Source organism: Schistocerca americana, chromosome 2 (assembly GCF_021461395.2).
Source record: "Schistocerca americana isolate TAMUIC-IGC-003095 chromosome 2, iqSchAmer2.1, whole genome shotgun sequence".
Classification (NCBI taxonomy): Eukaryota; Metazoa; Arthropoda; class Insecta; order Orthoptera; family Acrididae; genus Schistocerca; species Schistocerca americana.
The window spans coordinates 131,862,228-132,107,946 of NC_060120.1; the positions used below are offsets into that span (position 1 = coordinate 131,862,228).

A 245,719-nucleotide genomic window follows, 5' to 3' on the forward strand; every position below is an offset into this window, starting at 1 on the left:
ATTTGAAATCAGTCACTTTAGTCCAGAAATGTGTTCCTTCTACACTGCATCAATACACCAGCCACCTGACAGAGTGTAGTTCTTGTTCCACTACCTGATCCCCACCTTCCCTGTTCCATTCACGACTGGAAAACCTCTATATTATCTCTAATTTCTAAAAAATGTGTTGTCATTTCATGAGACGCTTATGGGAGATAGTAATATACCGTCCAATTCTTCACGGAACACACCCTCTCAGAATTTTAATATTACATCACTGTGATGCGCATAGCATCTCTCTTATAGTGTCTGCCATGGAGTTTGTCGAGCATCTCTATAACGCTCACGTCGACCAAATGACCCTGTGACAGAAGTCATTGCTCTTTGTTGGATCTCTCTCTCTCTATTCTACTAGTCCTACAGGATAAAAGTGCCAAAATATTGAGCAGTACTCAAGCATCAGTCAAACAAATGGTTTGTAAGCCAGATCTTTTGGAGATGAGACACATTTGCTTAAGATTCCTCCTGTGAATCTCAATCTAGCATCTGGTTTTCCCACGTTTTCTTTTATGTGTTCATTCCACTTAAGGTTGCCCCAGATGGTAATGACCAGGTATTTTATTGTATATACTGTATCCAGCAATTTGCCATCAATAGTGTAGTTGTACAGTAATGTGAAATGTATTTTTCCCTATGTATGCACAATGTGTTACATTTATTTACATTCAGAGTCAACTGCCAGAGCCTGCAACATTCATCAATCCTATGCAGGTCTTTCTGCAAATTAACACTGTCTTCTGGCGTTGCTACTTTGTTACAGACAACTGTGCCATCTGTGAACAGAAGGGCTTCTGACATTTTCATTTATATACACTGTAAACAGTAATGGTCCTATCACACTTCCATGGGGTACTCCTGAAATTACTTTTACATCTGTTGATTTTGTCCTGTTTAGAGAAACAAGTTGAGCTCTCTGCAAGGAAATCATGAACCCAGTTGCAAATCTGATCTTATACTCAGTACTTTCATATTTATTTTTTCACTATATGGCAGTGTGGAATTATGTCAAATACCTTCCTGAATTCTAAGAACACGGCATAAAACTGATCGCTGTACATATCACGGAGGGATAAAGCGAGCAGAGTTTCACAAGATTTGTGAGGAATTCACTTTAATTTTTATGGAGGAGATTTTTGTTCACCAACCACCTCATAATACATGAGCATAAAACATGTTCCATAATTCTACAACAGACTGGCATCAACAATATAGGCCTATAATTACGTGCATCTGTCGTATAACCCTTCTCGAAAATGGGAAGGACTTGCACTTTTTTCTAGTGATTAGGTACCCATCAACTTACAATAAACTGCTACTAGTAGGGTAGCAAGTTCTGTCACATAACCTCTTTAGAATCAGGTATCTCATCTGGTCCTGAAACACTTGTACTGCTAAGCAACTGTAGACTTTTTCCTCTCCATCAGTTATCTCAATATCTTCCATTTCAATGGTCAGACAACGATTCAAAGGAGGGCCATATTACTATCTTCTGCAGTGAAACAATTTTGGAAGATCAAATTCAATATTTTAATCTTCTCTCTGTCATCTTCTGTTATTGGTCAGGAACACACATTTTCAATAACTTGCTGGCAGTCACAAAACGTTTAACGATTAATAAAGTTCAGTTTAAGAGGAGCCCAAAAAGATTTAATGGTAGCCAACTACTACTACTCCTCCACTAATAATTATCGTAGTAGAACCAACTGATGATTACGGATTACTACTAACATCAAATAATACACGTATTGTGAACAGTTTGAATTCTGTACAGATTCAGTGCAGTAATGTGATCATTAGAAATTAGTATTGTAAAATGACTTTTCTATTTGATTCTGCATATTACGTACTAAGCTGAGCACGGGCTGTTATCTCCTTAGGGTTCTCAAATGATGCATAAATGAACAGGCACTATTGTGTGCCTATTATGCATACTTCAATTCCCATCTCAAGTATGGACTCATATTCTGGGGAAATTCCCCAGCAGCTCAAGGGACTTTCAGAATACAAAAAAGAGCCACTAGGATTAGGACAGGGAGTGGTGCTCGACAGTCCTGCAAACTAATATTTAAAGCACTGAATATACTACCTCTACCGTCTATGTTTATTGTTGACACACTAATGTACGTAAAAAAAGTATATGATTGGAAATGATGATAATACTTTAAAAAACAAAGATATACATGATTATAATACTCGAATAAAATATAACTTGCATGCACCCCCAACCAGTACCAGTTTGTATCAGAAAGGTACATGCTATCTGGGTATTAAACTCTATAATAGACTATCAAATAGTATAAAATGCTTACAAAAATATTAGTGCTTTTGAAAGATCTGTCAGAGAATATCTTCAGTACCATTTTTTCTACTCAGTAAAGGAATACTTGGCCAGAATAACTGTTAAGAACTAAAGCTGTTGTAATTTGTAACATTGTATCATTGTAAGAACTACAACTATTGAAATTGGTAGCATGTTGAAAAATGATTATTTAAATATGTATCATTTTGAACTTATATCTAAAAAGAAAGATGATGAAACTTACCAAACAAAAGCGCTGGCAGGTCGATAGACACACAAACAAACACAAACATACACACAAAATTCTACTTTCGCAACCAATGGTTGCCTCGTCAGGAAAGAGGGAAGGAGAAGGAAAGACAAAAGGATATGGGTTTTAAGGGAGAGGGTAAGGAGTCATTCCAATCCCGGGAGCGGAAAGACTTACCTTAGGGGGAAAAAAGGGACAGGTATACACTCGCGCACACACACACATATCCATCCACACATACACAGACACAAGCAGACATTTACAAATGTCTGCTTGTGTCTGTGTATGTGTGGATGGATATGTGTGTGTGTGCGAGTGTATACCTGTCCCTTTTTTCCCCCTAAGGTAAGTCTTTCCGCTCCCGGGATTGGAATGACTCCTTACCCTCTCCCTTAAAACCCATATCCTTTTGTCTTTCCTTCTCCTTCCCTCTTTCCTGACGAGGCAACCATTGGTTGCGAAAGTAGAATTTTGTGTGTATGTTTGTGTTTGTTTGTGTGTCTATCGACCTGCCAGCGCTTTTGTTTGGTAAGTTTCATCATCTTTCTTTTTAGATATATTTTTCCCACGTGGAATGTTTCCCTCTATTATATTCATTTTGAACTTAGTAATAAGTTCAATATCATCCTGTACACTGTACTACATATGATCAAAGGACTTAATAAATAAAGTACTATAATATGCATCTTAGTGTACTAAACATTTACATGTTTTTTGACAAGTGTGCTATTACCTTGTAAGTGAAAATATGTTTAATATTTTTGATGTATTCCCGCTTTCATAGGGACCATTTCATTTGGCACCTGTGAAAGGTACATTAGCAAATTTGTTCTTCTTTGTAAATCTGTGTCGTGTTTTCTTGTTTTCTGACATGTTCTACATTCTGGAGGACCACCTCACTATGGATCTATTGGAACGTAGAGTACCACACATCTAATCTAATCCAACTTAACCTTGTTAGACTACGGACTAAGGAGAGGACATGCATCTCTACTATGTGTCCTAATGATGACATCCTCTTGGGTAAAATACCCTGGAGGTATAAAGGGGTAAGAGGTTATATTGGATGGAGTGAGGGAGAGCAGAAAGGAGAATAGGGAAGGCAACAGGGTTGAGAAAATCATGGATATTTTTAAAAACTGACCAAATGGGCAAAACAGAGTTTTTATGTTTTCTTTTTGTATTGACAATAAAAAGGTTCAGTTTAAATTTGTATGATCAATTTTTCAAAACACTAACCCATTCTCACAACTACTTTATTAGCATTTCTTTCCTTGCCCTGGTGCAGGCAAGCGGAGTTGCATGTAGAACACAAGACAGCACAGGAGTGGGTTGGGAGGAAGAGGCAGTGAGGAGACAGAACAAAGGAAGAGGACGACTACATACAAGAAAATGTGTGTTGATTGATAGTGTCAAGTAAGCACCATGAGGACAGCTGCAGAAGTAAGAGTGGCATGGGGGACAGCAGAGACTGAAGTGGGATCAAAGAATGTGTAATGGGGACAATTCCAATCTATGTAATGCAGTGAAGAAGTTGGTATTGGGGAGGGGGAGTTGTGAAGCAGCCATTGCAGTCAGTCAAATGGTGCTCATCAGGAAGTTCCAGCACTGGATGGCCATCTTTGGCCTTCAGATTCAGATTCTTTATTGCCATTGACCACATACAGTAGAATAGGCTTTTACAATGATAGTAAGATACAAATATTGATCACGTTACACGTAAAAATTAAATATCTTATATACAGCTATAATCTTAATTATTAATATCAATATTGTCAATATCATAGAACTCTTTATATGATAACATGGGTTTTTTGTTAGTCCGTCGTATAATTTTATTTTGAACTTTTTAAAAGGCAAGGATTGAGCGACAAGAGGAAATTTGTTAAAAATTTTGTGGGCTTTTGCTTTACGGGAGTTTCCTGTTATTGCTAACCTGTGCCTTGGAATGTCAATGTTTGCCTTATTTCTAGTATTGTGTTTGTGAATTGTTTTCCTGACGATAGAGTCTTTAAATTTATTCCTGACAAAAATTGCAGCCTCATAGATGTACAGATTCACCACTGTTAGTATCGTAAGCCTGGTAAAAAGAGGGCGACAGTGTTCTACAGTACCAGCATTACACATTATACAAACTTTTTTTTTTTTTTTTTTTTTTTTTTTTTTTTTTTTTTTTTTTTTTTTTTTTTTTTACTGATATGAGGAGAATCCCTATATGAGTAGGCAATATGATATATGTAATTGAAAGAGTCCAAAATATGCTATACGGAGATAATTATTATTGACCATATCTCTGTTTCCACATGAGGTCTCTTGAGGGTTTTTTTTTTTTTTTTTTTTTTTTTGGGGGGGGGGGGGGGGGCAGATCTGGCTTACATGCTCTTCCCAAGTTAGTTTGGCATCAATATGTATTCCTAAGAGCTTGACACTTTTATTTTCTCTAATCTTAGATAATCCTAACATAAGCTTTTGGGTTTTGTCTGGATTACACACAGATTTATTGCCTGCAAACCAGTTTAATGCAGAGTCAAGAGTTTCTTGTGTAATCTTATCAAGGGTTGGGACGTCATGATGTGAAGTAAGCAGAGTTGTATCTTCTGCATAGCAGATTACAGACTGTGATACAGAATGGGGCAGATCATTGATAGCCACAATGAAAAAGAAGGGGCCAAGGACAGATCCCTGTGGCACACCTGTACCAATTTCTACTAAGGGGTAATGGCTTATTTCTAATTGAGACAACCGTCTTCTGTTGGTCAAATAGGAAGAAATTATTGCTAATGTAGATTTTTATACACCATAATACTCCAGTTTTGTTAATAATATGTTCAAAGGAATGCAATAAAAAAAAAAAAAAAGCTTTACTTGGATCACATAATACAAGTGACACCATCTTCTTATTTTCAAAATCTGTTAAAGTCTGATCAACAATTTCCATAACAGCTGCAGAGGTATATTTACCTGGTCTAAACCCATATTGATTGTTGCAAAGCAGATGATGCTTTTCAAAATAATTCCTTAATTGAAATATGTACCATATGTGTCTATATTTTTTAAAGAAAGCTTCAAAATCATTTTCAACTCCTGTTTTTTCTGGATGACACTCGTAAACAGTGTCCCAGTTTGTATCCTTCAATTTGTTAATACATGACATAATGTGCTCCTCTCTCTGACCTCTTACCCATGCCACATTAAATTCATTGGAATAAGATGGTTTTTTAAGATTAAAGCATTAAAAGCAATGGATCGTGATCTGTAAAAACACCATCAACCAAGCTAACCACATATTCCTCTCTACGCAAATTAACAATAATATTGTCTAGGCATGCATAATTACAAGTAGGACACTTGTTCGTGCAGTGCAAGTTTAAAGATCTTAATATATTAAAAAATGTTCTGGAGTCTTGTTGCCTTGAATTTCCCATTTCAGTATTAAAATCACCACAAATAATCTTTGTTTTAAACTTAAGAAGTTTCATAACTACTAGTTCAAACTGTTCAAAGAAAACAAATGTCTCCATTTAGAGACCTATACAGGCTAACAATTATTATGTTTTCTTCAGTCAGTCTTATACAGCTGAACTCAGCATTTACTTCTGAACAATATGACATTATATCTAATTTTGAAAATTGTTGGCCATGCTTGATATAAATTCCAGCACCCCCATTTTTTCTGTTTTTCCTGCACATTATGTCAGCTAAAACATATCCTTGAGGAACAAAACTGTCAACTTGATCTTCTGTTAGCCAGTGTTCCGACACACATATCACATCTACATCCTTAATGTTACAAAAATGTTCTAGTTCTGACAGTTCATTTCTTAAACAACAAACATTGACTTGTAGTAACCTTAATATTTTGTCATTGTTTTCATTCTCAAATGAGTTGGCAAACGCGAGTTGCACATATTGTTTGTGACTAACTTGGAATTGCTGGAATATTTACTTCCACTAAAAAAGCATTTTCATCAATGCTCTTGGTATACGTCATTGTTTCATCACGTTGCATGTTAAATTCTAAAGATACATCACTTTTGTCTTTCAAATGTATAACATACTTTATACCTCACTGCATGTTCGATTTTGCATGAACTATATCCAAGATCTTGCGACTAACAAATGCTTTCCCCAGTCTGTTGATGTGCAAACTATGTGATGTATGAAATCGTTTCCCTAGTGTGCTTATATCAACATATGTTGTATTTTTGAATTCCCTTTCATACATCTTGCACAGATTTATTCATTTTTTTCTATTTCCTTGTTTACACAGGACCAATTATGTAGGTCATGATAATGTGGTACAGAAAAAAAATGATCACATTCATGTTCCGGAATTCATGCACCCTCCATTTAAGGGAGAGCATGAAATCTTTTGCTTCGTTTTTAGCTATGTCATTTGTCCCCGCAAGAAAGACAGAAAAATCGCTACTGTTCAGACCTGATATTTTCTAGTGACTGACTGCAGTTGCTACCTTGAAATTTATGCCTGGCTTCGCTATATTGTTGACCTTATGTCTGCATATACTTTGGAGTTCAGGCGCTATTCCTCGCCCCTGGCTATCAGTGTAAATGTCAATCTTACTTGTGGGCCTATTTGTTGCTGGAAGATCACTGTTATTTGGTCTATAATCACAAGTACCTGTTGCGACTTATTCACATTTTCCATGTCCTCTTTTTTTGTCAACGTGAGATGATGATAACACACAAGAATTACTACCGGTCGGTAAATGAATATTGTTCACATTCATGTTATGTAGGTTGTTTTTCCGTGGTGAAATACTTCCTTCTTTCATCTTGTTTACACCGTCTTTGATCCTGCCACATGGTTTCACATTGTTCACAGTTTTTTCACAGTCCATATTAGAAAGCAATTGATAATGATTGTCATTCACTAAATTTCCCTATACTACAGTGTCTTGCCCACAGTGTGGCAGTGACCATTCATTCGTGTGGGCACCTAATAGGTGGTCATTCACTTATAAAAAGACTGTGCAAAAGCAACAGCAAATCTGGCATTCTTTGAGTTTGAGTGTTGGTAGATTAGAGTACTTGAAGAAAGAAATGATTAAGTTGAAATTGGATATACTGTGAATTAGTGAAGTGCTGTGATGTTAAGAATAGGATTTCTGGTCTGGTGAGTATGGGGTTATCAACACAAAATGAAATTAGCGTAAAAGTAGGAGTAATAATGAACAAAAAAGAACAGGAATTTGGGTAATTATTATGAGCAATTTAGTGAACGGATTAACATAGACAAGATAGACACAAAGCCCCTCACTAGTTACTGCCCACAGTGGTTCAAGTATATACAGAATGATTCCATGATAATGTTTACAGACTTTCAGGGATGATGGAGAAGGGTAAATGTATCAATTTGAGGTGAGGGACCCTGGTCTGGAAACGACCAAGTTAAAAGTTGCAAATGAAAATCATTCTGATACCTTTGACATTTGAATACATGTACCAGTACTACAACTGTAGGGTATGCAACTTTCCGAGGTGGTAGTATGAACAAAAGAGTAGTAAACATGGGTTGTAAAATGCATACTTTAAGAACTATGAGCACTTTTCATATTTGATAATGTGAAACATATCTCTTCTACTGAAGAATTGCTCGTAGCTTTAAGCTACGAATTTTGGATTCAATATTTACTGGAAATCTTTTTCTTGTTCTGGTCTGTATTATCTCCTCCAAAAATATGGAAACCAAAGAGCTTAAAGCAAAGGGATGTGTTTCACAGTAGTGAAGGTGAGCAAGAGCTCATAACTACTAAGGTATGCATTTTAGAGCCCACATTTACAGGTCTTTTTTTCCATACTACCACATCTGAAAGTTGTCTACCCTAAAATCTCAGCAACGACAGTACTGGTACATTCTTTTCACTGGAAGAGGCATCATAACAATTTTCACTTATAACTTCTGACTCCGTCATTTCCGAATCAGGGTCCCTTAACTAAGCTTGATACATGTACCCTTCTCCATTATCCCTGAACATTTGTAACATCATCACAGAATCACCCTGTATGACTACTGCCGGCCGGAGTGGCCGAGCGGTTAAAGGCGCTACAGTCTGGAACCGCACGACCGCTACGGTCGCAGGTTCGAATCCTGCCTTGGGCATGGATGTGTGTGATGTCCTTAGGTTAGTTAGGTTTAAGTAGTTCTAAGTTCTAGGGGACTTATGATCACAGCAGTTGAGTCCCATAGTGCTCAGAGCCATTTTTGACTACTAGCTCTGAGATGATGGACGGAGTGTTGTCATGACAACACACTACAATGTAAATACTTCAAGAGTAAGGATGTCAAAAAAAGCGGAAGCATTGAGTTGTTGAGAGGCATACACAGTAAAGAAAGAAAACTTGATAGCTTTTGGAGTAATCCTAGCCTGATGCCTCTACATGGCACCAACTGGACACACAATGCCAGTGCTGAATTTTGACAGGTAGACTATGTTGGGGCTGGGTTTTTTGTCAGGTGGGTTGGGAGGCAGGGAAATGGGTTAGGGTGGGTTGCTAGTGGCTCAGAAGGTGGCAACCAGTTTGATGGCTAGGAATGCAGGAGAGAAGGTTGCTAATTGCATGGGCTAGGCAACTGATGCACAGTTGCCAGAGCTGGTGTAATCCAAAGCTGTCCATTTGCCTTCCATACTACAGTCATTACGTGCTTGTTCCATTTCATATTGCTTCACAATTTTATGCATAAATATTTAATCGACGTGACTGTCAGGCAACAACTACTAATGCTGTATTCAAACATTAAGGGGTGGTTTTTACTACTCATCTGCATTAACTTACATATTTCTACATTTACAGCAAGGTGCCATTCATCAAACCAACTAGAAATTTTGTCTTAAACCATCTTATATCCTGCTACCATCACTCAGTGACAACAGCTTCCTGTGTACCCCAGCATTATCAGTAAATAGCCACAAATTGCTGCTCATCAGGTCCATCATATCATTTATGTGTATAAAGGATGACAACTGTCTTGTCACACTTTCCTGGGGCACTGCTGAAGATACCCCTGTCTCTGATGAACTCCTACTGACAAGAACAATACACTGGGGTCTATTTTTTAAGAAGTCTTTGAGCCACTAGCATATCTGGGAACCTAAACCGTATGCTTGTACATTTGTTGAACAGCCTGCAATGCGACACTGTGTTGAATGCTTTCCAGAAACCTGGGAAGAAGCATCTGTCTGTTGCTTATCATCCATGGTTCACAGGATATTATTTGAGAACACAGCAGGTTGAGTTTCCCCCAAGTGATGCTTTTTAAAACTGTGCTGATTTGTGGAGAGAAAAGCTTTTCTGTCTCAAGGAAATTTATTATAATTCAGATTCATAATATTTTTAAGAATTCTGCAGCACACCAATGTTAAGGATATTGGTCTGTAATTTTTTGTCTGTTCTTTTACTCTTTTTATATGCAAGAGTCAACTGCACTTTTTTCATCACTTGGCACTGGGCATGAGATATGCAATAAACGCAAGTTAAGTAAGGAGCACTGCTGTAGAGTACTTTCTGTAAAACCGAATTCGGATTCTATCCTGACCTGGCAAATTATTTGTTTTCAACTATTTCAGTTGCTTCTCTATGTCAGGTATGCCTGTTAGTATATGCTCCATAAGGTAATGTGTGTGTCAGTCAAACGACGGTATGTTTGTACGAAGTTCCTGCATGAACAAGAAATTTAAAACTTATTCTTTACTTTTGCTGTCTTCTGTTGCCACAACAGACTGGTGTGAATGAGCAACTGGATAGAAGCCTTTGATCTGCTTAGTGACTTTATGCAGGACCATAATCTTTTCTGGTTCTTGACAAGATCTTTTGCTAAGATATGATGGTGGTAGAACTTCTATATTTTGCGATCTGATATTTTACACATGCACAAATCTCTAATAACTTTTGCCTGTCATCACATGCACATTCTATTTTGAACTAAGAGTGTAAGACACACTGCTTCCTCAGCATTTTCCAAATTGTGTAATTAAACCATGAAAGGTCATTGTCATTCAGCTGCACGTTGTGCCGCTGGGTGGTCAACATTACTATTGGTAGTGGTCATTCATCCTGGTGGACAGCTGGTTGGTAGTCATACAAACATAAAAAGCTGTGCAGTGTTGGACACAGAGTCGGTATATGACGTGGCTGTTTTCACACTTGGCTTGGTGTCTGTTGGTGTAGGGTAAACCTGTGACAGAACTGGAGTGATTGGTGCTGGGTGGGTGGACTGGGAAGGTCTTGCACCTTGGTTTTACACAGAGATATGATCCTTCTTGAGAGCTTTGATTATTTATCATCATGCCCTGAAATGAGTGGCATCCTACCCAAGATCCTTCCCAACCCTCCTAAAGTAGTGTTCCATTACTCATCCAACCTACATCATCTTATGAGGCCACTCCCAACCTCGACCCCATGCCACAGGGATCAAATTCTGTGGTAGACCAAGATGCAAGACCCGCCCAATCCATTCACCCACCACCACGTACTCCAGTCCTTTCACACACTTATCCCTCTTCATCAGGGGCTGGGATACATGTGAAAGTACCCATGTCATATACCAAATCTGCTGCAGTCATTGCACAGCTTTTTATATTGGTATGACTACCAACTAGCTAACCACCAGGATGAAAGGCCATCACCAAACTGTTGCCAAGAACAAAGTTGGCCACATGCTGGCACAATATACAACTAAACATAATATTCTTGAGTTCAATGGCTGTTTCACAACTTTGCCCATCTGGATCTTCCCACTCAACACAAGCTTTTCAGAACTGCACATCCTTTGCTCCTCCAACTGTCCTGGCTCAACATCTGGTAACTCACTGTCCCCACAGCCTCCATCCAACAGTTTCTCCTATACATGTCCCTACATCACCTGTGTGTGTGTGTGTGTGTGTGTGTGTGTGTGTGTGTGTGTGCGCACATATAACATGTGCGCGCATGAGCTCTAGCTCGAACAAGGATTATGTACTACATAAACTAGGAAGTTTTCTTACTTTTTTGTGTGCTTGTGTTGTTGACACACCAATTTTGCTTTTCAGTATGTGGTCTCCTTTACTCAAAGTATGTAATTTTTCTGGAGACAGCATTAATAACATTGTGCCTTAGCGAAAATTCACTAGAGAAAATTACAACAGAACTGCTGGGCATGACATACCTTCAGGAAACAGGTTGCGGTGGTGTTTTTTTTAAATATATATATATTTTTAAGTTGCTGGACATACAAAAGTGCACGCAAATGCCACAGCTTTCTCAATTACTGTTGACAGGGATAGGTTAAAAACAAATGGCAGGTCTCTCAGACCTCATGATGAGACACACCCACATTAATAATATGAAATAAAAGAAAAATCAACCATTTGATGATTTAAGTATTAAGGGCTATGTATTGCTTTCATCAAACTGAGCTTTCTTTGTTCTCACTCATTCCTAACTTTTATTTTAAATCTGAAGAAGCCAGCTACAATTAACATAAACAGGAAAATTCACACTCTTAAATGTAGGAACATAACACCGTTGTCAAGTGGCACATGTAAAGCTTGAACCCTTAGAATATCCCTGCAACCTTCCTTAAACATCGATTTGTGTCTGGGATCTGCATCAGTTTTGACTGGAAAAATGCTCAAAAAATTGAGAAGTTCTTGATGAATGTTATTAAAAATTGGAAGCCTATTAACAATTAATATTCAAAACAAACACCACCATCCTTCTCTTCTTGCAGGGGCTATAATGAATGAAACTGGAAATGGAGTAAGTTATATTAGTATGACAGACACACTTTCATTTATAAGTCCTATTCTCTTTAAAGCAAGGATGGTAATTTTTCAAAAATGCAGAAAAATGTCTTCCTTTCGCATATGATAAAATATGCCATGAAATTCAACAATGGACAATCAAGGATGGAATATAACAGTATTATGACAAGGATAGTTGCTACTAACCATATAGCGGAGATGGTGAGTTGCAGGTAGGCACAACAAAAAGAAGCCTCAACCTTCATTAGACTTTGTCCTTACCTTCTAGCCCCTTCCCTGTTCCAATTCCAGCACAACTGTCCTTCATTCCACAAACACACCCACAGTCTTTTTACCTAACTGCTTTTCAACTAACCCCCCACTCATCATCTAACCTCCCATCTGCACCTAGCTGCCCTACCCTCTCTCCAACTCGTCCCTGTATGCTCCCAGAAGCAGCACTTCACAATCCCCCACACCTGCCCTGCCGACCCTCCCTCCCCCCACCCCAGTCTCCTCCTTGCCAACCCACCACCCAGTTGTGCCCCCCATCATACACAGCTGCTTGCAGTGTGGCCCAAACAGCCAGAGACCACAGTCATGTATGCGTGACTTGTGTTTGTGTGAGTATGTTCTATCTCTGACGAAGACCTTGTTGTCCGAAAGCCGTTTTCCAACAGTCTTTTTGTTGTGCCTGCCTGTGACTCGTCATCTGCAGTATATAGCGAGTAGCAACCACCCTTTTCATAATAGCCATGAAATGTTGTTTTTACATTACAACAAGATATTTAATTAGATGATCTCTTAGTGCTTTAGGTACAGACAAATAGTGATTTTATTTGATTGGAGGCACCGATAATGAATTTGAACTTTGCCATCTCTCATTTACACCAGAAACACAGACAAAATTTTTGCTTGTAACTTAAATGAATTTTTGAGTAATGTCATTCCACACTGTCCAGGAACAGTAATGTGAACACATGCCGAAAGCTGAATAACAACCTTTGGACTGCTGTAAGACGTGCAGAAAATGAGATTCTGGAAGGTGCCAACAGGTATGTGGAGCCACACTGACTCCAGTGCCATCGCCAGCTGCACAAGGTTTCTCGGTTGAGAAACTGAGGCTAACACTCTGAGTTGGTCCAACAGATTCTAAATTGAGTTTAAATCCTGGGTGTTTGGTGGCCAGGGAGTACAGTAAACTCATACTGGTGATCTTCGAAAGGAAAGACGGATTCCTTCTCATCCTGAATGGTATTCTCCCCTGACCCGCAGTTCTGGGTGACTTTCCCACAATCTGCTCCTTTTTCCTATACCTCTCCAGTCCCTTTCCTTCACCCTTCTTCCTTCCCCTTCAACCCTTCTACCTGAAGAAGGAGCCACTGGCTTTGAAAGCTTACCATTCCCAACAGTCTTTTATGTGTGTGTTCTGTTATTGCTTGGTGAGCAGATTTTTTATCTATCCAATTAAATAAGTTCTCTGCAGTTTTGATTGTAATTATTTTATTTGGCCATTGCATTGTTTTGCAGAAAATGTTTATAAAAATTACAATATTTGAAGATTTGTCACTTGGCATTGTTAACTTCTTAGTTTCTATCACTTCTCTTACATGGGAAATAAAAAATACTTCTGCCTTCTTACTGTACTACTACTTTCACTAATTAATTAGATTCCCTACGCACTATTATGAAAAACTGCTGAAAGTGTATGGATTAAGTAAGCAACTATACATATGTACACAATATAAAACATTAATAATGTAGGAAAAGACAGATCGCAACTTGCTGTAAAGAAAACATGTCAAGTTGCACACAGGTGCAATTAAATTATTTTGTGCCTGTCTGCAACTTGAAGTGTTTCTTTACAGTAAGTAGCAATCTGTCTGTCTTCATTTGTTGATATTCTTACCTGGTGTTTCCATTTTTAAATATAAAGCATTATTTGTTTTGTACAGAAAATTACTGGAGTTCATAAATAAATGAAAATATTTTGTCTTCTTTATTTAGGTTGGTCCAAGAAGCTTAGGCTCCTCTTCCACAACACCCTCTGCTTGCGTGCGAGAAGCATAAACAGTGCAGAATTGCTCCTTCAGGAGCCACTCCCATTTTAAAACCCATACTGCCATAAAAAGACACCCACAAGTCTTCGGATAACACTTCAAAGTTTTGGAAGAGGGAAGGGAGCAAGATTAGAGTTTTGCATCCTTTGACAGTGTGATATTTTGGGAAAGAGCAGAGGCACAGATTACAAAAGGATGGGGAAGAAAATTGGCCATGCTCTTTACATAGGAATCATCCCGCCATTTGCCTGGAGCAATTTTCAGAAATCGCAGAAAACATAAATCTAGATGACTGGATGGAGATTTGAACTTCATCCTCCTGAATGCCAATGTTTTGGATTTCAAATCAACATGGCAGGATATATCAGGTCTCTAGGTACAATGGGTGGACAAATGTTATCACAAAAGCTTTCTGAAGCATTTCTTCAGTTTTTCCACTATGTATAACAAAGCCGTGAAAATGGTGTCATCATTACTAGGTGCGTTTATGAACTGCTAGTATCAGGGACACTTCATTAATTTCTCCAAACTCTGTTCCTGTCTGTAATATCCTGCTAGATCCTTAATTTTACACTGAAGTCTCAAGTGAGATACAGAAGAAATATAAGTTTCTGAATATCACTAAATACTATGTCTCCTATCTCATTTACAGTTAATCCCCCACGGACATTTGTAGTATTAGTTCCCACCTGCGGAGTTCTGAGGAACTGGTGTCTGGGGGAAGAATCCAGATGGCGCGTGCGGCGAAACAGGTCAGGAATATCAAAATGGTTCAAATGGCTCTGAGCACTATGGGACTTAACATCTATGGTCATCAGTCCCCTAGAACTTAGAACTACTTAAACCTAACTAACCTAAGGACAGCACACAACACCCAGCCATCACGAGGCAGAGAAAATCCCTGACCCCTCCGGGAATCGAACCCGGGCGTGGGAAGCAAGAACGCAGCCGCACGACCACGAGATGCGGGCTCAGGAATATCATGTTGTGGAGCATGCTCTGCAACAGGATATTGTGAGTTGCCAGTGTACACCCTCTGCCTATGCCCATTCATCGTAATTGATAATTTTGTGGTAGTCATGCCGATGTAAAAGGCCGAATAGTGTTTACAGAACAGCTGGTATAATTGTGTGGTCTTTCACAGATGGTTCTCCCTTTGATAGTATATGTTTTGCCAGTTACAGGTCTGCTATAGGTAGTGGTAGGAGGGTGCATAGGGCAAGTCCTACAGCGAGAATGGTCACAGGGGTAGGAGCTAAACGATAGGGAGGTGGGTACAGAAGGAGCATAGGGTCTGTCAACAATATTGTGGAGATTGGAAGGGCAACGAAAAGCTATTCTAGGTTTGGTGGGCAAAATTTCAGACAGAAGGGATCTCATTTCAGGGGGCCCTGTCGAAGTAGCTGATTAACACATTCCAGACCAGAATAATACTGTCACCAATGGTGTGCTCCAAAGCTGTTTTTTGGAGGGATCAGCAGTACCAGGATTGGATGTGACGGCTCGGAAGTGTGTAACAGACCTTCAGTGAGGACAAGATCAACATCAAGCAAACTTCCATCCACGTTAAGCATACGAACAAACAACAGCACTTACATTTTCACAGTTACCATCCTTTCTATGTCAACCGTTCCCTCCCATACAGCCTTGGCATCCGAGGCAAATGTATTTGTTTGGATGCAGATTCTTCACGGCAATACACCACCATTCATCTCAGCCTTCACTGCATGTAATTACCCCACCAGCCTAGTTAAAAAGCAGATTTCCTGGGCCTTCATATCCAATCCTGGTACTGCTGATCCCTTCAAAAAACCACTTTGGAGCACACCATTGGTGACTCAGTATTAAATCATACCCTGAAATGAGATCCCTTCTGTCGGAAATTTTGCCCACCACACCTAGAACAGCTTTCCGTTGCCCTCCCAATCTCCACAATATTCATGCCAGACCCTATGCTCCTTCTGTTCCCATCTCCCTACCCTATGTCTCCTATCCCTGTGACCATCCCCACTGTAAGACACGCTCTATTGCACCCTCCTACCACCACTTATAGCAGCTCTGTAACTGGTAAAACATATACTATCAAAGGAAGAGCCACCTGCAAAATGATGCGTCATATACCAATATTTATGTAAACAATGTACGACCTTCCACATCAGCATGACTACCACCAAATTATCAATTAGGATGAATGGGTGTATGCATAGGGTATATACTGGCAACTCATAATTTATCCTGTTGCAGAGCATGCTCTACAACATGACATTCGTGACCTTGGCACCTGCTTTACCTCACGCGCCATCTGGATTCTGAGAAACTGGACACCAGTTTCTCAGAACTCCACAGGGAACTGGCACTACAACATGTCCTTGGTTCTTGCCACCCACCTGGCTTTAAATTCTTCCATCTCAGCATTTCTTCACTGAAACTACTCTTTTCTTCATTCTATTTTAGTTTTCTACATCTTTCATTGTCTTTACTGTCTTATTTTTCACTGCCCCTCCCACCTCTGTTACACACAATGCACTTGGCTTTTCACTCATGCATGATGTTTAAGCAGTAATCTCTGTCTGTATATTACCCTGTTTTCCACCTTTAAGCTCTCAGGTTTTCATATCGGATGCAGTCAGCAACAATCTGTCTTTCCTTCTCACCCCGTACGGTAAGTCTCCCTGACCCGCAGTTTGGGATGACTTTCCCAAAATCTACCCCTTTTCCTTCACCCTTCAAACTTTCTGCCTGAAGGAGGACCCACTGGCACCAGAAGTCTGCCAGTTGCAACCATCTTTTGTGTGCGTGTTCTGCCGTTTGGTGAGTGGAATTGAAACTTTGATTGACTGGGTAGCATTTTATAACTCACATTGATAAAACAGAATGGAATAAAATTTTTGTTAAAGCTCATAGTGAGGGCAAGCTTTCATTGGTCCCTCATTCAATGGGATTTTCAGTGAAGGTACACTCATTGGTTTGTATATCAACTAGTCTTGGTGCTGAAGGGCTAATAGTAGAAAATGGCATTCTTAGAAATTGTATGAAACTGGTGTAAAATATACTTACGTTGTGCATCCAAGAGACATGCTGAACCATCTGAAGAAATTGGAAAATGATGAGGAAGAAAGATACTTTGCAATCCTACAAATGGTAATGGTGGTTTCAGAATGAGTATGAATGATAGTGTTCAGTTAAACAGTTATTATGTTTGCCTGCTTACTTATGAATATCAACATATCTTATAAAAGATAAAGCTTACCTCCAGGGAAAGAAGAGGATCATATCATATTGTGATCAGCAGAAGAAGATGATAGCTGATGAATATGAAATTGAGAACCTAATCTTTGATAGACAAATCTAAAGGTTTTATCATGTAAGTGAGTATTTAATAAAAAGTCATATTTCAGTGTGTATTCTTGCTAGTCTTGTCAACAGATAATGAAATTACATAATTCAAATTACCAGAAAAAAATTATTAAACCACCCACTACAACATTATTGCAGTTTTGGACAGCACATCTGAAGTTGGGAAGAAACTTAGTGACGTTTCTATTCAAATAGTGCCACAGTAATCTTCCAAGTTCACACTGCGGTGAGAAAAAAGAAAAAAAAAACTATATTTGGATAGTTTCAGAGAAAGATACTAAGCTAAACTTTTTCATTTTATTCATGGCTGTAATTTTCAACAACTGTAGTATCTATTTCAAAATAAGATTCAATCATATGATCTATGATCCTTGCTGCCAGCATAACATGTACATAGATGTGATTAAGTTACTTTAAATTGTCAATTGGTATTTACAATAATGAGATACAATATGTACTTTTTTGGACATATCACAACATTGTGCTTATATGAAGAAGATGCTGACATCTGCAAAACCGATACTTAGCTTCTGAAGATAACTACTTTGCTGAAACGTGTGAAGCTAAATAAAAATATATTTGCAAGTAATGACAATTTTATTCAGAAATCAACTTTTTCACTTAATGAAATCACGTCCCATATGGCAGTTTATTACTGTCCTCATTCTTGCTTTGATCACAGAATTAACAAACTTACATTGAACACCAGTAAATGGACAGCTAATATCTTACTGGAGTCACATTGGAAATCAGTTAAAATACAAAAACCTACATGCAACAATTCTTAGGTATATAAATGGAATGACTGCAGGCCCAGTCATATGTATGGCAGGTGGCAGATGTAGTTAACTGCGGTATGTCACGTAAATGACTGCTCAGGCACCAAAATCACTAAATTTGAGTTATTTGTGAAATTCTGCTGCAAAAGTCAAGGGCAACAATATGTACTCTGATAGAAGCACATCAAAACAGTGGCGAACACAAGATGAAACCCGTGTTAACATCAACGTTGCTGTTCAAATAATAGTGCCAATTCTCTGGTCTCTGTTAGTGTCTTGGTGCACGTAAGTAATCTTCAAGTATTACAATGTGTAATTTATTACTGAAACAAACTCTGTGTTGACAACAACAGCCACTCTGAGTCTGAGGTTATAGTTAACTACTTGCGTGGAATCATTTACTTCCCTGCTAATATCTAGGAATGTCGATTTAAAAATTAGTATATATACTGTTTCACTCTTTCAAGTTTCCTGTAAATGTCAGTTTAAATGCAGACAGCTTTCATATGTCAAGAAACTTTTGTTGTTTAACGATTTCTCCTCACTGAAAGATACAGTGAAAGCAAAATACCTATGTAATATCTCATATACATGTTTGCATAGTGAAGAGAAGGTCAAAAGTAAATAATGATAATAATGAAATTGCTCAGCCATCTATTGAGGAAGGTGCTGAATTACACGTAATAACACAGAGAAAAGAAGTAACTATGTGCTGTACATCACCAGATAATGGAGATGCAATAAGATTGTATAAAGTATCTTTTTTGAGGTTCTCTGTTTGACCAACAGAAGAGTTCAGACATGAACACAGTTGAAGCAGAGTGGTGAGACTGTCAATGAAGACAAGCAATGAGATACAACAAAACACTGGAAATATACAGAAGAAAACGAAAAGCTGGCTGTTGATCATATTAATAGCAAAAAAGCCATTATTTAACAGGAAAAATCAGCTGGCAAAGAATACTTAAGTGAAGACCTGATTGTTTTTAGTTTGTTCAAGGAATTTCAACAGCAACATGAAGACACTAAAATCACATACCACTTCTACGCTAAAGCCTTTAAAGACAAATTCCCCCTACTAAAATTTTACTCGTTGTCAAGTGGCACGTGTTCTACATGTGGTCTTCTTGAAGCCAAATTGAGGTATGATCCTAACAATAATAAAGAAAATAAACTGCAGCTAGAACTCCATCCCTGAAAAGCAAAGAGAGCTACGGATTCTATGAAAGCTGACAACAAAGAGTCAAGGGTCTAACTCTGAAGTGTATATTACAAAAAGTAATTTATCTTTATTAATTAAGATACAGTGAAATGTACTATTTACAGCAGTTTTGAAATGACAACTTTTGCAGTCAGGTTGGTGATAAACCAGTCACTTGTTTTTTCTGGCATAGTGCATAAGTGGTAGGGGTGGAAATGAAACTGCTTCCTGTGTGCAGAAAAGCTTTACATTAAAACTTTTGTAAAAAGAAACTGATAATGTGGAGTGACAACTGGTGCAGGCAAAATAAAACTAAGAAGATAATGTTTCTGTAGGTTTATCGAACAGCAAAGGGTTACCTTATGGAAATAGTACATATGTTTTTGGTGAAAGGATACACTTTAATGTCTTGCGATCGTTAATTTGCTCATATTGAGAAATGGAAGAGGCTAACTGAGTGCGATGTTCTGGAAGTTTTAGTTAGGCTCATTACTGAACCTATACAAGCAGCACAACTCACAGTGACTCTCATGCAAGAAAGATTTTTATTACTAAGCCAGCTGCTGAAAAATACATGAATTTCACCAACGTGCATACTTCAACAGCATAGTGGATCTGACTGAACAGTTCAAGAAACATTAGATGTTTAACAGGAACATTAAGCCTTCGGTACTTCTTATCTCCAACAGGTACAGCTGGAAACACTATTGTGAATCTAGGTTCCCTGTTGAAATGCAAAAGGATTTAGCTAAAATGATTACATTTGTCAAAAAGGTGAGTAGTAGTTTTACGAGAACCTTGTGAAATGAGTAAAAATGGACATGCTGGCACTTTTACCATCACTAATGTTTGAGCCATTGTATACAAAACACTTCATTTTCTTCAAATTTTCTTCTTAAGCTTAGCAATGTAGAATAAAGAAGAATCCAGTATGGAATGTAACAATATTATGAAAAGGATAGTTGCTACTCACCATATAGTGGAGATGCTCTAAGTTGCAGACAGGCACAACAAAAAGACTGTCAGACAATCAGCTTTCGGCCAACAAGGCCTTCTTAGAAGATAGGAGGGGGCGAGCATGCGCACACACGCACATACGAGTGCGCACGTGCAACTCACACACATGATCACAGTCTCACCATCTCTGCTATGTGCTGAGTAGCAACTATCCTTTTCATAATATTGTAACGCAGAATAAAACCACATGTCAAGAAACCTGTTTTTTGTGTTTGTGTAGAGATCCCCAGCTACTATACTGGTTTGATGCAAAAACTACAAGCATTTTGTTGATTATCTCCAAATCAGTTTTTCTGGCAATCGGCCCATTATTTACTTACATGTAACAACTGGTGTGGGACTGGAAAACTGCAGTCAATATACAAAGGAGCTTACTTTCACCTTGATGTCCCGTTTTAGAATACTGCTCAAATGTGTTTGGAGCAGTACCAAATAGAACTAAGAGGCTATGAAATGTACACAAGGAAATGCAGCATTAATGGTCACACGTTTATTTGGCTCATGAGAGAGTGTGACCTAAACAAGTGCTTATTATTCCACCAAAGTGCACTTACAAAGGACTGAAGGACCAGTATTAAGTTAAGAGTCTAGAGATGCTCTTTAGCGCCCTATGTATAGCTCCTGGAGAGAGGACGAAGACACAATTACCACTAATTATAGCACATACAGAGGCATTTAAACAGTCATTTCTCCCATACTTGATATGCGATTGGAACAGTATACCACACTACGTAGATGTAGACAAACTTTGTTTTATTGTTGAGCACAGATGGATGTTTATGGTATGTAGTAACACTCACTCACCTTTGTTGTTTTCTTCAGTCCTGCTAGTTTGATGCAGCTCTCCACACAACTCATCTGTATAAGCCTCTTCATCTCAACATAACTACTGCAAACTCCATGGATTTGAACCTACTTACTGTATTCAAGCCTTTGTCTCCCTCTACAAAATTTACCTCCCCCCTCCCTCTCTCTCTCTCTCTCTCATGTGCGCGCGCCCACACACACACACACACACACACACACACACACACACACACACACACACACAAACGAGTTCCTCCCCTTACAAATTGACGATTCCAAACCTGGGCTTACTTGATATGACCCTATTTTAAACTTGCCTTTAAATTTCCTAAACTCCCTTGAATATCCCACAGATAAGTCATATTCTGATATCCTTTACTACTTCATACAAGCTAAATGCTCAAGGGCTTCAAGTGGTAAAATGCTGAACTCTTCTTTCCTTTATTTGTTTTGAAGGTAGAACTAGTTTCTTTTCAAATGGGTCCATGGAGAAAAACATTTCATGAATCAGAAATTTTTTGAACAGCCCAAGCCAGTGGGAAAGGCAATATCCACATGCTACTGAAGATCGAGAAACATTTTGAAATTGTTAAGTCTTTTCAGCTATTCTCAAAAAGAGCAGTACTACTCATATTTAACAGCATTTCCCAATGAGCCACTGAACACTTTTGTGATACAGAAAAATTTATGAATAGTTTTGATGGCATCCAAGAACAAGATATTCCCTAGTGGGGCATGGGGAAGACAATGTTGTCTACTTTTTGTTTGATTTTCGAGGCTCCCTTTCCAACTGCTGTCAACCACCAATGTTAAAATGCTAAGATAACAGTTAACTGCACCAAGTCACACACTTCTGGTTTCTCGCCTGTCCAATACTATGTTATGCACTAAATACAAAGTTATGCACTAAACAGCAAATTTTTCAGAAAAGCCACAAGTTCGTTAGTGTAATGAAAACACTGTTTTACAAAAGTATACTGCTGGCCATAAAAATTGCAACACCAGGATGATAGCAAATAATTAAATTTTACTTAGTCTGTTCCTACAGCATAGTAGGTAATTTGTCATTCCATGTTGCTTCACCTCTATGCCAGGAGTTCATCAATCAGAGGCTGATACGTTAGTGTCTCCGAAACTCATGTTTTCAGTGGATTTGAGGTCTGGAACGTGCTGCCCAATGCAACAAATGCCTTCTATATTGAGGTGTATCACAACAGCATGGGAAACATGAGGTTTTACATTATTTTGTTGAAAGACAATGTCATGGAAACCTGAAGATAACCCATTACATGTCAGAAATATAAAGATTGCATTCTGTACCATCACACCAAATGCCGTGACTGTGTGATGACACTGTTGGCGAACACTGTCTGCTGCCACATCAAGGGAACCTACAACAATGGTCCCTAGGTTGACAGTTTGTTGTGCTCCAACTATTACTGCTGCAAACCAGCCTATTTTCTGACTTACAGTGTGTGACACGGCCGCCTGATCATGCACGGCAGAACGAACAATGTCTGTCCTCTTGAGCCTAAGTCACACAGGGCCACTGAGATTCTGTGTGGCGTCTCGTATGGCACTCCTGAACCCACCAATTCTGTATTTACTTGACAGTCAAGGGATCCCAAACTACAACAGCAGCAATACAGCGCAACAAAGCATAACACAATATTCTCACAAAACACCAACGTTCAAATGGGATTTTTGAATGAGAGTGTTAGTTTTCCTTCTATAAAGGATGTAGGTGACCCCAAATAGTAATAAATTGCTTACACAAGCATGTAATACACTTCATGTCAATTTGATGTTAGTTGTATGGTCCCTTCCAGGTACTGCAATTTCAATGGCCCATAGCATACATTACAAAACATTTATTTTCAAACTTTCAAAATTAGGTATAAAAGCTAAACAACAAGGAAATTTAGATAACTTGAGCTGCTGTTGTACTTCAAATTGAATTATCAATTGGTCAAGAGATATGAATATTTTGATAGTTTGCTTACTGAAATATTAAGAACTTTCTGCAAATGTTAAACCCAGCACCAAAGTACTTGGAACAGATAAATACTTCCTACATTCTACTATTGTTTTTGCATTTACCACCAAATATTCTTCAAAATATTCACATTTTAAATCTATAAAATTTGTATTTGTATTTGGCATACTGTACCTGGTCTACAAGTATGAAATGCTGATTGCGGCCAACAAATCTTGCACCAATGCTGACTGAACTCTAAAGATTTGACACTGTGCCATTTTGTTGTGTCACCAACAAGTGTCAGATGCACACGAGTGATAAGTGGAAAAGTGTATGTATAGTGTTGTTTTTTTACGTTCAGTATGTCGAAAATTATACCGAACAAACAGCATTCATGAACAACATTAATTTTTTGTTTCCATTTGAAGAAAATTGCTGCTGAATCATATGATTACTTTGGAAAGCTTATGGTGAACATGTTCCATCGCAAGATACGTGTGAACAGTAGTTTCGGCATTACAAAAATGGTGACTTCAATGTTGTGGCAAGGAACATGGAAAACTGCCAAAATAAAAAAAATAATAATAATTATGTGGAATTGGAAGCAATTTTGAACAAAGATGATTCAAAAACACAAACTCGTTATGAATGTAGATGAATACCACACACATTGAACAACAGGCAAATGGAAAAGGGCAAAAACGTGTGACAATTTGTTCGCTCGGTACAAAAGGAAGTCATTTAGCACCGTATAGTTACAAGGTACGAAAAGTGTATTCATTTTGAGAATCTCAAGTGCAAAAAAATCATGGGTAGACCAAGGCACACCATTCACATTGACTGCAAGACTGAATTTCTTTGGCAGAGAGACAATGCTCTGTGTTTGGAGGGACTGGCGGGGCGTGTTCTATTATGAACTTTTACAAATGACAACCGACTGATCTGCCCCGCTTGCTGTTTGGGAAGGGCGGAGGGGGGGGGGGGGGGGGGGGGGGGGGGGGACCCTCACACCACAATACCAAAACAAGCAACACAAAGTAATTTTTCTTCGTGACAACGCTCCTTCACATATGGCAAAACCAGTTCACGACACACTGGAAGCATTCAGCTGGGAAGTTGTACCCCATGCTGCTTACTCACCAGACTTGGCTCTGCTCCCAATTACCACTTGTTTGCATTGACGGGTCATGCATTTGCTGAGCAATACTCTGGTTTGAACGAAGATGCGGACAGATGTTTTGCAGCAAAAGCGGAAAATTTTTACTGGCTTGGTATTCACAAATTGCCCGAAATATGGGGAAAATGTATAACAAATGATGGAGCACACTTTGAGTAAAGCACTATTTATCATTCTTCTGAATTTAATGTGTTTCTTTGGGGTGGGGGTGTGGGGGGGGGGGGGGGGGGGTGTTTCGCATTTCATACATGTACACCTGGTAATTATGTTAACAATTTCCCAGATAGTTTTGAGAAGGTTAAATACTGAGCTGGGAGAGGCTGGGGCTTATTATCTTCCACTAAGTTATATACAATCACTCTATCCACATGAAGTAAAATAATTCATGTTTCAGACTTTATACATTATCGTGATGCCATCAAAATTTGTGCTGAAAATCATATAAAAAAAGGGAGTGGAAACACTGACTGTTGCACATGCTGTCTATTTATGTACTGATGCTTTAAGTGATAGTATAAGCAGCTAATCAAAAATTAAACTTTATTATGAAGTAGATCAGTAAACAGTGGATATATTATTTGTTCAGTAACTCTCATAAAAAGTTTTTACATTGCTTAACTGTTCTGACACATGCATTTGTTGAAGGTTTGCAGTAACAGAAGTAACCAAAATTTTTGATTCCATAATATGGTGTTACTTTCAATAACCAAATATATGAGACAGAACAAAAGAAAAAGAGAGAGAGAGAGAGAGAGAGAGAGAGAGAGAGAGAGAGAGAGAGAGAGAGAGAGAGAGATATATAGATAGATCGGGGGGACTACATCTGTCATTGGCCAAATATAATCATGGAGAATTTAACAACTGCAGTCATTAGTAACATAGTTATAGGCCTCTTATTTTTTGGACCATTTGCAGCTTGAGTGGAAAAGCAACAAATAAAGGTCAATTCTGTTTTTATTTTCCATGCTTTAAAAGGACGACATGGTATTACCACAAATTCTGCTTTTCATAAACAAGAGCAGTATCATTTCTTCTGGACCAATGCAATTCTTGGACCATCATGTATAAACCATACACAGATATGATCCAGCTAATGTCTATTATCAAGAGAATTTTATATTATCCACCACATTTTTATTAATACATGCAGCACTTGGGCATATTAAATTTTTGGTTTCTTAAATTTAGGTTTTTCGAAGTTGTCCATGTCATGCTGTCATAAAAACTTCTATTACTCCAAGTAGACTTTCATAATTGAATTAGAAATGGGGGTGTGACTACTTATCTCTTTTTCAGCACTGTCACTTTTCCATACAAGAGGCAAAACATAGCGCAGATTCATTTATTAAAGTCTTAAAATAAATATCCACAATGTCCTACAGTGATGCAATAATAAAGCAGTCTTGTGCCAAAGCTATATAACATTGGCAATACAGTTTCCAAATATTGGAATAATAAATCATCCACAATGATGCATGTGAATCATATTTTGTAAGCTTTAGTAGCAATGTAATGTTTCCTTTGGGCCAAAATTTTAAAACAAATTTTAAACAGCTTAACAGTTGAACAACAAATTTGTTTTCACAATTTTACACAAGCTACACAGGTTGAAAGTGTCAGTGTAGAAAAGCCCAAAGAAATGATATAGCATAAGTATACAGTTCAGACTTTTATAAATTCAAATCACTCCCTTAAATGGACTCCAAGCAAAATATGTGGGGGCATGGGAACAAACCTCAAGCCATACCACTAACTTAAGCGATTTTAGTCACGTGACTATCACAGATTGTAACATTATTCATGTATTTGTTTATGTATATGAATTTCAACGTATGTAATAATACATTATTCTTTTACACATTCTATAGCAAATCTGTCATCAGATTACAATTAATATTTACAGAATTCCCTAATAATTACCCCACAAATCATTAAGAAGTCACATTACAATGCTTCGAAAGCCAATTTTGTCAACATCCTCCAGAACGAATGAGCATTTACTATTTACATTAAATTTTTAATATGACTTCAAATGATGTGTGAAATGTAGGGACTATTTATTAATTATATTGTAAAATTATTTTATATAAAATATGGTCACCAGTATTGTATCTGTTGGTTGCTTTGCAACAAAATACGTCAACTTTGAATAGCAACACCAATACACATTACAAGAGGTGAAATAAGCAAACTCATGCTACGAAATTCTCTTAAAATAAAATCTGAGCTCCAAAGAAAAAAGGCAGCATAAGGCAGGTTGAAAGACATCAGGGAATGGAAAACTCAAGCAGATGCACTAGAGCTTCAGCACGAAATACTAAATGTTGCCAACACACTTTCCAGGAAAAAAAAAAAAAATTAAATACAGTAATTTTAACACATTGTTTGGAAAACAGATATTTTCAATTATCACAGAGTGCAACAAAACATGAATTTTAAAATGTGAGAAGCAAACTAATTTAAATTTTCCTGTGTAATTCATTTCAAGATTCAGAAGTTTTATGTAAAATAAATGTGTTCATGTGCAACAGTGGTGGCACCTGGAGGCTGTCACTAGGCTCCACTGAGCACCTGGTGTAGTGCTTGCTGCTGCTCTGCAGTCAATTGACCAACACAAACCTGAAACATTTCACCTGTGCCCTGGAAATTGAAATAAATAACATCATTAGTCTGTAGTTAACTAATGGTGGTTTACTAAATACAATAAACCCAAAAAATTCATGACAGACAAATAGAGAGATACAGAGAACAGGGTGGGTGGGGGCACTTAATTTGAGTTACGATCTCCTAAACACTAAATGTAGAACATTTTCTCAATTTTTATCTGAACCATCATGTGAGAATACATGATTTATGAGGAATTAACTCCATTCCAGTAATAATCTTCATCAACCAATAGTTTCAACTCTAATAAAACTGACATGATGTACAGCTCGAAACTGTTCATCCCCTGTATGTGTACTTTTGGCAACTATTTTCCCTCATTTCTGTAACAGCTTACTGGGATGTTACTGATCAAGTTGGTTATTTGATTACAGAATAGTGGTCTTCCTCAAACGTCAGTCATTGGAACTAGAACTTTTTTCATATTTAGTATCCCAATATAGATACTGATCTGTGACTGTCTAAGAGTTCCGCTTGTCCTGGTTTAAAGAACGGCCAACACACTACTGCCTGTGATGGGACAGTGGATTCTCACTGCCTGGAGGAGAATCTCAAATGAGCCCATGATAAGCTTCAGAAAGTGCTCCACATTCAATACTATGGATGGCTTAGAAGTTAACAAAATGTGAGGATTCCATGAAGAAAGAATTGGCACTAGACTTACAAATGAAAGTAATGATGGTAAAAAAAGAGAGGTACACTGGGCTAATGGCTTAGACAGAAAAAAAGGTTATGAAGATTAAAATACATGCAAATCATTTCTTTATTTGATTGCTTTTTTTATTACCAACATGTGGACAATAAATGCCATAGGTTTGCAGTAGGTAGTGTTCACTTTCATGACAGGTATTCAAGATATTTCATTCCATAAAACAGTTTGCAGTTTTGATTAACTCAAAACCTATTAAAAAAAAAAAAAAAATTCTCCACAAGCGACTCCAGAATGGTTTGGTACGTGGGGGCAAGTTGAGTCATGTACTTAATTCTATAAAAATGCAACATGTTTAAGTCAGATGTGTTAACAAAAGACGTGTGAGCATCTGTTTTGAGTGAGAAATAAAATCACAAATTTTTATCCTAAAATAAGAAAACAAATAGAATTCAATTAAACATTAAAGAAAAAGTGATGCTCAGGAGAGGGCTCGGGCACACATTCCGAGTCCATACTGGACTTCATTCAGGTCATGAATTCAATGTTTCCTCACCATTTGGTTAAACTAACCCAAAAATTAGTGAAAGAGCAAGGCATTCCTCCAGTTTTAGGAAATAAGAAAGGAGTAGGTATACGTGAAGAAACAAAAAGATCCAGCAGTGTTTTGAAGATAATGAAAGCAGTAGAATGTGCCCAGGTTGCAAAGATAGCAAAAGATTTGTTATAAATGGAGTTAAAGTAACAAAGCAGAAACGACTAGTGTTGTCAAATTTAAATCAACTGTATGTAGCTTTCCAAAATTCTCATCCTGAATGCAAAACTGGAAGGTCAAAATTTTGGTACCTCTGCCCTAAGTGGTGTATTTTGGCTGGATCCTCAGAGCCACACTCCTTACGTGTTTGTTTATATCATCAAAATGTCAAACAGATGACTGTGGGTGCAAAACTCAGTGATCTTAACTACAAAGAGTTACTAGATTTAATGGTGTCTGACACTAACATTTATGACTGCATGATGAGTTTGTGTAATAAATGCCCTGGTAAGGAAATCGTTATTGAATTGTATCACGAATATGATGAGGAAATGTCAGACAGTGTTACCTTCAAACAGTGAATCACAACTGATAGGGCAGAAATAGTAACAGTGGTTAAATCTCAGGATAACTTGGAATCTTTAACTGCTAACTTACAAAAACTCAAGTCCCCACTATGTTTCTAAAATCCAAAGTAAGTTAAGTAAGTTTTTGAAGGGCAAAAAAAGCAAGACTTCATGAAACTGAATGCATAGTGCTAGTTGATTTTGCAGAAAATTTTACATTTGTGATTCAAGATGCAATACAAGGGTACCACTGGGTCAACGACCAGGCAACAGTGCATCCATTTATTCTCTATTTTAAGAATAAGAAGACGAAGTTTGCAGTTCTTCAATTTGCATTCTAAGTGACTACTTGGAGCACAACACTTTGGCTGTATTTTCCAAGGTTGAGAAGCTGATATACTTTTCAGATGGAAGTGGTAGTCAGTATAAGAAGAAAAAGAATTTTTCAAATCTTTGCAACTACGAAGTAGACTTTGGGTTGGAGGCTGAATGGCACTTTCTTGCATCTTGCCATGGTAAAAATGCATGTGATGGAGTAGGAGGTACAACAAAACATGAAGTAAGTAAAGCCAGCCTACAAAGACCAACCATAGACCAAATTCTCACAGTACGGGACATGTATGTCTTTTGCAAGGATAATATTGAAGGCATTACTTATTTTCTGATCAAGAAAGAAATGGTTATGCATATGAAAACAATATTTCAAACCAGATTTGAAAACTATAGCAATAAAAGGAACAAGACATTCCTGCTAATTCCTTGGCATTGCAGAAAACTTAGTTCGATGGTATGCAACATCAGAAACCGAAATTTATGAGGATCATTTTGTCAGTAAAATTACATCTATGTCTTTAACGTTGAATGCCATAGTGGCATGTGTGTATGAAGGACAGTGGTGGCTTGAAGAGGTTGAAAGAATAAGTTTGGAAAACAATGATGCTTTTGTGCATTTTTACCATCCTGCTGGCCCGAAAACTTCATTCAACAAATCTAGTGACAAAGTTTGGATGGCATTGAAAAATGTTTTAAGGAAACTTCCAGTGCTTGAGGTCTTACGCAGTGCTAGGAGGACTTATTCTATATCACAATAGCTGTCTGAAGAAATAAGTGTTCTTAACATTCACCGCCAGGTTTAGGAACAGTCGCACCCCGAAGGATGTTAATTGAATATTAATTTCAGTGATGTTTCTACTTTTTGTATATAATTCAGTACCTTACTTCAATAATTGATTATATCCTGCCAATATAACACATGAATAGGCAACAGCCATAAGATCAGTTGTAGAGTAATGTGAATTATCTTCTCATTTTCAAAAATTCATATCTTTGTTCACAGTCAGATATCAATGTTGAAATTTTTACAGTATGTTGCTATCATATAGATGTACAAACTATGCAAAAATCATATTTTTATATTCAGTCCCACCCGAGATAACTAACCACAAACTTTACAAAAAATGAAAATTTTCAAATTTCAAAAATTCGTAAAAATTTAAGGAAATATTTGTAAGTGTTCTTGCTCTATATGAGGCCAGTAGTGTATGATACCGAATTATAGGAAAAAAGATAATAGAATCTCATAAATCACTCCTTGTCGGATATTTTTGGGCCTAAAAAGTGGATTTTTGAAAATTTGTGTAGCAAACTTTAGGAGTCATTTTGACTGGTTATTTTTGAATGTAGGGTATTTTGTGTAATGGACAATGTTGTAACTTAACCCAGTGCAGAGATATTCATATTTTCGCTAACGTCTCTAAAACTGAAACATTGTCGCACTTACAAACAAAAATGGCCACCATTCAGTAAATGTGAAAGGTAAAAATCTTTTTAAAAACTGTTTTGAACTTTTCAATTATAGGGTAATCACATATAAAAAATTAAAATATTTAAAAATGGTCAAGCAACCAACTTCAATTTTATTGGACCACTTCATTTGGATTGACCTATACAGAGAGGAATTAATGATCGCTGTACTGTAGCGACAATGGTTATTAAAGCTAATTAATATATCAAGAAGGCTAGGAAAGTATTTTTTGAAGAAAGAGAAAATAAGTAGATGTCTGCATCCCAATAGATATTGGATGGCCAACATTTAGTTCCAGTATGATGAACTTCGACTGGTTATGGGCAAAGTCTAAACAGATTGTGAATGACGCCCTGGAGAAGTATGTGCCAAGTAAGTGGACTAAAGATAACAATGACCCACTGTGGATTAATAACAAAATTCAGAAAATGCTGTGGAACCAGAAACATCACAACTCTGTTCAAAAAAGAAAGCAAAAATGACAGACAAAGTTGTTTAGAAATTCAAGCACCAGGAAAAAGATTAATGCATTAAGCGTACAACTATAGCCGAGGTAGAGTAAGAAGACTCCAGCAGCTAATAGTGCTGTTGCCAGCTTTCATCTGGGAAGTGGTAACGGCACCTGGTGAAAACTGTAACTGTCTACAGAGCTATGACAACACTAAGGAGTTGCCATACACACATTTACAAAATCACATTATGTTGTTGGTTGAGGTAGACCTGTAAAGCTGCCGCACCCAGCCCACTGCAACTGTCGAGGATACACATAAGCAGACTCAATTACATGGCTGTCGTACCTTAGTAAAAGACCTTGCCTATTACCCAAGATAATTCTGGTACTACATAAAATCACTAAGCAGATCGAAGCCTTATGTCCGGTCTCACATTGAACAGTCTGGTGTAGCAATGGAAGATAGCAAAAGGAAAGTTGAAGTTTTTTAAAATCATCCACACGGAAGGATCGTAGAAACATACTGTCGCTTGACTGTTACACAGACTCTCATATGGAGGATGTGATAACAGGTATCCCTGGCATATAGAAGCAATTGGAAGAGCTGAAAACAAATAAGTCACCAGATCTGAATGCAACCCCAATTCAGGTTTATAGGGAGTACACTACGGCATCGGCCCTGTACTTCTCTAGCATTTATCGCCTGTATCTCACCCAGCAAAAAGTCTCAAGTGATTGAGAAAAAGTTCACGTGACTCCTGTACGTAAGAAGAGTAAATGAACAGATCCACAAAGTTACAAACCAGTACCCTTAACACGGGTTAGCTTCAGAATTCTTACACATATCCTCAGTTCAAATATAATGCATTTCCTTGAGACAAGAAAGCTCTTCTGTCCACAAATCAGCATGGTTGCAGAAAGTGTCACTCATGTGGAACTTAGCTTGCCCATTTCTCACACGATATCCTGTGACATGGATAAAAGGCAACAGGCGGATTGCATATTCCTAGACTTGCAGAAAGCAATCGACACGGTGCCCTCTGCAGACTGTTAATGAATGTATGAGCATACAGAATACGTTCCCAGATACACAAATGGTTAAAGGACCTCATAAGCAATGGAATACCAGTGCGCTGTCCTTGTCAGCGAGCATTCAGAGACAGGGGTATCATCAAGAATGCCCCACGGGAGTGTAATAGGACTGCTCTTATTCTCTACATGCATAAATGATTTGACGAACTGGGTGAGCAACAACTTACTGCTGTTTGCAGATGATGCTGTTGGGTACAGGCAGATATCATCTGTTGAGTGACTGTAGGAGGATACAAGAAAAGACAAAATTTCTGGATGACAGGACAAACGGCAGCTAGCTCTAACTGTAGAAAATGGTAAGTTAATTCATATGAGTAGGAAAAACAATTCTGTAATGTTCAGATATTAGGATTAGCAGTTTGCTGCTTGACACAGTCATGTCCATTAAATACCTAAGGGCAACACTGTGAAGTGACATACAATAGAATGAGCATGTATGGACTGTAGTGGGGAAGAAGAGTGGTTGGCTGGTTTATTGGAAAAAATTTAGAAAATGGCGATTCCTCCATAAAGGAGACCATATACAGAACACTAGTGTGGCCCATTCTGTTTTGGATCCTTACCAGGTCAGGTTAAAGGAAGACATCGAAACAATTCAGAAGTGGGCTGCTAGGTTTGTTATCGGTAGGTTCGATCAATACAAGGTTGTTTGTGAACTCAAATGGGAATACCTGGAGGTAAGACAATGTATTTTTCACAGGACACAGTTAAGAAAATTTAGAGAACCAGCATAAGCTGACTGCAGAATGGTTCTACTGCCACCATTGTATATTTAATGTGGTGACCATGAAGATAAAGAGAAATTAGGGCTCATGCCAAGGCATACACACAGTCATTCTTCCCTTGCTCCATTTGTGAATGGAACAGGAACGGAAATGACTAGTATTGGTGCATGGTATCCTCCACCATGCACTGGCTTGTGGAGGAAGTATGCAGATCTAGACGTGTTTGTCAACACACTTCCCTTCAATGCTTGCTGTATGTACCGATAAATAATTTGTGTGACAAATACAAGTTCATGAGACTGAAAAGCCCCTCATGTGTTGGTGATGTCGAGTGTACCAATATTATGTAATAACCGTATATGGTACACTCTAGATACTACAATGTACGATATTAACTCACCAAATCGACTATTTACGTTCCACCAACAACTTTTCCATTATCCTGCATGTTTTTAGATACTCAAGCAGTGCTTGTCTTCCACTACTCCCCAATTAGTCTATCATCATAAACTTCCGGCAGGTAAAAAGTTTTAGAGTCTAGGCCATTTTCTCCCTACCCATTAATTCCATGAGAATAACAAAAACAGAACACCAGAAGCAACTACGGCACTAGTCTCCGGCACTCAGCACTGATACTATATTGGTAGTTTGTAAAACAGAATGCCAGTTTATTAGAGAAGTATGGGCAAAGATGAAACAGGCATGAAGAGACTGACCCCAGACCATGACAAAATTCAGAAATTACCTTATCTGCCTAGGATGACAGCAATATTCACAGTAACTTGTCTGTTGCATGCTAAAGTATCTGTATTACTATTTGGATTATTTGCTGTAGTTGTTCTATGCAAGCAAGCCTACATTCAGTCACTTCTGAAGACAGATGATTTGAGAATGGATACAAGTCCAAAAATAGTCACCATCAATAAATAAAGTCTTCTTAATGGAACATCCACTACATGATCAAAAGTACCCGGACACCCCCAAAAACATACATTTTTCATATAAGGTGCATTATCATTTAGCTATAATATAGCAGGTCAGCAACTGGAAGCAATTAATTCCATAAATTATCTGGGAGTAGGCATTAGGAGTGATTTAAAATGGAATGACCATATAAAATTAATCGTCGGTAAAGCAGACGCCAGACTGAGATTCACTGGAAGAATCCTAAGAAATTGCAATACGAAAACAAAGTAAGCAAGCTACAGTACACTTGTTTGCCCGATGCTTGAATATTGCTCACCAGTGTAGGATCCGTACCAGATAGAGCTGATAGAAGAGATAGAAAAGATCCAACGGAGAGCAGTGCGCTTCATTAGAGGATCATTTAGTAATCGCGAAAGCGTTACGGAGATTATACATAAACTCCACTGGGAGACTCTGCAAGAGAGACGCTCAGTAGCTCGGTACCGACTTTTGCTGAAGTTTGGAGAACATACCCTCACAGAGCACAGAGGAGTCAAGCAATATATTGCTCCCTCCTACGCATATATCGCGAAGAGACCATGAGGATAAAATCTGAAAGATTAGAGCCCACACAGAGGCTTACCGACAATCTTTCTTTCCACGAACAATACGAGACTCGAATAGAAGAGAGAGCTGATACAGGTACTCAAAGTACCTTCTGCTACACGCCATCAGGTGGCTTGCAGAGTATGGATGTAGATGTAGATTATGCTGCCACCTACTGCCAGGTACTCCATATCAGCGACCTCAGTAGTCATTGGACATCGTGAAAGAGCAGAATGGGGTGCTCCGCGAAAGTCATGGACTTCTAACATGGCCAGGTGTTTGGGTGTCACTTGTGTCATATGCCTGTACGCAGGATTTCCACAATCCTGAACATCCCTAGGTCCACTGTTTCTGATGTGATAATGAAGTGGAAACATGAAGGGACATGTACAGCACAAAAGCGTACAGGCCACCCTAGTCTGTTGACTGACAGAGACCGCCGACAGTTGAAGAGGGTCGTAATGTGTAATAGGCAGACATCTATCCACACCATCACACAGGAATTCCAAACTGCATCAGGATCCACTGCAAGTACTATAACAGTCAGGCGGGAGGTGAGAAAACTTGGATTTCATGGTTGGGCAGCTGCTTGTAAGCTGCACATCACGCCGGTAAATATCAAACAACACCTTGTTTGGTGTAAGGCGTGTAAACATTGGATGACTGAACAGTGGAAAAACATTTTGTGGAGTCATGAATCAAGGTACACAATGTGGCGATCCAATGGCAGGGCGTGGGTATGGCGAATGCCTGGTGAACGTCATCTGCCAGTGCGTATAGTGCCAACAGTAAAATTCGGAGGCAGTGGTGGTGTTGTGTAGTTGTATTTTTCATGGAGGGGCTAGCACCCCTTGTTGTTTTGTGTGGCACTATCACAGGACAGGCCTACATTGATGTTTTAAGCACCTTCTTGCTTCCTACTGATCAAGAGCAATTTGGTGATGTTGACTGCTTCTTTCAACACAATCAAGCACCTGTTCATAATGCACAGCCTGTGGCGAAGTGGTTACAAGACAATACCATCCCTGTAATGGACTGACCTGCACAGAGTCCCGACCTGAATCCTATAGAACACCTTTGGGATGTTTTGGAATGCCGACTTCATGCCAGGCTTCACCGACCAACATCGATACCTCTCCTCTACTCCATGAAGAATTGGCTGCCATTCCCCAAGAAACCTTCCGCACCTGACTGAACGTATGCCTGTGAGAGTGGAAGCTATCATCAAGGCTAAGGGCAGGCCAACACCATATTGAATTCCCGCATTACCGATGGAGAGCGCCACGAACTTTTAAGTCATTTCCAGCCAGGTGTCCGGATACTTTGGATCACATTGTGTACGACAGTGATTTAAGAGAAAGTATAAGTTTTTTTTATATTAGACAATAATGATGAATAATGATGATACTGGCAAAGATATTTATGGAGCTTTTATTACACATTAAAAGTGAACTGATCACTAATACCTTCCACAGACCAGTGAAGTTAATGTTTAGATTGAGTTCTGCAATACAGCAATAAGCAACAACTGAAATAGTTGAGAAAGCATGAGAAAGTGTTTACTTTTTAAACTGATTTTGAAGAAATATTTTGTGTATGTAGTCTGTGATCTCACTGGTTCAACTGACTAGGCTGATCCACTGGCCATGGAAATGGATATATAAGCTTACTCTGTTCTAAATTTTTATAGTGTGTCCAGAAACTCTCAAAAATTTCCCCAAGTTTTCCTGGTGATTTTTTTTTTCCAGTGTCATATTGTTCTTAGTCACTTGCCAATTTTAATTGCTTTTAGAACAAAATCTACAAATTTTGTCAATGTATAGGAACATTAGCTTAGTGCCCACTGCTTTGCTTGTATAGACTTTATGGCCTGCTGGAATTTTTTATTGTTTTTATTTAATTAAATTTTTATGTTGTTCACAAATTGCAATGTCATCTTAACTTTCACACTAATTAAGGCCATATAAGCATGTTTTTTTCCAAATGGACTTCTGACCAAAAAGCGATTCTTGTAGCTGGAGTCCAAAGTATTTGTTAATCCTCCCTTTTGCGTTCTTGTGGAGATATTTCCACAACTTTCATCCCCTAACAAATTTTTCTTTATATCTAACTGAAGTGAAATAGCAATTTTCATAAATTTAGCTTAATTTTTTTTTACTGTAATGAAATATTTTCTTAAATATTCATCCCCTATTGCTCTCCCTTAGAGGTTGAATTTCCAGAACACTGAAACACATACTATTTCTAATCAAGAAGTCAAATACCAACTGTCATAGATATAGTCTTAAAAATCCTTTAGTAGTTCTGTAGTAATTTATTTATTTTCAAAAATAACTTTCACCCACTATTTTAACTCCTGTGGTTGAACTTCCAAAAATGCTGAAACATTTTTGTATCTTCTGACTGAGAAACCAAATACCAATTCTTGTAGTTTTTAGGTAAAATGCAAAAACCAGAGTTCTTAAAAAAAAAAAAAAAAAAAAAAAAAAAAAAAAAAAAAAAAAAAAAAAAAAAAAAAAAAAAATCTCTGAGTTTTCCATTATCCAGGACATTGGAAACCTCGTGACTATCTTACGATTCAAAATGCCTAATGCAAATCACATACCTCATGCCATTACTATACTGCATGGAACTAGGTTTGTTAGTAAAGATGTAACTACCGTCTAAGTTCACATACTTTAAACTAGCGGTTGTCTTCTCTTTATATTTTCTATCCTTGTTTTACTGACAAGATCTTTCTGAGATGTCTCTCATGCTATTAAGCACTAGAAGCCCAGCCTGTTCATGCTAATTCCTGAAATATTGTCAGCTGCTGGTTCTATGCAGCCAAGAGGAGTGGGCAGACAACTTGTTTGGAAGCAAGGGACAAAGAAAGACTGTCATACTCTCACATCAATATAAATGTGATATCACCTACACAAAGACAGTGGAGTTCTCAGGCCCCGCCATAACCAGAACCTCGGAAAGCACCACAATATGTGGAAGAAACAGTCAAATATTTATGACAAGATCATAAATTTCACTACTGTTCTTATACAGAAATACATTGGCGTTTTCCTTGCTTTCGTTGGTTAGGTGGAATGATCATCGAAGATACGAATGCTACTGACGATTATTAAAAAGGATGATACCACAGATAACTGACAGATTGCATGCAGAAATGTAGATAATCTATAAATGACGTAAGTTTATTCTAAGGAAAATTCTCGAGGACCCTCTTGAAAAGGGAGAGCAGGGGAGGGGGATGGAGATGGTATCATCTCTTACTCTTGTGAAGACGGTATATTTTACATACGTGTGAAGCAATGTCGTTGCTTAGTTCAGTAACCAAACAGCTTGCAGAAGCTTCAAGAGAAGCAATTCTTACATTGTATGCCAATACATTTACTCCCCCAACTGTGTTTGTTGTTACTCATGAAAAGTGAATGTCAGAAGCACAATACAGGAAGCAAAATAATTACTATTTTGGCAATGGGTCTGTCTACGATTCAGATTGGAATTTTATACTCTGCTACACAGGTCTCTAATGGGTTGCTGGCAGACATGTAGAAATAAAATACTTGTCCATAACCACATACAGTGTCGATCTCAAAGCTACAGAAATAATAATTGCTTACATTAGTTATGAGACTATCATTCTACTAAATATTCCCACATAAAATTTTGAATAAAATCAGTTTATTTATCTCTGATTGCAGTCATAACACTTGGACATAAAGCCCGCAAACTGATCTGCAACCTTTAAAGGAATATTGTGCAATAGTCACAATATTACACACACACCACTCAAGTTAGACGACACACTGCTAATGTGGCAATAAAATATTGGAAAAAATGATCAGCCCCAGGCTCTTGTGGACCAGTATAATCCTTGTTGAGCTCTGTCACTCATTCACATGTGCCCTCCTCAACTTTTTTCGTCAATCACATATACTATCTCTTTTGAACGGGATGTGTCATTGTTATTTAAATAACAACTTTTTGTTTCACAACTGGCTTCGGATTTTTCAACCATTACCCAGTATTTCGCTGTATAAAAAAGCACACTATATTACCACTATAAAACAGGAATTAAATGGAATGAACATCAATTAATAAGAAAAGGTGGCATATCTTAAAAATATGTTTTGGTTTACAAATTTAACTTTTTCTTGGAATTTTGATGGTTGGTATACGTAAGGCACGAAATGTGCGAAGATATGATGTTGACTAAAGCCACAACAAACAAAACCACATAATGTGAACATGCTGCAATTTGTATATGTACTTCACCTTTTTCTGCTAGGTAACTATCTTCTTGTTAATTTACATTTGCGCCACTGTGTTCCCATTTCATAGTGGCAATGCGTGCGCTTTTTTAATGAACAGTTCAATTGGCCAGGGGACCTTTCCAGAGCTTTTAAAAATCACTGAGGTACAACCAGTGTGTAAAAAGGGGGCTATCGCAGACATTAATAACTACCGGCCAATCTCTCCAACTTCAACACTTGGCAAGCTGCTTGAAAGAACAATTCTAGATCAAATGGAATCCTTCTTCTGTAAATACAAACTATTCATTAAAACACAACATGGGTTTCGAAAAGGATGATCTACAATAACAGCATTAGCAACTTTTTCCCATGAACTACTGAACAGGCTGGATGAAGGAAACAAAGTTACAGGGCCTTTCCTAGATCTCTCTAAAGCATTCGATTCTGTGAATCATGCAGTACTGTTAGAAAATTACGGGATAAGAGGAGAGGCTCTAAAATTACTAAGTTCTTATCTCCCTGATAGAAGACAGTGCACAAAACTGAATTATAAGAATGAAAGTAAGATCCAAACAGTAAAGTCAGCATACAGAACTCTCAATTGTGGAGTTCCCAAGGAAGTATAATGGACCATTTTTGTTTATAGTATATATTAATGATATAACACAGCCACAAAACTCCAAACTAGTGAACTATGCTAATGATACATCTTTTATTAGCTGGGGCTGTACAGAGCAAGCAGCATTCCAAAGCAACAAAGAGAACTTTGAAATGATCACAGAATATTTAACAGTTAATAAGCTTACACTGAATAAGGACAAGACTGTAGTAATAAAGTTCTTGCTACATTTTAATAATACTCATACTCAATCACTTTCTACAGTTCAAACATCTGACAAACATAAGTTTTTAGGCATATTGATTGATGAACATCTCACTTGGAAAGCTCCACCTGTAAAAAGGTTTCTAGTAATATTTACTTACTAAAACGTCTTGCAAATATAGTAGCTCCACTTGTCCTTAAACAAGTGTATTATGGGTTAATACACTAACATCTGCAACATGGGATCGAGATCTGGGGTGCACCCACTGTCTATATGGATCACATTTTCAGGCTTCAAAAGAGAGCAGTTAGGATAATTGCTAATATAAGCAAACACCAGGCCTGTAGGGACTATTTCAAAAATTATAAATTACTGACTGTTTATTCATTGTGTGTATTTAAGGCCATAATGTTTGTAAAAGAGAATGAGGAAAATAGTGTAGAGAACAATGACACCCATAATTACAATACTCGAGCCAAAAGTGACTATCATAGGATACGGACTAACAAGAAAGCTACAGACCACAGTCCATATGTAGGAGACAATTCTATAATACCTTGCCAAAAAATATAAAGCAACTCCATGGCAATCTTTTCAAGGGCAAGTTGAAAAATATGTTAACAGAAAGACGTTTATACTCATTAAAAGAATTCTGAGCTACAGTACTGTTAGTTTATTCTTTTACATACTGCAGTATATTACTGGTGGTATTGTTATAATTGGCTAATTGATGTATATAATCATTATACATATGGAGTGATATATAATGTGCTGATGTGTTTGCAACATTATTGCATGGAATGATATACAATGTGCTACTTGATGTATATATTCATTCTTGGAATGACATGATATTGATATAATTGTACAAAAAATGACGATGTCCAAGACTGTAAAGTTAACATGGACAAATTATTATTATTATTATTATTATTATTATTAACCTAAACAAGGGATAACAGGCTTAAAAAGCCAAAACTAAGTGTTACATAACCAACTTATTGTTCCTAAAGTTGGTTATTAAATTGTTTCTTGGTTATTTGGTCAGCCCCTTCCTATATATTCCTGTTCTGGCAGCCTGCAAGTAAGTACTGCTGTCACAATAATTACAACTTTAATTTGTAACTTAATTTTTGTGAAACAACATACAAAACTCAATAAATGCTGAGGAAGCAATCCTTTCAATCCTTCTAACTCCTAATGTATCAGAATGTATATAAGTCATTTAAAACCATTTTCAAACAATAAAACTGGATCTATATTTACGAAAAAGTGAGATATAACTTGCGCACACAAAGAGTGTATGCCACTGACATGTACATACATGCATACTGTTAATTAAAAGTGACATACAACTAGCTAGCTTGTTACATGGAATGCATTAAAATGATTCCTTTTACAATGAGGGGGAAAATCTTTTTTCTCTATGAAATAGGAGAACAGAACAGAATTTGGAAAAAATTTATTACACTTGAAAGAACTGGTTTGCAGATAGTATTAACAGCCAGTTAGTAAAACAATTTATTGGGTGCAGTTTTACTGTATCCAAATACACAATGCATTATAGTATTTCCACTCAACTTACCTGAATGTGTCTAATTATTGCAACCATTCGTTTTGCCACATCATGTTCCGTATTGATGGCATCTTTCGCAAATGCCTCAGCAATAATAGCTATCAGTTTTGGTAAATTACTATTATTTGGACCAAGAACAAGTGGATGATTTGCTTCTATCAGGTCACATAAATAACCATACACATGCGGTGATTCATCATCATCTTCCCATACAGGTAGCCATGACAACCTGAAGAAAATAAAACGAAGTAAATCAGGCAAAGTACTTATACTGACAACCAAATTATTACATCAGTATCTTTCCATAATCTGGCCTGTCCAGATAATATATTTTCATTGTTTATTTTGTATATCCTGTTAATAAACTAAGAATTTTTTGTGTATTTTCAGTATTCCACACTGTCAACTCATTGTGGCATTCCATTTGGTTGGATATTTTATGAAGTATAATTTTGCATGCTTTTTTACTATCACGTAACTTGGAAAGTGTCATAAATAAGCACATATTGTGATAGGTTTACTCCGTTTCTTTCCCCCATTTGTCATTTATTTTGTATGAAACTGACATTTGTGCAATGCTCGGACGCAATGCTTTTATAAAAATTCCCTCTAGAAATTTGAAACAGTTTTTGCATTAAGGTAAGAAATAATTTCCCGCACTTGTGTAACCTCCATCAATTGGCATCCCAGTTTGGTGTAGCATGGTGCACCACTGAGTAAGTAGTAGTGCAACATGACAATGAAGTAAGGCGGCATAACCGGACAGAAGGAAATCTGTCAAAAAGGTCATCCCTGTAATGTCATGAGTCGAACGTATGATTTCAAGCTGTACATACAAGTGATGTTCGTAATGTTGCTAAATGTTGAATACAAAAATTGGTTATAATTTTAGAAGCAACATAAGCATTTGTTAAAAGAAGTATTTGTACTTCTTTACAGTAAGTTGAAATTACCTGAAGATTCACTGTAGTGGTGAAGTCAATCATGCTGTTCTATCATGGTTCACAAAGTAGAGTTATTCTGAAGGTTCAACACGTCAGAGTCAACACACAAAAATGTTTAAAGGGGAACACTCTAATTGTGTCCTTTCGAAATCAGCATGGCTGTATACAAGATAAATGTTCCATGTTGACTGCTCAGATAATCCAAAATTATTTCTTGTAGCACTTGCCAAGCAGAAATATTTTCCTATCTTCCTGTGCATTTTAATTTAGACTTGCAGTCAGTGACACCTTGTAACACTCTTGTGATAACAGATTCCCCACCCAATGTTAACTCACTCAAAAAGTTGGGCTTGTTTGTGACCAGGACACCTGCCCTCAAAAAGGAGTCTGATTAACTGCTGATGGCGATTTCTGAATAAGGCATTTAGAACAATTTAACATGCTTCTCTATACCTACTACCAACCCCAATCACTTCTGAAACCCAGTTTATAACTGTCAAGTTGGAGTGTCTCACTAATACTGCAACATCCACGAAATTTATCCACAACCTTCTCATCTTCCATGAAATGTTGGGCCACTACTATTACTGAAGCACAAAGGCTATAAAAGCATCCAATTACCATGTATGCCTAAATTAGTTCTCATTCCAATTCTGTACTAGCACCATTTGATATCACATAGTCAATGGCTATAAACAAACTGCCTCCACTGGGTTGCTGATCTTTGCGACACACACTCCAACTGGGGTCACTGACATTAGATATCTAGCTTCAACAATTTTCTGTCCTTAGTACCAGCGTGCAATGTTACTGTTTGTAAGCGAACCTAAATCCTGGACCTTTCCCAGTAGGTTAATGTTAAATTAATATTCTCTTTCTTCAAGCTGCCAAGATGATTGGTACTTTCTCTAATTAATGGGGCTGGTGGTTTACCCTCTATGAAATCTGAACATTATCAAATCAGTGGAGGCAGTCTCTACTCTAAACAACTTGCATGTGCATTGCCACACATATTTTGCTACCCTAGTAGCCACTTCTTGTGTTTAGTATACACTTTACTTATTAAAGAGAGAAATCCTCAAGAGCATAGGTTCAGAAATCTTCATCCAAGATTGCCTATGGTTTAAGCCTTTTAGTTGGTTCAATTATTGGTTCTGGGAATGATGATGCAAAATGGCTTCCACATTGCATGTTATGTTAGCTGTTTTCACAACACCCTCGACTGCATAAAATTGTGACATTACCTTTACGTTATTTGTAATTAACACAATAAGGGGAAATCGTGCATCACATGATCACTGAGCAGAAATTAACATCAAATTTTTAACATTAATAATGAACTGCTCATCTACGTCTATACAGCTACTCTGCAATTTCACACTTAAGCCTTTGCCAGAAGATTCATAGAACCACTTTCAGGCTGTTTCTCAACCATTACACACTCTAATAGGGCATGGGAAAAACGCACATATAAATCTTTTCGCGCAAGCTCTGATTTCCCCAATTTCATTACGATGGTCATTTATCGCTTGGTAGGTGAATGCCTACAAAATATTTTCATATTTGCAGATCACTGGTGACTAATTTCATTTCCTGGAATGATCTCCCCATGACAAACACCACCTTTGCTTTAACGATCAGTCACCAACTCGCCTATATCAGTGACACACACTTTCTTGTGATTATATCCATGACACTCCCTTGCCCTTAATACAAAAATGAGTGCCCTTTTTAATGTCCTCTGTCAATCCTATCTGGTACAGATCCCTTACCACACCACGAAACTCCAGGAGAGGACAAACACACTTAGTGTAGATAGTTTCTTTAGTAGATGTGTTACATCTGCTAAGTATTCTGCAAAATTAAACTGTCTTTTCTATGTGATGTTTCCAATTCAAGTTGGTTGTAACTGTAACCCCTAGACATTTAGTAGAATCATCAATCTTTAAATTTGTGTGATTCACTGTGTAATTAAAATTCGACAGATTCTTTGTAGTATTCATGTGAGATCTCTCACAATCTCTAAATCATTTTGTAATTTATTTTGAGGGTTTCATGACTTCACTGGACTGCACCATCTGCAAACAACTTAAGGCAGCAGTAGCCGACCGAGAGAGATGCAGCAACAGGGAAGTAACCGCTTTTGTGACATTTAAGAGTTCCTAACCAGGAGCGACTTTTATTGTATTACCTGTGTGCTTTAATAATTTAGTTTCTTGAGTTTCTACATGTAAAGGGTAAAGGAAAAGAATGGAGAGGTGTAGGAAATGGGGAGAGCTCAGGAAAGTTGCCCAGAATGATGGGTCAGGGGAGACTAACCAGGTGGGATAAGAAGGAAAGACTGATTGTTGGGGACTCCATCAGATGTGATTGGAAAACCTGGCTAAGGTGTAAGATACAGTAATACAAAAGACAGATAATACATGTGCCACCTGGATTCTTCCTCCAGACACCAGTTTCTCAGAACTCCGCAGGACGGAGAAATGGCATTACAACATAACTATTCTTTTCTTCACTCCCTCTTAGTTTTCTAACGTTTTATTTTCTGAACTGTCTGTTTTTTCCCTGCCCACCCCCCCCCCCTCCCTCCACCCCCATATCTACCACATACAATGCACTTAGCTTTCTATGCTGCTCATCCAGTGTAGTCCCCGTGCTTCTCATCCAGTGTAGCCCACAACAATCAGTCTTTCGTTGCCATCACATCAGGTAAGTCTCCCCTGACCTAGTGTTCTGGGCAACTTTTTCTAAACCTCACCAGTCCTTTCCATTCACATATCTTCCTTCCCCTTCAACCCTTTTACCAAAAGAAGGAGCCTCTGGCTCCCAAAGCTTGCAAATTTCGATACCTTTATATGTGTGTTCTCCTGTCAAAACTTGATGAGTAGTCTTTTCATCTGTATACTTACATTATAATTTGATATTTTGTTTTCTCAATTGCAATCCAAAACTGATTAACAGAAATACCAATTAGCATTGATTTACATTTCTTTTTCACTTTCTTATTTTTCATCAGGTTCTCAGTATTGGTTTGTGTTAACATTACATTATTACGACATTTTCTACCACGAGACAATCAGAAATTGAGCTACAGCTAACAACTTCAGATTTGTCACTAGCATATGCAGATTATAAACTTATTTGTTGTCATAAAATATACACTGAACTGCTTCATACCAGTGTGGGAGAAGTTCTTGAACATTTACTTGCGAGCTGTTGTACTTCAAAATTTTTGTCACGGCAGAGATAGCATTCTCAGTTGGATTAATATTCTCGACAGCTCTCGAGTCAGCAGCAGTGATCAGTTCAATAAGCCTTGGAATTGCTTCAGCACAAGCACCTATGAAAAAGAGAAAGTAAATAAATCATTAAAACCTTTCACACTGAGAAAATGTGGCAGAAATAATATTCTTGTAATGAGCTCACAAAAAGATAAAAATTGTTTGGTTTTTGTTGGTGTCTGGTACACGAAACTATGCAGCATACTCTTATTAATCTGCAAACCACAACAACTAAACGTTCTAAAATGTTCATTACTAACGTCCTGTGGTAGGGCGGGGTGGCAGCGGAGGGGTGGACATACAAATTGTCGTTCAGATAGTAATTACTCGAATGCAGTTCTCTGGTTGACAAATGGGTTGATGACATTCACATACAGGCGGGAGATTAATTTGGAAAGGAGGAGGTAAGAATCTTGAGCACAGTCTGCAGCTTGGAGCTTTGCATTACTCACAGATGAGCAGTGTCTCTAAATGGGACAACTGACTGTAGTAAATACCAAATTTCCTTCCTGGTAACGTAAAAAGGCCTGACTATTTTGCAGATCTGCAGCGCACCAGAGGTGAAGTAAGACTTCAACTTTCTCTTTAATGAAAGAAATGGTTGGCGTACCAATGTAAGTTGCATTAGGAGGTCTCCTTTATTTACTGATGGCGACTGGTTTTTACACGGGTCCATTCTCAAATAATCCATCTTCGCAATTGATTAAATACAGCTATGTATGCAAGCACTGAACAACCACAGCAAATAATCCAAATGGTAATACCAATACTTTAGCATAAATTGGACAGGTTACAACAAGTACTGCTCATTGTTAACATGTCTACTTCAATGCCAAGGCTAGTCACAATTAATAAAGAAAGGACACTTCCTACTGCATCTTACAGCTGTGCTTTAACCATTACTTGCACTGACCATTTTGTTATAATAAATTCAAGAAATACATTTATTACTAAAATGTAACTTGCTAAATAGAAGCTTAATTTTACTTACATGGGGGAGACCAGTTATGAGAAATTAATAGCTGAATTTGACAATTTGAAAATATCATAGTATGAACTACTTCATGGTACCTGTTTAATTGCATGCAGCCCTAGTTCATGGTGGCCTTGTCTCTAGGCATACATATTTGTATCTAGGGCCACATCCTTGTACCTAGTGCCACTATGCAATTTATACCTTCTTCTATATTGTAAAACTTGGTGAACCATGGACCTTGCCGTTGGTGGAGAGGCTTGCGCGCCTCAGCGATACTGATAGCCATACCATAGGTGCAGCCAAAGAGGGCTGTCTATTGTGAGGCCAGACGAACCTGTGGTTCCTGAAGAGGGGCAGCAGCCTTTTCGGTAGTTGATGATTGACTGATTGGGTCTTGCAACATTAACCAAAATGGCCTTTATGTGCTGGTACTGCGAAAGGCTGAAAGCAAGGGAAACTACAGTCGTAATTTTTCCCAAGGGCATGAAGATTTACTGTGTGGTTAAATGATGGCGGCGTCCTCTTGGCTAAAATGTTCCAGAGGTAAAATAGTCCCCCCCATTCAGATCTTTGGGCTGGGACTACTCAGGACGATGACTTTATCAGGAGAAAGAAAACAGGCTTTCTATGGATCGGAGCACGGAATGTCAGATCCCTTCATCGGCAGGTAGGTTAGAAAATTTAAAAAGGGAAATGGATAGGATAGTGTTTGGTATAGTGGGAATTTGTGAAGTTCGGTGGCAGGAGGGACAAGACATCTGATCAGGTGAATACAGGGTTATAAATACAAAACCAAATAGGGTAATGCCAGATAAGGTTTCAAATGAATAGAAAAATAGGAGTGCGGATAAGCTACTATGAACAGCATAATGAATGCATTATTGTTGCCAAGACAGACATGAAGCACACGCCTACCTTAGTTGTACAAGTTTATATGCCAACTAGGTCCGCAGATGGTGAAGGGATTGAGGAAATGTATGGCGAGATAAAAGAAATTATTCAGATAGTGAAGGGAGACGAAAATTTAATAGTCATGGGTGACTGGAATTCGGTAGTATAAAAAGGAAGAGAAGGAACGAAAGAGGAAGCCACCTGGTAGAATTTTCCACTGAGAATAACTTAATCATAGCTATCACTTAGTTTAAGAATCATGAAAGAAGGTTGTAGTTTCAGACAGATTATATAATAGTAAGACGAGATTTACGAACCAGGTTTTAAATTATGAGACAGTTTCAGTGGTAGTGGTGGTGGTGGTGGTGGTGGTGGTTAGCGTTTAACGTCCCGTTGACAACGAGGTCATTAGAGACGGAGCGCAAGCTCGGGTTAGGGAAGGATTGGGAAGGAAATCGGCCGTGCCCTTTCAAAGGAACCATCCCGGCATTTGCCTGAAACGATTTAGGGAAATCACGGAAAACCTAAATCAGGATGGCTGGAGACGGGATTGAACCGTCGTCCTCCCGAATGCGAGTCCAGTGTGCTAACCACTGCGCCACCTCGCTCGGTTTCCACTGCGCCACCTCGCTCGGTTTCAGGGGCAGATGTGGACTGGCCCCAATCTATTGGTTATGAACTGTAGATTAAAACTGAAGGAACTGCAAAAAGGTGGAATTTTAAGGAGATGGGACCTGGATAAACTGACTAAACCAGAGCCTGTAGAGCGTTTCTGAGAGAGCGTTAGGGAATGTTTGACAAGAACAGAGAGAAGAAATACATTACAAGAAGAATGGGTAGCTTTGAGAGATGAAATAGTGAAAGCAGCAGAGGATCAAGTAGGTAAAAAGACGAGGCCTAGTAGAAATCCATGGGTAACAGAAGAGCTATTGAATTTCACTGATGAAAGGAGACAATATAAAAATGCAGTACTTGTTAAGGAAGGGGTGGGGAAAAAAAAAAGATCGAGAGGAAGTGCAAAATGGCTAGAGGAAAAATGTAAGGATTTGGGAGCATAGATATCACATGCAAGAAAATTAAAGAGACCTTTGCAGAAAAGAGAACCACCTTTATGAATATCGAGAGCTCAGATGGAAAACAAGAACTAAGCAAAGAACGGAAAGCAGAAAAGTGGAAGGAATATATAGTGTGTCTACACAAGGGCGATGCATGTGAGAGCAGTATTGTGGAAACTAAGAGGACACAGATGAAGATGAAATGGGAGATATGATAATGCATGAAGAATATGACAGAGAACTGAAAGACCTAAGTCGAAACAAGGCCCCGGGAGTGGACAACATTCCATTAGAACTACTGATAGCCTCAGGAGAACCAACCCTGACGAAACTCTTCCATCTGGTGAGCAAGATGTATGAGACAGGCGAAATTCCCTCACACTTCAAAAAGAATATAATAATTCCAATTCCAAAGAAAGCAGGTGTTGACAGGTGTGAAAATTATGAAACTATCAGTTTAATAAGTCGTCGTGTTGTTGTGGTCCTCAGTCCTGAGACTGGTTTGATGCAGCTCTCCATGCTACTCTATCCTGTGCAATCTTCTTCATCTCCCAGTATCTACTGCAACCTACATCCTTCTGAATCTGCTTAATGTATTCATCTCTTGGTCTCCCTCTACGATTTTTACCCTCCACACTGCCCTTCAATACTAAATTGGGGATCCCTTGATGCTCAGAACATGTCCTACCAACTGATCCCTTCCTCTAGTCAAGTTGTGCCACAAACTCCTCTTCTCCCCAATTCTATTCGATACCTCCTCATTAGTTATGTGATCTACCCACCTAATCTTCAGCATTCTTCTGTAGCACCACATTTCAAAAGCTTCTATTCTCTTCTTGTCCAAACTATTTACCGTCCATGTTTCACTTCCATACATGGCTACACTCCATACAAATACTTTCAGAAATGACTTCCTGACACTTAAATCTATACTCGATGTTAACAAATTTCTCTTCTTCAGAAACGCTTTCCCTGCCATTGCCATTCTACATTTTATATCCTCTCTACTTCGACCATCATCAGTTATTTAGCTCCCCAAATAGCAAAACTCCTTTACTACTTTAAGTGTCTCATTTCCTAATCTAATTCCCTCAGCATCACCCGATTTAATTCGACTACATTCCATTATCCTCATTTTGCTTTTGTTGATGTTCATCTTATACCCTCCTTTCAAGACACTGTCCATTCCGTTCAACTGCTCTTCCAAGTCCTTTGCTGTCTCTGACAGAATTACAATGTCATCGGCGAATCTCAAAGGTTTTATTTCTTTCTCACTCCCTTCCCAACCACTACTTCTCTTGGCTGGAAAATACTAACACAAATTCTTTACAGACGAACGGAAAAACTGGTAGAAACCAACCTTGGGTATGATCAGTTTTGATTATGTAGAAATGTTGGAACATGTGAGGCAACACTGACCCTGCAAATTATCTTAGAAGATACATTAAGGAAAGGCAAACCTACGTTTCTAGCATTTGTGCACTTAGAGAAAGCTTTTGACAATGATGGCTGGAGTATTCTCTTCCAAATTCTGAAGGTGGCAGGAGTCAAATACAGGGAGCGAAGGCTATTTACAATTTGACAATACGTGAGAAGGAAAGTTGCTACTCACCATATAGCGGAGGTGCTGAGTCGCGGTAGGCACAATAAAAAGATTCACACAATCATAGCTTTCGGCCATTAAGGCCTTTGTCAGCAATACACACACACATACACCTATGCACGTGCGCGCACACACACACACACGCAAACACGCACAACTTACACACATGTCTGCAGTCTCAGAGAGCAAGATGTGATGGCAGTTTGAGCTCTCAGACTGTAGACGTGTGTGCAAGTTGCACTTGTGTGTGTGTGTGTGTTTGTGTGTGTGTGTGTGTGTGTGTGTGTGTGTGTGTGCGTACGTACCACTGACAAAGGCCTTAATGGCTGAAAGCTATGATTGTGTAAATCTTTTTTATTGTGCCTATCGCTACTCAGCATCTCCATTCTATGGTGAGTAGCAACTTTCCTTCTCTCGCATTGTTACATTGCATCCTGTATTTTCCATTGTTTGCTATTTACAATTTGTACAGAAACCAGATGCAGTTATAATAGTCAAGGGACATGAAAGGGAAGCATTGATTGGGAAGGGACAGGGTTGTAGCCTATCCCCGATGTTATTCAATCTGTATATTGAGCAAGCAGTAAAGGAAAGGAAAGGAAAGGAAAATTTGGTGCAGGAATTAAAATCCATGAAGAAATAAAAACTTTGAGGTTTGCCGATGACATTGTAATTCTGTCAGCGACAGCTAAGAACCCGGAAGAACAGTTGAACGGAATGGACATGTCTTGAAAGGAGGCTGCATCAACAAAACCAAAACAATGATAATGGAATGTAGTCAAATCAAATCAGGTGATGCTGAGGATTAGGAAATGAGACAAAACTAGTAAATGAGTTGCTATTTGGTGAACAAAATAACTGATGAAGGTTGGAGTAGAGAGGATGTGAAATATAGACTGGCTATGACATGGAAAGCATTCCTGAAGAAGAGAAATTTGTTAACATCGAGTATAGATTTAAGACCAGGAAGTCTTTTCTGACAGTATTTGTATGGAACGTAGCCATGTAGGGAAGTGAAACATGGACGATAATTAGTGTAGACAAGAAGAGAACAGAAGCTTTTGAAATGTGGTGCTACAGAATAATGCCGCAGGTTAGGTGGGTCTTCGTGGCACAACTTGACTAGAAGAAGGGATTGGTTGGTAGGACATGTTCTGAGGCATCAAGTGATCACCAATTTAGTATTGGAACGCACTGTGAAGGGTAAAAATTGTAGAGAGCGACCAAGAGATGAATATACTAAGCTGATTCAGAAGGATGACGGTTGCAGTAGGTACTGGGAGATGAAGCTTGCACAGGATAGAATAGCATGAAGAGCTGCATCCAACCAGTCACTGGACTGAAGACTAGAACAACAACGGCGATAACAAAAACAAAAATTGATAGAGCTTACTGGTGGGGGGAGGGGGGGGGGGTACCAGAAAGTTTTACTTAGCAGGGTAAAAACACAGAAGTCTTCTACCTATCTTACTGTTCAGCAATAGCGGATTTGCTTGGCTGCAAAAGGCGGGTGTAACATTGATGTTCAGTGCAGCTTTCTTTCATGGCGCGTGTGGTTTGACCTATGTAAGCCATACCACATGGCACGGTATCTTGTAAATTACGGCCTAGCGTAGTAACAGATTGTCCTTAACTGATTACTGAACATTGTATTTCTACTGGGCATTCAATGGAGTACGAGAAAACAATGATTTTATCCACAACAACGTCTTTCTGGGACTCCATTATTAAAGAATCCGTAGAAATACGACTGGCGGAAAATCTGTTAAACCGTGACAGTGGCTACCAGCTGGACAGTACACGGAATCCAATCATCTCCACAATGTGCTCAAATCGAAGACGACAGAGTGGGCCGACGGCCGTGGCAAACAGCAACACAGAGGCCGACTGAGTTCCGCTATTCCACCAGTGAGGGCACTGCCGGCGGGCAGTGTGGTTGAGCTATCAAGTTTTCGGCGCATGCACAGAATAGTTACAGTACGCTATATATTGCTGAACAGAGGACGTTTTCGCCAGTCTGCGACGGCTTACCTGAAGATGACTGGCAGGTGCCCAGTGGAAATATCGTGCGAAGTATTGAACGACAACTGACTGCAAGCCTGAAATTTGTTTGAACATTATTGAGTTGCTCAACAAACTTCAATGGTAGATACTAAAAGGAAGTTGCTCTACCCACCATTCATAAACGAAACAGAGATGGGACAAAATGTATGTGGTACAAGAAGTACCCTACACCACACACTGTTGGGTGGCTTGCTGTGTATAGATGCAGAATATTCTTCAGCACATTTGCACTCTTAGTTCGTTCTCCTCGCAGACAGAATGTCATAAAAGCTAAGGTTTGTATTACCATTAAGAAGTTAACAATTACTTGTGCTGGGCAACTGTGGATTATAGAATTTATTCTTAAGTGACACAAATAAGTCCTTGGTGTGTGTGTGTGTGTGTGTGTGTGTGTGTGTGTGTGTGTAGGCGCGCGCGCGCGTGTGTTTTCTAAGTATCAAAACAGTGCTGCTGAATATGATCTACACATTTATGACTCACTTTACAAAATGTAAAGCAGCTGCTGGTTCTTTTCATGGAGTGGATATAATAAACTCTAAAAGTGATTAAGTAATCTATTCTTTTTATAATGTTGTTGATATTCCAAACTACACTTTCAACTGTTTGTCTATTACTAAACTAACTACTTTTCCTATTGAAGTACCTTGCGGCAGAATAATATCCACCCTGGTCGCAGTCTGTTACCTTATGCTTTTCAAGTTACCCGCAGGTCTTTATTTTACGATTTCTTTATTAATAGCAAAACTGATTTCACTTCCAAACTATTCTTTTAATTTTTTTTTTTTTTTAACTTTTATAGACACAGTACGGAAAAAAAGGATGTAGGGCTAATTACAAATAGCTTTATTCCTTTTAGATATAATCAAAAAATACAAAATTAAAGACCAGCTTGAATATTACACCTTACATAGTACAGCTGTGTACTATGAAGTAATTTGCAAGTATGTTGGACTGTAGACACTTGCGCATTCTGCTTGAAGATGCACTGCATAAAGGAAGTGTTCTACTCTGCAAATGCCTAATGCAGTGAAACAGTGTTCAAACCGAAATAGTACTGTGCCACTGACAATGAATTATGTACATTTTTACTATTTTCTTTCAACAAAAAACTAAATCTGATATCACAAAATGGTTACATTTCTCAAATTAAGAGACATCTGCTCTCTGCAGTCACGTCACCATAGGTTGTTGCTTTGCCACGTTAGCACTCTTTTTCGAGCACTGCTATTGTGAAAAAATCTCATTCAGACGTTGAATTTGGAGACACCTGTGTCCAAGTCCACCCCTGTGTCAAAAATCAGTCATTTTTTGGCAAAGCAGTTTCACATTTTTTACAGCCACTGTAAATTTTTTCAACTCTTGGAATGGCCCAGGAATCTGGAAAGCCTTTTGCATTATTGGACTGTCCTACAGCATCATCAAGTGAATTTATTACAGTGTATATAGCACTGATAACATAGAAGATACATCTACATCTACATCCATACTCCGCAAGCCACCTGACGGTGTGTGGCGGAGGGTACCTTGAGTACCTCTATCGGTTCTCCCTTCTATTCCAGTCTCGTATTGTTCGTGGAAAGAAGGATTGTCGGTATGCCTCTGTGTGGGCTCTAATCTCTCTGATTTTATCCTCATGGTCTCTTCGTGATATATACGTAGGAGGGAGCAATATACTGCTTGACTCTTCGGTGAAGATATGTTCTCGAAACTTTGACAAAAGCCCGTACCGAGCTACTGAGCGTCTCTCCTGCAGTGTCTTCCACTGGAGTTTATCTATCATCTCCGTAACGCTTTCACGATTACTAAATGATCCTGTGACAAAGCGTGCTGCTCTCCGTTGGATCTTCTCTATATCTTCTATCAAACCTATCTGGTACGGATCCCACACTGCTGAGCAGTATTCAAGCAGTGGGCGAACAAGCGTACTGTAACCTACTTCCTTTGTTTTCGGATTGCATTTCCTTAGGATTCTTCCAATGAATCGCAGTCTGGCATCTGCTTTACGACGGTCAACATTATATGATCATTCCATTTTAAATCACTCCTAATGCCTACTCCCAGATAATTTATGGTATTAACTGCTTCCAATTGCTGACCTGCTATTTTGTATCTAAATGATAAAGGATCTATCTTTCTGTGTATTCGCAGCACATTACACTTGTCTACATTGAGATCCAATTGCCATTCCCTGCACCATGCGTCAATTCGCTGCAGATCCTCCTGCATTTCAGTACAATTTTCCATTGTTACAACCTCTCGATATACCACAGCATCATCAACAAAAAGCCTCAGTGAACTTCCGATGTCATCCACAAGGTCATTTATGTATATTGTGAATAGCAACGGTCCTATGACACTCCCCTGCGGCACACCTGAAATCACTCTTACTTCGGAAGAATTCTCTCCATTGAGAATGACATGCTGCTTTCTGTTATCTAGGAACTCCTCAATCCAATCACACAATTGGTCTGATAGTCCATATGCTGTTACTTTGTTCATTAAACGACTGTGGGGAACTGTATCAAATGCCTTGCGGAAGTCAAGAAACACGGCATCTACCTGTAAACCCGTGTCTATGGCCCTCTGAGTCTCGTGGACGAATAGTGCGAGCTGGGTTCCACATGACCATCTTTTTCGAAACCCATGCTGATTCCTACAGAGTAGATTTCTAGTCTCCAGAAGAGTCATTATACTCTAACACAATACGTGTTCCAAAATTCTACAACTGATCGATGTTAGAGATATATGTCTATAGTTCTGCACATCTGTTCGACGTCCCTTCTTGAAAACGGGGATGACCTGTGCCCTTTTCCAATCCTTTGGAACGCTACGCTCTTCTAGAGACCTACGGTACACCGCTGCAAGAAGGGGGGCAAGTTCCTTCATGTACTCTGTGTAAAATCGAACTGGTATCCCATCAGGTCCAGAGGCCTTTCCTCTTTTGAGCGATTTTAATTGTTTCTCTATCCCTCTGTCGTCTATTTCGATATCTACCATTTTGTCATCTGTGCGACAATCTAGAGAAGGAACTACAGTGCAGTCTTCCTCTGTGAAACAACTTTGGAAAAAGACATTTAGTATTTCGGCCTTTAGTCTGTCATCCTCTGTTTCAGTAACATTTTGGTCACAGAGTGTCTGGACATTTTGTTTTGACCCACCTACTGCTTTGACATAAGACCAAAATTTCTTAGGATTTTCTGCCAAGTCAGTACATAGAACTTTACTTTCGAATTCATTGAACGCCTCTCGCATAGCCCTCATCACACTACATTTCGCTTCGCGTAATTTTTGTTTGTCTGCAAGGCTTTGGCTATGTTTATGTTTGCTGTGAAGTTCCCTTTGCTTCCGCAGCAGTTTTCTAACTCGGTTGTTGTACCACGGTGGCTCCTTTCCATCTCTTACGATCTTGCTTGGCACATACTCATTTAACACATAATGTACGATGGTTTTGAACTTTGTCCACTGATCCTCAACACTATCTGTACTTGAGACAAAACTTTTGTGTTGAGCCAACAGGTACTCTGAAATCTGCTTTTTGTCACTTTTGCTAAACAGAAAAATCTTCCTACCCTTTTTAATATTTCTATTTACGGCTGAAATCATCGATGCCGTAACCGCTTTATGATCGCTGATTCCCTGTTCTGCGTTAACTTTTTCAAATAGTTCGGGTCTGTTTCTCACCAGAAGGTCTAATATGTTATCGCCATGAGTCGGTTCTCTGTTTAACTGCTAAAGGTAGTTTTCAGATAAAGCACTTAAAAAAATTTCACTGGATTCTTTGTTCCTGCCACCTGTTATGAACGTTTGAGTCTCCCAGTCTACATCCGGCAAATTAAAATCTCCACCCAGAACTATAACATGGTGGGGAAATCTACTCGAAATATTTTCCAAATTATACTTTTATACTTTGCGGATCTTTCAGAGCTCAAAAGACTATGCTGGCGTGGACAACAATGGATTTGACAATGAAAATCACTTTGTAGTTTCTGTCCCCTGCACGGCATAGACGACATTTGCTGACCACTGGGCTTCTTAAAACTACTTCTGCAATACTTAATGTATGGTTCTCGAGCGTACAAGCAGCCATGGACAGAATAGAAATAATTTTACTTCTGGGCTATCAACACTGACCTGCAAAGCCATCTCCTCCAAACTGTCCAAGAACTCCCCAGCCATAAACAGCTGCTTGTCGAACTTCTGCTGTTTTGTCTGTGATATAGTTCAGCATTGGCTGCAAGAAAAATTGCTGGTACTTGCTGCAAGCTGGGCCACCAAATTCAATTGCATCATCAAATACACACAGTGCCCACTGACGGTCCGACCAAGGCATCTCTGGAGCCTATGTAACACAGAATGTTATGCACATTAAATTTTTAGACCCCTAAGACAGTTTTAAAACTGTAATTTTCATGCCTTGATATGTAAAGTATACAGTGTACAGAAATGATACATCTCATTAACTGAGAATAAACTGAAACATAGAATAATTTGATTAAAGAGGAAAAAACAAAGTGACTAGCAGAACCTTTGGCAGAATCTGGAATGTAATAAACAGACCTATCAAATTCCAATAGATTATGCGACACCACTAAAGTTTATTATTTTGACCCATATGATTTTTTGTGCTAGTTCAAGCACCAAATTATCTATGGGCATTTCTAGTCAGCATTCCAGATGAACAACACAAAACTGTTAGACCTATGAATGAATGCAACATAAGAGAGTTTAGAACTAGATTAAGGTCAGTTAACTGGAATGACATCTTATACAAAGATATGTGAGTGAATAACAAATCAAATTATTTATAGAGGAAATTGCAAGACTGCATAAAAATTAAAAGAGGACTATATCAATTAGTTAAACATGAATATTTAGTTTGTGTCTGATGCCAAAACAGCCAACGATTTTGTCCGATGAGTGATATTAAACCTGACCAAACCAATCGGAAGTTGGTTGACAAGTAACTATATCATCAACATATTATGAAAAGAAAAGCTACTACTCACCATATAGCGTAAATGCTGTGTCGCAGATAGGCACAACAAAAAAAAACTGTCACAATATAAGCTTTCGGCCAAAAAGGCCTTTGTCGAAAACAGATCACTCACACACACACACACACACACACACACACACACACACACACACACACGACAGCAGCTTCTGGCGACTAAAGCCACACTGTTCAAGTCCATTGCTAAACATCAACATAAAATCTCTGAATATTTGGCAGAATCTGGAATGTAATAAACAGACCTATCAAATTCCAATAGATTATGTGACACCACTAAAGTTTATTATTTTGTCTCATATGATTTTTTGTGCTAGTTCAAGCACCAAATTATCTATGGGCATTTCTAGTCAGCATTCCAGATGAACAACACAAAACTGTTAGACCTATGAATGAATGCAACATACGGGAGTTTAGAACTAGATTAAGGTCAGTTAACTGGAATGACATCTTATACAAAGATATGTGAGTGAATAACGCAATCAAATTATTTATAGAGGAAATTGCAAGAATATTTAATGAGTGTTGTCCCAGATTAGTAAAAAGACAGAATAATAACCAAGCTCATAAACCACAAAGACTAAATAATTGGTTTACACCATATCTCAACAGCATCAGGATTATGCTTCCTATGTTTAAGGACAGATCTCATAACAGTAACGAGTACAAAGAGATGTACATTAGAATAAGAAAAATTTATAGATCTGAAATAAGTTTGGCAAAACGAAAGGCGAATGATAACTATTCTTAAATCCAGAAACAGCTGTAAAGCTGCCTGGGAAGTAATTAAAAGTGAAATAAATAGACCAACAACTCAACTAGCTATACCCGTAGCCCCAGATATCAAACTCACACTCTGTTAACTTCAGTTTACAACAAGATTTGTCTCCCCTCAACGCCATGCTTGATGCTAAAACTCTTTTAGGTTGAATTAAGTATGTATTCCATAAATTCTGCTGGGCAACAGTAACTGAAAATGATGTTAGCAAAGCAATAGGCAAACTAAGTAGTTCCAGAGCAGAGGACTTCTATGGTCTGTCAAACTTTGTCATAAAGAAGATATCAAGTGATCTTCTGCCCCCTCTAACCACTCTCATTAACCGTATATTATAGCAAGGGATTTGGGTAAAAAAGATAGCAACCACAACCGTGCAGCAGAGTGGTGGTCAGAGGAACTAGAGGTCTTCATTAGAGAAAAACGAAATGCGTTCCTTCAGTGGTTGAATGATAAATCAGAAGAAACAAGGTCAATATACAAGGAAAAGAAGAATGAAGTGACGAAAAAAATAAGGATGGCAAAAAATGAAGCATGGGAAAGAACATGTGCCAAGGTGAATAGCAAATTAGGATTTGGGAGAGCGAAAGAAGCATGGTCAGTATTGAAAGGGCTTCGACAGGATACAAAAAGCAAAACTAATCTCCAACTGGTAACACAAAAGGAATGGGAAGAGTATTTCCAAAAATTATTAAATGAGGACAGAGAAGAATATCTAGAAGAAGGAACAGGGGAAGATAAGGGACATGAAGATGATGAGATCCATATTTTAGAAAGTGAAGTACTTCAGGCGTTGAGAACAGGAAAGAATGGTAAATCACTGGGACCAGGCAATATCAATCTGGAGTGTCTGAAATATGGTGGTGACAAAATTGTGAAACTGATAACACAGCTCTTCAACAAAATGATACATGGAGATTCAATACCCAACGAAATGAAGCTAGGTTACATTAATACAATATTTAAGAAAGGGGATCGCAAAATTTATTCAAGCTATCGAGGAATTTGTGTTACAAACACATCAATGAGAATTTTTGCGAAAGTAATTAAAAACAAACTGGAAAAAAATTTTAGAAGCCAAGAAGAACAATGTGGATTCACGGCTGGGAGATCATGTGTAGACCATATTTTCACATTACGACAGATTTTGGAGAAACATAGGGAAAAATCAAAAAGTATAGGATTAATTTTCATAGATCTAGAAAAAGCGTATGATACTGTTCCAAGAAAATTACTTTGGAGAGCACTACATATGGCAAACATAAACCCTTCCTTGATTAAAATAATACAACAGATGTATAAAGATAACATTTGCCAAGTGAAAGTTGGTAATAAACTTTCACAGAAAATTAGAACAAGCAAAGGCCTTTTACAGGGCTGTCCCATGTCACCATCATTATTTAAAATCTATATAGATATTAGCCTTAGAACATGGTCTCGTAAATGTAATAGTATGGGATTAGAAATAAGAGGTGGAGTTTACCTACATCATTTATTATTTGCTGATGATCAAGTAGTCGTAGCACAAGATGGGGAGGATGCTAACTATATGTGCAATCAACTAGCAGTAGCATACAAAACTTAGGGTTTGAAGATTAATTACCAAAAAACAGAATACTTGACTAATGATTCAGATGAGCTATACATTGAAGGAAAGAAAATCAAAAAGATAAACACTTTCTGTTATTTGGGATCCATTTTAGAAATCGAGGGAAAATCAGAGTCAGAAATCAATAAAAGAATTAGTAGCGGACGGAGGGTCATTGGGATGCTTAACTCAGTCTTATGGAGCAGGAATGTAATGAGCAGAACTAAAAAATTAATATACAAATTCATATTAGAGAGTGTGGTTCTGTATGGAACGGAGACCTGGACAATTAACATGAAGCACATTAAAAAATTACAAGCTCTAGAGATGGACTTTTGGAGAAGATCGGCAAGAATCTCCAGGAAAGAAAAGATAAGGAACACCGAAGTAATAAGGAGAATGGAAATAAAAGAAAGAATATATGACGTAATGGATAGGAAGAAATTACAGTGGTACGGGCATGTACGACGAATGGAAGAAGCCAGAATACCAAAATTGATACTGGAGTGGGAACCGGAGGGGAGAAGAAGAAGAAGAAGAGGACGACCTGTGACCACCTGGCTCCAAAATGTACAGCACACATTGAGGAGAATGGGCGCAGACGAAGAGGACATGCAAGATTGAAACACCTGGAGAAATATTTTGAGAGTATAGTTTAAGAACGTTTATTGTTTGTATTGTCATTTCCAGGTAAATTATTATGTTGGAGATAAGCCTCTGTAATGAGGAAAAGCTCAAAATAATAATAAATAATAGTTATAAATACGTAGGCCTCAAACTGTTTAATATGCTCCCTAAAATTGTACAAACAGTATCTAAAAGTAAATTTAAGACAACATTGGGTCAACGGCTCAAAGGTGAAGCATTTTACTCGGTTGATGAATTTAAAGATTGTATTATGGCAGATTTGCTGTTTTAACATAGAGAAAGGTACCTCTGCCTGTAGTAGGACCTAAATTTGTATCACTAGCTTAGGATAATGACAGTGTTATCAACATGTATATGATAATGACAGTCATCAACACGAATACTCCCTGCTTAATATAAATCTGTATAATGTTTTCCTTTTTATTGTAAAATTAATAATACATAAAATTCCAAATGTGTGCTATTGTACTACACTAAATTTCATGATTTATATATACATTGTTATGAGAATATAACCATCTTTATACTGTAATTGAACTTATTGACGAAGCCCATTGTATAAGAAAATACTGAACGGCTAATAAAGATTCTTATTCTTACTCTTATTCTTTAGACAAAAATACATATATATTAAAGATCTTTGGTACATATATATTAAAGATCTTTGGTGATTGCATTTATAATACCCCGAGAAACCACAAAATTAAGTATTACTTTAATTCACAACAAAAACTGGCAAGGGACAATGGGAAAATACTATAAATCCAGAGTATTTAGTGTGGTCCTTGCATATTACCCAGTTCAACATAATCTACCTCTTACAGTTGCAATTATACATGCAATGTTCACAATGACATTGAATTCACTATATAACCAATATGCACCCACAACATGAAGGCCAGTACCATGATCAGGCTACCCATCTCTGAGACAGTGTACCTAGTAAACAAGTACACAATTTCAGGAAGTTTGCGATCAGGCACTCAATTTACTGTATTTACCCATGCATAAGACACCCCTGAATATAAGACGACCCCCTTTTCTGAGAGGCTTCTTGAGTAAAATTTATTTTTAACGTATTCTTACTGAAAAAATTACAAACTGTTTATTGACAGGGTATATGCCTAAAGAGTTACTATTACACATATTCTAAACTGAAGTCATTTACTGGTTTTCCACATTTTGATAAAATAAGGAGACATAAAATAAGCAAAAGGAAATCGTTTAAATTAATTTTTATCTTCAGTCCTCTTCTCTTTAGCCTGTCATCTGTGACATCGATATTTTTAATCACCATCATCGTAACAGGGCAGCTGTGAAACTTTTATCTTCATTGTCCCAAATATTGGGCTTTTTCTCCTGAACATGTTGCAGATTATTTTTTGAACACACAGTGGATTTTCCTTCTATACTTGTATGAGAGTCTCCCGTAAGTCCAACCCCTCGTCCAAGTCGTTGGAGATGGGCAACGGCACAAAGTAGGGGACTGCCTATAGGGGCGATGTACAGCGGGGACTTCGTGTGCCCCAGGACCGCTACGGTAGCTGGGAAGGCCCTATGGGAACCCTGAAACGTGACGGCTAACGGGGCTCTGGTGAAGCTGCGATAGGCCTAGCAAGCCAGTAGTGGATAAATCAACTGCTTTCAAAAAGGGAACATGCCTCGGATCACGGAACGGATTTACAGGAAACCGACCAAGCAATGGAAAAGGATTACGAGATGGTTTACGACTGGGCACCTTAAACGTAAGGACTCTAACTGGGAAGTTAGAAGAAATTGTAGAAATGATGGAAAGGAGGAAATTGGACATCTTGGGACTTGCTGAGACTAGGTGGAGAGGAGTTGGTGAAAAACCACTAAGTAAAGGATGTAAACTGTACTGGATAGGGAATGAGAGGGGAAGAAATGGAGTGGCAATAGTGGTCAGAGAGGGTCTGCAGGAGGAGGTGGAAGGTATCAATGATCGAATGATAAAAGCCAGAGTACGAGTGAAAGGAAAAAGCATTGAAATCATCCAAGCATATGCCCCACAGGTGGGGTGTACAAAACAGGAGAAGGAGGAATTTGAAGATGACATGCAAAAGCAGCTAAATGGAGGTAATCAGATTATAATAGGGGACTTCAATGCACATGTTGGCACAGACAGGAAAGGATTCGAGGAGATAATGGGACCAGAGGGCTGGGGGAACCGAAATAGAGAAGGAAAATTGTTGCTGGAATTCTGCAAGAGGAATGGGCTGGCGATCGCAAATTCCTGGTACAAGAAGAGAAGTAGCCACAAAATAACTTTGTACAGTGGAGACTGGTCCCAAACTTCAGTAGTAGACTATGTACTAGTGGATAGGCAGATGATGAGCAGCCTCACAGATGTTAAGGTCATTCCATCTGAGGCCTTAGACAGTGACCATCGGCTGTTGGTAGCCACCCTGAGAGAGAAAAAAGATAGGAGGGCAACAGACATACAGGAGAAAAGGTTGAAGACATGGATGCTGAAAAAGGATGAACGGAGGACCCAGTACCAGACACTGATCAGGAAGAAGCTGCCAAAGGAAGATCAGAGAACAGTGGAAGAAGAATGGGGAGATTTTAAGAGGGCTCTACTTGAGGCAGCTGAGACTGTGTGCGGAAGAACTAGCACAAAGAGGAGAAGTAAGGAAACCCCATGGTGGAACAACATATGTAAAGAGGCAGTACTTCGAAAGAACAAAGCCTTCAGAGAATGGTTCCAGACCCGAACAGTGGAAGCTAGGGTAAAATATAAGGGAAGCAAGAAAGCGGCACAGACCATAGTAAGGGCGGAGAAGAAGTAGTGGATGGAAAAATGGACAAGAATGTTAGAAGAGGACAGTGAAGGGAACAAAAAAGTACTTTACACCATGGTAAGAAATAAGAGGAACGACAGAAGCGAGTGCCTGAGGATCATGGATAATAATGGAAGAGTTGTGGAGGAAATGCATGAGCTCAAAAAGATTTGGAAGGAGTACTTTGAAGATCTGTTGAATGCTGTCAAGCGGGTAACTAACAGTGATGGAGAACCTAAGGCAGCAGACGATTATAATAGTGGGGAAATTGATGATCTAACTCGGAATGAAGTGGAAGAAGCCATAAAGAGGATGAAAGGGGGCAAGGCACCAGGTTGGGACGAAGTAACAGTGGATATGATACGAGCAGCAGGAGAAGTAGGAACCCAGTGGCTATACAGAGTGCTGAGGGTGGTGTGGAAGGAGAACAGAATTCCTGAGGATTGGAAGAAAGGAATTATAGTCCCGATCTTCAAGAAAGGGGATAAAAGGAGATGTGAGAACTACAGAGGAATCACCCTGCTATGCCACTGTGGAAAAATCTATGAAAAGATCCTGGAAAAGTGAATAAGAAGCAGTATCGAAAGTAGACTGCAAGAGGAGCAGTATGGTTTCAGACCGGGAAGATCAACAACGGACCTCATATTTGCGGTAAGGCAACTGCAGGAAAGGCACTATGAGTACGGGAAGGACTTAATCATGGCCTTTTTAGATATTGAGAAGGCGTATGACAGTATCTATAGGGACAAGCTCTGGGATGTGCTGAACGCAAAAGGGATAGATTAAGAGATAACACGAAAAGTCAGAAAAATGTATGAGGGAAGTGAGAGTTGTGTGAAAGTGGGGAGGGAACGTACTGCATGGTTCAAGCTGGAAAATGGGCTGCGGCAGGGAAGTGCACTTTCGCCTTTATTGTTTATTATTGTTATGGATGAAATCCTACAGCAAGTATCAGATGCAATTGGAGATCATAAAATGAAAGCAGTGCTTTTTGCCGATGACCTGATGTTATAGGGAAATTGCGAGAAGGAGGTGCAAGAGCAGTTAGATGTATGGGAGGCAACGGCAGCACAATATGATATGCATTTCTCTGCAAAGAAAAGTGAAATAATTGTCACAACAAGGAAGAAGAATAGGCCAAATGTGGATATAACTTGTGGAGGGGAAAAACTACAAGTGGTAGATAACTTCAAGTACCTGGGAAGCATGATTGAAAGTAAGAGGGGAAACGCAATGGAAATAAATGACAGGTGCAGAAAAGCAGGGCAGTTCTTCAAATGCATTAGGGGGCTTATTTGGAGCAAGGAGGTGCCACAGAAATCCAAGGGAATTATATACCGAACCTACTTTGTCCCCATGTTGGCATACGGAAGTGAGACATGGGTAATGCACAAAAGCGACAAAAGTAGAATACAAGCTAGTGAAATGAAGTTCCAGAGGAGCAGGTTGAGTGTAACAAGACGAGACAGATTGCGAAATGTGTATGTGAGGGAAAGACTAAAGGAGGAACCAGTACAGGACAGGATAGAAAAATCAAGACTGCAGTGGTATGGACACATGAAGAGAATGGATGAGGGAAGAATTCCAAAGAGGATGTTTGATCTGCAACCGGAGGGGAAGAGGCCCAGGGGAAGACCAAGAGATAGATGGGTGAAGGGAGTGAAGGAATGTGTGACGAGAAGAGGAGAGAACTGGACGAAGGTGGAAGAGTGGGAATGGTGGAAAGACAGAACACGATGGAGAGGCCTGTGTTCCCGACAGACCCAGCCAGTGGCTGGAAACTGTCCAAGATGATGACGACTTGTATGAGAATGTTACAATGTCTTTTGCTACAAAAACATATATCATCTGCCCGCCACTCTCTCATTGGCTGTGTAACCTGCATCTGACACCCCATCCCCCACACCCACCCCTACCGTTTCCTCATACCTCACGGAGAATGTCGACACAATTGCTGCACGAAACACGTAAGTACGCCACTGGCCCCAGTCTGGACTTTTAGCATCTCCTGCAGAAATGTATGCAATTATTGAGTATTTTGCCAGTTTTAAAGGCAGTGTGATTCAGAAGACAAAAAGATTCACACAAACTGCACTTTACAAACGGTATATGTTCATAAAAAGCCAAAGTTTACAGTATAGATTCCCACGATTGGCAGCACGACAAAATTTACTGGCACACATCTCTTCCCTCCCCACACTCACTCATAGTTCTCAGCTAAGCTCGTGTCACTTTCTTCCCTCCAAGGCTTCCATAGAGCTGTGCTTAAGCAACAGTGAAAAAACAGACGGTTGCATATTGTAGGGTGCAGGTCATATGTAACAATAACAAAAACTAATATATAACTGAAAGATCACAATCACAATTCAGTCCAATTCTCAAACTTTTTTGCTCGTCCTGGAAATTACTGGAGTCTGATGGTATGATCTCCACAACGGGTCTTTCCTCTACAATTTATTCTTGCGGTAACAACTGCCATTAGTTTAATGTGGTTTTTTTTCCATTTGTTAGACATTTACTTCTGGGTTTATTTTCTTTCTCATTTCATCTGAATGTCGCCACCTTGTTCTAAAGCTGATTAAAAGCTGGTAATAACATTTTCCCTGGTATTCTAATACATGAACAGCTAATGAATTTTTATTTGTGAAGCACCGCGTAAATCATTAGTTTCTCATACCCAAATAAAATAACGACTAGGGTTCAGAATCGTGTAACAGTTTTTTTAAGAACAAGATCTTCACCTTTGAATGTTATCTTCACTCAAAAAGCAGAGTAAATCTATGTATACGGTATCCATACATTTAAGAGAACTTATACAGCAAACCAATTCCAATGCAGCAAAAGTCTGAGTAGATAAAGTTAAATGTTGTTTCCTACTGTGTTTCACAAAGCTGTCGATTTTTTAAGCAGAGCATTAGACTGCTGTAATGCCTAGTACATAGTTTCTCACATATCCATCCACTGCACTAGTGCCGCAAGTTAAATACCACGTACGTAGTACAAAGTTTCCCACATATCCATCCACTGCACTAGTGCCGCGAGTTAAATGCCATGTGAATGATCAATCAGGATCGATACTGTATCAAGCACTTCTGCGTATCAGGGAATCTCGAGCCTATTCGAATGAAGGTACTGGCTGCTAAGCTATACGCATTGTAATTCTCCAAAATAAGTTACACAAAACCTCAATAGCCAAAGCTTCACCCATAAATGTAAGGCGACCTCTATATTGATCAATTAAAAATTGATATCTCAGCAGCAATAGTTTAATCTGCAATTATAAGACAACCCCTTATTTTTGAATGACGAATTTCGGACAAAACCTCATCTTATAATCGGGTAAATACAGTAATATTATCTTAAAGTTAATCTAACTAATCACACTCAAAAATTGCACAGAAAATGCATGATTCACAACATAACGTACAAAAGGAGTGGGTGGTGTATCAAAAGTCATAGAGAGCACTAGAGCTTAAAACACTGCAACAACTATAGGTTCAACACTATACCGGGGCTAGTGAAACATGTCAGCTCGCATGCAGTTGGCTATACTGCGAGTGCGAAGTTGCAATAGCTGCCACCGCACACGCCCACAACTCCGAAGTATGTTTTGTAAATGTAAGCTACAATCAACGTTTATACGTAAGTGCAACAAAGTACGTTTTTCTAACAATGGAGAACGACGACGGAGGCTAAGTGTTTGATAGTATATGAAGCCGAGAAATAAAAACACCCATAGTTAATGACAATATCTATGAAAATTCGTTCCAAATTGTTACCATAATAGCTGAACTTAAAATGTCATGTAATAATGTAAATCTAAGCATACCAAAGAACACGCTATCCACACTCATGGAAAGAAATAAAGCAAAACATGCATGCCCACCTGATTGCAGATAGAAAGAATTAATTCTGTATACACTTACACTTACCAATTTACGATGTCAATGGCACAATTCCATTCAGTTCACCTTCACTATCATTGGAATCTGTGCTGAAACCATTTTCATCATCATCAAGAGAAATCATTAATTGCTCATTTTCATTTATAATGCCGTCTATAGTCTGTGCTTCACTTAGCTGTTTAGCAACAGGGTCTACTTTTTCCCCCCATGAGGTAGCATCTACAGTAGCAAGACCTTCATGTAGCCGTCTTTCCACTTCTGTTATAGTAGCAGTCTTGTTGTTATTTCTAATGCACACCTTGACTTCACTCCAAACCAATTCAGTTGGATTGAAATGGCAGTGACACGGCGGTAGCCTAATTACCAAGTGACCGTGTCCAATTGAAATTTCATCCTCCAACGTATTTAGGCATCAAAAGTTTATTTTGTTTTACGGGCGAGTATAACAGCAGCTTTGTCATGCTCATGTCTGCAGCAATGTGTATCATCTGCAACCAGTGCATCGTAGTTTCTTTACGGTCACTATCGGTGGGAGTTTTGTCTAAAATCATGTCATAGAACGGTGCATTGTCCATCGCAAACACTGTCTGAACACTAAACTGGGGCAACAAATTTTCAAACCACTGTAGAAACTGGGTGGTCCTATCTTCACGATAGTCACCACTTTTTTCGATTGAATAACTGAAAATCCTTCAGGCAAAAAGCAGTTTGAAGGTACTGCTTGGGCCACAATAAGTCAGGATCCTCTTCCTGTTCACTAATGGTTCAAATGGCTCTGAGCACTATGGGACTCAACTGCTGTGGTCATAAGTCCCCTAGAACTTAGAACTACTTAAACCTAACTAACCTAAGGACATCACACACATCCATGCCCGAGGCAGGATTCGAACCTGCGACCGTAGCGGTCGTGCGGTTCCAGACTGTAGCGCCTTAAACTGCTCGGCCACTCCGGCCGGCCTGTTCACTAATGACCACTGCTATTCGGAGTACCATCTGTCCAGCATTTCTCAACTGATTCTCCAGCGTTGACCCAGGTTTCACCTAACCATATGATTGAGTATATGTCCTTTCCTACAATTCTGTGTAAGAAAATGGTACGAGCTGCAATAACACGAGCTTTTTCAAGGAACAGTTCTTGTCCATCTAATTTTTTAAAACAGAAGCCCATACTTTTTAATATCATCTTAAGTGACTTTTTCCCCTGAGAAAAGCTCACTTTCTTTTAAAGAAATTAGCAACTTTGCTATTGTGGGATATTCTTTCCTTTTGTAGTATCCGTATATGTGCCGACGAATTGCATCAGATTGGAAAGAATCAATATAACACACTGTTTCTCCCACAGGGGCTTTCTTCCACACTGTTTACTTCACTGTCTTAAGTCTCGAAGTAGCACCCCTTTCTTACAATTGTTCTTTCACTGAGGCCTAGAGTGTTCGAGGTACACTCAAACTTTAGCAGCAGGAATCGACACATGCCCATGAACAGAAACAAATTGTTTTTCTTGCTCATAACACTCTAGAGTCATCCTTAGAAATTCCAAGGCCTGACTATTTAATGACACTGCATGGCACAACGGACTGTTGCTTGGTGAACGACATAATTTTGGTGACATTGTTTAACAAGCAGCAACACAAGGCGTTCCCACACTAACATACAATGTTTACACAGAAGCTGGCAACCTGGTAGCGTCGACGCAGGAACCGGCTTTTGTTCATTGCTATTACTTGTTCAGAAGACACAGTGCCTCGCGTTCCTCACTTGTTTGATAGTTATATTACCAACTCTATGACGCTTGGGGAGTTACCTTGAAATGCCATGTTTCAGTGGCCCAGGTATAACAATACTTCAAACTGGGTTGATGCCAGAACAACAAGTGCACTACTACTGCTCACAGCCAATTATGAAGAAAATAATATCATCTTATTGAAATACTATGTGCTCAAAGGAAATTTTCAAGTAAATCGCAAACCTGAAAAGACACACAGCAAAAATTTAATTTAATAACATTGGAATATTAAGAAAATGAGTACACGTGAAATATCTCACCAAGCATTTTACGAAGTGTCCAACAACTTGATCAAAGAATGGGAAGAAGTCTGCTTTGTAAGTCAAAAAAAGGGAATGTACAATATCGGCAACTTTGCTCAATATATAAACATCTTCATTATTTTCATCAACAAGCTGCTCTTCTACCACCTGCAAACCAAGCATTTCAGTGTTATGATGGCACAATAATAGCACTCATCATTTCATTCAAGTTATGGAGAGTAATATTGCCATAAGCTCACCTCATCATAATCTTCATCTTTCCTCTTTTCTTGTCGTGCTGCTGCATTTTCAAAGTGATCCTTCATAATTTTATCAACAATACGGATTAGTTCACCCACAGTTTCTGCTGTCAAGTAGAAACTACCAAGAGTTTCTATGCACTGTTGAAACGAACACAGATTCAGTACACATAGCATGGGACATTAAAATATAGGAGGAAAATATGCAGTAAGAAATATAACTTACGCTACCAAAATAAGCACTGCGAAGTGTAAGAAACAGGGGCAATATTGGAAGCAGAAAGGAAATACTTTGCGGGAGGGGGGAGAGGAGGGGGGGCACAAAGATAATGCTGAAAACACCTGCCACAAAACAAAAACTAGTTGGTAGTAAGAAGTGAGGCAATAGTCCCGTAACAAATTACTTTTCCAACCTAACATCTCTATAAAGTAAGTAAATCTATCCTCTTCATAATATTGTCTTTATTCCATCCTCTGCAGCTAGACTCACAACTTGTGTTCAGTGCAGTCACATGTAACCCAAACATCAACGTAATATGTAACAACTTGGAAAGTTACTTAACCATTATGCAAACAATATTATGAAAAGGATAGACTACTACTCACCATGACAATTTCAAGTTGCAGGCAGGCACGAAAAGACTGTTGCGCCTGTCTGCAGCTCAACGTCATCTTTAAGGTGAGTAGCATTCTACCCTTTTCATAATACTATACTGTTCGTACTGCAACCTGGTCTTTTCATTATTTAATCATTGTCTAAAATTTAAGAAACATTTGGTGACAACAAAAATATTTATATACGATTTCAGTGAAGACAGAAATATGTCTACAAACCTTTGCCATTGAATGCATGTGTTCTGCCAGTACCTCGTTTTCGGGTTCAGTATCAATTGCTCTTAGTAGTTCAGGGTAGATGAATGACCACATATCTCTCAAGTACTCTGGGCCTATTCAAAAGAACAAACATGCAGACAAGCATCAGAACACCAATTTCGTGAACCAACCTCAAATTTCGCTAACAAATAACAGAGCATAATTTACCTAATAATTTCCATTTACTTTTTTTCATCTATGTAATACAATTTTTACTCATATGATCAAAAATGTGTGTTCTTCACAATACTTAGGTAATACTAATACATAACCATTGTGAAATCTCTATTTTATTGTGCCTGTTATCAAATCACACTAATAATATTAAATTCTAATGGTGAATCATGCAATACTAAAAATCACCAGACAACAGCTGAAACAATTGTTACGAAAGAGGCCAGCATACATAGCTATGTGGATACACACTGAAATCCACACTTGCTTAAAATCTCAACTTTTTGAAAACTATGGATGATCAACCCCAACCCACTGGCATGAAGTGCTGTTCTCTGAAGGAAGAAAATCAATTTGGCAATTGATTAGGGGATGGAGTATCGCAGATGCAAAAAGCAAAAATTTCTTTACCTGCTTGAAAATATTGTTCGCCAGGTCCCTGAGGTAATAACACATTTTGTATCCTGCAGCTATGAATTATACACTCCCTCAAGCTGCACTATACCTGCCTCCACCTCACTATACTATCCTCCCCCTCTAACCGTGCTGCTCCCATCATGCGCAGTTGCCACTCACAAGGGAACTGTCAAACCTGACATTTCAATACCTGGCCTGAAATTTTTTTATATGGGAAGAATACACCAAAAGAAACAAAATATCAAAATTTTAGCAGCAAATATTTTTATAAATTATTGAAAATTGTCAAATTCCCAGTTTGCCAGGTGGCTGGAAAAATGTATACCCTACCATAGCTGTAGCAGATGGCACATGTGCAACATGACAGGAAAATATCTTTGATTCACAGCACATAGGTGAACGGATAACATGGCACAAAGCAAACTTAATTTGTAAAGCGAATTTCAGTTTCCACTGATAGCTTCACTGATACAGTTGTTCACAGTTACTATTCACTTGAATTTGCAACTCATTTAACATGGATAATAATTAGCAGTTGCCTCTGCAGTATCACTAAGTGTTAACAATGGGGTGAAACTGAATTAGTTTCCTTTTTGTTCTCCTCATATATGTTTGCAAATAGTATCTGTTTTTGGAGAGGTTACGTAGTTTCACAGTAATCTGGTATCCAATTAATTTTTCAACTTCACAAAGATGAAATAACAGGAACGTCGTATGTAATTGCAGTTGTCTATTTCTTATGAAGATCTACATGTGTGTTAATTATTTATTAATTTCTTGGACATTTATTTGAATGATTTTGACATTTCATTATAAATTGTGGAAACATTAGAAGACACAGGATGTAATTCATTTGATTCTGTGAATTGGGGTTTGAACAATGAATGTTGTGCTAATTAAAGTTCAGAGCACAAATACAGTATGTTCATGGCCCAAAGAAAACACAGAGGAATACCTTTCAGTAACAAAGATAATACTGTAAAATTTTTAGTTAAAAAAAGAGGGAGAAAATGCTTAACTTTCAGCATTGCCGGTATGGTTTCGTAAAATTGAACTGAAGTATATGAATGGTACAAAGATTTACGCACAGTACAAAATATGCATCAAAATGAAACTACAAAAATTATTCAAATGAAAAACTATTCAAAAGATTTATAACCACTTGTGAAGGTCAATATACTGTTAGTGAGGGAGGTCTATGAGACTAGGCCATCTGAATTGAAAGTGAGATGAACATCATTGATTTCCAGGATTCTTTGAACTAGTTAAATAGTTTCAGAAAATTATACAGAAAAGGGAGTTACAAAATTACAAAGTTTACTTCCAGTACATGTGTAGAGGGGATGTCATTGATATGTATTACTATAGACAAATTATAGCTTCTTGGTATTCTCCAAAATGCTGTACATAATAAGCCAGTCGGTCAAGTTTCGTACAAGAACTGCAACCTGCACTTTTATCATTTTGAGCAGAAAAAAAGAGTTGCTTGTGCAGTCTATGAACTGCTTACAACAATATCAGTGATAACGATCAGTGGATTACTGTTTCTGCAGCTTCATGTCATCAAGAATCTCAAGGCAAATTACGGCCAAAATTTAAAAACACTGTTTAGGTGCAACAATATTGTAACTGACATAGCAAAATCTGGAAAAACTGGAGAGTTGCAGAAAATAATTAATATTTGGACAGCATAAAGCATTTTGCAGGTAACTGTCAGACAAGACAATTTCCAATAGGTCTTTGTCGTTTCATGTTTATCAACATAACAGTACTGTTAAACTTAAGTCATTTTTTGTACTGTCAGTTTCCTTCATCACATTTTACGAATTTCATCAAGTATGCCTAGTAAACTGCACAATACGCAAAACAGTGGCCACAACCATCTCTTATCCCATACTAATTCTGTCTAAATAACACTAGAAATCACTGTGAAGTGCCTGAATGCATTAATTTTTCTTTTATCGTGTGTGCCTTGTGTAAGGTAAATAAAGGGTGTTTCAAAATGAACATTCTGGTTTTAAGGTGGTGTAGCATTTATTACGTTCTACTTACAACTGTAAAAAATACACCAAATGAAAGAGCAACTCAAGCAGTTCAATGGGAAGAGTATGGAATGACTAAGAGTAACTGAAGAATGTGTTGAACGAGTGAGAGTCTTTCACACATAGTCACAAGAAATCATTTCAGAAGTCTAATCGTGAATTAGCAGCTCCAGTGGAGTTTGTGTGGAAACTTTCAGGGAGACACTTACAACTACATCCTTATCATGTACAGCGTTACAAGTTCTAATACCTACAGACTATGGTTTACATGCGAATTTAGCAAACAAAACATTGCTGCATGACAATGAAGATTTTGTGGATTGTGTCGTCTTCAGTAATATATCGACATTTCAAGTCAATGGAAATGTCAACACACACAATGCGCGCATCTGGGGATCAGCAAATCCCCAGGAGATGATACAGCTGCAACGAGACTCCCCTAAATTGAATGTGCCATAACCCCACACAAAGTTTTGGGTCTTCTTTTTCAGTGAAGCAACTGTAACTGGTGTTTCTTATCTTAATGTGCTAGAACTATGGCCCGTGCCTCAACTGGAAGAAGCAGAACAACAGAACTTTATTAGGCAGCAAGATAGTGTGTCGCCTCACTGGCATAATGCATCAGGTGACTGGTCAAACGACGACGTTCCCAATCGCTGGATTGGCCGCAGGGACCGGATGACAGACCATGTTGTGCGTGACCTCCACATCCGTACACAATCTGACGCCATGTGATTTTTATCTTTGAGGGTTCATAAAGGATCATGTGTATGTGCCTCTGCTGCCAGCTGATCTGTCCAATTTTAGAAACAGTATTATTGTACGTTACCCCCGACACATTGAGCTAGGTTTTGGAACAACTCTCATATCGACTGTGTGTGATCGGTGTTCCCAATGATTAACTGTTAGAAAAACTGTTTGTGTTACTCTTTCACATGATGTATAATTTATAATTGTGAGGTGAATGTAAAACGTGCTACGAAGCCTTAAAATCAGTATATTCATTTTGAAACACCGTGTATTTGTTTTCGTTACGCAATACATACTTCGCATTTTTGTGGTGACTACATGGGATTAACAAGGAACTGTTTCACTGACAGTAAAATATACACTATTCAAAAATCATAAGAACTGTGCTATAGGAATTTTTAAAAAGCATCTCAAGTCAACAGATTAAGAGTCCTGATTGACGGAACTCATCTGTAATATAACGTAATACACTGCCTTCATTTTCTTCTGCCTGTCATTCATGTAACAATTACATGTGCAACAGTTTAGGAGTCAATATGTGCTGCAAGTTATTCAAAAAGATTAATGATTTAAGACATTTCTGGTACGATGGGAGTGTTCGAACTTCACGTGTGTTCACTTTGGACTTCACGCTACGCAGCACTATTTTCTCATCATGGCTGTGTCTGCTTATTCACCGAACCACGCGCCAGGCAAAAATGGGTGTAGAAACCGCTGTCTTAAGTGGTTTTTCGTGTGGAAAAACTGAATAACCTAATATAAAAATAAAAAAAAAAAAATAAATAAAAATACTTGCAGCCTGTCTTTGTAGGTAAAATTTGGACACAGCATTTCATTTTCTGTATTCTTCCTGTCTGAAAGATTTCTGGATGGTTTCTGACGCGTCGAATTGGATCACTACCTTGTCAGTCCAGCTGCAGCAGCCAGACAGTGTTCATGTGCATGTGAGTTGTGTTTGTGTGACTGCGTGTGTGTGTGTTTACTTCACAAAGCTAAAATGTATAAGAGTCTCTGTTGTGTTTGTCTGCGACTATGTTTCCCTTCTATGATGAGTAGCAATATTGTCGCAGAAGAAGCTGAGTAGCACCACCACTGTGGTGTAGTGGTTATGGTACTAGATTGTTGCATGGAGGGTCACGAATTCAAAACTCACCTGAACTGTAAAATTTTAATTTCTATCTTCGGTTTGAGGACATTCTAGTAGTATCCACAGGTGCCAAGAATCATTGTACTGGAATGTTCTGTAGCTGTTTATATACCGTATCCACTAGGATCCACTATTTTACACAGCTCCAAGACTTTTGAATGTAGGATGCTGTTGTTTATATACCGGAGGCAGTTTGCTTCGCATTCTTCTATGTGCAAGTGCTGAATAAACCATCGTTAAGTGAAGTTAGTGTTCATCATTCATCTACTTACACCTTCCTCTAGGTGACATTATTCTGGTGGAGGCGCTGGGTATTGGAACTTGAGATACCGCATATCATCGACGACACAGTGGCTCCCATCAGGCCACGACAGAGCCGCCGTTTACATGGCGAGAAAGCTGAGTCAGAGACATATTCAACAGATCGCAATCTATTGGAGACAGAAGAAGAAGAAGAAGAAGAGAACTTCACGATGACAGCAACTGTGTGCCACCACATAAGACATCCTTCTGGGTTCTCTGGTGACTGGCCAAGATTGAAACAAGTGGCTGAAGGTATATGAGCGTATAACAAAATTTAACAAATGGAATGACACCGTGTGTTTGGCTAACGTATTTTTCTACTTGAAGGGCACTGCCAAGCAATGGTATTAGAACAACGAGGAAAAGTTCAAAAGCCGGAAGTATTCCAGGTGGAACTGCGCAAGTATTTCGGCGACACATGACGACAGAAGTGCAAGGCTGAGGATAATTAAAGTGTAGGGCACAGCGTCCAGGAGAAACGACAGCATCCTACATTCAAGACATCTTGGAGCTGTGTAAAATAGTGGATCCTAGAATGAAGGAGGAAGATAAGGTTGCACATCTCATGAAGGGTGTTGCTGAGGACATGTATCAAGCTCTACTCCTGAAGGAGGTTTCAACAGCTGACGACTTCATAAAATGGTGCCAGTATATCGAAACAATTCATCAAAAAAGAACTACACGAAAGAAGTTTGAACGGCTACCAAACATCGTATTGATGTCTGTGATGGAGAAAGAAACTGATTTCACAAGTGTTCTTCGTCAGATAGTGAGAGAGGGAGTTCAGAAGACACTTGGATTGCACGGGAATGAAAAACAGAGACGCTTCAAGAGGTCATAAGGGAGGAAGTGGAACAGAGATTGAACCCAATCTCTCGTCCTTCATCTCCCTTTAAAACGGTAAAAAAGTAGAGACCCAGGCGAAGTTACGTTCCTACAATGCCGCATGAGGAACCTGTTTGGGCACCAAGGATAACCGATGCCTCGAGGGACCAGGATAACCAACCAGTATGTTTCCACTGCAGACAACCAGGACATGTAGTGCGCTATTGTCAAGAAAGACCGCGGATATTTGACGATGCCCGCGCCAGAAGACAGCAGACCGATCTTATGCGACGCCAACTCCGGGACGGCAAAGATGAACAAGATAATGTGGGTGCAGGACGACGTAGGTCACGATCACTGCAAGCCGCTGGAAAGGATGCTCCCCCAACATGCTGATCAAGGTCTCCATCGCTGTTTAGAAGCTCCAGCCGATCACTTAGCCACTGCAACCTGGGAAACTAAAGGATGCGACCTTCCTTGGAGACGAGGCCGCCAAAGAGAAAAATCCTCCGCCGTTGATCACTACATAAATGATAGGAAACTATGTCGATATCCTCATGGATGGCCAACCCCAAGCTCTTGTGGACTCTGGAGCATCAATTTTCAGTCATTTCGGAGAAATACCGTCGCCAGTTGCAGAAAATTGTATTCATCGACAACAAAACATCTCTGCTGAAGGTGGCTAATGGGAAATATGTAAAACCTACAGGAAGATGTGGCATTCGTGTGGGTATAAGTGGCCATATGCAGCCCTTAGAATTCATCGCCTTACAAGAGACTTCATTCTCAGATGGGACTTCTTGATAGCTTCTCATGCAATTATAGATTGTGGTCACTCGAAGATAATGCTAGACGAGATAAGATACTCTGGACAGGAAGATGCACATCCGAGTGTGTGGAGACTGTGTGCTGGATGAAGTGATCATTCCTGCAGTCAGCACGAGAAAGGTAGCAGTCATGTATCATGCCATGCATCAACCCATGGATCTTGTAGTGGAATGTAAGAGAAGCATACCACTGAAGAATAACTTGGTCATCCCAGCCTATGTTGTCTCATGTAAGAACGGATTCGGTGAATTGTGGATAGTTAACGGTCGCCGAGAACCGCAGATCCTCCCAAGACGCATGTGCGTAGCAAATGCTGAGCCGTTAATTGCAGAACAGGTGAGCGCCGTAGAAACCTACGATTCTGAGTCTGTGGGTGAAATTAGCACTGCCACTATGACACAAGATCTTCTAGCTCTACTATCACCAGATCTCACTAAGGAACAACAGAGAAAGCTACTTGCCATTCAAGAGTTCTCTGAATGCTTCAATCCACAGGTGAAGAGCAAGTTAGACAAATCAACGGTGAAGCACCGGATTGGCACTGGAGACCATCAATTAATAAGCCAGAGAGCATACCATGGGTCAGCAACAGAAAGTCGAATAATTCGCAGCCAGGTAGAGGCATTGATGAAGAATGACATCATTCAGCCTTTGCAGAGCTACTATTTTTAAAGTGTCTCACTTCCTAGTCTAATTTCCTCAGCGTCAACTGATAATCTGACTATGTTGCAGTATCCCTGTTTTGCTTTCGTTGATTTTCATCTTATATCCTCCTTTCAACACACTGTCCATTCTGTTTAACTGCTCTTCCAAGTCCTTTGTTATCCGACAGAATTACAGTATCAATAGCAAATATCAGAAATTTTTATTTCTTCTCCCTGAACTTTAATTCCTACTCCAGTATTTTTCTGTTTACTTTACTACTTGCTCAATGTACAGAGTGATTATCATCAGGGATAAAATACAACTCTGTCTTACTTCCTTCTCAATCACTGCCTCCCCCCCCCCCCCCCCCCCCTCAAACTCTTAACTGCCATCTGGTTCTGTACAAGTTGTAAATAGCCTTTTGCTCCCTGCATTTCATCTCCGCTACCTTCAGAATTTTAAAGAGAATAGTCCAGTCTACACTGTCAAAAGCTTTCTGTAAGTCTACAAATGCTATAAACAAAGGTTTGCCTTTACTTAACCAAACCTACAAAGTGGGTCTTAACGTCAGTATTGCCTTGCATGTTCTCCCATCTTCCTCTAGGATGGGTTGTAACAATTTTTCATTTTTTGTTTAGGAATTTGTGTCAGTATTTTGCAACTCTGACATATTAAACTGATAGTTTGGTAATATTCCCACCTGTCAGCACCTGCTTTATTTAAAATTGGAATTATTACGTTCCTCTTGAAGTCTGAAGGTATTTCGCCTGTCTCATACATCTTGCACACCAGACGGAATAATTTTATCATGGCTGGCTCTCCCAAGGCTCTCAGTAGTTACAACAAAATGTCATCCACTCTCATGGCCTTGTTTCAACTAATGAAGACACTCAGAGCTCTGTCAAATTCTTCTCACAGTATCATATCTCCCATCTCACCTTCATCTACACCCTCTCCCATTTGTATAATATTTCAGTTAAGGTCACCTCCCTTGTATAGACCCTCTACATACTCTCTCCGCCTTTCCCTTCTTTGCTCAGGACTGTTTTCCCACCTAAGCACTTGATATTCATACATCTGGTTCTTTTCTCTCTAAAAGCCTATTTAATATTCCTGTAGGTAATATCTACATTTCCCCTACTGAACTATGGTTCTAAATCCTTACATTTGTGCTCTAGCCATTCCTGCTTAGCCATTTTGCACTCCCTGTCAATCTCAATTTTAGACTTTTTATTCCCTTTTACCTGCTTCATTTGCTGTGTTTTTAAATTTTCTCCTTTTCTCAATTTAATTCAATAGCGCCTGTGTAATCCAAGGATTTCTACTGGGCCTGGTCTTTTTACCTATTTGGTTCACTGCTTCCTTCACTATTATATCTCTTAAAGCTACCCAATCATCATATACTGTGTTCCTTTCCCCTGTTCTAGTCATCCGTTGCCTAACGCTCCCTCTGAAACTTCCAACAACCTATGGTTCTTTGAACTTATTCAGGTCCCATCGCCTCAATTTCCTACCCTTTTGCTTTAATTTACAGTTCATGACCAATACATTGAGTACAGAGTCCACATGTGCCCTAAAAATGTCTCACAATTTAAAATTTGGTTCCAAAACCTCTGTCATACCATTCTATAATCAATTAGAAACCTTCCATGCCTCCAGATATCTCTTCCACATATATAACCTCCTTTCACGATTCTTATACCAAGTGTTTATGATGAATAAATTATGTTCTGCACAAATTTCTTCCAAGCGTGGCTTCCTTTCGTTTCTTTCTGCCAGTCCAGATTCACCCACTATTTTTCCTTCTCTTTCTTTCCCTGCTACTGAATTCCACTCTCCCATCACAATTAAACTTTTGTCTTCCGTTAACTATCTGAATAATTTCTTTTCTCTCGCCATACAGTTCTTCAATCTCTTCTTCATCTGGAGAGCTAGTTGGCATATAAAATAGGCATGGGTTTTGATAATGCGTTCACTAAGCTGTTTATAGTATTAAACACACTCCTGCTTTACCCCTATTTCATTTTGTATTTATGACCCTGTATTCACCTGACCATAACTTGTTCCTCCTATCAATGACGACATCCTCCCGAGTAGCCCCTACCAGGAGATCCGAGTGGAGGACTATTTTACCCAAGATGATGCCAGCCACCATCATCATTTAACCATACCATAGAGAGCATAATCTCAGGAAAAACTATGGGTGTGGTTCCCCCCTACATTTTAGCTGTTTGCAGCACCAGCACAGCAAGGCCATTTTGGTTGATGTTACAATGCCAGATTGGGCCATCATCCAGATTACTGCCCCTGCAACTACTGAAATGGCTACAGCCCTCTTCAGGAACCAGATGCCTTTCAAAATCATATGAGTAAATGATAGACCAAGGTGTGCTGGATGCCAGGCACTTTGTGAAACAAGGGTTTTTCCCCCTCAAGAATATGAATCCCCCCCCATAGATCCGGGCTGATGCGCATGCGTGAATCTGGCAGGTTGGCGCAGGAGTAAAATTTTTCCCAGTTGCTGCTTGTTGCGACTGCTTACACAGCCAACGACCACATTTCTGTAGCGAGAAGCGGGAGAAGGTACTACTCATCTGCGACAACTGCGCATGCGCCTGCTCGTAACAGCCAAAAAGAATCTAAATGTCAACAGTTGTGACATCACGCTCATTGAGGCAATTTGTTGTTATGAAGCATTGCATAGTCTCCCTAAAGCCTTTGATACATTTTGCTACTGGCAGTTGCTTGTATGAGCAGTGCATTTTGTTGTTGTATATGGCACATTTCCTCTGCAATTTAAGATCTATTTTCGTTTTCTTCCCTCTAGTTCATGTTTTATTGCTACAGTATTATTCTGTTCTTACCAGTCAAAATTATAAAAAATTAACTGAAAACTAAAACAATGAAACATTCCCGGAATTCTAAAAAAATTCCCGGATTTTTCAAGGTTTTCTCCCGGATGAAAAGATTTCCAGGTTTTTCTCGGATCTCCCGGTTGTTCTGGGTCGTATACACCCTGAATTTGACATGTTGATTAATTGCACGTACACAAACTGAATGTGATCCAGAAACACCAGCTGTACTACACCATTTCCGCCTAAGCTCACAAAATTTTGAGAAGCTTAGTTCATTTCCATATCGCTTACAATGAGCAATGAACATTTCTTTAAGGTTACAAAGGAGCAGGTGTCTCTCCTTGTGAATCTTTCCTCATTTATTCTTCCTGCAACACAATCCTTTTTGCCTGTGCACGAACGAGAAAACATCATCTTCAATGAAAGTGAGGACATTTTGTTTTATTTCCATCAATGAGCTTTTTCCCCTTTTTGGTTTGCAGGTGTTGACAAAATCTCATATTCCATCTTCAGTTTCCTAGCCTTCTTCACCATGTTAGTTGAAACAGCGAACTCTTTACCCATTTTTTTAGTAGCGCAGCTATTTGTGCGAGGGTCAAAATTTGAACTTTACTGCTATTGCTTGAAGTCTGAAGTTTAACCCACGAGCGGGCGTGCCTGTGTATAAAGTGCGCCAACAAAAAATAAAACTATTTTGCACGGTTCCATTTATGTTTCACAACTACACACCTGTACCTATTCGTTCATTATTGCTTCAGGTGACAATGATAATTTGTGTTGTCATACGTCCAAGAGAGCAGCAGTGATATAAAATACAAAGCGAGCTAGGCAGAAAAAATGACCCAGATTATGGGCTAGCAGCCTAATGCCACATTGAGACATGTGTCTATGAGATAATTAGTGAGCAAATAAGGAGCTGGATGGGATGTGATGCCACTGCACTGCTTGATGCTTCTAGTTGGTCATTACTGTCTCTGTAACACCTGTCCTTGGCAACAGGGTGTTGTACTGAAAATTTATTTCATTACTGTTTAATAAAACAGTGGTGTAGCTCATATTATGTAAGTTAATTTTCTTGCTGTTTAAATAAACTACGATTAAACTGTGATTTTGATCATACATAACTCACTTTAGCAACATCAGTGATTCTCCAAGTGATGATAATGAAGTGTTAGCAAGCATCAACAACACCTACGTCTTCAGTGGATAGCGATTCTTGCTAATCCTGGTGGGATGATTCTTTTGGGGCATTTCATGTCTACATTTGGTACATATTTTCTGACCAAGTTTGAAAACTTTGTTAGTCAGTAACTTCAACGTATCAGACACTGCAGTGTTTACTGGTGTTCAAGCCTTCGGTTATGTTTATCTTTACCGAATGGTTTGCACAAATTGTGCAGGAATTGAAATTTTGCCGTCAACAAGGCATTCTGGTATGAACAAATTTGGGCATCTTCAGAAAAACCAAGCCCAGGCCTAAAGTGAAGAGGCTCCTTATCAATTGGTGACATTTCCTTAACTGAATGTAGTTCCCTCTGGCCACGATAGAATGGCAATGACTTCAGACAAGATTCAGTATTGATTTTATATAAAATATACAAATTAGGCTATCAAAACATATTTTTTTAGTGCTTACCTACAGCTAAAACAATGATTACTGAGTATTCAAAAACTCGATACTCAACCCTAAGATTGTTCAGCACAAAAGACTGGCAATGCGAAAATTGCCAATAATGAAAGCAGCAACTGAAACTAGTGATTCAGCATGTATATCACTGCTGTGAGGATAGAGCCTTAAGAAACTATTGCTGCTTTAAAATACCAATGGAAACTGAGTGACAATGCATTGTAGGGTAAAAAGCTTCTAAAGCAACATAGCATTCTTCCAGATTTTACAATCCTCACAGCACTTTCTGAGGTTTTATTATATTCAACGCTGTAAAAAATAATGTAAAAACACTTCTTATTAGCGTAGTTACTTTCCCTAAACCACAGGAAAATCTTATAATATTAAAAGACACTACAATTATACATTTTTTGATTTACAAACTTCAAAATTGTGTTAATTTTTGTATTTATCAGTAAACCATTTTCCCTACTTTGATAGGTATTCTTACTCATCAATATGCAAGATCCAGAAATTAAACAATATAGCTTTGAAAGCTTGAAGGATGCTCTATCCAGCTGTGGCAAGGAAAAAAAGGATTGAAGAAGACAGCTGAGATATTGTCACCCAAAAGTAGAAAATTTTGGCCAAATTTGCAGATACATATCTTTTCATCTGAGCATCCTGTACTAACTAAATTTGACTGATATATAGACATCACAGGTAGTAATAGCCATCTGAAGTTTTGGCGTGATTGGCTCATATGAAAAGTAGCTGCGGTTGGTCAAACCATGGCTCTTAGAATAGTGCTACAAATATTTTAGCCACTTTAGAGGCTTGAATATATAGTTAGATATGGCTAAATCCCTAACTTTTGCCATTGTGTGATTCAACATCAAAATTTTTCTATGTATATTAAAGCAAATGACGAAATGTTTGCTAGAAGTTTTAAAAAAAGCCTAGCAAAGTTGGCACATCTGCACCTTCGTACACGATGCGGAGGTGAGCACCTCTCTTTAAAATCTCCTAAAAATTCAACCACTGAAGATACTGGGCTAAATTAGGTATATAATCATCAAAGACCATGTAGAACCTTCACACCAAATTTCATTAGGTTTGGAGATGGTGAAGTGTGGACACTTTTTACTATTGGTCCCTCTGACGTGGAATGAGCCAACTGAAGTCCCCCCCCCCCCCCCCCCCTCCTCACTCTCTCACACACATTCATGTTTTATTGCTGCAGTATTATTCTGTAATCAGAGTCATTAAGGTAGTTTGTAAGCTGTTATCCCAAGCAAAAAGTGAAGGTAAATGGGGGCACTCACTGAGGATCCACCACCCTTAGCATGAAGTCTGGAATAATGGAAGGTAGATTCATCTTGACAACTTTCTATATCCTGAAAAAGCCCATCAAGGTGAACAGCTTTGGATTATTTCTCTATTTAGTACGTTCTTTAATCCCCATTACCATGCTTTCCCATTGTCAGTATTTTTTGAGAACAGACTATGAGGTGTCACTGAAGTTCAGCATCCCCTTTTTGTTTTAAAAAGTCATCCGTAAAACTACAGTATAACTGCACTTTTACGTTCCCGGAACTAACGTTTTCCCACTGGTTACGACATTTTTTTCACTCCCTTCAGATTTCCTATGTTCAGAATGTCAATTCACACCTATTTTTACTTTAACAGATCAGTAATTTTTCCACGATTTGCATTTTATGAATCAATGTTCGTGGAGGGGAAAAAACTGGCATATTGACATAAAATGATGCATGCACTGTGTATGCCTTCAAGTAGTGTTTATGTAAGTTACACAGTTAACGGTGCTCCACACTGCAAATCTCAAGTCAGAACAAATTGTGATTTGTATCCTGCCACTGCCAACCCCAACTTGGTGTGGTCGCTGATGGGAGTAACTGTTTCGATAGAAGCCAAAATAACGTGCAACTTCTGAGGAACATTCATTTGTTTCGAGTCTATACCAACTTTATCATTCAGTACTGTGCGCTACAAGAAGTAGTACCCTTACTTTATTGTACCCGCATCGTTTCAGCGTTAATTTCACCCTGTGATGAAGATCACATACAGAGGATATCCTTTCACAGTATTTGTAACTTGCTAATATATGGTAGATTCCTTTATGGTTCGTATAAGCATTGTACAGTATTGTTTGCTATCTAAGGTTAACAACGTTGGCAACGCTCACAAGCCTGTTCCTACAACCAAAGTGAGTCGATTTAAATCGATACAGCTACTTTAAACAACTGCCGTGAGAAGAGTTGTGTTTGTGACTTTCTTTGTGTGTACTGTTTAGCACGTTCATAGCCTTGTGTGAAGTGATCAAAGTCCGTGGTTGTTTCTTTCAAATAATTTTCTGTCACAGATTAAGATGGAAAACGCCGTTACTATCAAAAGAGACAGGGAAACCCTTTCTATGGAAGAAATGGAAAAATTCTGGAAAGAGTTGAAGCTCGCAGTGGAACACACGTTGCATTAGCACAGAGTTTAGGAATACCCATTTCTACGTTGAACACTATCATGAAAAACAGACTATTTTGGAAAGTGTAACCAAGAGTGGGCCAAATTCCAAAAAAAGAAATATGCCAGCTATTCGAAATATGCAGAACTGGAAGAAATTACTGTTTCAGGCAGCACGTGCACTGCATATTCCAATAAACAGTGTGATGTTGCGCGAAAAGGTGCTTAAAGTTGCCAATGTACTTGGGAGTGAGGACTTTACAGCATCTAATGGGTGGATTGATAGATTCAAGAAGCAGTACTATGTAGTGTATAAAACTGTATGTGGTGAAGAAAACAGTGGGGCATAAAATCTGTTATGGAATCACAGAGTGGTAGGTTACAAGAATTTTTGAAACAATATAAACAGAAGGATATCTTCGACATTGACGAAACAGATCTCCTTTTCAGCGTATTGGCACATAAAACACTTGCCTTTAAAGGCGAAAACTGCCATGGAGGTAAACACGATAAAGTTCGCCTGACAGTAATGTTAGGTAAGAATGTGGATGGTTCCGAAAAAATTAAACTGTTTGCGATTGGCAAATCCAAAAAACCTCTGTGTTTTAAAAACATAAAACACTGCCACAAACTACAGTGCCAACAAAAAAGTGTAGATGACGTCGGAATTATTCAAGAAGCAATTACATTGCCTTTATGCAAGAATGGGTATTCATAACAGAAAAATTCTCCTGTTAGTGGATTGTTGCCCTGTGCATCCCAGAAATGAGCCTATGTAATGTGCAATTAGAGTTTCTACCACCAAACTGCACAAGCAAATTACACCCTTTTGGATTTGGGTATTATCCATGCCTTGAAAACGCACTATAGGAAGGCGACTGTGCAAATGGCATTAACTTTGATGGAAGTTGGGAAATACCCAGCCTCCTTTAAAGTGCTAATTTTTATGCTTTGCATTATATTGCAAAGGCATGGACAGAAGTTATGCTTCCGAATAGCGGGATTCATTGAAGCCAACAACTGAAATGGATCTGATGCACCAGATGCGAGTGTTAGTGGCAACGGTGAAAAACTGCTTGCTTCATCATGGGAAAAGCTGCAGGTCCAGCATCCGGTTCACGATTTCTTACACACTGACGACGATGTTGTCATTGTGGAAAGTGTTTCTGTTCATGATGTGATCGACTTTCACGCACAAGAAAACACAAAGTGGCAGAGACAGTGATGAGGACAATGAGGTTCCCTCACTTGCAGTTGTTAATGCAGCAGTGGAAACAATTAAAAAATATATATTTCAGCTGCAGAAAAGTTTTCATTGTGTTTATGAACTCGAAAATCACAATGAAAAAATTCACCAGAAAAAATTATAACTATCTACAATTTTGGATTTTTTAGCTAAAAAGTAGTAACTACTGTACCCACTTGTTCACGTCACATTTATAGACCAACCAAACTAAAGGTCAGTATAATAAATATAAACGGCATATTAAGTTTTGTAGATGTGTGCTTGAAATGCTTAAGTGTAGTATGGTTTCCTTCCCTGTAATCTTGGTTGTGGTACAGGCCGATCTCTATTGTAACCCCGATGTCTACATCGATTTGAAAGTGTCAATTTGTCTGGGAGCTGACTAAGCGAGTGAGTTTGAAATAAAGGCTGCAGTGACAGACTAATCTGTAGTGTATTGCCATATTTAACGCACTCTGAAAATTTCACACACCTATATACGCAGAATCAAAAACAGCATGATAGGTGGCCAGTACTGTATACATCAGCTGACGTCACTTTCGCAGGAAAGTTACACTGAAAATGGAGTTGAGAGAGATCTTTAATGGCGTATACTCTTGACCCGCACTTTTCATATGCATGAAGTATAAATACTAAAACTGCCATTTGCATCACTTCAGCTTTGCAAGCACATAAATCAACGTGATGGCTGCATGGTATGCATTATTTTTAATGCGATTTGTTGTGCTAAAGTGTTGATGAATGTTATGTCACCTGCTAAACATAGCACTAAATTCAGGTTACCCTTTATTAAATTATAAACATTCCTTGACGAGTATTTTGTTGCCTATTATCTACATATATCACACAAAACTATGAAAATGGAAAGGTGGTCCCATACATAACCAATAAAACTTAAAAAAGCATTTCCAACATTTTACATTTTCCCGCACTTTACGCCTTTTTTTTTTTTTTTTTTCAAGACCCTTGAAAAGTGTAAAAGTAGGGTTTTACTGTACTTCAGAAGCATACATCACTTCTGCATACAAGTAGGTTATAAGGGACAGTCAAATGAAAATGAGACAGGTGAAGAAAAATAAGTAAACTATTTGTAATTTCAAAAGTAATTGTTGTAACTGTTTATACATTTATCCCACTGTGATACAATTGGTCAATGCCTTCATGGAAGAAGGTTTGCAGTTGCCCATGGATACGTGATTGTATGTACCTAGGCATGCACCTCTTCGTTTGAAGCAAATCAGGGCCACGAATGTCTTCCTTCAGGACTCCAAAAATATGGAAATATCATGGTGACAGATCAGAATTGTATGAAGAAGGTTTAAAGGACTTCTCAGCGAAATTTCTACAGTGTAGGCTAAACAACCTTGGCAATGTAAGCAGGCATTATCCTGCAACAGAATGATTCAGTCCATCGACATTCCTGGGCATTCGAACTCTATGGCACACTTCAATTTTTACGAAGTGTCTACATCCTACTGAGAGTTAATTGTGGTGCTGTGTTAGAGAAAGTCAATGAGCAGTGAGCCCCTGCCAACAACGAAAAATGTCATCATGACTTTCCCAGAGTTAGAGTCCCGAATGTTCCCCATCACCATGCAAGTGCCATATTTTTGGAGCCCTGCAGGAAGACATTTGTGGCTGGCAATTTGCTTCAAACAAAGAGATACGCACCTGGGTACAATCACAGTTCTATAGGCAAGTGCAAATATTCTTCCATGAAGGCACTGACCACGTTGTCTTTCAGTGGGATAAATGTGTGTGTGATGGTGATTACTTTTGAAATAATAAACAGTTTACTTACTTTTTTCCATCTGTTTCGTTTACATTTGCCTGCCCCTCTTACATATCCGATATGTTTGCACCTGGACATAAGATATGGTAAGATATATCCACTAGCATCTAAGCACAAAACGAAGTGTTCCAATAGCAAAGCTGAATAATGTGTGCATGATAAAACATAGTAATTACAACATCTGTACAACAAAATTACCAATGTACAAAATAATTACCTTTTATCTTGGCACACTCTAGAAGATATGGGAGGCTTTCAGCAGCAGCTGTTCTCACTCCATCATGAAAATAAAATTTCAGCATTGGTACCATGAGCCTCACTACTTCCTCCGCATAGTCCGCAAAACCTTCTTTTAGTTCACGGGCATAGCACACTAACATTTCACAAGCAGTGGCCTTATCTTCCAGACCTGAAACATAAAATATAATGATGTACCAACAATTCGCTTTGAACAAAACTGAATCATTCCCACAGTAACTTCTAACTGGATTTTTGTTTTCTTTCATAACCCTAACAAAGACTGTCACCAGGAAAGATAGGAATTACAATTTTATAAACTATGCAGAACCAATAGGTGCATACATAAAAACAAATCATATTCAAAATAAAAAAAGTTTGACTAAATCTGCATTTTCTTTCTTTGGATTTTGCAATTTGTTAGGTATCAAACCTACTCAGGCAACAAATTTAATTGTTTAAAGTCATTGTTATCACCATTGTTATCACCCCCCCCCCCCCCCCCCCAAAAAAAAACTGATACAAAAAATTAGCCTACTAATACTGGTACATTTTTACATAATGAGAACCTTAACTCTAGTGCTCATTCCTTCACCGAAGACATACGATCATTGCACCTGCAGGCATGATTTCACACTTGCAGGTCCTTGAATATCACCCTGCGAAGGCACTATTTCATTTAGCTTTTAGAAAAGAAGGAGATAATGCAGTACTCCACCTGTCAACAAAGCCATCACGAGCTTTATGTGAGTGAAGTCTCTCCTCTTTGACTGCAATATAAACAGTTCTTATCATCAAAGGGTTCTGACAGTACTAGATATCCATTGCCCTAGCAGGTAGTAAGGATAATGTATTCTGATAGGAGGATGATGAAAATAGTGACATTGATGAATGAAATACCAATAGTAAAGTTAACAGTTGTAGCGATGCAAGGGGGTACCAAATTTGTTATAAAAGTCAGTAAATTACTCAACTGACAGTATTTTTCAGTAAAGGTATTTCGTTCATTCCAAACAAGTATCAATTCCTGAAGTCAACATCTAGACACAAGTTGACTGCAATTTGAAGACGTTTTAGCAAACTAATAGTTTCTTTCAGGCGATAAGATTTTACTGACTACGAAATATAAGTTCTTGAAAAGTTTATTCAGAATAGGAAATGTTAATTAGTAATTGCAGGCCATAATTTATCTGTTTAATATAAAGGTGTTTTGAATTTTGTGCACATGAAAAAGTGTGAATTTATGTGCGGCTTTTACTCTGAGACTAGTTATCACAGAGTGCAAAAAGTGCGCATGAACAGTTCGCTGACCTACACGGTGAATTTTATGTTTTGTGATTTTGACCCAAATGGAGACAAATCCAGTTTCATTTAGGTTTTACGCGAGATCGACACATCACGTTATTACAATAGAGTTGTTAAGCAAATTTGGGAAAACTGAAACCTGCGCACTTGATTTGAAATACATTACACACTAGTACCTGATCGAGATGTCCAGTGAATCGTGAACAATAGTTGCAAAACTTCTGAACGAAGTTGGAAATTAATTTTGAGACAAGTGCTGATTTTGACAAAAATGAACCGAAAGTTTATTCAAAATATTGAGGTTCTGTTTTAATTAAGATACACATCACCTTGTTGAGCACGTTGCATAGCAACACTGTAATGCAGATTAATTCATTAAAACAATTTGCGACATAGTAAGTCTCATTACACATACAAACTGTTAAACGAAATTTGCTGACCGCATGAGAGTGATTTTATTTCCAGAAATGCCAATAAACCAACGATTTGAAAAGTTAAATTACTAACTGTTGTGTAACTTCATTGCTTGTCCCATGCCACTGCTGAACGTGTTGTATCGTGTCTCTTCACAAGAGATCTCAAGAAGCCAGGATAAACAAGGAACAGGAAGAAGATTAAAGAAGAGGCATCAGTATACAGTGACATCATAAAGACTGATTACAAGGCTGGCAGGACTGTGCAATTTACAACACGAAAATGTTGTTAATGAGAGTGACTATTAGGACACGTTTATGTAAATGGGCAAGATGATAACTATTTTGCAGCGAGTCTTTCCCCCTTTCCTATAAAAATAAAGGGTGTAGCTTATCTATGGACTATATGGTTGTATTATAGCGAATGTGTGTGATTTGGAGTTAAATTCTCCATATTACATAATATGAGAGATGTATTTACAGAATGTAGTCATGAATTAACTTTGGAACATTTATGCAATTTCCATCTATAAGGAACTACGGTGCACAGCCAATTGTGTATGTAAAAGTGCAGTATTTACATCAGACTATCTAATTTTAAAAGACTTTTATGACTTACCAGATGTACGGATACCAAAGTTCTGCTGTTCACCAAGGTAAACAAACTGCCAATCAATATCACTCTCAATGCCCTGCATATCTTCATTATCCAACAACGCTACCTCTGGTTTCATGCCAGCAGTCTTCATAACAGGACCCATTACAAGTGGCAAGTACTGTTCAAACTGTTTTCCTGCAAAATAATCAAGAGTGTTTTGTTGAACACAATATTTAAAAGCTGTCAAATGCAGGAGTAACTCGTAAATTACCATATTCCCAAGATGAGTTACCACAGTTACGATTCAACATCAATTTTAATTTGTCCTCTGAACTTCGACACTATTCACATTTGTGAATATCAAAAAGGTTTTATGATAATGGAAATTTCAGGATGGAAACAACACCCAAAACACGGGATGTGCAACCACTCATTTATCGTATTGCTGTGGCACATAGGTATACTCAATAAATCATAAATGACCCCTGGTTTTTCACTATTTGTTCTTCCCATGTTTTATAGTGGATTTTGTGTGTGTGTGTGTGTGTGTGTGTGTGTGTGTGTGTGTGTGTGTGAGAGAGAGAGAGAGAGAGAGAGAGAGAGAGAGAGAGAATATTGGTCACTGGGGAATCGTGTATATCAGCACCCAGTCAGCTCCACAGTTGAACCTCACTACATTGCCAATACTGAGAATGGTTGCCTTCAACTACATGAAAGGTGTAAAGAAATTAGTAAATACAGCCACACAGCCTGTTTTCTCAACAAAAATGTAGAACCCATTCTCACAGCTCCCCCCCCCCCCCCCCAAAAAAAAGAAGAAACTGCAGTCAAGTAATTGTTTCAAGATAGCAAAAATAATCTCCCCCAAGAACCATGGACCTTGCCGTTGGTGGGGAGGCTTGCATGCCTCAGCGATACAGATAGCCGTACCGTAGGTGTAACCACAATGGAGGGGTATCTGTTGAGAGGCCAAACGTGTGGTTCCTGAAGAGAGGCAGCAGCCTTTTCAGTAGTTGCAGGGGCAATAGTCTCGATTGACTGATCTGGCCTTGTAACAATAACCAAAACGGCCTTGCTGTGCTGGTTCTGCGAACAGCTGAAAGCAAGGGGAAACTACAGCCGTAATTTTTCCTGGGGGCATGCAGCTTTACTGTATGGTTAAATGATGATGGTGTCCTCTTGGGTAAAATATTCCCCCATTCGGATCTCCGGGCGGGGACCGTTATCAGGAGAAAGAAAACTTGGGTTCTACGGATCGGAGCATGGAATGTCAGATCCCTTAAACGAGCAGTTAGGTTAGAAAATTTAAAAAGGGAAATGGATAGGTTAAAGTTAGATATAGTAGGAATTAGTGAAGTTCGCTGGCAGGAGGAACAAGACTTTTGGTCAGGCGAATACAGGGTTATAAATACAAAATCAAACAGGGGTAATGCAGGAGTCGGTTTAATAATGAATAAAAAAAATAGGAGTGCGGGTAAGCTATTACAAACAGCATAGGGAATGCATTACTGTGGCCAAGATAGACACGAAGCCCACGCCTACTACAGTAGGACAAGTTTATATGCCAACTAGCTCTGCAGATGACGAAGAAATTGAAGAAATGTATGATGAAATAAAAGAAATTTTTCAGAGAGCGAAGGGAGATGAAAATTTAATAATCATGGGCGACTGGAATTCGGTAGTAGGAAAAGGGAGAGAAGGAATCTTAGTAGGTGAATATGGATTGGGGCTAAGAAATGAAAGAGGAAGCCGCCTGATAGAATTTTGCACAGAGCACAACTTAATCACAGCTAACACTTGGTTCAAGAATCATAAAAGAAGGTTGTATACATGGAAGAAGCCTGGAGATACTGACAGGTTTCAGATAGATTATATAATGGTAAGACGGAGATTTACGAACCATGTTTTAAATTGTAAGGCATTTCCAGGGACAGATGTTGACTCTGACCACCATCTATTGGTTATGAAGAAACTACAAAAAGGTGGGAATTTAAGGAGATGGGACCTGGATAAACTGACTAAACCAGAGATTGTACAGAGTTTCAGGGAGAGCATAAGGGAACAATTGACAGGAATGGGGGAAAGAAGTACAGTAGAAGAAGAATGGGTAGCTTTGAGGGATGAAGTAGTGAAGGCAGCAGAGGATCTAGTAGGTAAAAAGACGAGGGCTAGTAGAAAGCCTTGGGTAACAGAAGAAATATTGAATTTAATTGATGAAAGGAGAAAATATAAAAATGCAGTAGATGAAACAGGCAAAAAAGAATAGAAATGTCTCAAAAATGAGATCGACAGGTAGTGTAAAATGTCTAAGCAGGGATGGCTAGAGGACAAATTTAAGGATGTAGAGCAGGGCTTAAGAACTGGCCGGTTTTGAGCGCGAGTACTCGCGTCTGCTCAGGCACGTGCTCACGAGCAGCTGCAAGGTCGCGGAGTAGGGAGGGAGGGGAAATGCGCGCGCACGTTTGAATAGGGCCGCAGCGTGCCTATTGAATTTGCGCCGACTGTGTAACGTTTGAAGTACTACGATCAGCTCTTAACAGTCACTTCGCTGGTTAAGAATCATGTGAAGTGTAACCCCAACCATGCTTTCGCAATTCAACCCCCATTGGGAGGAATTTTATCTGTTTACTGAAAAAGATGGTGTTGCAAAATGTTTAGTATGTCACAAAATGCTGAATACTTTTACGAAATTTAATTTGCAGCGACATTATATGTCGTACCACGCGAAAGACTATGGACGTGGAAAATGTGATTGACCAGATCATGCACAGGAAGTTATTAAACTTAAAAGGAAGCTATCCGAAAAAGATCTGGACGACGAAGAAAAATCAACTGAGGCAGCTGTCATAGTGGGTTACAAAATTGCTTTGCTTTTAGCAAAATCCCTGCACCCCTTAACTGATGGCGATTTAATAAAAGAGTGTTTGGTAGTTGCAGCGGAACATTTGTGTCCATCTCAAGTTGAACAGTTTCGGATTGTGCCATTATCTAACATGACCATTATGCGTCGCATACAGGACATGGCAGACGACGTCCAGAGCCAGCTTGCAAATATCTGTAAAGATTTTATGGCGTATTCTCTAGCTGTGGACGAAAGTGTTGATATCACTGGAACAGCGCAACTTGCCATATTTATTAGAGGTTTTAATAGAGATCTTCAGGTGAGGGAGGAGCTCCTCGATGTAGTAGCCATGAAGAACACTACAACCGGAGGTGATATTTTAAGTAGTGTTGAAGAAAGTGTTGAAAATATAGGATTCTTTAGTTTCAGTGTCTACAGATGGTAGAGGCATACACTAAGCTAATAAAATTATGTGGCACGTGTACATTCTCCTTTATTTGTTTCATTTGTCGCACTAATAATTCGTGAGTGAGATCCCTGCAGGTGGCCGCGGATTTACATCGACTGGCGGCAGCTGTTGTGTACCCCACGTGACTCTCCCCACTCTCCGGTCTGGTCCGATAGTGGGGGTAGCGTGCTCGCGCTGCTCCGTGCTCGCGCCTTGCTGCTCACAGCTTGCTCCGCGAGCACGTATGTTGTGAAGCCCTGATGTAGAGGCTTATCTCACTAGGGGTAAAATAGATACTGCCTAAAGGAAAATTAGAGAGACCTTTGGAGAAAAGAGAACCATTTGCATGAATATCAAGAGCTCAGATGGAAACCCAGTTCTAAGCAAAGAAGGGAAAGTAGAAAGGTGGAAGGAGTATATAGAGGGTCTATACAAGGGTGATGTCCTTGAGGACAATATTATGGAAATGGAAGAGGATGTAGATGAAGATGAAATGGGAGATACGATACTGCGTAAAGAGTTTGACAGAGCACTGAAAGACCCGAGTCGAAACAAGGCCCCGGGGGTAGACAACATTCCATTAGAACTACTGATGGCCTTGGGAGAGCCAGTCCTGACAAAACTCTACCATCTGGTGAGCAAGATGAATGAGACAGGTGAAATACCCTCAGACTTCAAGAAGAATATAATAATTCCTGTTCCAAAGAAAGCAGGTGCTGACAGATGTGAAAATTACTGAACAATCAGTTTAATAAGTCACGGATGCAAAAAAACTAACACGAATTCTTTACAGACGAATGGAAAAACAGGTAGAAGCCGACCTCGGGGAAGATCAGTTTGGATTCCGTAGAAACATTGAAACACCTGAGGCAATACTGACCCTACGACTTATCTTAGAAGCTAGATTAAGGAAAGGCAAAGCTACGTTTCTAGCATTTGTAGACTTAGAGAAAGCTTTTGACAATGTTGACTGGAATACTCTCTTTCAAATTCTGAAGGTAGCAGGGGTAAAATACAGGGAGCGAAAGGCTATTTACGATTTGTACAGAAACCAGATGGCAGTTATAGGAGTTGAAGGGCATGAAAGGGAAGCAGTGGTTGGGAAGGGAGTGAGACAGGGTTGTAGCCTATCCCCGATGTTATTCAATCTGCATATTGAGCAAACAGTGAAGGAAACAAAAGAAAAAATCCGGAGTAGGTATTAAAATCCATGGAGAAGAAATAAAAATTTTGAGGTTCACCAATGACATTGTAATTCTGTCAGAGACAGCAAAGGACTTGGAAGAGCAGTTGATTGGAATGGATAGTGTCTTGAAAGGAGGATATAAGATGAACATCAGCAAAAGCAAAACGAGGATAATGTAATGTAGTTGAATTAAGTCAGGTGATGCTGAGGGAATTAGATTAGGAAATGAGACACTTAAAGTAGTAAAGGAGTTTTGCTATTTGGGGAGCAAAATAACTGATGATGGTCGAAGTAGAGAGGATATAAAATGTAGACTGGCAATGGCAAGGAAAGCATTTCTGAGGAAGAGAAATTTGTTAACATCGAGTATGGATTTAAGTGTCAGGAAGTCGTTTCTGAAAGTATTTGTATGGAGCGTAGCAATGTATGGAAGTGAAACATGGACGATAACTAGTTTGGACAAGAGGGGAATATAAGCTTTCAAACTGTGGTGCTACAGAAGAATCCTGAAGATTAGATGGGTAGATCATATAACTAATGAGGAGGTATTGAATAGGATTGGGGAGAAGAGAAGTTTGTGGCGCAACTTGACTAGAAGAAGGGATCGGTTGGTAGGACACGTTCTGAGGCATCAAGGGATCACCAATTTAGTATTGGAGGGCTGAGTGGAGGGTAAAAATCGTAGAGGGAGACCAAGAGATGAATACACTAAACAGATTCAGAAGTATGTAGGTTGCAGTAGGTACTGGGAGATGATGAAGCTTGCATAGGATAGCGTAGCATGGAGCGCTGCATCAAACCAGTCTCAGGACTGAAGACCACAACAACAACAACAGCAAAAATAAGGGTAAGCCATCAATTAGCTGACAAATAATGAGCATATTTCTCTTGTTTTACTGTACTGCTCTTTAATACAATACAGTTCCGCACTGTCGCCTGATAAACAAATTAAGAGCCTACTGAATATCAGACCAGCTGTGTGGCTGGATTGATGAGTTTTTAGCAAACAGAACACAGCATGTTGTTCTCAATGGAGAGACGTCTACAGACATTAAAGTAACCTCTGGCGTGCCACAGGGGAGTGTTATGGGACCATTGCTTTTCACAATATATATATAAATGACCTAGTAGATAGTGTCAGAAGTTCCACGCGGCTTTTTGCGGATGATGCTGTAGTATACAGAGAAGTTGCAGCATTAGAAAATTGCATCGAAATGCAGGAAGATCTGCAGCGGATAGGCACTTGGTGCATGGAGTGGCAACTGACCCTTAACATAGACAAATGTAATGTATTGCGAATACATAGAAAGAAGGATCCTTTATTGTAAGATTATATGATAGCGGAACAAACACTAGTAGTAGTTACTTCTGTAAAATATCTGGGAGTATGCGTGCGGAACGATTTGAAGTGGAATGATCATATAAAATTAATTGTTGGTACGGTGGGTGCCAGGTTGAGATTTATTGGCAGAGTCCTTAGAAAATGTAGTCCATCAACAAAGGAGGTGGCTTATGAAACACTCGTTCGACCTATACTTGAGTATTGCTCATCAGTGTGGGATCCGTATCAGGTCGGGTTGATGGAGGGGATGGAAAAGATCCAAAGAAGAGCGGCGTGTTTCGTCACAGGGTTATTTGTTAAGCGTGATAGCGTTACGGAGATGTTTACCTAACTCCAGTGGCAGACTCTGCAAGAGGCGCTCTGCATCGCAGTGTAGCTTGTTATCCGGGTTTTGAGAGGGTTCGTTTCTGGATGAGGTATTGAATATATTGCTTCCCCCTACTTATACCTCCCGAGGAGATCACGAATGTAATATTAGAGAGATTCGAGCGCGCACGGAGGCTTTCCGGCAGTCGTTCTTCCCGCGAACCATGCGCGACTGGAACAGGAAAGGGAGGTAATGACAGTGGCACGTAAAGTGCCCTCCGCCACACACCATTGGGTGGCTTGCGGAGTATAAATGTAGATGTCGAATCTACATGATAAGCGAACGCTATGACACTACCTTGTGACTTCTACAACGAGTTACTATTAAGTGTAATTATAAATACAATGAGTTACGTTGCAAGTGCATGAACATTTTATTCTTCTCAATTATCCACTGAAGTGTGAAGTAATTATCTTTCTCTATCGACAACTGCATCACCTATCCTGCATTAGTAAGTAAGCAAAATAAGCTGCCATCTACTTTTCATCCATCAAGTTGTCAGTGTTTCATCATTTCACTGATCTGTGTACTTGTACAGACAACTCTGATAACCAAATGGCCTTCATACCAATATCATGAATCATTCTGGAATTAATGTAAAATGTTTTGAGGGCACTGCAGAAGACATAATCAAATGGACTCATTCAAAATTTGGTATCATGTTTACCAAACATGTGTTCTGTATTTTAACATCTTGCTCAACAATCGATCATATAAATAGAATGCAGAAGGTTCTTTATTCTCTAATTTTCTGAGAACATTCTCAGGTCCGCTTGAATAAAATGAGTCTGAGAATATACTTCACCTGAGAATGTTCTCAATTTGAGTAACAGCATGGAGGAAGTTGATCAATGTGAAACACATTCACTGGTTTTGTATGAATAAAACTAGAGAAGTTTCTCGTAAGTGGAGAGGACTACCTGTATTTGAAGCGAGCTCTGTAGCATACTTCACGCTGTTTTAAGTTCTGTTGAGGTTTTACCCAGAGCTGTTTTAAGTCCTGTTGAGGTTTTACCCAAATTTTTAAGTAAAAAATTTATGTTGCTCTGAAGGTAAAAAAGGTATACATAGAAGACAGGTATATGCCAGACAACTGTATCAGTGATATCTTCAGGGATTCCTCATCATGTTACCAGAAAAATACCTTTGTGGATTTGACTTCCTAGAAGTGTAGGAGAACTAGAAATAGTAAAAGCCATGTGGCAATCAACGAGTCAGTTTACAAGTGAAGTGGGGAACCTCAACTGCCCACACATATCAATGATGAAATCTTCTGTAGATGGAGACGAACATATGAACTGAAAGAGTTTTTCCAGTATCAATGTGCAGGCAACATTTGATTTTAATAAAATGTCTGCTAGAGTTGATGTGTCATGGTGTGGGTGTGTACATGATGTTACGATATGAAGAAACTGTGATGTATGCCAGATACAAAGAGAGAACCAATGTAATGTTTTACTTTTAGGAAGTGAAGAGTATGACACTGCACCATGGTAACTAACACCATTTCAGAATCTACAAACACCTGATGAGGGCCTACAACAGACTTCAATAAAACAAAAGGTAGCTGTTCTGGAAAATTTTGTGTGTGTGTGTGTGTGTGGGGGGGGGGGGGGGGGGGGGGGATGATTATTTTATTAAATAACTACAGTGACAGCAAGATTCAACTAACTTTCTATATGGATGAGAGTGATGTCAGTGGAGGTTTTCCACTGACACCACAGAAACAAAGCATTCAGCTGCATGTTTAAAGTGTGTAGTTTACAACTGTAAACAGCTGCTTTATGACATTATACTGTCTTAAGTTTTGAAATTTTGAAAGGAACCCTTATCAGTAACTAGCTCCAAATGAAGTACATCTCAGGAATCCATACACTATCTCCCAACATTGCTGAAATACTGAGATACTCTTTCTATATTGCTTTGGTTCTTTCATCCTACACCAGTCCTATTTAAGACGTTAGAAATAAGGAGGCGAATCAGAAAAAGTAATAACTGGTTAATTACAAACCTAGTGGTCTACTTCTCTTAACGAAACCACACAGGCGACTACATAATACTTTACGCACCAAGATGACCATAATATGTCATACTTGCTTAAAATTATCTTAAGTTAGAAATCTCTGACAGAGTTATGGTTTTGAGTAGACATATTTTTAAGGTTTTGTTTGCATAACATTTTCATCTAACTTCAATAACAAAAAAGTATTCCAGGTTTCGAAAATTCAGTAATATCACGAAATCCATTTTCATAAGCTTCCTATATATTGCAGTCAATTTGTTGCCACACATGAAACTAAAATCTGAACCTAGTGCACCTCTTCCAGAACACATTGATGCCCATTCCATATTTATACAATGAATAGTTTGTCTGTTTAAGCAATCTGAACAAAATATGAGATTACGCGTATATTCCGTGCTGGACATGGCATGCAACATACACCGAGAACTTTGTCAAGAAAGAGTGAGAAAGAACAGGTGTGTACTGGGTGATGAAGTAGGCGCTCCTTTGTAGCTGGTTCTCAAGGATGGTGGCAGGTTTGGGCATGTATGGGCATATAGCACAGGAAAGCTGTTGGTGGACTAGGTATGGTGGGGTAGTGCTTGTCTGAAGGTCTACACCGTACTGGGCAAGGAGTTTTTGTCATTGCAGATACGCTCTCCCAAGGTGGTCAGGTTGATGGCAGCAATTTTTTGGTGTGGAGTGGATGGCAGCTGTCAAAACGCAGGTGTGGTTGGTGGGTTTGATATGTACATAGGAGTGCATGGAGGCATCAGAGAGCGGATGGTCAGCAGCAGGTAAAGCAGATAGAGAGAAAACGCTGAGCTTGTGAAGGAATAAGAAAATGGTGTCTTGGCCCTGCCACAGGGACCAGCCAAATCCACCCACCCCACTGTGCACTTCCTATTCCAGTCCTTTCACAAGCTTATCTAACACCACCGGAGGCTGGGCCTCCTGTGAAAGCAGCCATGTCATGTACCAGCTCTGCTGCAATAATGGCACAGGTTTTTACATTGGAATGGGTATCAACCACATGTCCACCAGAATGAACAGTCTGCCAAACTGTAGCCAAGGTTGAAGAGGACCACCCTGTGCCAAAAATGTAAGTGACATAAAATGTCTGACTGCTATGTGTGTCTCACAACTAGGCCACCCGAATCCTCTCCTCCACCACTAGCTTTTCTTAACTGCACAGATGGGAGTTATTCCTACAACATATCCTCCACTTCCAAAAGCATCCTGACCTCAACCCTACACTCAACTATTTCTGCCCCTTCTGTCCTACCACCACCTCCCCTCACCCATTGCCACTGCCACTCGCCCCCACCAGTCTTTTCCCCTCTCTGGTCCTCTCCTTTTCAGCTCCATTTTCCCTTCTTTCCTCCCCTACAGCCTCCCAACACTGTGCCAGGCAGCCTTGTTCTGCCGCCTTCTAGTCTCAGCCAGGCAACCCCCCCCCCCCCCCCAAAATCTCAATCTGTATCCCTCTCCCTTCCCTGCCCCAATCCCGATGCTGCTTTAGTTCAACACAAATTTTGCAGTTTGTCTTGAGCAGCCGGAGATTTGCACGAGATGTTCCTACTTGTGTGGATGTATGTGCATTTTCCTTTCTTTCTGAATATGGCTTTGGCTACGTGTAACAGTTTTTTCATTGTGCCCGTCTGCAACTCAATTTGTCTACGAATTTTTGTTCACTTAAAACTGAGCACTTTCTCAGGGAATGTCCTTTTGCTCTGAGAATGTTCTCCAGAGTATGTTCTTTTTTCCTTCGTGCTACACAATGTGTACATTCATTTTCTAACACAAGGATCTACTAGATTGTGAAGAACACAAAATGGTAAGGTACATGACAAGGTTACAGCAGCTTGCAACAGAATAAATGAGTTTTCCAAGTGGATTAACTATCACAGTAAAATATTGACAGACACTAACCTAATATTTTGCATATTCTTGCCCAAGCAGATATCAGGTACGATGTCTGTGGATCATCATCTGCCAATTCACCAGTTGTCTGAGTTTTTAAAAGTAGGTCCATTACTTCACTGGCGTCTCGCATAAACTGCAAAACAAAAGTTTCTACAGCAAGGATGTATTAAGTAAATATTGTAGGGAACTGAAAACTTACTTGGCCAACAATGAATGAGGAAAAGCGAAATCAAATTGACAAAAAACACAAAAAGGCATAGATTAAATCTTTTAACAACAGAGAAGGAGAAAAAAACAATCTTTATAACGTGGATAATAAAGTCTAGGGCAGGAGAGGTAATCAGTACAAATAAAATTGTACATTAGTAAGAAGATATGCACAATAATTGAGACTTGAGCTTAGCTCTGCAGAAATTAAGAGTGTTCAGATGAAAGGCAAAGGAAAGTCTCCCCCCCTCCCACCCACCCCCCAAAAAATTGAAGAGGTATGGAGTAGAGACAATGAAGTATAATTATCTCAAATGGTTGGTTAGTGGAATCCAATCAGAGACACCATATTTCAGAAGTGCAGGTATTTGAAGTAGTTATTAACCCTTTGATGCCTACAAATATGCTTGCTGCATTCCGTGAAAAGTGTGCTTTGTAATCACCTTCTGCACTGAATATTCCTGGAGCACTGGGTGTGACGATTTTGTCTGCCGCTCTGGATTTCACCGCCCCCCACAGAAAATAAACACAGTTACTCAAACAGCTTCAGTTTTTCACTTTGAATCTCCGCCAGAAATGAAACACTGCATAAATACACAAATACTGTCTGACGCCTAAGAATCACACCTTTACTAGAGTTTTTAGTAGGACGTTAGAAACCTGGTGTCCTTCCATGATTACTCTTATGAACCTGCTGTCCTGCATATATTAGGAACTGTAATAACTCAAGGAAACAATGATATCAGTGACAGCTCTCTAATACATCAGCAGTCATTGGGAACCACAGAATTAACTTCTTCACTCGATTCTGTTTACGAATTGTCAGCAATGTTGTCGAGTGGACATGTGGGCCACTAGTGAAATACCTATCGGCTTTTAAGAAAACTATTTGGCAAGATTTGATTCTTTCACATCTTACTGTATGATATCTTTGCTCGATAAACGACTGAATTCCTTTTAGTTATTCATCTTAGTTACTGTGCAGCATACAATGAAGTGAAGCATTCCACAATATTTAGAAATCATTGCGCAGACTTTGTTATGGGTTGTTTCAGTTAACTGATTGCTGTGTATGAAATGTAGCCAACATAGTGAAATTCTACTTTAAGCTGAGAACAGAGCAATGATTATATTAGACATGCACATGTGCACCTGTGTGTGGTCAAGCATGCACGCCATTTTATATGCTGTCTAAAGAGGCTATAGTGCACCACACACACACAAATTTGTACCGTATTCACTGTGAGATATTCAGCTTTAATCAAAACCTGTTTGTTGTTTGTCACAGGATGTAATCACTAAGTAAGTAAATGTTTTAGCACCCTGGGACAATAGCAGCAATGCACGTTAACACATCCAGAGCAGTCAAAGGGTTAAAATTATTTATGCCAAGAATCGATATTTGATTGCAAGAGTGGGACCACACACAACACAATCTTTGGTCATATTTCATGGTATGTCCAGGAACTGACTGCATGGTCTCAGAGTACACAGTTTGCAGTTATTCATTCAGCCTGAGCTAAATTTATCATAGTAAATCCCATTTTTAAAACCTCTCTATGGGCTTATGTTTTTTCCTACATGACATGTTCCTTTATTGGGGGTTCACTCAATTACGCTGAAGGAGTGACCAAGAATCAGAAATGAAACATTCTGCTGTCATAAGTACATTATAATCAGTAGCTGAAAACCGTAAATAGCTTAGCATGAACTCAATGATTTAGACTTTTTAAGTCACATGCAAAATCTGGTGCCTTGATTTTGATTCATTTAAAAGAAATTAATCTGAAAAGAAAACACTGACTTTGCTCAAATACCGTTTCATCCTGTTCCAGAAAACACTGACTTTGCTCAAATACCGTTTCATCCTGTTCACAGAGCTTCACACAGCTCACTTACATCCACATGGTTATTGGAAGTCGGGGTTTTCATCATACTAATAACCCTGAAGTGACTCACTTGCAGAAACATATGACTTTCCACACTTAAAAACGTAAACAACTGTTTTCTACTGCAATGACTGCTGTGCCACAGAGAGCATTTAGAAAACATTTCAACATGTCACAGGATTCGTGGCAGCAACAGACACGTGCATAGCTGTATAATGTTAATTTTCATTACTGCCTTTCTCTTCAGTCACGAAACTGATGACCTATGCACACAGTTTCTTTGCATTTGCTTTCACAGACTGAATTTCATCTCCCTGCTCAGATGTGCAGGTGATCTGTGCAATTATGAGAAAAAAGCCAATATAATGTTCCCCAGATGTGAAGCTGTCTGTTTTTTACTATCCAGTTATTCTTCACCCGCTCCAATTTTGCCATCTAAATCATTCAGTAATACTGCAAAAATTTCTGCAGTCATCCACTATAAAAAGTGAAGTGTACAGTAGTGTTTTTATGTTTTTCACACATCTAAAGCAGAACTTTTCAGTATCAGGCAACAGTGATGTCCATTTTTCTTATATTATTTTGCATTCAGCATATATTCTTCACTAACATGAAGTATGTACATTGCAAAATACCTGATTTTCATTGAAATTGAAATTGCATACCACTATGTTAGCTGCAACAGAATTTTTTCTCCAATTTAAATGCATCATTCAATCTAGTCCAACATTTGATGTGATGAATCTTCAATCATGATCTTCAGCACAATTTCTACCTATTTGACAATACATTTCTGCCTATATGAAATATTCTAGTCATCATTCTATTAATTCATTTTTGGGGGATCATTTTATTAAATCATTTTTGGAGAATGAATGTAAATACTTTGGATGACAATGCACAATTTTTTGCCTTCATGTGTACTGCAGAACATTTAGTTTCAGAGTGCCAGCATGGAAAGCCCTCTTTATTCAACAAACAGCTGAAAGAAGATTGTGGCAAATATTTTCTTGCCAACTTGAAGAGTTTAATGCTGTAATTATTTTTAACATTGTAATTTATGCTGGCTTTTGTTGAAAAGGAAGTTTTCTTCTCTTTATGTACATAAATACAAGTACACAAATCTACATTTGAAAAAAACACAACGTGGAAGTTCATTTTTAATGGATAAGGCTTCCTTTTCTTCAATTTATCATGCAGACATATTGTACATGGGATTAATGCCCTTTTAAGTGGTTTCTTATTGAGTGATGACTTAAGAGTAACTGAAATGTAAAATTATTCTGGCAATTTCACTGTAATCCAAAGTGCGAAAATTAAATCACTACTGACATTTCTTATGTTGCAGATCTTAAGAAATCTTATTTTTCAGTATCTCTAGAAGAAATTCCATATGCAAATTTTCACTTGTTACTTTATATGCTCAACTTCCATAACAATACAAGCATTAATGCAGTGATTTAACAAGTACTATTTACCTAGTTATAATGTAATAATGCACAATTCAATGGTAATGACAGATGAGTATGAGTATACATACAAATTTCTGTGTTGGGAACATTTTATAGCTGAAGGATGTTCACATTCTGAGCTGTGCAGGTTTCTATTTTCGACAGTAATGAATTATGTGAGCATGGTCCTACTTATTGATATGATGATGATGATGATGATGTGTGAAGGACATCCCAAAATTACAGCCACAGATTAAAACACAAAGTGAACAACACGGTATTGGACAATGGAAATTAAAGGCCAGGGGTATGACAGAAGTGAGGGTATTTGTTGAATGCTGACCACAAGTTGGGTGGGGGGGAAAATGTTTGGAATTTCTGAAGTACCTTCGCATTTCTCCTCTATCCATTCCTGACTCATCATTTTATACTTCATCAACCTCTTTTTGAGATTTTTATTCCTTTATGCCTGCTTCATTTGCATTTAGTTGCCTTTTGTCAAAGTTCATTCTATCAAGTGCTAGCCAAAGATTTCTACTAGCCTTCAACTTCTTGTCCATTTGATCCTTCACTATTTCATCTATCAAATTTAGCTATTGTCTTCTTTTGCATTCCTTTCTCTTGTTTCAGTCAAATGTTTCCTAGAATTCCAGTGATCCCTTTGCATCTCTCAGCTACCACTGATTCTTTCAACTGACCCTGGTCCCAACGCCTCAATTTCTTGTCTTTCTGCTTTTTTTCCAGATTTAATATACAGTTCACAACAAACAGATTAAGGTCACAGTCGACATCTTCACTTAAAAAAATTTGCTTTAAAAATTTTTCTTATCATCACATGATGATCTTGAACGCTTCTGCTGTCTACAGGTCTTTTCCTTGTAAACAGCATCCTTTTGAGATTCTTAAACCTAGTGTTGGTAATCATTTAACTGTGAAAACATGAACTAACTGTACATAGTAGGCAAGTAGTATTATTGTATCAGTGGCTTACCTTTTCAGGTCCAACAGCTAACCCAATTAAGCTTACACATTCAATGGCTTTGCCTCTGAGTGTCTTCAGCTCCTCAGAATTAGCATTCTGTATTATATACTTCAGGCACGGCATTAAACGATCATAATAAGCAACAAACTGTTCCTCTGACGTATCTGCAACTGATGCTATAGTTGTCACTATTTGCTCAAGAACCAATTTGGTCCCTTTCTCCACAAGCTATAATCAAACAAGTCACTTTAATAAATACCAAATTTTCATTAAGTAAAATATTAAGATAAGCATATCATTTCATTAACACTGACAGGTCACAAATTAATGTTAACAAAAACACAGACCACTTGAAACATAATAACAAATGAAACTTGACTGAAGCTGCTACTGCTCTATAGCACTTGAATAGGTTAAGAAAGGCAAACATACGTTTCTAGCATTTGTAGACTTAGAGAAAGCTTTTGACATCGTTGACTGGAATACTCTCTTTCAAATTCTGAAGATGGTCAAACACAGGTAGGGAAAGGCTATTTACAATTTCTACAGAAACCAGGCGGTAGTTATAAGAGTCGAGGGGCATGAAAGGGAAGCAGTGGTTGAGAAGGGAGTGAGACAGGGTTGTAGCCGACCCCCTATGTTAGTCAATCTGTATATTGAGCAAGAAATAAAAACTTTTGAGGTTCGGCGATGACATTGTAATTCTGTCAGACACAGCAAAGGACCTGGAAGAGCTTTTGAACAGAATAGACAGAGGATAATGGAAGGTAGTCGAATTAAATCAGATGATGCTGAGAGGATTAGATTAGGAAATAAGACACTTAACCCTAGGACGCCCAAGCCTTTTTTTCTAACTTGGATGCCTAAGGGGGGGGGGTGTCAACGAGCCCGCAGGTATTAAATAAGTTTACCGACGAAAAATTACAACTTTCAAAATGGTTTATGTATTTTAACTAAGGCATCGGTTTATAAATGTCGTTAATTGTTATAAGTAATGGATTGAGTGAATAAAATATTGACATATTACAATACAAAATACAGATGTGTTCATATACAATAGACAACTCCTGAGTCCTCAACTTCAAGGCAAGACACACACTTCACAATTTTTTCTGAATGTGTGTTACACACATGTTTATGACACTGTCCACAATACTGTTTTGGTTTACTTAGATTGTTGTGCATCTGCTTCTTTGTTTTAGCTTCTCTTACACAAATATGGCACCGACCTTTCCCTGCAGAAGGCTAACGTGCTTCTATTGTCACTTCTTTGATTTTCTTTTGTAGAATAGTCAACATTGATTGAGCAATTTGGTTAGATAACCCTCTTGCATTGGCACTTCTTTCTTCTACCTGCAATTTCTCTAGTTCCATCCCAGCTTGCAGAAGATAAAAGTTTCCGTTTGTTGTGTTTCTTTTCATTCCATCTTGGATGTTGCTGGATAAATATGGTGGTTGCACTGATAGCACAAATGTCGATGAGAGAGTAAAATACAGATAGAGGCCATCTCCCTGTTCCCCTCTTGCAGGTGTACATACGCGCCATTTGATCAATGGTACCAATTCCACCTTTAGTGGAATTATAATATGCATTTATCTCGGTTTTATTCTTCTCTCCTCCAACAGTACCTTTATCTTGGTGCATTGTTGACATCATCACTAAGCTTTTACTTGCTTTCGCTTTTTCTGTGTAGGACACCAAAGTTACTGGAGGCCTACGTGTTGGGAACTGCACTAACTCTCTGCGAGTTTACAAGATAAATAACAGCTGACTGACATCAACAATCACTTCCTCTGAAAGTAAACCGATTGTTGTGAATATCAAGAATATCAACCAACAAGAAACTAACTTGCATTGATGTAGAGATGAGAAATACAAAATCCTACCAAGGGAAATTTTCTATAGCATGGAAGCCTAAGGGGGGGTTTGTTGGACCCATAATAAGTTTATTTTTTCTTTCAAAGCAGGAATTTTCTATAAAATATATTGACACTAACGTTTCATAAAATAGCCAACAAACAATAGCTCAAAGGAAATATATAGTATGAAATTTACTTGGGCAGAAGCAGGGGACATAAAAAAAATTGTGGGTTCAACGACCCCCCGCCCCCCCTTAGTCGACCTAGGGTTAAAGTAGTAAATGAGTTTTGCTATTTGGGGATCAAAATAACTCATGATGGTTGGAGTAGAGAGGATATAAAATACAGACTGGCAATGGCAAGGTAACCATTACAGAAGAAAAGAAATTTGTTAACATCAAGTATAGATATAAGACCAGGAAATCTTTTCTGAAAGTATTTGTATTGAGTGTAGCCATGTATGGAAGTGAAACACGGATGATAGTGTAGACAAGAAGAGAATAGAAGCTTTTGAAATGTGGTACTACAAAAGAATGCTGAAAATTAGATGGGTAGATCACATAACTAATGAGGTGGTTCTGAATAGAACTGGGGAGAAGAGCACATTGTGGCACAACTTGATTAGAAGAAGGGATCGGTTGGTAGGACACGTTCTCAGGCATCAACAGATCACCAATTTAGTACTGGTGGGACACAGGCTGGTACTTTCCAGGTAATTTACTGAAGTATTTAATTTATAAAGTGAGATGCTATCCATTGCATCGGGGGGGGGGGGGGCTTCAAGTATTCTGTCAATTCATCATAACAACTTGTGTTGGCCACCAGTCCGCAGTTTAGTGAAAGATTAATGACACAATAAACTATTTCATTATAATTTAATCATTGGTAGTTGGGCATCTATGTTCAACCTAGTACGTATAAAGTGTTCTGACTAGTTGCCAGTAACTATTTTACTCTTTTTATGAGGGTCGGAACTTAAATAGTGGCAACTATATAGTCACAACCAATACAAAAGAGTTACATGTTTGCACCTGTTACTATCCTTCATAGTAGTCACCAGCTTTGTGTAGAACCCGCTGATAGCGATGTGGAAGGCATCCTATACTGTTAGAAGAGCTTGTTCTGTTGATGGAGCAAATGGAGCGGTCTACTGCCTGCCGGATCTCTGGAACTGTTCTGAAGCAAATGCCATGAAGTGGTTCCTTCATGTTCGGAATCAAATCAAAGTCACAAGGACTCAAGTTCGGGGAGTATGGTGGATGGGACAGTACTTCCCAGTCCCAACAACCAAACAGATCAACCACAGCTTGCGCTGTATGCGCCCGTGCATTGTCTTGCAAAATGATGGGTGGGTTGCACAGAAAGTGTCGCCGCTTCTTTCCCAAAGCTGGTCACATGTGATGCTCCAAAAACAAACAGTAATATTGTGCATTGATGGTCTGCTGTGGAGGAACTTAATGCGTTAGGATAACACCATCACAGTTGTACACGAGAATCACCATAACTTAGACCGCTCCATTCGCGCCATGAACAGAATAGGCTCTGTTAATGATATACTATGCCTTCCACATTGCTAGCAATGCGTTCTACACAATGCTGGTGACTACTTTGAAGGTCAGTAACAGGTGCAAACACACAACTCTTTTGTATCGGTTGTGAATAAATAGGCCACCATTTAAGTTCCAACCCTCGTATATTAAAAGTAAAGCATCTGAACCTTAGGAAAGAAGTAGCCTACCTTTAGACTAACAGAGTGCCACAGATTTACAAGGTTAAGCAACTCAGTAGGTGCATCCACAGGAATTTTGCAATGGTATGTGCAAATAAATAAGTAAGTCACTAACATTCCTAAATTTAGAACAAATAGACCAGAAGATTAATAAACGTAATTTCAGAATTATTGAGGTTTTCGCCTATTTCAAAAATCAGCTCTTTAAACCAGATTGTGTTTGATGGTGGACACTTACTGTTTCTCTAGCACTATTCCCAAAGAGGAAATCCTGAACCAACTGTGATCGGAGTAGAAGAAAGAGAAAATAATACAATTATTTTCTTTCTTATTAAGAATATCCCAATATCTTTTAGCGGACATGAAAATGGAGTGTGTCCATCCTTCGCCTTTATGATGGCTCGAACTCCAGACTCTTTCAATGAGTTAGTGAGGTATCTGTAGAGGAAAGGCAGCACATTCTTCCTGATTAGCTGGAACCAGGGAAGTTCTGATGCTGAACACTGGAGTATGGAGTGTAGTAGACTTTCTAATTCTTTTTTTTTTTTTTTTTTTTTTTTTTTTTTTAATTTAGGTAGTGATTCTGGGCAGCCCAGTCCATTGTCCACAAACCACTGCCTTACAGAGGCTCTTTTATGACAGAGTGCACTGACATGATGATACAAAAAAATCACCATCTCCAAACTGTTTGTGTATTGTACTCAGTACACAATGCTGCAAAATATAAAACTGCCCTTCTGCATGTAAAATTTAAGTGCAATAAGGGGAATCACACCCTAACCACAAAAATTACCCCAACTCCTCAATACTCACTTGTTGGTCCTATACTTTACGGCACGAAACATTCTCCCGACATTTGCCAAAACCACAAACCCAAACCCTCCCATTGGATTAAATTACTGATTTTCAGTCATACACTGTCCAGCTGCTCCACTCTTTAAAAAACCTAAAGCACTGCTTAGCACTGACCACTGAAATATGTGGCTTACAAGGAGGTGCTTGACCACTGTGCCCCCATTCTTTTTCATTCTCCATGCACAGCACCATGCAAGCTGGGCTGCTGGTAGCATTTTGGAACTCATGAGCCATTCCTTCCACTGATTTCACGGAATTTTTAACAAACATCCTTCGCAATGCTCTACAGTTCCTGTCCATCAATACCTGACATCTACCTGGCCTTTGTTGTGCTATGGGTGTTCCTTCCCATATCCACTTTACAGTCACATCAGCAAAAGTCAACTTGGGTAGCTTTAGAAGGGTTGAATACTCAGGTCACATCCAATGACTAGTCCACATTCGAAGTCCTGACCTCTCCCAAGTAATTCATTCTGCTATTACTGCTTCTCTCTACTGAAAACACAATACTCCTAACCGCCTTTTATACCGGCAGGCCTCTCATGGCGTCTAGTGGTTAATTAGTTGTATCAATAGAAAAAAATATTGGTTTTGTCATGTTGGTACCAGAGTACTATAACATAAATTCCCACTTGGGCCGTAAAATAGTTTTGTTTTTGCGGCTTTTAAATATAGCCACTTTGTTTTTTGCTCAAATGGATCAACTGGAATAGCCACTCTGTACTGATCTTTGTTGGGAACATTTTACTGACAGAGAAAATTTGACGCAGACAAAATTTATTCAACAATGGAGGTAGTTTAAATGGAACTTTATACTGATTTTTAACGGTCAAAATCCTAACAATGTTTCATTTCGGGACATAATTGTATTAAATACAACTCATATGAATGGCGTACCAAAATCAGAACTACATATTAAAACACTAAGGATGTGCACAGTATAGTATTGGAAAGCAGACAATTTTAGGCCTGGACTTTCAGATGAGACAATGTGGTGTATTTCACATGCCTTGCGAACTGCTCGCCAGATGTTGGATGGAAGAAAAATACTTTCTGCTTGTTTTAAAAGGAATCCCACTGATTTAGTGCACCAGTTTTTTATGGTGCACACCATATTCGTTCATAACATTATGACAAGACTAAAACTGGAATTAAATCAATGGATGAAAAGTGTAGGTCTACGGCTCAAAACATGCAGTCGACATCACACGAAGGTTGGTGGCATACACAATCTTTAAAGTGCATTACAGGCAAAACAAACATTATAACCTCAAGTAACATGCGTTTTGCTATACTCAAGGGACTTAAGAAGTCACACAGCACCACAAGAAAAACATAACATTCATTCAAGAAATACTTGAACTACTGATTCCACAACAAGGACATCTGATCTTATGTGAACATTACCTTTTAAACTGGATTATATTTTTCTAGTTATTCCTTCAGCAAAGAAGATGATGAAAATATTCCACAACTCTTATCAAGAACTTAGGTTCCTTTCCGAGTATGCCGATCCAATAGCTCCATACTTCATCACACACAACCGCTCACAAGACGAAAGATCCATACCCAAAAACTGGAAATTTTCACAGGTTATATCAATACTGAAGAAAGGAAATAGGAGTAATCCACTAGATTGCAAGTCGCTGTCATTAACATCAATATGCAGCAGGATTTCGGAACATATACTGTGTTCGAACATAATGAATTACCTTAAAGAGAATGGTCTATTGACATAACAGTCAAACCAGATTTAGGAAACGACATTCTTACGAAAAAACGACCTCTTTACTCACAGATGTCACGGACTGTGCAGCCCCTCCCACCGGAGGTTTGAGTCCTCCCTCAGGAGGGTGTGTGTGTGTGTGTGTGTGTGTGTGTGTGTGTGTGTGGTTGGTCTTGGCATAAGTTAGTTTAAGTAGTGTGTAAGTCTAGGGACATCCCCCCCCCCACACACACACACACACACACACACACACACACACACACACACACACACACACACACAAACGATGAGTGCTATCGTGACTGGATTTCAAAGTGATTCTAGATTTCCACAAGAGTTTTGACACTGTAGCTCGTACGCTGCTTGTAATCAAATTGTGTGCTTAGGAACATCGTCTCAGTTAAGCAGCTGGCTTCATGATTTCCTGTCACATTGGTCACAGCTTGGAGTAACTGACGGAAAATAATCAAGTAAAACAGAAGTGATTGCTGGTGTTCCCCAAGGTAGTGTTATAGGCCCTCTGCTATTCCTTAGCCTATATAAATGATTTAAGAGACAACCTGATATGGAGATAATGATGTCATTCATCGTCTAGTAAAAATCATCAAAAGATCAAAACCAATCACACAACAACTGAGATACCTGTATGGTGTGAAAGTTGGCAATTGACTCTAAATTATGAAATGTGTGAGGTCATCCACATGACTGCTGAAAGGAATCTGTTTATCTTTGGTTACAAGACAAATCAATCAAATCTGAAGGCTGTACATTCAACTAAATACCTAGGAATTACAATTACAAACAAAAAAACTGGAAAGCACACAGAGAAAATGATGTGGGGAAGGCGAACCAACGACTGTGTATTAAGGCCAGAACACTTAGAAGATGCAATAGATCTGCTAAAGAGACTGCCTACACTACACTTTTCTGTCCTCTTGTGGAGTATTGCTGCGCAGTGTGGGATCCTTACTAGATGGGATTAACTAATTATACTGAGGAAGTTCAAAGAAGAGCAGCACATTTTGTATTAATGAGGAATAGGGGAGAGAGTGTCATGGACATGATACGGGATTTTGGGTGGAAATCATTAAAACACAAGTGTTTTTCATCGCGGCAGTATCTTCTCACGAAATTTCAATTACAAACTTTCTCCTCTGAATGCAAAAATATTCTGTTAACGCAGACCTACAAAGGGACAAGCTATCATCATAATAAAATAATGAAAATCGGAGCTCGCACAGAAAAATATAGCATTCTGTTTTTTCTGCATACTTTTGAAGAGTGGAATAATGGAGAATTAGTGTGAAGGTCATTCAATGAACCGTCTGCCAGGCACGTGAGTGTGATTTGCAGAGCAGCAATGTAGATGCAACAATTTTCTACATTCAAATTCAATATGGATTTGGGCAGTGAACATGACATCAACATTTTCAAGGCAGGAAATGGACTGACTCATCTATTAAATATTATTAAATCTACAAATAAAGGAACCCTTTGTAAATTTAAAGGCTATGTTACTGCCATAGAAAGATATATATCCAAAAACCAAACAAATGATACCAACCTCCTTGAATTTTGCACTAAGTACAGCTTCCAGTTTTTCCATAATTGCGTCAAGATATTGTGTTAAAATATTTTTGGGACAGTCTTCACTAAAATTGACAAGCGCAGCACCTGGAACACAAGATACAAAGATACTTTAATTGTGATTTGTAAGTACACATACAGTACATTAATTCTGAACAATGTGATACCTTATTACCCCCTTAATATACTGATTTTTAACTAATTATGTTCCAAAAATAGTATTTTTTTTATTAATGAAGAACTTTTGATACACGAAAAGCTAAGTTCAAAATGATGAGTTAAAAACTGTTGAAGATCAACGTTCATAAAATACTGAGTATACTCTTGCACTAGACTGACTGCTGTATCCTGAAACAATTGAGCATGCCAAACTACACACTATTAGATAGTCACACGAAGGGCAGTTTATGAGAACTGGTCCTCTGGAGAATGAGCATGAGACTGATTTGATGTGGACATTATTGTTACACTAGATCCATTCCTTTTATATTACCTGTGCTTACATTGATGCAATCATTTTTGTCACTAGAAAGACTCCCCGTTTGCATCTGCTCTACTTCATTCTCCTTATCACGGGCATGCATGAATGCATTTCCAATTTTTTTTTTCATATGATTTTTGTTTATTGTATTTCTTGTTAGACTATGTCAATGGCTGTGTCACAAAGTCACCTAGGTAAACCGCTGCTTGAACCACAAAACCAAACCAAGGAAGGAGTTTGGTGGTGGCAGTATAGGGTCAGTATTATTCACCTGGAATTATATGGGACTTGGGGTAGGTACCGAATACACCACAACGGCTGTAGACCTTGTTAACATTATAGCAGACCACCTAAATCCGCTCATGCTTGATGGCACCTTCCAGCAGGATAACCGTTAGTGGGACAAGGCCAGAATCACACTACAATTGTTTGATTAGCACGATAGTGAACTCAAGTTCATGTCTTGTCCACCAAATTTGTCTGCTCCAAACCCAATGGAACAAAATCAGGCAACAGCTCTGCACACACACCAGCAACATGTAATTTATGAGAGTTGTGTGATCTGCGCTTACGCATCTGGTTCAACATACCACCAGAAACCTACTAAAGACATGTTGAATTTACACCACACGGAACCGCTGCTGTATAGTGATCCAAATTTAGAAAAACATACTATTCAGCTATATAATTTACTGTCTATAAAACTTTAATCTCACCCAAAACAAATGACTAGTCGTACAGATGACCATACTTTTAACTTCCTATCACAAGATTCAGGGAACACACATACAAAAATAATATGGCCCTAGGTTGCCACCTGTTGAAAGAAAGGCATACCATGCTTCCGATTAACAGAGGAGTGCATACCCTCCACGTTGAACGTAAAGGGCATGATCTGGAAATTCTGGAAAGGAGACAGAACTATATGTACCAATCATTTGAAAAGCTTGCAATTCTGGATGAACACCTTGTGCTCCAATCACCAATGGTTTTTTGATATTTTTATCAGCTTATTGGCTATGTCACTTTTGATACGCCACAGTCCCTGTCTACCTACCTTGATTCTTTTCCTTATTTTATGTATTTTAAAATTGACCACTTCAGCATATATAAAATGTTACCACTGTCAGATTCTATGAGATACGGCTTTATTCTAGCTGTCTTAATATGTCAATTCTGTTAATCACTTCACAATACATACAAGAAGCATTTAATATGTAATGCAATGCATTTTTATAGGCCAATTACAGTTGAAAAAATGCAGAATATGTTTTGGAATTATCATAGAATATTCCCACTTCAACCTCTATAGTTTCACAGAGTTCCAATAGTTGACTGCACTATACATAGCCGTCAAAATGGTGTCTGTAACGGAGATGCTTTCCAAGCAGGTAGTTGTTCTTGAGTTTCTTTTGGTGGAAAACACACAGAGCATCACAGATATTCAAGCGTGTTTGCAGACCGTCTATGGAGATCTGTCAGGTGAAGCATCTGTCATTATCGCAACAAGGTCACGCAAACCTGTGCAAACTCCTGGATGCCAGTGGGCTGAACACAGCTGTGCCACACTCAGGAAATTAGGAGCTCAAAAAATTTCATTGACTGTTCTTCCTCATCCACCCTACAGCCTGGATTTTGCATCTTATAATGAAAAATTGGGTTTTTGTAGCCAAAAGAATGGTGAATAATGCAGCATTTTGGAATCCTGAACAAAACCAACACACTTTCTGAGGGGGTGGGGGTGGAGGTGGGGAGATATACAGTGTGTCCCATTTATCTTGACCACCCTAAATAACTGTTTGCCCATATGCAAATCACAAATTGTTTCAAGCCTTCAGGGGGACATCAATCAGCATGATTGCCTTCATTGTAGCTTTGTTTTTCTACAAAGATGAGAACAGTGATATGACTCTTAAATGGCACCCTGTATTTTTTATTCGATAATTCATTTCCTCTCCTAAAGACCTATTCAAAAATGCGTCACAGTGTACCATTCACAGAAACACAGCATTATTAATTACATAACACAACATTGATGTTGACGCTCCCAGCACTTGGTGGAGGTACTCCGGGTAATGGAATACATACATGTGCTGATGTTGACAGAGGACAGGTGTAAACATAAGTAGAATGCACACCTATCATTCCATCAATCATCGTCTGTTGAAGAGTTGTGTGAGAAGAACGTACACCAAGGAAGAGAAGGTAGAAATGCTACTCATCTATGGGGAATGTAAGTTAGCAGAACAGTAATTGCAATACTATTTTCTTATGTACGGGTACATTTAGAACAGTAGTTTAGTCTTTTTAAATACTGTTGTGTAGAGTAGGCATACAGTAAAGGCTGTCCTTCCTAAAAACTGCATCGACACAATGTTTCTTTTATTATTGTTGTTGCTGAAGGTTGGCGAAATGCTACGCAAGCAGCAGAACTGTACAGAGAGTGATATCCTGACAAGAACTCACCTGCCTGACGGATGTTTTCTCATTTTGTTGTGACGCTTCAGGAAACGGGAAAATTCAACCCATGATAACGCAATTGTCGTAGCACTTGCACAGACAAAGCTGCTGAAGTTACTGTTCTTGCTTCCGTTGCTATGAACCCACATGTGAGCACACGGCAGCTTGAACATGAGATTGGCATTCCTAAAACCAGTGTACATCACATTCTTACATGTCACCGGTTCCATCCTTAACATGTACACCGACATCAAGAATTGCATGGGAATGATTTCCACAATCTTATACAGTTCTGTCAGTGGGCACCCCAGCAAATCCTCGCCATTCCGAACTACTTCTCCAATGTTCTATTTACCAATGAATGTCCCTTCTCAAACAAAAGACAGGTAGATACAAAGAACAAGCATTATTGGTCCAGCAACAACCCACAACGGCTTAGACAGGTGGAACATATGAGTCAATAGAGAGTTCATGTCTGGTGTGGGATGCTTGGTACTACAATTATTGGCCCTTATTTCATCAATGGTAGTCTAAACGGCACAGCTTATGCCAACTTCCTCGGATGAATTCTTCCTCCTCTTTTGGATGAAGTGCCGCTAAGAACCAGAACACTTATGTGGTATTAACATGATGAATGTCCAGCACATAATGCCCTGTGTGCATGTCATGTTCTGAACTGAAGGTATCCTGCCAGATGGATTGGTTGAGGAGGAACAGTTACTTGGCCTGCTATGTCTCCTGATTCAAATCCTCTGGATTTTTTTCTTTGGCGATGCATTAAAGACGTCTATCGCGATATTCCAACAACTCCACAGGGCATGCAGGAACGTACTGTGCTTACTTGTAATTCTCTTCAGCAGGCAACACTGTAAGCAGTAAATAGTTCTTTAATTCAACGAGTGCACCAGTGTATCGGTGTCCAGGGTCACCACTATGAGCACCTTTGGATATTCTACTCCTGGGTAATCGTACAGGAGAGTCAAAGTCAATTTTGTGTAATGTTTTTACTTTGTGTTATGTTTTTACTTGTTTTCTGACAACTCCAAGTGGACAAGTTTGTCATCCCAGGCTCAAAGTCAATGTTGTGTTATGTAATCCATAATGTTGTGTTTCAGTGAATGGTACACTGTGATACATTTTTGAATAGGTCTTTAGCAAAGGGAATGAATTACCGAATAAAAAATACAGGGTGCCATAAAAAAAAAGGTCATACCACTGTTCATATCTTTGTAAAAAGCAAAGCTATAACAAAGGCAATCGTGCTGATTTATGTCCCCTTATGGCTACAGAACATTTGCTTGAGAAATTTTGTAATTTGCATTGGACAAACAGTTATTTACGGTGGTCAAGATAAACGAAAATCACTCGGTTGTTAGCTGATGACATTTTATTAAAAGACCTATTCAGTATTTGTGCAGCACTGTTCTTACACCAAATAAAATCAATAGTTTTTGGAAAAATCTTATGTTAGTTGTAAATAGTAACCAACAGTGAATAATAATGAAAATTTTTTAAATGGAAATGCTTATTAACCTGCATGTGCTTGCACGCGTGGGTTTTCATTGTCTTCCAGAACCATCAGAAGACCTGGTACAACTTTGTCATGGAATTTCTTCTCAAAAGTTGGAGCAAAATCAGTTGACATTTGCCCAATTGCATTACATGCAGCATAACGTACTCTTGGGTGCTGGAAAAAAGGAATGAAAAAATTAGTACTTGAAGAGTTATTACATACAGGTACCAAACAAATAAAAAACTTAAAATGAAAACTTCAATAAAATCTTAATAGAAAACCCACTTCCCCAATAAATGCATGATAGCAGACCAACAGCTAGGGGTCAAACATAATTTCCTGATAAATCTCCCCCTCAAATCACCTCACAGCAAGTCAACCACTGGTTAGGATGATAATATTTCACTTTTCTGTCCATCTGTTGCAATCTCACAGTTTAATAAGTAGTAATGTCTTTTTTCACTTTCATATTAAAGAACAGATGGATGGGACACTTCTCAAATCAGTGGGAGACAAGGCCATACCACTCTAAACAGGACTATTAAAAGAAATTTGTTCAGTGCAAACGACAATGAGGTTGGTGATGGCTTCACACTGTACTTAAATACTTAACACTCTGATAGGAAAAGGAAATGTATATTCCTGAGGAGAACCTTAGATGGAATCATTTACTGTGCAAATAATTTCATTTCCATTCACAATTTAAAAAAACGATCACCCTTCGAACATCAATCTTCCTGGTTTTGGGTTTTGGTTTATGGCCGTACAAAAGCATCTCTGGACATTAGTAAACTGTCAAAAAACACACACTTCATAGATCTTATATGCAGTATAACAGTCAATTTAACAAAGAATTTTTAGGAACAGGGAGTTGCTTGTTCTGGTTCAACATTCACACTTCCTCAACAGAATATCTAAAATAACACTCTCACTATGATGAGCACTTCAAAGCTTGCTCCTTTACAACCCCTGGACCCTTTTTCACGCATATTTCTCTGCTGAATAATACTATTCCATATTGTACTGACAGCCACCAATGGATATCAGCCTCTGTATCACCCTCTCATCATCAAAATTTATTTCACAGGGCTGTTGCTCTATCTTGCAGAAAGTAGTTCGATATTAGTTGTTCACTCTAAGAATTCACAGCACCGTGGCTGATGGGTGTATCTGTTTCAACAGAAGTTATAAAAAGGTTTAGGATTGGACCAATATTCACCTGTTCCTTTAGTTACTAACCTTAAGCTTTCAATATAGTGCCCAAAGAGTAGTTTCATCAAATATATCAACAAATTTAAACAATTTCAAATTCAATTACATAAAGTACTTCTGTGATCTCTAGCTGTGTGTGTTAAGTCTGTTTTTGTTTACAAGTACACTGACACTGTTGCCTGTTGACTGCAATAGCTGTGCTATAAAAGCTATTTGCACTGACTGAGGCCACTTCTACTGAGACAGTTATTTCATCAGCGTTGACTAAGATAGCGAACAATTTAATACGTCAAACCAGATCAGTTTTTAAAACTAGGAACAAAGTTAAAATATTTGATTGGAAACAAATATAGTATTTTTCATTGACAAACTGCTAATAACTATAGAATAATTGTGTAATAACAGCACATACGTATTACATTCTCTTTATACAATTTATAGTACATGTTGATGTACAGTGTACCTATATCACTGCAAGAGTGATTGTTTCTTTAACTGACAGCTGATATCCCGAACATCATGTCCCAACAAAATTGGAGCTCTGCCTCTTTGGAAAGAACTGCGGCATTGCCATCTTAACAAGGAACTTCTAAACCAGGGGTTTGGGCACTGTGCTCTGGATGATTTGGCTCTCTGCAGGTGGTCCCATAGGTCTGCTGATCTGACACTTCACGATTCTCTCTCTCTCTTTTTTTTTAGTTGAAAGCCAATGTTTTTGAGTACCAGCTTTGCCAACAACACTGATTGAAATACAGAATTGTATCACTGCTGCCCTGGCGAACATTGGCACGGAGATGCTCAAATGTGTAAGGGCCGAATCTGACTGCCCCACAGATGTTTGTCATGTAACACAAGGAGCCCACAGAGCATTTATAATTATTTGTAATACTTTGTGAAATACATTTACCCAAACCCTGATGAATCATTTGTAAACATCCTGAATATGGAACACTAAACCTCCCAAACGAATGATACAGGAACTGAAATTCAGGGTAGCGAAGGAAAAGCTGAAATGCTTAACTCCACTTTCAAATGTTCTTTTACAAAGAAAAACCCAGGAAAATTGCCCCAATTTAATGCGTACCACTGAAAAGGTGAATGAAATAAGTGCCAATGGTGCTAAGAAAATGCTGAAATTGTTAGAAGTGAGCACAGCTCCAGAGCCCGATGGATTTCCTGTCGAAATATACTGAATCTGCAGCCAAGTTTCTTGATTTCCAAAAATCATTTGACTCAGTGCCAAACCTGCGCTTATTGTCAAAAGTACAATCACATGAGATACAAGTGAAATATGCGACTGGACTGAAGTCTTTTTGGTAGGGAGGATGCAGCATGTTATCTTGGATGTAGTCGTCGTTAGATGTAGAAGGGTCAATCCAAGTGGAGTGATCCAATCAAAATTAAGTTGGTTGCTTGACCATTTCTAATTTTTTTAAAATATATGATTACCCTATAATTGAGAACTTCAAAGCAGTTTTTTAAAAAAAAAAAAAAATTACCTTTCACCATTACTGAATGGCGGCCATTTTCATTTTGAAACACACAGCAGTTTTCCACTTGGATACATTAGCGATAATTTGAATTTCCCTGCACAGAGTTAAGTTACAAAATTGCAATTGACAGAACTGTTTTTTAAAACGTCTCCTCTACAACACTGCTTATTACCTAAAATACCCTAAATTCAAAAATAACAAGTCAAAATGACCTTCAAAATGTGGTATTGAAAATTTAGACAATCCACTTTTTAGACCCAAAAATAACATCCAAGGAATGGCTTATCAGTGTGTATTTTTTTCTTCAGTTACGTATCATAAGCTGCTAGCCGTATATGCAGCATAAACACTGACAAATGTTTCCTTGATTTTTACAAATTTCTGAAATTTGAAAAATCTTTATTTTTGTAAAGTTTGGGGCTAATTATCTCTGGTGGGACGGAATATTAAATTTTGATTTTTGTACACCTATGTGATAGCCAAGTACTGTAAAAATTTCAACACTGATATCAGGTGCCCAATGCTCATCAGGAAAAGAAGTATATCCTGGCAAAGAAAAGTAGATTTTGTATTTTGATGCAAATCTCAGTCCCACCAGACATATACATTAGAAAATATGAGAACTGTATCAATGATGCAGTCCAGAAATCAGCTACAGAGAAGCCAGGAAGCATTGCTTCAAGATTTGAAAAATGATAACAGTGTGAGCAGACCTCGAGGCACCCTGTGACAAACAGAGTTATTCACAAACAATGGAACGTGACAATATTATGAAAAGGATAGTTGCTACTCCCCATATAACGGAGATGCTGAGTCGCAGATAGGCACAACAAAAGGACTGCCACACAATTAGCTTTCAGCCAACAAGGCCTTAGTCTCACACACACACACACACACACACACACACACACACACACACAAGTGCGCAGGGGATGGTAAGGTGCTGCTGTAGGAGTGTGCAAGGACGAGGTGAGGAAAGGATAAGGCAGCTAGGTGCAGTGAGGAAGTTAGACGGAGGGAGGGCGACGGGGGCAGAAGACATGAAAAGTAGAAAGCCTGAGTGCACTGGTGGAATAGAGGGCTGTGTCGTGCTGGAATGAGAATAGGGAAGGGCATACATGGGTAAGGACAATGACTAACGAAGGTTGAGGTCAGGAGGGTTACGGGAACGTCGGATATATTGCAGGGAGAGTACCCAACTGCGCAATTCAGAAAAGCTGTTGTTGGTGTGGAGGATCTAGATGACACAGGCTGTGAAGCAGTCACTGAAATGAAGAATGTGAAAGATGCACCCTGTTCAGAAACTTTTCACCAAAGACAACAGAATATAGCTTAAATGTTGCTCGTACACACCATTACCAATCCAAGGACGAAACTTTAAATATATTGCAGAAAACAGTGTGCAACTCTGAAGTAGTTCGAGAGCAGCATTGCCAAATAGAGAGTTAACACTGCTGGCTCTCTGAATGATCTCAATAATTCTGTGGGGAAGTAGGTTATTCAGGGGCCTTGTTTCAAACTAGTTCTTCCAGTATTCTGTTAAATTCTTCTCATTTCTATCAACTCAACTTAAACCACTCATTTACTCTCTCTTTCTAGAATACTGTTTTTAAGCTCATATATTTCATGGAACTTTTATACAGGGCGATTCCATGTTGTTACAAACTGTCAGGGATGATGGAGAAGAGTAAATGTATCAATCTGAGGTAAGGGACCCAGAGTCCGGGTTATACGGAAGAATCATTCTGATTTCTCTAGCAGTGGAACATGTGTACCAGTACTGTTGGTGCTAAGACTGTAGGGTAGACAAATTTAAGAGGTGATAATATAGAAGAGAGAGAGAGAGAGAGAGAGAGAGAGAGAGAGAGAGAGAGAGAGAGAGAGAGAGAGAAGGTGAAGCCCCCATAGCTCTTAAGGTATGCGTTTCAGAGCCAATGCTTTACTACTTTTTTTTACTATCACCCCTGAAAATTTTCTACCTTACAATCTTAAAAACAACAGTACCCTTATCTATCTTCCACTATCAGAGGTATTAATGATTTTTGCTTATAACTTCTGACTGTTGTTCCAGGCCATGGACCACTGCCTTAAATTGATAAGTTCACCGTTCTCCATCATCTTTGAAAGTTTGTAATATCACCAAATCACACTATATATTCCTTCCAATTTTCAGCTATCCCTTTTTTGCTTAGTACCAGCTTACCATCTGCGTTCTTTGTATTCATACAGTTCCTTTTCTTTTCTTCCAAGGTCTCATATCTTCTAACAGGCAGCATTTATCTATCTATTCTCTAACTATACATTCTTTTACAACCTTGCACTTGTCATCCAGTCATAGCTACTAAGCCATTTTTCAATTTCTGTCCATCTCTTTAGAAATCTGCATCTCTTTCGCCTGCTCTTTTTATTTTTTTCTGATTTGTCAATTGAACTAAAAATATTTCTTGGGTAATTTAAGGATTGTTACTAGGCCTTGTGTTTTTTTTCCATAACCATTTTGCCTCCACTATTCAATGTCTCACAGCTACCCATTAATGTTCTCTCTTATTTTGTTTCACCTAATTCTGTCAATCTCTGCCTATTGTCTGCTTGGAAACACTCAATAACCTCAGCTGACCGAGGTTCAATCTCTACAATTTCTTCCATTTTAATCTGCAGTTCATAACCAATAAATTTTGTTCAGAGCACATATTGTCCTGGTGTAACGACGAGTGTTGACACGAAGATCAAGAACAATACAGCAGAGAGAGCTGTGAGACGATGTCAGCCAATAACACACTGACTAGGATGTCAGCAGGATAGGAGCGGCCTCTACATGAAGAGAATAAAAGCAACACGCCGCCTAGCCTCAGCCATACTAGAAGAGAGGTGTAGAGCTGCACTAGAAGAGCCACAGTGATATTAACAATAGCAGTGGCTTATAAACTTGTGTGATTAGCTTACATGGAAATTGTACATATCAAAGGACATTGATTATTTGCATGTCGCCAATTGCTTCCGACCCATCATGTAGAAACGAAAGTTAAGTATTGTCAATTTAATTACTGTAATAAACTCCATTAATATGATTTGCTTGTATGTTGTCGAGCTATCCGAGAAAACAGCTTCCTAGGCACCCTATAAGAGACGAGTGGGCAGGATCCCACATATATCTAGTTTTAAAATTCTCTTTCCATTATGCAGGGTGTTTCACAATTCCTATTGCAGGCTTCTAGGGCTTGTAGTGGGGACCTAAAGTGCGCGTCATTTACGACAGCGGCCGAGTTTAGGTTCGTTCTGCGCATCTGACGTCACAAAACACAGTCAGCCAATGAACAGAGAACGACGTTGCCACAGCTCGACTGCAGTGCAGAGCACGGACGAGTGTCTTCAGTTTTAGAGACGTTCATTCATAAATAGAGTAATTGAACAAAAGCAATGTCTTGATAGCAGACTTTCTTTTATAGAAAGTTTGGAAAAATCATTCTTTATACCAATTGCTTCATATTCTATTAATTAATTAAACCAAATAAGCAATAAGCCTCTTAATTCAGGCGATAGCAAGGAAAGGTGTTTGTATCATTCTCACTAACCGCTTTTTCGCAATAAAGAACAGCGGTAATTTTTAATTTCCTATTGTACTGCGACGAAACATGAGTAATTCATAGTCATACCAACAGTGTTTGTCGGTATTTTGCGTGATATTTTAAAGTCCTCCGGGAGATCTATTGAATGACGAGCTGCGGTAGCGTAATGGTTAAAGTGTATGGCTGCTAAGCAAAAGGTTCAGAGTTCAAACCTTGTTCGGTGCTTAATATTTTCTGTATTTAAAAACAATATCAAAGCGTCTTACTTCATGAATTTACTCGTTTGAATGTAATTTTCTGAAATTTCTAGTGGCAACTAAAATCGACCATACGGAAAGTATACGCTATGGACTTTTACCCCTGCAAACTCTTCAAAATTTCGTGCAATGGTTTACAACATCTAATGCTGCACAGTAACTGGGTTGAACATCGAAAAAAAATTGAGTCATTTATGGTGGGAAGGTATTAGTCAAGAAGATGTGTAAAAATCAAATTTTTGGGCCCAATAGTTTTTGTGAAATCGAATGACAAGTGTGTCAGAGCACATGTGTCTGCACGGGTGAACAGTGCGGGGAGCACGTCTGTGTAGCAGCGAAAGGATTAATGCAGCCGTGGTGGCTTTATTTCATAAACTGCGCGCTCCCCCCAAACGTAAGTTTGAAACTATACTATGGTGCCGCTTCTCTTGGCGCGTGCAACTGGCAACGCAGCACCGCCAAGATAAAAGAATTGAACTATAGTAGAGACAGTCTGATAAGGAACTCATGTCTGAAAATGTACCATTTGGATAGGAAATAAGTTCAAAGATCTGATCACTGTCACGCACAAGGGAACCAAATGATGAACATTTGTTACATTGTCCATGCAGTGGGCTTCTGTTAGAGCACACAGGTGAGTGCCCATTGTCTCCGCTGTGTGTGTATTGTGAAGCAGAAGATTAACAGTGATCTGAAACTTCAAACTTATTTTACATGCAAATGTTACATTTACTGACATGGGTCCTTTACGAAAACTTTGTAAGTCTCCCTCTGCAACCATTAGATGGGTATTATGCTTACAACACATTCTCCACTCTGCAAATAATGCCAGCCTCAACCTACGGCTACCTACTGTCCACACATCCTCCAGCTAACAGTTTCCACCTGGTCTATCCCAACTACTCTCCCCCACCCACTGTATGCTGCCCTCTGCTAATGTAGCCAGCCATCTTTCCCCTGCCCTGCTGCTCTCGTCCCCCCTCCCCCCAAGCTGCACCTAGCAGTCTCCCCATGTCTTCGTTCAGTCAATGCACGCTCTCCCAGACAGCACTATACCTATACCACCACCACCACCACCACCACCACCACCACCACCACCACCCGTACCCTGCTATGTCTCCCTCTTCCCTGCCTCATTCCAGACCGCCGCTCAACGTGACAGCTGCATTCCGATCCAAGCTGCAGGAAATGGCAGTCGTGTGTGCTTTACGTGTGCTTGCTTGTGTGAATGTGTGTGTTTTATCTTCTGAAGTTGGCTTTAGCCAAAAGCTAAATGTGTAACTGACTTTTCATTGTTCCTGTCAAACTCTGTGTGGCTTTACAGTGACTAGCAACCTATTCCTTTCCTTATTTTACTACTGCTATATTTAACTTCAACCTAACAGTTACACCTTTTTACTTCTTTAATGTACCTACCCAATTAACCCTCCAGCTGTGTGCACGAGTGCACTCAGCTTTTCCATACAATTCAAGAGGGCATGGATACAATTTCTAGGCTATTTATACACAGAAATTCACTGTTTTCCTATCAAATATTTTCTGTTGCTCTTTGACATCAGGAGTCGAATTTTATACATTCTCAAGCATCATGGACAATGGAAATCAACAAATTATGACCTGTCTGATTGCTTTTTAAAATATGCGCGAGATACCATGAAGTTGTAAGCAACAAACTGTTGCTAACAATTAACATCAATATTATGTAACTTACATCTAAGGAGCAAGAAAAATATGTCATTTTTCACTAAACAACAATCATCAAATTGCATCATCAAATGTATTATACTGCTTCATTTGCTGTACAACTAATGTTACTATTTGCAAATACTGGATGTCACTTGAAAATGGACACTATCATCTGAAACCACGAATGACACAGTAATGCAGTTATGTTGAAATTATTTCCTCAAATATTACTCAGCTGTGAAACCTCAACAGCAGAAAAGATCGCAACATTCTTCGTTTGTGTAGTCATATTACGCATAGTTGCTTTACAATACCTGAAAGTATTTTACAAGAAAATGTGTGTTTTTCTCACCAGATGCATGTTGCTTTCTTGAAGTAAGCATCACCAGTGGTTTGTAATTAAAGATATTTATAATCTGATTTGTTTTCTAGATAAAAAAATAGTCCATTGATAAATTGTTGGTTTTTACCTACAGTAATCGGTGCTTGATTTTTCGCCTACGACAGGGGACACCACCTGCTAGCACATTTTTGGTTTCTTTCTTCATTACACACTGATACCTGGAACCTTACTGTTCACTGCTTTGCAGAACTACCCATTTATTTATGTAGCACACTTTTTTTATAGCAGTGATATATGAAAAAGAGCACTGTGTAAAACATAAAGAATGCATAGTTCTGCAAAGCACTGACAAATTAGACCACAAATATCAGTGCCTAATGAAGAAAGAAATCGAAGATGTGCTAGCAGAAAGCGTTTCCAGATGTAGACAAAAAACCAAGCAGAAATTACCATAAGTAAAAACCAACATATTGTAACTGATTGTTTTTCTATCTAAAAAACAAATCAGATTGTAAATACTTTTAATTACAGACCAATGATGGTACTTTATTTCTCAGTATGTCAATATATTCTGGTAAAATTTGCTGTGTGTGGAATGAAACTGATGTATGTAACTTCCCTTCTTTTTCACCAGCTTTCCCTTTTACTTCAAACCCAAGAATAAAAATAAAAAAGACATTACTTGAGTAGTCTGAAATATTTTTTGACAATCTGTTGATTCATATTATAACAACTAAAACCAGAAAGTATGCATACCAGGAAAACTCGCAGTTCAAACAATAAAAGACAAAGAAATGGAAGGATGTTGGAGAAAAAGGAGGGAAAGTTTTCATAGCCTTTTTTGTTATTACAAAGTGTAGTCTGTTTACCTAGACAAGAATGGCACTGAACCACGAACGAAACAATTTGTATTCAGAGTTTTTTCAAAGTCATGCCATGAGACAAGATTCAGATTGATTGTGAAATAATGGTACTTTTCAGATAACTTCTTTCAACTAGGACAATAGCCCATGTTACGAAAAGCGTAAAAAGTTATTGAATATTTACAAAACAAGTTCAGATCAGCTTTAGTTCCGGAAAGAAAGGCTAGTTTGGATGAAAGCTTTATGTTGTAGTGGTTGCTGAAAGGAAGGCTCAGCTGGTAACAATATTTACGAAGGAAAAGACCTCGCTCTGACATAAAATAATTTGTTCTATGTGACTCTCAATCAATTTACATAAAGAATTTTTTTTTTTCATTGGCAAAGACAGTTCACCATAGTTGTATGAGCATTAAGGAGTAATACATCTACCAAAACTGTTTTACATCTCAAGGATTCTCTATTACACAAAGGCTACTGTGTAACCATTTCTACACATCACCTGAAATTATCGATCATTCGGTTGGTTGGTCTAAGTGGGAGATGGGGAACACACAGCAAGATTATTTGCTACAACACAAAACAGGTATCAAGGGAACTCTTTGAGCAAGTAAAAGGGATCTAACAACCATGCTAGTAGCCACAAAACTTAACAAAAGGAAGATTGGGGCATTCCAAAGAGATAAAGTCATGGTACTCAAATGAAAAAAATTGCACTATCATGTATAACGCAAACAAAAAGGTGATGAAATAACGGGACCTCAGTTGATACATGGCTATAATGATAGAAAGAATGGCCTTGACAGTGCTAACCAAGAACTTTCTTATTATGAGACCATGCTGAAACAGCAGAAAATATGTTACAAGAAAGTATTTCAGTACCGGTAGAGGTAATCAGCCTCTATTCAATGCAATTATTTTATTCCAAAAAAATTCCAACATGAGGGAAACATTTTTAAAATTTGAAATGAAGAAAATGAAGTGATTCTTGATATTTAGTTTTTGGTTTCTTCTTACATTTCTTCAAGACACCCCTTGTAACTATCCTAATTATTGAATAAAATTGATCTATTTTATACAGAAAAATCACAACATTGCTTGCGGTTGGAGGATTATGGAATGTAACAATCCGCATTCTGACACACAGAACTCTTACTTTTTTTGGTGGCTGCATTTTCCTCAGTAATCCTCAATTGGAGATTCAAATGGGGAACTATTTTACCTCCAGAATATTTTACTCAAAAGGATGCCATCACACATTAAGCCATACAGTACAGCTGCATAACCTCGGGTAAAGTAACAGTTACAGTTACTCATTGCATTCAGCTATTTGCAGTGCCAGCATAGCAGGAGCATCCTGGGTAAATGTCAAAAGGCCACATCAATCATCCAGAATGTTGCCCTGTAAAAACTGAGGAGTCTGCTGCCCTCTTCATTAATCAGAGCTTTGTCTGACCTCTCTACAGATACCTCTCACTCTACAATAGAGCAATTTGTATTATTGAAGCGCTTAAGCCACCCACCTCAGCAAGGTACATTATTCACACTGGCCTTATAACATTACTCAACCAGACCAGGATAAAGCACACACTTTGTAAATCAACTACTGCATACACACCAAATCCATTTTTTTGGCAGTATTACAGAGCAACTACTGCATATGGTAGTTGGATAAAGAAATACTACCTATAGAGGAGACACTGAAGAGTGAAGAAAAAATATTTCAATCCCAAAATCAGGAAAACTAAACCACTCTGCAAAAGCAGCCCAAAAAGGAAGTTTGCGTGTTACCAACATTCCAAAAAGTTAAAGTTTAAAATTTGAAAAGAAATCCAAAGACTTGCACCCCAAAATTTAAGAGTGTGGAGACTTTAGCAGTAAAAAACCTATTTCAGGTTTTGACAGAATATGTGGCTTTATCACAATTGTAAAAGTAGACATGTGAATGCAAATAAAAACATAACATTAATGAAATGAAAGTACGGCATTGATGGCAGGGAGACCCCACCTGAAGGAGTTCTGCTGACAAGTGGCAAGTCTTTTCAGGTGAGGCCACACTGAACAACTTGTGTGTTGTTGAAATTATGAGGACAATAGAACACCCAGCTTCCTAATGGAGAAAATGTCCAAACCACAAAGGAATCGAACCTGTGCCCCTGCACGATAAACACGCTGGCCCCTCAGCTAGGGAGGTGTAAATAACATTAATGTAAACAAGGTAAAGGAATAGTAATCCCACACATTTTCCAAGATTTTGAAGGGAATAATCAGAAACTCAATTTCTACATACAAGTCTAAAATAATACAAGGTACAATCACAAACATATGAGAAAATCCAACAACTTAATTCATTAGCCTCAAAAATTACCCCAGTGGCTAACACTACATGGAAAGTATTGTGCGACACTGATAGATTTAAAGTTAAAATTCTCATAAAATGATCACAACTGCAAAATAGGGAAATTTGATCTCATATGGAGTTCTACCAAGAGTAATTCTTCCTATGTGCATATGCAAATTGAACAGGATGGGAGAAATGATTACGATACCTGCAATAACTGTCCACATCACAATGTAAACTGGCTTGCACGGTGTAGATTTAGGTGCAGAGACAGTAACATTAATATTATGCTGTTTAAAATTAAGTTTAAAGAGTTATTATTATGTATAATCTGTCCGACCCAGATTTTAATATGCAAGGGTAGCAGATTCATGGAAACCTTTTGTGACACTAGGACAAAGCTGTGACTGTTTCTAAATTTCATGTACAGAAAGGGTAACTGACGTCATACTTACAGGATCGCGAAGAAAGTTGAGCACACCTTCCATTATTTGTGGTAGAAGATTCTCCATCTGTTTATGGCAACCTTCACCCACAGCTGAAAGAGCCATAAGAGCAGCATGCCTGGAAAATTTTAGTTCAAGATGGGTGTAATCCTACAAATATCACGAATGTAAAACTGTGGAGTAGAAATATCAAATGTTCTAAGTGTGAAATTTAAACTTAGCACAGTGAACCAAAGGCAGTATGTCTTTTGTACATAACTTATTCATATCCAAAAATCTGAAGTCTTCTATCATACAATTATGCTGTGCATCTCACCACCATAAAAAATTATGAGAAACCAGAAAATAAATAATTCATTAGAACATCCTAGGTTCCCTACCAAGAAATGACTGGTTTCAGGTGCCAATAAAGTTTTTGTTTCTGCAATTAATACCAAAGCAATGCGATTTGTGATAATACAAGTATAGAATCACAGCAGTAATGTTTTAACAATAACTGCAACAAAACAAAAACTATTTCGCTATATTATTTTTTTAACAGGAGAAGGTAAAAATTACTGACTTCTGTTTCTTATACAACTCCATTTTCCAGATAACATGTTGCAAATTTTACTGTAGAACTCTCTGTGCCAGTGAGGAAGAAATAGCAACAATGTCTACAGGTGTGTGTTTTGCAAGTGACAGATGCAGCTGGTCTTTCAGATGAAACACGACTCAGCATACATCAGCAATAGTCTTTTCTCTTTTGAAAGAAAAGACATTTTTCCATTCTTCTCTTGTAGAGTAATAAGTTTTCATAGTTATTTGAGACAGATAAGTTTGATACACTTTGCTCATACCGTAGGTCTTACATGCTTGCATTGACATCTTTAAAATCAGAGAAGTCAGTTTACACATCAGGATGTGTTCATAGCTTTAACAGACTCAACACACTTGTGCAAATCTCTCTGAACAAAGGCCATGCATAACTATTTCCCTGTAACTGCAAAATCTGTCAACTCAAAAAGCTGCATCCAACCACCAAAAACTTGCATTCTCTCTTTTCAAACCTTAAAGATTTTGAATATAAATGAAGCAATCTAAACTATCTTGTGCAACAAGACTTTTACCACGCATACCACAAAAGCAGCTGACATGAACACTCAAAACTGTAGTGACTTAGCTGCCTGCTGTAATATATACTGGAATGTGTTAATGTTGGAACAGATAATGCTTGCTGTATATCAATAAATATGACAGTATTTACACAACTGGGGAGTTTTGACTTAGCTGAATCAATACACATTAAATCCATTGCATATTTGTAATTTTTATGATGAATCTCCTGTTCAACTACAGCTGCAGTTATGTGTCCTTCTCACCTCAGGTCCGAAAACTAAATATCATTTAATCTACACGAGTACATATGAGAACTGCGAAAGAACCCATGTTGCATCTCTCTTAAAAACTGACGCATAAATTTGTAAGAAACAGAAGTCAATGGAGACTTTGCCTTATATGAAATGTAAGTTCTTTATACAGTTTAATGTTCATGTGCTCTTCAGTCAACTTTGATTGATTAATGGCTTTCATGATGTCCTTTATGTGATCTTTAACTTGCTGTCTATCCATCACATTTAACAGCCGACCTTCTTATTAAGGATACCTTCTTATATAGACACTACTTTTTTCTAGCCTGAAGAGCTTGCAAAAGTGTGTGTCTGAGTCCAAATACTTTATTGGAAAGCTGTCTTGCAAACTTGCTTAGTGCCACCATCAGTATCAGGTACTGTGTAACACACTGTTAACTGAAGACAATTGCTTGCTACATTATATGTACCAGCACACACAGTTTGATTTCTTGTTCACTTTCACTCCTCCTCCTTGTGCCTTTGTACTGCAACAGTGCAGGGTCGACATGGTTGTAAATGGATCTGACCCTACCTGTCACTAATCCATTATACCCAGGGACAGAATAAGTTAAGCCCGACCACATATAGTGGTATTCATATGAAGGCGAGCAAAAGGTTTCTAAATGTTTCTGAATCAAGCAAATGAGGCAGGCCTTGGATGCCAACCCGATGTTAATATACAGGGACGTGGGAAACAGCCTAAAAACCACATCCAGGCTGCCTGGCACACCAGTCCTTGTTAATCCACCAAGAGGATTCTATCAGGGGTCTGTACACCTCCCCGTTTTAGAAGTGGTACTTTAACAAGCACGACTATCTGGGTAGATTCATTTTCACTCTCTATTCTGTAATATTCATTGAAAAATTTGTACTTCTAGTGAAATGATATATCATTGTATGAAGCCTAAAACAGTTCTATGAACTATACTCTACAAACTGATCCAGTCATTCATTCATAAAGATTCAAACATTAAATGTGAGATCACAAATACTACTTGCAGTTCATTAGGTGAGTTCAGTAAATGAAGAAAGTTTGTGTTATCAGATCATTAGTAATACCGTACTGACCTCATTGTTTTGTGCCCCTTTACCAACCCCCCCCCCCCCCCTATGTGACCCTTTGCCTGTTCACTTCTCTAGATTTTTGTTACTATGTTTGAGGCCAAAATTATCTCCCTCCATTACAAAGATGTCTTACTAATACATACAAAAGCTTACATGCACTCTGCTTCTCACACCAACTGTGCATCTACTAACTGGAGGGGACCTTGACACATGGCACTTTGAACGCCAAACAGCACTGCTTGGCAAAGAGACCACAAATTTGTGGAACACTTTCTCCAAGACAAACGTTGGAGAGTGCAGGATGGAGTAAGCTTGTAGAAGAGGTGCTGAGTCACACACAGGCACATTGAAAAAGACTGCTAAAATGTTAAAGCTTTCTGATAAAATCCTCCACCTGTAGCAGAAAAAAATACACATTCACACAAGCACAACTCAGGGGGATGGGACAATATTACTGATGCTGAAAGTTAGTACAGTAAAAACCCTATTTTACGTTTCTGTGCACCCCACACTCAAAAAATGCAAATTTGAGGAAAATGCAGAATTGGGTATGAGCAATATGGCATATATGATAAAAAAATCACATTCCTCACCAATAGTTTGTATAAAACCTGTCTAAGCAAGGAAATTAAATGTACAATACAATGTTTATACTATAATTCGTGGTAATGAATTTCATCAGTTCTTAAAAAATAACAGATGTGTAAAAGCAAGTAAAAACTCATCAAAAAATTGAAATTGGTGTATGGGTACCAGGTAATCGAGCTGTTTTCTGGCATGCTTCAACTACAAACTATATGTTCAAAACACGCATTTTTTTGAGAGATCATACTTTATGTTCACCCAGAAGAAAGCAAAAATTGATGAACATGTTGAATAAAACAAAAAACATCACAGCAGCTAATTGGTTAAACCATAAACATGAATGCAGAATCTGCTTCATGACATACTTTGTCACCACTGATGTTTTTGTTCAATGCTTTTATTGTAAGCAGCACTTTTTATCTGCTCACCATCAGGTGTAAAGTGTTATTTCAGACTTTATGAGAGAAACGGAGGTGAAAAAATAAGTTTACCTCCCCATTTGATGTTACAAGCTTATTAGAAGTCAGCTCAGTGAATTCCTGTACACTGTGTAAAATGTAAATTTGAAAGCAAGATCAGATGCTACAGTTTCGTTTCATGCGCTCTATCACTGCTGCCAATCTTTACGACCTACAGTATATGGTGCAAAGTACATACATGAATACTGTATGTAGTTGTTGCAATTTTATCATCTCACATTTGAACACAAAAGTCTTTCAAATGTGCTTTTGCAAAACCCATTCTATTTCCGTGCGACATCTCTGTCATAGCACATCATCTGCATATACAGTATATTTTCAGCACTTCGCAAATGCTTTCACCCTTACTTGCACTCCAGTGGCTGAAGGGCCACTCCACCTCTCCACACATCCAGTAGGTGGTTGCTGCACAGGCTATTGGGTGATTTAACAAGTCGCCAGCCAATAAATGTTCACAAGCCAGAAATGGATGATGCTCCCTCAATTATGAGCAAGCATATTCTTCAAGATTCTGTGTTTGAATTTAAAAGGTCGACAACTGATATTGCTGCTGAATACAGTACATGAAAGAAAGATAAGACCAAGTTCTATGACCCGAAAAAAGATATTGGCTCAGTCCGGAACACTTCACCTCGGCTGTCTTGTTATTACATAACCGCTGCAACCCAGCAGTAGTTGTATCGTAACTACGCAGTGAAGCTAAATGTTGCAAGTTGTGCTGGCAACACTGAATGTGGATTACATTAGCATTTCCTCTCTCACACCTCCCCTCTCCACATGGGCGTAAAATATTCCCTCAATTCTACCATCACCTGTGGTGCGAACCATCTGTCTTTTGAACCACTTTTAACTTGTTCAGTCACATTAAATGTCAATAAGAAGAAAACAGGACAAAGTCAAGCGAGACATCAAGTAAGAACTTTGAATAGAGATAAAACTTACTAGGAAGAAATGTAAAATCAGGGATTTTTTAGCATTAATCTTTTGGTTTTTCACAGAGGTTATAAATTTATGGTTTAGAATCGTGAAAAGTGTAAAATCAGAGAATGTAAAATCGAAGTTCCACTGTAAATGTTTACACTTAACCCTATGTATATCATTTATTGCCTTCATCACTGAGAAAGAAAGGAAAGAAGGGAGAAGCTTCTTTTTTTTTTTACTAACATTCCAACTTGCAGCACTAAGGAAGAGTATGTGTTGCTGACAGCTGCTTATTGTTTATAATGCCCCCTCCCCCCCCCCCCCCCCCCTCTCTCTCTCTCTCTCTCTCTCTCTCTCTCTCTCTCTCTCTCTCTCTCTCTCTCTCACACGCACACACACACACACACACACACACACACACACACACACCTACCCTGAACAGCTGCATAGTGATAGTCTGTACTTTAAATGCTTTGTCAGATATAGCAATTTGAGTCAGAATATAGTTTTATATTTTGCTGTTTTCTTATCTATTTCCATATGACTGCACTGCTGTGAAAATAAAATTGACCTAATTTAATGTGTAAAAAGTTATGTTTACAGTCCAATTTATTTCCCCTACTAGCTCTCCCCTAACTCTCAAGCAGCTTTTTCAGCTTGGTTACCCAGCCACTAAACAAGCAGTGTTGCAAATCACTTTTTCAATACAAAATATCAGTTTAAACATTTTCATAAGTACCCATTATCAATTAATCTGTAAAATGCATAAATTCCTGGGCATTTATGAATTTTGGTCATTTATCCTGGGCATTTGCCCCAACTTATAAATGCCCAGATATTTTACATCACTACGACTGGGAGCGAAAAGAGAGAGAAGTAGGGAAGGTAAAGGACTTGCATGTGTTTTGGCAGGGTAGATGACATGGTTAGCACTGGAGTAGGGATGGGAACGAGTCAGTGGGAACAGGGACTAGTGAATGTATGGGTCACAGGCATTGCAGGAGTGAAGGATATGTTGTAGGCAGAGGTCACACCTGCCACTATCCACAACATCTGCAAGAGTCTCCATCAAACCTCTCCTTATAGTTGCCAAACCCTGCCTTGCAGACCCACAATATTTACTACACACTTAGAAACTCTGTCCCACCACCATTCAAAATCCAGAAACAAAACAGACCCACAACAGTGTCATGAAATGTCCTCCAAAAGCCTCAGCCTTGTAGGAGCATCTGTCCTTTACAAAGGCACTATCTTTGGCACCACTCACTAGTTCAATCATTATGAACTTGTTAAAGACTCTCTTCTCTTCCCAATACCTGTAGGGGAAACACTTTCGCCACCAATCGGAGTCAAACCAAATCCAACAATGAACCCTGCCTGACCTCAAATACTCCTCCATCAACCACCATCTACCCCAACTGCTCCTAAATCACTGTTACCATCTGGAGTCTGCCTACAAACACCAATTTTTATGAATGGCACAGATGGGAACTCTCCCTACAACATGTCTTTGTTTCCATAACCCTCTAACCCTCCCTGGCCTAAACCTTCATTAGTCTGTCTCCCACCTACCTATCCCCTTCCTACTTCCACTCCAGTACTATACACATCGTCTATTCCACCAATGCACCAAGAAGTTCTTTCCGCTTCTCTACCTCCCTCCCCCCCCAAGCAGGAAAGCAGCACAGCCTCACGACTCATGATGTTTCACTTAACAGCCATATACTGTCCCCACCTTGATCCTGCACACTCCACCATGCAGCACTAGCAATGCAGCACTAGCTCTTCCCCATAGGTACTCTGCTATTCCTCCCCCTCCCCACCTCATGGCACCTCTTACCCCCATCACCCACCATTGGTTGCTGCTCTGTCAATCACAGTTGCTGTAGGACTGTAATGGCCCGAGACAGTGGACATGGTGTGCGAGCTGTGTTAGTGTGAAAGTGTGCATTTCCAACAGGAAAAGAAAGACTGTCTGGAAGCTTTAATAAATTAACAGTCTTTTCCACTGTGCCTGTCTGCGACTCAGTGCCTCCTCTACATGACAAGTAGCAATCTATTCTTGCATTTTATTACTTCTCCATGACAAGGCATATGTCCAGGGATATATGACTCAGTAACGAGAACACATTAGCACTAAAGATCCATTTTGTGAAAAAACTGCACTTAGAACTTATTACATTTCCATCCCTTAATTATAGTCAGCAGAAATGGCACTAAACAATACACAGACTATACAAGGACCCTTGACATACTACTACGGATAGCGGAGAAAAATTAGAGGATGATGAGGTAGAAGATATACTGAGAGAAAAATACGAAAGCACACTGAAAGATCAAGTGGAAACGAGGAACTTGGATTAGATGACATTCTGTCAGAATACTTTGGAAAACAATGACAAAACCACACCACTTGGCACCCAAGATATACAGATGGGTAAAATGTCCTCAGACTTCAAAGACTATGTAATAATTTCAAACCCAAAATAGGCAGGTGCTGATGCAAACATTACTGAACCGAGAATTCATGATATTTACACCAATTATTTACAGAAAAATGAAAAGACTTAAAGATAACATTGGAGATCAATTTGGCTGCCTCAGAAATGTAAGGACATGTGAAGCAAAACTGACCTTACAGCTTACCTTAGCAGATAGTTTAAATAAAGGCAAACCTACATTAAGCTAATTTGTAGATTTAGAGAAAGCTTCTGACAATTTTGACTAGAATACACACACCAAAATTTTGAAGCCACCAGAGGTAACATACAGGGAGCACAGAACAGAAACCAAATTGCATCCATCAGTGTCTAAGGTAATGAAAAGGACACGGCAGATGACAAGGGAGTGAGACGGGGTCCTATCCCAATTGATGTTCTATTCGCACAACAAGCAACATTTGAAGGAAACTATGGAGAAATTTGGCAGGGGAAATTAAATATCAGGGAGAAGAAATAAAAAAACTTTGAGGTTTGTCAATGACATTTTAATTCTGACAGAGATAGTGAGAGACTTGGAAAATCAGTTCATTGGATACTGTTTATAGAGAAGACAAGATTAATGTATGTGTGTGTGTGTGTGTGTGTGTGTGTGTGTGTGTTGTTGTTGTTGTTGTCTTCGGTCCTGAGACTGGTTTGATGCAGCTCTCCATACTAATCTATCCTGTGCAAGCTCCTTCATCTCCCAGTACCTACTACAACCGACATCATCCTGAATCTGCTTAGTGTATTCATCTCTTTGTCTCCCTCTACGATTTTTACCCTCCACGCTGCCCTCCAACGCTAAATTTAGATCACGTAACTAATGAGGAGGTATTGAATAGGATTGGGGAGAAGAGAAGTTTGTGGCACAACTTGACTTGAAGAAGGGATCGGTTGGTAGGACATGTCTTGAGGCATCAAGATTAATATGAACAAAAGTAAACCTAAGGTAATGGAGTGTAGTCAATTTAAATCAGGCAATCCTCTGGGTCTAAGTGAGACACAGCAAGAAACTGTCAGTCAGGTAATGGAGGGAAGTGAGGGGAATGGGATATTATAAATTATAGAGAGATAAAAGACTTGACTACAATAATCAGGTTTAAAAAGCACCTTTGGCTTTCTCAAATCTGCACACAGCCACGAGTGAGATGGATCTGCAATTTAAATCGTGACATACTGTGGTATAAGGGTTCCCTGGAATTAACTCAAAACCATTAGGTGTCAACACATATTGAAGGAAGCGACTAGGTAAAAGAAAACGCGACAACCACTGCGAGAGAAACAATAAGGCGAACTGAACAACAGAGAAATATCGAAACATATAAATTAAAATGTGAGCAACAATAAATAGATGCACAATTGTTGGAACCAAAGTTCATTTTCAGTCTGAAAAAAAATGATGCACGCCTACAAGATTTAAGAATAATAAAAATAAATCAACATTAAACAATGATTCATTCACATGGTGTACAGTATTTTAAAGAATAATAGTTGACATTGTGCCACCTCCTAGATATTATATTTTGTTTTGGGAAGGAAAAATTAAAGATGACAAAATGAGTTACTACTTCATCAACAAACTCATAATATACTTAACTATCATTTGCCCACAAAACTTTGTGTGTGTGATGAGCTTAGAAATCTTTGTATGGAGGCTTCAACACAAATTAACTAGCACTTAGGAAGTCACATGAATTATTGTTTTGTTTATAGCTGCAGCAGCATAAAAGGTTCCTTAACAGGGTGTATACATGGATGAGGAAAAACAATTCCCAGATTTTTCCCGGTTAAAAGTACATTTCCTCCCGGGTGAAAATACACCTTTTCCGTGTTAAGTGAGAGTATACTTTTCCTCAGAACTGTAAAACTTATTAGTCTTTTGAATGGTTATGATTTTATACACCAGTATAGTATTTACCGGCACTTTAGAAAACAAAACTCAGGGAACAAAACATGTTTTGGGAAGATTTCTGATGTGCATATTTTCGTATTACGAAAGTATGAATTCAAATTCCACCAAACACCGCACGTTACCTTCCGAAGCACTGAAATCTTGATTGCGATGCACTTTTGTAAGCCAGTCATAGCTCACGTCACAATCTCACCAGCCGATGACAGCGGATATTCAGAACATAGGACACGTGATGTAGTCAGCCAATAGCAACATCACTGTTACGTAACACGAACACACAAATAGGGAACGTTAATGGTTTAAATTAATATACGTAGTGTTGCTACAAGAAAAGAAAAGCTTTCACATATAATGTTGCCCCTTTTAGCGCATGTTACACTTTAAGATACATCACACAAATGTGCCAGTAAAATGTTTAAGAACGACATAAATGTCAGATCTTCTGGGCTCCAAATTATTCTAAATCATCATACTCAAAGAGTTGATTTTTAAATGAGAGTCAAACACTTTGTGATTTAAGAAATTCATCGTACATTCACACACACAGTTCATCTTGCGTAAAAGTAAATTTACTTTGAAAGTAACACTTTTCAAAGCACCATTCGCAATATTTTCCCGCGACCTGTTAGAAATAGGTTTGCTTCAGCAGTTGCCAGAGAGCGCCAGATAACAAGTGTCTTACATAATGTCATAAAAGAAACAACACATTAGAGGACACTCTAAGAGCGCGGGAATTTCGTGAACCATACTAAAATGCATAATTCGGCTTAAAGTGCACATTCGTATGTAAATATTCTTAGAGTACCCGTACTGTATTATCTCATGTTTGGTTCTTTATTATGGCATAATGCCATACGTTCTAGAAGATGAAAACATGCACCTGAAATGCAGCGAACAGTTGAAACTAGCCAATAGTGTGGAATTAAACACTCCCTTTCAAATAAATTGGCAATAAATTGGCTGGTTCAGTGGAAAAGATTAATAAAAGCCAATTTTCTTTAGAAAATCGACAAAATAACTTCATTGTTCTGCAATGTGATTAATGCTTGACTGTCAGAAAGGGGAAATAAAATAAAATCTGAAACTAATAACATATTTTAGCCTTTTGTAATTATGTAATTCACTTGATAGCTCCTGGTCACAGAAATCAGTTTTGTTTTCATTTGATGTAAGAGCAATAAATGAAAAGGAAACAGCAAAATCACTAAATGTAAACACGGGTCACGTGAGACCCTCCCCATTACAACTTAAGACTGCTCTGTAGATCTGCCCCAGATCTACAATATTTCCGAACCGGGGCAATACTAGATAGACATCATGAACTTTGCATTGGTCAAGTGCTTCATCACAAAATGAAGTAACCCCAAGAAGTAGTGTTTTTAATGACCAAAAAATGTAAGAGTGATACTAACTAGTTCAAGAAGTCTCCAGTGAAAAAAATCAATAATTAAACCCTTCTCCTGGGCCCTTCTATCACTATAAAAGAATGCTATTTACAACATGTTTCATGGTGTATTGACACACTGTTTGACCACTTTTATAAAAATTGAAGCACAGTCTTAGCTTCTTATGAAACTCTGCCAATGATGTTTTTGACAATGTAGTGTGAGCCTGGTATGTTCCTCTCACTGTTGTCTTTTACATACCTGTGTCTCCAATCAGTACTTGAAAGCATGGTTGGAATTGTGGATTCAATATGTGGCATTAGAGCATTACCACCCAAACCACATGCCAAACGATCCAGTGCCGATTCAGCTACCACGTTATTACTGAAAACACATTAAGAAAGAATTTGTTACGTAGTAATGTCTACAAACAATCCATAAAAAAAAAGAAAAAACGGAATTCCTCAAATGCTACAAGATGCATCTTTTAATGCTGCTGTGCTTCATGAATCCTAATTCCTATCCCTTGCATATCAATAGTGCTTATTTTTTAGAGTATGTATGCTAAAGTATTACACCAAGTACAAAATATATTTATGGAGGAAGATTCAATGCCTGTCTATTTCAATCCCGTGCTAATGAGAGAACATGTAACACTCCTGTTTTGAGTACTCTTTTCTGATGAAAACATCTAAACATGAAAATTTTCAAAACTAATGTACTGAAAGATGAAATCCTACACAAGAGTGGTTGGCTAAATACTTTCTAGGAGGAGGACTCAGTTGACAGTCTCCAGAACTCTACTCATTTACACCACACCTGTATGTGTAAATTCCACAAATTATCTGACAGTTAACCTTATCTCAAAGTTGAAAACACTCACATCAAATCAGATAGACAATCTTCCACATTGTAAATAGCTGCGTTACGTTTCCTTGCTAACCTAGTATGCATATATCAAATGCAAGTGTGCTACGTAGAATTGAACACTACATCTTGCGTTAATTGCGTAAGGCAAGTACACCAGAGAGAGGTTGCTTGTTTCAACCAGCTACAAATTTGTCCATTCAAGCAGATATGTATGCTTCACCAGCAACGGAATTACAGAACCAAGCAGCCCACTGCACAATAATTCTCCTCCCAATCTTCTTGGTTATACATGTGTTGATCAACAGAATCACCCGCCACGCATGAACGTATAAAGAAACTAATCATACTGGATTAATGTATGATCTTTGGCCAAGTGTACTTACATAACTGTTGTGAACTATTGGGAATACAATGTGAAATCACAACTTACTTCAATTCTCAGTTTTTGTTTTCTTATTGAAAAGTAGTGCCACATGTAAAATGATAGGTCCTACTTGTTTCACATTCAAAAGTGTATTCCAAAAAAGTACCAGTGTCACTACTGCCAGTTAGAACTATTCAAGAAGACTTGGAACCTTACCACAAGTGTGCACCTGTGTGCTCACAGGCATCCTGCACACTTAATATATTCGTAAATTTAACAGTTTCATTTAACAACATAGAGCAGCCAATATTTCATATACAACCAAGCTTTCAAAGTAGCTTAAATAAGATCAAACAGTGCAACATTTTATAAGTTGGACACAGAGCTAAAGGCCTTTATAATGAAAGATACCTGTCATTATCTTCATCCACAACCTCATCTGTAACACTCCAATCTTCCTCCTCTTCTAGGTCAGTCATCATTTTCAGTATTTCTGGTATCAGTTGTGTGAGATACTTGCCACCAATTTTTCGTAACATTGCTGGAGCAGTTTCTGCTAATGTTACTACAGTTTCCAATGCCAAATGACGCCATGAATCAGGCATATTTCCATCAGAAATGACCTGTGAAAACATCAAACTGCTGTATTGTAATAAAAAACGTGATTCTGTGGATTCTTACTTAACAACTCTCGACAGATCACCTGTCTAATGCATCACTTTTCAGTTCTAGAACAATTATTTGATTAGTAATTTGAAATTATTGTTTTACACGAAATAATATGTGGTTCAGTAGCTAATTAGTAAACTACGAATCCGAAGTGCTTTTAATTAAATTGGTTCTAGATTTCTTTTTATCTCTTATTGCTTCTTTCACCTCTAACAAAGATTCATAAATGAGAAAAATGCCACACTGCACTGGGCTTAAGGAGTTCAAGCTGACCTGTAACTCCTTGCAACCAGTTGGTTACATCAGTTGAGGCTAGAGGAAGGAATATGAGAACTACTTCCAACATCCAACAACTTATGCCAAATAAATATGGACTTCAAACATTCACATTTATTATAAAAGAAAATTCTGTCTCAAAATCTGAAAACGTAAAATTTACTTCAAAGCAAACTGTGACTAGATGAGCTGTTTTATAAGTGTGTGCCAAATAGCTTAAATATAACAAATTTTCCTCTTAATGTTATTGGACATCATTTAGCAAAAGCCAATTTGGAAAGATAATATAATAGTAAATGCATGAATTCAACAACGTGTCAATGCACTCGTTGCTCTGGTGCCACATCACTTGCAGTTGATCAAAATGCTTGTAAAATTCACTGCTGCCTATCCACGGGTTTGTCAACCAAGTGCGCAAAGATACCAGGAAAGCTAAGTTCACATTTGAAGCAGCTGTCATGAAATATTTTGACACCAGTAGGAATAGCTACCAGTGTAAAGCATTTCTCTCTCTGCACTCCCACTTTCATGTTATGCACAGAATACTGATTTTCCTTGCAACACCTTCCTGCATAATATATGGCTGGGAAATACACAACACCTTTATCATCCTGGTAATTGCATGCACTATTTTGTTTATACCCATACACAGTGCCTCCGCAACTGGAGAACTCACAATGCAATAAGAAAATCTCAGTCACTAAACAATTTGACTGTCAGTCAAAATTTCTCTCAAATATGTCAAATAGTATCTATATGACAAGCATGTCAAATGAAGCTACACACAGGTAAATAATTTGATAAACACTAAGAACAGAAAATATGATGAAATTGGTGATGTTTGACAAATTACTTGAACATTTTCAGGGGCCTGTTTTAAAATACACACCACGTAATGCAACACAGCACTTTGACATAATGTAACATCATCGTCAAACGAAGAAATGCATAGATTTGTTTGCTACCTAATGTTCAGAAGTTGAAGTAATGTGGCAGCTTTCAGTGGCAGACATTTTGAACTGTGTTTGCATGAAATCCTAGGAGAGGCTGGGCCTGAACTACCTCATTTATGGTGCTGCGAACCTCAGCAGCCGATTGTGTGGTAGCCATTACCAAATGCTTTGTCATTTGCATTGCTCATTGTTCTCTGTTTGTATTTCAAAAGGAGTGAAGAGACTAATCCAGGCCACAACCAAGTTTGATTATGACCCTCAACACCAAAAGATATCAGTGATTCCTGTTCCCATGTGTCAGCTCTGCTTTCACAGAAATACACAATACACAATGTGCTGATTGCCCTGCAGGAGATAGGCAGGGCTTGTTTCACCACAACGCTTCTGTGCCGTCTTGCAGTCATAATTCTAGTTTCTTTACGCTCACGGCTGACAGTCAATTTATAATGTCCCCACTCTGCACTGTAGCAACCAGAAAACAAAACCAGCTAAGGTATCCTGACTATGAAGTCTTTCTCTAATGTGCAAATAATGAGTCATTTTCTGTTCTCTTTCTACACTGAGTACCTTGTTGGTTCTGTCTGTGGTCTTATACACGAGTTGCTCAGCTTGAATGCCCACAAAAGTTCAAAATCAATATTCTGTAAGATTTTTGGTTATCAGCTTGTGTGAGAAAAGAAAAATAATGTTGAGAAACACCTTAAATACTGACCTTACGACTTATCTTAGAAGATTAAGGAAAGGCAAACCTACGTTTCTAGCATTTGTAGACTTAGAGAAAGCTTTTGACAACGTTGACTGGGATACTCTCTTTCAAATTCTAAAGGTGGCAGGGGTAAAATACAGGGAGCAAAAGGCTATTTACAATTTGTACAGAAACCAGATGGCAGTTATAAGAGTTGAAGGGCATCAAAGGGAAGCAGTGGTTGGGAAGGGAGTGAGACAGGGTTGTAACCTCTCCCCGATGTTATTCAATCTGTATATTGAGCAAGCAGTAAAGGAAACAAAAGAAAAATTCGGAGTAGGTATTAAAATCCATGGAGAAGAAATAAAAACTTTGAGGTTCATCGATGACATTGTAATTCTGTCAGAGACAGCAAAGGACTTGGAAGAGCAGTTGAATGGAATGGACTGTGTCTTGAAAGGAGGATATAAGATGATCAACAACAAAAGCAAAACGAGGATAATGGAATGTAGTCTAATTAAGTCGGGTGATGCTGAGGGAATTAGATTAGGAAATGAGACAAAAAGTAGTAAAGGAGTTTTGGTATTTGGGGAGCAAAATAACTGATGATGGTCGAAGTAGAGAGGATATAAAATGTAGACTGGCAATGGCAGGGAAAGCGTTTCTGAAGAAGAGAAATTTGTTAACATCGAGTATAGATTTAAGTGTCAGGAAGTCATTTCTGAAAGTATTTGTATGGAGTGTAGCCATGTATGGAAGTGAAACATGGACGATAACTAGTTTGGACAAGAAGAGAATAGAAGCTTTCGAAATGTGGTGCTGCAGAAGAATGCTGAAGATTAGATGGGTAGATCACATAACTAATGAGGAAGTATTGAATAGGAATGGGGAGAAGAGACGTTTGTGGCACAACTTGACCAGAAGAAGGGATCGATTGGTAGGACATGTTCTGAGGCATCAAGGGATCACCAATTTAGTATTGGAGGGCAGCGTGGAGGGTAAAAATCGTAGAGGGAGACCAACAGATGAATACACTAAGCAGATTCAGAAGGATGTAGGTTGCAGTAGGTACTGGGAGATGAAGGAGCTTGCAGAGGGTAGGGTACCATGGAGGGCTGCATCAAACCAGTCTCAGGACTGAAGACCACAACAACAACAAAAACAACCACCACCACCACCTTCAATCATAGAAGCACTCTAAACAGGCAGGAAAATGCTTCTGTTTCTCAAGAGAGACTATCATTTGTTGAAAGATGATCATTAGAAGTAAACAAAAGACCGTTTTGGGAGGGGGGAAAGGGGGGGGGGGAGACTGTTGGAGTTTCTGCAAAAGCAACCGATGAAGTATAAAGGCTTCCCAAAGACCACTTTTTAATCAGTTAACTACAATCAGTAAGGCTTTGTCTTCAGGCATGTAATATGACAACCTTTTAAATTTGTTCATCTCAAAATTTTGATGCAAAGTTACTAAAAATTGGCACTGAATTTTCAGGTCCCTAATTACGAATTACAATGGTGTTAAAACTAACCAGAGTTGACAACAGCTTTTACCTTAAAAATAGTTAATAAAACTCCGTACAGCAGAGTACTGATTACCTAAAACAATTTGGGTGAGGAGGGTTGTTATGATAAATGATTTTTCAGATACACGATTTTTATAAAAACATATTGGATATGAAATTAATACCAAATTAAATACAAAACTGTACATTCAGTATAGCCCCTCTTTCACACTTCCCCATTGTTTACAACATCTGTTAATGTCTTGTCAAATTTTCTATGTTCACAATGTTAATTTGTATTCACTTGAGCATTAACATACCTATAAATTTCCCCTAAATTTACACTTAATGAAACAACATTCATGGAAAACAGGATTTCTTTCAAATAAATAGATATTGTTATTGGGTTGGCTATCAAGTAATGTTTATAAACATTATGCCTTTGTTTTACTACTCCCTAGATCTGCTTCAGTATTAGTCATGAAAACTTGGAACAAATTGTGGCACACATGCTTTGTTGCCTTTCACTGCCAGACAAAATATCTAATAATCTTGCACACCAAGACATCTCTTGTTGTGGTGGCTACTTGGATTAACTGTTCCAACAGATGTCGGAAAATGATGTATCACTTCAAACGGCCATGCACTTGTGGTCACTACCAACCTCAGCTATCAATACTGTCTGCTAGTATGCTAACATTATGGTAGCCATATTATTTCCGTGTTAACTTGGCCTTGGAATTATGATTATATACCAATGACACCCACTTCCCAATATTTGTAACTAATAATATAGCATAGTTGCAGGCAGGCACAATGAAAAGGCACTTACACATTAGCTTTTGGCCAAAGCCTTCATCTCATACACACCATTCAGTCACTTAAGCAAGCTCACCTTTTGCACATTTCTCAACAGCTCAGACCAGAATGCGACTGTCACGGAGAATGGAAGCAGCAACCTGGGTGCGTGCGTGCACGCATGTGTGGTGGGCAGAGAGAGGAATGTGGTAAGGGTAAAATGGGTAACTGCATTGGCAGAGGGTGGCACACGCAGAGGATGGAAGACAAGAATAGGGAGGAGGTGACAGGATAGATGGGATAGAAACTGGTGGAGGGTGTGGGGACAGTAGGTTGCTGTAGGATGAGGCCAAGATAGTTATGGGAGCGGAGTATGTGTTGTAAGGACAACTCTCATCTGTCAATTCTCCCTCTTGTTCTCTCTCACTGTTACTACTCATTCATTCATTCATTCCCGCTGATGCTGTCTCTTCTCACTGTTCCAGGAGAAACTGTGTAATATTCCTACTCTGACCCTGTGCTGTAGGAAAGGAAAACTAAGACGATCCTTGTGTTGGCTAACAAATTGTCTTTAACCGAAAGCTATCCAAATTGCTCAACTCTACATTTCTATGACCAACAGAACCCGGGGTACAAGCCCTGGAAAAATCTGTTTCTGTGTGCAGCGTTGTGGTACTATTGGGTAGTGCATGCCGCCAAATGCATACCAACTGAAAATCCTCGAGAAAACATTCACCAAGCTAAAACAGACTACAATTCTAAAATTTTTGGCAAAAAAGTAGACTTTTCAGTCAAAAAGCTGCAGACGTATTCATATGTCAAATTTATGTAAGATAACTGGTTCCCACTTAAAGGTCATTAAAATTAATACAACACCCTGTTGTTCTTTTATAATGTACTTGCTTCAATAGTAATCTCCATTTTTAACTCCTTTGAAAAGTGTAGAAGTGTTTTTCATTGTATATATTTCATATTACAAGTCTTACAAATAAGACAAAAGGACTGACTACATACTGTAGCCTGGAAAGTCCAAAATGGTCATTAATGTAGGCCCAAATATTATATGCAGCAACACCTTTCTGTAACAATGTCTGAAGTTTTCAATGATGCCCCAGTTCATCAATTGGAAGACTAGAAAAAACTAACTTGCAGTCTTCTCTTTCAAGTAAAAAGTTTGGAGAATGACTTCAAGCATTATCAATCAACAACATACCATATCCGAAGTCCCAGTTCCAAGCTGCTGCTGTTTTCTTTTACTTAAGAGGTACATACAGTGTCATACCTTTCTATAAACGTCTGTCTGTGAATTCTTTTTGTTTCTGCAGATGACCAATAATTTTATTCCCTTAAATCACTTTGACAGCTACAGACCCATCAGTTTCACAAAAGTCGCGTGTGAATTACTTGAGAGAGGAAAGAAATCACTTTTAATCAGTAAACGTGAAATTGCAAAATAATATTTATTTTGAGCATGTCCAACAAAAAAAATGCTGCTGCATTTTTCAAACGGCTTATGCTATACTGTTAATAGAATGGGATCACAAACAGGGAGCACTCAGCATAGCAATCATCATTGGAATCACCTTTGTTTCTAATTTCTTCATTTTTTCATTCTTGTTTACTTTTACTTCCAGTTAATAAATGTCAGTGTATGAGACTGACAAGGAGCACACTGCTCTGTAAACTGTTGGCTCTTTGACGACTTCATACTTCTTGCCACAGATGTCTTCTCTCGCACAGACGACGACAAAAACCTGGTCAGATGGTTTTCTACTTTTTTTCTGCTTATTGCTGCTTTACATTGACTGTTTATCTTTTGATGAAGTTGGTAAATCTTTATTTTGGGCCTCTACTTTTCTTCATATTCTTCCGGTACAGTACAAACAGCGATATTCAAGGCATGCAGTTCTCTGGCCATTGGCCGTTCGGAATTCTATTTTTGATTATTTTTCCGTTGATCTGGTATGGCAGTTACAGTTTTGGATGGTTGAGCCAGTAGTATGCATTATGGTCTATGCACTACAGAGATCTTGGCAGTGACCTGTTTTGTTGCTGTGGCGAATGATTTGATGAAAGTAGGGGACTGTACTGACTGAAATACCTTCTTCGCTGCACATACAGTACACATCTAGATCTTCCACAATCCCCTACCAATAAATACTGAGCATTTTCAGCTCCTCGAAATGTTGCTGTTTGAAAAATTAACCTTTTCAGGTGTAGCTGTACAATGGGTACCTGTTTCATGTGCACAGACTGCATCTGCCACACATACGGCTGACTGCACTACCACAAGCAACAGAGGGTCTCATGACCGCTGTTAAAACTTAATCATAATTAAGTCGTCTCAGAACTAATGTTAAACAACAGTTAACAAAATACGTTCAGCTGATCAGGAATTTAATTGCAGTTAACTCCTTGTGTTACAAAGGAAAGTGCCGATGATATATGCAAAAATGATACTCGCTGTCTGTTGTGCTTATGCATGCTTTTCAGTTTATCATCATAACATACCAGAGCTGCACTATACAGAGCAAGAAAAGGAAGCCTAATGTCTCAAAATTTGAAACTGATATCATTTTAGAGCTGGTCAGCTGTAACGCAAAAACTTTACAATGCAAAAAAAAAAGGGTAGGTGTAGTGTTAAGAAGATTCTGGACTCTTCAACAGCTTGAACGGTGGATAATGCTGTACTACGATCTGACCTACACACAAGTAGAAATTATTGTTAACATACTTCATCATATACATTCCTGGAAATGGAAAAAAGAACACATTGACACCGGTGTGTCAGACCCACCATACTTGCTCCGGACACTGCGAGAGGGCTGTACAAGCAATGATCACACGCACGGCACAGCCGACACACCAGGAACCGCAGTGTTGGCCGTCGAATGGCGCTAGCTGCGCAGCATTTGTGCACCGCCGCCGTCAGTGTCAGCCAGTTTGCCGTGGCATAAGGAGCTCCATCGCAGTCTTTAACACTGGTAGCATGCCGCGACAGCGTGGACGTGAACCGTATGTGCAGTTGACGGACTTTGAGCGAGGGCGTATAGTGGGCATGCGGGAGGCCGGGTGGACGTACCGCCGAATTGCTCAACACGTGGGGCGTGAGGTCTCCACAGTACATCGATGTTGTCGCCAGTGGTCGGCGGAAGGTGCACGTGCCCGTCGACCTGGGACCGGACCGCAGCGACGCACGGATGCACGCCAAGACCGTAGGATCCTACGCAGTGCCGTAGGGGACCGCACTGCCACTTCCCAGCAAATTAGGGACACTGTTGCTCCTGGGGTATCGGCGAGGACCATTCGCAACCGTCTCCATGAAGCTGGGCTACGGTCCCGCACACCGTTAGGCCGTCTTCCGCTCACGCCCCAACATCGTGCAGCCCGCCTCCAGTGGTGTCGCGACAGGCGTGAATGGAGGGACGAATGGAGACGTGTCGTCTTCAGCGATGAGAGTCGCTTCTGCCTTGGTGCCAATGATGGTCGTATGCGTGTTTGGCGCCGTGCAGGTGAGCGCCACAATCAGGACTGCATACGACCGAGGCACACAGGGCCAACACCCGGCATCATGGTGTGGGGAGCGATCTCCTACACTGGCCGTACACCACTGGTGATCATCGAGGGGACACTGAATAGTGCACGGTACATCCAAACCGTCATCGAACCCATCATTCTACCATTCCTAGACCGGCAAGGGAACTTGCTGTTCCAACAGGACAATGCACGTCCGCATGTATCCCGTGCCACCCAACGTGCTCTAGAAGGTGTAAGTCAACTACCCTGAAAAGCAAGATCTCCGATCTGTCCCCCATTGAGCATGTTTGGGACTGGATGAAGCGTCGTCTCACGCGGTCTGCACGTCCAGCACGAACGCTGGTCCAACTGAGGCGCCAGGTGGAAATGGCATGGCAAGCCGTTCCACAGGACTACATCCAGCATCTCTACGATCGTCTCCATGGGAGAATAGCAGCCTGCATTGCTGCGAAAGGTGGATATACACTGTACTAGTGCAGACATTGTGCATGCTCTGTTGCCTGTGTTTATGTGCCTGTGGTTCTGTCAGTGTGATCATGTGATGTATCTGACCCCAGGAATGTGTCAATAAAGTTTCTCCTTCCTGGGACAATGAATTCACGGTGTTCTTATTTCAGTTTCCAGGAGTGTAGATTTCAAGATCGAGATTGATTTTGTACTTTCATTTGAATGGAAGAGGTTTGTCAATCTTGCTCATTATCAATGAAAAAGATATTTACTGACAAGATATCACGAGGCAGTCAATAAAACCAGAAAACACACACACACACACACACACACACACACACACACACACACACAAAGTTTCGTAGTACAAAAAGTTCCAGTGTGTAACTTGGGTTTACTTTCTGACATACACTGACAATTATGTTAAGATTTCTGACCACTGGATAACATTTCAAAATGTGTCCTTTACAATAAGAGCAGCAAATAGATTATTTACAATAAATAACATCGGCTACTGCATGTAATACTTCTATTAAATCAAATGTGTGTGTGGTTTGTTGTGTCTTTATATACATTACTTTTTAGGTAGGTGGACACAAGCTGGCTTCCTTTACCTTCGCAGCTCACAACACACTCAATTATGCTACGGCTTAAACGGAGCAGCCACCTCTCCATGTCAGTATATTGTGTAAAGACTATATTTACAAATGTCATTATTTGATGTTTAACTATGACAAATTGTATGAAAATGACATGCTTTTGATAGACCATCACTGAGCCATAGTAGCGAAGTCCACTGTACCTGCAACTCCAGGAAATACATCAAGTATGCTGAAGCCATTTACCACGGAATGCAATTCTATTCCGGAAGGAAACTTTATTTATTGTGGAGACATTTCTGCTATGATCCCCGAAGCATCACTATAATTCTTTGTGCTGTTGTACTACGTACATTAGCGCTGTCACCACCAACTATATAAAACGCACTAATTGCATATGTCCTGAAGTCATTCTATCTGTTCACCTGCGAGACGGGGTTACTCTCATACGTAAAAAATTCCAACCTCTCACTGATTTGACCTAATAACCACTACATTGTTTCTTCTGAACAACAAAATCTAACTTCAAATGTCCTCTGTAATCTTCAAAAGGATTTGCCCTTTTCACATGTATACCAATAAGGCTGTAGTGACTGTATGTTGTCAAGATAACATTGTCCATTTTCTAGGCCTCCTGAAACATCAAAATGCACCACCGTCTTGATACAGTACGTGTTTACTTTATTCTAATCACTACGAGTTCAAGATACACAAGCCTCCAACCTCCATCAACTTTACCTGTTATCAACTAACTTACTTAACTTTAACCAAGGTTCATGTACTCTAATTTTGCAATGACTACAGTTAATAGCCAATTTAACACAATGAATGCTGCTGCCTTATCCAGTTGAACATTAACCTTTTTCATGATATAAACTTCTACTACACCACCACCTTTCCATTCCTGAAGCAGCTCATGTGTCTTCAAGTACATCATGTCCCTGCAGCTGACAACTTCACTGCTGTACTTTGTTACTTTGTAGGAGTGGCTGTCAAACGCCTACTTGCTAAGCATATTAGCATTTAGCAGCTCATGTACTTCAGCAGCTTTTGCTGTGTCAATCCAGAGCATGCCAATTTTAAATTACTTGCCCATGCTGATCCTTATTTCTATGGAGTGGGGATAATAAATTTAAAAGTTTTCTTCCTTTTCCCCATGTAATGGATCTGGGAGATGTGTTATTTTCTACCGGATTTGTCGATACCAAATTGTAAATGTTTTTATATATTTTTGTCACAATATTTTTTATTGTAATTTGCCTTATTATACGTTAATTTACTTATATTTTTGAGAGTGAAAGCATATTGATTACTATTAGTCAATGTGACGAAGAATATCAAAGAGACTGATTACAAGTGGAAGCTTGTGTGTTGTGTAAAATGTCTTTGACGCTGGAGTCGTCTTTGACTGTACTCAGTCGGCAGTGAACTCGTGGTGTGTGTTGAAGGTAGAACAGTGTGCAGGTCGCCGTCATAATAATTTGGAACTGAACAGAAAAAAATGAATTATGTTACTACTTTTTCTATATAAACTTTAAGAAGAAACCACATTCGAAGAAATGGTATTTGAAGCACCAAAAATGACGCAAACGCATTGAACCAGGTCATTTCTGCAGCCGATGAAACTGCATTGTGGAATCATACTTCCACTAGACAACTGAAGCCAAGACAAATATCGCCTCGTAAACATTTCACGGAAACGGTACTCTAACGAAATATGCCAAATTTAAGTAAATAAAAAATAGTGGGCATATTCCACCCAGTAACGTGCCTTGTAACTAGAATGGCCTTGAGTAGTTTTATCAGATTCCTCAAATGAACTGGCACAACAGCACACCATGAGATAGGACTTCTTTTCCAGTGCTCACAAAAGCACTCTCAAGTGTACAGTGTAAATAAATTAGCTGTGCTCACAGAACCCCGGCCCAGAAAACCCAGATTCACATAAAACTTATCCACCTATTACCAGCCAGACATCCAAGGGGAGTATACAAGACAGTCAAAGACCAGACTGCAGCAGAAACAGTGCCGCAAAGATCTCAGAGCCTTGTGCTCGCTGAAAAATAAATGTGCTAACTCATGAATTGTCAACCCTTGAGAGGGAAATAGTCAGATGGAATACAGGGAGACTGTGGCATGGGAAACGAAGACATGTTACAATGGCTCATGACCTTGTGAACAGTGTCATGGACTCACAAGAGAGACAAGCGACCTATGGGAACACGTGAAAAGATTAAGGTAAGAGGAACTGCACTGCTGGGTGTTAATACTGAAGAAAATAAAAAGTTATTAACATGAATCATTGGAGAAAATCTAACTACTGTGGACGAGTTAACTCTTCATGCTCTGTCACTCCCCAGTTGCTGAGTGCATGTTTAAACATGGTCCTGGGCTTCCCTGAAGTGCCATTGATGCGTTTGTGTGTCCTGTTCTGCCAACTTCACTACTGCCAGCAAGTTACTTCCATATCTCCGTGAATAAAACCTCATTTCAATATCTTAAACTGTTTATGAAGTATCATGATTGTTATGCTCATGACTCCCGATGGCAGGGACACAAATGGGCATGGTGCGCATGACTGCCCATCAGATATAAAAACCAGTAACTCGAGAACGAAATAAGGTATCGCCCCACTCTCAGAGTTAAATAAAATGTCGATATCTTATCTACATTTTGTCTACAACAATGTACAGGCTAAAACCAACCGCACACAAAGTTTATGTTGTGTTTTTTTACCTCTGCAAACACACTAACGTTCTACTTAATTTTATGCAGTGTAGTAACTAGCTTTAGTTTTTAGTTTAGTTTTAGTTATGTCGTGTTCCGTAGATCATTTTCCCGATTATTTTATTGATAAGATGTGGCACTAGATCAGTGACGGCCACGGCATGCCAAACTGCACGCATGTACAGATGTGCTGCACGCGTGCCGTCCAGGGCTTGGTCCGCCTCGCCACTACTCGGCTTTCCTCAGTCTTTCGCGGCACTGCTCGACACGGCGCGACATTAGACTAGCTGTGCGATGCGACATCTTTTCATCCGGCATAGGGTGAGTTAGTTGATTCGTCTTGGCAGCCATGTTTCTTCCTCGCTATTTCTTAGTGATTCGTAGGAAGTTTATAAGTACTGTACAGTGGTTGTTGCAATGGAACACACATTCACGAAGTGGCGGGCGGGGTAGTGACACAACGCCACGAGCCTTCAGAGCTGAATGGGAATTGCAATATTTTTTCGAAGAGAAGATGAAAATTCTCAATGTCTATTACGCAGTCGCATACTCACCGGGCACCACAAATTTGCAATAGAACAGCATTATAACACCGCACACAAAGAACTTAATGATTTAGTTGGGGCTGATAGATCAAACGAGTTGGCGGAATTAAGAAGACATAGTGTTATGCAGCGAGACGGACCGAACATGAGTACCCCTTACAAATCTTTGTGTTTCTCATGTTTGTATTCCTACATATTTGTCGTTAGAATTCGAATTTAGAGTTCACTCAATTTTTGTTTGGAACTCTTGACGCCACTGGAAGTAAAGTAGTTTAGTGAAATTAGTCTTTCCAGACAGACAATAGCGGATGTCTACAGGCAGTTAATTGATAGTGCCTGCAAGTTTATTGCATTCTCGATTGCTTTGGACGAGTCGACAGACATTTTGGATACAGCACAACTACCTATTTATGTTCGTGGAGTCGACACAAATTTGCACGTGACAGAAGAACTGTTAAGATTTAGTACCAATGAAAGACACAACGAGGGTTACCGACTCACTATAAGCAGTTGAAGAGGCAGCTGAAGCCGTTGACCTGAAGTGGAAAATGTTATGTTTCAGTCACCACAGATGGAGCGCCAGCAATTCGAGGGCTCAAAATAGGCTTGTAGCATTGTTGCATAAAAAACTAGGACGATCGACGTAAGATATGTACGGAATCATTGTTTTGTACACCAAGAAACTCTTTGTGCTAAATATGCAAATTTGGAGCACGTGATGAAGTTGGTAGTCACCAAAGTAAATTTTTTGAACGCATGGCTAAGTACACCGTCAGTTTAAACAGTTTCTCATGAAACTGAACGAAGAGTACGGAGATGATATTTACCACTGGGAAATACATTGGTTAAGTTGAGGGTCATGCCTCAGGAGATTTTTCAATTTAAGACTCGCTATTGTTGAGCTCCTGAAGAAAAAAGGAAAGGCAGAAACAAAATTAGAAGATCCAAAATGGATTGCAGACTTCGCCTTTTCAGTTGATCTGACTGCACACTTGAACGCTCTCAATAAGACTTTGCAAGGTAAGAAGCAGCTTATTTCTGATCTGATGAAAAAAGTGGATGCATTTAATAAGAAACTCACATTGGGGAAGGAACAACTCATGACAAAGAATACAGCCCATTTGAGAAAACGCAACTTCTGACGAATACGTTTCTGTGTTGGAGGAACTACAGGCACAATTTTGTAAACGTTTTCAGGACATTGCCAGTCTGACATCTGTCCTTAAACTATTTTCTAGACCCTTTGCCGTTTCAGTTGAAAGTGCCCCAGTACATTTGCAAATGGAATTGATCGATCTCCAGTGTAATTCCCGTTTAAAGGACAACTTTTTTTACGAAGGTTTTCCTCGGGGAGAGTTTGCCTGTCTCCACAATGAGGCTGCAAAAGTTATATCAACGTTTGGATCGACATACGTGTGCGAAAGGTTTTTTTTGCCTATGAAACTAAATAAGTCACGATTACGTGGCAATCTGAGTGACGAAAATACGAGAAACTGACTACGTTTATCCATGTGCTGTCAGTTTGTGCCGGATATGAACTTTATCATATCTACAGCGAACCAAAAATAATTAAATTAATGGTGATAATTTTGTTGTATTTGTCATATGTTTTGTTGAGAATTGTAGTTATTGCAAATTCTGTACAGTAGTTCCAGATAATAAAATTTGCTTGTTTCAAATGTAGTTGGAATCACTTATTCCACATCATACTGCATGCTGTAGACTACTTTTACATCCGCTTCTATATCTCAGCTTAAATGTTGTAAGAATTTTACGAGTGACGATGTGAGAAGCACAATATTGTTGGTGTAATGCAGTTTCAAACCCAGCGTTATTGTTATTTTTCTGTAGGTGTACCAACAGCCAACAAAGATTGCGGCTCACATATTTGTCCTGCAACACCTCAAACGAGAAATGCAACTCCTGGAAACTGTCCTGAGGAGCAATGGGTACTCCACAAATTATATTAGAAGTGTAACAGAGCCAAACACTCGGCGAAGTAAGGAACCAGAAAAAGAAATGTCGGGTACGGCCCTTCTGCCATACATTCCCAGAGTGACGGACAGAATCGGCCGTATATTGCGCAAACATGGCGTAAAGACGATTTTCAAACCAACAAGGAAGATCAAAGAGTGTCTTAGATGGCGAAGGAGAAAAGAGACCCACCTGCAATGTCGGGAATATACTGTATACCAAGCACATGCGGAAAAGTTTATGTCGGAATGACTGGACGATCCATCAACACCAGGATCAAAGAGCATAAGCGACATTGCAGGTTGGGGCAGGTGGAAAAATTGGCCGTGGCAGAGCACGCACTGAATGAGACCGACCAAGTAATAAAATTCGCCGACACAGAAGTTCTGGCTGTAGAGAAGCACTATCACACGCGCTTGTTCAGAGAAGCTGTAGAAATACAAAAACACGCGAACAGTTTGAACAAGAAAGAGGAAAGCCTTAAGGTAAACAGATCTTGGCTTCCCATACTGCAGCAAACGACCGTCGCAGGTAGCAAGAGGAGAACCGCACCGGAAATGACCGCAGAGAAGCCCTCGGACGTTGGCGCGCCAGGTACATATAGTCTGCGCCCGCGAGCTCGGCTCCAGTTCACCACTGGCAATGGAGGGTGAAGCTTTGACAATGCCAGCCACTCGTGCTGGCGAAACGTCAGAAAAATCATTATATGAACGTCGGCCGAAGAACCCGAGACAGAAGCCAATAGGCAGTTTGTCAATTCCTTTTGTGTTAAAAACTGATTGTCAATGACAAGGTGTGACACTCGCTTTCCGTCCGAGTCATTTTAGCAGCCTTTTATGATCACGGCTCTTGCACTGTGTTACATGGCTGCAATTGGTACACTGTTCCTTATTGACACATGGCACAGTCTGCGATGATACACCAATAAATTGGGAACTTCGTTCACGTTGTAGTCTTGGACACAACTGAGCACATTGCTTCTTTAGACTATTCTGCCATCTCCACATCAACCTATCTTTCTGTGCTGATCCCATGCAATTAAAATACACAGCACTTGACTTTCATGAATTACATCAGTGGTATGGCAGGTGGGGCCACATGACTGCTTGATAACACTACAACACTCCAAAGCAAACAATGTGCTCTTACGGGAGGTGGGGTCCAATGGGCTTACAAACCTCACCCAATGCTCCCCAAGGATATCCTTGATTTTCTCAAGAGACTTTGTAATGTCTCAAAGTGAATAGCTATCTGGGAATAAGGTTTTCTGTAATGATATACAACTGATTAGTAGTGTTATTAGAGAGTGTAGGGTTAAGTTAAGCAAGGTGACTGGAATAGCTGTTGCAGTTCTGTTGGACACTGTGTGCATTTTTACAAGGGGAAGAGGGACCGGAAGACACAAAAATTTGTTTCATAATTAAATGTGAGTCAATTCTGCTTATTGTGAAGGACTGTTGCCAATCTGTATACCTCTAAATGTTGGACGATCTGGGGCCATTGCGATTACTAAAGAAGAAATCAAAGGGTTAGACGGATTCAGCAACCCCAATGGCCCCAGATCCATCTGTCCCTCTGAGTTATAATTCCTTCATTTTTGTTATGAATGTCTGGGTGGGTTTCTGGAGTTGAACATGGATTGTTCAAGAGCCTATTGCCTGTACCTCTTTCAGTCACATCGTATCACCAGGGCAAGCAGTGATGCTGGTTTGCAGTGTGGATCTGAGGGACCATATCTGATTAGCTGGAAATTGTTATAAGATAGGTTTGTGTGTGACAAAATTTAGTCATTTGGCAAGCTCAGTATGAAACAAAGAAGCCATTATCGGTTATGAGTCATGAGGGAACTACAGCCAGAGAGAACCTGGAGAGCAGAGGGGGTGGAAGTTTTCACGACATTAATGCAGCATGGGTTAATAAATGCTGCACTGACTGAGTACTTCATTGCAATCATTCAAATGTTCACAAATGTTTTGAGCCACCTGGGAGACAGGAAGAAGGAACTATCAAAAATATCCTATTCTGGACATCTGCTCCTGCTTCAGCAGCGAAAGCTACAAACATTAAAAGGAATAAAATTCTACAGTATTATACCTAGTCATCTGTGTTAAATGTAATATTGCTGCAACTGAAGTAAGCATATTGAATGATCTTTGTATTTGATATCTTACCTTCATGCAAACACATAACAGGCTGTCCAGTTGGGGTCGTAAAAATTTTGGGGAAGATTCACTCATATCAATGAAACATTTTAACAATGAATCATCTTCCTGTTTCTGTATACTTTCAACTGTGACCTGAAATTTCAGAAAAACAACATAATTAATGGGAATTATATAGTTCTGCTGTTAAATGAGAAAATCATGTAGTTTTCCCCAAATAATGTTAACAAAACTGAATTACCCTACAACGAAGTACATACAAAAATTTCATTTTGTGCATGCGGTGCCCCACATCTTGTCAATATTTGAAAAAATTCATTTCAAAGCTGTCAGCACCCACTGATACAATAACTCTTTATTAAGAACCACTTTCAATCATTAATTGTTTTCAAGGATTATTTATTACGCATGAAAGGTAATGTTCTTACTGAGGTTAAATAAAATAAGAATCATCCTGTGTTGCTGTTGTCAACAATTAAGTGCATCAATATCTAAAATCTGCAAACCACTCTGAAGTGCATGATAGAGGGTATGTCCCATGGTACCAGTTATTAGAGCTTTCTCCCACTCCATTCACATATGGATTGTGGGTAGAACTGAGTCCTCAAATGCCTCAGTGTGTGCTACAATTAATCTAACCTTGTCTTTGCGATCCCTATAGGGGCAATGTATAAGGGGTTGTAATTTATTCCTAGATTCATCACTTTCAGCTGGTTCTAAAAACTTACATAAGGTTTCATGGGTTAGAATGTGTTATCTTCATGTAGCTGACTCCTCCCTTGCGTCTAAGAAACCCGCAAACACTTGTTGTTGCCTTCTTTGTATACCTTCAATATCCCTGTTAGTCCGATTTGGTGGGTTGGTTGGTTAAAGGGATGAAATTACTAGGTCATCAGTCCCTTTGTCCTCGAACTGACAGGTCAATATGACTGTAGATCAGAAAGGCTACCATGCAAAACCCAGGGGAACAGAACCCCGAGCTCTACTGATGTCAGTGAAGCTAAAGTAAGGGACACAACAATAGAGAGACAGAGAAAGAAAGGTAAGCAAGGTGCCCCATCGAGGGGCAGCCGGAAGCCCCTGAAGGCAAGTGCAAAGAGGGGACATACATCTCCCAGCCCCTGCCACTTACCAAAGGTGTTCTACTCTCAGTTCGCCTTGGAAAGACTAGCAGCAGAAAGAGCAGGTAGGGTGAGGACCAGGCTGGATCATGGACCACCTAGCCCAGACACCTGCAGCCCAGTCTGAGCGGCAAAGGCAACAGTGTTTTCACCAACCCCTCAATGGGCCAATATGGTTAAGCAGCCCTCCCTTCAAGGGACTGGAGGTCTGTTTCCGGAACACCAATCTCAGGAGTGTGTTTACTGGCAGCCAGTTTGGTCAAGCTATCAGCTAGTTCAGTCTCCTGGATATATGCTATTCATGGAGAAAAATTGGCGGCGGAGGGCCTCAGGATGAGCTGAGTCATTTGGACCTTGTGACAGGTCAAGACGAAACTGTGGCCATGGGACACACCACAGAGGTGTACAAGAGTGGGTCCAGAGGAGAGGAGGAAGAGTAAACCTCTGGAGTTCAGAGAGGATGGACTGGATGCAAATTGCAATCATAATCCCTGATCGGGACCCCTATTGCGGATGATGGATTACAATGTTCAGAAAGAGGAGACAGTACTGACAAGCTGCTGTTGGCGTTTGATCCACAATGGAGGGATCCCAGCCTCCACAAGTAAGCTGTTCACAGGACACATTCAAATGGTTCCTGTTCTAGGTCGAACCCTGAAGCAGATCCAGAATCCACAACACTAAGTGATGCTGAACAATATGTCAGACCTCATAATTGAGGCGGGATTGTATCAGGGCTTTGTAAAGCTGCAGAAGGGTAGTGCGATCTGTACTCAACCTGATGTTACTTAGGCAGCAATGTGTATTAAGGTGCAGTCAGCACTTTACCTCAAGCTGGTGAAGAAGGGGAATCATTGTCCACAGAATCTAAGACTAGTCCGAAAAAGCAATAGTTCTCCACAACATTAAGTAGTTGGTCGTCGTGGTACAGTTCTGGTTGTGGGTGAATGGTATGACATCAACAGAAGTAAATGACATGAGTCTTGGCGGTTAAAAATTAAAAGCCAAGGGTGATAGACCATATCTGCACCTTTCGTATGGCGTCTTGTAGTTAATGTCCAGCGACACCCACCCTAGAGGAGCAACAGTAGAGGCAAAAGTCATCAGCAGACAAGAAAGGTGATACTGACAACACCTCAAGTGCTGCTAGACCATTGACAGCTACCGGAGGGAGAGGGGTACTCAATACAGAGCCCTGCGGGACCCCATTCTCTTGGATTTGGAGGTACTGTGCGAAGCACCAACTCGAATCCTAAACATACGGTGTGCCAGGCACTTCTGGATAAAAATCTAGAGTGAACCGTAGGGACCCCACTTACATATGGTAGCAAGAATGTAGTGTCGCCATGTGGTGTCATAAGCCTTTTGCAGGTTGAAGAAGACAGCTATAAGGTGTTTACGTCCATGCAAAAGCTGTTAGGATGCAGACTCCAGCTAAACTGAATTATCAGTAGTGGAATGTCCTTGGCAGATACCATCCTGGGGCAGAACCAGAAGACCCTGAGACTCAAGCAGCCAAGATAGCCGCCAGCTCACCATGTGTTCACGCAACTTACAGAGAACGTTGGTGAGACTTATTGGCCGATAACTGTCCATCTCTTGAGGGTGCTTACCCAGTTTTAGTGCTGGCACAATGATGCTTTCTCACCATTGTGATGAAAACTCACCCTCATTCCATATGTGGTTAATGATGGCAAGAGCATGACACAATCCACTGGTAGTTGCTTGATCATTTGGCTGTGGATACGGTCTGGGCCTGGAGCTGTATAAGGACAGTGGGCTAGGATACTGATGAATTCCCACACACTAAATGGAGCATTATATGGCTCCAGATGGCACTGCCGTTTTGGGACATGAAAGGCAGGTTAATAATTCTTAGAAGCCGAGGCTTGAGCATAGTGCAGAGCAAAATGTTCAGCACCAGCATCTGGGTCAAAGTAGACAGTGCCACTCAAGGTAAAGTACCATGTACACCTGCAGGTGTCCGGTATTCTTAGACATCTGATCTTAGCCCAAACCTGAGGATGAATAGTACATGGTACGATGGTTGAAACATACTGTTTCCGCTTCTGACTTCTGATTAGGTGCTGGACCTGGGCACAGAGCCACTTAAAGGAAATGAGGTGCAATATCTATGGGTGCCACTTTTGGTGTTGGAGAGCCCACCTACAATCCCAAATAGCCTTTGCGATTTCCGAGAACCACCAAGGTACTGTCCATTGGGACAGGCCTGAGGAACAGGGAATCGCTAAATCAGGTGCTGAAAGAATGGCTGTAATCGTATTCTGGACTGCCTCATTGATATCGTCAACTTGGGGGGGGGGGGGGGGGGGAGCCAAAGTCGACAGCAGAGGCAAAACATCCCAGTCAGTGCTGTTGAGAGCCCATCTGGGCAGGCATCCAGGGGAGTGACACCAAGGGAGGGACAAGATCAGGAAGTGGTCAATACCACACAGGTCATCATGGAGCCTCCAGTAGATGGATTGGAAAAGACAAGGGCTGCAAATGGAAAAGTCAATGGCCGAGAAGTTTCCATGTGCAACACAGAAGTACGTGTGAGTACCAATACTCAAGGTGGTAAGGTCAAGTTACGACAGTAAATTTTTGAGGTCTTTACTGTTGTCAGTGACCATGGTTCCACCCCACAAAGGGTTATGGGCACTGAAATCACTGAAGATTAGGAAAGGTGGAGGGGAGCTGAGAAACCAATGCAAACAGTACCATCTGAGACACTTCACCATCAGAAGGGAGGTAAACACTGTTGATGGTGATAACCTGAAATACACTTACCCAAACAGCCACAGCCTCCAAAGGTGTATTGAGAAGCACAAGTTTACTATGTAGACTGTCTTGAACACAGATGGGCGGTGAGAGAGCCGTGGCTCCAAATCCACCTGCATGAATGTGGGCAGAGCTGAGAGCAGCTGACCTCTATCTGATAGTTTGTACTGTAAAGACCAGATGGCTATGTGCATCCAAGGCGTAAGCATAGCCATTGCAATGTACCTGACTGAGTATATTGTGTTATGGTACAGTGTGTGGTGTATTTGAAACGGCTAATCAAAGCTATGCAGTAAAGCAGCATTCTATTTTATAGCTCAACTCTAGTTGGGGTGTGATTACTTGTTCACTGAAAGTGAAGGAGGAGCATAATGTTTGATGTATGGTAAAATATTAGCCATAAAAAAGTACATGAAAATTGTCACTAAAGAACACATCACTTGGAAGTGTACAAGTTGAAATATGACAATCTTCTTAATAATCTATGCAAGGAAGGAACTAAAGTAGATGTATGTATTATACTGTTCTACCTACATACAATATAAATTACGGTGCATAATAAACAAAATTTTCCTTTGAAACGACAAATTCGTTAATTTCTTACAAAGGAATGTGATGCCACCTCTTCCGAAGTGGCTGTTCATGCTAGTTACAGAATAGCTTTGGTGATCGCCCATCCTTCAAGACCATTTTGTGATGGTGAATTTGTGAAGCAGATTTTGGAAGTTGTAGGAGACACACTGTGTCCACAATTATTGTATTATTTTGGGAGTTTGAGTCTGCCGTGGCACACTATAACTAGTCGTATCAAATGTTTGTCGAGTGATATCTTGGAACAATTAATGGAGGTCATTTCGAATGTCTTGTTGTTTTAACCACTGCATTAGATGAGAGAACCAACTTAGTGGGCACAGCCCAGCTGGCAATATTTATTAGAGGTGTTTATACAAACTTGGTGGTAAGGGAGGAACTCCTTGATTATGTCCTCTCAAATAAAACAATGACAGGTGATGACATATCGCAGTGCATGGAAGATGTATTTGCTAGGTTTGGTCTACTGTGGGAACAGCTCGTCTCAGTTGCCACTGGTGGAGAACCCTGCATGGTCGGACGTAGAGCAGGGCTTGCCGGTCATCTGAGAAGCAAACTAGTGCAACACAGAGAGGTTCATACCTGTGCATTGTTTGACTCATTAACAAAACATGTGCGCAAAAAAGTCACAATGGCAAATGTAATGACCACAGTAATGAGAACAGTTAATTTTTCTAAGATTCATGGACTGAATCACAGACAATTTAAAGCACTACTGAAGAATACAGAGTGCGAATTTGATTATATTCTGTACTTTTGTTATGTTCTTTGGCTCAGTAGGGGTAACACGTTGAATTGATTTTTTGATTTGTTGTATGAAATAGTTTTATTCATGGAAATGAAGGTGCATCCCACCCACGAGTTCACTAATCCTAAATGAATTAACGAGTTAGCATTTCCCACCGACATCACATCCCAAATGAAAAAAATTAAGTTGCAGGGAAGCAACACACTTAACATTCATTTTGCAGACAGTATTACGGCATTTGGGAAATTGCGAGAAGGAGGTGAAAGAGCAGTTAGATGTATGGGAGGCAACGGCAGCACAATATGGAATGCATTTCTCTGCAAAGAAAAGTGAAATAATTGTCACAACAAGGAAGAAGAATAGGCCAAATGTGGATATAACTTGTGGAGGGGAAAAACTACAAGTGGTAGAGAACTTCAAGTACCTGGGAAGCATGATTGAAAGTAAGGGGGGAAACGCAATGGAAATAAATGAAAGGTGCAGAAAAGCAGGGCATTTCTACAAATGCATTAGGGGGCTTATTTGGAGCAAGGAGGTGCCACAGAAATCCAAGGGAATTATATACCGAACCTACTTTGTCCCCATATTGGCATACGGAAGTGAGACATGGGTAATGCACAAAAGCGACAAAAGTAGAATACAGGCTAGTGAAATGAAGTTCCAGAGGAGCAGGTTGAGTGTAACAAGACATGACAGATTGCGAAATGTGTATGTGAGGGAAAGACTAAAGGAGGAACCAGTACAGGACAGGATAGAAAAATCAAGACTGCAGTGGTATGGACACATGAAGAGAATGGATGAGGGAAGAATTCCAAAGAGGATGTTTGATCTGCAACTGGAGGGGAAGAGGCCCAGAGGAAGACCAAGAGATAGATGGGTGAAGGGAGTGAAGGAATGTGTGACGAGAAGCGGAGAGAACTGGACGAAGGTGGAAGAGGGGGAATGGCGGAAAGACAGAACACGATGGAGAGGCTTGTGTTCCCGACAGACCCAGCCAGTGGCTGGAAACTGTCCAAGATGATGATGATGATGATGATGATGATGATGATGATGATGATGATTACGGCATTCGAGCAAATGTTGGAGCTTTGGCAGCGTCAGATGTTGAAAGGTGAGTTAGCCCATTTTCCCAAATTGTCAATGCCAAAATCTAGTTTAACTCAAGATAAGTTGCAGACATTTTCGGGTACTTTTGCAAGTAATTGTGAATTGAAGGCTAAATATGAATAACAAACAAGGCTATCACTTTTTTATGAACATTTTTTGCAAACATTTCCCCAAATATGCACAAAATGATTGCCAAACTGCTATCAATGTTCGGCTCAACATATCGTGTGTGAAAAACTGTTCTCTCTAATGAAGATAGATAAATCTCCATAAACAGCAACACTGATGAAGATCTCACTGCAGTTCTGTGAACCGCAAGTGGGCACCAAATGTAAGTCGTCTTCAGCGAAAAGAGACCCAAAACTCCACATCATCTGCTGAATGATGTTTCAGATATATAAGAACTCATAATCCTATATTTTATGTACAGTGAATTAAATTTTGTTCATTTATTTCAGTGCTTAACCCAGAGATAGTCTGTCATTCATTGGGTTTGCTGTACTCCAAATAAGCTTTTATGTTGGCCTACTGTATTTTCATGACTACAGGTAGAAGCTAAAGGAATGGCTTTGCTGTACTCTAAATAAGCTTTTATGTAGGCCTACTGTATTCTCATGACTATAGGTAGAAGCCAAAGGAGTATTTAGTTGCCACATGTCTAAATACGTTTGTTTCCTACGCATAATCTAATGAAGGAATATAATTGACATATTTATTCAGCATATCATGATATAATGCACTAAATAGAATGAGACATTAGATACCACATCAATGCCTCAAGTTTACATCTGGTATGATATGCAGCCCTTCTCCAGTTGTTACAACAAGCTGAGCAAGAAGCTACAAGGTTAACCTCCACCTGAGTACAAACTCTGCTCTTTCTCCTGACCACACTGGAGCGCTGCTCATTGATCCGATTTGTGCTCACCTCTGGTCTACAACATATGTGCAACCTCTACCTGACACCATTATAGGCAGCACGATTCTTATTTATCATACCCAGTATCCAGGAAGGGCTGGGGTCTACTTTGCTGCTAAATGGCAATGCAGAAGGCAAGTGAAGTGCTTAAAAATGTAGCTCAGTCAGGTGGTGGGAAAAACCACTACAATTTCACTGGGGAACAATGATGTCGATGTACAGTGAGGCTATGAAGGGACCAAGGGGGCAGCTTTTGGCTTAGGGTCACCAGCTGCCACTGGTTGAGGGGTTACAGCACCAATATACACAAGTTCTGTTATGTGCTGTGAATCAGAGGCTAAGGGGTCATCGGAACCTCTGCCTCAGCCACAGTAGAGGAACAGGTGGGATCTGGTGGTGTAAGGACCACAGGAACGTCCTCTTCCTTGGAGGACTCTCTTGTCTTTCCTTCTTCATTTTGATGACCGAGAGCTTCTCTGGATCATCATCATCATCATCATCATCATCATCATCATCATTTAAGACTGATTATGCCTTTCAGCATCCAGTCTGGAGCTTAGTCCACCTTATAAAATTCCTCCATGATCCCCTATTCAGTGCTAACATTAGTGCCTCTTCTGATGTTAAGCCTATTACTTCAAAATCATTCTTAACCGAATCCAGGTACCTTCTCCTTGGTCTGTCCTTCACTCTAACAACTACATCACTGAGTGTGTCATAAAAACTATCCAGTTTATCTTGATCTGTCCCTTCACAATGCGAATATATTGACACAATCCTAATTTTCTTGCTAGACATTGTCAAATCTATCCACATCAGTCGTTCGTTTACTTACCTTATTGCAACTACACTGGGTTCCATTTCTTTCCTAATGTAAAGCCCTACACCCCATTGTGCTATTCCTGCTTTGACTCCTGACAGGTAGACCTTGTATTCTCCCACTTCCTCTTCTTTCTCACCCCTTACCCGAATGTCACTAACAGCTAAATCGTCCAACCCCATCTTACTTGCAGCCTCTGCCAGCTCTACCTTCTTCCCAGAGTAGCCCCCATTGATATTAAAACATCTACATCTACATTTATACTCCGCAAGCCACCCAATGGTGTGTGGCGGAGTGCACTTTACGTGCCACTGTCACTACCTCCCTTTTCTGTTCCACTCGCATATGGTTCGCGGGAAGAACGACTGCCGGAAAACCTCCGTGCGCACTCGAATCTCTCTAATGTTTACATTCGTGATCTCCTCGGGAGGTATAAGTAGGGGGAAGCAATATATTCGATACCTCATCCAGAAACGCACCCTCTCGAAACCTGGACAGCAAGCTACACCGCGATGCAGAGCGCTTCTCTTGCACAGTCTGCCACTTGAGTTTGCTAAACATCTCCGTAACGCTATCACGCTTATCAAATAACCCTGTGACGAAACGCGCCACTCTTCTTTGGATCTTCTCTATCTCCTCCGTCAACCCGCTCTGGTATGGATCCCACACTGATGAGCAATACTCAAGTATAGGTCGAACAAGGGTTTTGTAAGCCACCTCCTTTGTTGATAGAATACATTTTCTAAGGCCTCTCCCAATGAATCTCAACCTGGCACCTGCCTTAACAACAATTAATTTTATTGTATATGATAATTCCACTTCAAATCGTTCCACACGCATACTCTCAGATATTTTACAGAAGTAACTGCTACCAGTGTTTGTTCCGCTATCATACAATAAAGGATCCTCCTTTCTATGTATTCGCAATACATTACATTTGTCTATGTTAAGGGTCAGTTGCCACTCCCTGCACCAAGTACCTATCCGCTGCAGATCTTCCTGCATTTTGCTACAATTTTCTAATGCTGCAACTTCTCTGTATAGTACAGCATCATCCGTGAAAAGCCGCATGGAACTTCCGGCACTATCTACTAGGTCATTTATATATATTGTGAAAAGCAATGGTCCCATAACACTCCCCTGTGGCACGCCAGAGGTTACTTTAACGTCTGTTGAAGTCTCTCCATTGAGAACAACATGCTGTGTTCTGTTTGCTAAAAAAACTCTTCAATCCAGCCACACAGCTGGTCTGATATTCCGTAGGCTCTTACTTTGTTTATCAGGCGACAGTGGGCAACTGTATCGAACGCCTTCCGGAAGTCAAGGAAAATAGCATCTACCTGGGAGCCTGTATCTAATATTTTCTGGATCTCATAAACAAATAAAGTGAGTTGGATCTTACACGATCGCTGTTTCCGGAATCCATGTTGATTCCTACAGAGTAGATTCTGGGTTTCCAGAAACGACATGATACGCGAGCAAAAAACACGTTCTAAAATTCCACAACAGATCGACGTCAGAGATATAGGTCTATAGATTTTCGCATCTGCTCGACGACCCTTCTTGAAGACTGGGACTAACTGTGCTCTTTTCCAATCATTTGGAACCTTCCCTTCCTCTAGAGACTTGCGGTACACGGCTGTTAGAAGGGCGGCAAGTTCTTTCGCATACTCTGTGTAGAATCGTATTGGTATCCCGCCAGGTCCAGTGGACTTTCCTCTGCTGAGTGATTCCAGTTGCTTTTATATTCCTTGGACACTAATTTCGATGTCAGCCATTTTTTGTTTGTGCGAGGATTTAGGGAAGGAACTGCAGTGCGGTCTTCCTCTGTGAAACAGCTTTGGAGAAAGGTGTTTAGTACTTCAGCTTTACGCGTGTCATCCTCTGTTTCAATGCCATCATCATCCCGTAGTGTCTGAATATGCTGTTTCGAGCCACTTACTGATTTAACGTAAGACCAGAACTTCCTAGGATTTTCTGTCAAGTCGGTACATAGAATTTTACTTTCGAATTCACTGAACGCTTCACGCATAGCCCTCCTTACGCTAACTTTGACATCGTTAGCTTCTGTTTGTCTGAGAGGTTTTGGCTGCGTGTTAATTTGCAGTGAAGCTCTCTTTGCTTTCGCAGTAGTTTCCTAACTTTGTTGTTGAACCACGGTGGGTTTTTCCCGTTTCACTCAGCACGTACCTGTCTACAACGTATTTTACGATTGCCTTGAGCTTTTTCCATAAACACTCAACATTGTCAGTGTTGGAACAGAAATTCTCATTTTGATCTGTTAGGTAGTCTGAAATCTGCTTTCTATTACTGTTGCTAAACAGATAACCCTTCCTCCCTTTTTTTATATTCCTATTTACTTCCATATTCAGGGATGCTGCAACGGCCTTATGATCACTGATTCCCTGTTCTGCGCTTACAGAGTCGAAAAGATCAGGTCTGTTTGTTATCAGTAGGTCTAAGATGTTATCTCCACGAGTCGGTTCTCTGTTTAATTAGTTAGTTGGTTAGTTGTTTTGGGGAAGGAGACCAGACATCGAGGTCATCGGTCTCATCGGATTAGGGAAGGATGGGGAAGGAAGTCGGCCGTGCCCTTTGAAAGGAACCATCCCGGCATTTGCCTGAAGCGATTTAGGGAAATCACGGAAAACCTAAATCAGGATGGCCGGACGCGGGATTGAACCGTCGTCCTCCCGAATGCGAGTCCAGTGTCGAACCACTGCGCCACCTCGCTCGGTCTCTGTTTAGTTGCTCGAGGTAATTTTCAGATAGTGCACTCAGTATAATGTCACTCGATGCTCTGTCCCTACCACCCGTCCTAAACATCCGAGTGTCTTAGTCTATATCTGGTAAATTGAAATATTCACCTAAGACTATAACATGCTGAGAAAATTTATGTGAAATGTATACCAGATTTTCTCTCAGTTGTTCTGCCACTAATGTTGTTGAGTCGGGAGGTCGGTAAAAGGAGCCAATTATTAACCTAGCTCGGTTGTTGAGTGTAACCTCCACCCACAATAATTCACAGGAACTATCCACTTCTACTTCACTACAGGATAAACTACTATTAACAGCGACAAACATGCCAACACCGGCTGCATGCAATCTATCCTTTCTTAACACCATCTGTGCCTTTCTAAAAATTTCGGCAGAATTTATCTCTGGCTTCAGCCAGCTTTCCGTACCTATAACGATTTCAGCTTCGGTGCTTTCTATCAGCGCTTTAAGTTCCGGTACTTTACCAATGCAGCTTCGACAGTTTACAATTACAATACCAATTGCTGCTTGGTCCCCGCATGTCCTGACTTTGCCCCGCATCCTTTGAGGCTGTTGCCCTTTCTGTACTCACCCGAGGCCATCTAACCTAAAAAAACCACCCAGTCCACACCACACAACCCCTGCTACCCGTGTAGCCGCCTGCTGCGTGTAGTGGACTCCTGACCTATCCAGCGGAAGCCGAAGCCCCACCACCCTATGGCGCAAACCGAGGAATCTGCAGCCCACACGGTCGCAGAACCGTCTCAGCCTCTGATTCAGACCCGCCACTCGGCTCTGTACCAAAGGTTCGCAGTTAGTCCTGTCAACGATGCTGCAGATGGTGAGCTCTGCCTTCATCCCGCTAGCGAGACTGGCAGTCTTCATCAAATCAGATAGCCGCCAGAAGCCAGAGAGGATTTCCTCTGATCCATAGCGACACACATCATTGGTGCTGACATGAGCGACCACCTGCAGATGGGTGCACCCTGTACCTTTCATGGCATCCGGAAGGACCCTTTCCATATCTGGAATGACTGCCCCCGGTATGCACACGGAGTGCACATTGGTTTTCTTCCCCTCTCTTGCTGCCATATCCCTAAGGGGCCCCATTAGGCGCCTGACGTTGGAGCTCCGAACTACCAGTAAGCCCACTCTCTACGACTGCCCGGATCTTTCAGACTGAGGGGCAACCTCTGGAACAGGACAAGCAGCCATGTCCGGCTGAAGATCAGTATCAGCCGGAGACAGAGCTCCCTATCTCATTACCATTCGTTTGCCGAGACTGTATCGAGACTCTCTTGGGGAGTCATAGTTACTGATATGTCACCCAGCTCGTTACAAGCGAGCTGTGCCCATCACGGGGCAGAGGATGCCATTTTGATCAAAACTGACCCACTTCTTATTTTGGAAATGGCTGCCAATTCCCCAAACTTGTCTTCTAAGTTCTCCAAAAAGAACAAGGGCTTTGTGGCCACACACACACACACACACACACACACACACACACACACACACACACACACACACACACACACACACACACACAGAGAGAGAGAGAGAGAGAGAGAGAGAGAGAGAGAGAGAGAGAGAGAGAGAGAGAGAGTTTACACCTGCAATTACCATAATTTCCATTTTTTATATTGATCTTTCCTGCCCACATGCCCACTATGTTTGTGTTACATTGACAACCATTACTACTCATGCCATAAACAACAATATCTCTACTCCTTGAAAATACATTAAAATGTACACCAATTCCATCACATTTCCACCCATACTGAGAATGAAAGACCTTCTCAGCTCAGCAAAACAGTTCAAGATACATAAATCTTATCCATAAAATTTGGCTACCGCAACGTACTGATTGAAGAAGGCAACCTAAACTCGTCAACCAACTCTGAAAACTTTAATCAATATGGCAGATAATTTGAGCTGATTATAAAGCAATTGCCCTCAGATTAACATAGAAAATGACCTCAGATCAAACCAAACTCTGAAATATGAATTGTATACACATTAATCTCAGATTATGTGGTCATCACATAGGATCATTTTTGACTGGTGAAAGTTTGTGGAACAGATCAACTTCAACTACAGTTGCTAGATCACAACCTAGAGGCGTTACAACACAATGCACTTGTTTTGCACAAATATGAGTTAAAAGGAGGAAATGAGGTGATTAATAACACAAAAAATGATAAGTAAATATATGAATATGCCACACTCCCTTCAGAGGTTAAACAAAATTTTAGGTCTGTAGGATTAGGTTATGAAGTTATTGGCTACGTGAGTAATGGCTGTAGATAACTGACCTCATAACAATTCTTACTAATGACTAAATGTGATGAGTTTAAGGTGTTTTATGAACACTTTGCTGCAGTGTAACAGACAGAAATTTGAGACATTTGCAGTGAAAAATTAAGTAGATTAAGCTCAACAGCAGCTAGTAATGACTGAACACCTCTTACAAAAATATTCTCTTGGCCTGAATATCAGTAACTATACAATTCATATTAATCTTTTGCATTGTCATTATAAGGGTTGAAAATTGAAATAAACTGAGGCTTCAGGTCTGCAACCAGCTTCTGCCAATTTTCTTTAACAAAAGGCCTGATAAAATTATTACTTCCAGTTATAAGCACATGTAATTTACAAGGATACGCACTGTAATAATAAAATTATACCGTCATGCATGAATACTTTCTTGTACTTTTCTTAATATTGTCATACCATGGTTTCAAACATTTCCCGTCACAATTTGACATATTCTATGAATCAAAGTCAACAGCAACATCTTTCCATATCATTCCTTTGTGGGCCATAGTAACTATCACTTTTATTTTGCCTTGTGTTGTCTACATAACGATTCAATATAATTTCCAGCAGCAAATCTTTTTCGGCTGGGGAGAAGTTTGAAGAGTGCACCTTTGTTAGCTTACTTTTCACCAGCTTTGTAACATGACACCCTTGACAATAAACACAGTGTATCTATGCTGTACGATTAACATCTGGGGTCAATAATCAATTGTAGCAGTGTTGTGAAGTGTGTTTTGTGCTAACACTGCATCTCCTTCAGTGGATCCAAGTTTTGTGTTACGTAATGAAGCAGAGTGAAACTGAGTTTAGTTTCTGAACTAAGTTTAAAACTGACCTCCAGTCAGAAATGTTAATATGACGATTAAGTAATGAACTGTGTGAAGCAGTAAGTGAACATCTGACTCTCCAAGACCCATTTCTATATGTAAAAGAATGTATATACACTATACAGAGACAGAACAGCACTGCAATTAAATATTGTGAACTAGTGGTACCAAGCCAATTTTTGAAACAAATTACGGGAATATTTCATGACTTAATTAGTAATCTTCACCTGTATCATAGCTGGCAATAAATCTGAGAAGTTTTTCTGAATTGCAATTTCTTTTTCATGAAGTATGATGAAGGCCGAAACTGCTCTGACTGCCTGGAAACGAACCTAGAAAAGTACAAAATAAAAAATAAGTAGCAAATTCATGGAATATTGCCCAATGTTATGAAACACACCACACTTTACCTCATAGTTAGCAGTGTCCATCAATGACCTCTGTAGCATTTGTTTGATGAGTTCTAAATAGTTTGCTTGTTGGTTTCCAAATACCCCAGGGACAGAACTGTAAAAAGAAAATTGAGACGAGTTATTTAACTTAAAATTTTTTACTCTGTTGTCAACATATCAACAAAATAGTCTGTTCTAATAAAACTACTATAGGAAAGGTATGTCACATACATTCACCATCCTTGGTACACAAGAGCTGCAACTGTGTAAAAATACTGACCAACACCAAATTCAAGATTCCAATAATCATAAAATACAGTGATACAGGTAACTCCCAATTACTCTTTATATAAATGTCATTCTTTCACAAATCAGTTTCACTAACACCATAATTTACAAATACTACAACTTTTCATCCATTAACAGCCCATGCCATTTCTACCATAAACTGAAGATATAAAGTCTGTAAACAAATCTACAATCATGTTTGGTATTTTATTCAGAAATTTCCATCTTGGTCACATACATTATACAATTCACAATGACTGACAGCGGCTTACTGCCATCATCAGATCACTGAAAGGATTCCGATACAGTTATCAAAATATGTATAGGTCTGTGTACAGATTGTATGAACATGATATTGTTATCAAAATACTTTTGATGATCTGATGAAAGTAAGCTGAAATTAGTAATTGTGAATTGTATAGCATATGTCATCAACACGGGCATTTATAAATCAGATGTTATCTATATTTAGTCTTTCAGCTATCTATCTGCATTAATTTGTAAAAACTTGAAGCAGTGTCAATGATTAACAAATACTGTACAAACACAACAGAAAAATAAGGCAATAACCATATAAACACAATGCAGCATATGTGTTTCCTAACTAAGGCAATAACATATTTAAACTACAAGCTTTATTCAGTTACTTGAAACATGATCTCTCTCATGCACTACATTACTCACCAAATTTTCAATTCTTTACAGTCGCTGTGAAGTACATTTTGAACTATAATAAAATTATTTCAATAAAATCAGTCTTGATTGCTTACACGTTGATTATTTCATTCAGTTACTTGTTTCGATCTCTTATAGGATTATCAGAGCATTTTATTCTGCGAAAAAGGAGTACACTTTCTTAGAGGTCAAACGACTTTAGTCTTAAAAATAAAACAACATAGAAGTATGGCTGACACACCCTTGGTGACAGCAGGAGACGGTGGTGTGGAGCAGGCCATTCTGGAGGTGTGAAGGATACTGCTGAATGAGGATTAGTCGCTAACAGTTTAATATGAAACTTCTGCCCACCACCTCTGACATAAGGTCACTAATAACCAATGGTTGTGCGAAATGCCTTTTTAAAAATATACAATTACTAGCAGTTTGGTCATAGAATGAACAGCTAAGGATGTTTTGAGGTGCATTATAAAAAGTTCAGAAGCAGAGAAGAAGGCTTTATCCAATGGCATGGGTTTATTTAAATGTTGGGGCAAACCATCTTCACTATGCTTACATCGGCCCTAAGTCCCTGGATAGCACCAGCTTATGTATAAATGAGTCCATGTCATTGGATAAAGATTTCTTTTACGCTTTTGAGCTAACCACATCTTTTACATAACATTTTAAAACAACCTCAGTCGTTCATTCTATGACCAGAGTTATAACAACTATGTATTTTTATAAATAGATTCCACAGAATGTAGATGAGTCACACAACCACTGGCTATTAGTGACATTATGCTGGAGGAGGTGGGTGGAACTATTGCTAATAAGACTACTTCACCAAGGGCATATCAGCAATACTTTTATATTATTTTATTTTTATAATTATATTCAACTCCTCTGAATTCTAAGAGTGTGTATTCCTCTTTTTCATAGTGTAAAACAGTCAGATGATGATCCTATAGAAGACTGAAACAAGTCACCAAATGAAATAAATTATTTATATGCAATCTAGAGGACTTTTATTGAATTACAGTTTATCAATAGCTGTTTTTTTCCATGGACAATTTTACAAAAAATTCTTGTCTTTGGAAATGTCTACATGTGTTCATCATAGCTTTTATGGACTCCTCAGTCTAATCTTGAACTTGACTTATGAATATTTAGTTCTGGATATAGGAAATTATTGCAGGTGTTACATTTGATGAGTAAGTTCACTGACGCAAGACATTATTTTCAGCAACAAACTTTTGAGTCCTTTTGCTTAATGCACCAGTGTTATGTTGCAGGAAAGGAATAACATCCCAAGAGATAAAGGTCCAGATTCATGCTAGCAAACATTTTAGCACTTTGACAGAATTATTTATTTACTGTCCCAATACAAGAATGATGAACTTACACAATGACTGTTATTGAAAAAGATGAAAAGAATTCTTCTCACCCTGGAAAGGAAAATTTAGATTTATATCCTGTCGGCCAACAAGGACTTGCACAGGTTCATGTTACGGAGGGTATGGGGAAACTAGTTTGCATCCTTTTGAGACACGCTGTCCTAACAACTGCCTTAAACAACTTTGAGAAAACAGAGACTAAATCTGGATGGCGCGCCAGGGATTTGAACCACCACCCTTCCAGATGGGAACAAGTCCATTACCACTGTGGCACATCACTTGGTGCTATCAGGCAATAGAACTTGCTTACAAGTTTATTTTAAACTGCAAAAATGAAACTAGTAATCAGTCCACTCGTAAATTAGGTTCTGCTGCCACATCAATTTTAGGGTAGGTGAAATGTACCTCCACAAAATATAAGCACAGTGTGGCAACACAGGATTCAGCCATGGTCTTATAATTATTACCAATACGTTTTTGTTCCAGCATAATTTCAGAAAAAGCTTCCACCTACAGTGCTGCATTAAATAACACATGGCTGCCAACTGTTCACAATAGGGTATAGCAATTAAGAGTTCACATGCTACAAATCCAAAAAGTACACTGCAAACTGGATGGGAAAAGAAAGATAATGTCAAGAAAATGTTAAGTCAGAAGAGACTGGTTCATACAGACTTAACAGAACTAATGACTGATTGCTGTAGGGTTATACAGTGGCTGGAGGAAGAAATATGACAACATGATTTAAGAATCACAGCCATCAAACTTTATAAAGTCACGCAAATATTTAAACTTAAAAGCAAGTTCTTGACAAAAAAAAAATACCATATGCCATTAGATTATTATTATTTCTCTTTCCTGTCTCAGACATTATGTCTGGTTAAAAATGGAAAGTGACCTCCTTTTAACTGTACAGTATATGTTACATTGCATTTAGGGACTTTCGGGTAATTGAACATGTATCAATAATTACAGATTTCTGTGATTGTATATATATGTTTGGATGTAGCTGTATTGCGTTGATGTACTGGTGGATACTTTGTGGTATGACTCCTGTAGTTTATAGTATAATTGGTATAATGTCAACTTTATCCTGATGCCACATGTCCTTGACTTCCTCAGCCAGTTGGATGTATTTTTCAATTTTTTCTCCTGTTTTCTTTTGTATATTTGTTGTATTGGGTACGGATATTTCGATTAGTTGTGTTAATTTCTTCTTTTTATTTGTGAGTATGATGTCAGGTTTGTTATGTGGTGTTGTTTTATCTGTTATAATGGTTCTGTTCCAGTATAATTTGTATTCATCATTCTCCAGTACATTTAGTGGTGCATACTTGTATGTGGGAACATGTTGTTTTATAAGTTTATGTTGTACGGTAAGCTGTTGATGTATTATTTTTGCTACATTGTCATGTCTTCTGGGGTATTCTGTATTTGCTAGTATCGTACACCCGCTTGTGATGTGATCTACTGTTTCTATTTGTTGTTTGAAAAGTCTGCATTTATCTGTTGTGGTATTGGGATCTTTAATAATATGCTTGCTGTAATATCTGGTGTTTATTGTTTGATCCTGTATTGCAATCATGAATCCTTCCGTCTCACTGTATATATTGCCTTTTCTTAGCCATCTGTTTGATGCGTCTTGGTCGATGTGTGGCTGTGTTAAATGATACGGGTGCTTACCATATAGTGATTTCTTTTTCCAATTTACTTTCTTTGTATCTGTTGATGTTATGTAATCTAAAGGGTTGAAGAAGTGGTTATGAAATTGCAATGGAGTAGCCGATGTACTTATATGAGTCATTGCTTTGTGTATTTTGCTAGTTTCTGCTCGTTCCATAAAGAATTTTCTTAAATTGTCTGCCTGTCCATAAAGTGGGTTTTTTATGTCGATAAATCCCCTTCCTCCTTCCTTTCTGCTTAATGTGAATCTTTCTGTCGCTGAATGTATGTGATGTATTCTATATTTGTGGCACTGTGATTGCGCAAGTGTATTGAGTGCTTCTAGGTCTGTGTTACTCCATTTCACTACTCCAAATGAGTAGGTCAATATTGGTATAGCGTAAGTACTTATAGCTTTTGTCTTGTTTCTTGCTGTCAGTTCTGTTTCCAGTATTTTTGTTAGTCGTTGTCTATATTTTTCTTTTAGTTCTTCTTTAATATTTGTATTATCTATTCCTATTTTTTGTCTTTATCCTAGATATTTATAGGCATCTGTTTTTTCCATCGCTTCTATGCAGTCGCTGTGGTTATCCAATATGTAATCTTCTCATTTAGTGTGTTTTCCCTTGACTATGCTATTTTTCTTACATTTGTCTGTCCCAAAAGCCATATTTATATCATTGCTGAATACTTCTGTTATCTTTAGTAATTGGTTGAGTTGTTGATTTGTTGCTGCCAATAGTTTTAGATCATCCACGTATAGCAAATGTGTGATTTTGTGTGGGTATGTTCCAGTAATATTATATCCATAATTTGTATTATTTAGCATGTTGAATAGTGGGTTCAGAGCAAGGCAGAACCAGAAAGGACTTAATGAGTCTCCTTGGTATATTCCACACTTAATCTGTATTGGCTGTGATGTGATATTATCTGAATTTGCTTGGATATTAAGTGTGGTTTTCCAATTTTTCGTTACTATGTTTAGGAACTGTATTAATTTAGGATCTACTTTGTATATTTCCAATATCTGTAGTAACGATGAGTGGGGTACACTATCAAAACCTTTTTGGTAATCGATGTATGCGTAGTGTAGCGACCTTTGTTTAGTTTTAGCTTGATATGTCACCTCTGCATCTATTATCAGTTGCTCTTTACATCCTCGTGCTCCTTTGCAACAGTCTTTTTGTTCTTCATTTATAATTTTGTTCTGTGTTGTATGTGTCATTAATTTCTGTGTAATGACTGAAGTTAATATTTTGTATATTGTTGGTAGGCATGTTATGGGGCGATATTTAGCTTGGTTTGCTGTGTCTGCTTGATCTTTAGGTTTCAGATAAGTTATTCCATGTGTAAGTGTATCATGGAATGTGTATGGGTCTGCAATGTAACTGTTAAATAATTTAGTTAGATGTGAATGTGTTGAGGTGAACTACTTTAACCAGAAATTTGCTATTTTATCATTTCCAGTGGTTTTCCAATTATGCGTAGAATTAATTGCTCGGGTGACTTCATGTTGCAAAATTATCACTTCAGGCATTTGTGGTATCATCTTGTATGTGGTTGTTTCTGCTTGTATCCACCGTGCATGCCTGTTATGTTGTACCGGGTTTGACCATATGTTGCTCCAGAAGTGTTCTATGTCTGTTATGTTTGGTGGATTGTCTATTTTAATGTGTGTGTTATCTATTGTCTGGTAAAATTTCTTTTGGTTTTTGTTGAATGTTTGGTTTTGTTTCCTGCTATTTTCACTTTTTTTGCATCTTCTAAGTCGTTTGGCCAATGCTTGTAATTTCTGCTTCTTTTCATCTAATTGCTCTATCGCTTCTTGTTGTGAGATTTTACCTAACCTTTTTCGTTTTTTTTCTGACATTTCATTTCTTATAAATTGTGTTAGCTGTCCGATGTCTTTTCTCAGTTTTTCTATTCTGATCTGTAGCCTGTGTTGCCATGCTGGTTTTGTGGGTTTCTTCTGTGTGTTGGTTGGTTCTGATCTCTGCCTAGTGTGTACATTTAGTGTAGTGAGTGCTCCTACATAAACCAGTAGTTTTAACTCTTCCATAGTTTTATTTTCATTTATTTTGTTGTGTATGATTGAGTTGATAGTAGTTGTTGTTGTTTCGACTTGTGGGTTATTTGGTGGTCTATGCAAGAATGGTCTAATGTCTGTATTTGTGTATTTGTATTCCATATATGTCAGCTGAAATTTTTCTTCTATATCTAACATGTGTGTCACTTCGTGTTCTATTTGTGCTTGTTCTGGTGGCTGTCTTAAGATTTCGTTTTCTTCTGATTGTTTAATAGATGTGTGTTGTTCTTTGTTTGTTTGCTCTGGGATGTTTGAGTCCATTACTGTATTTTCTTCTTCTTCTTCTTCTGATTGCACATTATTTTGTTCCAGTATTTGTTGTACTTGTTGTTTGATTTTTTCTAATTCTGACTAGGGTATCCTGTTATTTTTTATTATCACACGAATCTGATCAGCTAGTCGTCGTTTTGTTAAAAATTTTAATTCTGGGTATCTGGTAATAAATGTTGTGTATACTTGTGATCTGTACCCAGTTGTGCTGGTTCCTAAGTTTGTTGCTTGGTAATAACAGAACATGAGGTGTCGGTTAACTTCGTCTGACCATCTCATCCTCTGTCTTTGTTTTCCTTCTAGAGTGGTTGCAGGAAGCATATCCTGCAAAACACCTCTATTTGGATTTAAATCATTTGCTGTGTGGCTAGCAGTGTCATTACCATTGTGGACGGACATAGGGTTCAAGCGTCGTCCCCGACCATGACAGCGCTTGTCCGAGGCTTCATTAGTTCTGTCCTGAACCAACTAATCGCACTAATAGAGGGGTTAGCCCTATTAGTGGTTTGTTCTTTTCGTCGCCTTTTACGACTGGCAGAACATACCGGAGGCCTATTCTTTTCCAGGGCCTCCACGGGGTTTATTATTATTATTGTTATACAATTTTTACCTGAAAATGAAGGTAAAGTGACATGTTCTAGAAAACAGAAAAAAACCACTACAATATAGCACATCCAGAACACTTCAAAATTTTTCTTTATAAACACAGAGGGATACAGGCAGTTTTGTTTCTCCTATATGCTGTGCAGCAATACTGGCAGTACCTACCATGACTTACGACAGGAACAGAAAAGGGTTTTCTAACAGTTTTTTGAAGCACTATATATAAAAGACATTTCACAGCAATGAGTTCAAGAAATTTTGTCAAATCATTATGAGAATACAGGGTTTCTGAGGAGGAACGACAAGTGTTCAGGTGTATGACAGGAACGATCATTCAAAGCAAGAAAGTCTAGTAAACATGGCCTCTAAAATACATGCCGTAAGAGCTACTGAACACTTTTCCCATAGAAGAGATGTATTTCACAGTATAAAGATGAAGTAGTCCTGACATGTCTTAAAGTACGCATTTTAGAGACCATTTTTACTAAGCTTGTATACTTTGAATGATATTTCTTGTCATATACCTGAATATTGACTATTCCTCCTCAGACACACTGTATATCCACATAAACAATATATTTGGAAAAAAACAGCAGTCCTAATTCTGTTCAGAAGATATTCACCGAAGCAAAAATAATTTTATGCAACATGGTACATAGCCAAAATAACACTGGCGTTAATATGAAGTATAAGTAAACTTTGATAAACAAGTCTTTTGACTCAACTATAATTGTTCAGTAACTGCAGCAGAGCTGTTCACATAACACATTCACTGCCTCCGTCGTCTCACTACCAAACGGACTTCCAACCTAATTACGGCCTCAGGTTACTCTACTCTACTGTACTCTACTGGTAAGTCTATCAGTAAAATCTTCCATAAAAAATATTGCAGCTGTGACAAAAGAAATTTAATGTAACATCTGTGACAACAGAAATTTTTATGTAACCTTTTCACAATGTGATGTGACGTGACGTAACTTAACAACAAGAAATAATCTGGAGAGAACATCCAACTATTTCAATGTAGCAGCTCAAAACACGTAACCTCATTATTCACATACCATTGGTTATCTGAAATGTTATCTTAGAACAATATAATCTCACAACTACTATCTCCATAGAGGCAGACAATTTGATAAAGCAGTCAGAACCACAAAGGTGTATATTTTACTCCCTGTAGCTCAACAAGTCAATGCTATACTCTCTAACAAAACATCACTATAAAATTTTACATAACTCCTGATATCAATCAAATGTTCAGTTTCTACAGAAATCATGAGTATAATCCTTAAATAATAAATAATAATTACTGTTGCTCAGAAACTTGCTCAAGAAAAGTCACAAATGAAGCAAAAATTAGACACGTTGAATATTAACCCGACACAGCATTTAATTCTAAGTAAACTTTAGCTTAGCAATAAATACCTGCAAGTATTGTACAACTACCCTAAGCGAGCATATCTATTCATATATGAAACAGATTCTGTAGTAGTGTGTGTTCTCTACAACTATGTACAACTTACATATCTAAATATATTCCTCACCTGAACATTCGAAGAGCACTTTCTTTGAGGTGCGGAATTGGTGTACTTGCACACGTAAATAAGAACTGTAAGAATTCTGGCCACTGGTTGTTCCCATCATCATCTATAAGATTTCGAGCAACTTCTGCTGCCACGTCACAGACCTTCCGTCTTATTGTATCCACTTGCTCCTGCTGGACCGCCTGAAGAACTTGATCCTTTAACTCTTGTTGAGCAGCAGGTGGCAGCTGTGTGTTAAAAATACATCAATTTTTGGCAATAATAAACTAAGTTTATGGACCAAATCATCAGAAATTTTTCATGTGCCCTTAACAATGGAACAAGATGATGCATTTTTAAGTATTATGGTACACACTGATGCCAGAACAGCAGTAGTAAATATGTTTAGATTTACTGCTTTTATGGAGCTGACTAGTAAAAGCAGCATTCATCATGCCAGTTTCTCCTTCTCTCAAACAGATTTTAAAAAGGGTGAAATTCTGGTTGCCAAATTGCTATCAACACTTTTTCCTATAAGGGTATTTAGGGGCACCAAAGCACTGAACTTTCTGAAATGACTTAGGCTAATCAGGGGAAATGTGTGTTAAATTTGGTCATTCAATGGATCTGAGATATGTATCCACAACTAAGACTAGGAACAGTTCTACATATCCTGATTTGGATTTAATACAGTTTTATATTTGTGTTATTTATTTATTTAAGGCAGATTGCTTGCTGTCTTGAGACATGTCAATAGGACACTGCGACTGACTAGTTTTCTTTAGTTTCAGTTTCCAGAGCAGTTTTGGGTATGTATCCTGGGGAAAGCAATATTTAATCTGCAGATTCTAAAAATAACACCAAGAAATTTTGTTTGTACGTAAAATCTATGAACACTACAAATAATTCAACACCTTCTCTTGCTGACAGTACGGGTAATGTAACAGATGATGATATACAAAAGGCCGAAATTCTAAACCTAGCTTTCAAAACTTATTTATGGTGCAGGACTGCAGCACCGTTCCCCCTTTCAATTATCCAACAAATGCAAGGATGGCTGACCATTCCCCCTTTTCAATTATCCAACAAATGCAAGGATGGCTGACGTAGTGTTTAGTGTATGGAGATTGCAGAACAGTTAAGGTCCTTAGACACCAGGAAGGCATCTGGCCAAGACAGTACCCCCAGTAAGATTTTATGTTTACTATGCTACAAATATAGCACCATTCTTATTCATCATCTATCAGATATCATTGGAACAGCGGAAAGTTCCACAGGACTGGAAGAAGGCGCAGGTCATAATCTATAATAAGGGGTAGAAAATCGGATGCACATAATTACCGGCCAGTTTCACTGACGTCGATTTGTTGTAGGATCATGGAACATATTTTGTTTTCAGACATAGTGACCTTTCTAGACTCTGAGAAGCTCATCTGCAGGAACCAGCACAGCTTTAGGAAACAGCAGTCACGCGAGACACAGCTCGGCCCTCTTTGTGCATGATACACAACAGGCTCTAGATACCGGCTCCCAGGCTGATGCCATGTTCCTCGACTTTCAAAAGGCATTCGACTCAGTTCCGCTCTGTTGCTTGCTCCAAAAAGTGCGCGCTTACAGTCTATCCGATGACATTTGCAGTTGGATAGAAAGTTTTCTAACAGACAGAGAGCAGTATGTCGTCCTGGATGGGGAGACTTCAACAGAAAGAAGCATAGCATCAGGTGTGCCCCAGGGCAGTGTAATAGGTCCGCTTTTTTTTTACGATTTCCGTAAATGATCGGGTTGATGCTATAGACAGCGGCATTAAATTGTTTGCCGACGATGCTGTAATCTACAGGAAAGTAGTATCACACGAAAGTTGTGAACAAATCAATCACGATTTGCAGAAAAAAAATGTGTGGTGTAATGACTGGCAGTTACCTCTCAATATTAGTAAGTGTAACCTACTGTGTATAGCAAAGTGAAAATCCCCATTAACGTAAGAGTACAAAATAAATGCCCAGTCTTTGGAAGTGGTAACATCCGTCAAGTATCTGGGTATGACTACTCGAAATGACCTCAAATGGAACGATGAGATTAAACAAGTAACGAGTAAAGCAAACCCTAGATTGCAGTTTATTGGTAGAATCCTGAAGTGATGCAGTCCTTCAGCAAAGAAAATTGGGTACAATACTTTAGTTCATCCAGTCTTAGATTATAGTTCGTCTGTATGGGACCCTCACCAGTTAAGTCTGATTCAAGAGATTGAGAAGGTCCAAAGAGGATCAGCAGGATTCGTGACTGGTACATTTAGCCATCGCAAGAGTGTTACAAATCTCATAGAGGGTTTGAAGTGGGACACACTTGCAGATAGACGACGTGCTAAATAGAAGGGGCTGCTCACTAAATTCCAAAATCCAATCTTCGCCAAGGATGTAGAGCATATATTATTACCACCAACTTTCAAATTGTGCAATGATCGCCATTCAAAGATAAGGGAAATTAGAGCTCGTACTGAGGCGTTCAGTCATTTTTCATTTTTCCCCCGCACGATCCACGAGTAGAACAGAAGGGGGGGGGGGGGGGATACGACTGGTGAGAATAGTGACCTACGCCACACACTGCTTGGTGGCTAGCAGAGTATACATGTGGATTTAGACTCAGTATTTTAGAGTAATTTTTATTCAATTTCAACAATGTAGGAAAAGATAGAGTGCTACCTGCCGTAAAGATGACACTTTATGTTGCAGACAGGTACAATGAAAAGACACTTACATAAAGCTTTCAGCCACAGCCTGCATCAGTAAAGGACGGACACAGACACGGACGGACGCACACGCGCACACACACACACACACACACACACACACACAAGCATACCTCGTACTCACTTAACTCCAGTGCCAGCATCTTGGGTCAGAATGCAATGCTCACATGGGATGCCAAGTAGCAATCCGAATGGGTTAGGAGAGGGATAGTTATCAATACATTTATACCTATTGATCCCACCTCATCCTGACATACTTTAGCATTTTGTTTTCCACATCTGCCCATGCCACACAAACTTTTAACCCTTGACCTAATCCAACCCCCCCCCCTCTACTTATTCTGACCCTCACAAACCTAGCACTGCAAAAATGTATCTCCATGGCATAGGCATCTCAGAACAACCTCTGCTCCCTCCGCAAGATACTACTACTTGGCAATCCCTACTCCATACATCACATCTCTGAAACTGAATCCCTTGCTCTCCAGCACCTGGAGGAGCATTCTAGACACCATCTCCATAAGTTATCCGACCTGCTGACGTCTACTGCCACCTCAACCCCTAACCCCTATCGTACCCACAGTGTTCCTCCTTGTCCAACCCTCATGGAAGCTAAATCGTGCCTAGCTGACCTTTCCAACTTGCCATACCCTCCAAATCTCCCTACCAGCTCTCCACAAATCCAGAGCCAAAACATTCCTGTAAGACTTATTAACCTTTCCACCAAAACTCTCAGCTCCACAGAAGTTACAGTCCTATCCATAGGTGTCACCTTTAGCCCTACATCCAACTTTACCTATGCTGGACTTGTCAAAAACCTACTCTCCTGCTCCTTGCAATGGAGGCACTTCTTTGTCACCAATCCCTCAAACCAAATCTACGCTAACTCAAGCACTGAATCTTGCCTCTTCCAGTTCATACCACCTTCCATCATCCTCCCCCTCCATCTAACCACCCACTAGTCAAATTCCAGGAATTCCTTACCGCCAACTTACCCTCACCAAACTTCCCCAGTCCCCTTCCTCAGAACAACCACCTTCCAGTAGAAATAGCCATACACAACCTCAAAACAAACCATGAGCTAATCAACCTACCTGTAGTCAAAGGTTCCAACACTGTTGTTACGAATGACAGCAACAACCTGGCGGAAGGCCTTCGCCAATTATCTGACTATTCCACCTATAAACTCTAATAGAATGATCCCACCATAGAAGTCCAACACAACTTCCAATCATTGCTTAAATCCTTAGGCCCCTCCCAGAGCATCTCCACTGAATACATTTCCCTCCTCACCCCCTTTGACACCATGCGCACCCACCTTCTACATGCTCCCCAAAATCCCCAAACCTGGATATCCCATTGTGGCTGGTTATTGTGCCCCCACTGAAGGAATTTTGGCCATCACTGACCAACCCTCCAACCAATTACCCATAGTCTAGCTTCCCATGTAAAAGACACCAACCACTCTTCCACATATTCTCCACCAACCCATCCTTTGACCTCCTGGATCCCTACTCGTCACTTTTGACACCACCTCGCTATACGCCAACATCCCTCATCCCAATGGTCTTACCGCCATTGAACACTACCTTTCCCAATGTCTTAAGACTCCAAAAATCCACTGCCTGATCCCTCATACACCCTACTAACTTTGTCCTACCCTACAACTACATCTCATTTGATGGGAAAGTATATCAGGGTGTATACGTGGACAAGGAAAAAAATTCCCGGATTTCCTGGTTAAAAATACACTTTCTCCCAGGTGACAGTATATTTTCCCTTATCAATCATTTGAATGGTTATGGTTTTTATACACGGGCGTACAATTTCGCGGCACTTTAGAAAACGAAACTCAGGGAAAAAGACAAGTTTTGGAAATATCTCTGATGTGCAGCAACATGTACGTTGCGTATTTTCGTATTACAAAAGTATACATTGGAATTCCACCAAACACCGCATATTACTTTCCGAATCATTGAAATCGAGATTTCAATGCGCTTTTGTAAGCCATTCGTAGCTCACGTCATGTGATCTCCCCAGCCGATGACACCAGATATTCAGAGCATAGGACACGTGATGTAGTCAGCCAACAGCAAAATCACTGTTAAGTAAAACGAACATACAAACAGGGAAAGCTAACAGCTTAAATTAATATACATAGTGTTGCTACAAGAAAAGTAAAGTTTTCACATATAACATTGTTCCCAAGCTGCAAGAGAAGCTAAGCTTCCGCATATACTGTTGTTCTTTTTTGCGCGTGTTACACTTTTAAGATATATCACACTAATGTGCCAGTAAAATTTTTAATAATGACACAAATGTCTGATCTTAAGGGTTCGAAATTATTCTAAATGGCTTGTCATCAAAGAGTTGGTTTTTAAATGAGAGTCAAACGCTCTGCGATTCAATAAATTCATGGTATATACTTGCACATAGTTCAACTTACGTAAAACGATATTTACTTTGAAAGTAACATTTTTCAAACCACTATTCGCAATATTTTCCCGCGGCCTGTTAGAAATAGGTTTGTTTCAGCAGTTGCCAGAGAGCGCAGATAACAGGCGACACCGCGCTTGGGTAGCTATCATGATGTAGGAAGCCCGTATGTACGTACGTCTAGAACACTGAAAGATCATACATTATATCATAAAAGAAACAAGAGATCAGAGGGTACTGCAAGAACATCGGAATTTCGTGAACCATATTAAAATGTGCACATTTAAAGTGGATACTTAAAGTGCACATTAGTATGTCCGGATTCCCAATGAAGTAGACCTCGACCTGATATTAAGCTTTTCAGTGTGGTTTTCAGGATGTAAATTTTCCTGGCGCACCAGTACTGTATTATATGATGTTTGGTTCTTTATTATGGCATAATACCAGACATGCTACAAAATGAAAACGTGCACTTGAAATGCAGCGAACAGTTGAAACTAGCCAGTACTGTGGAATTAAACATTTCGTTTCAAATACATTGACTGCCTCTGTGGAAAAGGTTAACGAAAGTTAAATATATTTAGCAAACAGACAAAAATAACTTCCTTGTTCCTCAAGGCGATTAATGCTTGACTGTCAGAAAGGTGGAAATAAAATAAAATCTGAAACTAATGATATATTTTAGCCTTCCGTAATTATGTGAATGTGTTTTAAGTCACTTGATAGCTCCCAGCCACAGATATCCGTTTTGTTTTCATTTGACGTGAGAATGAACGAAGGGAAAACAGCAAAATCACTAAATGTAAACACAGTTCATGTGGAGACTACCCACTATAACTCAGACTGCTCTGCGCATCAGCCCCGCATCTATAACATTTGCGAACCGGGTCAATACTAAAAAAAATCTGATTTTCAAAATAGACCCTATGTTCACCTTGTAGCACTCATCTTTCTGAAAAGTCTGAAACATAAAACATATGTATTCGAGGAAATGTAAGACATATTAATTTGGTCTTAAGTATGCCGAAGTGCAATGCCACGCCTCTTCATAAAGCATTTTTCTACCACACATCCAAACTATATTCACGAGAGTGGAAATTGGAATGTCCTGTGGTGTCTCTCCTGCTCCCAGTCGGCCGGTTTGGCAGCCTGCTCCTCTCAAAAAAAAATCTCGCAATTAATAGCGGATGGGATTATTTGTAATCGAGAGAACAAGAACTCTTCAAAAAATCTGAACTCTATCGCCTATTAGTTAATAACTTGCTGTTTTGTGTGACATAAAATGAAATATAGGATATATAAAACCAATACTGTCAAGAGATAAGCAAGAAATTACACATTTCTTCAAACCTTAATTCCTAGAATTTTTTCTCTCTAATCTTGCTACAGCTTTCCTTTCTGCGAAAGAATCTATTAGGCCTACCTCATCAAAGTTCGTCAAACGTTTTGCTACATGAAAAATGGAAATGCCGTTATCTAATACTGAGAAAGCTGTTAATACAAATAATACCCAAGACTGGTGTAGTTTCTCGATCTGATTACGTCTATTTTGTCGCTGTCTGCTAGATAAAACAAAATGGGCCTTTCTAATATGGCAGCAATTTTGTAACACACCAAATAAACGAGACTGTTTTGGCACAAATGGTCATTTTTATAACACGACAGAATATAATCCACGAAGTACCAATATTGAATGCCTATTAGGCCTACTACAAGCAAAAAGCTTTATGTTAGGAAATAGTTTCACATTTCATTCATACGCACCAGCTTTGCAAGCATGAGATCAAAAAGTGGTATTAAGAAATTTTTATGTAAATTTGGAATGGTCTTATTCTTCCATAATTTGTGTGATGTCCATGTTTCTACTCCTTCCTGGTTCTAACAATCTTGTCATCACCAATTCTGTAGCTATTGCTGCCATTGTCAAAACTTGTTTGCCGATTAACTTCACTAACCCTGTCAGAATCACAGTGTTATTACTTCCAGAATAGAACTTACCCAGCTGCTAGCCGGAGACTGTACCTCTGGTCCTTACTAGTGTAGCGATCTGGCCAAAAATTTTCTGTCAAAATTTCATTTTCTTGGATACACCGAGAAGATAACATGTAATCTTTCTCACCTGCTATTCCTGTTAGTCATTTATTACCATTCCGGTAGTCTGAATCAATGGATTTCGCTAGTAATCATAACAATGCTTGTTCATTAGCAAACCCAATCAACCACATAAGCAGACAGCAATTGGCATTCATCCGTTCGGCTTTACTCCCTCAGCTCGTATAGCCCCGTCCCCTTCTGTATGCGGAAAGTTTATTTCTAGATGCGACGAGGATTCTCCTGACTGGCACATCACGTACACTATGCATGCATTCAAAAGTCAACTTATATTTCATTCAGAAATCAACTTAAAATGTGTTCAAAAATGTTCAAAAACCAACAGGGATCAAAAACCAACAGGGAATCGTTTCAAAATCATCTGAATAATCGATAGACAAACGTGCGCTGGATGCTAGGCGCTTTGTGAAACAAATTTTTTTCCTCAAGAACATGAATTTGGCGCCCTCTCTTCCTGGTAGTATCTAGCTGCTTTCTGCGACTGCTTGCACAACCAACAGCCACATTTCCTGTAGCCAGAAGTGGGAGAATCTACTACTCAAACGTGACTCAACTGTGCATGCGCATGAGCCCGAGTGTAACTGCTAAAACAAATTGAATGTTAACAGTTGCAACTTCACACTCATTGGAGGCAATTTGTTGTTATGAATCACTGCCTAGTCTTCCTAAAGCCTTTGACACATTTTCAATTGGCAGACGCTTGCATGAGCAATGTGAGTCGTCGTCGTACATGGCGCATTTCATTTGCAATGCAAGTTATTTTCGTTTTTTTCTATCGTTTATGTTTTGTTGTTGAAGTATTAGTCTGCAGTAGCGGGATACAGTAATATCCTTTGTTAGAGTATCGGTTCTTACCAGTCAAAAGTATAAAAACTTAACTGAAAACTACAACAATGAAAAATTCCCAGAATTCTAAAAATATCCCGGGTTTTTCCCAGTTTTCTCCCGGATGAAAAAATTCCCGGGTTTTTCCCGCATCTCCCGGTTGTCCCACGTCATATACACCCTGTATCATCCTATGACAACCTTTTACGGGCCACCAAGAGGAGACCTTCCTAGCCTCCCAATACACCAAACCTCTAGTATGGTTCAGATTCTCTGGTGATATCTTCATGGTCTCGACTCAGAGCCAAGACACCTTATCTTCCTTCCTTCATAATCTCAACATCAACTCTCACATTCACTTCATGTGATCCTCCTCAGCCCAGCGTGCCACCTTCCTAGATGCTGACCTCCTCCTCTCCGATGGCTCCATTCGTACCTCTCTCCACATTAAACCCACCAATCGCCAACAGTACATGCATTACGACAGCTTTCACCCCTTTCACACCAAAATATCCCTAACATACAGCCTGGGCACCAGTATGCTGAAGGTCTCATCAAGGCCTTCACCAACAGGCGCTGCCCCTTGGACCTACCCCCCACCCTCTATATCCTCCCATCACCCCAAGAACCAGCCAGTCACAAAGGAGTGTATCCTTCATCACCCAGTACCACCCCAGACTGAAACAACAAAACCACATCCTTCGCCAGGGCTTTGGTTACCTATTATGCCCTGAAATGAGGGACATCCTACCCGAGACATTTCCCACTCCTCCTAGAGTGGTGTTCTGTCACCTGCCAAACTTCCACAACATCCTAGTCCATCTCCAAGCCACTCTCAATCCCAACCCTTTGCCACAAGGATCATATTCCTTTGGAAGACCCACATGCAAAACCTGCCCAATCTGCTCACCCAGCACTTCCTATTCCAGTCCATCACAGGTTTATCCTACCCCACCAGGGGCGGGGTCACCTATGAAAGTAGCTCTTCTGCGATCACTGCACAGCTTTTTATATTGGTATGACCACAAACCACTGTCAACCAGGACGAATGGCCAATGCCACACTGTGGACAAGAGCAAAGTAAACCACCCTGTGGCACAACATGAAGCTAAACATAACACACTTTATTTCAATGGCTGTTTCACTACTTGCACCATCTTGGTCCTTCCCTCCACCACCAGCTCTTCCAAACTACGCAGATGGAAGCTATCCTTACAACACATTCTCCACTCCCGTAACCATCCCGACCTCAACATAGGATAATATACTGTTCCCACACCCTCCATCCAAAAGTTTCCACCCCCTCTGTCCTATCGTCTCCTCCCATCTCCCATCCTGTTTATTTGCTGCCCTCTGCCAATGCATCTGTCCATCTTTCCCTTTTCTGCTCCTGTTTTCTCCACCTCCATGCCCTACAACCTCCTGATGCTGAACCTGTAGGTGTTCTAGTCCCTGCACACTCCATCAGACAGCATTCATCTCTCCCCCACCAGTACACTACTACCCCTTCCCCTTCTGCTCCCCCTACCGATTGCTGCTTGCATCCCACGTAAGAGTTGAATTCTGTGTGTGTGTGTGTGTGTGTGTGTGTGTGTGTGTGTGTGTGTGTGTGTACCCTGCAATATTTTTGGACGCATATGTATAGAGGAAGAACAAGTCCAGGTGACTGTTTTCAACTTCTTCTACTGTCTGGAGAAGCATTGAAATTTTTGTTTTTGCGGTTTATTTTACAGGCAGAGGGTTGGTTGGCTCATAACTGTATTAGGGGGCTGGGGAGAGAAAGTGGTAGCTAGTACGTGTACGTACACTCAACAGCACAAAAAATGGCTGTGAAAAATTTGAATTACCCGCCACGTTAAGCACTAACCAATCACATTACAGGTTGTACAAATCTGCTCATAGTAAAGAACAATTGTAATTTTGAAAGTAGTAGAAGGATTAACACCTTTTTGACACTTAGGATAAAGATGCAACCTCTAAAACATGTAAGAAGACTGCGCTGTGTTATTCGTAGCATAGCATATGTAGTACAGGCATTCCATTACATGACGTGGAGTCGGGAATGGTAAGTATCTAAATGTCGGCAGTTGTAGCTCAATGGCATAGTTAGCGGTTTAGTAGGCAACTGCTTGGCAATGAGATCTGATTCATAAGCGGCTTAGTGCAATTTTTCTTGCATTACTTCTTTCATTTTTTCAATCTGTAAAAATCACAAAATTAATAGAAAAAACAATTGACGATTCTTACTAAGACATTTTCAGCCCTCAAATGGGCACACCATATTTCTTTAATTCTTAATGTAACTTCCAAAAGACCTTCAACTTCAATGACTGACTGCAATCTGTGAGAAAGGGGTCTCATTTTCTGACCCCTCCTCCCAGGCAGCTAGGGTGATGTCTCAAAGGTCATCTTGGGTTCTTTGTGTAGGTCAGGCCAGTTTTCTTGCACAGTCTGTTTCATCTCTGCCCCTACATATTCAACAGGGTGGAGAAGGAAGCCATTCATGAAGAGTAATGCCATTCTGTTCTGCAAACCACTCCTCTACCATTGTTGATATGTCTACAGGAGACCGATCTTGGGCAGCCAAGTTGACATACCCTTTAAAGCATTCCAAGTCCACGTACACATCCAGTCCCAAACTGTCACTGGCACAACAACAATGATTATGAATAGCCTGTTGATGATGACACTTTGTGCATGAATAATGAGTCTGAACTGAAAGCAATGTGGTACAGGTATTTCAACTTGCTGGTGTACTGTCCTTGGGCATTATTGAACAAGTCATGTGCTCTGCTTCAACAGACTGACTGTTACATATCAATGAAACAGTGTGAATAAGTCTCTCATATTATGCCAAACAGAGGTAGTACATTTAAATTCTTTTGACTCCAGAGGGGTCATACTCCATCAGATGTGACTCACTGAAAGTCAAAATTCTATTGCATTTTCTGTAAGAAGTTAGCTGCACATCATCAAAATATGTTTCATGTAACACAATGGAGAGCATCATGGACAACAAATTATTGAACCAGAAGAATGTCTCTCTTATGGCAAAAAACTGAAAATATTCACATGGATCTGAACATGAGATGCTTAAATATATGTAAAGCCTGCATGTTGCTTGTTCAGCTACAGCGACCACCTACATCTACACTCTGCAAACCACCATTATGTGCATGGCAGAGGCTACATCCCATTGTACCATTATCAGAGTTTCTTCTCATTCCATTCACATACCGAGGATGGAAAGAATGATGGTTTAAATGCCTGTGTGTGATGTAATTAGTCTAATTTTATTCTTATGATCCTTATGTGATGGGTTTGTAGCATATTCCTAGAATCATCATTTAAAGCCAGTTCTTGAAACTTTGTAAGTAGTCTATGCCTGTCTCCAAGAGTTTGCCAGTTCAATTTCTTCCACATCTCTGGCACACTCCCACAAGTCAAACAAACGTGATCATCTTCAAACCTGTATCTATTCAGTTGATATACACTAAATCTATAGATATAACACATTATTTGCAGAAAAGATACTTTACCTTCTTGGAACAGTCAGACAAGAACAGTTTCCTGTAGTTTTTCAAGTAATGTAAATAGAGAAATATAGCACATTGGTTTTCAATCTTATCAGTGCTGCACCTGACCAACTGGCAGTGATTTAAGTGCGACAATTTTCGTCAAGTGTACCTCTGCTTTTTGTTTGTTAGTACATTAAGGGAAGGGTTGTTTGGATTCTGTGGTTTACTGGAGCTATACATGTCTTGTGTAGATGGGGATCCATTGATGGGGACAGATTACCTGCAGTACGTTGAATCTTTCGTGCAGATTCAGCGGAATTAGTAATGACTTTAAAGAGTTATAGATGTGGCTCTTTTTACAAGGTTTGGCAACAGACTCAGTTATACAGTAGGCTGAGGGCTAGGTTAGGTTGGAAGGTAACAGTTTAGTTGAGGATCAGTGAAACTAAGAAATCATTATGATCTTTCCAGAATGAGATTTTCACTCTGCAGCAGAGTGTGCACTGATATGAAACTTCCTGGCAGATTAAAACTGTGTGCCGGACCGAGACTAACTCGGGACCTTTGCAAAGTTTTAACCTACCAGGAAGTTTCACGATGATCTTTGTTTATAAAAACACTGCTCATTCCATATCACATATACGTCCCTGAGGAAACACCTATTTGATCTGAGAATTACAATAAAATTTGTTAGTAACAACAGCTCAAAACTTATTCCCAAGGAGGTACAGCATGCTGAATTTTACTTTTGCTGTTTTCATGTTAATAGCAACGTGAAAAGTTATCTCATATTGCTGCCACCAGCCAATTGTTAAGGTGTCACACTGCTGACTAATCCCAAATAACTTTATGACTGACACATTAATGGTTGGGTGGGGAGGGGGGAGGGGGAGGTTGGCAGTGTTGCCAGCATGCCATGCGCACATGTGGATAATATTAATTACTATATTTGGTTCTCCACTCGCAACACATGCAACTTGCTTCACCAGGCAAAAGAACTGCATTCACTTACGAAACATTCAGCACAACAGTGCCTACGGAACAGCTGAGGTTGGCTGGAGACTGATCCGTACCACTCAACTTGCAAAAATGTCATCACAAAGTTATTTTAATCACTGTACTGAAAGTAATTAATAACACTTTTGCTTACTCGTCTGCTGTAACTGACTGCAAACCTGCCATTTTGCATTCCAATTACAGCCCGTGACAAGCACTGCCCACCCTACTCTGCAAAACATAACATGCAAACTACTGCATGTCTATCCGGGTACTATGCACTTGACGAAAGTATCTAGCCTATCTTTTAAATTGTTTCTTTCTTGCTAATGTAGAATTTGTCACTTATCACCATTGTGAGCCATGATGAAACAATAATGAAATAAGAAATCACTAGATAATCCACCACTATGACACCTGATGTCCATACAGCCTATGACATTTACAGCGGAGAGCTCAGATTATTATTGAACACTCACTGGCTGTCTGATAAAGCATTACCTCAGATGTACAAAACATGTACACTTTACCTGCCATCATTTGTGACTACAGACACGAACCACAACAGCTGAATGTCAACCAACATTTAATCATTTCAGAACTAACACATCTTTAAGGATTTAACACAGTACTGCTTGTACAGTATATAGATCAAACATAGCATAGCATTTAAAATATAGAGAGTAGACGCTACTACCGAGCACAATAAGACCTGTACAAAATTCTATATTATTCAAAGATTTGATAAAATGTACTGATGTAATCCACAGAAAGAGAGTGACGACCTGAGGTCTATATATTACATAAGACTAGATTTAACTGAGGCAACTACTGTGTTCTTCGGCAGGTACAAAGGCTTAGACATGAAACACGAAGAGATTCTTTTTCACAAACACTCTGGCGACTTTAGGGCATAAAGCAATAAAAGGTTATGTTACCTTAGGGTAAAATGTCATGAAATCTGCTGACAAGAGTCTTCGTAGGAGGACGGCTGCCATTTGACGCTCATCTTCATTCACTGCTGCATTCCTAACTGTGCTTAGTAGACATGGAACTTTCGATTCGAATGGCAAATTGTTGTATGTCTCCTGAAAAAAGTTATCAAGTATTAGATGAAGTGGAAAGGGTAGAGCCATGGATTAGCTGATTTTTCCCCCCTGAAACGGTCACCTCTTTAACTTATGCGCAGTCTCCCGTCACAAAAGGTTAAGTGCGTTCCATCATTTTCTCCCTACGCAAAAGATAAGTCATTCCTATTACACTACCCTACTGAGATTTACACATCTCAAATTGACGAAAACACTATCAAACTACCATCAGCGAGAATAATTACGTTAGTTAGTAATAAAATAGACAATTCAGTGACAACACGAGGCGACTGCCAACGTGTAAATTATTGAGAAATATGTCCATTAATGACCTATGCAAATCACAGATCTGATGGATATTTTAATACAGCTATATTTCGCAGAATTTCTTACCTCTGCTGTAGATCTAACAGCATTATCAGTACTTAGGAGGCTGGTAATTAGTTGTTGAAATTGCTCCTGCTCTGCCGCCATTTTACCCTCAGACATTAAAAGAACGGCTACGCATGCGTTATTCAATTCGCGCGTTTTTGGCGCCTATCACAGATATTGTTGTTCTGTCAAACACAATGAGTATGAGTAACCTATGGTAATTACACTTGGTTAACGAAAGAAATTTAATCCTATCAAATGAACTTGGCAGCACGGTAGTAATTAAAAGGTAGAGCAAATATATATCAACCACGTTCAAAAAGTATTTACTTCCTTGTTCGACATCGGCAAGACTGTTGTGTAAATAAATGCAGGCTGTTAAAATGTATCATTATTATGTATTGGCCAATTCCCGTTGGGTGTCACGTCACGTCACATCGAAACAGTCCACAATGTATTTCAAATGGCGGGATTCACATGGGCCGTCATGTCACGTCACGTCACGGCACGGCACCGTCAAGGTTTCTCGGGAACAAGTTCATCGTCTGTCGTTGATCACGTGACCCCTCCAAGCTTGTTGTTTGTTTGTTGTGGTCTTCAGTCCTGAGACTGGTTTGATGCAGCTCTCCATGCTACTCTATCCTGTGCAAGCTTTTTCATCTCCCAGTACCTACTGCAACCTACATCCTTCTGAATCTGCTTAGTATATTCATTTCTTGGTCTCCCTCTACGATTTTTACCCTCCACGCTGCCCTCCAATACTAAATTGGTGATCCCTTGATGCCTCAGAACATGTCCTACCAACCGATCCCTTCTTCTGGTCAAGTTGTGCCACAAACTTCTCTTCTCCCCAATCCTATTCAATACTTCCTCATTAGTTACGAGATCTACCCATCTAATCTTCAGCATTCTTCTGTAGCACCACATTTCGAAAGCTTCTATTCTCTTCTTGTCCAAACTATTTATCGTCCATGTTTCACTTCCATACATGGCTACACTCCATACAAATACTTTCAGAAATGGCTTCCTGACACTTAAATCTATACTCGATGTTAACAAATTTCTCTTCTTCAGAAACGCTTTCCTTGCCATTGCCAGTCTACATTTTATATCCTCTCTACTTCGACCATCATCAGTTATTTTGCTCCCCAAATAGCAAAACTCCTGTACTACTTTAAGTTTTTCATTTCCTAATCTAATTCCCTCAGCATCACCCGGCTTAATTAGACTACATTCCATTATCCTTGTTTTGCTTTTGTTGATGTTCATCTTATATCCTCCTTTGAAGACACTGTCCATTCCCCCAAGCTTATCTCCTTCCAATACACATCCATCCTCTCATTCTTGATAATCCGTTTCTCCGTGCTTCCTTAGGTCGTGGTTTTAGGCATTGATATCAGTTGTTATTCTACGTCTTTGTCAATTGTTATGGAGGACAGCCGTACGAGTTGAGATCACGTGACGTGATAGACAGCGTGAATACACCCGGACGTGATGGTGCTATGATGTGACGGTGCCGTGACGGCCAGTATGAATTGGCCTATACAAAAATTTAACCTCTTTCCGTGTTTTTTGGTCGTATTTACAACATCTGGTTACTGTTGATTATTTGTTATTACTATTATTTAAGAAATATATGTTTTTTCCATATCAATGGTTAATTTCTAAGGAATTTTGTGTTTTATGGATAAAACTTGCTATGTAATGTGCGAAATTGATCTTATTTTTATTTGGTGTTGTTAAATTAAGTTGTGTACAAAAGTTGTAGGACAGCTCGAAGAATATAATATTACACTGAGAAAAACAAACAGCACTGCAAACAATATACATACAAGGTATTCCTAATGTCAGCAGGCCATTAAGGTATGTTAAGATCAGTTGTCCTTTTGGGACAACATACTAAACACATGAACGTGTTGTGTCTGTTCTTTCGGACATGTCCGAGAGAACAGACACCATGCAGCTCCGAGCGAGCCGAGATAGTCTGATCAGTTGTGATAACACTGTGTCCCACATGGCGCAGTGGTTACCACACCTGTCTAGTTAGCAGCGGATCCCGGGTTTGAATCCTGGTCCAGTACACATTTTCACTCATCGCCACCGATTCCACGTAATGTCCCAATGCAGCTGACAGCAATGACCCCTCCCCTTCCTTTCCTTTCGTTCCCTCTTCATCTTCAACTTACATATAACGTACTGAATATTTTCCCACTCTGTTTCACCTGCAGCTGATAAGCCAACTCATTATTTCCTGTTATGTCACTTGAGATTCTAGTCAAGCAAGTGGGTGGTCTTTGATGCCATAGTGTGGGAGTTTTTGTACTAATACATTATGTTTTACACAGTCAATCGCTTTAGCGACATCAAGAAAATCCACACAGGATGCCTACAATTCAGTTCATCTAGAACTAATATCACTGCAAAATACGATCTATGGACAAAGTAAACTAAACTAAAACACAAGATTCCTGTTATGTCACTTGAGATTCTAGTCAAGCAAGTGGGTGGTCTTTGTTGCCATAGTGTGGGAGTTTTTGTACTAATACATTATGTTTTACACAGTCAATCGCTTTAGCGACATCAAGAAAATCCACACAGGATGCCTACAATTCAGTTCATCTAGAACTAATATCACTGCAAAAATACGATCTATGGACAAAGTAAACTAAACTAAAACACAAGATTATAGTCCTGCAGACTATAAAGTCATTTACTATAGAAGGAAACAAATAAATTCTATAGATATTACACAACAATCTCATGTCTGCCCACATTCACCAATATTGGTCGCAACTGTTTTTATAAAACGTTTCAAACAAGGCATACTTATCTACATCTACACTCTGCAAACCACTGTGAGTTGTATGTACGTGGAAAGAATGATTGTTTGAATGCCTCTGTGCATGCAGTAATTATTCTAATCTTGTCCCAACGATACATGTGTGAGAGAAACGTAGGGGATTGTAGTACAGGGTGTATCAAAAATAATCATCCGATTTTTAAAAAATCAGAACTATTATGTTATTTGAGATATGCATGTGAACAACAAACTGTTGGAAAGAACGAACTCGCGAGTTTTACATGATTCCTATTATGGTAGTAGCAGTGTGTGCCCACTTCAGTTCTAGTAAAAATGGTGTTGGGACAACAGAAAGCATTTCTTATTTTACATTTTGCACAGTTCATGTCAGCAATAACTGTTCAGCGTGACTTTCGTACTAGGTACAGTGTGGGTCCTCCTACAGCACAGACCATTAGATGATGACATGAACAATTCCAAGAAACAGATTGTTTATGTAAAGGCAAATCGCTGGGCCATCATCGAGCGTCTGACACAGATGTTGAACTCATCCACCATAGTTTCACAAGGAGTCCACACAAATCCATCCGCTGTGCAACTTGACAGTTCAACATGCCCCTGATGTTTGTCTGACGTGTGTTGCGTCGACGTTTACACACGAAACCATACAAAATTCACCTACTGTAAGCTCTTCGTGAAGGTGGCGAACAATGAGTGGAGTTCTGTAATTTCACTCTTGGCAAGATGGAGGATGACAGTTTTCTTCCATGCTTAGTGTTAGTTTTAACGGGAAAAGGTGTATGGTCCATTTTTCTTTGCCGAGAACAGTGTTACAGGAAGTACATATCTCGATATGCTTCAGAACTTTCTTTTCCCACAGCTGGAGACTAATTCGAATGACTTCATTTACCAACAAGGTTAGGCACCACCACACTGCATGCGAATTTTTAAATCAAAGGATGACTGAACGATGGATCTGTTGCACTGGACCAAATGATTCAGCCTTACAGTACTGGCCAGCAGGATCACTGGACCTGACTGAATGTGATTATTTATTGTGAGATTTATGTGCCTCCATTACCAGCAAAATGAATGAACTGAGACATCTCATAACAGCAGCTGTGGAAGCTGTAACTCAAGACATGCTCGCTGCAGTGTAAGAACAGTTTGAATATCGCACTCACATATGCCATGCATCGCAAGGCGGGTATATTGAACACCTATGAAAAGGAATGAAAAAAAATTTTGAGTTTCCTGTTCACCAAAAAAACAAAATTCATTGCAAATGTTCTTAGTTTCAGAAATATGGACGTGCCAAATAAGATTATTCTTTTTGATGCACCCTGTATATCCAAAGAGTAATCATTTAAAGTCAGTTCTTGAAAATCTGTTAATAGACTTTCTCAGGACAGTTTACGTCAATCTTCAAGAGTCTGCCATTTCAGTTCCTTCAGTGTCTCTGTGATGCTCTCCCATGGATTAAACAAATCTGTGACCATTCGTGCTGCCCTCCTCTCTATACGTTCAGTATCTCCTGTTAGCCCTATCTGATACAGGTCCCACAGACTTGAGCAGTATTCTAGGATGGGTCGCCTTAATGATTTGTAAGCATTCTCTTTTGTAAACAGATTTCACTTCCTCAGTATTCTACTAACAAACCAAAGTCTACCACCTGCTTCATGCATGACTGAACCTTTGTGATCATTCCATTTCACATCCCTGCAGAGTGGTGTACCCATGTATTTATTTGTATGAGCTGGCCGATTCCAACAGTGAGTCATTGATATTATAGTCATGGGATAGTCGTTTTGTGCAGCACAAAATTTTACATTTCTGAAAATTTAGAGCAAGTTGCCAATCCCTGCAGCATGTTGAAATCTTATCAAGATCTGATTGAATATTTATGCGGGTTCTCTCAGATAGTACTTCATTATAGATAACTTCATCTGTAAAATGTCTGATTTTACTATTAATATTGTCTGAAAGGTCATTAACATACACCATGAATAGCAAGGGTCCTAGCACACTGCCCTGGAGCACACTCAAAGTTACTTCTACAGCTGATGATAACTCTCCATCCATGATAAAATGCTGTGTCCTCCCTACCAAGAAGTCCTCAATCCAGTCACAAATTTTATTTGATACCCCATGCTCGTACTTTTGAGAATAAGCATAGGTGCAGTATGGGGTCAAATGCTTTTTGGAAAACACATAACATTGCATCTACCTGGTTCTCTTCATCCAAAGCTTTCAGTATGTCGTTTGAGAAAAGTTGGGTTTCACACAATCGATGTTTTCGAAAACCTTGTTGGTTGCCATTGAGGAGGTCAATCTCTTCAAGATACCTCATCATGTTTGAGCTCAGAATATGTTCTAAGATTATACAATAAATCATCAAAGATACGGGATGGTAGTTTCGTGGATCACTTGTACTACCTTTTTTGTAGACAGGCATCATCTTTGCAGTTTTCCAAGAACTGTGCGTGGTTTTCTGTTCGAGGGAGCTATGGTAGATTATAGTGAGGAGAGGCTCTAGCTAACTCAGCCACAAATTCAGTATAGAATCTGACAGGAATTCCATTGAGACCTGCAGCTTTGTTCAGGTTTATTGATTTCAGTTTTTTCTCAACACCATTTACACTAATACTTATTTCATTCATCTTTTCAGTGGTATGAGGGTTAAATTAGGGAAATTTTTCTGGATTTTCCTTTGTAAAGGAACATTTGAAAACGGAGTTGAGCGGTTCAGCTTTTGCATTGCTACCATCAATTTCAGTTCCTGTATCATTCGCTAGGAACTGGTCAAAATTTGCTGCTATTAACAGCCTTTACATAAGACCAAATTTTTTTTGGGTTCAGTGAAAGATCATTTGACAATATTCTGCTATGGTAGTCATTGAAGGCATCATGCATTGCTCTCTTGACAGCCAAACGTGTTTAATTCAGCATATCTCTATCTATAGCCATACACTTTGTTTTACACCTATTATCAGTAATGTCTGTTTCTTTAGAAGTTTCTTTACAGTGACTGTGTAACATGGACATTCCCTCCAATTATGAACTGTTCTACTAAGTATATATCTATCCGGCGTGTAGTCAACTATACTTTTAAACTTCAGCCAGAGTTCCTCTACATGCTCCTGACCTGTACTGAAAGTTTCAAGTTCCTCACAGAGATATGACATTACTGATTTCTTACCTAGTTTACTGAACATATATAACTTCCTGCTTGTTTTAGTCGTCCATTGTGCTATGGAAATCATTATTGCCACAACCACATCATTGTCACTGATAATAGTTTCGATGTGGATATTCTCAAAGAGGTCAGGGCTTTTTGTTGCCATTGGATCCAACGTATTTCCATCATGAGTAGGGTTCCTAACTATCTGTTCTAGGTGGTTTTCAGAGAAGACATTTAGCAAAGTTTCACAGGATGTCTTATCACACACACCACTAACAGAACCGTAATTTTCCCAGTTAATTGTTGGATGGTGTTTTTTTCTCTACTGCGCCAAACACGCCATCTCCATTTCTCATTTGCTTGTCCTTCCGATATACACTTAAATTTTCCCACAAAATCTCACTGCTATCAATTTCAGGTATCAATCAGCATTCTGTACCTAGCATTATATGAGCTTCACTGCTTTTCATCAGTGCTTCAAACTCTGGCACTTTGTTGCGAATGCTTCGGCAGTTTACCATTAAGATTTTAATACTCTCACCTGTGGGAGGCATTTCTTTCGATTTTACACTGACACTTCTGGGTTTGCTACAGCTGTCATCTGGATTGGATGGAGAGTCGCCTAATCCAAAAACCCCTGTGTGCACTCCACACACATTCCGCCACCTGAGTAGCAGCGTCTGATGTGTAGTGCACACCTGACCTGTTTATGAGGACCGTTACAGCCTAGGTTGTCACAGAACTTTCGAAGTCTGTAGTTCAGTCCTTCCAATCAACTCAGAACCAAAGGTCCACGATCAGTTCCGAGGACAATGCTGCAAATTGTGAACTTCGCCGAAACTCCATGCACAAGGCTGGTCTTCTCAACCTTCTCTGTCAATGGCTGAAACGACCCAAGAATGATTTGAAGCCCAGATGACAGGCATCATCTGTTCCAATGTGCGCCATAGTCTGCAGTTGGTTGCATACTGTCCCCTCAAAGGCTGCTGGAATAACCCCTTCAACATGTTGATTGAGCCCCCAGGCACACACACGAATTGCATCTGGTATGCTTTCCTGTCTCTTGTTGCAATTTCCCTAAGGGATACCATCATTCACCGTACATTTGAACTGCTGACGATAAATAGACCTACCTTTCTGTGTTTGCCTCCTCCTGACACTGGACAAAACAGGCTTCACCACAACAAGTGAAGCGAATCCCACTGGGTGAATTTCATTGAAAGATGGCACCTCGAAGTTTTTGGTTAGGGAGATCGGTACAACACCCTGAGTTCTCTCTAGTCCCCCATCCACCTTATACAAGACGCCTATATCTACTATTGACACGCCACTTGCAGTCAAGTGGACGGGTAATGACAGATACTGTACTTGCTGCAGAGCAGACAGGATCCACAAGAATGGATAGTACTTGAGGTACCTCTGGTACAGGCATCACAGTTACACGACTCTCAAGAGCTCTTCCAATACACCAATTAGTAATAGTTGTCAATCCCTTGGCAGTAGTCAGGTCGATTTCCAGCTGCTTGCGAACGTCCGCGGCGTTTAAGAACAGCTGATGCCATGTATTACAAGGCATTGAACAAAGGATTTTAAAATAAACTTGTTGGTTATCTTTTAATCTGTAGAGCTAAAAAGTTGTTATTCGCTATAAGAATTGAAGCATATACACAAAATGAGATATCTATTAAGGCAACACAAAAACCTGCGGTTATAATGACTAGTTTCCTAAAACGTTTTGTGTTAATTGTAGTTGTTAGCGAACTCGAAAACCGAGTTGAAATGAAATGTCGTGTGGCTAGGGCCTCCCGTCGGGTAGACCGTTCGCCTGGTGCAGGTCTTTCGATTTGACGCCACTTCGGCGACCTGCGCGTCGATGGGGATGAAATGATACTGATTAGGACAACACAACACCCAGTCCCTGAGTGAAGAAAATCTCCAACCCAGCCGGGAATCGAACCCGGGCCCTTTGGATTGACAGTCTGTCACGCTGACCACTCAGCTACCGGGGGCGGACGAAAACCGAGTTAATTTACGATAAAAGCAGTTAATATATAGGGCTACTTCTTCAGGGAAAATTAGATGTAACACAAGATGTTAGTTAGTAAATCTGCTACAGTAACTAAATCACAGACTCCGATTTGTTACAAACTGATGGTAGATTATACAAAGGACATTGGTAACTTGCGAAATTTCTCAAAAACGCATATTTATTTGGGTTGATATACAATTAAATTCAAGATTAATGTGTACTTTGGCTGAATTGTGAACCACAAACGCTGATTTGCTACTAATTAAATCACGTTTCCAAAACACTTGTACCACTAACCTACGAATATATAGTTTTTAAGCATCCGAAATTTCTGAAACTAACCTATTTCTCAGGTAATTGTACAATGAAATTAGAGAAAGATTATAGGCCTAATGTGCTTAAAAATTTAGTTTAAGCGTACATTCGACGATAACAATACTAGTTTATCGCGGCACATGCGAATGTTCGAAATTTCATAATATATCACAGTACAAACGGTTTTGATACTATCAATGAAATATTACACAGAAGAAGCGACGTGAACAGTAAAGTAAGCTGATATAGACCTTAAGATCGACACACGATATTGTACAAGCGGTCTCACACACAACGGTAAATTCCTAAATCGGCTTTTATATATAAATAAACGTGCGTATTGCGGATTTTTCACTTCGCTGATACTTTGCACATTTCTACACTGGTGTACCGAAGAAGAGCGCTGCAGAGTAGGTTTATCTCGATGAAGATCGCTAAAATGTGCAGCAGCAACAAAGGATGTCTTCTTCCTGTTGCCCAATGAGGCAATATAGTGAAAATCTTTTTTAAAAAAATAAGTAAATGTGTGCACAATTACTGAGGTACCTCCTCATGCAGTCTGCAGCTAAAATACTGGGCCTGATTCTTGAGTAACAGTTTTCAAATCAACAACCAGATATCATATAGAGCACATTTTCAGCAATCTTATAACAATTCACGATTTGTCACGTATGTTGGATGTTAGAAGCGTCTAGCGACAGAAAAACTATCGCAAATACCTACCGAAATATAAGAGAAAATGCCTATGATGAGCAACATTAAGTATTCCACCAAAACAAATAAGTAGAGTGCATAATTCTAAGTTAGATTCTTAAGTAGAATCATTAATACATGACTTAGGAAATAATGATCATGAAAACATAAAAATAATGTTACTATACTGCCTGAAATATCAAACAAATGCGTGCTTTACTGGACGAACATTGACTATCCCACGAAGAATTAGTAAGTGATCCAATACGATATCTATGATTATCATTTAAAAAATGTTCATATAATGTGGTACAATTTCACTTGACTTGTCCTATAAGTTTTCACTAGTACACTCCTTGAAACAGGACCAAATAAAATCTATTAGTGAAAGGTCATGGGAGATCAAATCTGTAATGTGGTCAAGTACCAGTGTACACCAATAAAAGATTTAAATTGATTATTAAAATTATAGTTAAAAATTAACCTTAAAATAAAATTCTGAGGGCGATGTTACTGTAGGCAAGTATTTCCAATGCTTAATTGTTTCCGCTATTTCTTTGACAAGTCTATGTAGTCGACAGATAGGGGAAATATTTGCAATGCTCAATTTTCTTCCCTATTTCTTTGACAAATCTACACAGTTGATGGGTAGCGGTGTGTCGTTTGTCAGGGAGCAGGCGTTTGGGTCCTAGGTGCCAGTATTATAGCTTCTTCAGAACCTTCTACAACGCAGGTAGTAGGCACCAACATTAGATAAGGCTAAAACAACAGTGTGCTTCCACACCACTCTTTGGATCAAATAAGACACAAACTGATACCAGACGGGTTAGCATTTGTTATAGCAGTTCAGAGAAAGAGAATGTTAATGTAGCATTACTTAATTGCACGAGTGTCTATGGAAAGGTCCTGAACTAGTCTTGCTTATAAATGATAACGATGTCTGCATTATTACAGGAAGCTGGCTGAAGCCATATGTCACTGGCTATAAAACTCTAAACTCCAAATGGAATGTTTGTCACAAAGATAGGTTGAATGCTGGTGGTGGCGGAGTGCTTATAGCAGTACAAAATGTGATAATACCTAGTGAGCTTAATCCCAGTTCCGAGTATGAAATAATTTGGGCGAAGACAGGTGTTAAAGGTGCATCAAAAATGGTCGTCAGATTCTTCTGACGGGAGCAGTAGTGGTGGAACATTTGGAGGGAAATTTGGGAATATTTCCCATAAATTTCCTGTTAGTGTGTGGTATTAGGTCTTGATACAAACTTATCAACTGTACACTGGGAGACTCAAGTGATAGGGAGGGTAGCAGAGCAGGGAATCATACGAAATTATTCTAAATACTTATCCAAAAAATTGATTGAGCAGTTAAGCAGAGAATCGACTTGGCACTCCACTGTGCAGACAACGTGCTATGATTGGGAACAATTCCCTTGTGTTGAGGAATGTAGTTCTACTGCTGACACCTTCACATGGACACCTGTCATGTGTAAGCTGTAAGCTACAATTATTGTGCATTTGATTAATGTGGACGTGACCGACTCCACAGAGCTGACTGGTCTGGACATGACACATTTATATCTTATAATTATGTGAGTACACCATTCTTCACAACTTTATCTTTCATTTTGTACGTTAACCCCTTAGCACTTGTACTCTAATAGGACCTCCTCTTGTTTACAGTTGGTGGCACCTGAAGGTGACGCTTGAGCTTCAAAACCTGTTGTGCAATAAACAAAGAAATTGCTGGCAACTGAAGTGGATCTTTTATTATATAAAGACTTACGTGGAGTTGCAGTATATGTGGTATTTTTGAATAAAAACCCAATGTACAACATGAAAAAGATGAAAGCTAGGTGTCAGATTTTTCTTGCTGAGCTCACTGGAGATTTGGTTCAACCAAATATCAAAATATGGCCAAATAGGACTTCGTAAATCTGTTCTTCATTTATGGAATGTTCTGTGCATGAACCTCAAGACTCCAGTGTACCAGTAAAAGGAAAAACTCCAACTAAAAAAGTGTTGATACAGAAGTGATCCTAAAAAAGGAAGACTGCAGAAAGTTGTATGTAATAACTGCAGAAGGAATGTGTGTGGCGAGCATTCGACCTCCATAGTGATTACATTGATTAAATTCAGTTTACGTTCCATAGACCCAAAAAATGAGACGATTCTCGTGGGTGTGGAACATAAAAACATAATACATTTGAATATAGTACTTACTATCCTGATCATTTCTTAGGGGATTGTCGAAATAGGTGAATACAATGCAGTAAACTGGAACAGCTAATATTTACAGAATTAACACACTGCCAGAATGAAACATTGTTAGGCTCTATTAATAAATTTATCAAATGAAAAATACTTAATCTTGCCTGTTGTGACCAAGTGCTGTCAAAACTGAAATCTAACCGACATTTTTACTTAAGCTGGCTTAACAGTCTCTGTTGCGATATTCATCTATATAGTATGTACAACAATTGCTCTGTGTGAAAAACACAAAAACAGAGCGTTTTCAAGAACAAAATCTATGAGTGTAATACAAGGAACTATAACACATGTACAGGACCTTTTTTTTCCAGGGTTTATCATTCAGTGAATTTTAGAAAATAAAATAAAAATTTTGTTATTTAACCACATTAAATTCTTATGCTGATGTTAATAAAATCTTGCTGAAACACTATTTATTCATATTTTCATTGTTGTCTTAGTGGAAAAATAACATTATGAAGAAACATTGCCTATCAGTCTCACAGGCTCATCTAACGTGTCTACTGTGCAAAAATAGCTTGGGTATTCTAGGATTAACATATAAATATCACAATAACTTCAACTGTTATTGAAACAATAGGCAGTTCATAATGAAGTTGACGAATGAGGCTATGAGATGCACCGAGAACGATTTTTTTTAAACCGAATAGTTCCTTTAAAACATTTGAGAAAGTTTGCAGTGTAGCTGGCATGTGTATGCCTCCAGTCCTAACTGTAATCGAGGTAGGCAGAGAACGAATCGACGTAATGGATGAAGAACATGTCTCAATAGGCGAAAGGCATCTGAGGTGGCCGCTTCTTTGGAACAGAGGATTGAAATCACTTAGCACTGAGAACAAGAACGCCTTTCTGTGCATGGGCCAAGTTATATTGCGCGACCTCTAACATCTTACAAGGCCACGACGTTGAGGTCACGGATTTATTTCAGACTTTGTACACCATTAATGGGCCAGTAAAACAACATAATGAGCAAGTAGTAAAGTGCACCACTCTGGCAATTCCGAGAAAATCGCGGGAGAAGTTTTACACATCTATTACGTAACGGATGTATCTCTGTGAGACAGGTATTGTAGGAAGTCTTTGTGGTCAAGTGGTTACCGTTCACGCTTGGCAAGCAGGTGATGGAAAAGGCAGCGATTCGAATCTCATTCGTACTGAATGATTTAATGGGAAAGGCAGTGATTCGAATCTCAGTTGTACTGAAATTTTTAATAATTTTTTCCTTCTTGGTTATATTATTTAATTTATATGACATTTGAGAGGTAATATAATAAAAAAAAAACCTACGTGCGTTTTCAGGAAGTTGTAGTGAATTTCATATATTACTTGACTACTTACTATTTGTAGCTCGCTCAGCTGTCCGTGCAGTCTAACACACTGCTTCCCAAGCTGGAAGGCATGCCGGTCCTCGGCATGAATCTGCCCGGTGGATTAGTGTCGAGGTCCGATGTGCTGGCCAGCCTGTGGATAGTTATTAAGGTGGTTTTCCCTCTACCTCGGGGAATGCGGGCTGATTCCTATTATTCTTTCTCAGTTACTCTACGTAGGCGATTGCTGCGCAAACACTGCCTCCACCCACACATACACCATAATAATTACTCTACCATGCAAACATTTGGGGATACACTCATCTGGTATGAGATGTTCCGAGGTGGGGGGGGGGGGGGGGGGAGGGTACACTGGGGGCACAACCGCACAATAGCCCTGATTTCGGTGTGGGGCAGCTGTGGGGCACGTGGACTGCTGTGGCCTGTTGTGGGGTTGTGAACCAGAGAGGGCATGGTGGGATGAAGTCTCTCAGTCGTTTCTAGGTCCCTGGTTTAATACACACAATACAATATACACAGTCACTATTTCTAATTAAAATTTCAAGGACGAGGGACAAGCCTGGAAAGGCCAAGTCAAATCTTGATAAATAATTATGCGGATGACATTATTCACAATGAGCCACAATGCGCCAGACCACAAGAGTAATGAACAATTACTAGCCGGCTGTCTCTTGACACCACACCTTGCAGGATACTACTTGTCATACAGACATGAAAAACATAAATTTAAACTTTTTTTATTATATTATCTCCCGAGTGTCGTATAAATTAAATAAAATGAACAGTGATGAAAAAAAGATTAATGATTAAGTTAGAGTGGGAGTCGAACCGTCGTCTCATTCACAATCGTCCCAGGAAGCTCGGAAGCTAATCACTTGACCACCATGAACTCTATCGTCCAGCACCTATGCACATATACATAAGCCACATAACAGACGCGTAAAACATCTCTTGCGATTTTCTCTGAATTGCCAGATTAGTGCATTTTACTAACTGCATGTTATGTCGTTTCAATGGCTTACTAAAGGCATACAAAGTTGGAAGTAAATTTGTGGTCCTAATGCCGTGGCCTCTCTATATTAGGTCGGCTGGTGACAAACCGACCAAAACATTTCGACTCAGTGTAGAACAGGAAATTAGTGGTCATAAGACCTTTACATTGTCACTAAATACGGTTGTGAATAGGAATACAAAGAAAGGTGGGAGGATCTTTCTACTTAGCAAGAGCGACATGAAACAAATTTAAGATTACCTCACTGGTCAGCATGAAAATTTCGTCTCCAAAACTAACAACGTTGAGTATCAGTGGACAAAATTCAAAAGTATTGTACAATATTCTTTAGAGAAGTGTGTGGTGAGCAAAGTTGTGAGACATGGAAGAGACTATGTTAGAAAGCTGCTAGGAAACCAAAGAGAGCTTCACTGCACATTTAAATACATCCAAAGCCTCACAGACAAACAAAAAATAAACATAGCCAAAATTCGTGTGAGGAGAAAATTTGTGAAGCGTTCAATAAATTCAGAAGTAAAATTCTTTCCAATGATTTGACAGAAAATCCTTGGAAGTTTTGGACCTTATGTTGAATCGGTAAACAGATCAAAGGCATTTATCTGATCACCATAACAGTACTGAAAAGAAGGATGACACACAAAAATTCTAACAATACTGAACGTCTTTTTCCGAAACTGTTTCACAGCCGAATATCGCACTGCAGCACCTCCTTTAAAACGTCACATGAACAACTAAATGGCTGATATCGAAAAAAGTGACTGCGGATAGACAAGCAAGTGAAATTGCTCAATAGATGGAAGGCCACTGGACTTGATGGGACATCAGTAGTATTCTACATAGTGTATTCGAAAGAATCTGCCCCTCTTGTAGCAACAGCGTATGGGATTACGGCGCTGTCTGGTTTATGAGAGCTTGAAAACTATTTTTGTGGCCATTCATAAAGCGAAGGAGAACATACTGACCATAGTATCCAGTCTGCAAGTCCACATTCGTCATTTGTTCACTGAAATAAATGTTTCTACTCGCCATTTACTCAGCGGGATCAGAAAATATGTTTATATATTAAAGTTTCGAGGTTTAGCTGATTCAACTACATTTTTTTAAAAAATTCACACACAAAACATAGTAATATTCCTGACAACAATTGTAACAATAATAATAATAATAATGTCTCCATCATAAATAACACTAGGAGCAGTTCAGAGGCGACCTCTGTGATAAGTTCTCATTAAATGGCTTTCGCCCCGACTTTTAGAAATGAAAGTTACTTGCTCGCCACAAAAGTGGAAAATGATCTTACCATTTGCCACACTGTTTTATTACGGGCGGCACACAAACAGTTATTTCCGTGAAATCTGAGCGAAGCAGGACAGTGTACAGTCCTCGCGAGTTCATTTCCCATTTGCACCGAAAATATGCGTTTAGTTTCAGTCTGGCTGTGACATCACCCAAGACAGCGAGCAAGCCAGCATTTGACTGATGAGGACCATATGGTAGAGGGCGCGAAGTGAAGTCATCGTCTCACTGATGCAGCAGCATCAGCTGGTCGAGTTTCCTTAGTTCGGCCTGGAGCAGGTTAAGCACGGTGAGCTGTTCCTGCAATACCTGATGGGATCGGGATTTGTGACTAGAGAGATCGAAGGTCCTAACAGTTGATTTGGGTTTGTCCTGAGTCTGCTGGGAAGTGGATCACTCCCACAGCAGAGCCAGCCACTGTGTTCTTGCCCAGTGGTGTGGTTGGTGGCCCAGGTCTCTGATGAGCCCATTGTGGGATTCACCTTCTTTCTCATAGAACTTGTATGCTGTGGACCGGAAGTGGCCCCTCAGCAACAGGATGCCGGTGTCTTCATGTAGTTGTTGCCTGGGTTATGCCCTGGGTACACGCAGGACGAGTTTAAGCGCCCTGTTTTGGGCCGTTTTCAGGCTGGCTGTCTCGGAGTCAACGGCATTGCCCCAAAGCATGGCCGCATACTCCAGCACTTGGCATGTCAGCGTGAGTGTAATTCCATGGTGAGATGGCAGGGTAAAGGGCGTGGAGGCGTCCTATAGCCCTCTCCCTCATCCAGAGAATGTAAGGGCCCCACGAGCGGCGCTGGTCTTGCTTGATGCCGAGGTAAACTACAGTCTTGGTCCATGGGATGCGGCCTCCCATGATGGTGAGTGGCGCATTGTCCGACGGTATGCTCCTCTTACTGAAGATGACCACCTGGCTCCTTGGGGGGATTGAACTTGAGGAGCCATTTAGCAGACCATAGTGTGAGCGTACAGGCTAAGGGAGAATAGGGCAGTGTTGTCAGCATAGAAAGCTAACTCCACCCTATCCACCAGCGGCGCTTCAGCCATATAGAGGGAATACAGTGGGGGACGCAGTACGAACCCCTGAGGTACCCAGCTCGAATAGGCCTGATGGTGGACATTCCTTAGTCGGCCCATATGTGGAATGAGCTGAAAGAGAGGTATGACTTCAGGAGGATCACATGCGATGTTGGGACCCCATGTACAAAGAGTTTGTACATGAGGGGCCATCATGCCACATGGAGTCAAAGGTCTGGGAGACATCCAGGAATACTGGCCCAAGGGATTCCCTCACCGTCATGGCCCTCAAACGGGCTCCACAGGACGTAACAGCCGGTGAGTGGTGGCATGGCCACCCCAGAAACCAAACTGTTCATCTGGGAAGAGATGTCCCTGGTCGACATGCTGAAGAAGGCACTTCATATAGATCCTCTCAAACACTTTCAAGAGGGCCAGTAACAGATTAATGGTCCAGTAACTTGATGGCAATTGTGGGTGCTTGTTGAGTTCTGGGATGGCGACCACTTCCACATGCTTACACATGGAAGGGAAGACACCTGAAATTAGGATCTCATTGAAGATATCCGCCAGAGGTTGATGTACCATTGGCAGTTGTTACAGCAGGAGCATGCCAGTGATGCCATCACATGCTACCACACATTTGGGCGTTCAGTGTCCGAAGTTGTGAAGCGACATCCTCAGCAGAGATTGGGTAATTATGTCGTCCTCCTCCCTGATAGCCAGGAAGTTGGGGAGCCGTTCCTCAACAAGGCATTTGTCTACCTCGTCAACTACTTCCTCTACTGGCATGAAGTTGGCTTGGAAGGCGTCCGACAACACGCTGGCTTTGGCGTTGAGATTGCTGATGGGTTCCTGGTCGATGAGTAGAGGTGAGGTGCATTGTCTGCACCACAGGAAGCTGTGCACGACACTCCACGATTGAGGGAGGCGACCAAGTCAACCTAGCCCCTGTTCTGGTGGCCCTCCACAGCTGCCTCAATCTCGCAGTGCATTTGGTTTAATAGGCGTTTCATCGTCGGCTGAAGTGTGAGTTGCCACTCAGGGAACATCCAATTTCTTCCAGCAGTATCTGCCAAAATGGGAGGCAGCAGGCGAAGGGAGAAGTCCCTTGGTCGTAGAGGCCAGCCAGGTGTGGCAACGTCAGCAGCTTGGAGCAGTGCATCATTGAGGAAGGCGAGGGTCCTTCCTCCATTGGGTTGGTTGCTTGTTGGAGGTGAGTGAGCATCTTGCTGGTATTGTTTGACATTGACATTCCTGTAGGAGGGATGGTCAGCTTGGACCACTGCAATCACCACATCCATGTCAAAGATCATGGGGATGTGATCTGATGACGAGGCTGTTCTCATCACAGTAGATATAAACTTGTCGATCCCCTTGAGGATGGCAATGTTGAGGGCATCAGGCTGCCCAAGACCTGGGAAGATCGTTGGGTTGAAAGGACCTACAATTATGGCGCAGTTCTGTTGCGCAGAACGCAGGAAGCAACATACACTGCTGTAGGTGAGGAGAGATCCACTTCGTGGTCTTTGCATTGAAGTCCCTGCCAATGAAAAGCCGCCCCTCCACTGCCAGCAGGGTGTCGATGCCAGCGCTCTGAAGAAGCCCCCACGGTGGTTGGTAGGTTGAAATGAAGGTGATCTTGCCAGCAATGGTGTGGATCAGCACGCCAGTGGCCTCGATCATGGCCAGCTTCAGTAGGTGCACCTGGTGGTGCTGGATAGAATTCTTGACATCGACAGTAGTGCCACCACCGGCAGTTACTCTATCTGTCCAGTAGAAGCTGAAGTTTGGCGCCCTGACAGGAAATTCCGGGCTTAAGGTGGGTCTCACAGACGAGGCAAATATCTATTGCCTCGACATAGAGAAATTACCTGAATTCTCCATATTGTGTGAACTCAATATTTGCATTGAAAACACAGATCTGCAGACCTTAGGTATTATCGTCATCCATCTATGGCGTGGTGGCAATGGCGACCTGGAGGGCCGTCGAGACAATGGAGACTAGAGCTGGGAGTTGGGGCATGACTGTATTAAGGGTTTGCAGCAGAGTTCAAACCTCGTTTTCAGGAATCCCATTGGTCAGCGTGGCCATAGGAGTAGAGTCCTGAGGAGCAGGTGGAGCCTGGGTGGTCGTTGCTGGGAAGGCAGGCTGTTTTAGCACGACTGTGGCAGTGTGCTGGGTAACACAGTCAGCCTGTTGAGGGGCGGGGGCCACAGGAGAGCGACCTCCGAGGCGTCCACAATGTTGGGAGGTGGACTCCTGGCCAGTCACCTGTGCTTTGCCGACAGACGCGTAGTTGACTCCAGACTGCACATTGTGTGCCACCTGCTGCTACCGCGGTTGTGCGTCTTGAATGCAGTGCAGCCCTTATAGCTAGCCACATGGGTTTCACTACAGTTGCAGCACTTTTGTGGGTCTTCTTTCTTCTTAGAGCATTCCTTGTTCTGATGATGCCTAGCGCACTTGACGCAGTAGACAGGCGTGGTACATTTCTTGGAAACATGGTCGAGTCCTTGGCAAGAGAAGCTTTGCAATCTCTCGCTCTTGACTCGAAATGTCTCGGCCGTGGTATCGATGACAGCGATCCTGTCGATACTGAAGATCTTTCGGTTGACGCAGTTGTCAACCAGGACGATGACGAACAGTGGCGTCTTCCTGTGCGTCCTGGGAAACTTCATCTGGTCAACTGTGCGAACCGCAAAGCCCCTCTCAGGCCTATTTATATATGGGCGCAGTGGACGACCGAAGAGGACACCTGCCGTTATTTTCTCTATCCCCAAGAAGCAACATGGCCGGTTTCTCAGACACATATCATTTTATGACACTATTGTGTATCAATCTTCAATCTTTGTAAATTTTGTATCAACGGAGTTAAGTAGGCACAGAAAAAATTTTAGCTCGCCTACATATAAACTTTGTCGACTAGAATTTTTAGAATGGAACTGACAGTAGCATCAGCATCGAAGCATACTAGTGTTGAGTTTGTATCTGTTCTTGGGCGCCATGACCGACCTCATTTGAACACTTCTGTCAAGAGAGTTAATTTGGAGCTGGAACGGCTGCTCATGTCGGGTGCGGGGTCACACATTGGTGTGGTTCATGTTGATTCTCTCAGTAGGTGGGATTATACTAGGCATGGCCTTCACCTCAACAGGAAGGGGAAGGGTAAATTGGCTGGGGAAATAGCAGGAAAGTTAAAGGGGGGAGGCACTGTCATGAGTGGTAAAATACCAGTGGTTATAGGATTCAGAAAAGACCCTTTTTTAGGGTAGGGAGGACAGAAAGAAAGCAAATTTTAAGAGAGGTTAGAAATGAGACAAACCTTCAGTTTGAGAAAGAAATCAAAAAACATAATTCCAGCTTATTACATCAGCATAAACAGCGATTGGTTAAGAATTTTCAACTGTCAGCAGATATTTTAACTCCACCCAATTTTAACTCAGTCAATGTGAAATGTCAGCTATCTTTATTGCATCAAAATATTCGAGGACTGAGAAATAAAATTAATGAATTAACTATCTGCATAGATGAATTAGAGTCTTCAAACCCAGCTGACATAATCTGCCTCTCTGAACATCATATGACCACTGGTATAGAACTTTTAAGTGTTACAGGATTTAGGTTAGCATCTCACTTTTGTAGATCAGAAATGGAGAAAGGAGGAGTTGCCACATTCATCAGGAACTGTCATAAATTTAAGAACATAGACATTCATAAAGTTTGCCTAGAACAGCATATGGAAGCATGTGCAACAGAATTAGAATTTCACAAAAAATCCTTCATAATATTAAATGTATATCGAGCACCTGCAGGTAACTTTAATCTGTTTGTAAACCACCTTGAAGCTGTACTGGCCCATTTAACAACCAAAAACAAAGAAATAGCGGTTGCTGGTGATTTCAATGTAGATTTCCTTAAAGACTCTTATTTGAGTTAGTAACACTATCATTCAACTTAAGTCCCACTGTAAAGTTCCCCACCAGGATAGCCAATTGCTCACAAACAGCCATTGATAATATCTTTATAGAAAAGTACAATGAACAAAATTATATTACAAAACCAATTGTCAATGGCCTCTCAGACCATGACATGCAGTTCCTTCTGTTAAATGTTAATACTGAACACGATATAAAATCTGTTAAATCTGAGCTCAAGAGGGTAATCAGTAAGCCAAAAATTGATTATTTTAGGACACTCCTCAGAGACATTCACTGGACTGATGTTTACAGTGCTCATGGCATGAATGAAAAATATAACATTTTTGCTAATAAAGTGCTTACCTTATTCGAACTCTGCTTTCCCCCAAAACTTACCAAGGTCAGAGCAAAGTCTACAAAGAAGCCATGGATTACTTAAGGAATAGGAATATCTTGTAAAACAAAAAGAAAACTGTATCTGTCAATCCGAAAAAGTTCTGATGTTGATGCTACAGCACATTATAAGAAATACTGCAAAATATTAAAGACTGTAATACGGATATCAAAGCAAATATATTACAAGGAAAAGATAGTCATATCAGATAACAAAACAAAGACAATATGGGATATAGTGAAGGAGGAGACCGGTAGAACCAGACATGAAGAGGAACAAATAGCATTAAGAGTAAATGATACATTGGTGACAGATGTGTATAGTGTTGCAGAACTTTTTAACAAACATTTTATAACTGTTACTGAAAAGATGGGGTTGTCAGGTTCGGTAAATGCTGCTATGGATTACCTTAGACCAGACATTTCAAGTAACTTCCATAATATGAATTTGACCCTCACAACCCCAACAGAAATAATGTCCATCATAAAATCCTTAAAATCAAAAACATCTAGTGGGTATGATGAAATATCAACAAAGTTAATTGAAGAATGTGATTCTGAGCTATGTAACATATTAAGCTATCTGTGTAATTAGTCGTTTATCAGTGGAATATTTCCTGAGTGGCTGAAATATGCTGAAGTTAAGCCACTGTTTAAGAAGGGAGATAAAGAAATAGCATCAAATTTCCGTCCAATTTCACTGTTGCCAGCATTCTCAAAAATTTTCGAAAAAGTAATGTACAGTCGTCTTTATAACCATCTTATCTCAAATAACATACTGTCAAAGCCACAGTTTGGATTTCTAAAAGGTTCTGATGTTGAGAAGACTATCTATACTTACAGTGAAAATGTGCTTAATTCATTAGACAAAAAATTGCAGGCAACTGGTATATTTTGTGATCTGTCAAAGGCATTTAACTGTGTAAATCACAATATCCTTTTAAGTAAACTAGAACATTCTAGTGTAACGGGAAATGCTGCAAAATGGTTCAAATCTTATATCTCTGGCAGGAAACAAAGGGTGTTATTAGGAAAGAGACATGTATCAAGCTATCAGGGATCATCCAACTGGGAACTAATTACATGTGGGGTCCCACAAGGTTCCATTTTGGGGCCCTTACTTTTTCTTGTGTATATCAATGACCTTTCATCAGTAACATTACCAGATGCCAAGTTTGTTTTGTTTGCTGATGATACAAACATTGCAATAAATAGCAAATCAAGTGTAGTCTTAGAGAGATCAGCCAATAAAATATTTGTGGACATTAATCACTGGTTCCTAGCCAATTCTTTGTCACTAAACTTTGAAAAAACACACTACATGCAGTTCAGAACTTGTAAGGGGTGTCCCAAGAGTATATAGGCCGTTAGAGATAACTGTGACAATTTAGAAAAGATGAAAAGAGCTGTGTGGAACAATTTCTTTCATCGAATATCAACCGATGAAAAGCCATGTCATGCCTTGTGTCAACCTCCACCAAACACTGGGTGTAAATATAGACAAGCTGAATTTTCTGGCACCCTGCAAGAATTAACACATAAACAATCAAACCTATTTAGAGAGATTTGGCAAATCCTGGGCTGCTAAAGAAGTGTTTACATGAGAAGACCCAGAATGTGAATGAGTCCTTCAATAATGATGTGTGCTGCTGTGTGCCTAAAATGTATTTGTTGGCCTTATGACTCTAAAGTTAGCAGTGTCTGATGCTGTAATAAATTTTAATGGTGGAAACTGTGAAAGACTTAAGGTTCTGGAGAAGTTAAGGGTAATATTTGGACAGAACACAGCTAAAGGACTGCAGGAACTGGATGAGCTTCGTGTACGTGAAGCAGAGTTAGCTGCTCAGCAAATAACAAAAGAAGCAAGAAAGGAAAGGAGGAGTCAAGCACTGGGCTGTTGTGAACTGAAGAAGACACAGAGTATGGGCCATGGCAATTCTAGTGCATAAAAGATGCAGAAATGCAAGTCTGTATAACAACTTGTAATAAAAAAGTTTTAAACCTGAATTTCTCTGATCTACAGTTTTTGCAATAAATTACCCATTTTCTAAAAAAGTACTGATGGTAGAGACACGAAATTTTCACAGCATGCCAAGTGTGAGATTCAACACATATGGAACTAGAATAATTAAAAAATTCTGAGTTGTTTCGTTTTTATGTTCATTTATTTACAAAATTCTGTCAAAAAATTGAGTGTTTGAAAAGAAAGATAATGTGTACCACAATACAATTTTAGTAGTAGTTCTAGTTCAGTGTATCTAGAAAAATGCATTCAATAATTATGGAAAATGGTAAGTTGCTGTCTTAAAAAGTTTCCAAGATAATGGGTCACAAAATTCAATAATTTAACATTGGTGGCATAGGACACACAATGTCCCCATTAAACATTAAAATACTGAAACATGAACTGACAAACTTTGGAAAAGCTTCTTTAATTTTTAATTTCATTCTTAAATTGTTTGTATGCTATGCACAGGTGCAGTATGATCACTATGAATGGACCACCCCTTATATACAGGGTGGAGAAAAAATGTGTCACGAAATTTTAACCCCGGATAGCTGACATCAGTAGGAACCAAAATTACTAATGTTGTGTTGGTCGACAACGCACCATTTTTAAACTACGGGAACTTGGCGCCACGCACTCTGATTGGCCCTGGGATTGCCCTGTTGCCGTTCATCGGTTGACGGGCAGTGCTATGGTTGTCGGTTCACACACACAAACGTCCCTCGTCCTGTCACTGCCCCTACATGATAAGTACACGTGTCGAATAGGTCTTGCTGTTTGTCTCCACCTCACGTCCGAAGCACTCACACGTAAGCTTCGCTTCAGAGCACACACACGTCACCTGCGATTTAGTCACACAGTAAGCATGGCGGCATAGTCACACAGTAAGCATGGCGACACAGTATTCGTTTGAAGAACAATGAGATTTGGTTTTTGTTTATGGACTAGCCAACGGTAATGCGCATGAAACTCGACGGTTGTATGCTGAAACACGACCCAGCAAAACGCCACACACACCCACAAACGTTTACAGCAATTGACCGGCAACTTGGGAAACAGTATCGTTAGTGGGATACCATGATGATGCTAGAAGACCTCGAACACGACAGGATGCTACATTTGAAGAGACTGTTCTCGAGCGCTTCGAGGAAGCTCCTACGACAAGTACTCGAGTGGTTGGACACAACATGGGGTCATTCATCAATTAGTATGGGAGGTTTTGAGGGATGATGGCCAGCATCCACTTATTTTCCACCTGTCCAAGACCTAAATCCTGCGGCCTACTATGAACAAAGGCTAGGGTTTTGCCGGTGGTTTCTGCGACGTGTTGCAGGAGATCCCGACTTCCCCACTGTTGTGTTGTTTACTGACGAGTGCACTTTCCGTCGGGATGGCCTTTACAACACTCAAAACATTCATTACTGGGCAAGGGGAAATCCTCACATCACACTTTCTGCAAGAAACTCTACCCGGACTGCTGGAAAATGTTCTCCTGGACATTTGGCTACTCATGGTTGCAGTATGATGGGGCACCAGCACATAACAGTCGTGCTGTCCGTGGATATTTAAATGAACTCTTTGGCAGAGGTGCTCATAGGACATGGCTCACTTTATCATCAGACCTCACGCTACTGGACTGGAAAAAGTCCAGTAGCGTGGGGATTCTTCAAGGTTCTACTTCATCCAAGTAGACGCAAACCACGTAGAAACGAAGAAGAATTAATGGATTGCATTCAACATGCCACCACTCACATCAGGTCAATGCCAATAATCTTTGAAAGAGTCCGGCCAAACACTGTTCGACGTTAGCAAGCTTGTGTCGTGTCGCAGGGTCGCCATTTCGAGAACCTGTTTTAGGTAACCAATGTCCTAGCTACAAAAAAGACCCTTTTCAGGGCCGACATAATTTATAAAAGACTTTCTGTACACGAACTAACAGCTGTTGACAGGTTTGTTCCCGGTACTTCTTATCATGAAACTACAATGGATTTGTTGGGACTCCGGTGGATTTCCCCCCTGGCCCCCAGAGTGGAAAGATGGCACATCACCACTGAGCATGTGAGCCGCCTGCCTTCGATACATCACGATCTCCAGCAGGCAACATACATACATATATATATGTATATATGCTACACCAGAAGGTACATATGAACATAATTGTATTTGAATGCAACATTTTTACAAGATTGCAAAGCAATCAGTGAAGAACTTTAAGAGATATACTATTTTGAACAAACAAACATTTACTTTATCGTTCATATGGCTTTTCATTATAGAAATAAAATCTATACTACCGTAGAAAGTCGAGTTATTGCCTAACATTGTTACCAAATATCTCTAAAAGTCCTTGACCAATTTACTTAAAATTTATACATGATTGTCCATGAAATATTTTGACAGACATAGGCTACATTTTTAAATATTTATTGTATATAAACCTGTATATGCTTTATAAAGAAAAACATTATTGGCATAATTAACAGAAAGTTTGTGACTGATTTCCTTCAGATATTTACACAATGCTTTAACAAATACTTGGACAGACAATATAAATATAAATATAAATAAATAAATATATATATATACATATATATATATATATATATATATATATATATATATATATATATATATATATAATGTAAAAGGGGAGCACTGTTAGCACAAATCTCGGAAAATTTTTAATTTATCTTCTTTAAGTTTTTACACAGTATTGTAATAAACATTTGGTTGGATATTGGCTACATTTTTTAAAAATATATGTTATGGAGATGTATGTACAGGGTGGTCAGAAACAGCCTGAGAAACTTGTAAGGGTGTTGCAGGGTAGGCTGAGCTGTGAAATAATCGTTAAGACAAAATTTGATATATTGGGAGATTTCCAAGTTAATTAGCATTGAAGTTAGCCAATGAGGCCATTACACATGCCAATTCAAGCAGCCTGCTAGAGACAATGTTACGAAACATGTTCTTCATTTGGTTTCCTAAAAATGTTCAAGACAGCGATATAAAAATTGGACATGGGAAGGCAGTAAGGATGAAACCCGTGCCAAAGGCTTAGAATTCTCTTGAGTTATCATCTACACTATGAGGAAAACTGATACTAGTTGTACCTGGTAGACTACTTGAATTTGCATGGGCAACTGCCTGATTAGCTAACTTCAATGATAATTAACTTGGAACATATCGCAACATATCGAGTTCTTCCCTGAACTAATATTTTTTAGTACAACCTACCCTACAATAACGTTGCAAACTTTTCAGACTGAATCTGACCCCAACCCCCCCCCCCCCCTCTCTACATGTATAATATACTGTATAAAGCGGAAATGATGTTACTAAAACCTCGAAACGTTCATTACTGATTTACTTCATACACTGAAGAGCCAAAGAAACTGGTACAGCTGCCTAATATCGTGTAGGGCCCCCATGAGCACAAAGATATGCCGCAACACGACGTGGTACAAGCTCGACTAATGTCTGAAGTAGTGCTGGAGGGAAATGACACCATGAATCCTGCAGGGCTGTCCATAAATCCGTAAGAGTATGAGGGGGTGAGATCTCTTCTGAACAGCACGTTGCAAGGCATCCCAGATATGCTCAATAATGTTCATGTCTGGGGAGTTTGGTGGCCAGCGGAAATGTTACAGCTCAGAATAGTGTCCCTGGAGCCACTCTGTAGCAATTCTGGACGTGTGGGGTGTCACATTGTCCTGCTGGAATTGTCCAAGTCTGTCGAAATGCACAATAGACATGAATGGATTCAGGTGATCAGAAAGGACGCTTACGTACGTGTCACCAGTCAGAGTCGTTCTAGACGTATCAAGGGTCCCATATCACTCCAACTGCACACGCCCCACACCATTACAGACCCTCCACCAACTTGAACAGTCCACTGCTGGTATGCAGGATCCATGGATTCACACCCGTACACGTCCATCTGCTCCATACAATTTGAAACGAGACTCGTCCGACCAGGCAACATGTATCCAGTCATCAACAGTCCAACGTCGGTGTTGACGGGCTCAAGTGAGGCGGAAAGCTTTGTATCATGAAGTCGTCAAGGGTATACGAGTGGGCTTTCAGCTCTGAAAGCCCATATCGATGATGCTTCGTTGAATGGTTCGCACACTGAGACTTGCTAATGACCCAGTATTGAAATCTGCAGCAATTTGCGGGATGGTTGCACTTCTGTCACGCCGAACGATTTTCTTCAGTCCTCGTTGGTCCCTTTCTTTTGCATGATCTTTTTCCGGCCGCAGCGATGTCGGAGATATGATGTTTTACCGTATTCCTGATCTTCACAGTACACTAATGAAATGGTCGTAAGGAAAAATCTCCACTCCATCACTACCTCGGAGATGTTGTGTACCATCGCTCGTGCACCGACTATAACACCACGTTCAAACTCACTTAAGTCTTGATAACCTGCCATTGTAGCAGCGGTAATCGATTTAACAACTGCGCCAGACAATTTTTTTCTTGTATAGGCGTTGCCGACTGCAGCGCCGTATTCTGCCTGTTTACATATCTCTGTATGTGAATACGCGTGCCTATACCAGTTTCTTTGGCGCTTCAGTGTAGTTTTAAACAATATTTAATAATGTTTAGACAGACATAGGCTACACATTTTAATGTATATGGCATATGAATATGTATGTATACTATGCGAGCTCTGTTCAAAAAAACTCCGGAACTCCGTCCGCAAAATTTTTCTACACTTACATTTTACTTATCGTGCTTGGTCTCCTTCTAAATACTGTCCTTCACAATTGATACACAGCTTCCAGCGCTGTTTCTGCTTCCGGAAGCTGAATTGTGCGAAGCGCCGTCTGGGAATCTTCTCTATCTCGTCTATCGTTGCAAATCTTCGTCCTTCGTTTTCTTCTTTGGAAATAAAAAAAACGTCAGTGGGGACCAGGTCCGGAGAGTACCGAGGATAAGACAGCAGAGTAATTTCGCTTTTTGTGCTGTAGTCACACATCAACAGGAGCGAATGTGCGGGTGCATTATCGTGACGCAAGAGCCACGAGTTTTCTCGCCGCATTTCAGGCCGTTTACTTACAATGTTTTCCCGCAGGCGTCACAATACACCCCGATAGTACTATCCATTAACAGTTTGCCCCAATGGCACAAATTCATGTTGAACTAATCCTTCAAAGTCAAAGAAAACTATCAGCATAGCTTTGACATTTGACCTGATCTAACGACCTTTTTTTGGTCTTGTCGAAACTTTCCCTAGCATTGTGAAGACTGAATCTTGTCTCAACATCATAACCGTAGACCCACGTCCCATCACTACTTATCATTCTCTTAATGAACGTGTCGTTCTCATTTGCGTGATCCAAAGGCTCTTCACAGATTGGTCTTGACTCATGAGCCTGGGACGAACCTGACGATAACGCGATGCACTCCAAGATGCTGTGTCAGGATTTCATGACATTATCCAACTGAAATGTTAAATTCGGACAGTCAATCTTCGATTGGGACGTACAATTTCGTTGACGTACCTGACATGAGCGTCTTCGGTAGACGTGGTAGGGCGTGCTGAACGGAACGAGAGTAATCATTAACTTCCGTCCGGCTATTCTTAAACCGCACGAACCATTCTTAACACCGAGTACGGCTTATAAGCTCTCATCGCCATAGGCTTCCTGCATCCTTTGGTGTGTCTTTGTAACGGCTTTTTTGAGTTTCATGCAAAATTTAATGCAAACGCTTTGCTCCTCTAACTCCGTCATCTAGAAATTCGTAAATTGTTCGACACAACGTTCTACTCAGTACAAATAGGCCTACCTCCAGAAAGAACTTCCTGACGCTTAAATCAATACTCGATGTTGACAAATTTCTCTTCTTCAGAAACAATTTCTTGCCATTGCCAGTCTACATTTTATATCTCCCCCACTTCGACCATCATCAGTTATTTTGCTTCCCATATAGCAAAACTTGTCGACTACTTTAAGTGTCTCATTTCCTAATCTAATTCCCTCAGCATCACCTGATTTAATTCGACTACATTCCATTATCCTCGTTTTTCGTTCGTTAATGTCCATCTCGTATTCTCCTTTCAAGAGACTGTTCATTCCGTTCAATTGCTCTTCCAAGTCCTTTGCTTTCTCTGACAGAAGTACAATGTCATCGGCAAACCTCAAAATTTTTATTTCTCTTCCCTGAACTTTAATCCCTACTCCAAATTTTTCTTTTGTTTCCTTTACTGCTTGCTCAGTATACAGATTGAATAAAATCAGGGATAGGCTACAAAACTGTCTCACTCCCTTCTCAGCCACTGCTTTCCTTTCATGTCCCTCGACACTTATAACTACCATCTGGTTTCCGTACAAGTTGTAAATAGACTCTCACTCCCTGTATTTGACCCCAGCCACCATTGGAATTTGAAAGAGAGTATTCCAATCAACACTGTCGAAAGCTTGCTCTTAAGTCTACAAATGCTATAAACTTAGATTTGCTTTTCCTTAGCCTATCTTCTATGAGAAGTCATAGGGTCAGTATCACCTCACATGTTCCTACATTTCTTCAGTATCCAACGTTTCCTCATGACATAGTATACATACTTATTCATATTTTAAAGTATATGGCATATAAATATGTATGTATACTATATAAGGAGGAAACGTAGTTAGCAAAAATTTCAAAAAATTCTTGACCAATTTGCTTCAGATTTTTACATTATACTCTAATTAACGTTCAGACGAACTCAGACTATTTTTTAAACGATTTAGAGGTTTCCTGTTAAAACAAACAGCGAGAAAGAAAACAGTGTGCTGTGAAAATGTAATGTTTAGTTTTCTTCCTTGCAGTCAGTTTTTGGTGTGATAGCCAGCCATTTAAACCATAGATAAATTAATTCTAATATATGCTTTTTTTCTCCTTACACACAGGGCGATTAAAAAAAACCTGACATGGCACATCAAGCATACAGCAAGTATCAGTAATCACCTAGGAACCAAGAGGGTGCTACGATCATGGGAGGGCGTTGCTGTACAAACACGCTCAGAGCACACAAAGACCGTCGCCTGTGTGAGTTAACGAGCATTTCGCTTTCATTTAAGTATATGGCTGAAACAGACAGCCTTCCAGGAATTGTGAAACGAATTCTGTCGTCCAGGACCATGTGCCACAGAGAGCGCAGATTCGCCACGAGATGGGGAAATTCACAGGCGTCTATTGTGCTGAATGAGGCCAGGCTGATCAAGCCTAAGCGCTGTAGTGTGCGAGTGACACAAACGAGAATCTACATCACAGGGAAACCCCGTAGGAGCTGTTTGTGCCCAGGGAGATGTAGCAGTGTCAAATATGGCGCACCTAAGATCGGCCACAAGGGGAAACATTTATGAATACTATTTAATTCTGTAATAATTCAGGGAATGAAGCCACAGTAATTTTAATCTACCATCTTTCTTAAATTTTAGTGGTGATTCCAATAAAACTTGAATATTTATCATATCTATAATAGTTTACGATTTACTGTTAAAGTGAAATTAACAAGTTACGTAACAAAGACCTGAATGCTAAAATCTGAACGCTTTGGTCGAGCTTAACGAGCGACATTTCATATAAAAGCGCATCATTAAAATTACAAATGTTGTAAATATCTACTCTGTAACTTTATTTGTTTAAAAGATATAGTAAATTTAAATTATCAGTATTTTCAGTTAAGCGTCTGATCAACATTTCCTCCACACAAAACACATTGAATGGTGACAGCATGACACCATATAGAATCATTGGGTAGTAGAATATTTGTTGTAGAGTTTAGTGCATAATAGTTACTTTTCTTCTTTGTTTATTTATCAGAAAGCACGTTGGTGCAAGGCTACTGGCTCTGACATTCAGAGTTAAGAAGGAAAATGTATTGGTTTTATATAAAAGAATTTAACGTTTATTATGTGATGGATATTATTGTTACTTTATTTAGAACGTGAAAGTGGTCAAGCTTTGATTATTTAAATATGTTGAAATGTAAAATAATGTAGAATAAGCTGTAGCCAATCAGATGGACGGCTTCAGGGAAGGGAACTGCACTAGTCAGTTGAGCGACGATGTTCGGCACGCGGGAGACGCGGCTGGAGACGGGCGGGCAGAGGGACAGTGCTGGTTAGAGGTGGGCCAAACGGTTATTCTGGAGTAACCGTTATCACAGTTCCAGTTATTCTCTGATAACCGTTATTGTTAACGGTTATTAATAACTGCCAAGTTATTTTTCGCTAGCGAATACCAAATACTCCGAGAGTTAAATAACGACATAGTTGGAATCCATCAGTTTAGTTATCAGCATAACTGCGAGTAGTGTGAAATGGCAGGAATGTCGTATGAGTCGTGTCATAACCTTAGCTTATTAACTCCGGGTACATTTTAGTTGATGTTAGAACGATTATTAGTGTTTCATATTATATGTTTGTAGGTTATCGGTCGCTATTAGAAATATTAACTTCGCAGCTGCATCAGAAATTACGCGGAACTTCGCCACAGCACTGTTTAAGTAAAATGTTAACAACGTGCGTTTTTAAGTATGAAGTAATATGTAAAGTGAGTACTGTAGGTTAAATTCGAAGCTTAATTTCTTGTGCTGCTCACATAATAGAATAAAGTGTACAGCCTTGTAATACAACAAAAAATCTACGTAATGTGACAGATTCGTTTACTCCTGTGCTGTAAAAGATAGTCCTATTGGGGAAAGTGTGAGTACGCTAATCCGAGTTTTATTTGAGATTTGGAAACTGCTCGATTTGTCCAGCTACAGCATGTTTATAACATATGAAGACATGCAGATCGAAAAGGTTGGCAGTGTTACATTTCTGGGACTACAACTCGATAATAAATTCAGTTGGGAAGGGCATACCACATTTTTTCACTCTATTATTTCATAAGGGAGCATATTCTGTGGTAACTCATCAAACGTAGCAAAAGTTTTTTGCATGTAAAAGTGTGTAATAAAAATCGTTTGTGGTATAAATTCAAAAACATCATGTAGGAACCTGTTCAAGGAACTTTGTATTCTAACAACTGCTTCCTAGTATATTTATTCCTTAATGAAATTTGTTACAAGTATTTCCAACCAATAGCTCAATACATAATATCAGTACCGTACTAGAAATAGGAACAGCAATCTTCATCTTGGTCCAAAAGGGGTCCAATATTCAGGAACATGCATTTTCAATAAAATGCCAGCAAGTCAGCAATCATTAAAAACTTGGTTTCAGATAAAGCACGGTTTACAGTGTGTTTGAAAGACTTTTTGATACAGAAGTGTCTGATTCCACCCGTCATCAATATGTCGGAAATGGCTATTTTAAGTGTGTCCATGACGTCACTACACACACACACACACACACACACACACACACACACACACACACATGGCAACAAACACGAAGATACATATAAATAATACAATAACACCAACCACCAAAAATACAATCAAACCAACGGGACAACTGTGGGAAGTTGGGGGTTTTAGGGTGAGGACAAGCTAGTAAGAAAAAACACACCATGATCCCAAAACACAAAATGAAGAACAAAAAGAAAAAAAAAATACAGCATTCTGCTACACCAACAAAAATCTGCAGGAATCGGACACTTCCCTTGAACACTATAACTCAACCATAGGTGACCATACCAAAACACCAATACCCACAAACTAAAAGCACGAAAATTGGAATCGGACATTTCCCTTGACCTACATAGGTAAACCTCAGATGACGATAGCAAAACATTAACACGTACAACTATGAAAATGGGAATTGGTCATTTCCGGTGACCTATATAGGTCCACCACAGCTATTGATGCCAAAAAACCAACACCTACAACTGCGAAAAATAAAACCACAATCCCAAAAGTCCACAAATCAGTCATCCCTACATAAATTAAATCACATTCAATACTCCATAAACACACAAAACATCACAGCTAGAAAAAAAAAAAAATTAATTACAACCAGCAAATTCCGTCACTGCAAACTTGATCGGCCAGCCGCCCCTCCACACACACACAAAAACCAACTCATAAACACTGTGCCGTAATGACATTAACACACAAGAACACTTTTTTACGTCGAAGCAGACGGGTGGGATCGGACGCTTCCAATGAGCCCTCCTTCTACTCTGTAGATGAATATCGTAACAGAGACTGATAGACCAGCTTAGGTAAAAATTCTGCTATATTTCAGTTTTGACAGCACTTGGTTGCTACAGTCAAGATCGGGTATTCTGTGTATGATAAATTTATTAAAAGTGCGTAACTGTGTTTTATTCTGACAGTGTATCAATTCTGTATATATTAGCAGTTACTGTAATATATTCACATATTTTGACAATCTCCTGACAAATGATGAGGATAATAATTATTATATTCAACTGTATTATGTTATTCTTCCTGACATGTTATTTGTCATTCGCGATGGCCAGCGGCTATTTCCGAAGAAGTACGTAAATATTTGTTCGCTCCAGTAACTATCGTCTCTGAAATATCACCGGGGTCTAAGACTGGAGTCACTGTATCAGCAACACAGACACACAGTTATTCCGTTACCAACTTCCAGGTTACCTGTAATGGTAGCCCGATAACTGCCAGAGAGCGAGAACTGTGAGCCAATAACGATAACTGCCAGAGGAAAATACCGATCTCTGACAGATATTTCCATAGTCGCTCGAATTCCTTATGGTACCTCTCTTTATACTACCCGTCCAAGCTAAATTGACATATGAGGCGGTGGCTTAAGGGAACGACCGTACTTGTTAATGCCTGTACTGCAGCTCCTATTAGCCACCGCTAGGACATTAACTTTATTTAATTGTTTGTGCTAAAAGTAACGAAGACGCACGATATAGTACACAGTTCTTATTAAGAGATGGCGCGCAGTCTCACAGTTATTCCCATGGCCTATAGAACGCCTACCAAATGGTCTACCCTCTCCCTAGTTCCTAGCCATGTCTCCGATGAGTTGACGGGAAAGCGTAGTACGATCTTCGGTCAAAAGATGGCGCGAGGCACTGTTGACATTAGACAGTTATTGAAATAACTGCCTGTATCAGAGGAACGGTTATCGCAGTAACCGTTACTTCTCAGTAACCGGTTATTTCTATCAGTTACGTTATTTTTTGCCACCTCTAGTGCTGGTGCAGACGCGAAAGCGGACAGTTCGGCTAGAGACACCAAAGTGGACGGTTCTGGTCTAGACACCAAAGGATACAGTTGGGATTGAGAAGCGAAAGCGGACAGTCGGCCTTTAGGTAGCTAGGAAGTGAAACGACTTCGAAAATTTCGCGTTGGTGGTATCGCGGGACTTCGTCTCTGAGCGGTGAGCAGCCGCGCGCCTGGTGTGAACTCTTAACTTTTCACTTAGATAACGAGGTGGAGTACTCGACTTGTATTTCGCTATGAGATTGTGAATGATCGAACTGTGTCAAATGGATATGCGCTCGAGTGTAGCAGTAACTCTAAATACGACCACTTTCGCTATTAGTTTACGTTCTGAATAACATTATTCTAATCAAATCGCAAATGTGTGGCCTACATCATTTATAGGCCATTAATTTAGTTCCCGATATTATTATTACTGTTATTAATGTTATATTAACTTTGTACGTTTCACACAAGTTAGCAAACTTCCAATCAGCCAGACAATGTAACCAAAGGGTCACAAGTGTCTAATTAAGGGCGTGTAATGCGACACGTGCGGTTCAACCCCTAGACGAGTTTGAGCCAAGACATTTCGACAAAGAGGAACCGCATGTGAGCCCGAACATCTTTGGGATGTTAGCTTGCATTTGGGGGCTTGTTCAGGATAGGAATTTGGAAAGTGTTAGTTGAGGGATAAGAATCTTGCAAAGTGTTGGAACAGTATTGGATTTTGCAAAGTGTTTCTTGTGGAATACGAACTCTGGAAAGTATTAAAATTGGATTTGAATTCTGTAAAGTGTTTCCAAAAGTATTATCTGAACTTCGGTAGGCAGGACTTCTCGCAAAACTTAAACATGAGATTGGTTCAGGACTGAATATTAGGTTTCCTTAGTAGTTGTGAAATTACAATTATAATTCTCACAGTTAATGACATTCTGAGATCTAGGTCCTAAGTATGTGGCAGTTTAGGCAGTTTGCGCGGGGGCTCTGAGCTACGAATTTTGCGACAGTTGTTTGCTCGGTGTTTTAGCAGTGGTTAGGAGCGATAAAAAAGTAATGCGGAAGAAGAGGCAACATCGGAAGCACGTGGTTCCAGCAACCAGCGGCATCTTCAACGACGATTCATCGCGTAGCGGCGGTTGGGGAGTGGAAGAGCGTGATCGGCGGTGAATTTAGTAGGGCAGATAGTCCGAAATCAGGCAAGGGGGATGAATATGGGGGAAACATGATGTCACAATTAATGAAAATGATAAGAGGATTGAGATCCAAAATCGATTCTATTAAAACCGATATAGGTGACGTAAATTCAAAAATTGATTCGGTTCAAAGCGAAATAGCTTCGGTTGTGAAAGACGAAGCAGGTAAAATTGCTAGTGGAATCGAGGAATTGATAGACGGAAAATTAAAAACCATTCGGGATGAAATGGGCAAACTTCCTGATGATGTTGGTTTACTTGACTCCAAGGTAGATCAAACTGAGAAAAATGTCAGTGATAAAGTGGAGAAGTTGCAGACAGATCTGGGAGGCAACGTAAGAAATTGTATGAGTAGGCAAGATGCTCTAATGGCTGAGACGACAGAGGCTATTAGCAACTTATCCTTTCGAATGACCGCCCCCAGTTGCTGAATGGTCAGCGTGACGGATTGTCACTCCTCTGGGCCCGGGTTCAATTTCCGGCTGGGTCGGGGAATTTTCTCTGCCGAGAGACTGGGTGTTGTGCTGTCCTCATCATCATCCTATCATCCTCGCTGACTGCAGGTCAAATTGAAAGACCGACACCGGGCGAACGGCCTGCCAGATAGGGGGCCCTAGCCGTACTATTAAATAAATAAATCCTTTCGAATAGGTAAAGGGGAGAAAGAAGTAGATAAAATACAGGAACAAGTAGAATCTGGCATTAAAACTGAAAATGGTGAAATTAAAAAGCAAATCAGTGAAATAAAAAGTGAATTGAATTCCTTAGTTGCACATCAAACCTCTACAGTGATCAGTGTTCCGTGGATGAACTCGGGAACGGCCAAATGTTTTGGAGGCGACGGGAAATATCACCCAGTAAATTTTCTAGCAGCATCCAGGGATGGTTTTATAAGGGGAATGTCCGGCGAGGCGAAGATAAAGTTCGTGAAAATACATTTAGCAGGCGAACCGCAATCGTGGCCAAATATACGCAGTGATACATCCACTACCTACTAAATATTTGAAAGCAGGTTCCTGAACAAGTTCTGGAGTGAAGTGAAGTAAATGAGACTCCAAAATGAGTTTCTGAACGGGCCAACATTTAAATACGGGAGCAGGTCGATGCGAATATTTTGCAAACATGAAATTATGAGATTGTTGCTTGTGAAACATCCATTGGGAGTACTTACTGAAATTACGACGTTGAATAGGCGGTTACCGGAAAATTTGCAGTGGGATCTAGGTCTCGCTGTATGGTGGCACCCCCATGAAATGTGTAGTTTTCATGAGCAATAAAAGTTCGGAAACGATGTTTATGTTGATCTCTATTCCAATTTCCTGTACAGGTTCCGAAAGTCTCGGAACCGAGGTGATGCAAAACTTTTTTTGATGTGTGTATTACCGAAAATCATTTGACTCAGTACCACACCTACACTTATTATCAAAATTACTATCATATCGGATATAAAGCGAAATTTGTGACTGGATTGAGGATTATTTGGTATGGAGGACACAGCAAGTTGTCTTGAATGGAAAGTCAATGACAGATGTAGAAGTAACTGCGGGTGTGGGCAAGCAAAGTGTGTTGTGACCCTTGCGTTTTACGTTGTATATTAAAGACCTTGCAGATAATATTAACATGAGGCTTTTTGCAGATGATGCAGTTATCTATAGTGAAGTACTCTCACAAAGAAACTGCATAAATATTCAGTTTCATCTAGGGAAGATTTGAAGGTGGTGCAAAGTTTGGCAACTTGCTTTAAATGTGCAGAAATGTAGACTTGTGCTCTTCACAAAACGAAAAAAGGCGTAGTATCGTATTACTATAACATAAATGAATCAGAATTAGAATCAGTCAATTCACACAGATATCTGAGTGCAACACTTCATAGGGATATGAAATGGAATGATCATGTGGGCTCAGTCGTTGGTAAAGCAGGTGGTAGCCCTCAGACTAAAATAATGAGGAAATGCAATCAATCTATAAAGGAGACTGCTCACAGATCCAATGTGCAACGCATCCTAGACTATTGTCCAAGTGTGTGGGACCCATATCAAGTAGGACTTACTGGGGGTGTTAAATGTATCCAGAGAAGAACAGCACGAATTGTCATGGATTTTTTTTTACCCTTTGGAAAGTGTCACATAGATTCTGAAGACCTTTAAATAGACTCCTGAAGATAGATGTAAACTATCCCGAAAAATCTTAGTTACAAAGTTTCAAGAACCGATTTTAAATGATGATTCTGGGAATATACTACATAACTCTACGTATTGCTCCCATAGGACAAGAATAGATTAATTACAACACGCTCAGAGACATTTAAACAATTATTCCTCAATCGCTCCATGCATGAATTAAAAAAAAAACACTCCATCTACAGGCCACAAGTGGCCCATTGGGACCATCCGAACGCCGTGGCATCCTCAGAGGAGGATGCAGATAGAAGGGGCATGGGGTCAGCACACCGTTCTCCCGGTCGTTATGATGGTGTTCTTGACTGGAGCCGCTATTATTAGGTCGAGTAGCTACTCAATTGGCATCACGAGGCTGAGTTCACCCAGAAAAATGGCAACAGCGCATGGCGGCCTGGATGATCACCCATCCAAGTGCCGACCACGCCCGACAGCGCTTAATTTCGGTGATCTCACGGGAACCGGTGTATCCACTGCAGCAAGACCATTGCCTCCATGCATGAATAGAATGGCAAGAAACTCTGATAACTAACACAATGGGAGGTACTCTCTGAAATGCAATTCAAAGTGGTTTGCAGATTGTGGGTGTTGATGTACGTCTTTATTATGGAACCTCTTGTCACCTCCTGTACATAATTTTTCACGCAACTTGAACTTGAGTCTTTATCATTCTGATGAACAATGGTAACTTTTCTTTAATTTCATGTTTGTGTCACACATTGCAGGTTACGCTGAAACTGGAAAAATTAACTTCAAAAGCAACAAAGTATCGATGACCCTCCAGATCATTTTCTTTCATTGGTCCACAAACACCTGTATGAACTAATGCTCCAGGCTTAGTGGGTTTCGAAATTCTTTCATCAAATGCCAGTCAATGATATTTACCACAGACACACCCACACAAAAGCTGTTATCGATCATTGTCTGTGTTCCACGTTCCTTCAAATAGTGATGCACATCGCCTTTGTTTTTACTTACTCATTTTTTCATGCCATCTCTGTAAAGTATCATCAGTTTCATCAATTACACAACACTTCTCTTGATGAACAACCTTCATAGCCAAACGATAGAACCAATTTTGGTCATAGGATGCAGCATAAACAAATGTAGTATTGTTTTGAAAAATACTCCCAATATGCCATCATTTTCAATTATTTGATTTAATCATTTTTGTACAGCTTTCTTAACACAAAATAACTTACAGAATCCGTCTTCAAAATATTGCTCTGTCTACCGAATACCTGCACATCAATTCGACCTATACCTAATGCTTCAATTAATCCACTATTTTTGACACTACCCACTTCAAGTGGTTCATACATAGCACACCGATAACACTGATTTTTTTCTGTGATGTACTGCGCCACTACCAATGTGCAGTTCGTTTACGTCTAACAAAAAATTGTGGCTTCTCAATATTAAAATTTTCTTCTTAATTTTTTGATGTGTGGGCGTTGCTACAATTTCTTTAACTTCCGTTGATGTTGCACTATGGCACAACATAGCAAAGCCTTCTCTTTTGTCTGTGCTAGTACACTCTTTTAATCGATGGCCCTTTTTCTCAGATTTAAAATAAACCAATCCTGTTTAATATTGCTTTGATAAGTGACCTCCTTTACAACATGAAAAGCATTTTCTATCTTCATTCCTTTTATAATGAGATGTTTTTGATGTACCTGTTTCAGATGAAGTTTGATTGGACCTTTCTCACTGTTCGTGGATCTTCATTTTCAGCGTCATTTATTTATTTCCTTATTTAATATCTATGTCATCGTACAAACCTTACTGGACTGTTGTACATAGAAATTAAAAATATGGAATTTACAAAATGAAATTGTCTAAAACAATATCAATACATTTACAGTTTTTTGCATATGGATGGTGAATAGTAATTTGTTTCCCACAATAACTATATATGGAGTATATAGTAATATAGATAGTAAAGTAGTATAGTATAAACTGAAACATACATCTTCTCACTGGATTTATCACACAACTGCATTACATATATTGGAGATTATAAAATCATTTTCTTGATCTTCGAGATATTCATTCATTGAGTAACAACCTTTATCTATTACCATTTTTAAGTTATAATTTAAAATTTTATCATCCTTTAAGATATGCATTGTAGAGTTTAATATCCATCTACGTAACATGCTTCTGAGTTCCTGCTCTTCTTATTTGTTCAATGTGGAGATAGTTCCTCTTTCTCGTGCGCCTGAATCATTTTAGCAAATTATACATAATTTGTTTTCTTTGCATTCAGCGAAATTGTATTTTCGCCGAACCAAGTTTGAATATGTTTAAGGATTTTATCATTAGTGAAATGTAACGAGTTTTTATAGTCGCTCACTATTAGACTTGTATCATCTGCATATATTACAGTAGTGAATGACATTGCTGTAGCAACACCTTCATCATCAGCATCTGTTATTCTCAGCTCATAATGTAAACATCGTAACTTACTCCATGCCTTCTCTTAAGCAGGTAAATCGTACCATGCAATATAAATGTAATCAAACTCTTTGGGCAAAATTTGCAAAAATTGTACTCAAAGATCACTATCATTAATGAACTTGTTAAAAAAAATGAGTTTGCTGTTTGTATTTCATCAAATTTTAGCTAGATGGCCTGGTATACCACCAAATGCTTTCCATACAATGTTATGAAATTTTTGTCTAAGCAAATCAATGTTTTCAGCAGATTAATCATCATAAACTTTATGCAGCTTACCCCAAACCTCTTTTGCAGTCTCACAAGTCTATGGGATGCTAGACTTGCGAACTCGATGTTGTGTTCTAGTCACAGCAAGAATTATATGCGAACGAATGTGTGGTTCTATTTTGGTAAATAGCTTGCCTTTACATTCAACATATTAACAAGAAAAAATTATCTGCTCAGTAACCCAAAACTTCTGCAGTTAAGTCTTTCTGGTAGTTAACCAATTGAACAAATAAGGAAGGAAAGCTAAAAGCACCAACAAAATTAAAGTCACGGAACTCTGTGCTGAAGCAAGAAGAAAGCAATTCACAGTGCTCTTGGTGGCTAGTCCGTGAACCCTGTTGACGTCTGCCAACGATCAGTTGATTATCTGATTTCTGCAGTCGCTATCCCTCGTCGTTGCTACACAGCTCTCTTCTGGAAAGCAGAGCATGTCCTTGAGTAATATCCAGAGCGCCACCCATGAATCATGCCAGGAAGTGTACCCAGCGCCCAGGATGTGATTGATGCTGAGTCACAGTCAGCGAAGTTTCTTGTGGAGGCTGCTTGCTAATGGGCAGAGTTTCATCTGGTTGTGTGTGAGATACAGGTGTAAAGGTTCTTGTATGACAAACACTGGCTTCACTCTGTCAATGGAGCAGTAGTCATCTCTCTGTTTACGAAGATTTCAAATGTTTCCTCACTTTTGTTAGTGATGCGATGGGGACCAGTATAACGTGGTGTTACTGGCAGTTTGATGTCATCTCTTCGCAACATTACATGTATGCAGTACCATAACTGACGATGTGTGAAAGGTTGCAGAGCACCATCGCGTGATGCTTGTCGCTACTGGATCTGCATCAAAGGAACAAACAGACGACTTTTTCCATTTGAAACCTCACAGTACAACGGCGCTTGAGGCTGGAACGTCAACAGGCTTAAGCTGAAGGCCAGATGTAGTATCTTTTTAAAAAATTCTAAAATTCCCAGTCAGAATCTTGCACATGGAAGTAGTCAGGCAAGGCCAGCACAAGTACGTTTTGTTGGTGTGGGTTGTTTACATCAGAGGCAACTATACATTCAGGGGCAAACCTTGTGTTCCCTTTTGACTGTTGGGTCTTAAACCAATTCTTTTGTTAAATAGATTACGGCCCCCAGGGGATAATCCATCCTTCTGAGAAACCTCTTGCCATCCCTTCCCTTCACCTGCCAACCCTTCTTGAAATTTCCAACTCTCCCCCCTCCCACTTGCTGATGTAAGTACATTTTCAGGCTGACTTATACTAGTAGCCCCCTCCCACTCTATCAATTTGATTGACTAATTAATTAAACTGAGTAATTAATTAACCCCTCCCCCTATGGTAAATCCACCCCCTCCCCCCTGTGCTGGAGAGGATGGATCACTTGACAGGAAATTCGATTATGTAGCAGAGGGTATACTGTTTATTTATAAAAACTTCAATTTGCAGTGGTTGGATGTCTCTTGCTCATTATTTTCCGCTGTTTGCGAAGATGCAGGTCCTGTACAATACATCGACCAGAAGTAATTAATTGATCACTTTTTTTATTCCAGTAACACAAGAAAAACTGTCACGAAACACTCATCACAGTGTTAAAAATATTTAGATCACGAAGTACTTGCCAAACTGACTCGTGCTACCACAGCAGCTGCCAGACAGTGCCACAAGCTGGTGTCGAAGAGATCACATTGTGCCCGCTTGAGGCCTTGTGACCACTGTCATGTCAGCTGTTGCACTGCCAGCAGCCTCGTGCAGTGGACAGACCGGATGTCGCTCTAATCCCCGAACAAAAGCGTCAGGTGGTGGCGTCCCTCGATATTGATACCTGAGAAATTCCTATCGAAATGTTTACTTTCCATGTCTCAAGGAGCCACATCCTGTGGCATGCTACTGCCGGGCCCACACTCACCAGCGTTCACTGTCGGTTCGAACTGCAGACAAATCAGCATTTACCTGGGAAACCCCCAAGCTTCCCCCTCAGAATACCGGTGCATGTGAGAACTCCTTCCAAGGCAAATACCTGACACAGAATCGATGCAGAAAAGCTGCTTAAGGCAATAAATTGATTGATTGATTTATTTCTGGTCACATGATCTTGATGTAGGGGATAAGAGGTGGGTGCAGTGGCTCACTAGTCCCAGTCACAGCCAGTCTCTGGAAGAAGAAGAACCATGAAGCGTCACCAGCAGCAGTCGAGATCCTCATCTGCCTCTTCATTGCAGAAGAAGTGTAAAAGTAAGCACTCACTACATGTTGTTGCTACTATTACCACATGTAGCGGTTCCTCCCCATCCTCTTCTTTGTCAAGTTCCCTTTCTTTGTTCATCTCCTTATCATTGTCTGTTGATGCTTATTGTTTCTTCTTCCTTGTTCAGTGGCCTCCGTTGTGTCTGAATCAGCAGTAGCAACCATCGGCTTGTCGTAACTTGCAGCGAACTCTGGCCTGGCGGTATCAGCAGCATTAGCAGCACCATGGGATCCTGTAGTGTACCTGACCAGCATGTTGGAGTAGAACAACAAGCTGTTACTATCTGTCCCTCTCATTTATTTAGACACTCAGCAAGTCCGCAGCCCATAGAAGAACTGTGCTGGGGTCCCTACACCACACAGTGCGGGTCAGTACAGAGAATGTCTCTGACATATGCACCATTCCCGAACATTTTGGTGTTACTGCAAGGACAGAGTGTTGAGGTGGCGGATGAGAAGCTGCCGATTCTCCCCAGTGCTCTACTAGTTTTCTCTTCAACTTATAATTTAACAACTGGTGGTTCAAAGTGCTTAAATATTGGTATAATGGACAGTAACTGGTGTGTTGTGTTAGAGACTGAAAATGTATCATCCGGCCGCGGTGGCCGTGCGGTCCTAGGCGCTGCAGTCCGGAACCGCGGTACTGCTACGGTCGCAGGTTCGAATCCTGCCTCGGGCATGGATGTGTGTGATGTCCTTAGGTTAGTTAGGTTTAAGTAGTTCTAAGTTCTAGGGGACTGATGCCCTAAGATGTTAAGTCCCACAGTGCTCAGAGACATTTGAAAATGTATCAACAAGTATTAAAGTGCTGTTTACGGAGTTGAATTGGATGAACTGTGTTGTGCGGAACACTACATCAAGCAACAGATAACCTCTGAGTATTGTCCATCATTTACTCTGCTGGTATGAGACTTTCTGTAACATTATTGTACGACAGTGTGACACTCATGGTGAGATCTGGAGGTCGATTAACCCTTAACTCACGATGTGTGGTCTCTCAGGCCGCGCAAAGGTGTTCGAACTCTCTCTCTCTAAGGCCATTTTTGGTGGAATGCTTGTATACTCCCCCTACCCTCCTTAAATTGCCAAACCTACGATGTTTTGCTGTCGGTTGCGTGATAGCCTTCTGTGTTTGTTGTTGACACGTGTTACTGGTAGGTGTTGGAGTCTCCTAGACCGCGCCTCGTGAACCACGTACCTGTTTTCTTCAGTACGGTACTGTATCGCTCAAAATGTGTTGACACGAATGTGTCATTTTTAACTTTCCCGAGTTTGATGAAATTGTTAGTCACTCTATGGAGGAAGGTGTCAGTGATATAGATCAAGAAATAAGCGAAAAAGACGACGATTTTACATTAGCCAGTGATCACAGTTCTGCTATCGAAGAAGAGTATCATTCAGAGGAAGAACTTCAGGAAAGTTCTGATGGGGATCTGTCTGTTTCTTCATTGAAATACTTAAAGTGTCTGTTAAAATAGGATGTGTTCTGAGTGGTGATAAGAAAAATGTAGTTCCCCAGCAATGAATGTCAATTTGACATACTTTCTTTTTGTAAATATCGTGTGGAATTCTTATGCGCAAATTTAAACCATGGAATTTAGTTTTATTTGGAAATGTATTTGCTACAGAGGTTGTATAATTTTTCATAATGTAAAATTCACTACTCTAACAGTCTGTTTATGTGTACTATTTAAAAGAACCAGACAAAATTATGTGCTTTTGTCTGATAAATAGCAAAATGCTGCAGGCTTTGTTTATTGCAATAAAATAAATTAGAAGCATTTAAACAACACTTAAATAATTGTAAAAATAAATTTTATATAGCATACATTAAAAATTTCAAATGATTTTTGCCTTAAATTTCGGTTTAAACACCCAGAGACCCCACCTCATGGTATACATTACAGAAAAGTCACCTCGCAAGTTAAGCGTTAATTTATCTGCAACACTCCACCATTTCAAACTTGTATGGTCGATGGACTGTGCTACCGCTTGTTGTAGAAAGACTGAACTGTGGGTTGCCATGTGTTCAAACTGTGTATAAAGACATAGTGAACTATCTCTGTATGTTTAGTGTGCATGCAGATGATTTAGAACAGTGCATCGTTACGGGGTCAAAAGAAGAGGCTAAAGAAACATCCCTCGGTTTGAAAGAAATACATTCTGAATTCACTGCATACAAGAAACAGTTATTTGGCAAACACTGAAAAAATTAATCAGTTGTTTTGTTGTTGATGTAATGCAGCCTATACATCATAGCTGAAATGTAAATATAACAGATACAGTTGCAAATCTTTGTTGTTTTTCTTATTTAATTACTCCATCATCATATAATGTAAGGTAGAGCGATTGTAGCTCACTCAGTAAGATGTCTGCGCTACAGTGGCTACATATATTATTATTACTATAAGTGTTCATTTTTCTATAAAAGCCCATTGGACACCAAAACCTGATGTAGTTAGTATCATGGCCAGGTGGGTGAAGCATCGGACTTCTTTGTAAGTAACTGGTCCTCTGGTGATATGGAAGAGGACTGGAAGAAGAAGAAGGAGAAGAATGGGTACTCCTACCCTATAACTGTAGATCCATCCAACTGTGCCAAGAGAAATGTTCTCCTGTCACTGCTAACACACCTGGACAGATTCCGCTTTGAGCATGTATGTGTATTTTAAAAAACGCTGTTTCAGCCCAAGTAACAACTACTGCTCGAGACACTGCAGGTTGTTGGTGGTCTAACATACACGACATTCAGTCAAAATAGTCAGATCCTCCCAGAAGAAAAAGTAAAGCCCACACAGTGTGCGTGTTTGATGTTGCCATGGAAATCAAAGATCAAATTTTACGATATTTCTGTTTTAGTCGTCATATGGATATTTACGTATTTTATTTCAGTCAGACATATTCCAGAATCCCGAAAGAGCTGGCGAGGAGTAATTCAAATCTCATTATAGCTTTCAGACAAGATAATTTGAATCTAAAACACATTTTCCAGGTGCATTATAGGAATTGACATGGCATTCAATGATTTTGTAAAGATACATGCAGGTTGCTGGAATCACGCACAGTACAGGTCTCTCGTTATTGATAAGTCAAGAAAACTGAATGACAGTTGGTATAGACGGAACTTCCAGGAGTTTCTATATATATGGCTACGGAAAAAGTGATGAGTATGTCAGTATACATCACACCATGAACCAGTTCGCACGTGTGTCAGGCATTAGCCTGAGAGGATTGGTGTGCAGGGACAGAGAATGCGTCTGTACATAGATGGCAAAATTTCAGTCTCTCGAACCCAAAGTTCAGGAGATAGAGACGTGTGCCCAGACCCTTCTGAGACTGATCAATGATCAGATGCTGGGTTTAAAGAATTCGACACATACACCCACATCATGCTGGGAAAGAAAGTACACGGCTTAGCTGGAGAAGTTATTGGAACTGAAAAGAAACTACATGATGTACCTGGAAAGGTTGAACGAAATATACATAAGGTGTAGCGAATGAAGTACCCAATTTAGTACACACGTCAAAAAAAAGTTTTGCAACACCCCAGTTCCCAGAACTCCTGAAGATAGACGTTGACTATGGATATTGGATCACGTACACAGTCCCTTTGACTGCTCAGAGATGTCACTAAACCTGCTCAAAGATGTAAACAACCATGCATGAGCAGCGCCTATTAGACGGAGGGGGTCCGTTAGCCGATAAATTCCAGTATTTCCACCAAGAAGGAGGTACACGGCTCATGTTGTCTGTAGTTCAACCATGCCTAGACGGTCAACACCGCAGTCTGATCGCGTCCGCATTGTTACTTTGTGCCAGGAAGGGCTCTCAACAAGGGAAGTGTCCAGGCGTCCCGGAGTGAACCAAGGTGATGTTGTTCGGGCCTGGAGGAGATACAGGGAGACAGGGAGACTGTCGATGACATGCCTCACTCTGGCCGCCCAATGGCTACTACTGCAGTGGATGATCGCTATCTGCGGATTATGGCTTAGAGGAATACTAACAGCAACGCCACCATGTTGAATAATGCTTTTCGTACAGCTATAGGACGTGGTGTTACGACTCAAAATGTGTGCAACAGGATGTATGATGTGCAACTTCACTCCTGACATCCGTGGCGAGGTCCATCTTTCCAACCACGACACCATGCAGCGCGGTACATATGGGCCGGATGGATCGCTCAGGATTGGCATCACGTTCTCTTAACCGATGAGTGTCACATATGCCTTCAACCAGACAATCGTAGGAGACGTGTTTGGAGACAACCCTGTCAGGATGAACGCCTAGGACACGCTGTACAGCGAGTTCAGCAAGGTGGAGGTTCCCTCCTGTTTCGGGGTGGCATTATATGGGGCCGACGAACGCCACTGGTGGTCATGGAAGGCGCCGTAATGGCTGTACGATACGTAAATGCCATACTCTGACCCATAGTGCAACCGTATCGACAGCATATTGGCGATGCATTCGTCTTCATGGACGAGAATTCGCGCCCCCATCGTGCACATCTTGTGAACGACTTCCTTCAGGATAAGGACACCGCTCGACTAGAGTGGCCAGCATATTCTCCAGACATGAACCCTATCGAACATACTTGGGATAGATTGAAAAGGGCTGTTTATGGACGACGTGACCCACCAACCACTCTGAGGGATCTACGCCGCATCGCCGTTGAGGAGTGGGACAATCTCGACCAACAGTGGCCTGATGAACTTGTGGATAGTATGCCACGACGAATACAGGCATGCACAAATGCAAGAGGACGTGCTACTGGGTATAGAGGTACCAGTGTGTACAGCAATCTGGACCACCACCTCTGAAGGTCTCACTGCATGGTGATACAAGATGCAATGTGTGGTTTTCACGAGCAATAAAAAGGGCGGAAATTTTCTGTACAGGGTCCGGAACTCCCGGAACCTAGGTGATGTGGGTATATAGCAATATGTCAACTAAGCATAAGCTCATCGCTGCACGGAAGGTCACTCAAGAGAAGTTGTGGTTGCTGAGGTTAGGACGGACTGAGAGCAGACACTGCGAGAAACGTTTAAACCAGTGACTGAATCTCCTGTGAAATTACGGAACGACAACGAGGATGCTATTGCCAGTTTCATTAACCGTCACAGCAACGCTGGGATACACAAGACTTTCGGTGTCAGTGGGGAAAAACCATACATGTTGGGCACACAGCCTATAACCTTAACAGGCAAGGAATAGGGAATGTCAAAGAACATCAGGTCTACTGAACGTTATTTTCCTAAAACCCTCAAAAACAGTAAAATTTTCAGCCAAAAATCTGGAACTGTATGGTGAAATACTACAATTGACCAGTGCACACAGGAAAGCAGGAAACCAACTCACTGCGAAATACAGAGACATTATAAAACCATTATTAGACAACCGGAATAGTATTGGTGGTGGTATTGACATTCAGCATAAAAGAGTCAGCAGTCAGTCTCCTCAGTATAATTATATACTATGACGACCCCAGTGAGGTAACAGATCGACTATATCTGCTCATGGCATCAGCTGCTGCGGGCAATATGGCTCAGTCAAATGAGTTGTTCAGATGGCTCTAAGCGCTATGAGACTTAACATCTGAGGTCATCAGTCCCCTAGACGTAGAATTACTTAAACCCAACTAACCTAAGGACATCACAGACAGCCATGCCCAAGGCAGCATTCGAACATGCAACCGTAGCAGCAGCGCGGTTCCGGACTGAAGCGCCTAGAACCGCTCGGTCACAGCGGCCGGCGAACGACATTGTCTCAATAATTTCAGAGCATAGAGAGAGAGGTATAATCGAATAAGTATGGAGACAGTAGTTCGAGAACTGCACAAATCAGCATACAACACATATCATCAAATGGTTCAAATGGCTCTGAGCACTATGGGACTCAACTGCTGAGGTCATTAGTCCCCTAGAACTTAGAACTAGTTAAACCTAATTAACCTAAGGGCATCACAAACATCCATTCCCGAGGCAGGATTCGAACCTGCGACCGTAGCGGTCTTGCGGTTCCAGACTGCAGCGCCTTTAACCGCACGGCCACTTCGGCCGGCTCACATATCCTCGTAGGCATGTTATGATAAAGGTTTGGATGACTTATGGCAGGCTGAGCTTGTAGATATGAGAGAATATTTACATGAGAATAATGGATTCAAATATATTTTAATGGTTATTGATACATACTCCAAATTTGCCAGGGCATTATCCGTTGAAACAAAAAGGGAGATAAATGTTGCGGATGTGTTTGAGAATATGTTGCAGACAGGGGCGAATCGATGCCCAGACAACCTCCAAACTGATCACGGTGGAGAGTTTTACAATAGGTATTTCAACACTGTGATACAGCGGTATGGAATACATCACTGCTCAACATTCACCCACCTGAAGGCGAGTATCGTGGAACGTCTGAACAGAACAATAAAATGTCAAATGCGAATGCATTTTAACCTTAGCGGCTCATACAAATGGATATATATCCTACTATAAATAATTGCACACTATAATCGAGCCAAACATAGCGCAATATAAGTGGGGCCAATCGATGTTCTGGATAATGGACTAATTGATACAGTGTATTATTGTATTAAAATGCTGATTCCACCTAAAGAGAAATTTAATGTGACTGATCTGGCAAAACACAAGAGAGCATTTGAGAAGTCATACCTTCCAAACTGGGCGACTGAGATTTTCAGTTTCCAAAATACAGAGAACAAATCCCCAAATTTACATCTTAAAGAATAGCAATGGCACTGGAATTTCGAGATGCTTTTACAGCAAGGAAGTGCGAAGAGCTCAGAACCACACGTGTTTCTCTTAGAGCGTGTCGTAAGACACAGTGGGAATAGAGCACTAGTTAAATGGCTTTCCTGCAACACGAAGCAGCTGGATTGATGCTGATCATTTGCTATGTAATGGAGTGCACAAAGCACAACCAGCACAGTAATGTAACATGCATGACAGGAGACGCATTAATGGAGGGAGTGGTATTCTAGACAAACTGTGAGTGGAGTTGCACCTTCCAGGATATAATTACTGTGGACCTAGTACAAAGATTCAAAAGCATTTGATCAATGGTGATAAGGGGATTAACCCACTTGACAAGGCGTGCTTGGAACACGATATTGCATTCACGGAACATAAAGATCTCCCAGGATGTCAAGTCACAGATTGAATTTTCGCTGATAAGGTTAAGGCGACACGCAGAAGAAAGGATATTATTACAGGGCAGCGCATTACAGCATTTTTAGTTGATAAAACTATGTGTGGTAAAATTAAGTTGGGTTTAGGGGTGATGAATTTAAAGCAAGTTATGAATGCTGCATGTCGTGCACTGAAGAAGAAGAAGACAACGATGAAGAAGAAGAAAGGGTATTTAAAAAATTGTATCCTGACAGCAATGTATGCAGCTCAAAGTGGCCTGAAGCAAAAGGACAGGTTGAAGCACCCAGGGTTCTGCCAGTGCCCAAAAACTCATGTGCAATTATCCCCTTCCACATTCCTGCCCCCGCAGGTCTCTCAGCGATGGGCTGACTGGCTGGTGGTGCTGCGGCTACTGCCAGAACAGTCAACAACGCACAGAACTCACAGGAACAGCTAGAGGAAGCAAGAAGATATAACCACACGATGAAAAGCAGCAGCCACTGGAAAAGGACTATACCTGAAACCATACAAGAAAGTACTTGATCTCTTCAATAGAAAAACAACAACAGCTTCAGCTATTCTACCGGACAGACCGCTTACAAATACAGATCTGCTCAAGTTTGTCAGGGAAAAATTCAGCATTCCAAGACTCCGTGGTGTGCTTATGTGTGATGCATTACCTCCGATGATGTTCTGCAATTTTCGTCGCTACCATGGCTTTGACTTATGCGGCCATCTGTGCATCATGTACCTCCTAAAGTTCAAGAAGAAGCATGTACAGGGTGGTCCATTGTGCGTGACCGGGCCAATTATCTCACGAAATAAGCGTCAAACGAAAAAACTACAAAAAACGAAACTTCTCTAGCTTGAAGGGGGAAACCAGATGGCGCCATGGTTGGCCCGCTAGATGGCACTGCCATAGGTCAAACGGATATCAACCACGTTTTTTTTAAATAGGAACCCCCACTTTTATTGCATATTCGTGTACTACTTAAAGACATACGTATGTTTTAGGTGGACCACTTTTTTCGCTTTGTGATAGATGGCGCTGTAATAGTCACAAACATATGGCTCACAATTTTAGACGAACAGTTGGAAACAGGTAGGTTTTTTAAATTAAAATACAGAACTTAGGTATGTTTGAACATTATATTTCGCTTGTTCCAATGTGATCCAGGTACCTTTGTGAAGTTATCATTTCTGAGAACGCATGCTGTCACAGCGTGATTATCTGTAAATACCACATTAATGCAATAAATGCTCAAAATGATGTCTGTCAACCTCAATGCATTTGGCAATGCGTGTAACGACATTCCTCTCAACAGCGAATAGTTCACCTTCCGTATTGTTTGCACATGAATTGACGATGCACTGACGCATGTTGTCAGGCGCTGTCGGTGGGTCACGGTAGCGAATATCCTTCAACTTTCCCCACAGAAAGAAATCCGGGGACGTCAGATCCGGTGAATGTGCGGGCCATGGTATGGTGCTTCGACGACCAGTCCACCTGTCATGAAATATGTTATTCAATACCGCTTCAACCGCATGCGAGCTATGTGCCGGGCATCCATCACGTTAGAAGTACATCGCCATTCTGACGTCATGTAGTGAAGCATCTTGTAGTAATATTGGTAGAACAGTACGTTGCAAATCAGCATACAGTGCACCATTTAGTTTGCCATCGATAATATGGGGGCCAATTATCCTTCCTCCCATAATGCTGCACCATACTTTAACTCGCCAAAGTCGCAGATATTCCACTTGTCGCAGCCATCGTGAATTTTCCGTTGCCCAATAGTGCATATTATGCCGGTTTACGATGGTGAATGACGCTTTGTCGCTAAATAGAAAGCGTGCAAAAAATCGGTCATCGTCCCGTAATTTCTCTTGAGCCCAGTGACAGAACTGTACAGGACGTTCAAAGTCGTCCCCACGCAATTCCTGGTGCATAGAAACATGGTATGGGTGCAATCGATGTTGATGTAGCATTCTCAACACCGACGTTTTTGAGATTCCTGATTCTCGCGCAATTTGTCTGCTACTGATGTGCGGATTAGCCGCGACAGCAGCTAAAATACCTACTTGGGCATCATCATTTGTTGCAGGTCGTGGTTGATGTTTCACATGTGGCTGAACACTCCCCGTTTCCTTAAATAACGTAACTATTCGGGAAACGGTCCGGACACTTGGATGATGTCGTCCAGGATACCAGCAGCATACATAGCACATGCCCATTGGGCATTTTGATCACAATAGTCATACATCATCACGATATCGACCTTTTCTGCAATTGGTAAACAGTCCATTTTAACACGGGTAATGTATCACGAAGCAAATACCGTCCGCACTGGCGGAATGTTTAGTGATACCACATACTTATACGTTTGTGACTGTTACAGCGCCGTCCATCACAAAGCGAAAAAAGTGGTCTAACTAAAGCATTCATATTTCTTTACGTACTACACGAATATGTAATAAAAATGGGGGTTCCTATTTAAAAAAACGCAGTTGATGTCCGTTTGACCTATGGCAGCGCCATCTAGCGGGCCAACCATAGCGCCATCTGGTTTCCCCCTTCAAGCTAGACAAGTTTCGTTCTTTGTGGTTTTTTCGTTTGACGCTCATTTCGTGAGATATTTGAGCCGGTCTGTGTCAGAATTACTGTTAAACCTATGTTCTTGAGGCTGTGGAATGTAGTTGTAGTAGTAAAAAGAGTATAACTGTATTAGTTTTTAGCGTACATTTATAAAAAAATGTAGGAAACATTCTCATCC

General features: G+C 39.6%; 1 protein-coding gene across 1 annotated transcript; it reads right to left on the reverse strand.

Annotated features, from left to right (window-relative positions):
* Positions 1 to 25,227: 25,227 nt before the first annotated feature.
* LOC124589517 (importin-5) lies at positions 25,228 to 194,231 on the reverse strand. Its single transcript, XM_047131559.1, has 22 exons — positions 194,076 to 194,231; positions 193,533 to 193,682; positions 179,983 to 180,209; positions 171,497 to 171,593; positions 171,314 to 171,418; positions 157,109 to 157,234; positions 140,637 to 140,848; positions 139,253 to 139,375; positions 128,783 to 128,891; positions 116,590 to 116,743; positions 112,093 to 112,202; positions 104,368 to 104,586; positions 99,836 to 99,962; positions 89,738 to 89,911; positions 87,381 to 87,572; positions 70,017 to 70,129; positions 69,183 to 69,323; positions 68,941 to 69,090; positions 56,298 to 56,505; positions 45,474 to 45,636; positions 41,362 to 41,581; positions 25,228 to 27,344 (listed from the first exon to the last, which is right to left on the reverse strand). Exons 1-22 carry the CDS (start codon positions 194,169 to 194,171, stop codon positions 27,258 to 27,260), a joined length of 3,303 nt encoding a protein of 1,100 aa, XP_046987515.1. The 5' UTR covers positions 194,172 to 194,231; the 3' UTR covers positions 25,228 to 27,257.
* Between the last annotated feature and the right edge of the window lie 51,488 nt (positions 194,232 to 245,719).

Excerpts from the sequence above, each read along its gene's own strand:
- LOC124589517 (XM_047131559.1), bottom strand. The coding sequence starts at position 194,171 with ATGTCTGAGGGTAAAATGGCGGCAGAGCAGGAGCAATTTCAACAACTA. Across the intron at positions 139,376-140,636 it reads GTGGATGAAGATAATGACAG|TAATAACGTGGTAGCTGAAT; the intron begins GTATCTTTCATT and ends ATGTGTTTTCAG. Across the intron at positions 128,892-139,252 it reads AGTACTGATTGGAGACACAG|GCATGCTGCTCTTATGGCTC; the intron begins GTATGTAAAAGA and ends AAAATTTTCCAG.